General features: G+C 44.0%; 2 protein-coding genes across 3 annotated transcripts; both read right to left on the bottom strand.

Annotated features, from left to right (window-relative positions):
* Nucleotides 1-6,261: 6,261 nt before the first annotated feature.
* On the bottom strand, nt 6,262-32,208 carry prrc1 (proline-rich coiled-coil 1). 2 transcript variants are annotated; one of them, XM_080188350.1, is made up of 9 exons: nt 32,142-32,208; nt 27,883-27,995; nt 24,756-25,154; nt 23,878-24,023; nt 16,880-16,982; nt 15,372-15,535; nt 10,196-10,299; nt 8,801-8,903; nt 6,262-8,635 (listed from the first exon to the last, which is right to left on the bottom strand). In XM_080188350.1, the coding sequence occupies exons 2-9, from the start codon at nt 27,971-27,973 to the stop codon at nt 8,426-8,428; spliced, it is 1,320 nt and encodes a 439-aa protein (XP_080044476.1). In that variant the 5' UTR covers nt 27,974-27,995; nt 32,142-32,208; the 3' UTR covers nt 6,262-8,425. The 2 variants fall into 2 exon arrangements, with proteins under 2 accessions (XP_080044476.1, XP_080044477.1); XM_080188351.1 differs by lacking the exon at nt 24,756-25,154.
* A 4,263-nt stretch (nt 32,209-36,471) lies between these two features.
* Nucleotides 36,472-189,664, bottom strand: megf10 (multiple EGF-like-domains 10). The gene is made up of 25 exons (XM_080188349.1): nt 189,406-189,664; nt 150,306-150,439; nt 147,828-147,929; nt 145,979-146,079; nt 131,235-131,327; nt 104,221-104,467; nt 97,788-97,908; nt 95,554-95,690; nt 87,619-87,831; nt 81,212-81,386; nt 79,937-80,057; nt 76,455-76,618; nt 75,253-75,355; nt 64,138-64,284; nt 59,514-59,648; nt 58,445-58,573; nt 55,895-56,023; nt 54,355-54,483; nt 52,327-52,455; nt 50,403-50,639; nt 47,216-47,343; nt 45,631-45,757; nt 44,025-44,072; nt 40,726-40,932; nt 36,472-38,081 (listed from the first exon to the last, which is right to left on the bottom strand). Exons 2-25 carry the CDS (start codon nt 150,419-150,421, stop codon nt 37,921-37,923), a joined length of 3,399 nt encoding a protein of 1,132 aa, XP_080044475.1. The 5' UTR covers nt 150,422-150,439; nt 189,406-189,664; the 3' UTR covers nt 36,472-37,920.
* Nucleotides 189,665-209,268: the final 19,604 nt, after the last annotated feature.

The raw sequence follows: 209,268 nt of genomic DNA, 5'->3' as shown, positions 1-209,268 counted from the left end.
TTACTATCAAATAAATCAGTTGGACTTAAACCTGGTGTTGTCAGATTCCTTACTGTGTTAGCCCCTCCACCTACCAGCAGGATGCTGAGGACTCATCAGTAGTTTTCAAACATTTCCTCCGGCAACTCACTTTTACAATATGGTCACCCCTCGGCACCCACTGACCAGGCTGGCTGTGGTACTGCTGCTACAGTCGCAACCTAAACAGGATTTACTGTGTATTTAAAAGTACAGCTTTAGCTTTTCCTTTCATATTATTAGTATCACAAGTGCATTTGCATTAGCACTGCAATGAAGTTACTGTGAAAATCCTCTAGTCTCCATGTTCTGGCACCTGTTCGGGTACACTGAGGCAGAACTTAGGAAGTCCAATGCAACTAACTAGCACATCTCAGGTCAGTATGGGGCGGCATAGTGGTTAGCATTGCTGCCTCACAGCACAGGGATCCAGGTTCGCTTCCCGGCTTGGGTCACTGTCTGTGCGGAGTGTGTACATTATCTCTGTGTCTGTGTGGGCTTCCCCCCACACTCAAAAGATGTGCAGGTTAGGTGGATTGGCCATGCGAAATTGCCCCTAGTGACGGAGGACCAGCTAGAGTAAATACATGGAGTTATGGGGATGGAGCCTGGGTCGGACTGTGATCGGTGCAGACCTGATGGGCCAAATGGCCTCCTTCTGCACTGTAGGATTCTATGATTCACATCTTTCAGGCTATGGGAGGAAACCAGAGCACACAGAGGAAATGCACGCAGATACGGGATGAACATACAAACTCCACACAGTGACCCAAGCCGGGAATCAAAGCCGGGTCCCTGGCACTGTGAGGTAAAAGTGCTAACCACTGTGCCACTATAAAGTACAGGTAAGTTGAATTGCATCAGGCAATACTAAGCTTTCCCTCATCATCTGAGTCGGGAGATCTTCACTGTCATGCTGCCTTCCACATAATGCGAGGTAGGTCCATTCAAAAGCCTGACAAGAGGGAAGAAACTATTCTTGAGTTGGTTGGTACATGACCTCAGACTTTCGTATCATTTTCCGATGGAAGAAGGTAGGAGAATGTCTGGGGTGCGTGGGATCCTTGATTACGCTGGCTGCTTTGCCGAGGCAGCGGGAAGTGTAGACAGAGTCAATGCAGCATTGTGAACATCATGGTTGCTTAGTTGTATCACTATATATGGCATGGCACACAGCAGCTTGACTTAAGATAGAGTCCAGGCAAAGCACATCAATGTTTTTAATTAAGCTGGAATCATCCAATGCAGAAACCCAAAGTAAAACCTTCATTTCCAAAAGTACCCCACGATGCTTTGCTTATGCAACTTTATAACTAAGGCCCCGTAATCTGGACAATGGCAACATTTTAGATTTTTTGCCATTAAGCTTGTGTGTTTTCCCATCTCTAACCTTCTCCACATTACCAGTCTGGGAATGCTCCATTCCAATCTTTACCTATTGTAATTCCCCATTTTGCCTCATCTGGCCAAGCTCCGCTGTGGATTTGCCTCCACAAACCTGCCTGCCCTCTCTGTTCCTCTTAAGGTGTTCCTTGAAATCTGGGTGTTCGACTAGGCTCCTTGTTGTTAAGAAAAGACAATGGGATGGCACAATGGCATAGTGGTTAGCACTCTTGCCTCACAGTACCAGGGACCAAGTACTGTGTGGTGATCGTTTTACTAATATTTTTGAAAAGTGCCTTGGATCTAGGTTTGACTGGGTTGAAGATCCTATAAAAATGCAACTTGTTGTTTAGAAAAGGCCCTATACATTTTCTGTTCTACACAAGATTCTCTTTCCCATTAAGACAGGGGCGACACAGTGGCACAGTGGCTAGCACTACTGCCTTACAGCACCATGGACTTAGGTTAATTCCCAGCTTGGGTCATGTCTGTGCAGAATTTGTACATTCTCTCCGTATCTGCGTGGGTTTCCTCCGGGTGCTCCGGTTTGCTCCCACAGTCCAAAGATGCGAAAGTAGGTAGATTGGCTATGCTAAATTGCCCCTTAGTGTCCCAAGATGGGTAGGTTCGGGGGATTAGTGGAGTAAATACGTGGGGTTAGGGGGAATGGATCTAGGTAAGATAATTTGTCAAAAGTTGAGAATGGATGTAATGGGATGACTAGCCTCCTTCTGCACCGCAGAGATTCCATGATATCTGTGATGAATGTAATTCACATAATTTTTTAACTTTCCGGAATAGCAGTGGCAATATAATTAGAATCATTACATTCAGAGTCAGTGGCCATTCAGTCAAGTATGCTGGTACAAAATGCCCTTTTCCAATGCTCATCAAGCACTCCCCAGGTCAGCTATTGAAGAGCCACATGCACAAGGGACATTTCCATCCATCGCATCCCAACTGCACCCTCTAGTGCATCAGTGTGATGATGTTTTGCAATTCTCTTTAGTATTACATTACCAAGGCAGTCTTGGCTTGTATTCCCTTGAATATAGATGATAAAGGGAAGAGCAAACTCATTGTCCCATGAAGGAAACCCAGAACAGCCCTAAGTGGATCTCCATCATTTAAGGGGTTAATTTCAGGGAGATCTTCAAGCACAGGGGAACAGAAATCCGGGGAACTCTTCCCCACAACAAAGCTTTTGAGGCTGAAGTGTTAGTTGTAAATTTCAAAACTGGATAGAATTTTTTAGGCGATGTTATTAAAGGTCACAGAACCAGAGTGAGTAAATGGAACTCAAAATGCTGATAAGCCACAATCTCAATGGAATTGCACAAGAGGCTCAAGGGGCTGAATGGCCTTTCCCTGTTCTAGTCACCCTGCAATCTCTGATACTATCAGTGATAAATAGGAGAAATTCTATCCTGTCCACAGGTTCGCAACCACGAGAAGCTATCTGAACATTTCACAAACTTATTTTTACTTTCATCCAATATCCTAAACTCTTCCTAAAAACCTGTCTGCCAGGAATGCTCTCTCTTCATTGGTATCAATATCCCTTTGGGCAGCTATCAATTTGGTTGTCACTTATTGATTTAGGAACAACCAAAGACAATGGGAAGGCACGGTGGCATAGTGGTTAGCACTGCTGCCTCACAGTGCCAGGGACCCAAGTTCAATTGCTGGTTTGGGTCATTGTCTGTGCGGAGTCTGTACGGAGTCTGTACATTCTCCCCATGTCTCCCTGGGTTTCTTCCAGGTGCTCCGGTTTCCTCCAGTCCAAAAACATGTGGGTTAGGTTGATTGGCAATGCTAAATCATCCCTCAGTGTCAGGGGGACTAGCTAGGGTAAATACATGGGGTTATGGGGATAGGGCCTGGGTGGGATTGTGGTTGGTGCAGACTCAATGGGCCGAACGGCTGCTCCCTGCACTTTAGGGATTCTATGATTACACAAGTAAAGGATTAGACCATTGAAGTCGTACAAGACATTGGTAAAGCCACACTTGGAATACTGTGTACAGCTTGTCACCCTGTTATAGAAAGGATATTCTTAAACTAGAAAGAGAGCAGAAAAGATTTACTAGGAAGCTATCGGGACTTGATGGTTTGAGTTACAAGGAGAGGCTGGATAGACAGGGAGTTTTTCCTCTGAAGCGTGGGAGGCTCAGGGGTGATTTTATAGAGGTCTATAAAATAATGAGGGGCATAGATAAGCTGGACAGTCAACATCTTTTTCTAAAAATGTCAGGGAAGTCTAAAACTAGAGGGCGTAGGTTTAAGGTGAGGGGGAAGGGATACAAAAGTGTCCAGAGGGGCAATTTTCTCAGAGGGTGGTGAGTGTCTGGAACAAGCTGCCAGACGTAGTAGTAGAGGCGGGCACAATTTTGTCTTTTAAAAGCATTTAGACAGTTACATGGGTGAGATGGGTACAGAAAAATATGGACCAAATGCGGGCAATTGGGATTAGCTTAGGGATTTTAAAAAAAAAGGGGCAGCATGGACAAGTTGAGCCAAAGCACCTATTCCCATGCTGTAAACCTCTATGACTCATTCAGCCAGTTCCATAATAAGATCATGACTGATTTTCTATCACAACTCCAATTTCCCATTTGATCCCTCTGTTCCTTAATTCCCTAAATGATCAAAATCTAACTCTGATTTGAACATACTGAGCAGATTCACAACTCTCAATAAAGAAACAAACCCATTGGAGTCTGAAATGGCTGATCCCTTGTCCAGATACTATGACCCTGCTAGTTTTGAATCACATCCACATGTACCGTGAAGATCCTCCAGATTGATCCTTGGGATGAAAGGGTTAGCCAATAACGAGAGGCCAAGTAAAATGGGTTTATATTCTCTGGGGTTTAGGAGAATGAGGTGCGATCACATTGAAATTTGCAAAATTCTAAAGAGACCTGACAGGATGGGAAACCTAGAACAGTTGGGCACCATCTCAGAACAAGGAGTTGGTCATTTATGACTGAGATGAGGAGACATTTCTTCAAAGGATTCTCTACTCCCCCACCCCACCCACACACAGTTGTGGGTGTTCTATGTTGCATATATTTAAGGCTGAAAAGACTTTTCGGTTTCTCAGGGAATCAAGGGATATGGGAGCAGGCAGGAAAGTAGAGTACAAGCCCAAGATCAGCCATGATCATATTGAACAGTGGAGCAGGCTGCAAAGGCTGAACAATTTACTCCTGCTATTTACATTATCTTTTGAAACAAGCCCCTGAAGACTCCTGTGTTACAATTCAATCAACTCTTACACTTACGAATTCTAGAACACAGACCCATTCTATTCATCATAGGACAACCTTCTCATCCCAGGACTCAGCTAAGTGAATTGTTGTAGCACTTCCCTTCTGAGGCATTCTGTGGGCTTCCTCGAGTGAGACCACCAAAATTGTAAAGTTGGCCAGCTACCATCTCACCAAATCCTTGTACAATTGCAGCAAGATTCTCTTATTCTTGTACACAACAGGGAAGGCAATGGCTTGGTGGTATTACTGCTAGACTATTAAACTCAACTGATGTTCTGGGGACCCAGGTTCAAATCCCACCATGGCAGATGGTGGAATTTGAATTCAATAAAAAAATTGGAATTGAGAATCAACTGATGACCATGAAACCATTGTAGATTGTCAGAAAAACCCATCTGGTTCACTAATGTCCTTTAAGGAAGGAGATCTGCTGTCCTTGCTTGGTCTGGCCTACATGTGGCTCCACAGCCACAGCAATGTGGTTGACTCTCAAATGCCCTCAGGCAACTAGGGAGGGCAATAAATGCTGTCCAGCCAGTAATGCCCACATCCCATGAATGAGTAAAACACAAACTTCCTTACAATAAAGGTCAACATACTATCTCCCTACTCAATACCTTCTCTTCTTTCCTCATTGAATGTTTCAATGCTACACATGCTAATCACATTGCATAAAATGTTTGGCATCCAAACATTAATGCCCATTCACTATACCACATGCAAGATGCTCTGCAGCTACTCACTAAGCCTACCTTGACAGCACCTCTCAAAGTCACAATCGCTACCATCTAGGACAAGTGCAGCACACACATAGGAACACCACTGTGTTAAGTTCCATTCCAAGCTACACACCATCCTAACTTAGAAGGATTTTGCCAATTCTTCACTGTCGTTGGGTCAAAAATGCGGTAGCACAGTGGTTAGCACTGCTGCTCCACAGGTCCAGGGAGCTAGGTTCAATTCCCGGCTTGGGTCACCGTGCAAACTCCACACACACACATTCTCCTTGTAACTGCATGGGTTTCCTCCAAGTGCTCCAGTTTCCTCCCACAGTCCAAAGATGTGCAGGTTAGTTTGACTGGCTATGCTAAATTGCCCCTTAGTGTCCTGAGATGTATAGGTTAGAGGGATTAGTAGGTATAATATGTAGGGATATGGGGGTAGGGCCTGGGTGGGATTGTGGTTGGTGCAGACCCGATGGGCCAAAATGGCCTCTTTCTGCACTGTAGGGTTCTATGAAAAACCTGAAACTCCATTCTGTACACCAGATGGACTGTAGCAGCTCAAGCAGTCACCTCCAAAAGGGATGGGCATTTAGAGATGGACTAAATGCTGGCCTTAGCAGTGAGGCACACATGCTACATTTTTAAAAATTATTTACTCCACTCAAAAACTTTCCTTTTCCTTACTTCGACTCACAGTAAAAATGGAAGTGCCTGGTTGTGTAATGTGTCTAAAATACCATGTCAGTTTACTCTGCTGTGGGAGACAGATCATCACCACCTCCAAAAACAGTTTAAACCTGGACTTAAGAGAACCCAGAATCTCAAACAGAAGAAAAATGAACAGACTTTTTACTGTCATATTTAGAAAGGACCTTTTATTGCAATTCAGGTAAAGATGTAAACTTTGCGATAAGGTAAACCACGTAAAATCTCCACATTAACATACATCTGCAAGGCTGCCAATCATTCCTAAATACGTTGTGATCTAAATGGTCATTATTAATGGCATATCTTCTGAAAATGGAACTGTTTGCATTGCACACACTCAAAAGTTCAGTACCTTTAAAAGCTCAGCAAACAAGATGGATAGGAGGGCAGTGATGCCATTGTATCTGTGCCAAGGAACAGACTCAGCTCCTAAAAATTGAGTGAAGTGAATCCATGAAAACATGGAATGATGTATTGTGTAACTGTCGATTGGATTCTTTATTGTGTGTGTGTACAGGAATCTGCTATGTACAGCAAGGTTTTTTGGGTGCTTTATTCGAATCTTCAGATCTTCACAATCAGCAAACCGTGAAGCTACATAAACTAACCGAAGGATTTACTTCAAATCTGATCCACTTACCGATAAAATCATAGACCTCATGACAGACAAGACTTGCGATGGATGATAAAAAGCACCCAATTTCCTAGCTGCTGTTTGGGCAGGATCTGCTTTTGCTTGCTGAGCCATTAACTTTGGTCACTAAGGGATTCAACAAGCAACGTGTTATCTCTGGTTAGTGAATCTATTCATTGGTCTCAGACTGCTCCTGACCCGCCAATGCAGGAGCCCCAGTGGAAAATACTGGCACAATTTAACAAAACCAAAAGGAAAAAGGTTTACCGAAATTTCACCTTTCCACAATGAAATAGAAGAACTTAGAAAAGGGGGAGGCCATCCAGCCTTTTGAGCCTGTTACACAGGAATAGGCAATCATTCAGCCCCTCGGTTCTCTGCTGCTATTCATTTAGATTATGGTGAATCTCTACCTTGCTTTTATCTACTCACCTCGACCACGTAACCCTTAATTCCACTGCATTTTTTGTGTGAAGAAACCATTGCTGACGGCACTGGTGAATGGCCTAACTTAAGTCAGCGCCTTCCTGTTCTGGATTCTCAGTGCGGTTACATTTCAACAAATTTACTTTTCTCTGTCAATCTTCATTTAACCTCCAGTAAATTAAGTGGCAGCATAATCTTTAAAGGGAAAAAAAAAACTCAGAGGCAATATGCGAAACTATTGTGGAAAGCAGTTACAGCAACTCAGTTTGGAATTCAGGTTCACAACAGGAACCAAACTGAAAAGTCACCATTATTATATTGTGGCTATGGTTTATTTATAAACTGCTTGTACCAAGAATAATTGTACAGATTTGAGGAAGGAGTTACTTTAATATATACACAAACTATGGCAGCGCAACTACTAAACGTCTTCAACTTCAAGGCATATCCCATCAAAAACACTGCTGACTGCTGTTGGAATTAAGGCAGCATCTCAAAGAAAACAGCGGTGTCACTTGTGACATTTCAGTTTTATTCTCTTAGATATAACGACAAAATAATGTCAAGGATAATCCAAACAAGCCGAGTAATAGATTCACTTGGCAGTGAAGATAATCTATTTGAGAGTTTTCAAAGATGAGAAAGTTGGATTTTGTTTTAAACAAAAGTCCTTCGTTCTATCTCCTTACAATTTCACCCAACTATTCAAATGCTAGACCCAAGTGAGTTAACGTACTGTATTCCGTAAATCATGCATCCATCATTTATAACATAAGCTTACAGCTTTATAATTCAAGGGAAGAGGTGGGGGATAAGTAAAATAAAAACTCGGTACTTGAATGGCCTGCACATTAACCCATAACTGGTCACAAATTTCTATAATGATTAGCTGAAGACATAGACAATATCAGTCACAAGGGTTACCAACTTTTAGTGTCTAATTTCCTTGGGTGCCATATCACAGCACTAAAAATATTGCAAAATTTAATATAAAGTTATAGTACACAAAATGCTGCATATTTCAAAATATTTCCCATCACGCTGGATTTTCAGTCTCTGGAATGTCCCAATCAACCAGTTCCCGTGCTGACATATGAGGCAACTGTGAGACACGTTTTGGTTCAGTAACTGAGTTTTGTTGATTTCTTTTTTGGAGTATAAAAATACAAAGTTAAACCGCTCTCAAGCATGTAGTGAAGCAACATTTTTAAAACATGCCCCCCCACTTGCTGAGCAGAAGGCCGCAGTTTTAGGTGTTAAATGGACTTTGAGGGTAGCTGCTGTTTATACATTCCCGCTAAAGATTTGGCTGCGCTGTAGATCATCTGTCTTCGCGACATCCCTGTAAACATGATGTGCCAATCAGTCCGGTTGACATGGGGTAAACTTCTCTCCAACACTTCGCCCACAGTCACCATCAGCCCAGACCATCGCAAATTATAATCAGCTGGTGTGAGGTTTTGTGCCTGATGTAAAACAAAAAAAAATTCCCGTTTTAAGTAAATGCACCAACGGTATCAAAGGCCAACATTTTCCTCCGAACATATCGACGGAGTTTTGAACTGAATCACATACAGCTTTTAGAAAACTAGATATTTTCTGAAACCATCAGGGATCAATCACCAACTGACCTGCTGCACATATTCTAAAGGCACTGGTGTCGCTTGTGTAAAATTTTCCAAATGAATACCATGAGCTGGATCTTCAAGGATCAAACAACCGATATCAAACCACCTGGAAAACAACAACATTAATAAATGAAGATAGAATAATCACACCCGGTCACTCCAGGCTACACATATTAAAAGAAACCATCCTTTAACGATGGACATTGTCAACAAATTACAGGAGTAATATCAAATTCACATTTCTGATATAAACGGTGAATCTACACAGAAGTAACTGCCCAAAAAAAAAAGAGAATGGTTTAAAATTCAACCACTGTACTGTCTACTCAGGCTACACTCCATGGCTATTACAACTCCTCCAGTATTTCTCTAGACTGCTTAAGTATCTTTGCCTGACTCAAAATGGAACCTAAAAAGCACAATCCAAGGTTCATTGCTGCAGTCCACAAAAAATGCATTTGGATGAATGCAATGCTGTGTCATGTGACAGCATTAATAAAAGTTCAGTATCATTACTGTAAATAGCCCTCGGGTGGTCACTAAGCAGAATTTGCACATGCCACAAAGTGCGGGAAGAATTTTACCTCAAACCAAACTTCTGGTGAACCCAGAGCTTCAAGGTGAATGAAAAACTGACAAGGAGGCACGGTTCAGTGCCTCATCTAGTTTTAACATTCAATTAGATCATGGCTGATCTATACCTCAACCCCAAATAGCTACCCTCAAGATTACCATTTCCTTATTGCCCATCAGTCTTGCTTACGTCTGTCTTTAATGGACCCATACTTGTGGTGTGAATACTAAGTAGAGTCAAAGAATCCTACAGTGCAGGAGCAGGCCATTTGGCCCATCTCACCCAGGCCCTATCCCCATAACCCATGCAGGTTAACCCCACAACCCTTAGTGTCGGGGGACCTTACCTAGTCCCCCAACACTAAGGGGCATTTTAGCATGGTCAATCCACCTAACCCGCACACCTTTGGAGTGTGGGAGGAAACCGGAGCACCTGGAGGAAACCTAGCAGACACGGGGAGAACGTGTAAACTCCACACTGACAGTCTCCCAAGCCAGGAATCGAATCTGGGTCCCTGGTGCTGTAAAGCAGTAGTGCTAACCACTGTGCCACCCACCTTGTTCTCCAATTATTTATAAAAGCTGTTTTGATACCCCTTGCAAATTTATATATTTTAAATATTTTAGTTGTGGACCTTCTTTGTTGTTTTTTAAAATCTCTTCCAGTTTGCAGGATTTCTACATTACCTTGCACCAGGTGCAGGTATTTTCTTATACCTCGATACTGTCTCTAGCCTCTTTGGTGACCATTGCCTCACGGAACAAACGTAACATTACTGTAAAAACTTTACGACATCAATAATTAAAGAGGGAGATGCTGCTTACCTGTCTGGGAGCAATTCTGCAATGAAGTTCTCAATTGAAACCGTCACCTGTCTTTCATGAATCATTCCTGACCTTCGCAAACTATCTATTCTCTCCTGGGCACCCTGGAGGGAAGGAATGAAACAACCGCATACATTAAACAACTTTAGTTTTTTTTAATAATTGTAATTAAATAAAGATGCATATTGCTATGAACAAGGCCAAAGATGCTCCAAAATTTCAGAAATAGGCAACAATTCTTTGGGGTCACAGAACGCTTCTTTAAATTAGAACGGTGCCTAAATGTGACCCATAAATGCATGATAAGAATCTGATTGTTATGCCTAAACTTCAATGAACTTTAACTGTGGCAGAGGCACCAGATACATTACAGGCAATGAGCTGCCCATTATACTCCCTCATTCTGATTTGCCTTTCAATGGGCTTCGTAGCTGCACGTCTTAATCTGGTCATCTCTGCCCTCTAGTGACGAGACTGTGAAACAAACTCTGGGCATAACAGAAGTTAAATTTACAAAGTGCCGCTAACATAGTAAAATGTCCCATAATCTTTCACAGTCCATGATATTTCTAAATCCTCCAGCCCAACCACCCCCACAGTTTCTCCATCACCATTTCTTAAAGGATTCAAGAAGGCTTTTCGTCTTCATTACTCCAAACATCCTGATACTGGTCATAAAGGGGTAATTTAAGAGTTGGAGCTCATTTAATTTGCCCCACTCTTGTGTAATTTCATACATCTTCTGTATTCTGACAGGCTTTGTCCCATACGTGCCTTCTGCTAGAAATCCGCCCCCGGGATCCCTCCCTTATCTCCTTGCAATGCTTGAATGTCTTGCGCATCAGTGACAGAGTTACTGAAGAAACTATAGCACAGGAAGAGCCCATATGATTCAAAGTCTGTGCTGGTGTTTACACTCTGCACAAGCCTCCTCCCATCAGCTTATCTCTATTCCTTTCTACATGTGTTTATCCAGCACCCTCTTAACGCCTGAGATATTTGCTTCCAACAAGCCCCTGTGGGAGTGATTTCTACATTCTCAACACTGTGTAAAGTCACTCCTGAATCTCCCGTTGCATTTATGACTTTTGGACCATAGTTTTCAACACCCCAACAAGTGAAAACATCTTCCCTGCATCTATCCTGTCAAAAACCCCTTCATAATTTTTAAGGACTCCTATTAGGTCACTTAGAGAAAAGAGCCTATTCAGTCTTTCTTTGGAATACGAACATAATTGGACAAAGGTAAAAATGGTAAGGATTTGGGATAAAATGTGGGCGAGTAGATTAAACATATTGTAGCGTCATTCCGAATACTTCAAACATGATCCAAATCCAACAAAAAGGCATCAGGAGCATCTGTACGTGTACCAGTGGGTGCAGTGCGGGCCGAGTGTGCAGAATGATCCCTGACGCCTTCCCCATCAGCAGCACGAGTTAGCAAATTGGGAAAAGGGTTGGTTGAATAGTGGAAGAGTTTATTGAAGTTGGTGGGCTGAAAGACTGAAATACCATGTGTTCAGCCTTCAAATTTGAATTCTGCATTCAGAAAAAAATTTATGCAATGGATCAAATCCCAATTTTAACATTGGACTGAATGGATGAGCAATTGATTAGGGAGGCTGCACAAAATGAATTGAGCGTACATAACGTAGACATGTATGAAATGCTGCACATGAGGAAAAGAGACAAAACAAGTAGGGCAGGTAAAAAACTAAGGGTAGCGTTAAGACATCTAGGGTGAAGTTTCAGCATGTCCAACCATTCCAAAGTAGCAGCAAAATGGAGCAAATAAAGTGAGTTCCACTGGTAAACAGAGAGTACAAGGCAAAGAAAGTTGCTTTTCAAATTGTATATTGTGCTCAAAAGTCAGCACCTTGCTGTACTGTACATAGCTCTGGTATACTTGACCTCACTCAAAAGCTACAGAGAAGTTGATTTTAGAATTGTGTCAGGTTGTACCACTAAGGAAGCTGTATTTCAGTTTTTAAAAACTCAACTGAGTTGAATTTAGCGCAGAGAGAACCATAATATTCGACCACAATTTTTATGTAGTACTGGGTCAAGTCAAAGGGTAATTTGCAGTAAATTTTAATCAACACTGCTAGTCAATCACCTATGTTGTTGGACAGGAAGTCAAAGCTGCCTGTAGTTTTCTGGGTGAAGAGGGGTTGCTGCCTGTAGGACCATGCTGTGACCTGGCTACACTTCAAAAGGTGTTTCATTGGCTATAAAGCACTTTGAAACAGCCTGAGGCTAAAGAGAAGCTATAAAAGTGCAAGCCTTTCTTTTCAATGCACCAATAATGCAGACTTTCCTGAGTGTTCTATCACACTAAGGGTTTGTAGGATTTGATAGCCCTCCAACTGGACTCCAAGAAATTTGGAAAGCTCCAAAACTGTTGGATATAGGTACTGTAAATAAAAAAAAGTTATACCACAAAACAACGACACAAAAGGCAGGATATAATGTTAAGGGGTTAATTTCAAACATTCTAACACCAAAGTAGAATTGACACTATTAAAAGACACAGGGACATCACAATATCAATGAACAAGATCGCTGTCATCAGGTAATCCAATGAAGTTGAGGAGCAATTGCTACAAACGGTTGCAGATAACAGCCATCACACAACAGCATTCACAATGGATGAGGAAGGCAAGCGACCCTCACGTGCATATCAGCTTTACCTCACTTTAATGTTTTTGGTTTTGGAAACACCATCAGCGCTGAAGGAGTCTGTCTGGACCAGGGCACGCAACAGACCAAAAGGATTGAAAGGTGCTAAGCAACAGCCATTCGGCAGGATGGCTTCAGGAAATGTGTTTAAGGATTCCAATAAGGATCGCCATAAACAAGACAAGATCAAAGGATCTGGCACTGCAGTCAGGTGGGGTGGTCAGGAATGGTCAACCTGGCTTGTGGGCCTATAACTCATGCTGGAAGGACCAACCACATAGGGGATTCTGGATTATCAGCTAAATCTGAGGGTTATTAGGGCTGAGGCATTTAAAGTAACTTCAGAGTAACAACCAAATCTTGGGGTAATTTAGTTTTGAAATGAAGGTGTGGGCTTATATATGGGGTTTTGCTTGTGGTTTTTTAATAAAGGCTGTCTAATAAGTATGGTAATTGTGTGTGTCTACATAGAAGTTGAAGTGAAATCATGGAGGGATTTAAATTGGATTAACCAATTTACACTACTATGTGGTGATGCTGGCGGTGGACTGGGGTGTGCAAGTAAGAAGTCTCACAGCACCTTTTGGTTAAAGTCCAACAGGTTTATTTGGAATCATGAGCTTTCGGAGCTCAGTCCTTCCTCAGGCGAGTAGAATGGTAGATTTCACAAACGTGGCATATGTAGACAAAAACAATCGCAAGATAATAAATCAATTTACATTAGTTTAGAGCTCTTTGTATTTGGACATTACGAGATCTAAAAATAAACAAGTTTGTGGTTGAGCTAAAGTCGGTGTGTAATCTTGTTCTTTATGAAATCCTAAATTCAAAAACAAGGGGGAATGAGAGTGTGAATCTTTTACAGGTTTAGGAAAAAATTTGGCAGTGGATAGGAAATTGGTTGAACAGTGAAATGTAGTGATGGATTTCCCCATAAATATGCATTAAAGCTTCCAATTTTTAAAATCACTTTAGCAACTTCTGTTCAGTCATTGGTCAATGTGAGACAGAAACCCAAGGAATAGGGATCATGAAGAACAGCGGGGTCTCTCTGCGGTGCAGGCTGAGCATTTGAAAGATGCCAAATGGAGATATCACTGACAGGAGGATGTGATTTATGGGACATGTTTACAAGTTTGGTACCAAGTGGCTTACTTGTAGCACGCTCAACTGAGTCAAATGGCTGTGTATTCAAGCTCCATTTCAGAAACTGAGGCACATGTTTGATGCTGACATTCTCACTGCAGTACTTCCAGATGAAATGCTAAGCAAACAGAGCACCAGTGTAGGTGGCTGTGGAAAATCCCAGGATGTCAATGAAGAGGAGTAAAGGTGCTCACTCAGCTTCCAAACCAACATTTATTTTTCAGCCAACACCACTAAACACATAATAATAAGCCTCACAACACCAGGTTAACGTCCAACAGGTTTATTTGGAATCACGAGCTTTCGGAGCGCTGCTCCTTCATCAGGCGAGTAGATGATGGAGCAGCACCTTATGATTCCAAATAAACCTGTTGGACTTTAACCTGGTGTTCAGACTTCTTACTATGTTCATCCCAGTCTAACACCAGCATCTCCACATCACTAAAAACATAATATTAGCTCACCTATCTTATTACTGTTTTGAGATCTTGATGTGCATAAACCTACAAAAGAATGGTTCTAATTTTGGGAGACAAGCACAGAAAATGGCACAACGTATTTTCAGAAGCACAACAGAAGCTGAGCACATGAATCTCATTCTTTTAACCTGCCTCCTGGAATGTAAGATGGGGCTCAAGAAAAAGATAAGCTGTTCCATGACTACCATGTCAAGTATGAATGGGAACATGCATGTTATGTTCCATGACTTCAGACTCAAAGGAGGAAAACAAAGTGTAATAAGAACGGGAAGGGAAAGGATATCATCGTCTATATCAAGGCAGCAACGCAGCTTATCCACATCCACCCTGTAATGTAGAAAGGAGACTGAATACCTCATAAGGGCCTTTAGATTGAAGGGAAGCAATGGCCCAGTGGTAATATCACTAGACTATTAAACCAGAAACTCAGTTAACGTTCTGGGGACCTGGGTTTGTGTCCTGCTATGGCAGATGATGGAATTTGCATTCAATTTTAAAAAATCTGGAATTAAGAATCTACTGATGACCATGAAACCACTGTCGATTGTCAGAAAACACATCTGATTCACTAATGTCCTTTAGGGGAAGAAATCTGCTGTCCTTACCTGGTCTGGCCTACATGTGACTCGAGGCACAGCAATGTCCTCCAAAGGCAACGAATGCTGACCACGTAGCGATGCCCACGTCCCATGAATTGAATTAAAAAAACAAGGTGCAGCTCAGGAAAATCTAAAAAAAGTGAATTGCTAACAAGGTCTTCAGTTTGACCAGGATTCTCAATTTGCATTTTAACTGTTATTGTAGGTTTGATCTTTTGAATAAGCTGGCGGGTGCTCTTGTCTTGCTGCCAAACAAACTCGGTCTCAGCTTACCTTCAGTCCTGCTGCATAGCCAACAGGCTGTGGGGCAATATTTGATTGGCCAGCTTCTCCATTAACAGTGGCCAATCCAAACATTTCCTGGAATGCATCCCGAATAGCTGCCACTTTGACCTCTTTATTGGAAGTTACCAAAACATCCAGGTCACCTCCTGATTCTGGAATGGGAGAGAAAAAAAGTGATAAGTTAGAGAGAGGTCTCTCACATTTGAATTGGGAACTCTCTAGGTAATACCCAATCACCATAAACATGCATTCTCAACCATACGACTAAGCAAAGTGAAAACTAAACCAACGTAAATCAAATAAATGCAGGATATTCAGCACCTTAAGAGTCAGTCAGCAGTGGTTAGCACTGCTGCCTCTGAGAGATAGGGACGCAGATTCAATTCCCAGCTTGGGTCACTGTCCACGTGGAGTCTGCACGTTCTCCCTATGTCTGTATGGGTTTCTCCCGAGCCCTCCAGTTTCCTCCCACAGTTCGAAAAACGTGCTGGTTAGATGCATTGGTCATGCTAAGTTCTCCTCAGTGTATCCAAACAGGTGGAGTGTAGCAACTAGGGGATTTTCACAGTGACTTCACTGCAGAGTTAAAGTAAGTCTACTTGTGACAGTAATAAATAAACTTAAAAAAAAGGCAGGCAGATCATTCCAGTAATACCCAAAACATTCCACCACAAATATTAATGGGCCTTTTGTCTTTTATATACACTAACAAATGTTTTGTTAACACATCACAGCCCTATCACCATTGATCCCTTACAGAGAAACTGGAATAATTTGTTGTAACACAATGAAAAAAATTTCAGCACTCCATCCTCCGACATAACAAGCTTTTGCTTGTTGGTCACCTCATCAGGTCCTCACAATTTCCTAGAGCAATTCACCTGAACAGTAATCACTTAAGTGAATAGTTACTGCAGCTAATCTGCACACAGCAATGCCCCAGAAACAGCAGTGACTAGTTAATCAGTTTCAGTTTAATCAGACGTCATTGAGGAGGACAGCAGGTCTGGTGCTGACAAAAGCATCAATGTAGTCTAACAACTGCTGATATGCTGGGTTGGGATGGAGGTAGATGTTAAGAAAGTGAAATTCAACAAATTCCAAAATAGCCTTGGATCCCTACAGCGCAGGAGGCAGCCATTTGGTTCAGAGTCTGCATCAACTCTCCAAAAGAGCATTTTATCCCCATACTCATGGCTCTGCGCTTTCACCACAGCTAACCCCATCTTTTGAATCTATGGGGCAATTTACCATGGCCAATCCCCATCTCCTGCACATCTTTGGACTGTGGGAGGAAACCAGGGCACCCGGAGCAAACCAACGCAGACACAGGGAGAACACGCAGACTCTGAGCAGATAGTCGCCCAAGGCCAGAATCGAACCTGGATCCCTGGTGCTGTGAGGCAGCCATGCTAACCACTGTGCCACCCGTTCCCATTTGGTGTACATCGCAATGCAAGTACCACAGGTTGGAAATTTTGGTGCATTATACTTACTGATGTAGGGAGCCATTCCTGGATCCAGGGTGGTGATCATGGACTCTACAGAATGTTTTGTTTTATCCAAAACTGATTTCACAACTGAGTTGCCTGCTACACCCTAAGAATAATGAGTGAAAACTCAAATTAAAAATTGTTCTATAGGAGTCTAATAGGAACACAATCAGCAACGAAGGGTGTACTTACACAGGATAGCAGTTTTATATTTCAATATTTACAGGCCATTTGATTTACAGGTCAGATGGTTATGATTCACACAAGCATGCTTCCACTCAACCTATCAGTATATTCTTCTATTGCTTTTCCTCAATATATCGATACTCTTTTAACCTCTCCCTGTGGTAGCGCGTTCCACATTCTTAAGTGTTACAATCCCAGTTGACATTATAATTGGATGGGAAGATCCTAGAATGGAACCTTGGTCAAAAGATGGTAACTTTTACTTTTTGTTTTTAAAAAAATCAAATGTGGAGGAAGAGAATCACAAGAAAACCATTACTTGAACATGAAAAAAATGCACGATAGTAAAATACTCCTTTAATCCTCAGTAAAATACTCCTTTTCTCCTCCCTTTAGCTTAACAAGTACACACAGGTTTTAAAATGAACAGATGAGAAAGTACATTTGGAGCTGCAATAGTCTCATTAACACACACTCCTTTTATAAAGCATACAGATTGGCTGTGGTCAAACACACACTCCGCTCTGAACCCACGTTAGTGCCTGTGGATTTCTCTTTCGAATTCCCCCCAGATGGCTGTCATGCGAGTTTCCAAACTCCAGCCCCAAGAACATGCTTTAAAATCTTTGTTCACAATAACGCTATTAGCGGTTTGCATTGGTCAGAGTTTTCGCGACACTACGGACTTCCTACTGAAACTCAGCACACACGGAGCAGTTGAACCAGGGACACTCCTCGTCACAATGGTCGCGACACTACGGACTTCCTACTGAAACTCAGCACACACGGAGCAGTTGAACCAGGGACACTCCTCGTCACAATGGATGTCTCAGCGCTCTACACCAACATCCCCCACAACGATGGCATTGCTGCGACTGCCTCAGTACTCAATGCTGACAACTGCCAGTTTCCAGATGCAATTTTACAACTCATCCGCTTTATCCTGGACCACAATGTCTTCACCTTCAACAACCAGTTTTTCATCCAGACACATGGAACAGCCATGGGGACCAAATTTGCACCTCAATATGCCAACATCTTCATGCACAGGTTCGAACAAGACTTCTTCACTGCACAGAATCTTCAACCGATGCTGTACACTAGATACATCGATGACATTTTCTTCCTTTGGCCTCATGGTGAACAATCACTGAAACAACTATATGATGATATCAACAAATTCCACCCCACCATCAGACTCACCATGGACTATTTCCCAGAATCAGTTGCATTCTTGGACACACGCATCTCCATTAAGGACGGTCACCTCAGCACCTCACTGTACCGCAAGCCCACAGACAATCTCACAATGCTCCACTTCTCCAGTTTCCACCCTAAACATGTTAAAGAAGCTATTCCCTATGGACAAGCCCTCCGTATACACAGGATTTGCTCAGATGAGGAGGATCGTGACAGACACCTCCAGACCCTGAAAGATGCCCTCATGAGAACAGGATATGGTGCTCGACTCATAGATCGGCAGTTCCGATGCGCCACAGCGAAAAGCCGCACCGATCTCCTCAGAAGGCAAACACAGGACACAGTGGACAGAGTACCCTTCGTCATCCAGTACTTCCCCGGAGCGGAGAAGCTATGACATCTTCTCCGGAGTCTTCAACATATCATTGATGAAGACGAACATCTCGCCAGGGCTATCCCCACACCCCCACTTCTTGCTTTCAGACAACCACACAACCTCAAACAGACCATTGTTCGCAGCAAACTACCCAGCCTTCAGGAGAACAGTGACCACAATACCACACAACCCTGCCACAGCAACCTCTGCAAGACATGCCGGATCATCGACATGGATACCATCATCACACGTGAGAATACCGTCCACCAGGTACATGGTAAATACTCTTGCAACTCGGCCAACATTGTCTACCTGATACGTTGCAAGAAAGGATGTCCCGAAGCATGGTACATTGGGGAGACCATGCAGACGCTACGACAACGGATGAATGAACATCGCTCGACAGTCACCAGGCAAGACTGTTCCCTTCCTGTTGGCGAACACTTCAGTGGTCACGGGCATTCAGCCTCTGACCTTCGGGTAAGCATTCTCCAAGGCGGCCTTCATGACACACGACAGCGCAGAGTCGCTGAACAGAGACTGATAGCCAAGTTCCGCACACATGAGGACGGTCTCAACAGGGATCTTGGGTTCATGTCGCACTATCTGTAACCCCCGTGACTTGCCTGGGTTTGCAAAACCTCACTTACCGTACTGTCTGGAGACAATACACATCTCTTTAAACTGTGATCAGTGCTCCTTCCACTCACATTATCAGCCACTTCAGGTCTTGAACAGCAGGTTAGGTGTAAAGATTCGCATTCTAATCAGTAATCTCTAAACTGTCTGTGCTTTATACGCTCTGTCTGAGGCCAGAACTCTCCATTCACCTGACGAAGAGGGTGTCCCTCGAAAGCTTGTGAGTATATTATCAAATAAATAGGTTGGACTAAAACCTGGTGTTGTCAGACTTTTTACTGTGTTTGTCCCACTTCTCCAAGCTGAGTTGAAAGCTGCTCATTCTTCAATGATCTGTCTCCAACTGCTTTGGCTTCCAATTAAAACTAAAGAACAAAGGAAAGCCTCCCCCCTCTGGGGAGTGAGTCTCCAGTTGCTAATCAACACTCCTGATATTATTTATTCGACACCCCACTACCCTCACTGAGCATTACAGAAACAGTTGGAGTTAACCAACTCTCACACATACAAACACCTTTGTCCAACATGAACATAACTATAGGTTCCTTTCAGGCACAGAAACATTAAACTTGTTTCTGTAATGTAGCGGTTAACATGTTTGCCCGACACACGAAAAGGCCCAGATTTGAAACCAGGCAGAAATAGGCATTAATGGTCCTGTGCTGTAATTTTCTTTCTGGAAGGGTAGAACATTTTAGTTAAGTTGGGCAGCATGGTTGGTGCAGGCTTGGAGAGTGAAGGGCTTACTCCTATGCTGTAATTTTCTTTTTCTAAACCCACCTAAAACTAACTTTTTTCCAAGGTTTACTAATACAAATGTAAATCCTTAAAAAAAACTTTAGTTCTCTGACACTAAGCAGCCTTTCTGAATTCTCTTTTGGATTCACGATCACTGGTTCTAGTCTTCCATACTGATGGAAACATCATCTCTATGCCTACTCTTTCAAACCTCTTCATTATTTTGAAGACATCTATTAGGTTACCTCTCAATCTTCTCTTTTCCAGGCAAAAAGAGCCACACTCTTCAGATTGTCTAGGCATAAACTCAGTTATTGTATGATTCCTGTCAATCAAATGATGGCTCTTTGTTTAACTGCCACAAACAACGTGCAAACTGGTGAATGAACACAGCTGTTTCTGGAATAAAGAGAACATTAAAGGTGCTATAACCAGGCCCATCTTAATTGTGGATATTTTAAGTGGCGAGTGTTACTGTTTCTTCATATCCTTAATGCAACTTCTCCAGTGTCTCCATACCCTTTTTGCAATTATGTGGCCTGAACAATGCTATTGGATGTGTGATTATGGTACCGACATCAAAACAATGAAACTATGGTTCCTATTTATATCACGATAAAAATAGCCAATTCTCAAGTGTATTTCCATTTGTTTCTCTCCCCAGGGAAAAAATTCTTACTCCATACTGCCCACTTATCACCTAACACAAGAGCTGGATTTTGTCTTTCAAATGAAGTCAGCAGTGTATTTTTTCATTGTAAAATAAATACCATTGCAAACGATAGGCTGCACTATTACAACCACCAGAATCCCATTTCTGATGTTGATTTATTAGTGTGCATTGCTATTAATCCAGAGTGCTGTATTTCTCAGCATCCTCCACACTGTTTATTGTGGATGGGATCATGTGAATGTGATTCACCCACTGGGACACAAGATGGTCAGTATAATGGTGCAACATCTTGACAGTGCTCAACTGTTGCTTTCAGTGCAAGAGGCATGACCAAGTGTAGTTACTTACAGGGACAAATGATGGCTCTTTGTTTAACTGCCATAAACAACGTGCAATCTGGTGAATGAACACAGCTGTTTCTGGAATAAAGAGAGCATTAAAGGTGCTATAACCAGGCCCATCTTAATTGTGGGCATTTTAAGCGGCAAGTGCTGTTGTTTCTTCATATCCTTAATGCATACGCCACACAAACACACACAAACACACACAAACACACACAAACACACACAAACACACACAAACACACACAAACACACACAAACACACACAAACACACACAAACACACACAAACACACACAAACACACACAAACACACACAAACACACACAAACACACACAAACACACACAAACACACACAAACACACACAAACACACACAAACACACACAGCAAAGGTCCCCTTGTTCGTACATTCTCCAGTTACCCACTGAAACCAAGTTCCTGAACCTCAACATTGACATCTGGTCTAATTCTATAATTTAATTTGATGCAATTTTTTTAAAGCTACAAGGGTCCCAAATGAAACATTCCAAGGGCTCTCAGCCTTTTCATTTATAGGCACAAGGAGGCCACAAGTTTGGTGGGCAGGCTTACATTCCTAAACTATTATTCAAAGTCTGCTGAAGGTTACAGTAGCTTTGACAAGTCGTGTATGCATCCTGTTGTTAATGAAGACAGCTTGAAAGCATGTGGTGCCATGATAAATTAACTTATTCACCACTGATGGGTTCTAGTCATGGACTAAAACAATGGGCTCCAGATAGGACTTTCCTGGAATAGACAGCATGAAGATGAAGTAAAGTTGCAGTTAGGACACGCTGCAGCAGAGAACAAGGCCACGCTGCACTGCATGTCCTGTTCTGAACCAAAGCTGCACATTCAAACAGGAAATTGCAATGTCCTTGCAGAACTTGGTCTTTGCCTGCAATCATCTCAAATTGAGCAGCTTACTATCCATGCAATGTCTGATTTTAATACCAGCATCTCCACCATGGGAGACATCAGACAGTATAGCAGTGAAAAGCATGAAGAGGGTTGGTGCTAGCACACAGTCTTGTTCAATTCAATTAGTGACTGGGAATTGGTTAGAAGACTCACATTCACCCAAGACCTGGATAAACATGTCGCCTTGTAGCTGTTGAAATATTGAGATGAATTTCTGAGCCAAATTTCTCCACGACCTTCCAAAGGACCCTTACAGCTGACTGTGTCATTGGCCTTGGTCAGGTCAAAGATGGTGTGGGAACCCATGCTCTCTTTTTGACATTTCTCAAAGCTTTCAAACTGAGAATACCATATCAGCGGTTTCTCAAACTTTCATGAAACAGAACTTGGATCAGGTCCTGATGTTGCACTGAGTGGTTCAGAAAGATTGAGAAATTTTGCCATATGTGGAAAGGAATACAATTCCTCTATGGTTGCTGCGAGATTGTCCATGAGGAAAGGAACTTGCCAATGGAGACAGCTCTGTATTTTTGTGGGATAGTTCCCGTAAGAAGTTCAGTGAACACTGACCTTCTAACCTCATGCTGGGATAGCATCAGCTGCTGGATTCGTCATTTCTATCAGCGTAGGAGAGTCGTCACAAGAACAAGTGATGGCAACTTGTAGCAGCCTGATTGTTCCTTCATTGATGGAGAATGGTCAATCAAGGATGTGATTAAAATACCCTGCTCTTTCTAGAATTTGAGCTTTTTCCGTGAGCAGTGTTGATTCATCAACACCAAGGATAGAACCAGTAGACCAAAGCCCATGGACAGATTTCAGAGCACTGCACAATCTCTCATCAACACCAAGGCTGGTTCAGTGAAAATACTGAGATAATGTAGAGGCTGCACGAGGAGAAACATTGCTTCTACAGGGTTTCCCTCAAAGAAAAAATGCCTGCTGAAACATCCTCAGGGCTGTCCAATGTACACTCGGATTAAATACACTTGGCTGAACTGAATTATTAACTGAGAGATAAATGGTAATTACTGTCTATAGCTTCAATGGTCCTGAAAAAATTCATTTTATAATGGGGCAGCACAATGGCAAGCATTGATGCCTGACAGCACCAGGAGCCCAGGTTCCATTTCAGCTTTGAGTAATGATCTGTGTAGACTTTATACACTCTCCCTGTATCTGCGTGGGTTTCCTCCGACAGCCAAAGATGTACAGGTTACGTCAATTAAGAAAAACGGGTTCATGGATGAGAGGGGTGTGGAGGGATACGGTTCAAGTGCAGGTCAGTGGGACTAGGCAAAAAATGGTTCGGCACAGACAAGAAGGGCCAAAAGGCCTGTTTCTGAGCTGTATTTTCTACGGTTCTGTGGTTCTATAATTGGCCATGTTAAATTGCCCCTTATTGTCAGGGGATTAGCAAGGTAAATACATGGGGTTACAGGGATAGGTCCTGGGTGGGATTGTTATCGGTGCAGATTCGATGGACTGAAAGGCTTCCTGCTCTGCATGGATTCTATGAAATCAGGGTGTCATTTTTTTGAGAGGCAAATTGGTGTTGGAGATTCAAAACAAAATGAAAGCTTTGTTTTAAACTTTTCCTGTCCTAATTTCCCTTCTCAATCTCTATTTCACTTTCCGTAAACAATTGAATACTAATTTATATCTCCTGGTTTTTACTTGTTGGTTTAGACTCTGGTTCTCTCTCCAAGCATTCGTCAATCCCACTGGTTGAAGAACTTTGCTATTACTTGTCCTGTTCACAGACATCAGAGTATCAGCATGGATCAAATGCCCAGTTAGACGCGTTTCCGTCTAAATATCTGGATAAACTCTGTGGGTCAGTACCAACAAGGTGAACACTTGTCTACAAAATCATGGTGAAATGCTACTAATCTGGTGCCTACCTTAAAAAAGCCCCACAGTCCTCCTCCAGAGGCACTTTGGTCAAAGTGAACAGACATCCTGGGATCTTCAGTCTCCTCCGGGAAAGTAATGGAAGAGCCACCTTGACCAGGAGCAGCAGTCTGAGTCATTGGGCTTGCTCCAACCCCTGTCAAAAATAAAGAAAGAACTTTAGGAACCAAATTTACCATGTTTATGTTTGGCAAAAATCATTTCAGAACAAGAATGCTAATAAGATTCAACACATGGTTCTTTGAAAAAAAAATCAGCCAGAATTCCTGTCCTGGACTGCTAAACAGTAACCCCTGGTAAAAGGTAGGTAAGGAGATATTCAACTCAGTTTTAATGCTGAAAACACATTTAATAAAGCATCATTAAATCGAACTACTTTCTTTAATGTTGTTACCCAAGACAAGTAAGCCCTTTTGTCAACCCTTAAGCATGTACCATGCTGGGAGAGCACAACAATAGCAAAATCCAGTTCTACTGGGGAATAATTAAACTGAAGTCATAGGGACATTATGGTAGTACAAAATAAAGACCAGCATCACAAAGAAGGGCCCAAATCAGGGTGTGAGGCTGGGTGGGAAGAATAAAAATAGCTGTTATTCTTTCCTGCTCAAAATTTACCTTCACCTCAATACAAAATTATGTCCCATTGCCTTAACCAACTTTATCAGAATATTGATAGACTCTGCTAATGGTTTCTGAAGACTTTTTCGGAGTATGGTACAGGGGAAGGAAAAAGACTTTGAATTGCCTGTCAACTAGTGTTAAAAGATTTACCTTACATAAAATTGACAACATTAAACATTATGCATAATTTTCAATGTGGGAAAATGAAAACTACAAAAATGAAACATTAAAATTCAACTACCACCTGTGACGGATGAAGAAAAGGTTGGCATCAGTGGGGTTTGAGGGGTTCGACCAGCGTGACCTCGGGTGATGTCGTAATTGGCAGCCATGGAGAAACCAGTGATGGGTGGACCTACGGGAGGTGCAGAAAAGACAGGACCAGCAGGAGAGCCCATAGGAGGTACTGAAGGAGGAAAGCTAATGGGATTGCTGTAAGCTGCAGTCCCAGAATGAGCAACAGCTGGATGAATGGGGGAGGCAATAGCAGAAGATCCCACAGTCAGGGGTGTGGAAGACCTGGCAGGAGGCATGTGAGGTCGAGGAGGTGGTGTGGAAAAGGTTGAGGGAGGTATGGAAAAGGTTGAGGTAGGTAATGGAGGGATAGAGCTAGTGATGGGATTAGACAAAGGACTGGATAGAACTGCAGGTAGATAAGCCAAAAGAGAAACAAAAAAGTGAAATGTTTAAAAGCATATAATCAACACTTTCATATTCCTTATATTTTTATAGAACAATGAGTAAGTTGGTTACAACACACCCAATACAGCAAACTGGCTCTATTATTTAGTAAGATCATGGCTGATAACAGCAATGTTCCCACACAATCATCTCCGAGTCTAAAAGTCTTGAACGCAGTCAACGACTGACAATTCACTGCTCTCCAGGGTAGAGAATTCCCAAGACTCTCAACTGAGTGAAGAAATTTCTTCTGAACTCAATCTGGAATGGCCACCCCCTTATCCTGAGATTATGCCGTCTAACCAGGGAAGATAGCTTTTTAGCACCTATCCAATCATGGTAGTATAGGCCCATTCAACTCAATCTTCCCCAAGGGGACAACACCTTCATCTCAGGTATCAACCAGTAAACTGTCATCATTGCTTGTGAAAAGCAAGTATGTCCTTTCTCTGATATATTGCAAAACTGCAATATTCCAGGTCCAGCCTCATCAAAGTCCTGTACAATTGCAGTAAGGCTTCTTTCCTCTTGCACCCATATTGCTTTTTACTAAAAGTCAACATGCTCTGTGTTTCCCAACTGTTTGTTGTATCTTTCATGTGCAAGGATATCCAATTCTCCCTGAATATCAACATTTAATAATTTCTCACCAATTAAAACAAAAAAGTGTTTCTTTCCTTCTAAAGTGAACAACCTCACTTTTTTCCACATATCTACTGCCTCTTGCCCCTCATTGAACCTCTCCATAACCCTTTGCAACATCTGCGGCCTCTGCACAACCTACCTTCCCATCTAGTTTTGTGGCATCAGCAAAACTTGGTTACATCATGCCTGGTACCTTCAACGTCATTCATAAAGAATATGAATAACTGAGGTCCATGTACTGTTCCTCGTGGTGCTCCACAAGCGACAGTCTGACAACCTGAAAATTGTAAAAAGTCTGACAACACCAGGTTTTAGTCCAACCGATTTATTTGACAGTAAACTCACAAGCTTTCGAGGGGACTCCCTCTTCGTCAGGTGAATGACAGAGTCCCCTTGAAAGCTTGTGAGTTTACTATCAAATAAATCGGTTGGACTAAAACCTGGTGTTGTCAGACTTTTTACTGTGTTTACCGCAGTCCAACGCTGGCACATCCACAACCTGAAAATTACCTGTTTATTCTCACTGTTTCCTGTCCACTAACAAATCCTCTACCCATGTGAACATATTACCCCCAACCCCCTTATGTGAAAACCTTTTCTATTGCATTTTGCATCCAAATATACCATTTTCACTGCTTTCCCTTTATCTACCCTCCAACTTCAAAACAAATCTTTCATTCCCTTTCATAAAGCCATGTTGGCTCAGCCTAATCATATTTTTGATTGTCTAAGAGCCTTGTTGATGAGCTATCCCAGCAGTTCCCTGACAAGTTATGTCAGTTTGCCATTTCTAAGCTCCACCCCAATAATACGCAATACAAACCTGTAAGGCAGGCAAACTCTCAAGGAGTCAATTTGGAAAATAAAACATTAACACCACAATCCAACACAGAATGAACTTAAGATGGAAAACTAGAATGCATAAAACATATTTCCATTCAGTACTATGCATCTGAAACACCTTATCGTAAAGTACTGAGCCCTTTGAATACAAATTCTTTGCTGTGAGGAAGGATATCTGAGCGTCTCCACACATTAGTTAACAGAAAATTTAGCTTCACAACTGGCTTCAAATTTAAATAGTTTTGAAAGAGCAAACCCATGTTAAAGAGCTCCACAGCCAAATAACTTGCTTATAAAGATCTCCAGAGTACATGTACAGGTTTGTTATTTCAGCAAAGTACATGAATTAAAAAGGTTCAGTAAAACATTGCATCTTGTCCAAATATGGTCACAGTTTCATCTGAAATGTCTCAAGACAAAATTACAGAAGCAGATTAAGTGGCTATATCTTAACCAACATCACATTCTGTGATCCATTTTCTCCCTCTTTCCCTTTTAGAGTCTGGCTCTTTGAATACCTAAATTCTATTTTAAGTGACATTGCACTTCTGCCTCCATAGCAACTTGGGGTAAAATGCTACATAAGCTAAAAATAAAGAACTCTTCAAACTTCCTCCTTTCAATTTTACAGCTAATAGAAATTTGAATCACAAAATTCTACAGAACAGGAACAGGCCATTCAGCCTATCAATTTCATGCTGTTGCTTGTACTTCACACAAACCTCATCTCTACCTATTAGTGTTTTCCTTGATCCCTTGTGCACTTATCCATTTTCCCATTGAATGTCATTTATGCTATTCACCTCAACCACACCCTGTGGTAGCCAGTTCCACACACACTAGACGAAAGAGGCTTTTCCTGATTTCTCTATTGGATTTACAAGTGAGAAGATAGTTATGGTTTCTACTTTTGGATTTGGGAAATCACTCCTATATCTAAGCTCTTAACTAATTTTCTAACAAAATCATTCACTCTAAACACAGTCAGTTATACAGAAGATCCCTTAATCCAATTAAACATTATGACATTGATCTCATTTTTCCATAATGACATCTAGAATCTTTAATATGTTAGGAAAAATAGAAAACAAATCTACTTAGTTCATTTAATTAGTTCTAATTTATTCATTGGCATTCACATGGTACCTATATTCAGAGATTCTACATCTGAAAGGTCCGTTTGAAATTTTAAACAGCAGTACCTGTGGCGGGCGGGGGACTGCTTGCAGTCACTGAAGTGTTAGGTGGTGGGGTACTGGGGGGAGTTGTCTCAATCCCACTTTCCTCCATCATTTTTTTCTTCGATCACAATTTTCTGTGTACACAAAAAAAGTAGAGATGTCCACCCACAAGTACAAGTACATATACAATAAAAGGTCTGCAACTTCAGAACTGCTCAGACAGAAGTATCTGCACTTGTTTCATAGCCACTAGCAAAAGAAGCAAAGAACTGGTGGGAAGTTAAGGGGAAATGTTTTAGGCGGGGAGTTGTGACCTGGAATTTACTGCCTGAAAAAGGGGAGTGGAAGCAGATTCAATAGTAACGCTAAAAAAGGGGAATTGTTAATATATATCCAACTTTAACAAAGTCAACATTTATTGCCCACAAGAAGGTTTTGATGAGCCATCTGCTCAAACTGCCACAGTCCACGTGGTGTAGATACATCCAGTGTTGTTAAGAACAGCAGTCCAAAATTTTCACCCAGCGACAGATTTCAGGATGGTGAGTGACTCAGAGGGGAACTTGCAAGCATGGTGTTAGCATGGATTTGCTGCCCTTGACCTTCAAGGTGCTAGAGGTCACAGGTTTGGAAGGTGCTGTCAAAAGGAGCCTTGAATTGCTATAATGCATCTTGTGGATGGTGCACACTGCTGTCACAGTGCATCACTGGTGGAGGGAGCAAATAAGAACCAACATAAGTAGAATTGGTCAAACGGCCCTGCCCTGCACGCTATGGAATTTCAATCTTTCCAGTGTTAAATTTTCCATACAAATTGTAATTCTCCATTTTGTCACCAGCTTGCTCAGGCCGCACCCTGTTTATATCATGCTTCAAGAGCAATTCAAAATGCTTCCCCATATCAGAACAGCTGAGTTCTGTCAGAATTGTATTTATTAACATTTGGAATTACTGTACTTCCCTCAGAGTTGCTTTCAAAATAGATTACCCTGCACACATGCACTGCTCTTCTCTCTCTCCTCCCCTCCATCCACATTGCATTTGGTCAGTTCAGGGATAGTGGGTCCCAAGAGTGGCAAGAACGATGCTAGCCCTTCTGGAACGCCTACTGGCAAACCTAAGTTTAGGCTTCCAAAGCAAATTTGAACCACAAATCACAAATGAGAGAAACCCAGAAATGAAAGCAGATTTAAATGGTAGAATAATGGCTAATCCCGGCCACTTCTATCAGCAAAAAATAATTTGCTCCTCAACTATACTTTGACTTACAAATAAAGTAGATAGTGGAACTCCAATGATTGTCAAAGTTTTTTTTTGAGTGCCCAAGCAGAAGGAAGTTCACTAATAAAAAATTAAACCCTTATGACAGTACAGGAAGCACATTTTTCTTTTTAAATAGAAAATGGTAGGGGGACAAAAAAATAGGACCCCAACAATACCTCGATGTCAAAAATAATTGCAACCTCATCAAATTCAAATGGCATAAAGGAACAGCAGGACAGGTGGTGGAATCACAAATATTTACAGAACAATTAATTACAATTGAACTTTCACTGCATACTGGGCCAATCCCCACTAACTTCACCGCTTGTATGTTACAGAAATGTGCTCATTAATCTTTTTCTAAAAGAGCTCCTGCAACATGGAATCAATTAAACACCAAGCGTCAATGCATTCCCGGATGTTTATTGGATCAGTGCAGCCAGCTAAGTAATAGTGAGGTGTTTTCACTCACCCCCCATAATAACTTGTGGCTTTATATTTTTCTTCTGGTTACTAATTAAATTAGATGATTCATTGCAGGGCATGCTGCCTGCTACCCTGAAGGTGGCTGTTAAACATGAGGGACAAACTTCCAGAGGCGCCCAGATACTAATGCCCAAATGACCATACAGCACATATATTCTGGTGAATTGTTCCAACAGTTTATGGGTTGGAAAACAGAAGAAATTAGGTGGGGACTCACTACTTGTGCAAAACTTTCACATTTGTCTGTTTTGACAAATGTCATCAAAATTCTCATCCCTAAATAGGAAAACCAAGCACTCCTCTATTAAACAGTTACTATAAAGCAGATCAATGATCAGACACTGATCATTGCCCACTGTTACTCATCACAGCACAGAGTGCATATGCACAATGCTCAAATATAAAGACCGATTGGTTGGGAGAGAAACCTGAAGCACTCTGTCCTTCTAGATCCAGGCACAAAGACTATCCCCTCTCTGCCCTCGTTAGAACCTACCACTTCAATGAAGCATTTTGGTCATCTGCCCCAACATCACCATAAGCAACTGATGTTAAAATTAGCATTATAATCTTCTGAAAGGCCTTGGGATGTTTTATTCTAAAGGTACTATATACATGCACTTTGCTAAAAAAAGTCACAGGGTGGCACAGTGGCAAGCACTGCTGCCTCACAGCGCCAGGGACCCATGTTCAATTCTTGGCTTGGGTCACTGTCTGCATGTTCTCCCCACGTCTGCGTGGGTTTCCTCTGGGTGCTCCAATTTCCTTCCACAGTCCGAAAGACGTGCTGGTTAGGGGGCACTGGCTGTGCTAAATTCTCCCTCAGTGTACCCGAACAGGTGCTGGAGTGTGGCGACCAGGAGATTTTCACAGTAACTTCATTGCAGTGTTAATGTAAGCCTACTTGCGACTAATCAATAAACTTTCAAGTCACACTGTGGGAAAACTCTGGTAAGCTACAATTTTAAAAAAAGTTATTACAAAGACCAGCAGAAAATACCCTTTGATTCAAGGTTATAATTAAAAGATGAACGTACAGGATATGCAAACAGAACATATAGACTCTGAATATTAGACCCTCAGTATTCGAAAAATTAAGCCTGCAAGATATCTGAGGATGAAGATGAATATTATAAGGATAACGACAGAACACAAGCAGCTACAAAAAGCATTCAACTTAAATAGTATCTACATATTATCCAATATCAGCCCACTTGAATGGTATTCCTTCTGCACAACATAAATGCTTCCCCCAATATTACACTGTAGCTACAGGAAGCACCAACTGCAAAACCATCTGCAGCAACTTTTCAAACTGGCATCAAAAACATCTTCCAACCTGGCGATTGCTGCAACCAAGAACATCTGTTCCTCAAGTAAAATGCCCCAATTCTTTACTGCACACCATTAGCAACCCACAGAAGTACATCATAGGGATAAAAAGGAATGGATAATGAATGCAGACACCAAATATTTTCATAAAATCTCAGGGATCTATTCCCTCCACCCAGCTTAAAACCAATTATAGCGGGGCTCTGAGTAGTGAACTGGGTAGTCGCAAAGTTATTGAGATGTAAGCTAGTAACTTGGACAGTGAGAAAGCATGTTCAGGCTCCAAATAACTAGACAGAGACAAAAACTTGAATTGTACAGCATGTTTCACATTCTCAAAGCACTTTACAATCAAGTACTTTTTGAAGTGCAGTTATTGCTGTAATGTAGGAAACACAGCAGCCAATTTGCACAGAGCAAGATCCCACACATACTAATCTGATAAACCCAAGGACCTGTTTTAGTGATTTTGGTTGAGGAATGAACATTCACCAAGACACTAATGACAATTCTTCTGCCCATCTTTGAAAGTCTGTCCCAACTGAAGGGGCAGAAGGAGCCTTGAGTCTAAAATCTCAAGACAAAAGATGGCACATCCGACACTGCAGCCCTCCCTAAACTCTGGAATTCACTCCTGAAACATCTCTGCATCACCTCTCTGAAACACTGCTCACAGCATAAACATCAAACTTCTGGTTGCCCCAACATCCCCTAACGTGACACCATGTCTGATAAGGTTCATATGACAGAGCTTGGTCTGTTTTACAGCAGAGACAGAGAGAGAGACACAGGGAGAGAGAGAGAGAGAGACAGAGACACAGGGAGAGAGAGAGAGACAGAGGGAGAGAGAGAGAGAGACAGAGACACAGGGAGAGAGAGAGAGACAGAGGGAGAGAGAGAGAGAGACAGAGAGAGACACAGGGAGAGAGGGAGAGAGAGAGACACAGAGAGACAGAGACAGAGGGAGAGAGAGACAGAGAGAGAGAGAGAGACACAGAGAGACAGAGACAGAGACACAGGGAGAGAGAGAGAGAGAGAGACAGAGACAGAGGGGGAGAGAGAGAGACAGAGAGACAGAGAGAGAGAGACAGAGAGACAGAGACACAGGGAGAGAGACAGAGACAGAGAGAGAGAGAGAGAGTCAGAGACAGAGGGACACAGACACCCACACAGTTGTTTGTTCTGAGGGTCACCCTTACCTCCCTGTGCCTCAATCCGGGCTCTCCTGTTCCGGACAAGATGGCGCCGTCTCCAGGGTAACGTCAGCGCCACGTCAGCAGCGGCACCTGCAGAGCCTGCCACGTCCCTGCCACCCGCCTTAAAAGGGCAATGCTTCCCCTAAGGGCGGTGGGCCCCACACTCACACTGAACTCCCCCGCGGACAGCCATTGGTCGCCCCCACACACTCTTACAGCAACCTATAGGCGCCCCCCCCACACACACCTTTAATCCCCTCACAGACACCCCCATACAGTGACACCTTTAAACCCTCACACATGCACTTTCACAGATGTCCATGCCCCCCCCCCCCCCCAGTCCCAGCCCCACACAAAATCCTGGAACACCCTCCCTAACAACAGTGTCTGTACCTTTTTCATATTAATTCGTGGGACCTGGGCATTGCTGACTAGACATGATTTATTGCCCATCCCTAGTTGCCCTAGAGAAGGTCAGTTGCCTTCTTGAATTGCCACAGTCCACGTGCTGTGGGTTGACCCGCAATGCCGTTAGGGAGGGAATTCCAGGATTTTGATCCAGCGACTGCGAAGGAACAGCGATATATTTCCACGTCAGGATGGTGAGTGACTTGGGGGGGAACTTGGGGGTGGTGTTCTCAAATATCTGCTGCTCTTGTTCTTCTAGATGGAAGTGATCCACGTGAAGACAATATAAGTTCAAAAAGGCAACTCACCCCATACCTTTCCAAGAACAATTAGGGCTTGGGAATAAATGGTGGCCTAGCCAAGGAAACCTACATCTCGTGAACTCCTTGCCACAGAGAGCTGTGGGGGCAGAGTCTTCTCATATATTTAAGGCTGAGATGGATCTTTGATCAGTAAGGGAATCAGGAGTAACGGGAAAGGGCAGGAAAGTAGATATGAGGAATTTCGGGACAGCCATGATCCTACTGAAAGACGGAGCAGGCTTGAGGGGCCGAATGGAGTACTCCTGTTCCTATTTCTTATGGTAATACGGTCATGAAAGAATAATGACACCATAAACACCACCTCCACTCCCCCATACATCTATTGATCGCCCACACACAGTCTCACTGATACATATAGACTGTCCCACACACACTCACAGATACAAACACCCACTCCCAACTCTCTCTCTCTCACACACACACACACACACACACACACACTCTCGGTGACACCCACAGATATGGTCAGGACATGGGCGGCACGGTGGTACAGTGATTAGCACTGCTGCCTCACAGTCCCAGGGACTCGGGTTCGATTCCCGGTTTGGGTGGAGTTTGCACGTTCTCCTCGTGTCTGCGTGGGTTTCCTCTGGTTTGCTCCCACAGTCCAAAGATGTGCAGGTTAGGTTGGCTGGCCATGCTAAATTGACCTTTGTGTCAGGGGGATTAGGAGAGTAAATATGTGAGGTTACGGGGATAGGGCCTGAGTGGGATTGTAGTTGGTGCAGACATGATGGGCTAGACGGCCTCCTTCTGCATTGTAGGGACTCAATGATACCTGACCAATGCTCCATATTGCCAGGTAAACGCCCCTATTGTAACTATTACTGGAACAGCTTGGCCAGGGCACACAGTTTGTTCTGGGCCACTTTTACAGTACTGCAGTTGGAGTGGTTGCCAGTACCCGTAGCTTTCGCCATACTGCATGCATTTAGCTATTTCTTAATATCATGTGGAGTGAATCAAATCACAGACTGGTATCTGTGGCACTGGATCAGAAGAAGGATCATCCACTTGGTACCTTCTAGTTGAAGATAGCTGCAAATGCTTCAGCCTTGTCTTTTGCACTGAAGCTTCTGGGCTTCTTTATCATTAAGGATGGGGATATTTGTGGAGTCTCCTCCTCTCATGAGCTGTTTGATTGTCCACTGCCATCGGAGCCACACAGTGACACAGTGGTTAGCACTGCAGCCTCAAAGCACCATGGACCTGGGTTCAATTCCGGCCTTGGGTCACTGTGTGGGGTTTGCACATTCTCCTCATGTCCATGTGGGTTCTCTCTGGGTGCTCCAGTTTCTTCCCACACTCCAAAAGTGCATAGGTTTGATGGACTGGTTATGCTAAATTGTCCCTTAGTGTCCAAAGATGGCCAGGTTAAATGGATTAGCCACGGGAAATGTATGGGATTAAGGGGATAGGGCAATGGGGGAGGGTAAGATACTCTGTCAAAGTGTTGGTGAAGACTTAATGGGCTGAATGGCCTCTTTCTGCACTGTAATGACTCTATGGGGCGAATTTTCCTGTGCTGCCCACCATAGGAAACGGAATGGGTGAGGAGCGTACCATGGAAAAGTCCATGAACCTCAGTTTCAAGGTGAACATGGAAAGAAAATTCCTCCCTTCAACTAGAAGGTACCAAGTGGATGTTCCTTCTCCTGATCCAGTGCCACAGACACAAGTCTGTGATTTGATTCACTCCACACGACATTAAGAAATAGCTAAATGCATGCAATATGGCAAAAGCTATGGGTACTGGCAACCATTTCAGCTGCAGTACTGTAATTGTGGTCCAGGACAAACTGTGTGCCCTGGCCAAGCTGTTCCAGTGATGATGTGGAGATTGCCGCGTTGGACTGGGGTAAACACAGTAAGAAGTCTGACAACACCAGGTTTGTGCAAGAAATTAAGTCTGCTGTTGTATCCTAAGGGGTTAAACGCTGAGGGTTAAGGTGGTGCTGAAACATGCAGGAAAGAAAAACAATGAGTCTAGCAGATGCTGAAGCATGGAGGAAAGAAAAACATGAGACTAGCAGACACCCAAGGTCTCCAGCCCAGATAGCAAGCCCTCCTGGCCTTAGAAGAGATACGAAAATAAACTACAACTCTCTCAAGCGCAACCATAGTAAATCATTAGGAGTAGAGATAAACAAGATGCTGTTAGACCAAGGACATATAAGTCCTAGACACATGCAACTAATTTACGGGACAATGATTAAAGAGTTAGCTGAGATAATGAGAATAGTGGGGTGGTTTTAGTAAGTACGAAAACTTGTTTGTTTCTCTGTATAAATATAGCGCGGGTTTGCTCGAAAAGTTAGAGTTCAGTCTTGGTGTTGATTGGGGTGGACTCTCCGTGGTATCACGCAAAATAAACTCTCCCGAAGCTTGACTCTGAATGTCACTGCCTGAGTTATTCTGAGTTAAGGGTTTTCCTCGACAAGGTTTAAGCTGTTCCAGCATAGTTACGATAGGGGGTTCTACTTGGCAACATGGAACATTGCACCTGGATGTGACAGGACTGCAGAGCTGTGATCTGATCCCCTGGTTGTGGGATTACATTGCTCAATTGCACACTGCTTCTACCATTGGGCATGGACATAGTCCTGCGTGTAGCTTCATTCTTTCGACATCTCAATTTCAGTTATCATCTCATGGGTGTCCATGAGCTTCTGGATTGGTGCTGAATCTATTCCACTTAGCACAGTGATGATGCCACACAACACAATGGAGGAACTTCATCTCCACAAGGACTGTGCAATGGTCCGTCTGACCAACACTGTCATGGACAGATACTTCTGTGGGAGGTAAACTGGTGAGGGTGAAGTAGGTTTTTCTCTCTCTCGTGAGTTTTCTCTCCACTTGGCAGAGACTCAGCCTGGTAAAAATGTCTTCAGGAATCAGCCACTCCTAGTACCACTGACAAGCCTAGCATCTATTGTCTGTCACTAATTAAAGGAATGCTAATAAGTGTCAATTAAGCGTCCTTGTTAGCGACACCTAAATTAATAAAAACCGGTTCATGACCATGGCAAAATTATGAATGCGTATAGTTCCCATCTCCATATTCTCAAAAGGGGACGGCAACAGTGAGAAGGATGCGAAGGAGACTTACAAGGATGAAGTGCACAGCTGGCATTGCACTGAGGGTTGTATTACTAGGAGTAGAAGCAGACTCAAGCCTGTTCCATTATCTCATTTAGATTAAGACTAACCCATATGTTCAAATGAGGGTGGCAGGGTGACACAGTGGTTAGCGCTGCGGTCCAACAGTGTCAGGGACCTGGGTTCAATTCTGGCTTTGGGTCATTGTCTGTGTGGAGTTTGCATGTTCTCCCCATATCTGCGTGGGTTTCCTCCGGGTGCTCCGGTTTCCTCCCACAATCCAAAGATGTGCAGATTAGATGCATTGGCCATGATAAAATGCTCCTTAGTGTCAGTGGGACTAGTGAGGGAAATATGTGAGGTTGTGAGGATAGGGCCTGGATGGGATTGTTGTCGGTGCAGACTAGATGGGCCAAATGGCCTCCTTCAGTACTGTAGGGATTCTGTGAAAACTGAAATGGGGTGACATTTGTACGCACAGAGACATAGACTAAAGACTCTTTTCAAGAGTAAGTTTTATTGGAAAGCTGATGGCAAACACTCTATACATAAAAAGTAGCAGATATAATGCTTAAAGAACAGAAGGGGGGATGGAGAGATTTAGTGCTGTTTTCATTTGGGTGAACGAATAGGAATAAAATACTTCCATTTTACTTATGCTTTAAACTGGTTGAGAAAAAGAACATAAATAATGTAATAAAAAGATTATCATTCGGGTAAAGGAAGTGGTGTTTGTGCGACAGTATATTTAATATGTCACAACACAATACACGACTAGAAAGTGCATCAGCACTTACAAGTTAATGTTACTGACAGGCGGGATCTTCCTCTGTACAGTTTTAAGTCCATTAAACAAGTTACCACTTGTCAGTCAGTTTAACCTGGTTTTACACCTATGTACAACTTATTATACAATAACAAGACTAATAACACTGGCTCAGAAAGCTGAGGCAAGGTCATAACAAAAAGCAAAATACTTCTAAGCAGTATCGGAAGCAATGTACAGAAATGTTAATCGGAACACAGGATTAAATGCAAAAAAAAAACGAGAGAAAGCTGCATGAGAAACACATTTTAATAATGCAGACAGTTATTGAAAGGGCAAACTCACGGCTATCTTTACAAACTTATTTCTGATGCACAAGACCAGCTTAAGCACAGCACCGGTTTTATTTTACAAAAAAGCTCGCAAGTAGGAACAGCAAATGGCTGTGGCCGCACAGATTCAAAGGCATGTGGATCTGGTGACCGTGCGATGGAAATCTCCGTTTGATGGCTGCATTTACATTGCACGTTACAATCACCGAACTCTGAGGTTTCATCAATTCCTCGTGCGCCTTGCTTATGATCACTTGCAGTTACCATTTGATTGTTTTGCCTCACACATTTTCCTCAGTTAAGCCACGTTCTAGGCAGAGTATAGAGAACTAAAATATTTCTAAGCTACCTACTTCAAGAAATTACCATCAATATGTGTCATTAAATGTTAGCAATGTATACATGGAATGATTTGTTGAAAGAAAAAGACTCGTGGGAGTTAAGGAATGACATGGTGGACATGTTTCGAAGGATCTCCTTTCTGGAAAGTGTTGGAAAATTAAATTCTTCACTCACATTTTATTTGCACAATGTGATACCACACTACAGTAGTTCGCTTTGAATGCCCAAATAATTCCACGTGCCCGTAAAGTAGACACCAGATTTAATATCAGTCCTGAAGGACATCTCAAAATAACGAAAGCAAAGAAGGACATTTAAAAGGAGGGAGTCTCTTTAGCTGTGCAGTGGCCTCGACAGTTTCCCCGCTCTTCGACTGAGCTCTGGAGGTTAAATCATCATCTAAACACGGCTAGGGCAGGTGGCAAGACACTGTCAGTGTTCTTCTGACATTTCCCAAGAGAGTTGTTGAACCTTGGCCACCCGGCAGTGGTAAATTGGTGCCAGTTGACTCATTCGTTGTCATCCATGTTCTGTGATGGTGAAGGGCTGTTTCGGACTGGAAGCAAGTCATAATGGCACGGAATGTGACTGTTCTTGGGCAGGTCGTATGGATCCTGGCCTAAGGATGCATTGTTGGAGTATGTCCCTTGGACAATGCTGACCGTTGGTTCTACAATACAAGAATATCATATTCAATCACCATTAAACCTTAGCCTCAGAAATCATGCTGTAGTTGCTATAATATAGAAAACCACGCCCATTCTCCTCAGAGCAGAGAAGGCCACGAGGAGATCTGATAAAGATATTTAAAATCAAGAAGGGTTTAGATCAAGAGAAACCATTTCCATTGGCTGACAGATCAAGAATCAAAGGTGATTGACAACAGAAACCAGAGGTAATTAGGATTCAGAGTGCGCTGCCTTGAAAGATGGTGGAAACAAAGTCAACAGCGAATTTCAAAAAGGAATTGGTTACATACTTGTAAGGACAACAAAACGCAGGGATATCGGGAAAAGGCTTATTGGATTGCTTTGAAAAGAGCGGGCACTGATTCAACAGACAGGATAGTGTGCTTATGTATTTAAACAGGGTCATGCTTCAGAAGGATGTGGAGTCACAGAATCGTACTGTACAGAGGAAGACCACCTTAAGCATGTCTCCAATTCTAATTACTCCACCGTTGGTGCCTGCACCTTCAGCTACTTGGAACTTAAGCTCATTCCTTCCTCAAACCTCTCTCCCCTTCTCTGTCTCTCTCTCCTTCTCTCTGGTGCTTTTCAAATCCTATCTCTTTGACCAAGCTTTTAGACATTTGCCATAATGTCTACTTAGGAACATAGTATCAAATGTTGCCTGATAATGCTTATTTGAATTATAGAATCATTGAATCATAACAAGAAAGAGGCTATTTGGCCCATCGAGTCTGCACCAATCACAATCCTTCCCAGGCCCTACCCCATCAACCAATTTATTTACCCTGCTAATCCCCTGACACTAAGGGGTAATTTAGCATGGCCAATCAACCGAACCTACACATCTTTCAGGCTGTGAGGGAAACCGGAGCACCCAGAGGAAACCCATGCAGACACGAGGAGAATGTGCAAACTCCACACAGACAGAGACCAAGCCGAGAATCAAACCCAGGTCCCTGGCACTGTGAGGCAGCAGTGTTAACCACTGCGCCATCATTTTATTATTTAAAGCTGCTTTATTTAGGCAAGATGTTGCTATTTTTATCATTGCAAACGTCCTAATCAGTTCTGTTTTTCACTTTCTTCCATTTTCCCTGATCAATATTAACCCTGTCTGTCTGCCCTTAGAAACTGTGTCATGGAACTTGACACTGCATCAGACAATGAAGATACTACAAGAATATAGTCGTCTTTTTATGTTACCTTAAGGCAGGATGAAGATAGAACAGATAGGGAAGGAGAAATTAGTTAAATGGCTTGTTTGTTGATCTCGGCTTTTACTCAATAACATAACAAAAGAACATAAGAACTGGGAGCAGGAGTCGGCCATCTGGCCCCTCGAGCCTGCTCCGCCATTCAATAAGATCATGGCTGATCTTTTCGTGGACTCAGCTCCACCCACCTGCTGCTCACCATAACCCTTAATTCCTTTACTGTTAAAAACCTTTCTATCCTTGCCTTAAAAATGTTCACTGAGGTAGCCTCAACTGCTTCACTGGGCAGGGAATTCCACAGATTCACAACCCTTTGGGTGAAGAAGTGCCTCCTCAACTCAGTCCTAAATCTGTTCTCCCTTAATTTGAGGCTATGCCCCCTTGTTCTAGTTTCACCCTCCAGTGGAAACAACTTCCCTGCTTCTATCTTATCTATTCCCTTCATAATCTTACATGTTTCTGTAAAATCTCCCCTCATTCTTCTGAATAAGGCAGAGTTTTGTTACAATAGGTCAGTTTATCTGAAAACTCGGGTACTTAATCAGTTTAGCCATGTAACTGTTTATTTTGCAGAAGGCTTAAAGCCTTTTATGTTTACTTGGGATTTTAGGTATACAGACTCGTGTAGTCAATGGGAGGAGCTAAGCTTGCAGGAAAGGGCAGTTCCATTTTAATTTTAAAATAAAGAGTAGTTGCTGCCTGTGCTGATAGAAGAAAGAAATATCTCTCTTTCGCTCTCTCTCTCTCTCCAGAGGCTTTCTGAAAGCTCTAAGACTGTTGACCTAAGTCATAAGTAAGTATGCCTGTGTTTTGTTAACTAATTATAAAGAGAGATTTGTGTCTAGAAGATAAATATTTCTTGATTCAAACTTATGTTAGGTGAGCAGTTAAGAATATTGTCATGTTCAAATATTGTTCAATGGTTAAAAGCTAAGCTAATTCATTTGTTATAGTTGAACTGTGTTGTCAAATAAAGTTTGTTTTGATATAAGCTCTCAGTTTATCAGCAGAATCTTGCCTGGAGTGAAACATCTTAACCTCAAAGAACAAAGAACAACACAGCACGGGAAATAGGCCCTTCGGCCCAATGAGCCCATGCTGCCATTGTAACATTATGAGTGCCCTCCTCTACCCATGACCTCACATTAATGCCAAAAATAGTAAATTGTTGAGGTTTAGTGTGGCTTCATAATATACCTTGGGGTTTCTGATTTGGTACCCTAACAACAGACATTTGTTCAGGAAGCTCTTCACATGTAATTATACATTTAGAATGGTTTGTCTTACTCTGTACATAGACTTAAGACAAGTGGTTTATTTTGAAACAACAATAAATGTAGTTAATTGTCAGACTTATTACAGTTTCTATCTTATTCACTAAAACAATGAGGATTGCCCCGACACCTACCAACTTCATAGACATTTTTATTGGCTGAAGTTGAGTTGCCAATCTCAGCATACGGTGAATCCCTGCGAGCCGGGGACTTCATCTCAACGTAACCACACTCCGAGTTTTTGGAGGTAAAAACCGGAGGGTCCTTGATGGTGGCGTACGGGTTCTCGGCACTGTTGAGTGAGCAGGTGCTGGCACTACAGCCTGAACTCTTCACCAGATCTGAAAAATTAAAAGTAAATAAGTCATCAAAATCCAAAAGGCTGATTGAAATTGTGAATACATGGCAGCAGGTCAGATGGTGTCTGTGAAGACAGAAACAGAATTAACATTTCACCCTGATGACCCTTCATCAGGAGGGTGAAAAGTGATCAAGCAGCAAAATTAACTCTGCTTCTCCCTCCACACATGCTTCCTAACCTGCTGAATATTTTCTGTTTTTATTTCAGACTTCCAGTATCTGCATATATTACAGCAGTGTTGAGAATCATGGTATCCATGGTTTATTTTGGATGGCATTCCACCAGTGGACAGTCAGCTGTGCCCTCCCTCCCTAGACTCAGAGCAGAAGCTGGTAGGTTTCTAGGTACCAATGACATCAAGCGTAGTGGAGGACATGCCCCTGTCTTCATCGAGGGGGACAAAGTAGAAATGGTCAAGACCTTCAAGTTTTTAGATGTCCAGATTGTCTGTCCTGGCCCCCCCCATGCCAACACTATAGTTAAGAAAGCCTCTACTTACTCAGAAGATTAAAAATATTTGGCATGTCCACTATGACTCTCACCAACTTTTACAGATGCACCATAGAAAGCATTCTTTCTGGTTGTATCAGAGCTTGGTATGTATGGCTGCTGTTCTGCCCAAGACCACAAGGAACTACAAAGGGTCGTGAATTAAGCCCAGTCCATCATGCAGACCAACCTCCCATTCATTGACTCTGTCTACACTTCCCGCAGCCTTGGAAAAGCAGCCAGCAGAATTAAGGATCCACGCACCCCGGACATTCTCTCTTCCAACTTCTTCCATTGGGAAAAAGTTACAAAAGTCTGAGATCATGTCCCAACCGAACAGATTTTCCCTGCACTAAGATTTTTCGCACTAAGTTGATCTTTCTCTACACCCTAGCTATGACTGTAACACTACATTCTGCACCCTCTCCTTTCCTTCTCTATGAACGGTATGCTTTGTCTGTATAGCATGCAAGAAACAATACTTTTCACTGTATATTAATACATGTGACAATAATAAATCAAATCAAGTGATTGCGTAGGAAGATGGAGTTGAGGCAAAAGATCAGTCATGATCCAGTTGAATGGGACAGCAGGCTCGATGGGCTGAATGGCCTATTCCTACTCCTATTTGCTCTATTCCTATGAACCCCTACCTCTCCTATACTGCCCCATTAACCTCCTCCCTCCCCCATATTCCTTTCTTCCCTAAATCTCTTCCTCGTTCCTTTTATCTCTGGTCATAGGGAGAGGATATTAACACATTCACAGCTCTGTCGATCTCAGCTTCCTTGGTTTCAGCGTGTTTCTTGAGCTCTGCAGTTCCTTGGAATCCTAGATCATTCACCCTCAGATCCTGATATCTTTGCCTGTTACATTACAGCAATAATTCCACTTCAAACATCAAGATTTCATTTATTCTAGTGACATTACTGAAATAACAATAGTTTGAAATATAACATTTGAAAGCTTACGTTCTCCCCGCTCTACCATTTTCCACCTGGCTATTTTTCCACTTCCTTTCCTCAATTTTTGTTAATTTTCCTCCACTTTTATATTCAATTTCTCAATATTACAGACTTTAACTTCTTCTGCAACTTATTTTGCTTAAAACTTTGCAGCGGGGCAGCATGGTGGCACAGTGGTTAGCACTGCTGCTTCACAGTGCCACATAATGAAGCTTAGGGGGAGGCAATGGCTTGAGGCATTATCGCTAAACTATTAATCCAGAAACTGAGCTACTGTTCTGGGGACTGGGGTTTGAATCCTGCCACAGGAGATGGTGGAAACTTGAATTCAATAAAAAAAATCTGGGTCTACTGATGACCATGAAACCATTGTCAATTGTTGGAAAAACCCATCTGGTTCACTAATGTCCTTTAGGGAAGGAAATCTGCTGTCCTTACCTGATGTGGCCTATATGTAACCCCAGAGCTATAGCAATGCAGTTGACCCTCAGGCAATTAGAGACGGGCAATAAAGGCTGGCCAGCCAGCGATGTCCATGTCCCATGAATGAAAAAAAATTAAAAATCCCATTTGCCAGTATTCGGCCCATAACCATTGGCTGTGGCCAATTTTACAACTTCAAAGACTCCGAGAAATGTTCCTTTGGACAAGTGGCACCATTCAATTGGCCAGATTCCAAAGTTTAGGTGTGAATGGGCCCAAAGCAACTTCCACTCCATCAACATAACTTCATATCACTGTGACATCGGCAGGAACTCTCAGTTATCTATGTTAACATGGTTTCAACAAAACCTACACTCCTGTCACCACTGGTATGCTCCGCCAGCAATGTGTATAATCTACAACGTGAACTACAGCAACGCATCAAAGTTAATTCATTCAACAGCACCTTCTAAACTCATGAATTCTCCCCAACTCGACGGACACGGACATCTGGCACATTGGAACCCCACCAGCTGCAGCTTCACCTTCAAGTCACACATCATCCTGACTCAGAAATATAGTGTCGTTCCTTCACTGTCACTGGGTCAAAATCCTGGAACACTGTGAGTGTACCGCAACTACCTTTTTCAAAGGAAACTAAAGTGGGTGCCAGATGGGTGACATGTTGGCACAGTGGTTAGCACTACTGCCTCACAGCACCAGGGACCCGAGTCAATTCCAGTCTTGGGTGACTGTGTGTGGGCGTGGAGTTTACACATTCTCCCTGTGTCTGTGTGGGTTTCCTCTGGATGCTCCAGTTTCCTCCCACAGTCTAAGGATGTGCAGGTTAGGTGGATTGACCAAGGTAAATTGTCCCTTAGTTCCCAAGGCATGCAGGTTAGGGAATTAGCCATGGTAAATGCACGGGGCTCGAGAGTCAGTGTAGACTTGATGGGCTGAATGGCCTCTTCTGCACTGTAGGTATTCTATTCTATGGAATGCCAACCTTGACCTGAAGGTACAACCTAGAATTAATTAAACAATCATTCTCCCCTCCCCATAATACTTTCCCATGGTGTTTTGGGGATTGTGGCTATTTGACAGGGTTCTCCCAGCTACTGCCCAGCCGACCTTTCCAGAGCTGGAATCGAGGGGGTGAAAGTTTCGAGAGCAGAGACGCCATTTAAAATCGTACCTTTAAGAGATTTTCCAACATATCCTCGGTCAATGCCAAAGGCACCACCTGTAAGTAAACAAAAGCGTAGTAAGTTTCTGAGACAGGACATCAATCTCCTGGAGCAACTAGTTCAGTTCTGGGCACCACACCTCACGAAGGGTACCCGCCTCGGGGAATTAGACAAGGATTAAAGGAGTTAAATCATAAGAACCGGTTACGCAGAGTATTGGCTTGTATTCCCCTGTATATAGGAGATTACAGTGTGAATGAAGGTTTTGAGAGGGTTAAGAGAGAGCAGCTATTCCCTCTGGGGTGGAGGGGGGACCCCTAAAGGTCACTGAGGGGTGATCTCAGAGCAAAGAATAGTGGAAGTTTAGAATTCTCTCCCCACCAAAGCAGTTGAGACTGAGGGCCAGTGGAAAATTTCACTATTGAGGTTGATAGGTTGTTTTAAGTAACAGTACAGAGGGCTATGGAATAAAGTCAGGTAGCTGGAGTTCAGATTCTTTTTAATTCATTCATAGGACGTGGGCATCGCTGGCTGGGCCAGCATTTATTGCCCATCCCTAGTTGCCCGAGGGCAGTTGAGAGTCAACCACATTGCTGTGGGTCTGGAGTCACATGTAGGTCAGACCAGGTTAGGATGGCAGATTTCCTTCCCTAAAGGACATTAGTGAACTAGATGGGTATTTCTTGACCAATTGACAATGGTTTCATGATTATCGGTAGCTTCTTAGTTCCAGATATTGGTTTTTATTGAATTCAAATTCCGCCATCTTCCATGGTGGGATTTGAACCCACGTCCCCAGAACATTAGCGGAGATTCTGGATTAATATTCGAACGATAATACATTGGGTCATCGCCTCCCCTATGCCGATCAAATATGTTTTTAACCGAATGGGGGAGGCTGAGGAGCGGGATGAATGGCCTCCTCCCATTCTTATGTAACAGCTTGATGTAAAATGATACGGGCAAAGATGGTCCAAACGTGATTATTGTAAATGTTAAACTGAAACAATCTTTGAGCAGTTGGGAAGTTGGGGTGGGGCAAGGAGTGGGCAGTCAACCCACTTTTAGAAGATGAATTTAAATCTGTTAATGAGGCCGGCTGCCCCTGGGTTACTCTGATGTTACAATGGCAAGTGTTGGCCAGGCCTTGTGGATGGAGGGAGGAGTGGGCAGTTTTAGACAGAAGGTAAATCCCTTTAAGGCCGGGAGGAGCAGGAGTGCTTTTCCCCCCAGGTCCCCCCAAGCTACCTCACCCCTTGCAAAGCTCCCTGTGACTGAGGATTGGATCCAGAAACCGCATCTCCCACCAAGCTGGGGTCAGGGATTTGATTGACCTGGTCCTTGAAGCATCTAACTCAGGGGTCCTCTGCCCAAGTAGAAGCCAAACCTATCAGTCAGGCTGACGTCCAAGCAAAGAAGATTTCAGGACCAAAAGTCATCTACCACTGAGTTAAAATTCCACAGTGGGTGGAGAAATCCGGGGTTTCCATCGGAATCTCTGCCCCTCTCCCTAACCCTGTTAACATCCAATCTATTGTTCCCCCAATCAAACCTAAGTATCTCTCCACATGACATTGCATTCAGTAGCTAATAATGAGTTAGAAATTGGAATACCGAGATCGTTCGGGTAGCCACCCTGTTTCCAGTCAGCGGGTAAGGTTGCTGTGTAATCCATAACGGAACCTTGCTTTCCTTGACTCTTGAGATTTTTGAGATTTACGAAGAGTTGATTGTTCTTCGTCTGTTGTGTCAAAAAGGAGCAATCAAAATATGGAGTCATTTGCTTTCATCTTAATACTGCTCAAGTTACAGTTTCAATAGCCTCAGGTCTATTTGCCATTCTTGTTGAGTTTTTGTCTGTACCGTTGAGTGGTTTATTTGACAATGGATTCGGTGGAGTGGCGGTGGGGGGGGGGGGGGGGGGGGTGCAGGTCCTGTGAATCCAGGCCATGATTTGCATTGCAATCCGCTGCCCACCCTGTTTTTTAAAGTTTAAAGTCTTAAAGTTTGTTTTTAGTCACAAGTAGGTTTACATCAACACCGCAATGAAGTTGCTGTGAAAATCCCCTAGTCACCACACTGTTCGGGTACACTGATGGAGAATTTGGCACGGCCAATGCACCTAACCAGCGCGTCTTTCGGACTGTGGGAGGAAACCGGAGCGTCCAGAGAAAACCCACGCAGACACGGGGAGAACATGCAGACTCTACACAGACAGTGACCCAAGCTGGGAATCGAACCCGGGTCCCTGGTGCTGTGAGGCAGCAGTGCTAACCACCGTGCCACCCTGAATGCACACAATGTATGCACACATTGAAGATGATTGTTAACATCTATTAAAAGAAAGCGCTGAAAAATTTGCATTGACTTGGTGCCTATTACACCCTCAGGATATCCCCAAAGTGCCTGACAATCAATTAGCTACCGCTGAAGTGAGGTGTTATGGGTAATACAGCAGCCAATTAGCGCACAGCAAGCTCCCACAAACAGCAATGTAACGATGAACAGATAATCTGTTCATTGAGAATAACCCATTGGCCAGGATATCATAGAGAGTTCCTCTGCTGATCCTCAAGATAGCAGCCATTCGATCTTTTATATTCACCAGAGGAGAGAGATAGTGCCTCAGTTTAACATCTCATCCAAAGGACGGCACCTACAACAGTGCAGCACTCCCTCATTATTGCACTGGGAATGTCGGCCTGGATTTTGGTGCCTGGGCCTCTGGAGTGGGACTTGAACAGGCAATTGGTTGGAGCAAATGGCCTGTTTCTGTGCTAGATTGACATGTATCTTAAGGAGGCCATTCGGTCCATCACACCCCATGCTGGCAGTAATTCCCAAGTTCTTTCTCAGTAAATACTATGGCTGGAATTCTCCAGTCCTGCACGTTCCATCACCACTGTCAGCGAGGAGGGGGACATTAGTGCTCAGCCAAGTCTCCATTCACTGCAGCGGGACTGGAAAATCCCAGCCGCGGGCGAGGTCAGAGAACCCCGGCATTTGTCATTCCATGTGCTACACAATGTATTATTCTGCTATGAAAGCTGACCACTGTTTAAACAAGGCGGTTTCTTTGAGGCCGCAAACCTTAGATTTCTCTATTTGCTGAAATGATTGCTGTTGGCAGGTTGACAATTGTAAGATGCTGCCACCCTGTTGAGAGAGTAGCTATTATTTCTCAGTGAGTATTTCTTACCTTTCCAGAGATGCTGCGCTGACAGTTGTTGGTGTGAGGTGGGCTCCCACATTGCGCTAAGGTGTGGTAGCTCGGGTTGGAGAAATAATGGCTGTTTGCGTTTCCAGTGTTACCTGGTGACATCGCGTCTGCAGAAAAAAAACAGCCAACCAGGCTCAGTAAGAGGCCTCATTGTTGTACTTTGGGTCACGTTAGCGCGGATGAATTCAGAAATCACTCAGAGGCCTGATCTGGCTTCCAAAGTAGCTTTATTTATCACCAGAGGAGGGAAAGCTTCTGGTCTAATCCCACTGCTTCTCCAAAGAGTCCTGACGAAGGAGCAGCGCTCTGCAAGCTCATGGTACCAAATAAATCTGTTGGACTTTAACCTGGTGTTCTGAGACTTCCTATTTTAAGCTGGTGGGTAGTTTCAGACTCCATAATATTCAGACAGGACATTCTGAGGTGTCAAGATTTAAGCTGAAAGATCTTTAACCTTGTCCTGATTTGGATGCTGAGTGCCATCTCATGCGTCCAAGCAAAGGGGTTGTTTGGTGGGGGGGGGGGGGGGGGGATGGCGATTTGTTCTCCCACAACAGTCAGAGCCTGTTCCCTGAACTGGCTTGATGTGTGAATTAGACCATTTTGATGTGTTCCTTCTGCACTACAAAACAACAATGACCTGCATTCGTATAGCACCTTCACAAGAGAAAAAAATGTTGCAAGGCTCCCTACATGGGAGATGATCAGAAACAGTACTCGACACCCCGTCTTATAAAGTCATGTTAGGCAAATGGCCAAAAGCTTGGATCATTTTTAAGAAGGGCTAAAAAAAAGGGGAGAAAGAGGCAGAGAGGTTCAGGAGGGAATCCCAGAGTTTAGAGCCTTGGTAGCTGAAGACTTGGCCACCAATGGTGCAGAAATGTCAGGGTGGAGAGGGTTGCAGTGGTGGAAGAGGATTAAATGCAAGTTAAATATGAACTTAAACACAACTTATTGGAAGATTAATATGCTCGTACATCAGAAAATTCCACCTGCAGGGACAATCAGTCCATTGTTGAGGCACTCCAGTCTATTCAATGCATGTATTCATGAATTTTACGATACGCAAGTGCATTAGTGCTGCATCAAATCATATTTAAGACGGATTAACATCCTCCGAGATCTCTCGCATCTCGTCGATCTCCGTTCTGGATTGAGTTAGGTGACAGGCAGTTGAGTACGTTACAGATCACTAGTCTGGCTAGTGATGATGGAACCTCCACCCTTCTCCCCATCACATGGCTGACCCCAGGAATCTCTCCCACTCTCACTGTCTGTTATTGGCAGCAGTTGGAAGAATTTGGAGGGAAATTGGAAAACACTCTGCACACAAAGGATGGCGGAGGTTTGGAATGCTCTTCATCAAACGGCAATGGATGCGCAATTGGTTTTTAATATTACATCTGGGGAGGAGGCGCAGTGCAGAACAAGGGATGTAACCTTAAAGTTAGAGCCAGGCTGACTGAAGAAACCCTTCACATAAGGGTGGTGGAAATGTAGAAAATTCCCCCCCCCCAGAAATGGCTGTTGAGAAACAGGAGGTCAATTAAAAATTTCAAAATGGAGATGACTGCATTTTTGTTGGCTATTGGGGAACATAGAGTCAAGATGGGTAAGTTAGTCTCTGCCAGAAGACTGGAGGATAGCAAATGTTGTCCTCTTGTTCAAGAAGGGGAGTAGAGACAACCCTAGTAATTATAGACCAGTGAGCCTTACTTCTGTTGTGTGCAAAGTTTTGGAAAGGATTATAACAGAGAAGATTTATAATCATCTAGAAAGGAATAATTTGATTAGAGATAGGCAGCACGGTTTTGTGAAGGGTAGGTCATGCCTCACAAACCTTACTGAGAAGGTGACCAAAGAGGTGGATGAGGGTAAGGCAGTTGATGTCGTGTACATGGATTTCAGTAAAGAGTTTGATAAGGTCCCCCACAGTAAGTTATTGCAGAAGATATGGAGGCATGGGATTGAGTAGTGTGGATCAGGAATTAGCTAGCTGTAAGAAGACAGAGGGTGGTGATTGATGGGAAATGTTCATCCTGGAGTTCAGTAGTGGTGTATTGCAGGGATCTGTTTTGGGGCCACTGCTGTTTGTCATTTTTATAAACAACCTGGATGAGGGTGTAGAAGGATGGGTTAGTAAATTTGTGGATGACACTAAAGTTGGTGGAGTTGTGGACAGTGTGGAAGGGTGTTGCAGGTTACAGACGGACATAGATAAGCTGCAGAGCTGGGCTGAGAGATGGCAAATGGAGTTTAATGTGGAAAAGTGTGAGGTGATTCACTTTGGAAGGAGTAACAGGAATACGAGTACTGGGCTAATGGTAAGTTACTTAGTAGTGTGGTTGAGCAGAGAGATCTCAGTGTCCATGTGTGTAGATCCCTGAAAGTTGGCACCCAGGTTGATAGGGTTGTTAAGAAGGCGTACAGTGTGTTAGCTGGTAGAGGGATTGAGTTTAGAAGCCATGAGGTCATGTTGCAGCTGTACAAAACTCTGGTGCGGCTGCACTTGGAGTATTGCATACAGTTCTAGTCGCCGCATTATAGGAAAGATGTGGAAGCATTGGAAAGGGTGCAGAGGAGGTTTACCAGGATGTTGCCTGGTATGGTGGGAAGGTCTTATGAGGAAAGGCTGAGGGACTCGAGGTTGTTTTCGTTAGAGAAAAGAAGGTTAAGAGGTGATTTAATACAGGCATATAAGATGATGAGGATTAGATAGGGTGGACAATGAGAGCCTTTTTCCTCGGATGGTGATGGCTAGCACGAGGGGACATAGCTTTAAATTGAGGGGTGTTAGATATAGGACGGATGTCAGAGGTAGGTTCTTTACTCAGAGGGTAGTAAGGGCGTGGAATGCCCTGCCTGCAACAGTTGTGGATTCGCCAACTTTAAGGGCATTTAAATGGTCATTGGATAAACATTTGGATGATATTGTAGTGTAGGTTAGATGGGCTTTAGATTGGTTTCACAGGTCAGTGCAACGTCAAGGGCTGGAAGACCTGTACTGCGCTGGAATGTTCTATGTGCTATAATCTAATTGAAAAGCAACACAAGCTCGAGGGGCTGAATGGCTGATTCCTGCTCCTGATATAATCACATTCTTGTGTACCACAATTCACATGAAGCCGTTGATTAATTTTTGAGTTCAGCACTGGGAATCTCTCACCTGTGACGGAGTAATCAGCGTTCATGACTCGGAGAGCCGGTGAGTAAGTCACAGCTGCCATGTTAGCCTCCTTGCCCTTTTGTTTCCGACGGTACATTATGAAGAGCACCAGGAGGAAGAGAACAATCAGGAGAAGGATGATGATGCCCACGGTAGCTCCAATCTGATGGGAATCAGCAGGAATGGCGGTGCTGGTCCGACTAAGGCTGTTGAGATTGCCCACAATTATAACACCAGCTGGAAAAGACAAGTAAAATAATACTTTAACATGACATGATTTTATTTAATTTGATTGATTATTGCCACATGTAATGGAATAGAGTGAAAAGTATTGTTTCTTGCGCGCTATACAGACAAAACACACCATTCATAGAGAAGGAAAGGAGAGAGTGCAGAATGTAGTGTTACAGCCATAGCTAGGGTGTCGAGAAAGATCAACTTCATATGAGGTAGGTCCATTCAAAGGTCTGATGGCAGCAGGGAAGAAGCTGTTCTTGAGTCAGTTGGTACGTGACCTCAGACTTCTGTATCTTTTCCACAACTGAAGAAAGTGGAAGAGAGAATGTCTGGTGTCCAGATCACCAACAACTTGTCCTGGTTCCCCCATGCTGACACTGTAGTTAAGAAAGCCCACCAATGTCTCTGCTTTCTCAGAAGACAAAGGAAATTTGGCATATCAGCTACGACTCTCACCAGCTTTCACACAGAAAGCATTCTTTCTGGTTGTATCACAGCTTGGTATGGGCTCCTGCTCTGCCTAAGACCATGAGGAACTACAAAAGGCTATGAACGTAGCCCAATCCATCACGCAAACCAGCCTCCCATCCATTGACTCTGTCTACACTTCCAGATGCCTTGGCAAAGCAGCTGGTATAATTAAGGACCCCATGCACCCTGGACATTCTCTCTTCCAACTTCTTCCATCAGGAAAAAGATACAAAAGTCTGAGGTCACGTACCAACCGACTCAAGAACAGCTTCTCCATCAGACTTTTGAATGGACCAACCTTGCATTAAAAGTTGATCTTTCTCTATACCCTAGCTATGACAGTAACGGTACATTCTGCACTCTCTCCTTTCCTTCTCTATGAATGGTATGCTTTGTCTGTATAGCGGCAAGAAACAATACTTTTCACTGTTTGTTAATAAATGTGACAATAATAAACCAAATCAAATCAAATCACTTTGAGATAACCAAAGGCTGGTGGAGTTCTCTGTATTATTGCAAGTTTTAGAATATTGAAGTCAAGTGAAAATGATGAGTCTTTCTAAAACAATAAAACCTCAGTTAGAGCACTGTGTTGAACCTCACACTGTAGGAAGCACATTGAGGCCTTAGAAAGAGTTCAGCAAAGATTCACTTGGGTACTGCAAGGAAATCTAAAGAAGAAGAGGGACTTGAAAAGTTGTTTTCTTTTGTCATTGGAAAAACACAGATTATGGGGCGATCTGATTGGAACGTTTATCGTTACGCTTGGATGGAAACAATAGGTGAGGGGTCAAGGGGGGGAGGTCATAGGTAAAAGATTACCTGTAAGAGATTTAGAGTAGAGAGCAAGAGAGAATCTTCAGACAGAGAATTGTGTGGCAGTGAGATTCGCAGGGGTTAGTGTTTGGTCCAGAAACTGTGATTAGATTGGTGGGAACTAGGCAGGAAACTGTGATTGGAACCATTTGTTGACATGGAGGGTAAAGACTGACATGGATTCGATGGGCCGAATGGCCCGTAACTTCTATGTAGAACTCCCATTCCAAAAAGTAGCCTCCAGTCTGCTTCAGCACTTTGGGTTACAAGGAAGTATTAACACACAAGAGAGTTCAAGGCTGAATAACTGACAAGATTCATTTAACTTCGATCTAAGAAGGCAAGCAAGCTCGTGAACAGATGTAAGATAAAGCCGCTGGGCTGGGAGTGAACGTTGTACCTTGGTCACATTTTGAACCTTTCCATCCGGGGCTGCAGTAACAGGTGCCTTTGATGTGGTCGCATGTGGAATTGTTCAGACAGTCACACATCTGTCGACAGCCATAACCATAGGTCCCTGGTAGACATCCTGTAAAACATTAACATCGAGGATGGGTGGATAGGACACACAAGCCATTCCTGGGGGTCTCCAGTCTTTAGAACCGGTCTCACAAGACCCCACTCATCATGACCCAAAAATAAAAATATCTTTGACTTGTCCAACACATCGGGCTGGATTTTACACTCCCTGATTGGTTGGTTTTAAGATGGAGGGGAAGGGTGGAAACCAAGTAAAATTCAATGGGTGGAAACCAAGTAAAATTCAATGGGTGATTTCCTGCCCCTCTGCCACCGACACATCTAAAATTTTGCAGGTGGGGGGAGACTTTGGACAGCTCTCGATCCTTTGACAGCTTTGGCTGCGCATGTTGGTGTTACACAAGGGTGGAACTTCCTTTGTTAGCCACTTTGGTTCACTGGAGGCAACCTTCCTCTTCCCCCACCCCCCCAAAAGGTCATCCTTTAATCCTCCCCCTCCTTCTTCAACTAGTCACCCTGCCCCCAATTCCCCTTGGCTGGTGGACTGTTTAAATCTGCAGTTTGTCATATCACCACCAGATGGGGCATCTACACTACGGCAGCAAGGAACTGAATGTTGAGTCATAAACATCTGCCCCTCACGTCTAATTCATCTGTTCAGACAAGGCATCGGTCGATGGTCAGTGAGCTACATGAGTTTCTCACATTTAGAGTTTGTGGAGTGGTTGGGAACGTGGTGAAAAGGGGACTGAGGACCCATGAATGGGTGGAGGAGATTCAACGCTGGCAATTTGGTCTGCGGAATCCAAACTGGGTGACTGTTTTGTGGGAACTTCTGTTCAGTCCTCCAACCTGACACCGAGCTAGTGATCATGTGTCATTTTTGTTCACTCCCACGCTACCCTTGGTCTCCTACCCTGTCCCTCTCAATGCAAGCTCAAGGAACAACACCTCACCTTCTCATTCGGAACTTTACAATCTTTCTAGAATCAACACTTGAAGAATTTCAAACCATATTTTCTGAATCTCCCCAGTATTGCTTTAAGGGCAAGTTCATATCTGGACTATTTTGGAAGAAACAGTAGCCCAAAGGACGTGGATTTTGCCTCAATGATAAGACTCTTTTAGAGTAATTCTGGGGCACCTGCACAAGGCCTTTTCTGTCCAAAATAAGCACACAGTTTAAAACCACTCTAAGCAATTGTCATAAATGTAAAGATAATATTGGAACAACGTAAGTGACTGCTCCTTTTAAATGTGGATACTTCAATTGGTGCGGATTGAAACATATAACTTATATAATTTTAACAGATATAAAATGCTAGTTTACCCTCAACTGGAGTATTGCGCTGAGCTGTGGGGTTCCAGATTTTAGGAAGGATGTGAAGGTATCCGAGAGAATGCAGCAAAGATTCACGAGAATGGTTCTAGGGATGAGGAACTTCAGTTACGCTTATAGACTGGAGAAGCTGGGACTGTCCACTACGGAGAGAAAGTCTAAAGGAGGTGTGACAGAGGTTTTCAGGGGGACTGGACACGGTAGAAACTTTTCCCATTGGTGGGGTGGTGGAGAGCGAGAGGATATTGATGTAAGGTGAACTGCAAAAAAGGAAGAACCATCTGGATTTCACTCAGCGAGTGGAAGGCACTGCCTGACAGTGAGGCGGAAAGCAGATTCAATCCTGGGTTTTAATACTAGGGGATTATTCTCTGTAGAGAAATATCTTGGAAGGTGACAGGGTAACAGCAGGGGAGTGGCATGAGGTGAAGTGGTCTTACAGAGAACCAGAACGGATACAATGGGCGGATTGGCAAAAGATGATCACCACTCGAGGAACTGTAGAATGGTACGGCGCAGGGTGCCGAAACCAGTCAGCCCGTGGGGCCTCTGTCCCTTCTCCCACCCGGATTCCACCTCAGACATGGTTCTGGACAATCCCCCACTCACTCTGCTGGCAGTGTTTGCCCATGAACCCAATGCGACAGGTGCACTGCCCCGAGATGTGGTCGCAGTCTGCTCCATTCTGACACTGGCACAGCTCACCACAGTCTCTGCCGTAATAACCTAACGGGCATCCTGCAGACCAGAAAAGAAAAACAGCAACGTAAGGCCAACGACAAGGAGAGTTTCAAACTAAATCACTGGATAGCAGGCCAGAGTTCGTGACGAGGGTGATGACACTCACAGGGGGTAGGTTAAACGTGAAGATCCTAAAGTTATTATCCATGTTGTGCCACTCAACTATTGCTTCACAAAATCAGCTCCCTGAGGTCTTTCCAGAATTTATTAAATATCCGTGTTAATTTACTATTCAAGATGTCTCAGAGTTTCAGTCATGACTGAACCCTTTAAATCACTGAACCCTTTAAAATGTGACATACGATTATTGTCAATCAATCTCTCTGGCACCAAGAATTAACTATTTTTTCTGTATGACACAGGCATCGCTGGCTGGCCAGTATTTACTGCCCATCCCTTGTTGCCTGAGAGAAGTTGAGAGTCAACCACATTGTTGTGGCTCTGGAATCACATGTAGGCCAGACCCCAAAACGTTAGCTGAGTTTCTGGATTAATAGTCTAGCAATAATAACACTAGGCCATCACCTCCCCTAACAAGTGTGGAGTCTCATTCCTTCAGGTTCCAATTGTTAGAGAACTTGATGATGAAACATTGCACTTTTTTTTAAACATTTCCTTTCTGTCTCTTTATTTCTTTATCTCAATCGAGCCTCTCTTTCCCTCTCTTTATTTCACTTTCTCTGCCATGGAATGTCATAGAAAGGCATTGGGTTCATTCACTCAAATCCATGCTTTTTCTCTACCCTCATCCTCTTGCTTTCCAAGACCCACAGTCTAGTTGGGTAATGAGATAACCGGTTGGTTGCTCTCTTTACTCGGATCCCAGATGCCCAGTTGCCCTCACTGGGGCATTGGCATCTCACCCAGGCTCAGGTTAATTATCACAGAGGGCTTTATACAACGGAAGCAGTATTAAAATGTGAGCAAGCAAGAGTGAGGAAAAAGATAAAATTGACTGTGCCGTGTAATAACGACTGACAAAGATAATTAATTCAGTGCTAATTTTTTATACAAATACAACAAAAATCCCTTTGTACGAAAGGTCACGGACCTGTCACATCCACTCCGCCTGACCTACTGAGTTTTTCCAGCAATTTCTGTCTTTACTTCAGATTTCCAGCACCTACAGAATCCTGCTTTGTGAAAATTTTCTTTTCTCTTGGGCCCGGAGCTTTAGTGTGGCACGGAATTCCAAAACAGTAAACACTCCAACAGTTTCTGACAGTGCATTCCCAGCTTAAATCCATCAGGAATGTCATGGAAGTGTCATGGAATAAACTGGGGTTCAGAAATACCGGAGCGAAAGAGAGAGCGACAGAGACAGGGACCCAGACACAGAGAGAGAAAGAAAGACTCATGTTTATACAATGTCAGCCAATGGCTTGCAGGAGATCAAACGGGTACTTACTCTGTGTGCAGTAAAGTCCAGTCCAGCCCGGTGTACACTTGCATTCTCCGTCATAAGCACTACAGTGGGCTCCGTTGTGGCAGTTACAGGTGTGGATACAGTTTGGACCCCAGTATCCAGGTGGACAGGCTAAAAAAACCAACAGAAAGATTGGAATTATGATCGTCTGCCTTGATTATAAACTGCATCCCTGTGAAGCTTCCTGTAGTAATATAACAACCAGAAGTAGGAGAGGGAATCCAAAACTAAAGGGCGTGGGTTAAAGGTGAGAGGGGAAAGATTGAAAAGGGACCTGAGAGGCAACTTTTTCACACACACAGGGTGGTGTGTGTGTGTATGGAATGAGCTGCCGGAAGACATGGTAGAGGTGGGTACAAATACAACATTTGAAAGACATTTGGACAGATACGTGGATAGGAAAGATTTAGAGGGATATGGGTTAAACGCAGGCAAATGGGACTAGTTCAGTTTAGGAAACCAGGATGGATGAGTTGGGATGAAGAGTCTGTTTCTGTGCTGTATATCTCTATAACTAAGTCACATCAGCTCTGGAGCTCGCTCTGCCACTCAAAACGATTATGGTGGATCATCTGCCTCGACTCCACTTTTCTGCATTATCTCCATATCCCTTCATGTGCCTTTCTTGAATTCACTCAACGACTGAGCATCCACAACTCCCTGGGTAGGGAATCTTAAGGTTCACGGCCTCTGGGTGAGGAATTTTCAAAATAGTTGATCCCTTTGTCCTGTGACACCCGCCCTTTCAACCCCCCAATGGCCTAGATCCTCCGGCCAGGGGTGGGAACAACATCTCAGCATCTTTTCTGATTTGTTCTGGGCATGTGGGTGTTACGGGCAAGGCCAGCATTGATTGCCATCCTCAAAGGCATTAAAGAGTCAACCACATTGCTGTGGCTCTGGGGTCACACGTTGGCCAGACCAGGTAAGGACCACAAATTTCCTTCCCTAAAGGACATTAATGAGCCAGATGGGTCTTCACAATAACTGACAATGGTTTCATGGTCATCAGTAGATTTTTACTTCCAGATTTTTATTGAATTCAAATTTCGCCATCTGCTGTGCTAGGATTCGAACCCGGGCCCCAGAGCATGACTCTGGGTCTCTGGGGTACTAATCCACTACTCCATCACCTCCCTCAGGTTAAGCCCTGCAAGACTTTTATACACTTTACCCCTCGTTCTTCTAAATTCTAGAGAACATGGGTCATTCTATTAAATCCCTCTACACATTTGAAGAGTGATTTTGATTTGCGAGGAGTAATATCCTCCAAGAATTCTGAATGATTGCAATCTTCAAACATTAGCTGGAATACACTGCCTGAAAGGACAAATGCAGCATAGAAAGCATCCTTTCTGGCTGTATCACAGGTACGGCTCCTGTTCTGCCCAATAACACAAGAAATTACAAAATGTAGCCCAATCCATCACGCAAACCAGCCTCCCATCCATTGACTCTGTCTACACTTCCTGCTGCCTCGGCAAAGAAACCAACATAACTAAGAGCCCTACACACCCCAGACATTCTCTCTTACCCCTTCTTCCGTCGGGAGAAAGATACAGAAGTCTGAGGTCACGTACCAACCGACTCAAGAACAGCTTCTTCCCTGCTGTCATCAGACTCACTCACCTGAGGAAGGAGCAGCACTCTGAAAGCTCATGATTCCAGATAAACCTGTTGAACTTTAAGCTAGCGTTGTGAGACTTCTTAATGTGCCCACCCCAGTCCAACGCCGGCATCTCCACATCATCAGACTTTTGAATGGACCTACCTCGCATTAAGTTGATCTTTCTCTACACCGTAGCTATGACTGTAACACTACATTCTGAACTCTCTCCTTTCCTTTCCTATGAACAGTATGCTTTATCTGTATAGCGCACAAGAAACAATACTTTTCTCTCTATGTTGAAACGTGGCAATAGTAAATCAAATCAAAATCAAAGACAGTGGAAGCAGATTCAACAATAACGTTCAAAAGCCCAGTGGATAAATGCTTGAAAAGTTCCCCTGAATGTCTCATCAACATTTATTTATCGACAAAAAATGTTTATACATTCAGCAAGAATGGGGCCATTCAGCCCATCTCTGAAAGAGCTATTCATTCAGTCCCACTCCCTACATCCCCTACTCTTTTCTGCAGTTCTGCAAAATGTTTTCCTTCAAGTGTTTATCCAATTCCCTTTGCAAGTTGCGGCTAAGCCTCCTCCCCCTGTCCTTTCAGGCAATGTCTTCCTGTGTATAGAATTCTGCTCATTTTCCCTATGGTTCTTTCGCCATCAGTCTGTGTCCTCTGGTTACTGGACGTCGCCACAAAAACCAGCTTGTTTGTTATGGTATAAATCTTAAAACATAAAATCTTGTCGTGTCGTCCTTTCACCTACCAACCTGAAGTTTTCATTTCTTTTTTCAGCCTCCACGGGGATTGGAACATGGGGGGGGTTGGAGAACTGACACTTCTTTTTAATCTCACTTGAACAATAACTTTTTAAGAAATGGACAGAAAATGCCTCAGAAAGAAATGTTGATATTTACGTTGAGAACAGTCGCTTCCAATCCATCCTGGGTAGCACTGGCAGGACCCATCAATGGGATTACACGTTCCGTTGTTTGTGCATGTGCAAAAACTAGCACAGCCTTTCCCAAAGCGACTGCTGGGACACACTGTAAAACAGCAACGGAAACGTCAGACACCGTGGTGAAAGAGAAATAAGCTAATGGAACGCAGCACTATTTTGATTCTACTCTATTTAATATCTGAGAACCACTGCCAATGCATTCCAAAGTTTCAACACTGATGTTAGGGGAGATTTACCAGTCAGGGAAGATATAATCCTATCTCAACCCTCATCTTGTATTCATTGATTCCAGGTTCACCAAACAGTAACAGTCCTTCACTCAGGCTGATTATCTCAACATAACATTGTCAGTGAAATGATTCCAGAGAAGTTAGTTTAGCTCAGTTGGCTGGACAGCTGGTTAGTGATGCAGGGCGATGCCACCGGTGCAGAGTTCAATTCCTGTACAGGCTGAGGTTATTCACAAAGGCCTCGTCTTCTTAACTCTACCCGAGGCGTGGTGATCCTCAGATTAAATTGCTCAAGTTAAATGGGCAGTATGGTGGCACAGTGCTAAACCACTGCCTCACAGTGCTAGGGACCCGGGTTCGATTCCCAGTTTGGGTCACTGTCTGTGTGGAGTTTGCACATTCTCCCCGTGTCTGTGTGGGTTCCTCCGGGTGCTCCAGTTTCCTCCCACAGCCTGAAAGACATGCTGGTTTGGTGCACTGACCCGAACAGGTGCTGGATGCTGGCAACTAGGGGAATTTCACAATAACTTCATTGCAGTGTTAATGTAGGCCTTACTTGTGACTAATAAATAAACTTTACACATCAGCAGCTCTTCCTGCTCAAAGGGGAGAGCTGACATGTGGGCCTTTGTGGTTATCTCGGACTATAGGGACTTTACTTTTTAGTCATGCAGCTTTATATTTCTTTGTTCTCACTTAACACAAATTGAACGTGGGGATTAACATAAGCACTAACCAGCCACCCAATGTGAACAGAAAGCCCAAAGCTTTCAGCCCAGCTGAAGAGAACGCTACCTTCATTGCAGAGGGCTCCAGTGAAACCAGGTAGACAGTCACACTGCCCAGTGACGTGATGACAAGGCCCATTACTGTGTACGCAGTGAGGACAAGCCTGACTGCATCGATGTCCGTAGAACCCAGGAGAACAGACTGCAACGGGAATAGCATTGGTCACAATCAGTCAAAAGTATTGTTCACAACCGCAACATTTTAAAACAAAAGTTAGCCATCTTTACAACAACAACTCCTCCTGAAGATGTTCCTGGGAACTTACTGAACCTTCCACTCACTTCTCCTAATATCTCCTTAGGTGGTTCAGTGTCAAATTCTGTTTGGTTGTTGTAATGACTTCAATCAGGCCATTGAGGTTGGCTGATTGGAATATCAGCTCTTAGATTAACGAGTCAATTGATGGGCCAATCAGGGAGTCTCTTTCTTGTATTTAACCGGGAGTGTCAGTTCCTCTGGCACTCCTGGAGGTAGACTGCTGACTGCGAGCACTCTGTGTACTGTTTGAATTGTAAATAAAGGGATTTTGGCGAAGGGGCTTCTGCCTCTGAAGATATATTACTGTCGTGTCTTTGTGAAGCATCTTGGAGTGCTCCACTGTGTTGAAGGTGTTATACCAGTACAAGTTGCTATTGTACGTTGTTTAAGAAGGGTGCCAGGCAAAAGGCGGGGAATTATAGGCCGGTCAGTTTAACGTCTGTGGTAGGTAAAATGTTAGAATCCGTCATTAAGGAGGAAATTGCGAGGCATCTTGAGGGGAACTGCTTGATAGAGCAGACGCAGCACGGTTTCATTAAAGGGAAGTCGTGTCTGACAAATTTACTGGAGTTCTATGAGGATGTGTCTAGGGCGGTGGATAGAGGAGAGCCGGTGGATGTGGTCTTTCTGGATTTTCAGAAGGCGTTTGACAAAGTACCTCACAAGAGGTTATTGCAGAAGGTCGAGGGACATGGAGTTGGGGGTAGGGTGTTAGCGTGGATAGAGGATTGGTTGTCAAATAGGAGGCAGAGAGTGGGGGTCAACGGGTGCTATTCGGATTGGCGGATGGTGACTAGTGGAGTGCCCCAGGGGTCGGTGCTGGGGCCTCAGCTTTTTACCATTTATATAGATGATCTGGAGGAGGGAACCGAGTGTAGGGTGTCGAAATTTGCTGATGACACCAAGATTGGGGGAACGGCAAATTGTGCGGAGGGTGTGGAGAGTCTGCAGAAGGATCTCGATAGGCTGGGCGAATGGGCCAGGAAATGGCAAATGGAATTTAATGTTGGCAAGTGTGAGGTGGTCCACTTTGGTAGGAAGAATGGTAGGAAGGACTATTACTTACGGGGTGAAAAACTGCAGCAGGCGACGGTGCAGAGGGATCTCGGGGTCCTTGTGCATGAGTCGAAAAAACCCAGCTTGCAAGTGCAGCAGGTGGTCAGGAAGGCGAATGGGATGCTGGCCTTCATAGCGAGGGGGATTGAATATAAAAGTAGGGAGGTCTTGCTGCAGCTGTATAGGGCATTGGTGAGGCCGCAGCTGGAGTACTGTGTGCAGTTTTGGGCGCCGCACCTGCGCAAAGATATTTTGGCCTTGGAGGGAGTGCAGAGGAGGTTTACTAGGCTGATACCGGAGTTGAGGGGGTTGAGCTACGAGGAGAGGCTGAATAAACTAGGCTTGTACTCGTTAGAGTTTAGAAGAATGAGGGGAGATCTCATTGAGACGTATAAGATGATGAATGGGATGGATAGGATAGAGGTGGAGAGACTCTTCCCGCTCAAAAAAGACAGTAGGACTAGGGGGCACAGCCTCAAGATAAAAGGGGGGCGGTTTAGAACGGAGTTGAGGAGGAACTTCTTCACTCAAAGGGTGGTGAATCTCTGGAATTCTCTGCCCGTTGAAGTGGTGGAGGCTGCCTCGCTAAATATTTTTAAGACGGGGGTTGATAGGTTTTTGATAAGAGAGGGGATTAAGGGTTATGGGGAGAGGGCGGGAAAGTGGAACTGAGCAGTGACAGATCAGCCATGATCTTATTGAATGGTGGGGCAGGCTCGAAGGGCTAGATGGCCTACTCCTGCTCCTATTTCTTATGTTCTTATGTACCAAGGCCCCTGCCTTATATGGCTCTATGACTTAGATAATAACTGGGAGCGGAGAGAGAAGTGATCATTAGTAGGTGCCGGGACAGAGTTTTGGGTGGACAACTCAGGCATTGCAGTATATATTTTGTCCTTGACAGATTTTGTATCTCAATGTCAGTTTTATTATCTCTAGTTTCTTGATTATGCAGGAATTTGATGGGGGAGTGGGTGGTGATGCAGAAGGAAGCACTCTTGTACCTTTTATTCACAAGCTGAGCTGAAAGGAATTTATTTTCTCCCCAAAGCCATCTTAGGCACTTAAGTTCTGAGAAATACTGCCACCCATTATAAAACCTGCAAGGTTAGTTAAATTAGAGGCTACCAAACTCTCTGCAATCTCTCATCATTTAGATAATAAGCTTCTTTCTAATTCTTCCTGCCAAAATGTACAATTTCACATTTGCCCACATCATATTCCATTGGCAAGCTCTTTGTCCACTCACCTAACCTTTCTGTGTCCTTTTGTAGCCTCCTTATGTCGTCTTCACAATTTACTTTCCTACCTATCTTCGTATCATCAGCAAATTTAGCAACACGTCTTCAATCCCTTGATCCAAGACATTTATATAAATTGTAAAATGTTGATTGTCCCAGCACCGACCCCTGTGGCACACCACTCATCACATCCTGCTAACCAGAGTGAGACACATTTATACCAACTCACTCTTTCCTGTTAACTAGCCAATCTTCAATCTGTGCCAATGTGTTACCACCACCCTACCCCGCGCCGTGAGCTTTTATTTTACGCAATAAACTTTGATGTGGCACCTTATCAAATGCCTTCTGGAAATCTCAGTACAGTACATCCACTAGTTCCCCTTTCTCTGCAATATTTTTAAAAAACTCCATAAATTGGTTAAACATTATTTCCATTTTGCAACAACATGTTAGCCGGAATTTTACCACCTTGCCCGCCACGGGAATCAGAGAGGGCGTGGAGCGCACAATGGGAAGGTGTGTTGACATCTGGGATGGGCAAGGCTGTAAAATCTTACCCATTGACTCTGCTGATTGCCTTGAATTTTTCCAAGTGTCCTGCCTGCTATAACACCTTTAATAATGGCTTCTAACATATTCCTATGTTAGATGTTAGGCTAACTCGCCTGTAGTTTCCTGCTTTCTCTCTCCCTCATTTTTGAATATAATAGTTACATTTGCTATTTTCCAATCTAATGGAACCTTCCCCAAATCTAGCAAAGTTTGGAAAATTAAAACATTGCATCAACTTTCTTATCTCTTTCAAGACTTCGGGGTGAAATCCATCTGGATGTGAGAATTTGTCAACCCACAGAATAATTTGTTTAAGACCACTTCCCTGGCATTTGTAAATTTCCTGAGTTCTTCCCTCCCTTCCATTTCCTGATTTACAGCTATCTCTGGGATGTTACATATGTCCTCCATAATGAAGACAGATGCAATAGACCTCTTTAATTCATTTGCCATAGCCTTTTTTCGATTATTAATTCCCCCGACACACTTTCTATCAGATCAGTGCTCACTTTGTTATTTTTTTTCTTATTTAAATATCCATACTTATCGGCTAGCTTTTTCTTGTACTCTATTTTTTTCATCTCTCCTTATCGATCCCTTTGTCATTATTTAATTTTCTTTATATTTTGCCCAAGTTGCTGACCAGCTACTTGGCTTTGCACAAATATATGGACCGGAATTTTCCGACCATTCACGTCCCGCTGCCATTGCAAGTGAGGATGGAGAATTTGGCAGTCATCCAAAAATCTCTGTTCACTGCACTGGACACAGTAAGAATTCTCACAACACCAGGTTAAAGTCCAATAAGTTTATTTGATAGCAAATGCCACTAGCTTTCGGAACACTGCTCCTTCGTCAGGTGAATGGAGAGTTCTGAACAGAAACACCTGATGAAGGAACAGCGTTCCGAAAGCTTGTGGCATTTACTATCAGATAAACTTATTGGACTTTAACCTGGTGTTGTGAGACTTCTTACTGTGTTTACCCCAGTCCAACGCTGGCATCTCCACATCATGACTACCATCGACACTGCAGTGGAACCAGAGAATGGTACAATGGTTAGCACTGCTGCCTTACAGTGCCAGGGACCCGGGTTCAATTCTAGCCTCTGGTGACTGTCTGTGTGGAGTCTGCATGTTTCCCCATGTCTGCGTGAGTTTCCTCTCTGGGTTTTCTCCCACACTCCAAAGATGTGGATTGGCCATGCTAAATTGGCCTTTAGTGTTAGGGGATTAGCAGGGTAAATACGTGGGGTTATGGGGACAGGGCCTACGTGGAATTGTGCTCGGTGCAGACACAATGGGCTGAATGGTCTCCTTCTGCACTGTAGGGATTCAATGATTCTATGGATCCTGCCAGTGTGAAATTCTTTACGTTTAATACTGTCTTTAACTTGTAGTATTTTAACTTCACACCTGACCCCAACCTGCCCATTCCTGGGCTTTAACATTCAGCTCTGTGGGTCAAAGTACAGAAAGGTCAGTGAAATACTGAAATTCAATCTGCTTCAGAGATCTTACTGCGTTGGCAGGTGGTGCCTCTGTATCCAGGAGCACATTCGCAAGCACCATCATCAGGTGAGCAGGAAGCCCCATTCTTGCAGTTACAGGGCAGTGTACAGTTTGGTCCCCACCGTCCTTCTGCACACACGCTATCACAGTGTATACCTAAATATACAGCAAAGGAAAATCTCTGTCAGAGCAATCTTCAAAACTTGATTAATCAGTACAGTTTATTAAGCTTGTAATAGCTTTCCCTTCACCAAAACAACAATTTGAATTTAAATAGCACCTTTAACATACTAAAATGTCCCAAAGTTGGTTAGACCACAGCTCGAGTACTGTGTATAGGGTGGCACAGTGGTTAGCACTGCTGCCTCAACATGCCAGGGACCTGGGTTCGATTCCTGACTTGGGTCATTATTTGTTTGCACATTCTCTCCGTGTCTGCGTGGGTTTCCTCCGGGTGCTCCAGTTTCCTCCCACAGCCCAAAGACGTGCAGGTTAGGTGGATTAGTCAGGCTAAATTGCCCCTTAGTGTCCCAGGATGTGCAGGTTAGGTGGATTGGCCATGCTAAATTGCCCCATAGCGTCACAAGATATGTAGGTTAAATGGATTCGCCATGGGAAATGTGTGGGGTTAGAGGGATAGGGCAGGGGAGAGGGCCTGGGTAAGATAGTCTGCCAGGGAGGTGATGCAGGCCTGATGGGCCAAATGGCCTCTTCTGCATGGCAGGGTATCTAATTCTAATATCTGCTTACGTGACTCGGTGTTAAACTTTTATTTGATAATCGCTCCTGTGAAGGACCTTGGGATATTTTGCTATGTTCGAGACGCTGCATAAATGCAAGTTGCCGTGGTGACAGAGTTCCACCTCGCACAAAAACAGTTGTAAAAAATTGAGGGGACAGTACTGCCAGCTCGCTATTCTTTCCTTTCAACCTCCCGGTGGAGTTGCTGCAGAAAAATAAATTCCACTCCATTCTCCCGTCTCTGACCCAACATTGACAATCCGGTCAGGTTCCTGCTTTAAATTGGGAGCTTGACTAAACGCCTTCATTCATGGCGCTCTCAGACCACTAATGCAAGAATGCATCGCCCATCAACAAAGGATTAACAGTCCCAAATAAGGCTCTTGGAAATAACAGGCAAGGGGAAAACATCTTCCTGACACGCTAGCGATGGGAACTGAGGGAACAGGAGGCGGACGGTTGTTCAACTTCTTCGAGCCTGTTCCGCCAATCAGCCAGACCCTGTTGGGATAAGGCTTTCCAAATTCCTGCAGGGGTTTTCTTACGGTCTGTGGCTAATAATCCGAAAGTTTTCAAGTGAATTGTTCATGGACAGGTGGCGGCACCATCGGGAAACATTACCTCAGACGGGGCAGCGCGGAGAAACGGGGGCAGCTACCTCAGGAGGTTGCCAAGTTCCGTTTACAGGTGCGGCGACGAAAACAATTTTTAAAAATTGCATCGCGTAAACGGGCGTGACAAATCAATCCCAGACCACACAGGCAGATGTGCCACGTAACTCTGCGACATATTAACGAAACACAAAATCTCCTGCAACAATCCTGCCTTTTATTTTCACGGCACCAATCGGCGAATATCTCTTTTTAATCAGAATGCCAGTAAACATCCAACGCAGAGTTTAGTCCTTATTGTGTCTACCCTCCTAACAATAGGGCCTGTCTTGTTAGTGAATGAATCATTTGGCCACAGCTGATGGGAATGCTGTGTGACTGGGTCCCACAGAAAGCACGCTGTATTATATAACAGCGTAAATAAAGCAAATTAGTGCAGCATAATTTTGAAACAGAACAATTTTTTTTTCAATAAGAAAAATCCAGCGGTTCTCCTTCAGTGACCGTTAGTTTCCTTCACTACATGAATATCTAACTGCTTCCCCCCCAGCTGAAGAGAGATGACCATTTTGCAGAATCCTTGCGTCTGTTGTGATGTTGACAAGTTGTACGATGTCGGAATGGAATGCCAATGAAAAGGACAAAGAACTCTTTCAGGACCTTCCAGGTTGCCAGGCAATTGCACAGTGAACACGATAAACTTCAGCTAGGCAGCGCTCTTAAAAAAAAAATGCACATTCATTTCATGCCCAATGCTTTACACGTGGGGTTCTTAAGTTTAATTCAGCATTCATCTGGAACAGTAGTGACATGACTTGGGTTAAAGGTTCTATTGTGCAATCGCAGACAACCTCCATTTTCAAAGCTTTGATACCAATCTGTTAACTAATATGATACGGTGAGGCACAGAGCTGGAAGTACATTGAAATCACCAACAAAATTGAAATATGTTCCAGATTATTTCTGAGAGACTGAGCTGGCCGAGGTCCCTTTCTCTTCGAAAAGATGGCAGGGGTAACCTGATAGAGATCTTCAGAATCATCAGTGTGGCAGGAAAGACTTAGAGAAGATATCTCCGCTTGTCAAGGTGAGACCAGAACCAGGGGTCAGAAATAACAGAGAGTCACTGATAAATCCTGTGATGTGGAGATTCTGGTGTTGGACTGGGGTGGGCACTGTAAGAAGTCTCACAACACAGATATTAGAGGGAGGTTTTTCACACAGAGGGTAGTGGGGGTATGGAATGTTCTGCCAAGTAAGGTGGTGGAGGCAAACACGCTAGAGTCATTTAAGAGTAACGTAGACAGGCACATGACTGGGTTGGAGATGGGTGGATATAGGAGATTGTTTTAAATAAGGGTCATTGGGGCGTCCCTGGTAATGTAAATGGGTATAGTATGATAATAATGTTTTTCTCTTTTCATTCACAGGTTTTAAGTCGGTCCACCTCGTGTCCAACAAGGGGCATACACGCGATGGGTCGCACTGGGGCTGCTCTTGGTTGTTCAGGATTGGCCTAGTGCTTCATGTCGTTAGTGTGTGCCTAAACTGGACAAGATACTGGGCAAGACGACAGCTCAGTGACTATCGCTGTTTGCTGTGCAGACACATGGATTTGGGCCGGTGTCTGTGGGAGTTTGCGCATTCTCCCCGTGCTTGCGTGGGTTTTCTCCGGGTGCTCCGGTTTCCTCCCCCACCCCAAAGATGTGCTGTTAGGCTGTTGGCAGGAATAAATTGTCCCTAAATCAGTTTCCCTCAATCTGGATGGCCATAAAACATTAGACAGGGGTCGTGGGTGGAGGGGGGGACTGGTGGTGTTGAGATGGCGGCGCGGGCTCGTTGGGCCGAAGGGCCTGTTTCCCGGGCTGATTTTGTTCTTCGTTCTTTGTTAAAGTCCAACAGGTTTATTTGGAATCACGAGCTTTTAGAGCTTTAACTCACCTGATGAAGGAGCAGCGCTCCGAAAGCTCGTGATTCCAAATAAACCTGTTGGACTTTAACCTGATGTTGTGAATCTTCTTACTGATAAATCCAGTCGGGAGTCTGGAAGAAACCTCTTCACTCAGAGCTTGGTGAGAGTGTGGCACTCACCGACACAGGGTGCTGAGCAGGTTGAGGTGAATGGTTTAAGGAGAAGCAAAGACACGCAGGAGAAAGAAATACAAGGTTTGTTCTGAAAGTGAGATGAAGAAAGGTGGGAAGAGGCTCATGTGGAACAGAGGCATCAGATAGGAACATACATTGAAACACAAGGAGTTATAAGCAGGAATAGGCCTGGATCACCATTCAGTAAGTTCATAGCTGATCTGATTGTGGTCTCAATTCCAATTTCCTGCCTGTTTCCATGATTCCCTCATCTGTCAAAATCCAATCAAACTCACCCTGGAATAAGTTCAATAACTCAGAAACTTTCACAGACTAACTACCCAGTGAGAAAGAAAAAAAATCTCCTCACTTCTTTCTTAAAAATGAGGTCTGTAATTTTTAAACTGTGTCTCCCAGTCCCAGCCTCTCCCACAAGAGGAAACATTCTCCTGGCATCCACGTTGTCAAGACTCCTCTGGATCTTGTGTTTCAATGAGTTCACCACTTGTTCTTTTAAACTCCAAATGGGTAAAGGTCCAACCTGTCCTTTCCTCACAGGATAATATCTCTCATCCCAGGAATGAGTTGAGTGAACCTCTGAAACAAGAGCTCATGGTGTAGGGGGTAACATGGAAAAAGGATTGGCTAGCTAGCAGGAAAAGAGATTGGGCGTTCATAGTCATTTCAGGGTTGGTAATGAGTGGAATGTCACCAAGATCAGTGGCACGGTGGCACAGTGATTAGCGCTGCTGTCTCACAGTGCCAGGGACCCGGGTTCGATTCCCAGCTTGGGTCACCATCTGTGTGGAGTTTGCACATTCTCACTCTGTCTGTGGGTTTCCTCCGGGTACTCCAGTTTCCTCACACAGCCTGAAAGATGGTTGCTGAATTTTCTGATGAGACAAAGTTAGATAGGACAGTAAGTTATAAATCACATAACCCCTGCATTGCAGAGGTAAAGAGAACAAAAATGGGTGGGGCGGGGGGCATCTTCTGAAAAGATTCTAAGCCCAGAGCAGAGCATGAAAACAGAAGAATTTTGGATCCCTTTTTTCAGCGAGTCCAAATTTGGTATCTTATGCACTCAGTACAGAATTAAATCTCAATAACTATTTGTCACTGTAGGGGGAGTGAGCTGGGCTTAAATCACCCAAAATCTGGCTGAGAGCAGGAGCTGACACAATGCGCATGTGCAGGTCTCTCGAGTCTGACAGCAGTCGGGGGACTCGTCACATAGCCTCTGCTGCTTTCAGCTGGCCCCCCCCATCCCCCACTACCATGGAGGCCTGCTGTCGATATGAGCCTCGCTACCCGGCTACCGTGGGATCCCACTGCCAATCGCGAACCTCCCCAGCCAGGCCGATCACCCCCTGCACCCCGTTCCCCCCACCAAGAGGACTTATCCATTTTAGCAGGAAGAATAGAAAAGGTTTTCAAAATGGTGATTGTAGAACTCTGAGGTACAGAGGAATCAGGGTGTCCTGCTACAAGAAGATAGCATGCAGGTACAGCAAGTGTTTAGGAAGGCAAATGGAATGTCGTTGTTTTTCTGAAAGAGGGGTGGAATATAAAAGTACAAAGGTTTTGCTACAATTGTGCAGGGCATTTGCGAAGCTATATCTATCATACTGCATTCAGTTTTGTTCTTTTTTTTAAGAAAGGACAGAATTGCATTGGTAGCAGTTCAGAGACGGTTCGCTCGACTGATTCCTGGGAGGAAAGGAGTCACAGATTGGGCCTGTATCCATTGGAGTTTAGAAGGATGGAAGGTGATCTTACTGAACCATATTTGATTTGATTTTGATTTGACTTGATTTAATTTATTATTGTCACATGTATTAGTATACCGTGAAAAGTATTGTTTCTTGCACTACACAGACAAAGCATACCGTTCATAGACAAGGAAATAAGAGAATGCAGAATGTAGTGTTACAGTCATAGCTAGGGTGTAGAGAAAGATCAACTTAATGCGAGGTAGGTCCATTCAAAAGTCTGACAGCAGCAGGGAAGAAGCTGTTCTTGATTTGGTTGCTACGTGACCTCAGACTTTTGTACCATTTTCCTGAAGGAAGAAGGTGGAAGATCCTGATAGTGTGGATGCTGAGAGGATGCTTTCCCTTGTTGGAAAGACTAGAACGAGGGGACACAGTGCTGTAGAAGGATTTAATACCCAGAAGATTAACACGGGACTGAGTACAATGCCACACACACAGTGATGTCAGAAGGCACATGACCTAGAGATCAGGCCAGTCTAGGGATAGGTAGCAACATCTAAGGGCCTAGTTTGGGGTCCTCTCCATACCGTTACCCTCCAATGTAAGTGTGTACATAGTTCAGCAATGTTAATATAGACTTCTTTGTAATTTCAGCAAGACTGCTTCATGATGTCCAAGCAATACATATCATGGATAGAAGCGACAGAACAGATCACAGAATAGGAATCTCCCACTTAAAGGCAGAGGTGAAGAGAAATTGTTTCTTATAGAGGGTCATGAGTCTGCGGAACTCTCTTGACCAGAGAGTGGTGTAGCTGAGTTGCTGAATAGTTTTAAGGCTGAATTGGATAGATTCCTGACTGCCAAAGGGGTCAAGGGACCATTCAGCCGCTTGATCAAAGGGTGTGGTGAGCAGATAGGGAGGTAGGGTTGAGGCCACAATGAGATTAGCCATGATCTTATCAAATAGCGCAGCTGGTTCAAGAGGCTGAATGGTTGACTCCTACACCTAACCCATATGTTTGTAGAGACCAAAACTGTAGAGATTATTCCTGATGTGGTCTCTGTGTATCATTCCGGTATAATATTCCTACTTTTATATTCCACATCCTTTGCAATAAACACCAATAATATATTTGCTTTCCTAATCACTTGCTGTACCTGCATACTAACTTTTTGTGATTCATGTGCTAGGACACCCAGATCCTTCTGCATCACTGAGTCGTACAATTACTCTTTATTTAAACAGCATACAACTTTTCCATTCCTCCTGCCAAAATGGGCAACCTCACATCTTCTCGCTTTATATTCCATCTGTTAATGTTTTGCCCACTCACTTAACCTAGCCATGCCCTGCGTAGACACTTTAACTCTTCTTGACAATTTACTTTCCTATCTATCTTGGTGTCACCGGCAAATTTGGCCATCATACATTCGATCCCTTCATCCAAGTCACTGATGAACGGTGGGATTTCCAGACGCCCCCCCCACCCAGGTTTCTCCGCAGCAAGAGACAACCACTATTGGCTGGTGGTGGGATTCCTGGTCCTGCCATAATGGTCATTGCCATTGTCCCATTATATCCATCACCAGGAAACCCAGAGCAAAGGGGCTTATCGTCAAGATAGCAAGATCCCACTGCTGGCCAATGGCCTGAAAATCCTGCCCAGACTTGCCAACCTGAGAATGACCCATTTGCCAACTCTCTGCTCAGTGTTGGTTAAGCAATACTTATCCATGCTAACCTGTTGACCCCTGCACCATTCTGTATGGATACCTTTGATATAGCGCCTTGTCAAATACCTTTTGGAAATCCAAGTACACCACATCCTAGAGGTTCCCCTTCATCCACCTTGCTTGCTACCTCCTCAAAGAACTCTAATAAACACGGTTTTGCTTTCATAAAACCATCTTGATGTTGCCTGATGTCATTATGATTTTCTAAGTATTCTGCTATGACCTCCTTATGGTGCTATGATAGCACAGTGGTTAGGACTGCTGTCTCACAGTGCCACAAGCCAGGGTTTGATTCCTGGCTTGGGTCACTGTCTGTGTGAAGTTTGCACATTCTCCTCATTTCTGCATGGGTTTCCTCCAGGTGCTCCGGTTTTCTCCCTCCTGTCCAAAGATGTGCAGATTTGGTGAATTGCCCATGCTAAATTGCCCCTTAGTGTACCTGAACAGACGCCAGAGTGTGGCAAATAGGGGATTTTCACAGTAACTTCATTGCAGTGTGAATGTAAGCCTACTTGCGACTAAATAATAAACTTAATAAACCTAAATAAACTTCAAAACTTTAACCTTTAAAAATTTAATAATGGCTTCAAGCAATTTCCCTGAGACTGATGTTGAAATAACTGAACTATAACTTCCTATTTTGCACTCCCTGCTTTGTTGACTAAAGGTGTTATATTTGTTATTTCCCAATGTACCAGAATCTTTCTAGAATCTCAGGAATTTTGGAAGATTATGACCAATGCCTTTATTTTCTCTGCAGCCACTTCTTATAAGACCCTAGGAATGCAAGCCACCTACTGCTGGGGACGTGTCAACCTTTGGGTCTAATCATTTTCCCAGCATCTTTTCCCTGGTAATGGTAATGGTTTGAAGTTCCTCCCTCCCTCTCTCCTCTTGAGTTTCAAATATCTTTGGGAAATTTTCTAAATCTAAAGGTCGATTTTTCCCATTCTGCCTGCCATGGGAATCATGGGCAAGGGGTGGTCCATGGAGGGGGCAGATCATGGACAGGCGGATCATGGACGGGGTGGACCATGGAGGGGGCAGACCATGGACAGGCGGATCATGGACCAGGCAGACCATGGAGGGGGCGGAGCATGGAGGGGGCGGACCATGGAGGGGGCAGAGCATGGAGGGGGCGGAGCATGGACGGGGCAGACCATGGAGGGGTTGGACAATTGCGGGGGTGGAGCATGGAGGGGGTGGAGCATGGAGGGGGTGGAGCATGGAGGGGGCGGAGCACGGAGAGGTCCATTGATCTTGGGTGGGACTTTCTGGTTTTGGGGTGAATGTGGCCAGAAATTCCCACCCCTGGTCAATGTTTCCGCTATTTCCTGGTTTTCCATTGTTAATTCCAACTGCCCTGATTCTGTGCTGTAAATACTATGCGGGTGTCACATCGCTAAGCCACGTTGTATAGCGTGGAAACTGTCTTTTATTTTTAAACGTATCATTGCAGTTTTTTAAGCCTTTTAATCAATTAGCATAGACTGAGAAGATTAAATCCAGTAAATCCCACAACGGGCACTTCTTCCTTACAGCAAAGAAAGTTACGTTATACCTTAAAATAAATGTATTTTTTGCAAGGAAGAAATGGTCTTGGACTGCAGCCCACAATTGAGACAGAAGACCATTGAGAATAACAATTCCCTTTGCCAAATAGGCAGTTACAGCATTGAACGGTAAGAATAAGCTTAATGGTCCGTAACTTCTTCAGAGTGGCAATCTCCATTCGACTGGACCCTCGCTGTAACTTCACAGCTCCCAGCTCACCCTACCTTCCTCACTCAGCCTGCATGAGACAGGAGCTCTGCAGCCCTCCCACCTGCACTGGTGAGGAGTAACCGGGGTGCAGAGAGGTAAATTGCTCCCCCTTTTCACAGCACTAGCTGCCATAAAGGGGATATGGGAAAAGGACAAGTTAAAGGGAGCAGGTAAGTTGCAAAGGTAAGTGGTTCAGACAATTGGACGAAGACCCGGGGGTGAGGTGGGCGTTGGAGGGGTGGGAAGAGTTCTGAACCAGTAGGGAGGGTGGGGGTAGTCGGAGGAGGGGGGGGCGGGGAGAGTCCAGGAGTGGACAGAGAGGCGAGGGACACCCGAGGAGAGGGGACAGGGTGGCATAAAGGTAAGTGGGAGACTAAAGGTGGGAGTGACAAGGACCAGTAAGGGAGTTGGGGGGGGTAGCTGGAGTGAGGGGGCATGGTGCTGGAGTGGAGGGGGAAGATTAAGCCTGAGAGGATGGTCAGGAGTCAATGCTTCCATTTTGTTTATGTATAATCTTCCAATTGGGCTCTTTGTTCTACGCATGTCCCTCTCCAGGAACACAAAGCCATGTGCTTTGAATGCAACAAACATCAACTTGCATTTATATAGCTCTTTCAATCTGTAAAACATCTCAAGGCATTTCACAATTTAGACATTGAGACACATAACAAGATCTTAGGGCAGGTGGCCTAAAGCTTGGTGGTAGGTTTTAAGGCTCAGCTAAAAGGAGGAGAAAGATGGAGAGGTTTAGGGAGATTTAGAACAAGTCAACATGGTTTTACAAAAGGGAAATCTTGTTTGACAAATTTACTGGAGCGTCTTGAGGATGTAACCAGCAGGATAGATTAAGGGGAACCAGTAAATACAGTATACCTAGATTTCCAAAAGGCATTCTATAAAGTGCCTCAAAAAATGTTAATAGACATGATAAAGAGACATGAAGTCAGGGGTAATATTTTGGCATGGATAGAGGATTGGTTAATGGATAGAAGGCAGAGAGTCAGCATAAACAGGGCTTTTTCAAGTTGACAAGGAGTGAATAGTGGAGTACCGCAAGGATCAGTGCTGGAGCCTCAGCTATTTACAATCTATATTAATGATTTAGATGAAGTAACAGAGTAATCTTTGCTGATGATACCAATCTATGTGAGAAGATTAGTTGTGGAGAGGACACACAGAGGCTGCAAAGAGATACAGACAAATTACGTGAGTAGGCAACAAAATGCCAGATGGAGTGTAATGTAAGGAAGGGTGAAGCTATTAATTTTGCTCCCAAGATCAGGAAATCAGAATAGTTTTTAAAGCTGAGCAACTTGTAAATGTTGATAGTTAAAGACACTTGGGTGTGCCGGCACAGAAAGTTAGCATGCAGGCGCAACAAGCAAATAGGTAAACCAATGTTACGTTCCCCTTTATTGGAAGGGGATTGGAGTATGAAAATAAAGAGGTCTTGCTACATTAGTACAGGGCTTTGCTGAGACCACATCTGCAGACCTGTCTGCTGTTTTGGTCTCCACATTAAAGAAGGGATGGCCAGAATTTTCCGGATATTCACAGCGGCCCACTAGCAGGCGATTGCTACACTCTGTCTCATGCACCTATCCAGCTTCCCCTCAACTGAGTCAATACTTAACCATTCCCTGAGGTAGCGAGTTCCACATCCTCATCACTCTCTGGTTAAAAACTGTGCAAGGGCAATATGTAGTGGGTCTAAATAAGGATTAGGGTCAGCGTAAGCTTGGTGGGCTGAAGAGAATGTTCCTGTGCTGTATCATTCTTTATTCTTTGTCCCTTCCTGCTAAACTCATCATTTAAATTATTGGAGTGTGACATATCATGTCAAATAGATTCCCTGGTAGGAATTGCCGCATGATGTGGAGATGCCAGCATTGGACTGGGGTAAACACAGTAAGAAGTCTCACAACACAGCACGGTGGCACAGTGGGTTAGCACTGCTGCTTCACAGCTCCAGGGTCCTGGGTTCGATTCCCGGCTCGGGTCACTGTCTGTGTGCAGTCTGCACATTGTCCTTGTGTCTGCATGGGTTTTCTCCGGGTACTCCGGTTTCCTCCCACAGTCCAAAGATGTGTGGTTAGGTTGATTGGCTGTGCTAAGAAATTGCCCCTTATTGTCCAGGGATGCGTGGGTTAGAGGGATTAGTGGGTATAATATGTAGGGATATGGGGGTAGGGCCTGGGTGGAATTGTGTTCGGTGCAGACTTGATGGGCCAAAGGGCCTCTTTCTGCACTGTAGGGTTCTACGAACACCAGGTTAAAGTCTAACTGGTTTATTTGATAGTAAGCCCACAAGTTTTCGGAAACCGGAGCACCCGAAGGAAACCAGCACTGACGGTGATCCGAGGCCGGAATTGCGCACGGGTCCCTAGAGCTGTGAGACAACAGCGCCAACCACTGTGCCACCCGCTATAATCCAATTCTTTACGTTAAAATTGAAGAAAGAGGTAACAGACCTGTCCACCCTGCAAGACAACGACAATATCCAGTGGTGGGGTGGCATCCATCAGCGTGGCTACAATCGCAGCGCTCACTGCAGTTCACTCCGTATGAACCATCCTGCCAACAAAGAAACACATTCACCTTCATAACAATGCTGAAGCTGCAAGAATAAACAAAGGACGTTTACATGTCGCCGCGTTAACAGCGTTGGAGTTGAACAGTTTCAAGACAACATCAGCAAGCACTTAATCACATAGGCGGGAAATAGAAATGCAGAACTCTCTCCCCAGAAAGGTTGGGGTGAATTGAAACTTTCAGAATTGGTATGGGTTGGTCCTTGCTAGGTGAGAATGTTAAGAATTTTGGAATCAAGACAAGTAAATGGAGCTAAGAATCAGATCAGTCATGATCCAATTGAGCAGTGGAACAGGTTTGAGGGGCTGAATGGCCTCCTACTATTCCAATGTTCCGTACAAATTAACCATAATCTTGGGCACTTTAAGTTACTGCAGTTGGATAAAGTGCCTTATTTCACCATCACTTCAACATTCTACAATAAAAGCCACCCACAAAAACATTTCCGCTAACAACTTTACCCCAACCGCACATCCAATTAGACACACAAAACTACAATAATTGCCCCTGCATCCTGTCTGTTTTCCACATGCTTTTGCCTGTCCCAGGGCTCCTGCATGTAGTCAGCCCAGTGACTGCAGTGTTGCTGCTGGAAGGTTCTCACTTTCCCTGAGGGAAGATTGGAGATGGGCTTGCAGAGCGCCTTAGAGCAGCTGTGGACCTCAAGGGCCAGGCTTTGGACTGCATCATCCTGGCATGGGGAGCTGGCTGACTGCGAGGCAACAGCAAGGAGCAAGAAGCTGGCTTCGCTGAATTCATCCCCAAAGGGGCCCAAGTGTATTTTTTTAATAAAAATACATTACAGAAATGTTAGAAAGTGCAGTCATTAATTTGAAGTAAACCAAAGGGTAGAATAATAGATTAGGAAGAGGACCAACAATGTATAAGTGTGCACTTTTGCAGAAACAAGTTATTTAACTTTGTTCTTTTTAGTGCTCTTACAACCAGAGAATTTAATAACGTTAAACTTTAGTTTGCCAACAAAGCTCTAATATAAAGCAATACTTCATTTCAACACATTCTTAAATGTTCTTTAGCACGATGGATTAATACAACGATTTTCAGTAAATGATGGGATTACCTGACATGGATGCACACACTTGTCACCTCTCCATCCTGCCAAACAGGTGCAGGTCCCAGCCTGGGCATTACACGCTGCTCCATTGGCACAACGACAGGTTGAGTTGCAGCCAAGACCCCACCTGCCACGAGGGCAGGGAATGGAACAGTCGACTCCATGCCAACCTGCAGTGTCAAAGCAATAACCATTTACACTGTAACGTGGCAACTACATGTCACTGCTGTCCAACAAGGAGATGTGCCTCATGCGGTCCCGAGTGGTGTTTTAATATCCAGAAAAATTTAGGGCGAGATTTTCCAGCTGCGCTTGCCCCAAGGCTGGAAAATCCTGCTCGAGATCAACAGACCTTTCCATGGTCCTTTCCCGCCGGGTACTATTCCCATGGTGGGGGAGATGGGAAAATTTCACCTTTAATCTTCGTTCGTTCTCTGAAAGTGAATCATCTCGCTTCCCCTCTCCCCCCTCCTCCCCATTTTAGCAGCAATAATTTGCATTTAAACAGCACGTTTTATGTAGTAAATTGCCATGAAGTCACGTGAATGTCATCAAGCTTGACGCTGAACTGCATAAAGATATATTAAAACCAAAAAGCTTGGCTTTAGAGGTAGGTTTTAAGAAATATTTTAAAGGAAAGAGAGAGAGAGAGAGATGGAAAGGTTTGTTTGGTGGGAGAGGGTGAGGGGACTGGGGGGGGGAGGGGAGTGGAATTCTAGTGCTTAGGGTCCCAGGCAGCTATTGGAAGACACTCAAATTGTGTTTTGCATTCATTCATGGAATACGGGCGTCACTGGTTGACCAGCATTTAACAGGTGACCGTACAGAGGTTTATAAAATTATGAGGGGCATTGATAAGGTGAAAAGGAGTATGGGTTCAATGCAGGAAAATGGGGATAGTTCAGTTTAGGAGGCCTGGTCAGCATGGACGTGTTGGGCTGAAGGGTGTGTTTCCATGCTGTATATCTCCATGACTCTGTTTCCACTGGTTAGAGGGTGGGTAACCAAAGGGCACAGATTTAAGGATGCTGGTGGTATGGTGCCTCACAGTGCCAGGGATCCAGGTTCAATTCCGGCCTTGGGTCACTGTCTGCGTCTGCACATTCTTCCCAGGTTTGCGTGGGTTTCCTCCAAAGATATACAGATTAGCTGGACTGGCCATGCTGAATTGCCCCTAGTGGCCAAAGATATTTAGGTTCGGTGGATTAGCCATGGTCAATGTGTGCGGTTACGGGGATTGGGCAGAAGGCTGAGCCTGGGTAAGAAAGTTACTCAATGGGCCAAATGATCTCCTTCTGCAGACTCTATGGTTCCATAGTCAATGAATCAGAATGGGGCATGTGTAGAAATATGTTTTTATGCAGCAATTTATTGTGATCTGGAAGGGGCTGCCAGACAGGGCGGAGATTCAATAGTAACTTTTCAAAGGAGAATTGGGGTGAGTACTCGGGAAGGAAACATTTGCAGGAATACAGTGGAAGAGCCAGGGAATGAAATTGACTGGACGGATCTTTCAAAAAGCCAAACTAGAGGTGTGATGGGCTGAATGGCCTCTGCCTGCGCTGTATGATTCTATAAATGTGATTGTGTACTTCCAGCGTTGATTAGTATTTCTCTCCCCTGCTATGGTATTTGCTTTGTGGTTTTATTAAACCAGGGACAGCTGTGCAAATGCATTTTTCTTCTGCCCCGATTTTCACAAATCCAACTCTCGCTTTGATTCAGCGAATGATTATAGGCTCCGAATAGAGACTTCTCTCCCTACAGCCCTGTGGATTTTCACTTTTTGAATATTAATCTGATTCCCTTTTGAAAGTTACGACCCAATCTGCTCCCATCGCTTTGTCAAGGGTTCCAGACCATAATTCACTGGGTTAAAAAATAATTCTCTTGGATATCAGGGACTGAGTTAGTGAAACCAACATCCCTCCCCCATTCCCTTAAACAACCCCCTGATACTGTCCGCTGTAATATAATGAAACCATAAAAGGAATAACACCCCAGTATTACCCATCACTTGTTAAAAGGAGGGCAGCAAAGATAATTAATGAAATGCATTTCTTTCATATTGTTTCACTATATTTTTAAAACAATTGCGTTCCTTTTCTTTGAACTTGTTTTCTGACAGTTCCACTTACAGGCAGGCTGGGAGTTTGTAATGTGAAGCCCTCGTATCAGTGACAGGACACCACAATAGCAGCATCTCCAGGCCTGGTTTTCTATACTGGCTATCCCAGTATTGGCAGAGTTTAAACACTACCCTTCTGTGAAACTGGAATTTGCTTTAAAGATGCATTAGCTGTCTCCTGGGAACAGGAGCGAAAGTGAGATGTTTCATTTTGATTTCTTCACACACACACACTCCTCTCCACAAGGCACGACGTTAAGCATCAGTAACTACACTAGTGAACCAATGGGTACAGAGTGTCTTTAAACCCTTGTACAGGTCCACAACAATATCATTCCGTTCCAGCTTTTGTTAAGCTACACTGGTTCCTGATACGGCAAAGCCTCACTCTTCGTATTCTCATTTTCTATCACTGGTTGCCATGCCTTCTGATTAGATTTGATTTATTATTGTCACATGTATTAGTATACAGTGAAAAGTATTGTTTCTTGCGCCCTATACAGACAAAACATATCATTTATAGAGAAGGAAAGGAGAGAGTGGGAGTGTAGTGTTACAGTCATAGCTAGGGTGTAGAGAAAGATCAACTTAATGCGAGGTAGGTCCATTCAAAAGTCTGACGGCAGCAGGGAAGAAGCTGTTCTTGAGTCAGTTGGTCTGTGACCTCAGACATCTGTATCTTTTTCCCAGAGGAAGAAGGTGGAAGAGGAGTGCGTAGGGTCCTTAATTATGCTGACTGCAGGAAATGTAGACAGTCAATGGATGGGAGGTTAGTTAGCATGATGGATTGGGCTACATTCATGACCTCTTGTAGTTCCTTGCGGTCTTGGATAGAGCAGAAGCCGTACAAAGCTGTGATACAACCAGAAAGAATGCTTTCTATGATGCATGTGTAAAAGTTGGTGAGAGTCGTAGCTGACATGCCAAATTTCCTTAGTCTTCTGAGAAAGAAGAGGCATTTCTTAACTATAGTGTCAGCATGGTGGGGGAAGGGGTGGGAAGGACCAGGACAGGTTGTTGGTGATCCTTCAGCTGCCTGTGGCCCTAAGCTTCTGAATTCTCTCCCTAAACCTCTCCATCCCTCTCTCCTCCTTTATGACGCTCCTTAAAAGCCACCTCTTTTAACCAAGCTTTTGGTCACCTGTCCCAATATCTCATGTGGCTCAAATATTACGAGATTACACTCCTGTGAAGGAGCTGGGGACATTGTATTACGTTAAAAAAATCCAATAAAAATGCAAGTTTAAGATGAAGCAATGGATGAAAACACTCAAGTGGGATGGAAGCTGGTGTCTGGCTGTTCTTTTGAAATATTCCAAGAGATGAATACCCACAAACCATTTTACAAAGCCTCCCTTACCTGCTTTACAGGTGCATGAGCCGTCTATTGGAGAACAGGCTGCCCCATGTTTGCAGTCACAGGTGGAGGAACAATTGACTCCGTTGGTACCAACAGGACAGGGAGTCGAACAATCAGATCCCTGCAATACAATAGAAATGGAATGATAGTTAAGAGTTTAAAGATGGAAGAGATTCTAATATGAGAGGAAACGGTAGAAAATCTGGATTTAGGAACTAACAGTATTAGCACAGCAGCGAATGAAACATTTCGAATCACTGCTCTTTTCTGGGGTGAGTAAGAAGTCTCACAACACCAGGTTAAAGTCCAACAGATTTATTTGGAATCACGAGCTTTTGGTGCGCTGCTCCGAGTGATTCACCTGATGAAGGAGCAGTGCTCCAAAAGCTCGTGATTCCAGATAAACCTGTTGGACTTTAACCTGGTGTTGTGAGACTTCTTACTGTGCCCACCCCAGTCCAACGCCGGCATCTCCACATCATGGCTACTTTTCTGAGGAGATTGGTAGCAACTTCCCAGCCGTTCATCCAGCGGGATTTTCCGGTCCTGCCGACAGCACACCCCCGTTTCCTGACAGCGAGGGTAACATTCAACAGGAAACTGCGCTGACATCTCTGAGGCCAGAACATTACCCCCCCCCAACCCCCACAGGCCAATGGTGGGCCACCTCTGCCACAGCGGGTTGTATAGAAAATTCCGCCCACAATCTCTAGACAAGGTGAACATCGGGAAACATTGAACAAGCTGTCACCCTTCACTCTAAAAGAGGGAAGGGTGGCCTGATAGTGTGTTTTAAAATGAGGAAGGGGTTTGAGAGGATAGGCACAGAAAAGATGTTTGTGAGGATCGCCAGGGGCCTTCAATATGAGATAGTCACCAATAAATCCAATCGGGAATTCAGCAGAAAGCTCTTTACTCAGCAAGCCATGAGGATGTGGAACTCACTACCACCGAGTGCGGTGGAGGTGAATAATGCAGACACATTTAAGCTGAAGGGAGGAAGGAATAGGTAGATTAATTGATAGGTTAGGATGAAGAGGGAGTGGGCAGGGACTTGAGTGGAGAATAGATTCCAGAATGGACCAGTTAGGCCGAATGGCCAGTTTTCTGTGGTTTATGGGAGGGCACAGCTGTGAGAAAATTTGTCTTCCTGGGATGAAGAACGTTTACTGGGGGGAACAAAAGGATAGTAGACAGAAGAATTAAATGACTGTCAAACATATTATAATTTAAAGCCCCTCATAATTTCTTAGCAGAGTAAATAAGTTCTGTTACCTTATATCCCGGGGCACAGATGCATTTGCCTGTTACACTGTCGCAGTCAGCCCCATTTTGGCAGCTGCAGATTTGGTGACAAGATACACCATAAAATCCAGGGGCACATGTCTCATTGCAGTAGAGTCCAGACCATCCGGGTTTACACGTACACTCGCCAGACATGGGGTGACAGCTGGAAAGAGAGGATAAAAGGGGTCTCAGTCTCTCGCAGCAGAGCGATTAGCCTTAACAGCACAACTGTTTTGCTTAAAACACTAACTCTGGTTTCTGTTTCCTGTCAGTCATTGCCTGAGTTAATCACTTCAGCAGAGGGGGAGACTATCATTTTCAGTTCTTTTTATTCTTCACAAGTCATTACAGAGTCCCGTAGTGAACTGAGTCAATGAGAGGCTAGGTCATGAGCACCGGGGAGGTTCAGCTCTCTGTCTGCTCCACAGCTGACCATTCTAACCTCCTCCAGTCCCACATCTCTCCGAGATCTCCGTGTTCCTCCAATTCTGACCTCTCACGTGTCCCTGATTTCCTTCCCCCTTCCATTGGCGGCTGTGCCAAGGCACTAAGTACATGAATTCCTTCCCTGAACTTCTCTGACCCTTTCTGATCTCTCTTCCTTTCTGATCGCCCTTAAGGCCTTTCCCTTTGACCGTTAAGAACAGAAGCAAGAGGTGCCGATGATGGCCAGGCTGAGACTGCTCCATTAATTAATAAGATCATGGCTGATCCTCTGTGACAATTCCACTTTCATAAACCATTCCATTTTCCTTGATTCACTTAAGGTAGGAATGCCCTTCCTTATTTATCCAGTTATTCGCCAGATGTGGGTGTCACTCTCTGGGCCAGATTTTATTGCCCATCCCTGACTGCCCCTCTATTTTCAGAGGGCATTTGAGAGTCACCCACATTGCTGTGGGTCTGGAGTCACAGGTAGGCCAGACCAGGTAAGGACGGCAGATTTCCTTCCGTAAAGGGACATTCATGAACCAGATGGGTTTTTCCAACAATGGTGTTACGGTCATCGATAGATTCTTAATTCCAGATATCTTTTATTGAATTCAAATTTCACCAGCTGCCGTGGTGGGATTTGAACCTGAGTGCCTGGACCAGTACCCTGGGTTCCCGGATTACTAGTCCAGCGACAATACCACGAGGCCACTTGCCATCTGGGAAGTCAAGAATCCTATAGAAACTCTAAAAGGCAGAAGGAGGCCCCTCAGCCCATCGAGTCTGCACCGACTCACTGCCCTATCCCTGTAACCCAGTGTATTTCCCATGGCTAATGCCATGAACTTGGAGGCAGATGAACTTAGAGCTTGGATTAGCGCTAGGAACTACAATATTGTTGCCATTACAGAGACTTGGTTAAGGGAAAGACAGGATTGGCAGCGTCACATTCTAGGATACAGATTTTCAGGTGGAATAGAGGGGGGATGTCACAATGTTGGGGGTTTACTATAGACCGCCCAACTGCCGATGGGAGATAGAGGAACAGATATGTAGGCAGATTTTGGCGAGGTGTAAAAGAACAGGGTTGTTGTGATGGGAGATTTTAACTTTCCCTATATTGACTGGTACTCACTTAGTGCTAGGGGCAGAGTTTGGAAGGAGCATCCAGGAAACAGTATGTAGATAGTCCAACTAGGGATACTGGACCTGGTATTGGGGAATGAGCCCAGTCAGGTGGTCGATGTTTCAGTAGGGGAGCAGTTTGGGAATAGTGACCACAATTCAGTAAGCTTTAATACGTATACTCCTCAAGTTAAGGTGCTAAACTGGGGTAAAATTAAATACAATATTCGGCAGGAGCTGTAGAATGTAGATTGGGGGCAGATGTTTGAGGGCAAATCAACATTTGGTATATGGGAGGCTTTCAAGTGTAAATTGATAGGGATTCAGATCTGGTATATTCCTGTAACGATGAAGGATAAATATGGTAAGTTTTTGGAACCTTGGATAGCACAAGATATTGTGAGCCTAGTCAAAGAGATAAAGGAAGCATTTGTCAAGGCTAGGAAGCTGGGAACACATGAAGCAAGTGTGGAATACAAGGAAAGTAGAAAGAAACTTAAGCAAGGAGTATAGAGGGCTAAAAGGGGTCATGAAAAAGCATGGCCAGCAGGATTAAGGAAAATCCCAAGGCTTTTTATACACATATAAAGAGCAAGAGGGTAGCCAGGGAGAGGGTTGGCCCACTCAAGGGCAAGGGAGGGAATCTACGTGTGGAGCCAGAGGGAATGGGAGAGGTATTAAATGAATACTTTATATCAGTATTCACCAAAGAGAAGAACTTAGTGGATGATGAATCTGGGACAGGGTATGTAGATAGTTTGAGTCATGTTGAGATCAAAAAGGAGGAGATATTGGGGTTTTTGAGAAACATTAAGGTAGACAAGTCCCCAGGGCCTGATGGGATATATCCCAGAATACTGAGAGAGGCAAGGGAGGAAATTGCTGGGACTTTGAGAGAAATCTTTATCCTCACTGGCTACAGGGGAGGTCCTTTTGTTCCCTTGTTTAAAAAGGGAAGCAAAAATAATCCAGGTAATTACAGACCGGTGAGCTTTACATTAGTGATAGGGAAATTACTGAAGAGATTTTTCGAGGCAGGATTTATTCCCACTTGGAAATAAGTGGGCGTATTAGTGAGAGGCAACATGGTTTTGTGAAGGGGAGGTCGTGTCTCACAAACTTGATTGAGTTTTTCGAGGGAGTGATGAAGATGATTGATGAGGGTAGGGCAGTGGATGTTGTCTACATGGACTTCAGTAAGGCCTTTGACAAGGTCCCTCATGGCAGACTGGAGCAGATGGTGAAGTCACATGGGATCAGAGGTGAGCTGGCAAGGTGGATACAGAACTGGCTCAGTCAAAGAAGGAAGAGGGTAGCAGTGGAAGTTTGCGCTTCTGAATGGAAGGCTGTGACAAGTCACGTTCCTCAGGGATCAGTACTGGGAGCTTTGTTAATTGTAATATATATAAATGATTTCAAGGAAAATGTAACTGGTTTGATTAGTAAGTTTGCGGACGACACAAAGGTTGGTGAATATGCGGATAGCAATGAGGACCATCAAAAAATACAGCAGGATATCAATCGGTTGGTGACTTGGGTGGAGAGATGGCAGATGGAGTTTAATCTGGACAAACGTGAGGTAATGCATTTTGGAAGGTCTAATAAAGAGAGGAAATATACAGTAAATGGCAGAACCCTTAAGAGTATTGATAGGCAGAGGGATCTGTGTGTGCAGGTACACAGGTCACTGAAAGTGGTAATGCAGGTGGAGAAAGTAGGCACGAAGGCATACGGCATGCTTGCCTTCATCGGTCGGGGCATTGAGTTTAAAAAATTGGCAAGTCATGTTGCAGCTTTAGAGACACTTAGTTAGGCTGCACTTGGAATACAGTGTTCAATTCTGGTCACCACACTATCAGAAGGATGTGAGGCTTTGGAGAGGGTACAGAAAAGATTTACCAAAATGTTGTTGGAGGGCATAAGCTATGAGGAGAGGTTGGAGAAACTTGGTTTGTTCTCATTGGAACGACGGAAGTTGAGGGGTGACCTGATAGAAGTCTACAAGATTATCAGAGGCATGGGCAGAGTGGATAGTCAGAAGTTTTTTCCCAGGGTGGAAGAGGCAATTACCTGGGGGCACAGGTTTAAGGTGCGAGAGGCAAGGTTTAAAGGAGATGTATGAGGCAGGTTTTTTTACACAGAGTGTGGTGGGTGCTGGGAACTCGCTGCTGGGAGAGGTAGTGGAAGCAGATATGATCGTGCGTTTTAAGGGGTTTGATAAATAAATGAATAAGATGGGAATGGAGGGATATGGTTGCTGGAAGGACGGAGGCTTTAGTTAAGTTGGGCAGCATGGTCAGTACAGAATTGGAGGGCCAAAGGGCCTGTTCTTATGCTGTAATTTTCTTTGTTCTTTGTTCTAACCTACACATTTTTGGACTGTGGGAGGAAACCGGAGCACCCGGAGGAAACCCACACAGACACAGGGAGAACGTGCAGACTCCACACAGACAACGACCCAGACCAGAAATTGAACCCAGGTCCCTGGCGCTGTGAGACGGCAGCGTTAACCACTGTGCCGCCATCATGTAGGAAGGTTGACTTGAGGTAGATCAGATATGATCTCGTTGAACAGCAGTGCAGGTTGGAGGGGCCAAATGGCCACTTCTAGCTCCTTAATCTTCTTTGGCAAGCCGGTCACTAAACATAATGAGCTCCACCCATGGGATTGTAAAAATGACTCTTAATTAGTGAACTGGAAGCTGGAAACCAAGGCTAGCATTTGTTCAGGAGCTTATCACCAAAGCAGTAATTGGAAAAGACAGTGCAGGCTGCCCCGAAGAGATTGTTATCCTCAGTTGTGCTACCTGTTAAATGGGCAGCTGTCCTCACCTGAAACACCTGTCTTACTCAAGACCACAGCTGGTTTAATCCTTGCAAATAAGTGTATCGTTCAGTGGCGAGAGAGAGGAAGCATACCAACTCCAGCCTCAGTCATTGATTTAGGATGTGTTTCAATAGGCAGGACTTAGGCCTGACAGCCTGAATAATTAACCAGGCTTTCATTTACATTCGTGGCAGGGTTCCATGAAGATTACTCAATGATACTGATGGGGTCGGAGAACACTGAGAAACATTTCAATCTCCACTTGTAAAATTGTTGCCTTATGCGCTATTGTTCCCTCGAAGAATATGTTTCACCCAGTAACTGACAGGAGAGAAACAGTGCTTTGAAGTTATTCAAGATTGATTTGACTCCCTCTGAGAGCTGCGAGAGTCACAGACGTTCTCCTGTTTGATAAATAACGTTACACACTGCCTCTGCACTCAGCTGATGTACTGGCATCATGAACTGAAATGAAAAATACAACATTTTGTACGGATGGAAATGTCAATATGGGAAACGAACATTCTGCTGGCTCAGTTAAGAACACATTCAAAAATTCACGTGGGTTTGGGTAAAGTGTGTGTCTAATATACAGAGAGAGAAAGAGAAAGACAGACAGGTAGAGAAAGAAAGAGAGAGAGACAAGACAGAAAGAAACAATGAAAGTGGGAGATTGCGACAGTACTGAGAGGCAGGCAAAAGAAAGACAAAGTTGGCGAGAGACAAAGGAAGAGAGGCAGAGAGAGATAAACAGCAACAGAGAGAGAGAGAGACTGACAGAGAAACAGTGACATACAGAAAAAAAGAAAGAGAGAAACAGACAATAAGCAAGAGAGAGAGACGTAAAGAAAAATAGAGAGAGGGGGAGAAGATGAGAGGCAGAAAAGGAAAGGCGCAGAGAGAAGGACAGAGAAGATAGAGGGAGAGACAGAGAGTGAGAGGTAAATAGACAGAGAGAGAGAAAAAAACAGAAAAAAAAATACAGAGAGAAACACAGGGAGACAGAGACCAAAAGATATAATTGAGTTAAAATTGTACAGCTCCAGTGACACTATCACTGGGTCTCACCACTGTTCACGGCACTGTGTCATGCTGCCACTAAATCTGAACTTTGTAACATCAATTGTAGAATCAGAATAATACAACACAGAATGATTCAGGAAGGGTGGGGGGTGTGGGATTTTATTTGAACCCCTGCTTCGGGACGCTAACTAGACTGAGTGTGTCTCACTGGTTTTGCAGACTCGATCTTACAGTCACTGAGGAATATTATTAACAGGATGCAAAGCCAGCATTCGACCCAAACCTATACTTACGTAGTATGTTTGAGTAAAACCATCCCGAGAATATCTGCTCCATAGCTGCCTCTGATCAAACAAGGAAAGCTGGAAATGGAGACACACCACCGAGTCTGTCTATCTCAATTTCCAGTAATTAAGAATTAGTTGCTAGTGTAGAGGCAAGTGACAAAATGTTAACATGAAGTGCAGCTTAATAAAATAATTGTCACATTTCAAGATGTGTTATAGAGTGAAAGGGGTGGTGGGGGGGGACAGTGGGGAGAAGACAGCCTTGGATCTGTTGGGTTGAATTGCTTATTTCTGTGTTGCAAATGTTGATGTAATCCTATCTTCTCTACCTACAGAGAGCAGAACGTCAGACAGAACTGAGAGTGACTTTGGCACGTTGCTTGCAGAGTGGACCTGTTAACCAAGGCTAACATAATGAGGACAAAACAACCAAACCAAGTGACAACCTGCAGAAAAATACCAGGTATCTGCTTCAGTTTGGAGCAGAGTTAATGCTAGCTTGTATCAAGTGTGCTCGATAAAACATATGCAGAAAAGGTGGATGGCGGGCATCAGATTTTGTATTCATTGTTGTACATATTTCAATAATAAAGTAAGAGTGATGGACAGAGGAACGATATCAGTATGACCAAGGGCACACTAGAAATATCCATAAGTGGCTTTTTTTCTCACTTGTAACGGTTGGCAGGCTTGCTGCTTACCTCTGTGTGGTTTCTGGGTAGCAGGGGCAGTGTTTGTCACAACTCTTTCCATACACTCCGTCGGGACACATCCGGACCTCGCAGGAATCCCCCGTGAAGCCAGGCTCACAGAGACATGCGCCGTTGACGTGGTAACACTTGCCCTCATTCTGACAGCTGCATCTCCCAACGCAGTTTTCTCCGTAAGATCCAAAGGAGCATTGATCCTGGCACCTTGTAGAAATCAACACACCGTTGGAAAGAATAAACGACGAGAAATGATGGATTCTTACATCAAGATAGAATTACACCAGAATTTACAGGACAGAAACAGGCCACTTGGCCCCACAGCTCTGTGCTGGTACTTCTTCCCCACTATGCGTCTCCTCCCTTCTACAGCCATCAACATGTCCTTCAATTTTATCTAATTTCATAGAATCATAGAATCCCTGCAGCACAGAAGGAAACCATTTGGCCCTTCGAGTCTGTACTGACCACAGTCCCACCCAGGCTCTATTCCCATAACCCCACACATTTACCCTGCTAATCCCCCGGATATTAGGGTCAATTTAGCTTGGCCTAACCCACACATCTTTGGACTGTGGGAGGAAACCGGAACACCCGGAGGAAACCCACGCAGACATGGGGAGAGCGTGCAAACTCCACACAGACAGTGACCCGAGGCCGGAATCGAACCCGGGTCCCTGGCGCTGTGAGGCAGCAGTGCTAACCACTGTGCTACCGTGCCACCCCATCTCCTCTTAAATGTATCTGCGCTGCTCTCTCCGAAATTCCCCGTTGGAATGGCCTATTTCTGCTTTGTAAATACTGCATAAAGTTACTCCCCAAACTTCAGAGAATAATGATCCTAAAACACAGTTTTTGAGAAGTTGTGGGTGTATTTTTACTGTCTGAGACTAATGGATACTCTTTTTCTTAATTAAAAGATCCACTTTTCAAGAGAAATGAAATTAGTATAGAGATTTCCCCTATTCAAGCATAGCCGATCTATTTGCAGACCGCAGGGTGAAAATTACTTTCGTCACTTCGAATCGAACCCAGACATGATCACAACAATGTTGCATTTGTCCCGGAGGCGACTTATTTTGTCTGAGGAACAAAATTTGGACAAAGCCAACTTTACTTCTCATGTGAATTGGGAAAAGTGCTGTGACATCGAGTAATGGTCTTCAATGCTGTTGAATTGACCCCATTCTGCTGGGATACAGTTTTAGACAATTTGGCAAAGGATTGATGGATTGCTAATATCCGCAGCCTCTCCAAAGGCACTAATGTGGCAGTGTTTTGATGCAGTCTTCCATTTAAATCTCTGAAAAGAGGAACATTCCTCACAAAACAGATTAGACTGCAGAAGTTTGTTCCTCGTCACCTTATTTCCACGAAGTTTATCGATATATCATTTTTTTTTATTACATTTGGATCTTCAACATAGTATCCAAAAGACATGCCCAGGGCAAAGCTTTGTATTATTTTGGTAAACGGGATCTTATAATATGAATCACCAAGGTTACTTATACAGTCATTATCCTAAATCAGATATACAAATATCATGGAGATTAACAAATAACAGTATTCATTTCAAACATTGATAAGATACAAATCACCATAAAAAGTGCCCCTGCTGTTAATGGAATAATGTTAGAATGGAACTGGTGATAACATTGTATCTGATGTAATGTGACCAATGGTAACAAGCTGTCAGGGTCAGCTGACCCTGTAAATGATGTAACCAATGACAGAATGATGTGATGATCAGCTGACTCAGTATAAATTAGAATATGTTGGGAATTGTGGGGAACTTGGAATGGCCCAGAGTGATGCCTCAAATTTGGAATAATGAAGTTTCTTTCGTAAACCTTTCCTTTGTTTGATAAGTTGGAGTAAGTTTTGCTATATATCTTTATTGTTGACATTTGAAGAGTTCTTCCTGGGTGAACAAATAGCATCATTGGAGATATTTGGTGAATTGATAATTTTACAATATGCACCAATCTTTTGAGTTTGTCTATTTGGTTTGACCTTAAAAGAGGACCAGCAAGGAGAAAGCTTCCATGGCCAGTGGTTTCATTGGGCTAAACGAGTTGAAGGGGATAGAACATGGAACATAGAAAAACTACAGCACAGACAGGCCCTTCGGCCCACAAGTTGCACCAATCATATCTCTACCTACCAGGCTTACCTATAACCCTCAATCCTATTAAATCCCATGTACTCATCCAGAAGTCTCTTAAAAGACCCTATCGAATTTGCCTCCACCACCACCGACAGCAGCCGATTCCACTCACCCACCACCCTCTGAGTGAAAAAATTACCCCTGACATCTCCTCTGTACCTACTCCCCAGCACCTTAAACCTGGGATGTTCAATAAATCTGGGTAAAGGGTATCAGTTTATCCGTATGGATTCATTTAACTTTGAACAGCACAAAGCTCGATGTAATCCACTTTACCAAGGAACTGCTGAAGGGCTCAGCCCCACACTCCCAGAATCAAAATCTGAATAATAGAAAAAGTAGAAGCTTTTACAACCTCAGGATGCTAAGAGCCAATGACAGACTTTTTGAAATGTAGTCATTGTAATAATGCACAGCAACCAATTAGCATGCAGCAAGCTCCAACCTAACAGCCATATGTCAACGACCAGATAATCTGCTTTCCGTCATGCTGATAGGGAACAAATATCTCTTACGACATCAGGGAGAACTTCCCTGCTCTTCTTCAAAAGAGTACCACGGAATCGTGGATGTTTGACTGAGAATTCAGGTGAGGCATTTGTTTAAATACCTCATCCAAAAGACAGTGCCCAGAACCTTGCACACCCCACTGTCGCTGCCGGCATGAACGGAGAATTTGGTGCTCCATAATATCTCTATTTGTAAAATCATTGAATCAAAAGGAGGCCACTTGTACTCGTTGGAGTTTAGAAGAATGAGGGGAGATCTCATTGAGACGTATAAGATGATGAATGGGATGGATAGGATAGAGGTGGAGAGACTCTTCCCGCTCAAAAAAGACAGTAGGACTAGGGGGCACAGCCTCAAGATAAAGGGGGGGCGTTTTAGAACGGAGTTGAGGAGGAACTTCTTCACTCAAAGGGTGGTGAATCTCTGGAATTCTCTACCCGTTGAAGTGGTGGAGGCTGCCTCGCTAAATATTTTCAAGAAGCGGGTTGATGGGTTTTTGATAAGCGAGGGGATTAAGGGTTATGGGGAGAGGGCCGGAAAGTGGAACTGAGCCACGACAGATCAGCCATGATCTTATTGAATGGCGGGGCAGGCTCGAAGGGCCAGATGGCCTACTCCTGCTCCTATTTCTTATGTTCTTATGTCCTACCCCCATAACCCTGCACATTGACCATGGCTAATCTGCCTAACCTATACCTCTTTGGACACTAAGGGCAATTTAGCTTGGCCAATCCACCTAAACTACACATCTTTGGACACTAAGAGCAATTTAGCATGGTTAATCCCTGCAGCCTACACATCCTTGGACACTAAGGGGCAATTTAGCATGACTAATCCCCCCAACCTACACATCCTTGGACACTAAGGGTCAATTTAGTATGGCCAATCTACTTAACCTACACATTTTTGGATAGTAAGGGGGAATTTAGCATGGCTAATTCACCCAACTTACACACCTTTGGACACTAAGGGGCAATTTAGCATGACCAATCTACCTAACATATACGTTTTGGGACACTAAGGGGCAATTTAGCATGGCTAATTCACCCAACCTACACATCTTTGGACACTAAGGGGCAATTTAGCATGGCTAATCCACCTAACCTGTACATCTTTCTTCACGGCAGCAGGACTGAATAATCCAGCTGCGGGTGAGGTCAGGGAATCCCAGCCAGTAACTCTGACAGTACAGCACTCCCTCAATATTGCTACTGGAGTGTGGGCCTGGAATACGTACTGAAGTCTCTGGATGTGAACTCACAACATTTTGACTCAGTGTTGAGAGTGCTAGTCACTGGGCCACGACTGATAGATAAATCCAAGTTTGAAGTTCACAAACACAGCATTCCTAGTGGCAGAATAATTACCAGCGTTGAAACAATATGACCACAACACACATGGACAGTTGTACGAGAGAGTTTCAACAGCACATCATTCGAAACCACAATGTTTGAATCATTCCTTTATGAATCACCACATCCAAAGGGGCAAAGAGAAAGGGGTTTTTTTTTTGCATTTAAATTACCAAAACTACTTCTTTTTGGCCCAAAGTGTAAATTTTAGATGTGTCATCTGTAACTAATTGAATCCAAATTTCATCCAACAGCTGCTCGCTGAGAAGAAGCAAAATATTCAGCTAATGGTGAATAGAGTACAAACACACTAAATAAATGCAGAATTGCCTGCTTCACCAGCAGGCACGCAGCTGCCCAGGAAAGCACATCGCAATGCCTCAGGTTGAATAGCGACTGACAATAAACTGGCCAAAGGCACCCGCATCATGAGAATAAATTAGAGAAAAGGCTTTTGTGTTAAATTAAATATCAGCAGCTTACTTCTTGTGTAACTTCAAAGAGAGGTCAGATTATCCCTTGCTGCCAGCAGTGCAACAGAGAGTATGTTTGTGCACGTAATTTTAAAATTCTCATCCTTGTTTCCAGATCCCTCCACTGGCTCCTCCCTCTTGTTGTAATCTTCTCCTGATCATAGAAGCCTAGAAATCTGACAGTGCAGAAGGAGGCCATTGAGTCTACACTGACTACGATTCCACCTGGACCCTATCCCCATAACCCCACGTATTTACCCTGCTAATCCCGCTAACCTACGCATCCCAGGACACTAAGGGGCAACTTAGCATGGCCGATGCAGCTAACCTGCACATCTTTGGACTGAGGGAGGAAACTGGAGCACTCAAAGAAAACCCACGCAGACATGGGGAGAACGTGCAAACTCCACACAGACAGTGACCCAAGCCAGGAATCGAACCCAGGTCCCTGGAGCTGTGAGGCAGCGGTGCCACCCCAAGAAAACCTCCAAGATAATGTCTGCGTTGTTCCAGTTCTGGCCTCTTGCGTCTCCCCTCATTTACATCACTTCCACCATCACAGTCCAAAGATGTGTGGGTTAGGTGGATTGGCCATGTTAAATTGACCTTAGTGCCAGGGGGATTAGCAGGGTAAATGTGTGAAGTTAAGAGAATAGGGCCTGGATGAGATTGTGGTCGCTGCAGATTCGATGGGCTGAATGGCCTTGTTCTGCACTGTAGGGATTCTGTAATTCTAAGTCTTCGACTATCTATCCCTAAATCATCGAATTGCCTCCTTGTGTCTCTCTATCGCTCTTACTCTCTCCGCCATTAAGTTGTTATTTAAAACCAGCCCCTTCGATCAAGCTTTTGGTCACCTGTCCTAACATCTCCTTATGTGGTCTGACAGTGTCTGTGGAGAGGGAATAGAGCCAATGTTTTGATCCAGGATGACGAACTCAAAACATTGGCTTTATTTTCTCTCCAGAGATGCTGACAGACCTGCCGAGGATTTCCAGCATTTTTTGTTTCTGTTTCAGATTCCAACATCTCCAGTATTTTGCTTTTGTCTCCTTATGTAGCTCAATGTCAAACTCTGGTCATTGTTCCTGTGAAACATTGAGGTACATTTTGCGACATTCAGTGGCCCAATTTAAACTCTGTGTAAATGAATGTTTTTAAAACCTGACCTAAAAAAGCCGCATGTTGCTTCTGAAAGTGCAAGTTGCTGTCTTTTTTTATTCATTCATGGGACATGGCTTCACTGGCTGGCCAGCATTTATTGTCCATCCCTAGTTGGATGGCAGATTCCCTTCCCTAAAAAGCATTGGTGAACCAGATGGGTTTTTCCGACAATCGATAATGGTTTCATGGTCATCAGTAAATTCTTAATTCCAGATACATTTTATTGAATTCAAATTCCACCATCTGTCGTGGTGGGATTTGAACCCAGGTCCCCAGAACATTAGCTGAGCTTCTGGATTGACATTCTAGCAATGACACCACTTGGCCATTGCCTCCCTCATTGACCTGTTGGCATTTATCAGAAGCAGCTCAGATGCAGGCATTCTGCATAAAACTCTCCCTAGACTGACGCTACAAAGATATGAAGGGTTTCAAAGGAACAAATAGGGAGAAACTGTTCCTAGTGGCGGGGTCAGTCACCAGAGGACACAGATTTAAGGTAAAAGTACCAGAGGGCAGATGAGAAGAGTTTGCTACAGGTGCTATATAAATCAAAGTTGTTGTTGTTGACATAACCTGATTTAATTTGGGGCGTTTTGTGGAATTACTGGCTCACTTCATCCATCAAGGCAGACATGTCTTATCACCGATGGTAAATTACAAAGTAGTGACAGCAGGGAGCATTCCCACTAATGGGAATGGTACAGTGGGCCAGAACCTTTTAGACGTAAAAGCAGAATTCTTTAGACTGGAGGCATGCTCCAAGGCGGAACCACCTAACTGCATCTGCCACCCCATTACACTTGCAGCAGTCAATTAAGACTAAAAGGATTAAGGCATGCACTCACCGCGGGTAAATTAGGCAACATTTTTAGGTTTGAAATTGCTAAGTGCAAATTCAAAAGCTTTAACAAGTGGGGCAGCAGGCACGATCGCAGACATATTAGTACAGCTTGAGCTGTAACACATTCAGCCAGCCACATAGGAAGCAGACAGAGGACAGTGCTTCTTTCCAGCGAGCACGCTATACAGCAGATATTTCCAATCCTGCTTGGAGCATTCTCTGGGTAATTGGGTCTCCTTGTTTTTAGCTGTGGCCCAGATTTTCCTTGAGTGAGCTACCTCAATGCGTGTACAGTGGACATTACCCTTCACCCTGGAGATGTTGTTAAGCTGCAACTTACTAAGAATGGCGCAGAGGGAACAGGACACCTGCGACTTCAGCAAATGATAAAACTAAAAGACTTATCACCTTGAGATTGAAAAACAAACGAAATGAAGAAAGTAAGAACTTTCATTGTTATAGCGCCTTTCAACGACCTCAAGATGTTCCAGAGCGTTTAGAGTCGATATCCACGATTTAGTGGACCTATTGATCACGGGTGCAAATCACGAGTGCTCCCACACTTCAAAGATGTTCAGGTTAGGTTGATTGGTCACGCTAAATTGCCATTTATGGTGTTCAAAGATATATAGGTTAGGAGGATTAGCAAACGCTTACAGGGTAAGCCTGGATAAGAGTTGGTGCAGGCTTGATGAGCTGAATGGCCCCCTTCCGCAATGTATGATTCTAAGATTGCATATCTAAGAACGTAGAGTTGAGGCTGAGATGAGATTAGCTGTATTAAATGGTAGAACAAGCTTAAGGGGCTGAATGGCCTACTCCTGCTGCTAGTTCTTATGATTCTTGATGTACATATATCACGTTCTATCAAATTAGACCAAAACAGAAGTAAGCTTGTTACTATAGAGGGAACATTAACTTCAAACCAGTTCAACTGATTTTGAATCTGGTCAGCTGTTCAGTGTTTTATTACCCATATGTTACCTCTTCAAGAACACATAGCAACAACTTGCATTTACATAGCACTTTTACATCCCAATGTGATTCACAGTCGCATTGTGAGGCATAATTTGACACCAAGTCAGATAAGAAGATATTAGGTAACCAGATAACCCAAATTCGGTCAAAAGAATTAGGTTTTATAGAACATTTTATGGAAAGACAGAGATCAGGAGGTTAAGGGAGAGAAATTCCAGAACTTAGAGCCCAAGTAGCTGAAGGCACGAACACCAATGTTGGAACGATGGAAATGGTAAATGTGTGAGTGGCTGGAATTGGAAGAGCGTAGAAATCTCGGCAAGTTGCAGGGGTGGATGTGGCTAAAGTGATGGTTTGCATGGGAACGAAGCCATATAGACTGTATAAAGATACCTGAAAGTCAATGCCACATTAAGATATAGTGTTGACAGGTTCCATTACCTCTCTCCTGTGTAGCCAGCTCCACACTGACAATGACCAGAGGCTGGGTCACATTGTCCACCATTGTGACACTGACATTCCTGGGAGCAGTTTATTCCATATCTTCCTTCAGGACAAGGCTGACCACATACCGTTCCCTTTAAAAGTAAAGTTCTTCAGTCAGTCACTTTTTGTTTAATCATTACGCTTACCAGCCTCAATCCTAGAAATACTTTAAGATTAAATGCCCAGATTTGCCGTGAATTCTAGGGTGAGAATGTTGTTTGAGAGGAGTAGCAATAATTTTATTTTAAGCAAAAACAAAATGACTCTCATTTAACTTTATCCCCCTTCTCACCGATCCTGTAATTAAGAGACTTGCAAATTGTGAGGGGTAAGTGCATGGCTTGTTATTGTGAGACTTGTAACACAGATTTAAGGATCAGCTTCCTGAGGTGGCTTTGCTGAAAGAAAGAACTGGAAAACTAAGTTGTTAAACTAAAAAATCTCTCAATATCATGCCAACACCTTCTTGATTCTCAAACAATCTTATTAGAAGATCTTGAAGTCTTTGCCTATCATTCCATAGGTGGCTCCAATGCCTAGGATCGCAGTTAAATTATCAAACTCTGTTCTCTGAGTGTTTAACATCACCAGTCTGGACCTCAGAAAGAATAGTCTGGAGTAAGATTATTAAAATTACCCCATGGAAATTAGTTAAACGCAAAAAAAAAGGAAATATGTGCGGTACAAGTGGAGTCTCTTTGGCTAATCCCTTACATTTTTTAACATAATCATCAGTACCTATATTAATTTGAATTATTAAACCGTTACTTTGAAGCATAATATTGCAGGAACAACATTTGGCATGTGATATTACTTTAGAGTTCAATACTCAAGACCGAGCTCTAAAAAGGATATCAAGGCATAATGAAGGTGTAAAAATGATTCACAAAGCACAATAGCCGTACTGAGGGGATATACCAGGCAAAGCTGAACAGGTTGGGTCTCTTTTCTCCAGAACAGAGCAGGAAAGGTGTCACTGGATAAAGGCCTTTAAAATTATGAAGGGGGCTAATATAGAACATAGAACACTACAGCACAAACAGGCCCTACCAAGCCATAGAACTATCTGTAACTCCCAATGCCATTAGATCCCATATACTCATCCAGCAGTCTTTTAAAAGACCCCAGTGAGTTCGCCTTTACCACCAATGACAGCAGCCATTGTGTTTATACATAAATCTCGAGAAGATTCTTCCACCTGTTGAGGCATTTGGGTGGTAGGGTGGAGATGAAAATCAGGGGCCACATAAGATGTCCAATACGGAATTCAGGAGAATGGTCAGAATGCCTGAACACAGGGAGGTGGATAGCATAGATGTATTTGAGGGGAAGTTGAATAAACACGTGAAGGAGAAAGGAATAGAAGGATATGTCTAATGAAGTCAGGTGAAGGAGACATGTGTGGACCATAAACAATGGTATAGGTCTTAGTTTTGTGGACTTTAAGTGAAAACCAACCTATCATTTGTCAATTGGAAATATCACTGATACAACCTGGGCAAGTGTATACACGGCACAGCTTCAAACTGCCTGTCATACAGAGTCACTATCCAAACAGGAATTTCAAACCAAATCTTCAGCAAGCCTCGGAAGTAAAGCTTTTAATGGGAGTACGAGCAGATACAAATAACGATCCAATGGAAATGGTTAATCATGCTGTATGAAATATGTATTCAAACAAATAAAAAAACAAAGAAAATTACAGCAAAGGACAGGCCCTTCGGCCCTCCAAACCTGCACCGTCCATGCTACCAGATTGAACTAAAACCCCCTACCCTTCCAGGGACCATATCCCGCTATTTCCATCCTATTGTCCAGTTAAGTCACTACCGTATCTGGTTCTACTACCTCTCCAGGCAGCGCGTTCCAGGCACCCAGCACCCTATTCCCATCAATTTGTTCAAAGCTTCCTTTAAACAAAGGCGATTTGGCCAAAGAGAAAGAAATATGGTGGGGTGGGGCATCTCAGAATGCATTCTGAGTGGTGTGACTGTTTTATTCCCAAGACGTGACAGGCAACAGATTACATGAAGAAATAGCTTTATAAAAAACTTATCCCAGTGACTTGGAAGCATTACCAAAATCACATGACATCATAAAGTAACACTTGTGCACATAAAATGTGCTCATTGACATAAGATTGTTAATAACATAGGAGACAGACAATATATATAATAGATATAGATTACCATCCATCCAGGCGGGCATGAGCATTCTCCTGTCACATGGTGACATACGCCGCCATTTTGACAAGGGCATCGCTCCTCACATTGGGATCCATGTTTCCCTGGTGGACACAAATCTTCACAACTAGAAAACCAAGCAAAACACTAAGATTAACAGTCACATATTAGAACAAAGAAAGAGGATGTCTCATTTAACACCTTTGATGAACTCTGGACATCTCAGAACATTTGACATCCAATGAAATATTGCTTGAAGTACTTTCACTGTTGCAATGTAGGAAGCTTGGCAGCCATCTTGCACACAGCAAGATCCCACAAACACCAGTGAAATAATGAAAAGATAATCTGTTCTTTTGTGATGTCAATTGAAGGGCAAATTTGGCCAGGACAATAGGAAGAAGCATTCTGTTCTTCTTCCAGGTGGATTTTTGCATCGACCCAGGAAGTGGATGGGCCTTGTGTTTATGTCTCATCTAAAATTCAGTGCAGCACTCCCTTCAGTACTGACCCTCTGACAGTGCGGCACTCCCTCAGTACTGACCCTCTGACAGTGCGGCACTCCCTCAGTACTGACCCTCTGACAGTGCGGCACTCCCTCAGTACTGACCCTCTGACAGTGCAGCACTCCCTCAGCAATGACCCTCTGCCAATGCAGTACTCCCTCAGTATTAACCCTCTGGCAATGGGGCACTCCCTCAGTACTGACCCTCTGACAGTGCGGCACTCCCTCAGTACTGACCCTCTGACAATGCGGCACTCCCTCAGTACTGACCCTCTGACAATGTGGCACTCCCTCAGTACTGACCCTCTGACAGTGCAGCACTCCCTCAGTACTGACCCTCTAACAGTGCAACACTCCCTCAGCACTGACCCTCTGACAATGCGGCACTCCCTCAGTACTGACCCTCTGACAGTGCAGCACTCCCTCAGTACTGACCCTCTGACAGTGCAGCACTCCCTCAGTACTGACCCTCTGACAGTGCAGCATTCCCTCAGCACTGACCCTCTACAATGCGGCACTCCCTCAGTACTGACCCTCTGACAGTGCAACACTCCCTCAGCACTGACCCTCTGACAATGCAGCACTCCCTCAGTACTGACCCTCTAACAGTGCAGCACTCCCTCAGTACTGACCCTCTGACAGTGCTGCACTCCCTCAGTACTGACCTTCTGACAGTGCAGCACTTCCTCAGTACTTTGCTGCAATGTTGGACCAGATTTTGTGTTGATATCTGTGGAATGGACGGGGCACCCACAAATTCAAATTCAGAGGTGAGAATGAGAGCCATGGCTGACACCAGCCTCGAGAGAGAGGGGGATAGAGAATCAAAAATCATAGCATGATATCAACTTTGTTTCATCACTTCCATCATCAATACCATTAGATTTTTTTAATAATCTTAATATGGAAGGAGCCCATTCAGCCCATCATACCTGTACTGGCGCTTTGAAAGTGTAATAGGTAGATGAATAGATAGGAAGGAATGACAGAGAAAAGTAAATAGTTGAAATACATGGGTAGGTATGTAGATAAATATACATGTGGACAGATAAACAGAAAGAAGATAGAGCAGGTAGTAGATAAAACGGAGACAGAGACAGAGTGCGGAATTCTCTCAAAAAATTCTAAGTGTTGAATTCTTGGAATAATTCACTGTGTTTTCTCAGTGGGAGTTCAGAGAAGAATCTCCCACACTCTGTGTGCTGCAGAGGCCACCAGAGTGATTATCTTCCAATTTCAGGGGGTAATGCCTATTCCCATTGGAGAGGCTGAGAGCAGCGTGCTGAGTGGGCCATTGCGCATGTGCCGAAATGTCAAGGCCGAGTTTGGCGCATGTGCAGTGCCCCTGCACTGCCGGCCTCCCAATTGCGGGCCAGGTGGATCGCTGGCCAGCCCTGTGACCTCCCCACAATGCTGGCTCCATCCCTAACCTTTCCCATGCCCAGCCCTGAACCCCTCCCCCCCAAATTCCTGGCCCGCTGCAATCTCTACCTCCCCCATTCTGAACACTCCCGCCCAACAGTATCCCCCCTCCACAGTTCAGACCCACCAACAGCAATGCCAACCCTTCCCCCCGCAGCCTGCCTCGATCACTGCCCTTCCTCCTTCCCCCACCACTCCCTCTGCAGAGTGGCAACGGGACCCTCCCACCCCCACCAATCACTCCTAGGTCCCAATCCCACTCAGGCCAAGACCCTGGGCCCCACCCACAAATAGGCCCCACCCCATGGCTGATGGGCAGTGCAAGGTGTCTCCTGGGCATTGGCACTTTGCCCATTGGGCAGTGCGGAGGGCCAGACTGGCACTGTGAAGGTGCCAATGATGTAGAGATGCCAGGATTGGACTGGGGTAAACACAGTCAGAAGTCTCACAACACCAATGTTAAAACTCAACAGTTTTATAGCTTTCAGAGCGCTGCTTCTTCGTCAGGTAAGTGGGAGTTCTGTTCACAAATAGGGCATATAAAGACACAAACTCAATTTACAAAATAATGGTTGGAGTGCGAATCTCTACAGATAATCAAGTCTTAAAGGTACAGACAATGTGAGTGGAGAGAGCGTTAAGCACAGATTAAAGAGATGTGTATTGTCTCCAGGCAGGACAGTTAGTGAGATTTTGCAGACCCAGGCAAGTTGTGGGGGTTACAGTGTGACATGAACCCGGTTGAGGCCGTCCTCATGTGTGTGGAACTTGGCTATCAGTCTCTGCTCAGCGACTCTACATTGTCACGTGTTGTGAAGGCCGCCTTGGAGAATGCTTACCCGAAGATCAGAGGCCGAATGCCCATAACCACTGAAATGTTCCCAACAGGAAGAGAACAGTCTTGTCTGATGATTTTGAACGGTGTTCATTCATCCGTTGTCATAGTGTCTGCATGGTCTCCCCAATGTACCATACCTCAGGACATCCTTTCCTGCAGTGCAGTAGACAACATTGGCCGAGTTGCAACAGCATGTGCTGCGTACCTGGTGGATGGTGTTTTCTTTGACATTTCTTTAACCTGTGCTTAACGCTGTCTCCACTCACATTGTCTGTACCTTTAAGACTTGATTACCTGTAAAGACTCGCATTCCAACCATTATTTTGTAAGTTAAGTTTGTGTCTTTATATCCCACTCACCTGATGAAGGAGCAGCGCTCCGAAAGCTAGTGGCTTTTGCTGCCAAATAAACCTGTTGGACTTTAACCTGGTGTTGTGAGACCTCTTAAGGTGCCAATGCCAGGGGGCAGCACCCGGCTGCCCGACCCTTTAGGGGGGGAGGCCCGATTGCCCCTCTTTCATTCCAGCGGGATTGGGCCTGGAATTCCCCGAAAGTGGGGAGCTATTCTGAAACCCGCTGGAGTGGAACGCTCTGGCCGGGGGGGGTGGTTAGCGGGCCCAGACATTTCAGTCTTGACCCTGATAATAGCATTTAAATTATATGGAAATTATTATTTAAATCATTTCCGTGTCTCTCCACTGATTTCCGGCGTGGAACAAATGCTGCCGGAAATCGGACGCTGGGAGACACAAGCGGGGCATGAATGCTTGTGCAAACTCCATGAATCGGCTGCTGCAGAATTCGCCCGGCCCACTGCGCTAAAAAACTAGCTCAGCAGGATGGGAGAATCGCGGCCAGAGAGAGAGAGACATAACACAGAGATAACCAATCATTATCACTGATCAGCACAGACATTCTGATGCTTTTATTCCTGAATGTCCAAAGGAATCTATCTAATTTTGAAATATTGATTCCAAACGGGAGATCACACTGAATCACAACCTTTTCAATTATAAAACAGCATCATGTGATATAGATTAAAGCCAAAGGCAGTTTGCGTTGAATCAAGACAGTTTATTCCATGTGTGTTCGCACAATCCTGTGAACTGCAGAATTAAACATTGGAAAACAAACTAATTAATTATCCTGCCATCCACTATTCACTCTGGACCCAGCATTAGAATTTATATATCTGTAAACACTTGATACTGTCCCCTATCTCGCTGCAGAGACAGACCCTAAAGAGTCACCGTTATTTTCAATCAGTAATATTCTAGTAGTGGGGATCAGAGAACTGTTACCACACAAAAGGAGGCCACTCTGCCCGTCATGTCTACACCTGATCTCCAAATGAGCATTTCACTTCCTGCCATTCCCCTACCTTCTCCCCCTAACCGTGCACATCCTTCCTTTTCGGATAACAGTCCAATTCTTTCTCAAATGCCTCGACTGAATCTACATCCGCCACACTCTCAGGCAGTGCATTCCAAATCTTATTCATTCACTGCGTCAAAAAGCAGTTTTCCCTTTTCATTTTTGCTCCTTTTGCCAATTACTTCTAATCTGTGCACTCTTGTTCTCAGTCCTGTCATGAGGGGGAACAGTTTTGCCCTCTCTATTCTGTCCAGACCCCTCATGATTATGAATACATCCATCAGATCTCTTCTCAGCCTTTTTTTTGTGTGATTTATTACTGTCACATGTATTAACATACAGTGAACAGTATTGTTTCTTGCACTCTATACTGACAAAGCATACCGTTTATAGAGAAGGAAAGGAGAGAGTTCAGAATGTAGTGTTACAATCATAGCTAGGGTGTAGAGAAAGATCAACTTAATGCAAGGTAGGTCCATTCAAAAGTCTGACAGAAGCAGGGAAGAAGCTGTTCTTGAGTCCGTCGGTGCGTGATCTTAGATTTTTGTACTTTTTTCCCGACGGAAGAAGGTGGAAGAGAGAATGTCCGGGGTGCGTGGGGTTCTTAATTATGCTCTTTTGAGAAAGTAGAGGCGTTGGTGGGATTCCTTAACTGTAGTTTCATCTTCAAGGAATGGAGTTCCAATCTTTTAAAAACTTATTCTGTCACAGGATGTGGTCATCACTGGCTAGGCCAGCATTTATTATCCATCCTTAATTGCCCCTTGAGAAGATGGCGGTGAGTTGCCTTCTTGAATTGCTGCAGTCCATGTGGTGTAGGTACACCCACAGTGCTGTTAGGGAGGGAGTACCAGGACCCAACCACATCCTTAATCATAGAATCATCATAACCTACAGTGCAGAAGGAGGCCATTCGGTCCATCGAGCCTGCACCGACCTCAGTCCCATCCAGGCCCTATCCCCATCATCCCATGCATTTACCCTAGCTCGTCCCCCTGACACTGAGAGACAATTTAGCATAACCAATCCACCTAACCTGCACATCTGTGGGAGGAAACTGGAGCACCCAGAGAAAACCCATGCAGACATGGGGAGAATGTGCAAACTCCACACAGACAGTGACCCAAAGCCAGAATCGAACCCTGGCACTGTGAAACAGCAGTGCTAACCATTGTGCCCCTGTGCTGTCTCAATCCGCACTGTAACACACAATAGAGCCAGTTATAACAAGTATTAATTTTGTTCTGAATAATTTATTTTTGTATACTTTATCTTGCTGTATTATCTGAAATCCTTGCAGTTAGGCACTTCTGATTGACCTGTGTTAAATGTATGCTGTACGACCTCTGACATTTGCTGGACATTTGACATCTAAAATACAATGAGGGGCCAATAACCAGACAAGTGCTCTGTGCAAAAGGCAACAAGCTAGTCTGCGACACCTTGGCCCGAATTCTTGGTGACTTGGACCAACAATCGGGCAATCACAGACAATGAGGACCAACCCCCCTAGCTAGGAAGGATCATACACCAAGAGTTTTGACAGTGAGAATTGTGTTAAAGGAGCAAGTTGAACTCCAATCGATGCCCCAGATGAGAAACAACTAAATGTGACTAAAGCTGAGTCCATCACTCTGCCATCCAAGGTCAAAATGGGAAGTAAAGCCAAGCTACACCTAAGAAGAAGTCTCACAACTCCAGGTTAAAGTCCAACAAGTGGAGCACTGCTCCTTCATCAGGTGAATGGAGAGGTAGGTTCACAAACACAGCATATATAGACAAAGACACAATTGCAAGATAATTAATTGTGTCTACGTATGCTACATTACTAAACCTACCTCTCTATTCACCTGATGAAGGGGCAGCGCTCCGAAAGCTCATGATTCCAAACAAACCTGTTAGACTTTAACCTGGAGTTGTGGGACTTCTTACTGTGTCCATTCCAGCCCAATGCCGGCATCTCCACCTCATATCTAAACTTAATAATTGCTGCCGAGTTTGTTAAGTTTCATATTGTGCTAATGAATTTTCCAAACTGATCACAAATGAATGGCCTCACTGTCGACTATTTTCCAGGTCTGAACAAACTAAAAACCTTCACAAAGTTAAGCCCAAAGCTGCAAGTAAGCACCATGCGATAGAAAAGTGTCAGGAATTGTCTATAACATTGCTACTTCCACCCAGCAAAGCCCCAGACATTTTGGGACCTTTGCAATACAGAAAACTTCGTCTTTCGGTATTCACTATAAGCAGAGTTCTCGCCTCCAGGAAAGTAAGTGTGTGTTGGAGTTTGTACTTACAACGCGCCGGTGTACCCTGGCGGACATTTACACTCGCCAGTCACGTGATCACAGGTTGCCCCATTTTGGCACTGGCATTTTAAATGGCATCCGTTGCCGTATGTCCCAGCACTGCAGACCTCCTCACATCGCCAACCTTGGTACCCAGGGGTGCATAAGCAGGCTCCAGTGATAGGATTACACAAAGCTCCATTCTTACACTGACAGCGGTTGTTACAGTGTGGGCCCCACCGGTTACTGTCACATGCTGCAATAGATAGAAAAGAGAAAAAGAGTGCTCTGTTACACAAGATTTAGAAAGGTCAGAAGGCCAGAGAAATCTTCAAAGATATATATAGATGCAATGAAACTGTAAACATAAAATCACTGAGTTATTACCAGTATGGCGTATCAAATTAATATCTGGTCTACTCATTATCACTGCTCATTGTTTCATTTTATTCCTTCTTGTGAGCCTCTCTGACCAGACCGGCATTTATTGCCCACTTCCAACTTCCAATTACCCTTGAGAAGGTGATGGTGAGTCATCTTCCTGAACCATGAGATGTAGGTACATCCACAATGCTGTTAGGAAGGGAATTCCAGGATTTTGACCCAGTGACAGTGAAGGAGTGATGATATATTTCTGATTCCGAACCGTGTGCGGCTCATAGGGAAAAACTGATGTTTCCAGCCTCAAAGTAGGTGGCAATTGGAAGGAAAATCCCAACCTCAGAACATTCTAACCGATCTGTCATCCAACAAACGGTGTTTCACCCCACTGCCGCAGAGGCACCTGGTTACTAGCATCACAACATCAACAGTGATGATTACAATTGTGATTTTCTCCAATCTTGATGATCTTAACAATTTAGATTCATGATTAACAAGGGGTCAGAGGTTATCAGGGGTCAGCAGGAATGTGGGGTTGATGTTACATTCAGATCAGCCATGGTCTTATTGAATGACGGCACAGACTCGGGGACTGAGTGGTCTACTCCTGCTCTGAATTCGTATGCTTGTATATATATTCATATCTACATATAGCTATCGACTCCGGAATGATAGCAATGGATTGGTTGAGTCGGTAGATGGAATGCAATCCAGAATCACAGAATCATAGAATCCTACAGTGCAGAAAGAGGCCCTTCGGCCCATCGAGTCTGCACCGAACACAATCCCACCAAAGCCCTACCCCCATATCCCGACATATTATACCCACTAATCCCTCTAACCTACACATCCCTGGACACTAAGGGGCAATTTCTTAGTGTGGCCAATCAACCTAACCCGCACATCTTTGGACAGAAAAGTGTGAGTTAATGGATTTGGGGAGGGCAAACAGAGCAAGTCAGCACTGAATAAATGCAAAGATACTGAGAGAGATTGAGGAAGTCAGAGACTTCAGAGTGTCCGTCCACACACCCTTCATGTTGGTAGGATGGGTGGACAAGGGGGTTGCTGATGAAATGTTGATCTTTATTGGATGAGGTGTTGAATACAAACACAAGTGTGTAATGCGGGAACTGTATGAAATGCTGATCAGGCTGGGGTTTTGTGTACAGTTCCGTTCAGCACATTACAGGGAGGATGTAAATGCTCTGGAGAGAGTGCAGAGGAGACTTACAAGAATGTTGCCAGGCCTTGAAAATTGCAGCCCTGAGAGATTGGAAAGGCTAGGGCTCCTTCAAACAGAAGAGGCTGAGGGGTGGTCTAATTGAGGTGTATGAAGGGCCTAGACAGGGTGGACAGGAAAGACCTGTTTCTCTTAGCTTAGGGTTAATTACCAGGGGGCATAGATGTCTGATAGTTGGTGGAAGGATTGGGGGGGGACATGAGAAAAAAAACCTTTTCACCCAAAGGGTGGCACAATGACACAGTAGCTAGCATTGCTGCCTCACAGCACCACGGATCTGGGTTCGATTCCCGGCTTGAGTCACTGTTTGTGTGGAGTTTGCGCATTCTCCCTGTATCTGTGTGGGTTTCCTTCCACAGTCCAAAGATATGGGAGTTAGGTGGGTTGGCCATGCTAAGTTGCCCCTTAGTGTCAGAAGGACCAACTAGAGTAAGTGCATGGGGTTATGGGGATAGGGCCTGGGTGGGATTGCGGTTGGTGCAGACTCGATGGTCCGAATGGCCTCCTTCTGCACTGTAGGATTCTATGATCTTAGGGGGTGGTGGGTGTTTGGAATTCATTGCCTGAATTGGTGATTGAGACTGAAATGCTCAATTTCTGTAAAGGGTACCTTAAAAAAGTTTATTTATTAGTCACAAGTCAGTTTACATTAACACTGCAATCAAGTTACTATGAAATTCCCCTAGTCGCCACAGTCTGGCATCTGTTCAGGTCAATGCACCTGACCAGAAAGTCTTTCAGAATGTGGGAGGAAACCGGAGCACCCGGAGGAAACCCACGCAGACACGGGGAGAATGTGCAGACTCCACATAGACAGTTATCCAAGCTGGGAATCAAACTCGGGACCCTGGAGCTGTGAGGGAGCAGTGCTAACCACTGTGCCATCATGCTGTCCCTGGAACTCCATCTAAAGTGTTGTAACCTGCAAGGCCACCGACCAGGGATCCAAATAAACGGCTAGACTGTTTCCTGGCCGATGCAGACACAATGGGCTGAATGGCAAGCCAATTCTGATTGGTTGAGGCTTCCCAATTAATCTGCACTCTCTTCTTATTTTACAGCAGTATGCTATTGAGATAATCATGGATTGACGGTCAGGCGAGGCCAAAGATTTCTGTAACACGAGCATGTTTTGATTTATTAATATCTGCTTGTGGTCACTTTGATTCTCAATACTACTTCAATTGTCTCAGTAAGACTGCCCTGGAGGGTGAATCAGTTGGGACACAGGAGGACCCTGTTTTCTGATATTACTTCAGTTGCATATGCCCTCAGGATTAAAAATTATTCGCAGCATAAGACCATATTGACTGCACAGGCAAAATTTCTCAAGATGCCATTCATATCTTCCTGCGTATTCTGTTTGGCTACAGTCTGGATGTAGCCCAATTAATGCTAAATGTTCTCGAGTGGTAATTCCCTGGGGCGTTTGCTACTCATGACTGTCTCGTGGAGACACGAACTGTACATAGTTAAGACAGAAAGCACAAGGCAAACTAACAGCCATGAAACAAGGAACTGGACTTTAAACTCGGGGGCACAATTGGCAACCTGCACCAAGAATGTACATGATGCATACCAACTTCCGCCCAAGTTTCCACACAAATTCACTGACATGTCCTCAAACTAACTCAGACCCCTGAAATACCCTGGAGTTCCAGGGAGAGCACGATGCCTTTGAGTCACTGTTATTCAGTTGATCAACTGTGGAATCATGTAACCAAGGGTGTCTGCGCTCCCAGGAATCTGGGTACAATCTGCAGGATTGCCTTCCCGAGTGGCAGCAATCGATCAAAGCTCATTTTGGTGGCCTGGTTTGTTGGGCTCAGATGGTTGAGCTAGCGTCATAGATTGTGGCGGTAAACAGCGATATATTTCCAAGTCGGGTTGGTCTGTGGTTGGGTGGGGAACTTGCAGCTGGTGGCGTTCCCATTGCATCTGCGGCCTTGTTCCTGAGGGGTTGTGGATTTGGAAGGTGTTGCTGAAGAAGGTTTGGCGAGTTGCTGCAAGTGCATCTTGTAGATGGTACGCATTGCTGCAACTGTGCGAGGGTGGTGGTGGGACTGAACGCTGAAGGTGGTGGATGGGGTCCAATCAAAAACATAGCATAATACAAGCTAAATGCTTGAAGATATTTCACAAACTTCTCCAAACTGGTCAACGGCATCAATTGGTTGATTTAAAGAATATTATAGAGAAACAAATATCAGGCCCAACCAAATGCACAAAGTCATTTTAATATTATTGAAACTCAAGTGAAACACAGTGTGAGAGTCAGAGTGAACAAGAAAATGATATTGCTGTCATTCTATATGGTGACGCAGTGGTTAGCACTGCTGCTTCACAGTGCCAGGGACCCAGGTTCAATTCCTGGCTCTGTTCACTGTCTGTGCGGAGTTTGTACGTTCTCCCTGTGTCTGTGTGGGTTTCCTCTGGGTGCTCTGGTTTCCTCCCACAAGTCTGAAAAAACGTGCTTTTTAGGTGCATTAGCCATGCTAAATTCTCCCTCAGTGTACCCAAACAGGTGCCAGAGTGTGGTGACTTGGAGATTTTCACAGTGACTTCATTGCAGTGTCAATGTAAGCCTACTTGTGAGACTAATAAATACATTTTAAACTTTGTTTAGGGATTTCCAGGATTTTGATCCAGTGACAAGAAGGAATGAAGGGAAGGGTGTTATCTTGCAAGTTGGGATGATTTCGAAGGGTTTTGATCAGTCTGCAGTGATCATAATGAATAATTTGAACTCATTCGGAGTGGATATGATATAATATCAAACAGCACTGTTCAGTGGTAATGTCCCAAAACCATTGATCTGAATGGGATTCACATCAACTTGTGTAAATCTTAAATATTAATTTGACTTGCCAACAATTGTAAACAAACGTGACGTGGTGGATATTTCCATCGAATAGCAAAGCACCTTGAAAAGGTTAGACAATAAATGAAATTTTAGTATTGTCTCTAGCCTGTCCAACAGTAAAGCAGCCACTTAAAATTCATCACACACTATTTACGAACCATTCTCTAATGGCTGTGTGGAGCAGTTAATTTTTTTTTTAAGCAATCCTTGGGTTTCATTTGGAGAAATGTCACACATTCCTGAAAAAATAAAGACCATGTTTTTGATTCCTAATAAGAAGTCTCACAACACCAGGTTAAAGTCCAACAGGTTTATTTGGTAGCACAAGCTTTCGGAGCACTGCCCCTTCATCAGGTGAATGGGAGTTGTGTTCACAAACAGGGCATATATAGAGACAAATGATGAAGGGGCAGCGCTCCGGAAGCTTGTGGCCTATGTTACCAAATAAACCTGTTGGACTTTAACCTGGTGTTGTTGGGAGTTCTTACTGTGTTTACCCCAGTCCAATGCCAGCATCTTCACATTTTTATTCCTGGCCCTGGGGAGTGAGTGATGCGGAAATGTAAGTGAAGGAAGGGTTAGTGTCAAATGAAGAGAGAAAGGAGGTTTATATGTGCAAAAGATGATGCATTAAAGGGACACAAACTTTCTTGAATGGTTAACAAGGGGGGAGTTTTTCAGCTGGACGGAAAGTCAAAGTTTATTTATTATTCACAAGTAAGGCTTACTTTAACACTGCAATGAAGTTACTGTGAAATTCCCCTTCGACAAAGGGTTATCTGGACTTGAAATGTCAACTCTTTTCTCTCCTTAAAGATGCTGCCAGACCTGCTGAGATTTTCCAGCGTTTTCTCTTTTGGTGAAATTCCCCTAGTTGCCACAGTTCGGCGCCTGTTTGGGTCAATGCAGCTAACCAGCACATCTTTCGGACTGTGGGAGAAAACTGGAGCACCATGAGGAAACCCACGCAGACATGGGGAGAATGTGCAGACTCCACACAGACAGTGACCCAAGGCGGGAATCGAACCTGAGTCCCTGGCACTGTGAGGTAGCAGTGCTAACCACTGTGCCGCCCTGGGGAGTATTACTTACTGATTTTTACGCCTGGTCTTAAATAGATTTTCTGTGCCACAGTGAAAATCTTCACTTGCTGTCAAGTGATCATCTTGGGAGTCTTTCTGACTGAGAAATGTGTTGGAGCTGCTCTGTGTCCTCACTGATGTGTGTCTCATTTATCGCTGCAAAATCTAGCAGATTTGTCACACTTTAGGCTTAAATAGGACTCATGGGACCCCCTCATTACCCTGAGGATGGCCGCCTCTGAGAGTATGCAGTGCCCTTTAACCTGTCTCGCTGCCAACTATGGGAACACAGCAGGAAGCTGCTCTGCCTCTAGCCTGCTCTGTCACTCAGCTTGGATCATCATTTATCTGCTCACTAACGCTGGTTCTCCAACGCTTGCTTAACGAAAGTCTATCCATTTCTGTTCTACATTTTCGATCAACAGTATGTTTGCAGGGAAGAGAATTCCATATTTCTGCTGCTCTTGAGGAAGTCCTTCCTGACATTGCCCTGGGAAGGTTATGCCACATATTCTGGACTCTGCCACTGCCAACCACTGCCCCCCCACAACCCCCCACCATTATAGGAAATAGTTTCTCTCCATCTACCCAATCAAATCCATTAATTTCAGTTAGATCACCCCTTAATCTTCTAAACACAAGAGAACACAAGCAAGTCCATGTGACCTGTCTTCAGAATTTACCCCTTTTAGCTCTGGTACCACCTGGTGAATCTGTGCTGCACCTCAAGAACAAGAACAGGCCCTCCAAGCCTGTGCTGATCGTGATGCCCTAACTAAACTAAAAAATCCCTGCTGCTCTTACTCAATGTATCCCTCTATTCCCTCCCTATTCATGTACCCATCCAGATGCCTCTTAAATGTTGCCAATGTGCCTGCTTCCATCACCTCCTCTGGCAGCACCTTCCAGGCACCCACCACTCTCTGTGAAAAACTTTCCCCGCACATTCTCCCTCTCGCCTTGAACCTGTGCCTCCTTGTAATTGACACTTCCACCCTGGAAAAAAATCTCTGACTATCCACCTTGTTCTATTCCCCTTATAATCTTGTAGACCTCTATCAGGTCTCCCCTCAGCCTCTGTCTTTCCAATGAAAACAATCCTAGTTTATTCAACCTCTCCTCATGGCCAATACCCTTGCGACCCAGGCAACATCCTGGTGAACCATCTTTGCACTCTCTCCAAAGTTTCCAAATCCTCCTGGTAGTGTGGCGACCACCTCTTCCTGGGTTAGTAAGTCCTTTCTGAGGTGTGTGCCCAGAACTGAACACAATTACCCCACAGAGAGTCCACCCAGAGCTCTGGAAAAATATGTACATGGTTGGATGTGGTACAGTTGCGTTTAAAGTACCCTGCCAAGTTCCGGGCTCCATATTATAGAAAGGACAAGAAAGGCGTGGAGTGAATATAAAAATGATTTCCAAGGATGGTACAGGAAATGAGAGATCAGAGCAATCAGGATGGAATTGAACATGTTGTGGTTCTTTTCTTTGGAAAAGGGGAGACTCAGAGGTGACCTGAATGAGGTCCTTAAAATTATGAATGGGTTGGACACGGTAAACGTGATGAAAATGTTTCTAATTGTGAAAGAATTTAAAACCAGAGTCGATAAATACAAAACACAGAAAATGCTCAGCAGGTCTAACAGCGTCTGTGGAGAGAGAATCGAGCCAACGTGTTAAGTCTGGACGACCCCTCGTCAGAACCTTTGTTTCAGATTCCAGCATCTGCAGTATTTTGCTTTTATCGTTGCCATAAATACAAGACAGTTACTAATAAATGCTATCAGGAAATAAGAAGCTGGGCTTTATGCCCCCCAATAAGAAGAGGGCTGAGAATGTGGAACTCTCCACAACAAGAGGAGGCTGACTTGACTGGCTTAGATGTTTCAAAATGGAACTGGACAAGTATATGAGAGAGGAGGGAATGGCAAGGTAGATGGAGCAGGAGGAATTTCATATACAATATAAACGCCAGCAGGGACTCATTGGGCCAAATGGCTTTTTCTGTTCTGTACGTTCTATGTCATAGAAATCATAGAACCCCGCAGTACAGAAAGAGGCCCTTTGGCCCATCGGGTCTGCACCGATCACAATCCCACCCAGGCCCTACCCCCCCATCCCTACATATTTTACCCACACAACTCAGGACACTATGGGACAATTTTAGCATGGCCAATCAACCTAACCCGCACGTCTTTGGACGGTGGGAGGAAACCAGAGCAGCCGGTGATCTAAGCTTTCAGTTTATTTAGGTTTACGTTGACACTGCAACGAAGTTACTGTGAAAATCCCTTAGTCACCACTCTCCGGCGCCCGTTCGGGTACACTGAGGGAGAATATAGCATGGCCAGTGCACCTAACCAGCACGTCTTTCGGACTGTGGGAGGAAACTGGAGCATCCGGAGGAAACCCATGCAGACATGGGGAGAATGTGCATACTCCACAGAGACAAGTGACCCAAGCTGGGAATTGAACCTGGCTCCCTGGCGCTGTGAAGCAGCAGTGCTAACCACTGTACCACCATGCCACCCAGCCTTTGTGGCTCCCTGGCAGCTGGACGAACAATAAGACCCGAGTTTCTCAATTTTGTGAACAAGTTTCTGGCCCTGCGGTGTGAATTTGCAAAGTTACAGACAATGAATTAATACCGAGTTCTTTATCATGTCATACATGGAAGGGGATGCATGATAAAAAGCACGCTGTCAATCGTCTTATATCGTTTCTGGAATCAGGTTTGCCTTGCAGACACAAACCTCCTAAATAGGTGTTCACTTTTGTAGGTTGCAGATTAGACTCTGCTGACATCAGAACAATAAAAAGTCTGGATAGAGTAAATAAGGAGAAACTGGTCCCAATAGCAGGAGGATCAGTAACCAGCGGGATACAGATTACAGATCGATCAACACAAATTATTGTGGATGCTGGAATCTGAAACAAAAGCAGAAACGTGCTGGAAAATTTAGTCCGACAGCATCTGTGGAGAGAGAATAGAGCCAGAGTTTTGAGTCTAGATGACCCTTCATCAGATTACACATAACTAGCCAAAGAACCAGAAAGGGAGTAATGAGAATTTATTTTTAAACGCAGTGAGTTGCGACCTGGAAGGTGCTGTTTGAAGTGTTGGTGGAAACAGATTCGATAATAACTTCCAAAAGGGAATTGGATAAATACTTGAAGGTGATCATTTTACAGGGTTATAGGAAAAGTGCAGGCAAGTAGGAGTAATTTGACAACTCTTTCAAATAACCAGTACAGGCAAGGTGGGCCGAATGGCTTCCTTTTATTCTGTTCCATTCCATGACCACCGAGGAGCTGGTTTGACAGCCTTTTCACTCAGTAAGTACGGAGAGAAATAGTTTTGTCATAAACTGATTCAAAGGAATAATGTTGGCCTCACGCGGGGAAACTGCAGTTCCTGACCTCCTGTGAACACAGGAAGAAAAACAGCTGTAAGGAGTCCCTTTGAGTTCATCACCATCATCGAGTTACAAACCAACAGCTGCCGTACAGAGACACTAAAGTTTCTGACATTTCAATTGACCTCAATGGAAAGTGAAGGAACTTTCTCTCCGTGGCATTGACCAGGTTTAGGCTTAAAGCAAAGTGGCAAGAAAAGATCTTGCCGCTTTTCAGCTCTGACCAAGTGGCCAAAATACTGAGATCTTGTTTTCCGAATGTCAACTTTTAGTGTTCTTTTTGTCCTCTTAATTTCAAGCAATGTTTTCTTTGCCTTATGATCTGGAACTTCTGAGTGGTAAAGATCATGGGTGGGGAGCTGCTGTTGAGGAGAACTTGTCAAGTTGCTGCGTTTTGTGTTTGATGGACACTGGATGACGGAGACTCAATGACAGATGCTAGATGATGGATACTGGTATCACTGTGTGTCATAGGTAGAGGAGTGAATGTTTAAGAAGGAACAAGGAAGCAACTTCCTTGTTAGTGTAGAGGTTAGTGTCCCCACCTGTGACGCAGGAGACTGGGGTTCAATTCCAAGACAGGGAGCTACCAAAGTTCCCTGACAACACGGCAGCAGTGTCTGTTAGGGGTGGTGCGATGGCACAGTGGTTAGCACTGCTGCCTCACAGTGCCAGCTATTAGATTACAAAGAACCAGAGAGGAAGCTTTGAGAATTTTTTTTCAAACACAGCGAACTGTTGTGAACTGGAACGTGCTGTTTGAGATGTTGGCGGAAACACTTTCAAAAGTTATTATATGTAATGTGACCAATGGGAACAAGATGTACAGGTCAGCTGACCCAGTAAACCATGGAACCAATTACAGAGTGATGTAATAGTCAGCTGACCAACTGATTCACTGTAAATAAGGAACTATGTAGAATTGTGGAGATCTTGGAGTGGCCCAGGGCGAGGGCCCAAGTTTGGAGTAATGATGTTTCTTTATTAAACCCTTCCTTTGATTTATAAGTTGGAATAAGTTTTGTTGCATTTTCATTAGCTGCATTTTGAAGAGTTCTTTCTCAAGAAACACCAGGGGCTTGGGTTTGATTCCCAGCATGGGTCCCTGTCTGTGTGGAGTTTGCACATTCTCCCCGTGTCTGCCTGGGTTTCCTCCGGGTGATCCAGTTTCCTCGCACAATCCAAAGATATGCGGGTTAGGTGGATTGGCCATGGTAAATTGCCCCTTAGTGACAGAGGGATTAGCTAGGGTAAAAGCATTGGGTTATGGGGATATGTCCTGGGTGAGATTGTGATCGATGCAGACTTGATGGGCTGAATGGCCTCCTTCTGCACTGTAGGATTCTATGAATGGAGTGAAAAATCAAAAAACCCAGTATAAAACCTGGGTGAAGATATTTTACATCAGGATAAACATTTCCCAGAAGTCAAATAGCACTAAATGGCTGATTAAACAAAACATTTTAGACAAACAATTGTCAGAACCAGCCTAAGCATTCCCTAGTTGCTTTAGGAAATATCTTTAGAACTCAGCTACAACACAGAATTAACTTAAAAATCAAAGCTGATAAGAAAATTATGTGCCCTCATTCTATATTCAGCTACACCAGTCCCTGTCATTATATGCAGTGACTACACCCCACACAATATGCGCTGCAAACCAGTCTCCACACGATCTCATAACAGCAACTGTATTCCCGCCCTGATTCAGGTTCACAATCTGCACCCAGCGCCTCATGTTGATGTTGAGACGTGGGATTCAAATTTATTCAAAATGATTTAATTTTTAATTATCTCAAAAGTGACAGCAAAAATAGTTGGTAATAACCACAACTCAATTTAGGGTTTGCAAAACCTCTTCATTGAGATCAAATTTCTTCCCTTCGAAATGCACTAACAGCAGCAATAGTTCTGTTCTTTTATTCTTTCACGGGATGTGTTGTCACTGGCAAGGCCAGCATTTGATGTCCATCCCTAACTGATTTGCTCTACTATTGTCACATGTATTAGCATACAGTGAAAAGTATTGTTTCTTGCACTACACAGACAAAGCATACTGTTCATAGAGAAGAAAAGGAGAGAGTGGAGAATGTAGTGTTACAGTCATAGCGAGGGTGTAGAGAAAGAGCAACTTAATGCGAAGTAGGTCCATTCAAAAATCTGACAGCAGCAGGGAAGAAGCTGTTCTTGAGTCGGTTGGTACGTGACTTCAGACTTTTGGATCTTTTTCCCAAGAGAAGAAGGTGGAACAGAGAATGTCCGGGGTGCATAGGGTCCTTAATTATGCTGGCTGCTTTTTCGAGGCAGCGGGAAGTGTAGAGCTTGACCTGGAACTGACTGGTCACTCAGATGTGGCAACCACATTGCTTTGGCTCTGGGGTCATGTGTAGGCCAGAGCAGGTAAGGATGGCAGATTTCCTTCCCTCAGTGACCCAGATGGTTTTTAATGGCAATCATGGACACCCGTGCTGAGATTAATTGTATACTCTAGATTTATTTACAAAATTTGAATTCTATCAGCTGCCGCAATGGGATTTGAACGCATCTCCCCAACAGCAACTTGCAATGCCACCACCTCTCCCAGTTTGTGAATGAAGCATCTTTAAAAAAGTGACATATCCCATGGCACTTCAAAGGAGCGGTCTTGAACAAAATTTGTCACTGAATCATCATCAGGAGGCGGTAAGTGTGGTGACCAAACACTCAGTTAGTGGCCAAGAGGTTTAGGGAGGAAATTCTGGAGCTTAGGACGTAGGTAGCTGAAGGCACGTACACCAATGTTGGAGTGATTCAGGATTCAAGTGGGTTAGGTAAATTAACCCTTAGTGTCTGGGGATGCATAGGTTAAAGGGATTAGCTGGGTAAATATATGGTGTTACGGGGTTAGGGCCTGGGTGGGATTGTTGTTGGTGCAGACTCGATGGGCTGAATGGCCTCCTTCTATACTGTAGGGATTCAATGATTCCATGATTTAGAAATGAGATGAGTGCAAGGAATCTTGGAGAGTTGCAGGCCTGGATGTTCAGAGATAAACTATGGAGGGAATTGAGGGGTTATGATGGGGCTATGAATGGATTTGAAAACAATAGTGAAAATTTTAAAAGAGAGGTGTTACACAAAAATGGAATGATTAGAACATTACATTTGTTTTTCCATGCATAGATCCATACTCAGATGGTGCTGGGTGTAGGGAATAATTTCTATCAAAAAATCTTTTCTACTTGACAATATCCACAAGTTGCATCATCACCTGGGTGTCACAGTGGTTAGCACTGCTGCCTCACAGCACCAGGGACTTAGATTCAATTCCGGCCTCGGGTCATTGTCTGTATGGAGTTTGCACGTTCTCCCCGTGACTGCGTGGGTTTCCTCCGGGTGCTCCGGTGTCCTCCCACACTCCAAAGATGTGCAGATTAGGTTGCTTGGTTATGCTAAATTGCCTCTTAGTATCAGGGAGATTAGTAGGGTAAAATTGTGGGATTACAGGAATAGGGTCTGGATAGGATTGTGATTGGTGCAGACTTGATGGGCCAAATGGCCTCCTTCCGTACTGTAGGGATTCTAGGAATTCTAAATCCTCTCTGGAGTATTTTTGTTCTCGGCTTCTTGTTGTGAACCCAGTTTCGTGCTGATTATCTCCATAAGGCTGTTAAACAACACCAAAATACTGAGAGAATTTGCACTCAGTATTTGTGTAAGGCAGTTTATCCTTGAATGCTCATTCTTTGCACCATCAGCTAGCAGACATGCAATCAGCAATGTGTCAGCATCTTGTGGGAATATCGTGTAGTTTTATTTTATTTGTTCATTCACAAGATGTGGGCATTATTGGCAAGGTCTGTCTATTGCCTAAGGAGTAAAAGTTATTGGTTTGAGTGCCATTTACACATTTATCACAACATGCGTATTTCCGCAAATCAGGCAGTAAGCATGTATGATCATATTAAATTGTGAAAATTAATTTGCACATGTCAAAAATATTTAGTCATAGTGATATAAAGCACGACCCAACTTGTCCGTGCCATCTGGGTTTCCTACACTGAACCAGACCCATTTGCCTGACTTTGGCACATATCCCTTCAAACTTTTCCTATCCTTGTACCTGTCCAAATGTCTTTTAAATCTTGTAATTGTACCTGTCTCTACCACCACCTCTGGCAACTCATTCCACACAGGCACCACTCCTTGAGTGAAAAAGTTGGCTTTCAGGTCCCTTTCAAGTCTTTCCCCTCTCACTTCAAAACATACACCCTCTAGTTTTGGACTCCCCTATCCTGGGGAAAATACCTTCGCTGTTCATCACATCTATATCCCTCATGATTTTATAACTCTCTAAAAGGTCACCCCTCATCCTCCTACTCTCCAGCCTATCATTCAAACCTTCCAGTCCCGGTAATATCCTTGTATTTTTTGTTTGCACCCTTTTAATAACATCCTTCCGGAAGCAGGGTGAGTGGGATTGTACACAGTAATCCAAATGTGACCTTACCAATATCTTGATAGACAAAGTTGCTATAGGCTCATGTCTCTGTATTGAGCTTAGAGCCTGTAAGTTTATGACTCGGGAGGTGACAGTGCGACCAGCAGAACCACGGCTGAGGGCTTTGGGTCTTATTTTAACCCATTCAAAACAGAGCTACTTGCAAACTGTTAAAATAGGTCCAATTGAACATTACAATTGTGATTTTCCTAAATAACTGTTCCCCCAAAAGCTCAAAGGAGTTTGCTAAATATTTTTGAGGATGGTGGAAGACCATCAATGATTTCAAAAAGGAGATTGCTTGGAAACTTAAAGGAAATAAATGCAGGTTTATAGAGTTAGCGCAGTATATTAACACATTGGCAGTACAGTGGCACAGAGTACTGCAGCCAGGAATCCGGGTTCAATTCTGCCTTTGGGTTATTGTCTGTGGGTTTCATCTTGCATCTGCATGGGTTTTCCTCCGGGTGCTCCGGTTTCTTCCCTCAGTCCAAAGATGTGCAGGTTAGGGGGATTGGCCATGCTAAATTGCCCCTTAGAATGAAAATGGTAAAATCAGGCCCTAAGTGCTGAATCTGGGCACAATTCAGATCCAACTTGGAAATCTGCATTCAGGTGCCCCCATATGCCCTCAGCCTGAAAAAAATATCACGGGTCTGAACTGTGCTGTGGACGGGGCTGAGTGCAGCCAAACGATCAGAGCTCTGAGCTGCGCGTGCGCAGTGAGAAAAGAAGTTTGAAATTCCCGCCGCTGTCACATCGCTCCCAGGCCATGAGAAGTAGGTGAAACGGCCCGGGAGCGATGGCCCCCACAGACATCACCCCACTCCCACAGCATAACTGTCCCCCTTATCCACCCACCCCTCCACTGTTACCCAGATTAATCGCGACCCTCTGTCCCTTCACCCCCAGAGTGGCAGCAGATCCCCTACTGCCTCACGCCATTAACTTTACCGTGTTTTCACACCCAAAAACGGGTGCATTACAATGGTAAAATTGGTCCCTTAGTGTCCCAAGATGTGTAGATTAGGTGGGTTGGCCATGCTAAATTGCCCCTTAGTGTGAGGGGGATTATCAGGGTAAATGCGTGGGGTTACAGGATAGGGTGGGATTATTTTCAGTGCAGGCACAATGGGCCGAATGGCCTCCTTCTGCAGTGTAGGGATTCAACGATTGAGATGGACTGAATTGCCGCATGGAGGGATGACACGGCTTGATGGGCTGAATGGCCTCTTGTGCTTTAAATGGTTCTGTGTAACGGGAAAATACTAACATAATCTTGACAAAAGGAAGAATTACGCCAGTCTGCTTAACTTTGTCAATGGGACTGAGTTGAAACCCCCAGAATCAGTGCCATTTCGTTTGCTTTGTGGATTTCAACAGGAAAATCAAACCAGTTCCATTTATTCTCTGAAATGTTTCTGTCTGTTAATGGTAAATCCTTTTGATTTTGCAAGGATTATGGTACCTTGGAGACTCCCTGAAAAGCCTGGCAGGTGGTTTAGTCGGCCACACAGTCGCGGAGATTAAAATCCAATTTGGTCAGAAATTCATTTCTTCAATGCATTTCATTGTAACTCTCTGAACATTGACATTGTTCTCCCTCTTCTGTACCCAACCGGCCTATCATTATTTCCAAACCAAAAAAAACCTGGAAAAACAAAACTGAAATACTTCTAGCTCACTCAGCAGATGGACCGGCATTCGCCTTTTTCAAGGAAGTACGCTCTTGGTTTAATAGATTTTGCTTTGTCAGAAACACAAAGCAGAAAAAGTCCGCACACACGGAGGGTGCAGGTAATTGCTGCCTTGGATATCTGCAGAACTGAAACTGAGAGGCAAATGAGTCTATTAATAGGGCCAGTGGAAAGGGAGAAAGGGGAAAGAGAAACAGGTTGGAATTCTCCGTCCTCGCCCATGGCTGGGATTCTCCAGTCCCGCTGCTGTGAATGGAGATTTGGCTGAGCGCCAAATTCTTCCTCCTCGCTGGAGGCACTAACCGGATTTGAATGGCCGGAGAATTCCAGCCGCAGAGTTGCTGGAGGGGCAATCTTTTCGCAACATACAAAATCGCCTCAGTCACGATGGACACATGAATCATGTTTAGGTGCGAGAGTCCAAAGGGAATAGTGAGAAGGTGCGAGATGGTGACGCCTTGGTAATGGCGGTGAACTAGAAAGCCAGAGGTCCAGAGGGGGACGTGGTTTCAAATCTCATCATGGCAGCTGGCGGAATTTAAATTCAATTAATAAAATCTGGAATTGAAAGCTGGTCCGAGTAATCATTATAGAATCTACAGTACAGAAGGAGGCCATTCGGCCCATCGAGCCTGCACAGATAACAAATCCACCCAGGCCTATCCTCATAACCTCATATATTTATCCTGTTAATCCCACTAACCTACGCATTCCAGGGCAATAAGGGGCAAGTTAACATGGTCAACGCACCTAACCCACACATCTTTGGACTGTGGGAGGAAACCCACGCAGACACGAGGAGAACGTGACCCAAGCTGGGAATTGAACCCAGGTCCCTGGAGTTGTGAGGCATCAGTTCTAACCACTGTACCACCGTGCCACCCCAGTGCTGACCATGAAACTCCCACTGATTGTTGTAATCTGATTCACTGAAACCAAGAGAGAAAATGCTGGAAAATCTCTGCAGGAAAATCTCTGCAGGAAAATGCAGATTCCAGTATCCACCTGGTTCATTAATGTCCTTTAGGGAAGGAAATCTGCTGCCCTTACCCTGGCCTGACCTACACGTGACTCCAGACCCACAGCCATGTGGCTGACTCCTAACTGCCCCTCTGAACATCCCAGCAAATCCCTCAGTTCAAGAGTATTGAGGAATGGCCTTGCCATATCTAATATGAAAGATTTTTATAAAAAATGTAAAATATTGAAAAGCTATAATTAGATATGAAGTGAAAACAGGTTTGAAAAGTAAGCTGAAGACATTGGTCAAGTATAGTGAGGACTATATTCAGGACACAAAAGTATGCCACACCCCTTCCTTTCCCATCTCCCCCCCTCCCCCAATAACACCCTCCCATTCCCTAAACCAACCCAACAGGAACCTTATCAACCCAAAGATGAAACTCGACAGACTCCGCGCTTGATAACTTGATAACTGGAAAACCTTCATCCAATTGATCTAAATTCTGTACCGCTGCCAAAAGAATCCTCAAATCAATTGTGGCAAGTTACACGGTGAATTATCCAATATCACAGAGTTTACAAACCCAGGCACTAAGTCACGGCCATTCTCAAAGCCTTTCAACATTAAATAACAAGCAAAATGCTCAGATCTTCCAATGGGCTAGGGTTGATTTTTTTACCCTAGCCCCAACAATAACAGACAAAGTCTCTGGAGTAGACAGCCAAACTTGATTCTCATCTCATTGGCCAGGTAGCTTATGAATAAGTTACGTCTCACAGAAAACAGGCATTCAGCCCAAAGGCTCTAGGTTAGTGTCCATTGTCCACACGAGTTTCCTCCTCCACACACAACGAATGCAGAATCACCGAGCAGAAACTGATAGCCAAATTCCACATACGAGGACGGCCTCAACCGGGATCTTGGGTTCATGTCACACTATCTGTAACCCCCACGACTTGCCTGGGCTTGCAATCTCTCACTAACTATCCTGACTGGAGACAGTACACATCTCTTTAACCTGTGTTTAACCCTCTCTCCACTCACATTGTCTGCAACTGTAAAGACTGATTGCCTGTTAAGACTCACATTCCAACCATTATCTTGTAATTGAGTTTGTGTCTATATAGGCCTGTTTGTGAACCCAATTCTCCACTCATCTGATGAAGGAGCAGTGTTCCGAAAGCTCATGCTATTATACAAACTTGTTGGGCTTTAACCTGGTGTTGTGAGACTTGTGTGCCCACCTTATTGACATAACCCTCTATCCTCTTCTCCCTCAAGTATTTACCCAACTCCCCTTTCTATTGTGTTAGTGATCTGCCAGGGCAGGTTCCTCTGCTCATTTCTCCATGTCTCACAGTCTTCCTTTTCCTTCTTGCAGTTGTTCACAGCAGCCTGTCATTTTCAATTTCAAGTCGTCTAACTTCATAATTCTCTTCCTCCTTCTTGGTTGACATCTTTATAATCTGCCTCCAATCATCTCTTCATCATCTCCTCATGCTTTAGGATCTGGTCAATCCAACCTCCTTGTCCTTTCTTGATGATATTCACTCATAGAATCAAAGGACCCGACAATGCAGAAGGAGGCCATTCAGCCCATCAAGCCTGTACCAACAACAATCCCCCCCCAGGCCCTATCCCTGTAGCACCACATATTTACCCTGCTGAACCCCCTGACACTAAGACGCAATTTAGCATGGCCAATCCACCTAATCCACACGTCTTTGGAACATCACTCACGATCTTTCCTCCTTCACTTCTTCATCACTCTCATGTTCTCTCTAATGGACCCACCCCCTCCCTCTCCACAACCACATTTCAAGACCGCTTTTCTCAAGACCCTCATTTTGGCCTCACAAGACATTCCAAATCGCAAGCTTGATCATTCTTTTCTTGAGATCTCCACCCATTCCTACGCTGAGCAAGTCTTTATTTTTGGAGAACGCATTCTTTGAGGATTTTCACAGTAACTTCATTGCGGGGTTAACGTAAGCCTACTTGTGACACTAATAAATAAAATTTTGCCATTGCTACTCTGATTTCTTTGTGGCAGTGACCATCTTCTGACAAGATATTTGCAGATATTTCCATTGTGAAGCCTGTTCCAGTTGCTGACCCTCGATCTTGGACACTCTTTGCCACTGTTACCCTTCCAATCTTCAGGAGTTTTTGCCTCGGTTACATGAATTTTTATTCTACAAGCTTCAACACTGGGATTTTTCTCCCTGGAAAGACAGAGGCTGAGGGGTGACCTGATTGAAGTTTATAAACTTATGAGGGGTATTGATAGGGTGAACAGTTGGAAGTTTTTTCCCAGGGCAGAAATGACAATTACAAGGAGGCACAAGTTCAAGATAAGCGGGGGAGAAGTCCAATGGAGATGTGCAGGGGAAGTTCTTTTACACAGAGGGTGATTGGGGTCTAGAATGCACTGCCATGTGAGGCGGTTGAAGTGTTAGTGACATTTAAGGCTTATGTGGATAGACAGAGAGGGAATAGAGGGGTGTAAATAGTTGATCTAGATAGGACAACATGATCAGTGCAGGCTTGGAGGGCTGAAGGGCCTGTTCCTGTGCCATACTGTTCTCTGTTCTTTGTTCATTCACCCTATTCATTGGTATCTGCAGATCCAATGTTGTGTGAAGCACGAGGACCTGGTCATTAGCGGATCCCACTACCTTCAATTAATCTCCTACCTTGACACCTGGCTATACTTTACCTGATGATGTTAGAGATTAATCTGACAGTTGACAGTCTTGTCTCAGCCTGCACCTAATTACACTAGGCCCAGTTTCACTAATTATAATCCTGACTGTAACAGTCAGATCCATCCACAGAGCCACAATCATTCGGTCATCTCTCCAAGAAACCTCGATCACCCCCAGCACTTTCAACAGCTTCACCCGGTGGAAAACTTCTTCAAAATCCACAAAGCAGTTTGCTCGCTGATATTTTCAGCTTTCATTTAACCCTCTCACCAGTGCTCCACCCTGTCTGGTTCCACAACCTTGCCTGCAACTGGCTGATCACAGCTGATATAAGAGTTTGTTTGGCCTTCTGATCCACTTGCTGGGATGCTGTAACATTACCCTGGGTGTGTGTGTGTGATCAAAGTTAACGTGCGACACTCTTCACATTTTGTGATACGTGTCTTCATCATCAATGGAACCTTTGTGCTCCTCAGAAAGTCTTCCCATCTCCCTCCATCAGAGACCATCTCTTTATATAATTTAATCCTTGTCTTCTCTCTCGATCCTTTTATCATTTCTCCAGGGATTGTACCACATCCATCTGCTTTCCCTGCTTTTGCTTCTTTTGTAGCTGTAAATATTTCATCCTCCAGAAGGTCAGGTCTTTAAGTATTTTCCTCTCCCTCTTAAATGCATCCCTGTTTCTCAACTCCACCATTCCATACAGAAGTGAGTTCCACATTCTCACCCTCTGGGTAACAGTCATAGAAATGAACGATCCTCAGTTTCACTTCTCTTTATTTGCAGAACTACACGGTTCTCATTCAAATCGACTATCTCAACATAAAGTTTAAAGTTTACTTATTAGTGTCAAAAGTAGGCTTACATTAACACTGCAATGAAGTTACTGTGAAAATCCCCAGGTCACCACACTCCAGTGCCCGTTCGGGTACGCTGAGGGAGAATTTAGCATGACCAATGTACCTAACCAGCACATCTTTCGGACTGTGGGAGGAAACCGGAGTACCAGGAGGAAACCCATGCAGGCATGGCGAGAATGTGCAAACGCCATACAGAGACCCAAGCCGGGAATTAAACCCGGGTCCCTGGCACTGTGAGGCGGCAGTGCTAACCACTCTGCCACTGTGCTGTGTGTAATATCAATGTAAGATTCAAAGTACGTCCAGCAATGACAGAGCATCTCTGAATATTTTTCTGCTATGTTCTGTAGGGCACACGGAGACTGGTTGGTGTATCAGCACACACTGTCCTGTGACATTCAGTCCCCCTGTGTAATGGCAAGGTGGAGACTCAAAGCAAAACTGTGGAAGTTGATCTCAAAGCAGTGGGAGTTCCTCTGAAAATGCCAGGTGAGTCCATCAAACCAGACCCACATCCTGATTAAACCCACCTCAGCATGTAATCCACTGAGAGAGGCAGAAAAAGAACAGAAAACAAAACCAGGGCTGGTAAGAACAATAACTTATGCAATTTGACAGCAAGCAACAGGGTGGCAGAGTGGTTAGCACTGCTGCCTCTCAGCACCACAGACCTAGGTTCAATTCCTGGCTTGGGTCACTGTCTGTGTGGAGTCTGCATGTTCTCTCCGTGTCTGCGGGGGTTTCCTCCAGGTGCTCCGGTTTCTTCCCAGTGTCCAAAGATGTGCAGGTTCATTGGATCGGCTAAATTGCCCCTTAGTATCAAGGGAACTATCCAGGGCAAATACATAGGGATAGGGCCTGGGTGGGATTGTGGTCCGGTGCAGACTCGATGGGCTGAATGGCCTCCTTCTGCACTGTAGGATTGTATGAGTCTGTGATAAGGAGATATGAGGACAGGTGACCAAACGTTTGGTCAAAGACAGAGGTTGTAAGGAGAGTCTTAAAGGAAGAGACGGAGGTGGATCTCTGGGGCAAGGACGGAATGAATAAGAGGCAGCTGTTCCCCCTAGTTGAAGGGTCAGTCACGAGATGGCACAGGTTCAAAATGACAGGCAGGAGGTTTAAGGGGGATTTGAGGAAAAGCCTTTTTACCCAGAGAGTGGTGAGGGCCAGGAATGCGCTGCCCGGGAGGGTGGTAGTGGCAGAATGCCTCACATCCTTTAAAAAGCATCTGGATGAGCACTTGGCACATTATAACATTCAGGGCTTTGGGTCAAGTGCTGACAAATGGGATTCGGTGGGAGTCAGGTGTTACTCGCATGTCGGTGTAGACTCGATGGGCTGAAAGGCTTTGTCTGCATAATATGATTTCTATGGAAATTTCTCTCCAACCCCCTTGGCTGATAAAACCAATAAATGTAGACTGGACTGTGTGGTATCTACCCATAGGCTTACTTCCAATAAATATGATAATGCCCCAGGCAACAAAATGGATATGTTCCAGTGTTATATCTGCTATTCCCCAACCGAGCGAGAGATTAAATTGTCCTATGTCATGTGACGGCCATAATCCTTTATAAATACCTGACCCTGCAATGGTACAAAGACACTGCCCATTCTCTCTTCGCCCATTCTAAATCAAGACTATTGGCAATAATTAGCATTTATGTGGCATTATCTCAAGTTGTTGCAAAGTGCTTTAAAGCCAATTTTAGAAATACAATGCCTGGCACTCAGCACGTGCACAGCAAGATCTCGCTAACTTCATAACTGAGAGTTCAAGTCCCATTCCAGCAACTTCAAACGTAGAAATCCAGGCTGACATATGGAATGCAGTGCCAGGGAAGTGCTACCCTGCCGGGGGTAGCCATCTTCTGGGTGTGACATTAATTCCTATCAGGTGGACAATAACCAGATGATCTCTTTTTTTGTCAATCAATGATGTTGGTTGAGGGATAAATATTGGCAGATGGTCAATGATTATTGCCCCTCAAATAATGCCATGGGGGTCTTCCACAGTCTTCAAGAACATAAAGTTTGGTGCTTCTTCTAAGAGGCAGCACCCGCCAACAGCCCAGCACTGCCTCAGCACAGCACCCGGAGCGTCAGCCAAGAATTTTGTGCTGAAGCCTCTAACGAGGTGAACCCACAACCTTCTGACTCAGTAAGCAAGCATCCTTCTAAAGCTGCACCACACCCAACAACGCAATACCCAACTTACAAAGCTGTCCACCAAACTTCCATCAAATGAATACATTAGGCAAAGGTCAATTCCTGAATCTGTAAGTAAGTTTAATTTTATTTATTAGCGTCACGAGTAGGCTTATATTAACACTGCAATGAAATTACTGTGAAAATTCCCTAGTTGCCACACTCTGGCGCCTGTTCGGTACACTGAGGGAGAATTTAGCACGGCCAATGCACCTAACCACCGCGTCTTTTGGACTGTGGGAGGAGAACGGAGCACCTGGAGGAAACCCACGCAGACACGGGGAGAATGTGCAGACTCCACACAGACAGTGACCCACACCAGGAATCGAACCCAGGTCCCTGGCATTAAAACAGCAGTGCTAACCACTGTGCCACCGTCCCACCCATAAGTAAAGTCAGTCTATTTACTTGAAACTTCTGGATGTTACTATTTATAAAACTGAGATATTTTAGATTAACAAATTTTAATATGTCAAAGTAATCTCAATTTCTTAAATTAATTCTTTGTTGTGAAGTAAAATACTTTACCCCTGCCTGCATGTTTGAGTTATATTGGTTGCATTGTAATGGCATTAGTGCAATGTTGACCTAACAAGGTATTTTAATCACTGATTATCAACACAGGAGGATTTTTATACGTCCAATAATATAATTTCCTGGGCAGTATTAATCCTTATAAAATATATCATAACTCATGGATGTAGGGTTGGAAAGTTACTTTATAATAAATACAGCCAATAGTATTTCACTGCTTTCTTGGAGTTACCAAGCCAACTGAGACACCCAAGGGAAAGCCACAGGAGAAGGTCTATCCTTCATTTTCCATGATTGGCTTCCCAAATATTTAAAAGACTTGGAAACTATGCACTCAGCTGAGTGGAAGTCTCAGAACGTGTGTTCTAAAAATTGTGTTTATATTTAACAAGCTGTGGGATTCGAGGAATGAATGTCATGTTTCTTTTTGACATTATGGCCTAGCGTTTCTTAGTGACCCTTCGGTATTTTCATGTTGAAGGTTTTCTCATCTGTTTGCAACAGAAATAGTTCTACGTTGCTGCAGTTTTAACAAAATCCCACATCTCAGTGAACCGTTCGATAGAGTCAACTGTGTTTCAGTGGGAATCATTCTCTTCTCTGAGTCAGAGGTTCGGGGTTCAAGTCCCGCTCCAAACGTTTTTGATTTTGATTTGATTTATTCTTGTCACATGTATTAACATACAGTGAAAAGTATTGCTTCTTGTACGCGATACAGACAAACCATACCATTCACAGAGAAGGAAAGGAGAGAATGCAGAATGTAGTGTTATAGTCATTGCGAGGGTGTAGAGAAAGATCAACTTATTTGCATGAAGAAGTGTTTCCTGACCTTCTCCCTCTCCTGAATAGCCTGACTCTGGATTTTAGGGTAATGTCCCCTCGTATTCCCCCCACCAGTAGATAATGTTTCCCTTCAAGTTGCCCTGTTAATTCTTTTAAAACCCTAAAATCAAACCCAGGTGAATCACTCTTTAACCTTGTCTATCCTCAGGGACGCAACGCTAATTGTTCCTTAGAATCTAGCCCGTGGGGCCCTGGCAATGTTCTGATGATTCTGAGCTGCATTCATGGCAAGGCCAAATGTATTCTGCCTAAATTATAGTGCCAGAATCGTATGCAGTTTTCCAGATGTGATCCAGAGAAGGCTCTGCACAGCTGCAGCAAAACTTCCTCCCCTTATTGGCCAGGCTCTCCAGATATGGTCTGACATTCTGCTTACCTTTCAGGTCATTTTTATAACTACACTTTTACGAGCTGTGTATCCCTTAATCTCTTCAGACTTGTCACTCTTCCCAGCTCCTCACCATTTGAATACCACCTGGATCTCACTGCTTCTGGCCCTAAACTGATGATCTCACACTTGGCTGCGTGGAAATCTGTCTGCCACACTTTTTCCCACTTACTTAAAATTACAAAGAAGGATTGTAGTTCCTTATGTTCCTCTCTACGTTAGACCGCACTCTGCCAGAATCAGAAGCAAGTTTCGAAGCCAGGTTCATGAAAAATAAAGACTTGCATTTATACAGTGCTTTTCATATCCACCAAACTTCCCAAAGCTAATGAAGTACTTCAAAGTGTAGTCACTGCGATAATGAAGGGAAAATGGTGACAAATTTGCCTACAGCAAGATTGCACAGTTGTAATATAACCATAAATGTACCGGTTAGGTTGGTTAACCATGCTAAATTAAACCTTGTGTCAGGAAGATTAGCAGGATAAATATGAAGGGTTACGGGAATAGAATTTGATTGGGATTGCAGTCGGTGCAAACTCGATGGGCTAAATGGCCTCCTTCTGCACTGTAGGGATTCTATGATTCTATTCTGTGATTCTGATAAGCTGATGAGTATTGTTTGAGGGATAAATATCGGCCAAGACACTGAGGAGAACTCCCTGCTCTTCTTCAAAATGGGATCTGGGAATCTTTCACATCCATCCAAACAGGCAGATGGGCCTTGATTTAACTTCTAACCTAAAAGATGGCATCTCTGGCAGTGCAGCACTCCCTTAATACTGCATTATTGCCTTAATGTCAGTTAGTGTCAGCCTTAATCTTTGTGCTCAAGCTCTGGAGTGGGATTTGAACCCAGAACCTCTGTGAGTCACAGATAAGAGTGTCACCAACCGGGCCATGGCTGACGATAATAAAGGTAAAAGAACTGGGGCAGGATCTTCCTGTTCGCACTCACCCAGAGACCAGAAATTCCCACCCGAGGTCAACAGACCTTAAAATGGTCAGCAAACTGTCTGTCCCACCTTGTGATGATTCCTGTGGTGGGCGAAACTGGAAAACTTGTCCCCCAGCCTTGAAGCGGAAACCCTTCATTGTCATCAACTTAAACAGGTACCCGTCTGAAAATGTATGGGTTCTGGTTTTATAAAGAGAGCAGCAGTTTGGATTCAAGTCAGAAGCAAAGGATGGAATTTAACAGCCCCTCCCAACAGCAGGATCTTCCAGTCCTGCCAAAGTCAACAGATTTATGAATGGCTCGCTGCAATCTCGGGCCCCACCTCCACTGCGATGGGATCATAAAATTCCACCCAAAATGTTTGAGGTATTTGAATTGCACCACAAGACATCAAAACAAGATTCACCGCATCCTTCTTGAAGCGGAAAACCATGTGTAACCATCCGCAGTCCAAAATCTGTACGGTTATGGAGATAATCAAACCCTCAACCTTAAGTGCTGTGCAATGATGAGGGATAAGAACAATGATTCTTTCATTGATTTTGGCTACAATGTAATAGCAAATGAAAATTGGGGGAGGAGCCTCCAATGACTTTCCAACTGTTAATGCCCAGAACATGCCAACTCTGGGTGGCACATTGCCACGTACATCATACATTATCCCACAACATGCTGGAATAGGGAATCTTGTTTCATGCCCCATTAGTTAGACCTTTTCCTTCACCCATCAGCGTGTTTTGAGCTGTAACTTTGATTCATAGAATCATCGAATCCTACAGTGCAGGAGGCCATTCGGCCCATCGAATCTACACTGACCACAATCCCACTGAGACCCTATCCCCATATTCCCATGCATTTACCCTAGCTAGTTTCCCTGACACTAAGGGGCAATTTAGCATGACCAATCCATCTAATCCGCACATCTTTGGAGTGTGAGAGGAAACCGGAGCATCCTGAGGAAACCCACGCTGACACGGGGAGAACATGCAGACTCTGCACAGACAGTGACCCAAGCCAGGAATCGAACCCAGGTCCTTGGCTCTGTGAGGCAGCAGTGCCACCCCAACCTGCTGGGAGTGTGATTTGATAACAGGTTCAGGAGGGCAACCGGACAACCAAGATTTCAGTGACCAATGGGACTGGCCGTCTACCTCCTTAACAAGTGAGATTTAAGTAATTCAAAAGAGAGGAACAGCGGAAAAAAGGAAGTCGAGTGAATTTTGAGTCAAATCAGGTGCAGGAAGAAATGAAGAGAAGGAAAGAATAGATTGGATTAACTGAGAAAGAGAGAGAGAGGAAGGAAAGGTGAGGAAAAAATGGATGATTTGGGTAGGAATTCACTGGCCGTTCGCGCTGGCGGGATTCTCTGGTCCCACTGGCAGCACACCCAATCCCACAGGCTCTGCAATGCTGTAGTGATACATGGGAAATCCCATTGATAGTGGCAGAATCCCACCTCCAGTGAACAGTGTGCCACCTTCCACTGCCAAGAAACATACAGCTGGAAGGCCGGAGAATTTCATAGAATCCTTACAGTGCAAAAGGAGGCCTTTTGGCCCATCGAGCCTGTACTGAACACAATCCCACCTAAGGCCCTAACCCCATAACCCCATTTACCCAGCTAGTCCCCCTAATACTAAGGGGCACTTCAGCATGGCCAATCAGCCTAACCTGCACATCTTTAGACTGTGGGGAGAAACTGGAGCACCCAGAGGAAACCCACGCAGACACGGGGAGGACATGCAAAATCCACACAAGCAGTGACCTGAACTGGGAATTGAATCCAGGTCACTGGCGCCGTGAGGCAGCAGTGCTAACCAAAGTGCCACCGCGCCACCCTAATTCCCCCCTCCTTGGTCTTTTTAAAACCTCCAAGAATGACTTACCACCTGAAGGAATAAGATTGCACAATTTAGAGTGTTAACTTTCTGGGTCAGAGAGCTTGACTGACACTGCATTAACAATTATCGCAGCGTTAAAAACAGTACTAAAATTGTTAACTACCAGCTGTAACTTCTGCAGTGAGTTTAATGGGAAACTAGTGTGTCAATCAAACCAGTGACAGGAGGTTGAGGACAAGATTGTGTTTGAAGCAACTTGTAAAGCAACCAGCAGGTTCTGGAGATTCACAGCGTAACCCTTCATCCCCTGAAATATTTGGCCGAGTAGCGATTAAAAACAGTATGTAATTAGCATAATATTATTTTTGCAGCAAGTATCCAGCCTATTATTCACAAGCTCTTCTTTGCATTAACTACTTACGCATTGTAAGAATAAATATCAGAATGACATTGTGCCCTGAAATAAACTTCTGATTAAAATTGGCCGCCCTAACGGGCAAAGAGCAAATTCAAAAATAGATCAGATGGACACAAGCTGGTGATCTTACCACTGGAACAGTTCAGTCCTCCCCAGCCCGGTTCACATTGACAGGTGTTGGGAGCGATGCATCTTCCGTGAACACATTTCTCAGCACAGTGAGCTGTTTGTCACAAGATGGAAAGAGGAGAGAAAAATTAAAAGTTAGTAACCTACAGTAACAGCTGCAGTAGATCAGTTCAGACGGGCTTTACTGCACAAAAAAAACATCTGCGGTTCCTCAGAGCCCGACCCTGCTTCTGCAAAGTAAAAACCGCTGCAGCCTCTTATCGTTTCGCTTTTCAGCACTGGGGCCTCAACTAAAAGGGGGTCTCCAACTCCAAATCCTAGTTCAAACATCGTGTATTGTTCAGCAAATCTGCTTAAGAGCCACGTGTTAACAGGAAGAAAAAAAACTTTCATTTACTGAGCACCTTTCATGAGTGCAGGATGTTCCAAAATGTTTTACAGCCAGGGAAGTACAGTCATTGTTGTAATGTTGGGAACAAGAGTGTCAAGTTGAGCACAGCAAGATCCCACAAATGTCTACATGATAATGACCAGATCATCTGTGATGTTGATTAAGGGATAAACATTGATTCAATAACTCCTCGAACTGGTCTTGATATAATGCCATGGGATCTTTGACACCCAGAGAAGGTGGGGCTTATTTTGACACTTCCTTGGAATGATAATGGGCGAGATTCTCTGGGCCCATTTGCCATGCGCGCAAATCCTGTTCTGGCCACTACATCTCGTGAGAGGGCCATAATGGGATTTGCATTGGCGGAATTTCTGAGCATGATGTTCCCAGGTCTTTCCCGGTGACGCAATTGGGTTTACACCCAGAATATGAACCTAACGTTTAAAGTTTTTTCAATTCCGGGCTCGGGTCACTGTGTGGAGTTTGCACATTCTCCTTATGTCTACGTGGGTTTCCTCCGGGTACTCCGGTTTCCTCCCACAGTCCAAAGATGTGCGGGTTAGGTTGATTGGCTGTGCTAAGAAATTGCCCCTTAGTGTCCAGGGTAGTGGAGGTTAGAGGGATTAGTGGGTATAATATATAGGGATATGGGGGTAGGGCCTGGGAGGGATTGTGTTCAGTGCTCAATGGACCAAAGGGCCTCTTTCTGCACTGTAGGGTTTTATGATTGTATGATTTTTTAAGGTTTATTTTTATTAGTCAGAGCAAAGCATTGCTGTCACTGTTGGCAGGAATTAATTTAGCCCTCTGTAATTCCAAAAGTTGTGTTAAAATCTCAATGACGCAACTATGCCACCAAAAATGTTTTCATTCAGTTACTGCAAACCATGCCAAAGGAAATGACATGATAAAATAAATAAGTGCATTCAGGGATGGACAATCAATGATGGCCTTGGCAGTGATACCCACGTCACATGAAAGAATGAAAGGAAAATTAACATGTTTGTGTGGCAAAGAAAAACTTCATTCTAAAACTTTGTTGAATGTTTAAACGCTCTTAATCTTGGGGAGGGGTGGGGGGGGGGGGGGGGGGGGTGGGGGGTGGATGGGGGTGGATTTCTGCCAGTTTTCAAAAATGGCGATACTGGCAGGAAAATCTCGCGAGGTTGCAGGATTGGGAATTTCAGTGGCAAGACCTCATTCTGGTGATTTTTACCTGTCCCTCGTTGGTGACGTAACATTGAAATCTATTGGTCCCCGCCCACCACTCCCCCAACTCCGCCGACATGATGTTACGTTGGCGAGATTTACAGCAGTTATTGTGAAACGTAAAGTGCTCGAGGGGAAGCTGCCGGGGTGCAGACATGGGTATAGCACTCCCCCAGGGGCAGAGGGACATGCCTGGGTATTGCCCTGTCACAGTCCCCTGGCACTGCTAGGGACAGTTCCAGGGGGCAGAGCCAAGGGCAGGTCTCCTGGAAAGATCCACTGGGGGGGTGGTTTTGGGGCGTTGACCCTGTGCCTGTGGGTGAGGTGGTTCCCCTTATTCATTGTGGGGGAACATTTTTTTCAGCACAGGTTTGCTAGCTCTATCAGGACCTGCCCCGCCAGTGTAACGGCGAAAACTACATCCCCAGATACTCTCTCACAGAGCGCTAGAGAATCTGGGGAAAAAACTCAAGCTCCTCCATGTTGGTTTTCTCTCCTCAGCCAGCACCACGTCTATACTGACCATCAAATACCAATCTATATCAATCCCATTTACCAACACTTGGGCCATGCCCTGCTATGCCTTGGCGATTTAAGTGCTCGTTCAGATGCTTCTTAAATGTTGGAAGAGTTCCTGCCTCCTCCACCCTCTCAGGCAACACGTTCCATATTCCCACTATCCACTGGCTGAAAAAATGTTTCTTCAGACCCCATCTGAACCACTTAGTCATCACCTTAAACCTGTATCCTCTGGTTTCAGACACTCTGCCATGGGGAAAAAGATTCTTACTCTTTCTATACCTCTCATAATTTTGTATACCTCTATCAGGGAAACAAACCCAGTCTCTCCTCATAGCTGAAACACTCCATCCAAGGCAACATCCTGCTGAGTCTCCTCAGCACCCTCACCAGTGCAATCATATCCTTCTGGTAGTGTGGCAATCAGAACCACACACATCTGTGGCCGAACCAATAAAGTTATAAAATTGTACCAAGACCTCCTTATTCTGTGCACCGGCTAATGAAGGTAAGCATTCTGCATGCCTTCTTCACCACTCTATCTACCTGTGCTGCCACCTTCAGGGATCTATGGACTCGCACACCCTAAGGACCTACCATTCCTACCCTTGTTAGATTTCCAAAAATCACCTCATTCTTATCAGGATTAAATTCCATCTGTTGTTGCTCTGCCCAATTTACAAGCTGATCAATGCCAGTCTGTAGCCTCAGACAATCTTCCCCACTATCAACAACACCACCAATTTTCACGTCATCTGCAAACTTACAGATTATAATTTCTACATTCACACCCAAGTTGTTATGTGTCAGAGGCCAAAATTGGAGGAAGGTAAAGATACCAGAGACTAGTAGGGCTGGAGGAGATTGCAGGGAAAAGGGTGGGGGCCAAATTAATGCGGGAGTTTGAATACACAGCAGAGAATCTTAAATTTGAGGTGCTGAGGCATAGACCCGCTACAGTGCAAAAGGGGGCCATTCAGCCCATCAAGTCCACACCAAGCAAAATCCCACCCAGGCCCTATTCCCGTAACCCCACATATTTACCCTGCTAATCCCCTGACACTAGGGTCAGTTCAGCAGACCGATCCACCTAACCTGCACCCATAGGAGGAAACTGGAGCACCCGGAGGAAACCCGCGCAGACACAGGGAGAATGTGCAAACTCCATGCAGACGGTGACCCAAGGCTGGAACCTGAACCAGGGTCCCTGGTGCTGTGAGGCAGCCACCGTGCCACTCCAACTGGGAGTGCACGGATGGATGGGGGAACTGAAGTTAGGAAAATTCCGTGGAGCTGTTTTTCACTTCCAGACAATTGGTTACAAAAGGGACAGGCACTGAAGGAGGTCGGAATACCACATCAAATTACCCACTCAACTAACAGTACCGAGCAAAGGGAAAAACTGAAGGGGCAATGCTGAAAATGATATGAAGGCAGTGTAAATTAGAGGGATCTAACCACAGTCTGCAGAGTAGCAGCACGCACAACTCAAATCTCAATTTTTAAATTGCTAGATGTGAAAATAGCAACATCTAAAAGGAAGTTATTCTGGTGTCGCAGGCCTTTATTTCCTAATGTGAGCTCTTTTATATTGGTTGTGGGGGGGTAAGGCGACTCAATGGCTTTGGATTTCTTATTCTCAACATGCAAATCAGTCACTGTAGCTATAATACAGCGATTACACATTCCGGTCACACAAACTGCTACAGCACAGGCAACATTTGGTCCACAATATTTAAATGACACATTTGTTTTTGCACTTACAAAATCTCTGTGGAATTTATTCCAAACGTGTATTTTTAAAAGAAAAATGTTACTAACGACGTCATCTCCAGTTCACGGGATTCATTTCATATCACTTGACATAGTACCCTAACATTCCTCTCCCTGCTCTAGACAGGGTTTCACAGACATGGAAATTATTCACTCTTCGTAAAAGTTAATAGTTTTGGATGTGTAACAGCAATGGGACAATCTAGGAGTTGAAAACTCTGAGCTGTTGGCCTCTGTGCAAACGGAAAATTACAATTCAGGAAAAGTCATGAATTTGAAGAAAATATTTGTTCATCCCATAGCGGAGGCAGTATTGTCACTGGAATTGTAACCCAGACACCCAGGGCTAGATCTTAGGACCTGGGTTCAAATCCCAACAATTGAATTCAATAAAAATCTGGAATTAAAAGGCTAATGATGACCGTAAGACTGTTGTCAATTGTTGTAAAAAACCCATCTAGATCACCAATGTCCTTTAGGGACGGAAATCTGCTGTCTTTGCCTGGTCTGGCCTACATGTGACGCCAGAGCCACAGCAATGTGGTTGACTCCCAACTGCTCCCCAAGGGCAACAAGGGATGGGCAGTAAATGCTGGCCCAGCCAGCGTTGCCCGTGTCCCACAAACAAATTAATAAAAAAACAGGTTGAAGAATATTTACAAGGATGAGGAAATAAGGAAACGGCACAGTTTGTTATTGGACACTTTCTCTTCTTATCGGTGTGTGTCTGGACATGAACACAATGTCAATTCACTGAAATTGGAGACAACTGGAGACTCTTTGATCTCGCTTGTCAATCTCTAAACCAGCCGGCCGGCAAGACCCAACCAAAAACTAAAACGTTATCAAGAACTCCAGTGGAATCCTAGAATGGTTACAGTACAGGAGGCCATTCAACCACGACAACCTTTCTTTCAGTGAGAGATACAGACAGTAATGGCTAACTGACAAACCTGTTGGCAAAGTGGGGGAGGACGGAGTGGAAAATATACCATGTAGGTGAGAGAGAAAGAAAGGGCAAAGAAATTCAGTAAGTGGAGACTTAGAAGAGAAGCAAAAAGAGGGAAGAGGGGAAGGCAAACTATGAAGGAGAAACAGATAAGTTGGGGGAAAGGGCTCGGCCTGTTATTGATCGATCTTTAAACTTCTGAAGGGATTGAATAGCATTGGCACAGAGATGGAGGTTCCACATGTGGAATGTCCAAAACTAGCGGCTATAAATAGAAGAGAGTCACAAATATATTCGATGAAGAATTTAAGAGAAACTTATTTACTTAGAAAGCAACTTTAGGGAGGGTGTGAAGGGCCTTGAGAGGATGCAGAGGAGATTCATTCAATTGTTCCAGAGGTGGGGAGGTTGGGTTAATTACAAGGTTAAGGTTGGAGAAGATGGGGTTGTTCTTCTTGGAGGTGTGATAGAGGTGTATGAGGTTATAACAGCTTTGGATAAGGTTCAGTAAGAAGTCTCACAATACCAGGTTACAGTCCAACAGGTTTATTTGGAATCACAAGCTTTGGGAGCACCTCTCCTTCCTCAGATGAGTGGACTCCACCCCACTCACCTGATGAAGAAGCAGCGCTCCCAAAGCTCGTGATTCCAAATAAACCTGTTGAACTTTAATCTTGTGTTGTGAGACTTCTTAGTGTGTCTAACCCAGTCCAACGCCTCCATCTCCACATCTTAGAAAAGGTAGGCAAGGAAAAATTGTTTCCTTTAGCGATGGTACAAGGACCAGGGGATGATAGATTTAAAGTTTCGGGCAAGAGATGGCAGGAAAATGTGAGGAAGAAGATTTATTTTATATAGTGAGTGATAATGATTTGGAACTCACCCTATGAGGGTGTTGGAAGCAGAAACAGTCAACGAATTCAACAAGGAATTGGATGGCACTTGAAGGAGAAGAACTTGCAGGGAACGGGAATATGACAGGGGAGTGGGATTGATTGGATTGCTCCATGAGGAGCCAACAAGGACCTGATAGCCCGAATGGCCTACCTCTGTGCAACAAATGACTCCAGGACTCTATGAGGAGAATGTGGAACTCAAAAACGCAGCAAGCAGCTGAATTAAATAGCAGAAATGCATTAAAGAGGCTAGATAAACGTCATGGAAAAGAGGGCATGCTGTGTTTAGAAACACGTTGATGTTAAATACGAAAGTAGCACAAAACCCGAAAGGGTGACTTGGAACAGCAGTTCTTAGTGGTGTATATTTTCAACTTGGTATATTTGTGAGAAAAGATATACAAATATCTACGTTTACAAATAGGGGGAAACAGTCCAATTTATAGGATGACATAGTGGTTAGCACTGCTGCCTCACAGCACCAGGGACCTGGGTTCAATTCTAGCCTTGGGTGACCGCCTGTGTGTGGAGTTTGCACTTTCTCCCCATGTCTGCATGGATTTCCTCCGGGTGCTCCGGTTTCCTCCCACAATCCAAAGGTGTGCAGGTTAGGTGGATTGGCCATGCTGAATTGCCCCTTAGTGTCTGAAGATGTGTAGGTTATATAGATTAACCATGGTAAATGTGTAGGGTTACAGGGATTGGACGGGATAGAGGGCCTGGGTAAGATACTCAATCAGACTCAGTGCAAACTCGATGGGCCAAATGGCCTCTTTCTGCACTGTAGGGATTCTGTGTCCAATTGTTTTGTGATCAATTAATAAAGAATATTTATTGAAAGGAAACACGTGACAAGAAGGACACACACACACACACACACACACACACACACACACACACACACACACACACACACACACACACACACACACACACACTCTATATTCCCTTATTCCCAGCTACCTACAATTCCTGGAACCCTGAGACACCCCTTGTTCCCAAACAACATCCAGTATGATATAACACTCTGAGCTAAATCCACAGATAGTTATTATCCATGTTTGAGGAAGCCATCTCCAGTTTCAGTGAAGGAATAATCTTCTCTGGTCAGGTTTTGGATTTTTAACAGCAGCCTTTTAGCAATAACCTTTTTTCAGGTAAGCCTGCTCTCTATGGCTATGATGCTTCCACTGTGTTCCTTTCTCCAGTTATTGTGCTATGGATTTATCATCCTTTTCCTTTGATGTTATCCACCCTGTGGACCTGGCTTTTAGTGTACAAGTTCCAAGTCCCTTATCTCTCCACCTTGAAGTCACCTCTTCTATACACCATTGCTTTCCTCCCAGTCACACTGGTAAACATTTGTTTTTCCCATTGCTACACTTATTCACATAGCAAAACAGCCCTTCAGGCAGCTGCACTCATTATTCCCCTTTAGGGATGGCATGGTGGCACAGTGGTTAGCACTGCTGCCTCACAGCGCCAGGGATCTGGGTTCGATTCCTGGCTTGGGTGACCGTGCGGAGTTTGCACGTTCTCTCCTGATTCTGCGCGGGTTTCCTCTGAGTGCTCTGGTTTTCTCCCACAGTCCAAAGATGTGCGGGTTAGGTGGATTGGCCATGCTAAATTGCCCCTTAGTGTCCTGAGATGCTTAGGTGAAAGGGATTAATGGGGAATGGGGATAGGGTCTAGGTGGGATTGTTGTCAGTGCAGACTCAATGGGCCGAGTGGCCTCCTTCTGCAGTGAGCGGTTTCAATGTTTTTAACCTCCTTTCTTCATTTTATCCCAATTTCATTTTTTAGTCTTAATTTTCCTCAAGTTGTACACTGCTGTTGTGGGGAGATGAAACATAGTGGGCGGAGGCTGGGATGGAGCAGAGACAATGGTACAGACTAGCTGGGCCAAATAGCCTGTTTCTGAACTGTACATCCTTTATAATTTTGCAAAATAATAAAATATAATTGGAACGCTGACTAAGATATTCCTCTATGCATGGGTAACAATGCAGAAAGTATTCCTGACGTGTTAGTTTAGGGTGCATGAGTTGCAGTGTGCTAAGCCCTAAGATTATACAGGAGGACGAGCACAATAAGCACAAGGATGACCAGAAACCGAACATAAGAAACTCCAATCACTGTCTACGGTCACTACTTTCTGCATCTGTATGAAGTAAGGTCAGAAACTGGGCAGCAGGGAAGAAACAGTGGCCAGGCACTCAAAGCTTTTTAACCCAAATTATTATTCATACGACCACAATAAAAACCATTGTAACTAAATAAAGTATTATTGAGAATGAATTACCAGTTATAATCATGAGGCCACGGGAAAAATTCAAGGGCTATGCCGGCCAGTATCACATGTTAGAATCGCTTTGCGCAAGTACTGTTATTTTTAATCATCTTCATACCAGGGTATACAGTAAAACAAAGCGTACAATGTTCCACAAATTTCACGGTGCAATAAAGTGTCAAGCATAACATCTAAAAGACAAAAGCCCTTAACTGGCAAAGTTTAATAGAAGTATCCTGGGGCAGCTTCAAGCTACAACGCATCTTTAATCATTCGTAAGAGGACCAATAGTATGATTCAACACAGACAGAGGCCATTGACCCATTGTGCCTGTGCTGCCCCTTTGAAAGAACTATCCAATTAGTCCCACTCCCTTGGTCACTATTTTCCCTTTTCAAGTAGTCATCAAATTCCCTTTCGAGCTGAATAAGGCTCTGGTCAGACCCCGTTTGGAGTATCGTAAGCAGTTATGGGCCCCGTATCTAAGGAAGGATATGCTGGCCTTGGAAAGGATCCAGGGGAGGTTCACAAGAATGATCCCTGGAATGTAGAGTTTGTTGTATGAGAAACGGTCGAGGACTCTGGGTCTGTACTCATTGGAGTTCTGGAGTTTAGAAGGATGAGGGGGCGATCTTATTGAAACTTACAGGATACTGCGAGGCCTGGATAGAGTGGACACGTTTCCACTAGTAAGAAAAGCTAGAACCAGAGGGCACAACCTCAGGCTAAAGGGACGATCCTTTAAAAGAGATGAGGGGGAATTTCTTCACCCAGAGAGTGGTGAATCTGTGGAACTCTTTGCCGCAGAAGGCTGTGAAGGCCGGGTCATTGAGTGTCTTTAAGACAGAGATAGATTGTTTCTTGATTAATAAGGGGATCAGGGGTTATGGGGAAAAAGCAGGAGAATGGGGATGGGAAAAGTATCAGCCATGATTGAATGGCGGAGCAGACTCGATGGGCTGAGTGGCCTAATTCTGCTCCTACGTCTTATGGTTACTTGTGAATCAGCTTTCAACACCCTTTTCGACAGCTCATTCTAGGTCACAACAACTCACTGCAAACAAAAATTCTCTTCATCTTCCCCTCTGGCTCTTTTGCCGACCTTAAACACGTGTCCCTCTGTTTATCGACCCTCCCAACAATGGACACAGTTTCTCCTTATTTACTCTTTCAAAATCTGTCATAAACATTAACCCTTTGTATTAAATTGTTCTTGTTTAGATCGGAATTAACTATTAAAATGACTGCAACAAAATAGACAGGTTCACACAATGAGTGTACGTTGCCCTCCATGCACACATTTTTCTCTCTTCTCCTGTGCTTGTCCAACCCTCATGTTCATTTCTCAGCGGCTGGAATTTTCTTGCATGAAAACTAGGGTAGATCACGCTGGATTTCTCAGTCGGAGTTCAGAGAAGAGTCTCCCACACTCTGTGCACTGCAGAGTGTACTAGTGTGAATATCATTAGAACCTATTCCAGCCCGAGAGGCCGGCAGTGTAACGCTGAGTGGACCACTGTGAGTATGCCAATGCGTCAGCATAGAGAGCGGCGTGTGTGTAGTGGCCCCGCACTGCCAGCCTCCCAATCGCTGGCCAGCCCCGCAACCCCCACGATGCCAACCCTTCACCTCCCCATAGACCAATCATTGCCCCCAGACCATTCCCAGACCCAGCCCTGAAACCCACTTCCCCGAGCTCCAGCCCCCCACTCTTGCACCCCTCCCCCCTGACAGTTACCCCCCCCCCCTTCTGACCACCCCAGCAGGCGGAAGGCCACCCAGCAGGCTGACTCGCCCCCCCCACCCCAGCCTGCCTAAATCGCTGGCCTCTCTCCTTCCCCCACCAATTCTGTCTGCAAAGTGGCAAAGGGATCCTCATCCCCACCGATCGCCCCCACCAGGTCTCACCCCCATATGCCCCACCCAAATAGGCCCCATCTCCTTGGCACTGTCCCATGCCCAACGGGGGCACAGGCTGGCACTGCCAAGGTGTCAATGCCCAGGGGCACCACCACCCCCACTGACCAACCCTCTGCAGGCCCCGATTGCCCCCTCTTCACTCCAGCGGGTCAGGCCGCTAGTTCCACGTTAGCGGGGAGCTACTGTAATCCCCGCTGGAGTGAATCACTCCTGGCAGGGGGAGAGATATTCTAAAGAGCCCAGAAACCTCACTCCCAAGCCTGTTAATTATATATAAATTATATTAAACTGGATATTTAAATTGTTCTGGTGCCTCCCCGCTGATTTCCAGTATCGGGCTAAACCACCGCAAATCCAGCGTTGGGAGACTTTCTCGGAGTGGGAAATTAGACCAGTGGGTTGGGAGAATCGCCCCCAGTATCTTTCTGAACTATTCTTCAATGTGAACACATAATCTGAAACTCCTCTTGTAAAAACATCTACTCCATTCTCAAATCCATTCCAATGGTGACCTCTCAATCAACATAACCAACACGTTTCTACCTACACCATCCCTTTCCACCAAAATATCAGTTGTTTCCCTTAAATCATAGAATCATAGAATCCCTACAGTGCAGAAGGAGGCCATTTGGCCCATCGAGTCTGCACCGACCACAATCTCACCCAGACCCTATTCCCATAACCCCACATATTTACCCTGCTAATTCCCCTGAAGAGGCAATTTAGCATGGCCAATCCACCTAACCCCCACATCTTTGAAGTGTGGGAGGAAACCAGAGCACCTGGACACGCAGACATGGGGACAATGTGCAGACTCCACACAGACAGTGATCTGAGGCCGGAATTGAACCCGGGTCCCTGGCGCTGCAAGGCAGCAGTGCTAACCACTGTGCTACCGCGCCACCCTCATCCACAACCATAGAATGATACAGCACAGGAGATGGCCATTCAGCCCATCATGCCTGTGCCAACACTTTGAAAGAGCTTCTCAATTAGCCCCTCCTCCCTGCTCTTTACCGTTCGCACGCAATTATGGCCAATCCTCTCCCCCACCACATATTTGTCACTCTCAAGTATTTATCCAACTCCTAATCGGCCTGTTTTAATGAAAAACGGGCTTATTTGTTCAAACATTTGTCTGATGTGTATCCCCTCGCAGCAGGCAGCATCCCGGTGCGGGACCCTTTCTAACGTCTCAATAGCCTCCCTAGAACGTGGGACCTGAACCTGCGCACAATACTCCAGCTGCGGCCTTGCCAGAGCTTTCAATCAATTCACCATTCCAGCCTTCACAATGTCTGCAACAGCATCTGCAAAAGACCTGTAGGGAAATGAATTGATTAGGGATACTCGCTGCTAGTTCAACTTCAGTAACACTTCCCTTTCTAATTAATCAGTTGTCAAGTCTGACAGAAAATAATCAGCATGCATATTGATTTAGCTCTGATTAAACAGACAACCTTGCGTTTGTGATGACATGGAATCTTACCCATGTAAAATCTACACTGCTGCAGAAAACTGCAAAACCATCACGGGAGGAATATTAGACACCTTTGTGCGGTATTACTCTTCTTGCAAAAATGTAGAATACTGACTTTTCCTCCAAAATGCAAAAGGATAGTTTTAACATACTTGCGTGTGTATAGCACCTTTCCCAATGGACATGTCAAAGTCCTCGACAGACACTGAAGCACCATAGAAAGCATCCTTTCCGGATGTATCACAGCTTGGTATGGGCTCCTGCGCTGTCCAAGACCACAAGAAACTACAAAGGATTGTGAACAAAGTCCAATCCATCATCACACAAACCAGCCCCCCATTCATTGACTCTGCCTACACTTCCCGTTGTCTCCGAAAAGCAGCCAGCATAATTAATGACCCTATGCACACCAGACACTCTCTCTTTCACCTTCTTCCATCAGGAAAAAGATACAAAAGTCTGAGGTCACGTACCAACCAACACAAGAACAGCTCCTTCCCTGCTGCCATCAGACTTTTGAAGGGACCTACCTCGCGCTAAGTTGATCTTTCTCTACAACCTAGCTATAACTGTAACACTACATTCTGCATTTTCTCTCCTTTCCTTCTCTAGGAACAGTATGCTTTGCCTATATAGCATGCAAGAAACAATACTTTTTCCTGTAGACTGATACGTGTGACATTTGTTAATCGAATCAAAGGTACTTCCTGAAATGCAGTCACTATTGTAATGTAGGAAATGTGACAATCAGTTTGCGTACAGAAAGATCCTACAAACAGCCCTATGATAATCATGTGTTGTCACGTCAGTTGCAAAATATCTATGCAGCATTCAGAATGCCGCAGTGCAGAGGGATCTGGATGTCCTTGCATATGAATCACAGAAGGTTAGCATGCAGGGACAGCAAACGATCAGGAAGGCAAATAGAATGTCTGCCTTTATTTCAAGTGAGATGGGGTATACAAGTAGTGAAGTCAAAGTGCAACTATACCAGGCATTGGGGAAACCACGCCTGGAGTACTGTATAGTTTTGGTCCCCTTAAGGAAAGATATAGTTACTCTGGAAGCAGCTTAGAGAAGGTTCACTAGACCAATTCCTGAGACGATGGGTTTGCCTTCGGAGGAACGATTGAGCAGGTTGGGTAGAGGGTTTTGATCGACAAGGGAATCAAGGGTTTTGATCACAGCCAGAGCGGGCTCTCGTCGGAATTTCAAGGTCCTGGGTTCCAATCCCACTCCCGCACTTAATCACAATGTCGAGGCTGATACTCCAGTGCAGTGCTGAAGGAGTGCTGCACTGCCAGAGGTCCTGTCTTCCAGATGAAGTGTTAAATCACCTGCCCGCTTGGGTGGATTTTAAAATATCCTTCAGCATTAATGCAATGAAGATCAGAGAAGATTTCCCTGGTGTCCTGATCAATACTTATCCCTGAATTAATATCACCAAAGTAGATTATCTGGTCATTATCACATTTCTGTGCACATTGCCGTGTTTCTAACATTACAACAGTTGGATACATTTTAGGAAGTGTTTCATTGGTTATAAAGTCCTTTGAGACATCCATTGGTCATGAAAGGTGCTATTTAAATGCATTTCCCTCTTTTTACTTCAGCTCATTTGTGCATTGCATGGTCCGAATTGTTAAAGTAACTCGTTTTTCTACGGCAGTTTACCGCCAGCTAGACCATGTTCAACAGTATCCAATCTCTCAGCAGCTACCAATTTTCTCACCCTAATTGGAACCTGGCCACAAAAGGAATCCAATTTTATAAATATAATTTAAAATGTTGCTTCGCTGGTTAGAGTCAGTTCTTGCCAATTAGCTGCTGCACAAAATGACTAAGGGCATTTATTAAATCCTTTTTATTTTCCGTAAATCAATTGCGTACACACTAAACAAAACCTTCTTTGTATAGAATAGGTCACATCATCCCCTGACAGTTAAATTAAATATATAAATTTATATAATTAAGCAACGCCCAAGAACAATGGGTTATACAATGACACAAAACAATTTACTATTGCCAGAAGACAAACTTGCACTTACACAATACCTTTCGCAACCTCAGATTGTCTCAGTGTGATTTACAACCAGTGAAGTACTTTTTGAAGTGTGGTCGCTGTGGTAATGTAGGAAGTGTGGCAGCCAATATGCACACAGCAAGATCCCACAAACTGTAATGTGATACTGACCCGGATAATCTGTCTCTGGGCTTTTGGTTGAGGGGTAGATATTATCCCAGGATAGCAGGAAGATCTCCCCTGCTCCTCTTCAAAATAGTGGCTGTGGGATCTTTTACACCCACCTGAGCAGACAGAACACACCTTCAAGTTAACAACTGAAGTCATCAACTTCAGGAAGCATAGTGAAGAACATGCCCCTGTCTACATCAACAGAGATGAAGTGGAAATAGTCAAGAGCTTCAAGTCTCTAGCTGTCCAGATCACCAACAACCTGTCCTGGTCCCTCTACACCAAAGCTTTGGTTAACAAAGCCCACCAGTGCCTTTACTTTCTCAGGAGTCTAAGGAAATTCAGCACGTCCTCTACAACTCTCAGCAATTTTTACAGATGCACATTAGAAAGCATCTTTCTGGTTATATCTGGTATGGATCCTGCTCTGTCCAACTACAAAGGGTTGTGAATGTAACCCAATCCATCAGGCAAACCAGCCTCCCATCCATTGACTCCATCTACACTTCCCACTTGCTTGGAAAAGCAGTCAGCATAGTCAAGATCCCCACGCATCCCAGAAGACGGCACTTCCAAAAGCGCAGCACTCCTTCAGTATTGCAGTGGGAGTGTCAGCCTAGATTATGTTCTCAGCTTTCTGGAGTGGAATTTGAACTCAAGATACCCCTTGGCTCAGGGCTAACCACTAAGCCATGGTATTTAGTGAAACTATTTGAGGAAATAGCCATAGCATTGCTTTTATAAGATAAAATACTTCCCCGCAGGAAATGTTTATGTTAATAAGGGTAAAATATTATGACAAATACATCTAAACCAATTATTCCCAAAATGAATTGATGGCTTAGTAGTAACCTAAATGTGGGTATTTTGTGATGCTGAGCAATAATAAATCTGCCAAGATGCACATAATTTGGCTGCCGTACAAAATCATTCATAGATTTGATGTCAAATTGTATGTGAATATGATGCCATCAAAATAAATATGAAGTAGATTGTGTCAAATTGTGTTGGGCTCCTCTGGCATTACATATTGGAAGGGCTAAAAAGAGGGGGTGCAAGAACAGGGTAGAACTCTCTCAAAAACATGCCCCAAAATACTTCCAAATGAAGGCAATACTTACGAACACAAATCTCTGCACTTTCATAAAACCCTGGACAACACTGAGAACGACGACGATACATTGTTTTCTCACCACGCCTGTAGGCCGTGCGATAACTTATTCTGAAAGACAAGTGCAACCTTATATTTGGTTGTGAACTTGTGAATAGCAATCAAAATGTACTTTAAATGACACAAAAATATGATGTGGGGATGCCGGCATTGGACTGGGGTGGGCACGGTAAGTAGTCTCACAAAACCAGGTTAAAGTCCAACAGGCTTATTTGGTTGCACAAGCTTTTGGAGCACCGTTCCTTCATCAGGTGAGCACCTGCTGAAGGAGCGGCACTCCAAAAGCTCGTGCTACCAAATAAACCTGTTGGAATTTAACCTGGTTTTGTGAGACTTCTTACGCAAGGATATTTTGGCCTTGGAGGGAGTGCAGAGGAGGTTTACTAGGCTGATGCCGGAGTTGAGGGGGTTGAGCTATGAGGAGAGGCTGAATAAACTAGGCTTGTACTCGTTAGAGTTTAGAAGAATGAGGGGAGATCTCATTGAGACGTATAAGATGATGAATGGGATGGATAGGATAGAGGTGGAGAGACTCTTCCCGCTCAGAAAGGACAGTAGGACTAGGGGGCACAGCCTCAAGATAAAGGGGGGGGCGGTTTAGAACGGAGTTGAGGAAGAACTTCTTCACTCAAAGGGTGGTGAATCTCTGGAATTCTCTGCCCGTTGAAGTGGTGGAGGCTGCCTCGCTAAATATTTTTAAGACGTGGGTTGATGGGTTTTTGATAAGCGAGGGGATTAAGGGTTATGGGGAGAGGGCGGGAATGTGGAACTGAGCCACGACAGATCAGCCATGATCCTATTGAATGGTGGGGCAGGCTCGAGGGGCTGGATGGCCTACTCCTGCTCCTATTTCTTATGTTCTTAAAAAATATGAAGTCAATGCCTGGTGCCTCTCAGAGGAAGAGTACTCCATATTTCCACTACCCTTTGTGTGAAGAAGATGGTCTAGTCATTTTTAATTTGTATTGACCTTCCTGTTTCCCGAGTGCAGCCGTTGTCCTTACCTGGATGGTGAGAGCACCCATTGGCTATTTATTACGTTCTTCATTCCTAAGTTGACGGTGTTTGCGTCAAACCCATGAGATTGGGACCCAAAAATAATCCTGACATCAGGGCCTTCATGCCTGATAGACCCTCCCCCCATTCCCTGCACTCCCCCCCTCTCTCCACCACCTCCCCATCCCCACCCCCTCCCCAATGTGCCCATTCACCTCATTGTGAGGGCAATCTGGCATGAATCATGACGTGTTCCCAGTGACGTGCAGCTGGCACTCAGAACAAGAGGCGGCGTAGGCGAGAGGAGGGGGAGATCATGGTCGGGCAGTACCCTGGCATTGCCAATGTCAGGAAGCATTGTGGAGAGGTGTTCTCTATGGAGGTGGTGGGGAAATAGAGCTCCATGGGGGGGTGGAGGGTGTTAGCTCCATGGGTGGGTGGGGGGGACCAGGGGTGTTAAATAAAGGGCACCCAGATCTTTTAAAAGCTGATGTTGGTGGGGCAGTGTCCATCAGACCCTATCCTGCCACCCCCTCATTGGGCTAAGTATATAACCATGCAACGGGAAAACCCAGCATTGCTGATGGCAGGCTACTCTCCACTTTTCCCACCAGAGATGATACTTTGCCAAGAAGTGGCAAGACTCCACTCAATATCTGTGAACGAAGATAATCTTTAATTTGTGATGTCCCATTGCAGAGATAAAGATGTCACTATCAAGGTAAATTTTAAACACGATCCTTAATTGCTGCCATGTTGCTTTCACAAGAAGTGACTACCTCGAGGTGCTAACAGTCTCTTACCTGTGCCTTGTGCATTTGAACCAATTCAGAATATCAGTGCAGCTGGTGTAGTAGATTTGATCGTAGGGGTGAGCAAAGGATTCCTGCACAGTTACCGAATAGCTTGGAAGGAAAACAGAGAAATACTTGCAGTATAATGGTCAATTCATATTTATTGATACAATTCCAAACTCTTCAAATGCTCCATCGTAATCTTTACGTATGCCTACCCATAAATATTTCAACACTCCTTTTAAGTGACTCAGAATATATTGTTGTTCAAGAATATATGCCAACATTTGGGATTTTCTACATTTCTATACAAAACAAATATTCTATTGTTCTCTGATGTGTCAATAAATCAGTAGATAGATATATCTCTACCTCTAGATTGACAGGGTAGCAGACACATGGGAATACAACCACCTACAAACTCTCCTCTAAGCCGTACACCATCCTAAATTGTAACTATGTCACCGTTCCTTCACCATTGCTGGGTCAATGGTGGGTGGCCCAGTGGCGCAGCGGTTAGCATTTGGCATCACAGGGACTTGGGTTCGATCCTGGCCTTGGGTGACTGTCTGTGTGGAGTTTGCACATTTTCCCTGTGTGGGTTTCCTCCAGGTGTTCCGATTTCCCCTCTCAGATGTGCAGGTTAGGTGGATTGGCCATTCTAAATTGCCTTTTAGTGTCTGAAGATGTCTAGGTTAGGGGTATTGGCCATGGTGAGTATGTGGGGAGATGAGCCTGGGTAAGATGCTCCATCAGAGAGTTGGTGCACACACGATGGAGCGGATGGCCTCTTTCTACACTGTAGTGATTCGAAAATCATTAAGCGTTCTCCCTAATAGCACCGTACCTGCACCTCATGGACCACAGGCTCACCACCACCTTCTCAAAGAATATTAGTAATGGTCTTTTCACTGAAGCCACATCCTCTTGGATTTTTTTAAAAATAATGTGAATTTTTGATTAATTTTATATAATTATGTGTACATATTTTCAGATTCCTTTGGTTTTTGACTTGGTTAATCAGATTTGGAGTCCATCACTAAGCTTTTATAAAAACATCATTCATGGAACACAAATATTACCGGTAAGGCCACATTTTTTGGTGATCCCTGTTTGCCCTTGGGAAGATGGCAACGAGCTGATTTCCTGAGCCACTGCAGACTGTGTTATGGAGGCAGCACTTCTGGACTCCCGAGTCCCAGGATTTTGACCCGGGGGTGATGACTTTCCAAGTCAGAAAGCTGTGCGACTCGGAGATAACTTGAAGGTGATGGTATTCTCATTACCTGGTGCCCTTGTCTCTCTGATATAGCTTCAGAGTTGGGGAGGTGCTAAACCATTTTAGGAATAGATAGAGGAACATAATTAACCAGATTTATTAAAGTCCTTTAGAGGAAGACAGGAAGTGCTTGGATGGGGGTTAAAGAGCACAACGAAAAGTGGAATGTGTGTGTGCAATACTGCATGTATCAGCGAAACAATAGGCAAATACTCAAATGAGGCTGTAATTCATTTTCCTTGTCTAACAACATATCGCTAAGAACTACATAACATATCCACCTCAAAGCTACCTTTCAACAAGAGTGTTGCAACTTTCCCAAAGCAATCAGAACTTTAATAATGTGTGCAGAGTTTCAAACTAAACTGTATGGGTTTTCCTCTGGATGCACCGGTTTCCTCCCACATTCCAAAGATGTGCAGGTTAGATGGATTGGCTATGATAAATTGCCCCTTAGTATCAAGGGGGATTAACAGGGTAAATATGTGGGATTACAGGATAGGGTCTGTGTGGGATTTTGTTTTTATTCATTCATGGGACGCGGGCATCGCTGGCTGGCCCTGCATTTTTACAACCCATCCCTCCCTAAGGGCAGTTGAGAGTTAACAACATTGCTGTGAATCTAGAATCACATGTTGATCAGGCCATGTAAGGATGACAAATTTCCTTCCCTCAAGGGCATTATTGACCCAGATGGGTTTTTATGACAATCGACAATGATCTCATGGTCACCAGTAGACTTTAATTCCAGATTTTTATTGAATTCAAATGTCACCATCTCCCGTGGTGGGATTTGAACTTGGGTCCGCAGAACATTACGCTGGGTCTCTGGATTACAGTCCAATGACAATACCACTACACCACTGCCTTTCCATTGTTGTTGGTGCAGGATCGATGGGCCACATGGTCTCCTGCTGCACTGTATGGATTCTATGATTCTATAATATGCTTATTCAAGTACCATTAGTAGGTGTGGCTGGTATTACATTGCCATAGTGGGAGCCTGAAATGTACATTTTCAATGTATTTTGGAACAGACCGTTGTGACTCACTTTAGCATTTTTAAGATACAGCTTGATACTTAAGTACACACACACAAACAAGGAACAATAACACACGACCAATATGTTCAGTCAAACAGATACAATCATTATATTAATGACTTAGTCAATTAAAAGCATTTCACACAGGGCTTGATGTAGACTCACCTCTCCCAGTGACTGCACACATTTGGATCCTCGAGGTTTAATGTTTGCACGTTGTGCCAAAGGCTGTATGGAAGGATGATGATGAGGAAAACACGGAATTGTGGAAAAGGAATCATCCTCTCAGAAGTCAAGACCTGTTTTTGAAGAAAATGGTTCATCCATTTATTATGTAGTACAAACATCTCAAGAATCAGAACATATCAAGAGCATGTGATTACAGTGTAGTAGATACAGAATAACCTGGGCTAAATATCGTTTCTCCTTCCACACTAATGCCATCCTCCTGGCAGCAATGAGCTGCTCACAATTTAGATCAGGAACTGGATACATTAGCACATGTATTGCAAGGGGTAGGCATCTGGCTGTGGTTACCCTTCAACTCATGACAAGAAAGGAAATTGGGTAAATTCAAGTCAATTCAGGTCCAGAAAGAGAAAAGGGAGGAGTGAAAGAGAGATTGGGATAGGAGTGGAATTCATTTAGTTGTGGTGTCATAGAATCACAGAGGTTTACAGCATGGAAACAAGCCCTTTGGCCCAACTTGTCCATGCCACTCTTTTTTTTTAAACCCCTAAGCTAGTCCCAATTGCCCGCATTTGTCCATATCCTTCTATACCCATCTTACCCATGTAAATATCTAAATGCTTTTTAAAAAACAAAATTGTACCCCCCTCTACTACTACCTCTGGCAGCTTGTTCTAGACACTCACCACCCTGTGTGTGAAAAGATTGCCTCCCTGGACCCTTTTGTATCTCTCTCCTCTCACTTTGGTGGTGGCTGGGATCGGACAGAGGAGCTGGGGATGCCGGTAATAGCGTTGGAGTGGGGGTTGGGGAGTGGAGGCGGGTGACAGCTCAGAATGTGGAGGGGGTGGGGGAAGGGGCTGAAGATCAAAGGTGGGTGGGGTTGGATAGGGAAGTGTTGACTCCAATTGGGGGTAGGGAAGGGAGCCCCTAAGAGCTCTGTATGGGCTTAGGGAATAGTTTTATTCCTGTTATGATTGGGACGCCCTATAAAGGTGGTGCTCCGATCTCTGTCCTCCCGAGCTTTGCCGGTATGTTGAGACTCTGCCAGTTTTCTCTCTGGGAACAACAATCTTTTGGTAAGATTTCGCCCATAAACTTCTAAACTTTTACATTTTTTAAAGCTCCATCAATTCATTTCGTGAAGGAATGAGACTCTGCAGTTTAAATTGTTCTGTCTCTAGGCAATGGAGATGGATTGGCTTTGTACTAACAATTATCCCAACACCAAGAACAAATAACAGTCTAGTACAGGAACAGACTAATTTGTCCACCACATCTGCACTGACACATGACACCTTTCTAAACCAAAGACATTTTGCCTCTATGCGGTCTGTATCCCTCTATTCCCTGTCTATTCATGTATCTGCCAAGATGCCCTTAAACATTGCTATTGTATTTGCTTCTACCTCATCCTCTGGTAGCCCATTCCAGGCACTTTCCACCCTCTGTGTAAAAAATTTGCCTCTCATATCTCCTTTAAACTTTGCCCGTTTTACCTTAAACCCACGTCCCCTAGTAATTGACATTTTTACCCTGGGAATAAAGTTCCGACTATTTATGCCTCTTATGGTTTTGTAAACTTCTATCAAGTCACCCCTCGGCCTCTGACATTCAAGTGTAAAGAAACCAAGTTTGTCCAATCTCTCAGGCATTTGCACTGTTAATTACCAATCCTAACTTTATGTGACAGGTTTAATGAGATATTGCACAAATCCAACAATTCTTAAAAATAATGAGAAGTTGGGGGATGAGACATTATTTGTGTAAATGCAACCAGTGGAGCAGGGTAACTCCTGACATATCTCAACATTCCCTGAACTTATTTCACAAACACATTGTCATATTTCCATTAGGTCTAAACCTTGCCTCATACGTCTCCATCTAGCCCGGTGGGGCAGAAAGCCAGTCCTTGTCCAAAAGGTCACTAATGCACAAAGGGAGAGGATGGAATGGATGGCAGAAGGCCTGATGCCAGAATTCCCCGTGTCGATTATCTCCGGGAAATCCAGCTGGAAGTGCTAACAGTGAGTGTGCTTGGTGGTACCCAGTGCCACAGACTGATCCCCTCCCAGTTCAGTCCTTGGCAAGAAATGATTAGCAACCTAAAATGGCCTGCACCTTATCAGCATGGCAGCAGCCTCTATGTGGTACAAAGCCACGATGAAGTCTCCCCTCGATCCCAGAACCAACCCCATCCTCTTCCTTTTCAAAAACAGGATTTTCCTTGACAAAAAATTAATAACGTACACAACCCAAGTAAACATTCTTTTAACATTGTAATTTCACTCTTCCACATTCCCTCCAAAACACTTGATGTGGACACGCATTTGGAATGACAAAAGTAACACTCTTGAGGTTTAAAAAGCACTAGATTGTGTTATCATGTTAATTTCTTGTAAAATAAACTCTTTTTATCTCTCTCATAACATGTGATGTTTTCCAGAAATCTGAAAGGATTGCTTCCTGTTTGAAAAAAGGATAATTACATTGCTTTGACAAAAGGTCACCTGGACTCGAAACGTCAGCTCTTTTCTCTCCTTACAGATGCTGCCAGACCTGCTGAGATTTTCCAGCATTTTCTCTTTTGGTTTCAGATTCCAGCATCCGCAGTAATTTGCTTTCATCCTTTAAGAAGTTGCTTTATAAACCCACGGTATTAGTTGATCAAAGGATTAGACCGTAAGAGGTAGGAGCAGAATGAGGCCACTCGGCTCATCGAGTCTGCTCCACCATTCAATCATGGCTGATATTTTTCTTATCCCCATTCTCCTGCCTTTTCCCCATAACCCCTGATCCCCTTATTAATCAAGAAGCTATCTATCTCTGTCTTAAAGACATTCAATGACCCGGCCTCCACAGTCTTCTGCGGCAAAGAGTTCCACAGATGCACCACTCTCTGGCTGAAGAAATTCCTCCTCATCCTTGTTTTAAAGGACCGTCCCTTTAGCCTAAGATTGTCAACTTATACAACAAACAAAGTTGCCTTTCCTGCAATTATAAATTAAAAATGCCCCTGTTTTATAAAATACCTTTGCACATATATTCTATTTTTTTTAAGTCGAGCGGTTTTTACAGATGGGCAAATCTGCCATATCTACCATCTGGTGATTTGAGGACATAGCTTGTAGAATGTAACTAGATGCACACCATATCACATCTCACTAACATTCAGTTTCACTGATACATACCCCTGTAACCTTCTCCAGCTCTACATCTCTCTGCTCCTCCAGCACTGGCCCCTTGCACATCCCTGCTATCCAATACTCCATCACTGGCAGTCATGCCATAAGCTGTCAAAACCTCAAGCCCTGGAATTCCCTCCCTCTCCGCCTGTCTTCTTCTCTTTACTCTTTACATCCGATCCTTAAAATCTCTGTCTTTGACGAGGCGCTTGTCCTAATATCTCCATGTGAAGCAATGTCAATTGTGGTTTGATAACACTTTGCGAAGCTCTATCACGGTTATCGGCACTACATAAATTCAAATTCATCTCCACCATTTGCTAAATTTTGTACTTTGTTTTCACTTGACCAGCCTGGCTGGAAATAAGGGATCCCGGGCTGACACTCCCATAGCGTGACAGACAAAGGAGAGTTATGGGGATAGTCATGTAAGAAGTTCCCGTGGTTAGTGAAGTTCATGATATGGAGATGCTGCACTCCCACTCACCTGACGAAGGAGCAGTAAGTGCTCCGAAAGCTTGTGGCTTTTGTTATCAAATAAACCTGTTGGACTTTAACCTGGTGTTGTGAGACTTCCTACTAGTGAAGCTAGTGCTCTTTGGGGAGTTATTATTCTCAAGATTAAAGGCCTCCAACTCCCAAATCTTACCGACTCATCTACACTAGTTTCATATTCTGAGTTAAATATCAGACATACAGGCAGTTGTCTTGCATTTCTATAACGCCTTTCATATCCTCTGGGCATTCCCAAAGTCCTTTACAGCCAATGAAGTATTTGTTGCAATGAGGGAAGTATGGCAGCCAATTTACAGGTGCATGTTCCCACGAACGTGGACATGCCATAGAAGTTTCACTGAAAGTGTGTATGGTGCAGTGAGTACATCACAGGAAGGAATGATCGCTCTGATACTGTGTTTTTAAAAAGTTTCTTTATTAATGTCACAAGTAGGCTTCCATTAACATTGCAATGAAGTTACTGTGAAAATCCCCTAGACACCACACTTTGGCACCTGTTTGGGTACACTGAGGGAGAATTTAGCTTGGCCAACCAGCATGTCTTTCAGATTGCGGGAGGAAACCAGAGCAACCAGAGAAAACCCACGCAGACACAGGGAGAACGTGCAGGCTCCACACAGACAATGACCCAAGCTGGGAATTGAACCCGGGTCCCTGGCACTGTGAGACAGCGGTGCTAATCACTGTGCTGCCCATGTGGGCATCTTTCATAACAAGAAACAGTGAGGATGAGTTTTCATTCACTGGGAGGAAGGTTGCAGGTTATACTGCTACAGAAACTTCAGCAGATTCTCTCCAGTACATTGCCCCTCACGATAACAGGCTCTTACACCATGAAGCAAGACATAGAAACAGGAGGAGGCCATTCAGCCCCTCAAGCCACTTCTGCCATTCGTGGCTGATCTGCATCTGAGCACTTTTGGGCCACCTTGGTTCCAAACCGCTCATGTTCTTGAAGAAAAAAGGTCTATCAATCTCAGTTTTGAAATGTTCAAGAATCCCCTCCCCACTCCCCCCACAACCCCTCACCCTACCCCCCCATCCTCAATAACATTTTGAAGATATTCCCACCAGGTTTAAGCAGTTAAGGCCAGGAACAATTAACATGCCCTTAGTGGCTTTGAGGGGCCTCGTGTTCAAATATTGATTGAACATTTGTACATCTTCTCCACAGAACAGGCAGTTCGCAATAGCAGTGATAGCAGCAGCTGGGACTGCTGTCCTGACATTTTGCAGCTGTAATATTGGCTTCCATGAACACTAGCTGGAAAAGACTCATGATCAAACGTGAGAGGTGAACCAAAAGCCCTAAAAACATAGAGAATGGCCCTTTCCTGCTACACCCGATATAAATTGAACTAGAAACTTTGGGAGGTTTGCACAGCCTTACTAAAAATATTCAATTTCAAAAGACTTGGTTTTTATTTTCTCCCTCGAGTTACAGCCCATTTTCCACATTAAATTCAAATTATTTGCAGAAATGCCAACAATTTTGCAGCAAAAGCCAGCTTACTTAATTAAAACACAATCAAAATCAGGTTACCAGAACCATTCAATGCCTTCTAATCTCCCTGAATTTAGTTTTCAGACCACGAGAATTCCACAACATCTCAGTAATTAAGTTTTTATTCATTGAGGTTATTTTGGGGAATGTTTTACGATTAAAGAATTACGCAGACATGTAGTTTTAACTCTTCGTCACATTATTACCATGACCTTCTGTTTCAAATGTAATGTTGGACTTCCTTCAAGCTCTTTGCACATCATTTCCCATCAATAACAAGGATTAACAACGTTGTAGAAGCTTAGAATTTTATGGCCCAGAGGGAGGCCATTCAGCCCATCACGTCTGCACCGGCTCCTGAAAGAGCGACCCAACTAATCCCACTCTCCAACCCCATCTCCGTTGCCTTTCAAATTAATCACTTCCAAATATGCATGCAGCTTTCTTTTGGAACCTCCCATCAAATCCACCTCCACCCCTCTCCCAGGCAGCGCATTCCAAATCCCAACAAATCTCCGAGTGAAGAAGTTTATCCTCGTGTCCCTCCTGGCTGTCTTGTTGACTGTCTTGAAATCGTTACACCTCGTCACTGACATGCCAACTGGTGGAAGCAGAATATCCTTCCTTACCCTGTTAAAATTGTTCAGAATTGCGAACACCTCAATAAAATCACCTCCTAATCTTCTCTGCTCCAAGGAGAATAAGTCCAATTTCTCAAATCTTTCCTTGTATCTAAAATTCTTCATTCCTAATATCATTCTAATGAATCTCCTTTGCACTGTCTTTCGGGTTTTAACATTCTTCCTTAAATAAGGTGCCCAAAACTGATCGCAATACTCCAAACATAGAAGCACGGAAGGAGGCCATTCAGCCCATCATATCTGCAGTTGACACTGGCAATTGTGCTTAAATCCACATTGCCACTTCATGCCCAAAACTCGTCCAGTGATTTCCTCATCCTGAAGTACCTGTCCAACTTTTCCAAAATTATTTATGGAATCAGCTTTCATCACTTTATCAGGAAGGTTAAATCCCGATCCCTGCAACTCTCTGAGTGAAGACAATTTCTTTTTGATCTGATGTGATTTGACTTATTATTGTCACATGTACTAACATACAGTGATAAGTATTGTTTCTGGTCTGCTATACAGAGAAAGCATACCATTCATAGAGAAGGAAAGGAGAGAGTGCAGAATGTAGTGTTACAGTTATAGCCAGGGTGTAGAGAAAGATCAACTTAATACAAGGTAAGTTCATTCAAAAGTCTGATGGCAGCAAGGAAGAAGCTGTTCTTGTGTTGCTTGGTACATAACCTCAGACTTTTGTATTTTTTCCTAACGGAAGAAGGTGGAAGAGAGAATGTATGGGTTGCACGGGGTCCTTAATTATGCTGGCAGCTTTGCTAAGGCAGCGGGAAGTGTAGACAGAGTCAATGGATGAGAGGTTGCGTGATGGATTGAGCTACATTCATGACCTTTTGTAGTTCCTTGCGGTCTTGGGCAGAGCAGGAGCCCATACCAAGCTGTGATACAACCAGAAAGAATGCTTTCTATGGTGCAGCTGTAAAAGTTGATGAGAGTCGTAGTTGACATGCCAAATTTCTTCAGTCTTCTGAGAAAGCAGAGACGTTAGTGGGCTTTCTTAACTGTAGTGTCAGCAGGGGGGAGCCAGGACAATGTTTTTGGTGATCTGGACACCTAAAAACTTGAAGCTCTCAACCTTTTCTACTTCTTCCCTCTTGATGTAGACAGAGGCATGTTCTCCTTTTCGCTTCCTGACGTCAATGACAATTTCCTTCGTTTTGTTGACATTGAGGGAGACATTATTGTTGTCGTGCCAGTTCACCAGATTCTTGATCTCATTTTTCACATCTCCCTTCTAGATGTTGCGCCGGTGATTTTAAATCACTGACCTCTACTGACCCTCATGTCACAGTAGAATGGAGAGCAACCAGAAAAGATGATGAACATCGGTGTAAGGGCTACTCGAGTGACTGCATCTGAAAGGTTTTGAGTACAGGAGCAGGGATGTGTTGTTGCATTTATACAGGGCCTTGGTGAGTATTGTGTGCAGTTTTGGTCTCCTTTTCTGAGAAAGGATGTTCTTGCTCTCGAAGAAGTGCAGCGAAGGTTTCCCAGGCTGATTCCAGGGATGGCGGGTCTGATGTATAAGGAAAGATTGACTAGGTTAGGATTGTTTTCGCTGGAGTTCAGACAAATGAGGGGGATCTCGAAGAGACTTATAAATTTTTAACAGGACTAGACAGGATAGACGCAGGGAGGATGTTCCCAATGGTGGGGAGTCCAGAACCAGGGGTCACAGTCTGAGGATTCAGGGTAGACCATTTAGGTCAGAGATGAGGGGACATTTTGGCAGCCAAAGAGTGGTGAAACCAGGAATCAGAGACAACACAATTTGCTTTATTCACATTTCTGTAGATTTGCGTTTTGGAAAATCTTCTTCTCCTGGCATTGTAAGTGGCCTCTCCAAATTCATTTTGGGTATCAATTTAATCAATGTTGTCAGTGTGATGATAACAACTTTGCATATCATGAACACTATGGAGAGGAAAGATAGAAGGAGATGCTGATCGGTTAAGATAAAGAGGGAGTTGGGGGCGGGAGGGGTGCTTGTGCAAAGGATAAACCAGCTGGGTCAAAGAATCTGTTTCTGTCCAAGCATTCTATAGAATGTAAAATGAAGCAGAGACTGTGCTGCTGAAGTTTAGCTTCATTGACACTGTAAACGCTACCAGATTGCAGGATTTTAGTCTGCATCTAGTTGTGTCTAACATGACCTGAGTGTGTTTGATGACAGCGTCTCGTGTCTTACACACACATCTACTCTTTCCCCTAGCAAATAATGTAGCTGAGAGTTCAGGAATGTGTTGGGGCAGTAGAGATAAAAACTAGTTCAAGAATTCCTTTTCTTTCCCCAACTGAAAGATTCTTGGATTTTGCAATATGAGCTTGAAAGGAAACTAAAGTATTAACTGAAACCTGGGATTTATTGCCTGCTAAAGGATCTGAATTTGTTTGCAAGAAGTTGTGAAGATGATTGTTCAGGAAGAGCTGTTGAAAAGGAATGATGTGTTATACAGATGATCTGTGAGGTTATGGATCAGGAGACTCTGAGCTTCCATGTGATTTGGTAGCACTGGTCTATGTAACTCCTGGACAGGAAGAATGGAAACTTGTACTTGGTTAAGAATAGTACCAGAGCAGCCGTTCGAAAGTGAAGGAAGGAAGCTCCACTAGACAGCTTGGAGACAGACCAGATAAGAACCAGACAGGATATCAATGAAGATTTAACCTCCTCATCTCCTGAGGCTGAAGAATTAACCATTTTGGATTTTGAGTGGGACGGTTGACTTAAAGCCTGTATAAGTTCATATGCAGAAAACTTGTAATATTTTAACGTTATTTGATTGTTCTTAATTCCATTTACCTCAAAGAGCAAAGACAGTTCAAGGAAATGTTCTTGTAAGTCCAATTGCAAATATATTCCTGGCAGTTCCAGCGTATGACTGCCCCGCACTCCTGCCATTAGTCACCCAACACACCTTTCCTTGTGACGCACTACCTTCATACATCAAACAAAAAACTCATTACCCAATTGGATGATGACTTGACAGTCAGCAAAACAGCCTTTTGCTCTTCATTTTCAATATTATTACATCTGGCAAAGAGGAATGTTCAAAGAAAATGAAAGAAATTGTCTTTTTCAATAACCTGATGATTTTTTTCTCCAGGGTTGTATACATCAGTGTCCAGGAGATTGACATTCAATTCTTGGAGGCTCCTGGCCAAATGTTGGGATTGGCATCCATATAAACAAAAAAAGAACAAAGTGCAGTGCAGCACAGGAACAGGCCCTTCGGCCCACCAAGCTTGCGCTGATCATGTTGTCCTATCTAGACCAATCACCTGTAACCTTCTATTCCCCAGCAGTTCATGTGCCTATCCAGATAAATCTTAAAATGTTGCTAACATATCTGTCTCAACCACCTCACTTGGCAGCGCATTTCAGGTCCCCACCACCCTCTGAGTAAAAAAACTTCCCCAGCACATCTCCATTGAAATTTTCCGTCCTTACCTCAAACTTGTTCCCCCTTGCAATTGTCATTTCTGCCTTGGGAGAAAGCTTCCAACTGTTCACCCTATCTATATCCCTCATAATTTGTAAGCTTCTATCAGGTGGCCCCTAGCCTCCATCTTTCCAGGGACAACAATTCCACATTATTCAACCTCTCCTCATAGCTAATGTCCTCCGTACCAGGCAACATCCTGGTAAACCTTTTCTGCAGTCTCTCCAAAGCCTCCACATCCTTCTGGTAGTGTGGTGATCAGAATTGGACACAGTATTCCAAATGTGGCCGAACCAACATTTTATATAACTGTAACATAATTTTCCAACTTTTATATACACTCTTTATATCTACATACTCAATAAGCTATTTTAAATTAGAGCTCGCAACAGTTCTATTCATTCTTTTATGAGCTTCTGATGTGGATGTGTCTGGAAGGCAATAGACTTCATACTTCATCTCAATTACTACACAGACATCTCATCAAATATCACCACCGACTTCTAAAATTGCAATGTTAAAATCAGACTATAGTCAGAACTTTTCTAGTTAATATCATTGATGCTGCATTGCAGTCAGAACACACTCATTCCCATAGCCTTCAAACTGTAAATTTGTGTCAGATAATTAAATAGCTCAACACAGACAACATCCGAGCATGTGGTTTGTTTTTAAGGTTTCCATATTTAGCTGACAAAGCAATTTTCTATTTATAACTGGCAGACATTAGAACAGAGCAGTAATTAATTCACTCAAGTAGATTTTATTAAAGATAATTTTGGTGTATATACAACATAAATTTAAGCATTTAAATGAGTTGTACAGAGATAGCATTTAAATTAACTTTACTTTGGTTGCTATAGCTGCGGAGTACTGTATTTAGGTTTATTCAGTAGCAGAAACTACATCGATACCCACATAAGATTAGCCTTATCAGCCATGACTCAATGGGCAGCACTCTTGCCTCTGAGTCAGGTCTGACTTCAATAAAAATTTTGGGTTTAAAGTCTACAGATGACCATGAAACCATTGTCGATTATTGGAAAAACATGTCTAGTTCAATAATGTCCTTTAGGGAAGGAAATCTGCTGTCCTTATCTGGTCTGGTCTACATGTGACTCCAGAGCCACAGCAATGTGGTTGATTCTTAAATGCCCTCTGGAACGGCCAAACAAGCCACTAAGTACAAGGTCAATTTAGGTTCGGGCAACAAATCTGGCCCAGCCAGCAACGCCCACATTGCGTGAATGAATTTTTAAAAGCCCCACGCCAGAGATATCTCAGCTAGCAATCATAGTGCAGCACTGAGAGAATTCCGCACTGTTGGCAAAGTGGTTCTCTGCATGAGATACTAAACTGAAACCCTAATTGTCCTCTCAAGTGGATACGAAAGATCCCACACCCAACATTTTAAGCAGAGCAAGGAAGTTCTGCGTCGTGGATCAATATTTATTCCTCAATCAACATCACTGCAAACAGATTATCTGCTCCTGACTTGTTTGTAGGAGCTTGTTATGTGTAAACTGGCTGCTGTGTTTTCTGTGTTCCCATAGTGACTACAGTTCAAAGATATTACATTGGCTGTAAAGTATTTTGGAACTTCCTGAGGTTGTACTGTAGAAGTGCACGTTTGTCCTTTTCTCTATGTCTTTATCCCAGGTGAAGTGGATCAAACCAGTTGGTCCACCTGGTTGAAGATCGATACTGTTCCAAACCGACCGGGCACGCTATTGCTCCCACCCATATCTCAAACCCAAACAAAGAATTAACAAAGGCCAACACAGGTCAGGGGTTTCGGCAAAGGCCCCTGTCGGGGGGAGAATCGTGGCGTTGAAGCAGCTGATGGCAATGGTGCCTTTCCCCACCATATAATGCAGCACTTTGAAAAGAAGGAATTCAAGTCACAGGTCCTATGATGCATCATAAGCCTCTGAATCACACAACCAGCATCAATTTGATTTGATTTGAGTTGATTTATTATTGTCACGTATTAGTATACAGTGAAAAGTATTGTTTCTTACACGCTATATAGACAAAGCATACCATTCATAGAGAAGGAAAGGAGAGAGTGCAGAATGTAGTGTTACAGTCTCATTGATAACCATTATCATTAATAATGATAGCTCAGGTGTAGAGAAAGATCAACTTAGTGTGAGGTAGATCCATTCAAAAATCTAGCAGCAGGGAAGAAGCTGTTCTTGAGTCAGTTGGTACGTGACCTCAGACTTTTGCATTTTTTTCGCGATGGAAGAAGGTGGAAGAGAGAATGTCCAGGCTGCATGGGATTAAACTAGAACATAGAACACTACAGCACAAACCGGCCCTTAGGCCCACAAGTTGCGCCGATCATATCCCTACCTACCAGGCTATCTATAACCCTCAATCCCATTAAATCCCATGTATTCATCCAGAAGTCCCTTAAAAGACCCCAATGAGTTCGTCTCCACCACCACCGACGGCAGCCGATTCCATTCACTCACCACCCTCTGAGTGAAAAACTTACCCCTGGTTCTGCATTAAATTTAGACACTAATTAATCTGGGTGCCATTTTTAAAAGCTGCCTCATCACCTCAGTACTCCCCTTGGCACTGGTGTCCTCCTCCCAACATACCCCCGGACACTATCAAGGCTTCGAGCTGACATTATTCGGGCTCTTGAACTGAGGTTGCTTAAGACCAAGTAAGGATGGTAAGAATTAGTGAATCAGATTGGTTTTTACAACAATCAACAATGGTTTCATGGTCATCAATAGATTCTTAATTCCAGATTTTTAATTGAATTCAAGTCCCCCAGAGCATGAAGCTGGGTCTCTGGATTACTCGTCTAGTGACAATAACACCACACCAACATCTTCCCTTCAGTTACTGGACGTCTAACTTGATTTGATGAAACTAGCTTTAACCAAATTGTATATTTTCACATCCAAAAATATGGTCTGAATTTGAAGAGATCCCAATGTACTTATAGAAAAAATGCATGACATTTGTCTGCATTTCAGAAGTCGTACAAAAAAATGCAAATTATTGTAGTCTTAAATTTGAACATGGATATTATTGGAAACATCTGGGGCAATGTGTGTGTAGAGAACGCCCCAGGCAAAATCAATATTGGAAACTACAATCCATAGATTAAAAGTTTTGGTTGCCTTTTCCCAAAACATTGGAACCTAAAGCTACCTTGTAATCTTCTATTCTTGTGAGATTTATGGGGGATTGCCTGTTGGGTAAATTACTGGATTACTGATTATTGATGTAAAAGACAAATTTCTGGAGTCAAATTTTTAAGGCAAATTGTGAAGAAGTCAACTTTTACACGGGCAATGTTTTCAAGGGGCTTATTTTCAACTGAAACACACCTGCCTGGCACACCAAACCCAGCTCTCAAAACAATCCACAAAGTAATAGAGGGAGCATTGCTCACACCAGCTGCTTACTGTCTCATTCTCTCTCTGTTTATATTAAGAAACCTCCCCGAAACAGCAGTATGGCTGGGCCTGTGGTTTCAGTATCTCCTGGGGACCAAGGCAGGGAAGGATATGGAATGGCTGCACCATTGGAAAATGTCACACTCCTAGCCTTCGACCCAGGCTTTGATGCAAGCAGATTACACTAAATTCACATTCCCAAGGATCCAATTGACAAGGCCCCAAGTCTCCCCTCCCCTTCCCGGGAAGGATGAGGGCAATGGTTGAATCCACAAGAGTTGAGAGTTTATATATTCCATTCCAGAGCATTTGTTCTGGACATTAGTCCTTGTATCCTTACACATGCTGTTTATTACCCCTCTCCAATCTGCTCATTTTACTTGCCCCCTCCCCCAAAAAAATCAAAACACTTTGACAAGTAGAAATCTGAGGAATTATGGTGTATGTAATTTCTTTAGTGACAACTGAAGTTGTTATTGGGATTGTAGAGATTATACATTTTGGTTCTGAAATCTTTTGGGGTTTTGAATCCAGAAAAAAGTCAGATTAACTTTTACATGAGATACGTAAAAAGATTTTTTTTACACTAAATATTATGGGGTAGATTTTTGTACAAAATCAACTTTTGCACAAACACGGTAATAATCCACAGAACAGGTACTCCAGAAACCTGTGTTCTAACCGCACTGCGGCTATTAATAAATTTGAATTTGTTTTTAACAATTGAATAATTGTGGTCTCAGTAAAAGTAACCTTAATGTTGTATAGACCACACTGGTTCACCAAAGTCCCTTGGGGAAGGAAAGCTGCCGTCTTTATCCAGTCTGATCTATATGCGACCCCAGCTGCACAGCAATGTGGTTGACTCTTGATTTGCTCATGACTACTTAGTTGTATCAAGTCACTATGAGAAAGGACAAAACCCGCTTATCAGACCATAAATTTCCTCAAATTAAATCTGGGACTGATGCCATATTTGGGAGCCCTGACATATTCACCAAATCATTTCTTTCAGCCAATGAGCCCGACCACTCCATTACCATCTCAGGTTATGTCATGTCCCACCAGCAGGCCAGATCCTACAGAGGTGGCAGGAAATTGGTATACAGTCAGGAGGGAGTAGACCTGTGAGGCTACAACGTTGGCTCCGGATCCCATGAAGTTCCATGGCTTCAGGTTAAACATGGCCACGATAACCTCCTGCTGCTTATCACGTACCACACCCCCGTTCCCCTCAGCTGATGCAGCAGTATTAAACAGCATTTGGAGAAAGCACCGAGGGTAACAAAGGCTGAGCCTTCATTACCGTACAATCAAAACTCTGGAATCCCTATTCAACGGCACTGTGGGATCACCTGCAACACACGGGCCGGAACTCTACCACCTCACCCACCATGGAATCGGAGCGGGCAAGGATCCGACAATGGAAATCTCTGTTGACCTCGGTGGGAATTTATGGTCTCGCTCGAGCGAGGCTGTAAAATCCCACCCAGGAGACTGCAGCAACTCAACTTGACAGCTCACTCACCTCCACGTGAGAACAGGAGGAGACCATACAATCCTTAGGATTGCCCCACCATTCAATATGATCATGGCCAAGTTGCGTTGCATGCTCCCCACATCCCTCAACTCCCCAGGAGACCAAAATTCTGTCCACCTCAGTCTTAATATTCTATGATGGAGCATACACCACCCTCTGGGGGGGAGAGAATTCCAAAGATACACAACCACTTGAATGAAGAAATTTCTCTTAGTCTCAGTCCTAAATATTCGGCCCTTTATCCTGAAGACTATGGCCCCATGGTCTAGATTCACTAGGCTGGGAAAACAACATGTCAGTACCTACCCTGTCAAGCCCTTTCATTATCTTGAATGTTTCAATGAGATCACTTCTCAAAGCTCCAGGGAATATAGCCACAGTTCATTCAGCTTCTCATCCCAAGGTTAACCCCTTTGTCCCAGAAGCCAATCTTGTGAACCGTTGCTGTACTGCCTCCAGGCAGTTGTATCCTTCCTTAAACTGGAGGCCAAAATTACACATACACGATACCAAATGTGTCCCAGCAATGCCTTAGACAAATGTAGCAAGACTTCTTCATTCTTGTACTTTAATCCCCTTGCAGTAAAGGCCAAAATGTCATTTGCTTTCCAAATTGCCTGCTGTTCATGCATGCTAACTTTGTATTCTTTGTACTAGCACACACAAGACCCTCTTTACAAGTTTCACATTGTATCGAGACATATCTGTTTATGACCAAAGGCAATAACCTCATACTTCCCTGCATTATACTCCATCTGCGACACTGTTGACCACTCAGTTAACATGTCACTGTCTCTTTGCAGCTTCTCTCTCTTTCTCACAGCTTAGATTCTTATGCGTCAGCAGCAAATTTAGATACATTATTCTGTCTCTTCATACAAGTCATTAATATAGATTGTAAATAGCTGGGGGCCAGCATTGATTCTTGTGGCATCTCATTTGTTACAGTCTACCTACTTGAAAATGACCCATTTATCCCGACACTTGACCTCCCGTCTGTTAACCAATCTCTATCCACGCTAAGATAACATCCCCAACTCCATGAGTCCATTCCTTCTCGAGAAGCAACAAAGGTTAGGCAAAAGACTCAACCTTGCTAAAGGTATCCATATTCCTGGAATGAAAAACAAGGAACCATGGATGCATTCCCAAGGAACTCCAAATGGTTTCATGTTAATATATTAGTGTCACAAGTAGGCTTACATTAACACTGCAATGAAGCTACTATAAAAATTGCTTAGTTGCCACACTCCGGCGCCCGTCCAGGTACACCAGTGGAGAATTTAGCATGGCCAATGCACCTAACCAGCGCATCTTTCAGACTGAGAGAGGAAACCAGAGCACCCAGAGGAAACCAATGCAGATACAGGGAGAATGTACAGACTCCATACAGACAGTGACCCAAGCCGGGAATCAAACCTGTGTCCCTGGTGCTGTGAGGCAGCAGTGCCGACCAACATGCCACCAAATGGTGCAGGGTTAAAAGGCAAACCCATTACTAAAAAATCTTTGATTAAGCTCACTTTGGCATAGATAGAGCAAAGTGTGTACAGTCCCACCACATAGAAGAACAGAGGCATTTCACAGAGCTCAGCTATGGGGTAGATAAAAATTGTCAATGTGTAATGAATAATTTACAAGTGAATTCCCTGAATGCACACATAGATGTACATATTTCTTGCTTCCCAACAATCTAAAATAAGATATCTTTTCTCTCTGAGTGGGAGTTGATATTTCTCCCACAGCTTCCTCCAGGCAGGATGGTCCCACTGCTCCCCGGGACTCTGGCTGCAGTTAATCATTTGGATCAGTTTAAAAAATCCAAAGACAGGCAAATATGAAGACCTCCAAACAAATGCTGCAACTCACATTAAGCACTCGAAAGCAAATACCATACAAGCTTGAATTAACAAGAACAATCATAGAAGCACTATAGTGCAGAAAGAGGCCATTCAGCCCATCGAGTCTGCACTGACATTCCGATAGAGCATCTTACCCAGGTCCACGTATTTAACCCTCTAATTCCCCTAAACTTGGAATATTAAGGGACAATTTACCACAGCCAATCCACCTAACCAGCGCGTCTATAATACTGTGGGAGGAAGCCGGAGCACCTGCAGGAAACCCATGCAGACATGGGGAGAACATGCAAACTCCACAAAGTGAAGCCAGGACTGAACCCAGGTCCCTGGCACTGTGAGGCAGCAGTGCTAATCGCTGTGTCACTGTGCCGTGGAGGGGGCCATTCAGCCTCACAAGGCTAATTCTGCCACTAAAGTAGATCACTGTTAATCTATGCCTTCTTTGTTCCACATCTCTTAATCCTCTTGCCCTATTATAAACTACCCGTCTCAGTTTTCAAAAGTTCACTGGCAAACCGCAACCTCCACCGCCCCCCCATCCCCAGAGCCTCAAAAATGTCTTAAAGGAGAGAATTCCAGTTTTGATTTGATTTATTATTGTCACATGTATTAGTATACAGTGAAAAAGTATTGTTTCTTGCACGCTATATAGACAAAGCATACCATTCGTAGAGAAGGAAATGAGAGAGTGCAGAATGTAGTGTTACAGTCATAGTTAGGGTGTAGAGAAAGAACAAAGAATAGTACAGTCAGGAACAGGCCCTTCAGCTCTCCGAGCTTGTGCCAATCATGATGCCTGCCTAAACTAAAACCGTATGCACTTATGGTGTCTGTATCCTTCCATTCCCATCCTATTCATGTCGTTGTCTGGTTGACCCTTAAATGCTGCTATTGTTCCTGCTCCCACCACCTACCTGGGCAGCGAGCTCCAGACACTCACCACCCTCTGTGTAAGATCAACTTAATGCAAAGTAAGTCCATTCAAAAGTCTGACAGTCCTAGGGAAGAAGTTGTTCGTGAGTTGATTGGTACATGACATCAGACTTTTGTATCTTTTTCCTGACAGAAGAAGGTAGAAGACAGAATGTCCGGGGTGCACAGGGGGTCCTTAATTATGCTGGCTGCTTTGCCAAGGCAGCGGGAAGTGTAGACAGAGTCAATGGATGGGAGGATGGTTTGCGTGATGAATTGGGAACCTTTGTGGTCTGCAGAGCAGGAGCCATACCAAGCTGTGATATAACCAGAAAGAATGCTTTCTATGGTGCATCTGTAAAGATTGGTGAGAGTTGTAGCCGACATGCCAAATTTCCTTAGTCTTCTGAGAAAGTAGAAACATTGGTGGGTTTTCTTAACTATCGTGTCGGCAGATTTCCACTCCCTTTGTGTAAAGGAGTGCTTCCTGACCTTGAACAACAGCCTGGCTCAAAGAGACCCTTTTGTTCTGGACTCCCCCTAACCAAGGAAATGCTTTCTCTTCACCTACTCTATTCTTCAATTGTCAGAACACCTTAATTAGAGCACCCTTTAATTCTCTACACTCAAGGAAATGAAAGGCTAATCTGTACAACTGTCCTCATAAGTCAAGATGTGGAGATGCCGGCGCTGGACTGGGGTAAACACATTAAGAAGTCTGACAACACCAGGTTTAAATCCAACCGATTTATTTGATAGTAAACTCACAAGCTTTTGAGGTTCCCCTCTTCATCAGGTGAATGAAGAGTTCTGGCCTCAGACAGAGCATATAAAGCACAGACAGTTTACAGATTACTGATTAGAATGTGAATCTTTACACCTAACCTGCTGTTCAAGACCTGAAGTGGCTGATAATGTGTGTGCAAGGAGCACTGATCACAGGTTAAAGAGATGTGTATTGTCTCCAGACAGTACAGTAAGTGAGGTTTAGCAAACCCAGGCAAGTCACGGGGGTTACAGATAGTGTGACATGAACCCAAGATCCCGGTTGAGGCCGTCCTCACATGTGCGGAACTTGGCTATCAGTCTCTGCTCGGCGACTCTGCACTGTCGTGTGTCGTGAAGGCCACCTTGGAGAATGCTTACCCGAAGGTCAGAGGCTGAATGTCCGTGACCACTGAAGTGTTCACCAACAGGAAGGGAACAGTCTTGCCTGGTGATTGTCAAGCGGTGTTCATTCATCCGTTGACTCATAAGTCAACCCTTAATTACATAAGGCCTGAGAAGCTTACCCACCTTTGCAGTGAAAGAATGTCAATGACCTTTTCCAGCCCGGGTATTAAGGAACAGAGAGCCAAGGCAGATATGACAAGTTAGGATACAAATCAGCCAAATGAGCTTACTGGAGAACAGGCTTGGGGGGCTGAATGGCCTCCTCCTTTTTTTTATACTGCTGCTGTGCCTTGTGGCTTGATCAGTAATTGGGTCAACTTTGATTTTGCTGCTCTCTGTATGGACTTATTGTGTTCAGCAAATAAAATTCTGGGCCACGATATGCTCGGGATATCATTTGATAATTACCAATGAAGACATCAATCGCAATTAGGACTCCCCGCCCCCCCCAACCAAACAAAAAATATTTACTTTGAGATATTTTCTAAGTTACTCACTACTATTAAATTATGTGAACGATTAAACTGCTACTGAAAAGAAGGCAACAGATAATAAACAGCAGATTAAGAATTTTAGTCATGGCTGTAATGCATGAGATTTGAACCAGATGAGGTATTTCAGCCAATGATTATGTGACAATTATCAATGCGGACATCATTTGTTTTGGTGGGAAAAACCTCAGACAAAGGAGGAAGTGGCACTGTGATAAGATAATTGTGAAAAGAAGAGGCTGTTCTTTGTTATTCATTATACTCTCATTAATAATCATGCCAAAATTCTTAACCTCTGTAATTTAACCTTTTCAAAACCCTCAACAGATGTAATCCATAACTGACTGATATAAAGAAACAATTAGGTTAATCAGTTACTTGCGTGCGTTTTGTTAAATGTTTCAGAAACCACTCGTATGTGAAAGCCTCCAGTAACGCTCCGGTGATCTGCATCCCGCTTTCACAGAATCCAACAATGCAGAAGGAGGCCATTCAGCCCATCGTGCCTGCACCGACCACAAACCCACCCAGCCCCTATCTGCATAATTCCATGCATTTACTCTAGCTAGTCCCCTGACACTAAGGGAAAATTTAGCATGGCCAATCCACCTAACCCGCACATCTTTGGATGAGAAACCAGAGTACCCGGTGGAAACGCACACAGAACGTGCAGACTCCACACAGATAGTGACCCAAGCTGGGAATCGAATCTGAGTCCACTGCTGTGAGGCAGCAGTGCCTGCCACCCGTGCTGCCTTGGTATAACTTGCAGTATAAATAGATGAGATAGCATACTGTTGCAGATATAAGAATCCATATGCATGACCCAAAGAAAATACATTAAAAATGTTTTATTTTAAGAATGCAATTGAGGTATACATGCTGCCTGTGAAAGAATTTGGTTCTAAATAAACATCCAGGAATGCAGATAACTTTGTGTTTAAAGCATAATGCCTTTGAACCAAAGGAAATTGTCAAATAACTGTATTTATATTGTTCTTCATTTTGTACTATTTGACTCATTTGCTGTTTCCTGTTACTTCAATTAATGTATATTTTTGTAGTGTTTTAGCCATTTAGGATGGGCTATTCTTTCATCCTCTCTTTACAGAACGAATAGGTCGGTGGAGAGGCAATGTTTTTTTCAAGTGGGTGATAGTCTGCTCCAACTGTTTTCTGAACTCGTGAATCGTGTTATCTTTTAATTCTGCAAATTGTAGTTGGTTTTCCAAAACTGGATGAAGCATTTGAATATTGTGAGAAGAGTCAAATGATGCTAAAGTGGTTCTGAAAATCAATTTCAACGGAAGACACAAATCCTTGATTTTGTACTGGGTAGAATCGATTCATTGGGTCCATTTTGCAGCCGGGACTGGGAAATCATAAACCAAGTGGTTCGTTCCAGCAAGATTTGCCCCAAATTTGAGAATTACGTCAAGTTGGACCAAACTATAAAATGATCTCCAATCCTCCAATGTTCAAGGCTAAACACATTCAATATCAAACTCCACCATTCATCCGCACCCACGTTTGGTCTGACTAAGCTTTGAATGGAACCATGATTTTATTTTTTTATGGCATGCTACATAGATTTTTAGAGCACAGAAACAGGCCATTTGGCCCAATTGGTCCATGCTGGTGTTAATGGTTAGCATGCTCTTCCACCTATCCCTCTTTATCCCACTCTATCAGCATATCCCTCTATTCCTTTTTGTCTCATCTGTTTATCCAGCTTCCCCTTAAGGCTTCAATATTACTTAACCACTCTTGTATTGATGATGTGGATACGCCGGTGATGGACTAAGGTTTGGCCACAATAAGAAGTCTCACAACACCAGGTTAAAGCCCAACAGGTATTTATTTGGTATCATGAGCTTTCAGAGCGCTGCTCCTTCATCAGGTGAGTGGACACTCACCTGATGAAGGGGCAGTGCTCCAAAAGCCCCAGCCCCGTAACCTCACACATTTCCCCGCTAATCCCTCTAACCTACACACCCCAGGGACGCTAGGGGCAGCTTGGCATAGCCAATCAACCTAACTCGCACATCTTTTGGACTGTGGGAAGAAACAGGAGCACCTGGACAAAACCCACATAGACACGAGGAGAATGTGCAAACTCCACACAGACAGTGACCCAAGCTGCGAATCGAACCCAGGTCCCTGGAGCCGTGAGACAGCTGTGCGAACCACTGTGCCACCGTGCTGCCCCTTTCTAGAGTAACACAGAACATAGAACATAGAACATAGAAAAACTACAGCACAAACAGACCCTTTGGCTCACAAGTTGCGCCGATCATATCCCTACCTACCAGGCCTACTTATAACCCTCAATCCCATGTACTCATCCAGAAGTCTTTTAAAAGACCACAGCGAGTTCGCCTCCACCACCACCGACGGCAGCCGATTCCACTCACCCACCACCCTCTGAGTGAAAAACTTTCCCCTGACATCTCCTCTGTACCTACTCCCCAGCACCTTAAACCTGTGTCCTCTCGTAGCGACCATTTCAGCCCTGGGAAATAGCCTCCGAGAACCCACCCTATCTATACCTCTCAATATTTTATAAACCTCATCCTTCGTCTCTCCAGGGAGAAAAGACCTAGCTCCCTCAACCTATCCTCATAAGGCATGCCTCCCAATCCAGGCAACATCCTCGTAAATCTCCTCTGCACCCTTTCAATAGCTTCCACATCTTTCTTGTAATGAGGCGACCAGAACTGCACACAGAACTCCAAGTGGGGTCTGACTAGGGTCTTAACGGCCAGTTCAGTTTCCTGTGAATTATAATTCTCAGCACTGGTATTATTCTTAAGTCAGAGAGTCAGAGAATGAAGACACTTGGTCTGCCTTCACTATTTTTCCCACAGAAAAGATTTTTTTCAAACATTTATAAACATAGTTTTGGAAAAGTGGTTTTTATGCCAAAGGGAAGCTGTTTCCCTTCATTGTTGGACAAAAAACAAGTTGTTCGCATGTCTGGACAAACCAGAAACACCTCACATCCATTCTGTTGGAGAGTTCTTTGATCTCTATCTACCTATGGAGGGACATAGACACAACTCTTCGATAAAGAAGATAGCTATTGCGCTTGTTCAGCAGGGAGTTGCGAAAGTTTCAGCCAAAAGGTTGCAAGACCAAGCATAGTCATTTCTACAAGCTAAATTGGCAGCCAATTTGCAGAGATGTCTGAGAGACATCGAGGAAATAAATGATTAGTCAGTCTGACGTCTTGGTGCTGGTGGGTGAGGGGTAAATATCAGCTCTGATATCATTACATTCGTCAGGCAGAACAATCTGTTAACTCAAAGGTAGAGAACCCAGTGAAAGTGGGAAACCCAGACAGTCCTCATTTTTGTAATATCTGATGATGGGGGCTGCACTGACTGAATCTGATAGTAAGTGATGTTTTATACCTTCACAAGACAGAAAATAAAGAGTTTCGTGATTCTTATCAAACTGTGACACATCCCATGTGTCTGCTCAGTCCGTCTTTGGAGAGATTGTAGACCAGATCCCAGGGGAATGTTGCTGTTCCATTCATCAGGGTTATTTCACTACACATGTAGGTACAGGTGGGTCACATGAACTCACATTAAAGTCTATTTACCAGGGGTGATTCATGTCGTTGCCCCAAGGAGGCATTTTCTAGGGGCAGCATGGTGGCACAGTGGTTGGCATTGCTGTCTCACAGTGCCAGGGACCCGGGTTCGATTCTCAGCTTGGGTCACTGTTTATATGGGGTCTGCACGTTCTCCTCGTCTCTGCGTGGCCTTCCTCTGGGTGCTCCAGTTTCCTCTGAAAGACATGCTGGTTTGGTGCGAAATTCTCCCTCAGTGTATCCGAACAGGCACTGGAGTGTGGCTACTAGGGGATTTTCACAGTAACTTCATTGTGGTGTTAATATAAACCTACTTGTGACACTAATAAATAAGCTATAAACTGTGGAAGAAGTCAAATTTGTACACGAGAGAAATCCGCAAATTTAATTCACAATTTGTAGAAATAATTATAAATTGAACAATTTCTGAACCACTATTTGTATGGATTACACAGCAGAGCTATTTGAATCATAGTTTTTTGTATTATTTATTAATTTTTGGGATGTGGGTGTAGCTGGTGAGGTCAATATTTGTTGCCTATCCCTAGTTGTCCTTGAGAAGGTGGTGATGAGCTTCCTTCTTGAACTGCTGCATTCCATGTGGCATAGGTATACCCAGACTGCTGTTAGGGAGCTAGTTCCAAGATTCTGATCCAGTGATATATTTCCAAGTTAGAATGATGTGTATCTTGGAGGGGAACTTGCAGGGTAGTGTTTCCATGCATTTGCTGACCTGTCCTTCGAGGTGTTAGAGATCAAGTGTTTAGAAGGTGCTTTTGAAGGAGCTTTGATGAGTTGTAGCCACCGTGCGTCAGTGAAGGATAGAGTGAATGTTTAAGTTGGTGGATGGGGTGCCAATCAAGCAGGCCAATTTTCCTAGTTGGTGTTGAGCTTCTTGAGTGTTGTTGGAGCTGCACCCATCCAGGCAAGTGAAGAGTATTCCATCACTTTCCTGACTGGTACCTTGTAGACGGTGGACAGGCTTTGGGGAGATCGGTAGTGGGCTACTTGTTCCAGGATGCCCAGCCTCTGCCCCGTTCTTGGAGTCACAGTATTTATATGGTGAGTCCAGTTCAGTTTCTGCTTAGTGGTAACCCCCACAATGTTGATAGTGGAGGATTCAATGGTGATAATGCCATTGAATGTCAAGGGGAGTTGATCAGATCTTCTCTTTCTGGAGTTGTTATTGCCGGGTACCTACGTGGCACATTTGTTACTCGCCAGTTATCAGTCCAAGCTTGGATAATGTCCACGTCTTGCAGCATTTGAATCTGGATTGCTTCAGTATCTGAGGAGTCATGAATGGTGCTGAACATTGTGCAATCATGGTGGGACTTCCCCACTTCTGACCTTATGATGGAGGGAAGGTCATTGAAGAAACAGCTGAAGGTTGGATCTAGGACACTACCCTGAGGAACTCACGCAGGGGTGTCCTGAAGCTGAGATTACTGACCTTTAACAACCAAAACCACCTTATATTGTGCTAGTTATGACACCAACCAATACAGAGCTTCACCAACCCACAACCCTCCAACCCACCTACTACCCCTCTCCCCCCCCCCCACCCCACCCACCACCCAATTCCCATTGACTCCAGTTTTGCTAGGGCTCTTTGATGCCACACTTGGTCAAATGCTGCCTTGAGTTCAAGGGCAGTCACTCTCACCTCACTTCCGGAGTTCCACTCTGTTGTCTATGTTGGGACCAAGGCTGTAATAAAGTCAGGAGCTGAGGCAGAACCCAAACTGAGCGTCAGTGAGCAGGTTATTACTGTATTTTCTATCAATTTTACAATATGTTCATTACAAACTTACCTTCAACACTATTTGCTGTTTGTTTGCAACCGTTAAGTGCGCAGCTTACCAAAATTTCCCTTTTTTGTGCTGCTTATTTCAGAATGGTAAGAAGTCTCACAAAACCCAGGTTAAAGTCCAACAGGCCTGTTTGGTAGCACGAGCTTTCTGAGCGCTGCCCCTTCATCCGGTGAGCCTGAAATTGCGTTTTTGGTTGTAAAATGCTTTGGGACATCCTGAAAGATGCTGTGGAAATGTAAGTCTCTCTCTTATCTAAAATAAGACTAGGTCGGAAAAAAACGGGTGAGTCCGCTCACCTGATGGAGGGGTAAAATGCTCTGCAAGCTGGTGATTCCAAATAAACCTGTTGAATTTTAAGCTGATGTTGTGAGATTTCTTACTGTGCCCACCCCACCAGCATCTCCACATCACGGCTACTTCAGAACGCATGCTCTTCAATGGGGCCACATTATGTAATTCCGAACTGTGTGCAAACAGCAATTCTCAATTTCCATTTGAACAGAAACACACGCGGATTGTTTTTTTAAAGTGAGCTGGGGGGCGGTGGGGGGAGACAGATAAAAATAACTACAGCAGCTGAGCAGACTGAGTTGATTATACAAATAAGTCATTGGTTTTGCGATGACTGACTATGTAGGCTGCAAGCTTCAGGAGATTAAAGAACAATGATCACTTTGTGCTGAGCTTACACTTAGATCTACCTAAGTGTATCTGGCACCTGCCTTTTTGCATGAGGAGGGGAATGAGCTGGCCACGGCCCTAAGTTGATAAGTCTGACAATAATGTTTGACTTTGAGTCTGCTGTTACACACAGAGCAGCAATATCGCACGCACAAAATAGCACATAATTTCTATATTCATGCATTTAACATTAGCTGAAAAGAAAGATTGCATCTGCTTCTTAAATGAACTTTATCATCCCAGCTTCAGTTAATGGACTCCGACACAATTTGGAATATTGGATCATGTCGGAATCCGAAGTTTCATGTTTAGTAAGTTTATTCCAACCGGGGAGTGTGTCACTTATTCTCTTCTGACCTAATGGTATTTTAGATCAGGGAGACTTACATTTCTACAGCATCTTTCAGGATGTCCCAAAGCATTTTACAACCAAAAACATATTTTTGGAAATATAAATTCACTGGTGGAGTGTAGGACACCACACTGTCAATTTGTGCACAGCAAGATTCCAGAAACAGCAAAGTAATAACGACCAGATCATCTGTTTTATTGACATTAGTTGAGGAGTAAATATTGGGCTAGGACACTGCAGAGGAGGCCCCTGTTCTTGCCCAAATGAAAGAGCTTCAGTTTAACATCATGTAACATCACTTTCAACAGCTCAGCACTCCCTCAGTGCTGGCACTAGATGTTCTGCTCAACTCTCTGGAGCAGGAATATTGAACAGGGTATGTCGGGGAACTAAGGATGTGATGAATTTATAAACATCACGTTGTAGCGTACTATTTGAAATTTCCTTCTAAATTTTTTTAGTGTTCAATGTAACTAATTATCTGTTAATTCATTATCTTGAAAGCAGATACAGAATCCTAAAATCTTACATTACAGATGGAGGCCATTAAACCCATCATGCCTGTGCTGATTCTTTGAAAGAGCTATCCAACTAGTCTCACTTACTGCTCTCTCCCCAGTGTTCTGCTAATTTCTTGCCTTCAAGTATTTATCCAATTTGCTTCAGAAAGGATGGCACAGTGGTGAGTATTGCTGCCTCACAGCACCAGGGATAAGGTTCAATTCCAGCCTGTGTGGAGTTTGCACATTCTCCCCATGTTTGCGTGGGTTTCCTCCGGGTCTTCAGGTTTCCTCCCACTTTCCAAAGATGTGCAGATTAGGTGGATAGGTTGTCTAAATTGTCCCTTAGTGTCCCAAGATGTGTAGGTTAGGGGGATTAGTGGGGTAAATACTTGGGGTTACAGGGAACAGGTCTGGTAGGGATTTCCTTTTGGTGTCAGAGGGATTACTTGGGGTTACAAGGATTGGGGCCTGGGTGGGATTGTTGCCTGGGTGGGATTGTTGCCAGTACAGACTCAATGGGCCAAATGGCCTCCTTCTACACTGTAGGTAATGAAGTTACTGCTGAATATACATTTGCACCCCATCCCAAATCAGACCAACTCACTGTGTAAAATCATTTCTTCTATCTTTCCTCTGGCTCTTTCACCAATTACCCTAAATCTGTGTGCTCCGGTTACTGACCCCTCTGGAAATATTTCTCCTTACTTACTCCTTAATGATCCACAGTAACATCCATTCGTTAGCCATTGAGAGCAAATTCTTTTCCAAACAATATTTTATATTGAAGATCATCTTTGCACTTTTTCTTTGTGACTGGAAAGATTCAAATTGACGAATGGTTGCTTGGGGACACTTGTTGTTTACGATACGCATGAATGTGGGTTTAAGGTCACGTTACACTGATTGATGTCCACCAGCCTCTAGCAAGAACACAGCTGCAAAACAAATTCTCGACAACTGCTGCGCTAAGGAACAAGGAGGTCTCCTGTCTATAATGTGTCCAGTGAAATGTGCCCCTGGCTGGGATTAAAGTGATTGAGCACCGAAAATTTATCATAATCCAGGACAGTGCATGGTGTCGCTTTGCAAGCCTCCCACCCTTTCAGCCATTGGATACATGTTTTATTGCGGTACCTCCATAGTGTTTACATTGTTATCTGATTTCAATCTATATGAACACTAGCCCAGACTTTGCTGCTATCTTTAGATTCTCTTACAATGAAGGAGTCACTGATAGCTATAATGTGACACTTTCATCATCTATAGCATCCTTTTACATCAAAGATCAAAGACATGACATCATTGAGGATCCAATGCTCACATTGCTACTCATAAGTTACCGCTTCGCTTCAAATTAAAGGAGCCATATCCTATTTCTTCCTTGTCCACTATGGGAATCAAAGCACTCAACAGGCAATTTGACCATAGCTGTGGCAAAAAGTAATACAAGTAAAGGGTATTGGCATAGACAACTCACAAACCTCTGGAATGAACACCGTTCCTCTCCCAATAGAATACCCACAGCGCAGGAAGAGGCCATTTGGCCCATCAAGTCTGCACCAAGTCTCTGACAGGCCCTCTCCCTGCCCTATCCCAGTAACCACACACATTTCCAACGGCTAATCCAGCCAAACTACACATACTGTGGGAGTAAATTGAAGCACCCGAGGAAACCCATGCAGACTCTTTGATTTGATTTAAATTGAATTGATTTATTATTGTCACATGTATTGGTATACAGTGAAAAGTACTGTTTGCTTGCATGCTATATAAACAAAACATACCATTCATAGAATACCTAGGGGAGAAGGAAAGGAGAGGGTGCAGAATGTAGTGCTATAGCCATAGCTGGGGTGTAGAGAAAGATCAGCTTAATATAAGGTAAGTCCATTCAAAAGTCTGATGGCAGCAGGGAAGAAGCTGTTCTTGAGTTGGTTGCTATTTGACCTCAGATTTTTGTACTTTCTTCCCAACAGAAAAAGATGGACACAAGGACAACATGCAAACTCCACATAGACAGTCACCCAAAGCCAGAATCAAACTTGGGTCTCTGGCGCAATGCTAATCACTGTACCCCCAATACAAATACACTTTTGAAAAGAGAATGCATTGACGTAGCACTCTTTATTTATACCAGAAACTGGAAACCCCAAGTTCAGTCCTTGCTGAAATTTGAATAATCTTTGGTAGAATCTAGTCATAAGAATGGCATTTGAAGATAAAACTCCATTTTTTGAATAAGGCCTTAAAACCTGACCTCTCAGGTGGATGCAGAAGAACCCTTGACACCTGCCGAAACTGGAGGCCATAGGGTTTTCTCTGGTGCCCAGGCTAATATTTATTCCTTAGCCGCCATCATGAAGAAAAACAAATCATTTGCTCATTGTTGCCTGTGGGATCTTGCTGTGCACAATTTGGTTGTCGCCTTTCATGGAATTATAGAATCCCTGAAGGAGTGCAGAAGGAGGCCATTCAGCCCATTGAGCCTGCACTGACCACAATCCCAGCCAGGCCCTATTCCTGTAACCTCATGAATTTACTCTAGCTAGTCCTCTTGACACTAAGGGGCAATTTAGCATGGCCCAATCCACCTAACCTGCACATCTTTGGACAGTGGAAACTGGAGCACCCGGAGGAAACCCATGCAGACAGGGGGAGAACGTGCAGACTCCACATAGACAGTGATCCAAGCCAGGAATTGAACCTAGGTCCTTGGCGCTGTGAAGCAGCACTGCTAACCACTGTACCACCGTGCCACCCCAATTCCTACACCAACTTTGAAACGAGGTCAAATGGACAAGCGAATATGATCGCTTTGCTTTCTGAGTTCCTCTGTGCTTGTTTAAAAGAGAGAAAAGTAATGCCCTGAGCAGGTTCAATAGCAAAACAGCACCAGAGTTAAGCACAGACCTTTGTGTAAAATGGAAATTCCTGTGCAAGGAATGGTTACAAATGACAAATAATTTTTGGAAATATTTCTGTTACAACAACTGTGAACAATTATCCGTAAGTGTTGCCATTTTTCAACCATTCCACAGCACCTGCTGTGTATAATAATCATTCCCAATCATTTCAAATTAAAAACAACACAAGGACTGGCGGTCTGTTCCAAAAGAATGAATAATTACAGACCATTTTAGCAGGACTAATATTCATGCCTTGCAGCCTGCTTCCAATTTTAAGCTCACTTTGTGTTGCTTTTGAGAACTTCGAGATATTGTCACAAATAAAAGTCTTTTCTTCAACTCTTGGCACGGTTCAAATGCGAACGACTTTCAAAGGCTCTCAATAAAGGTTGGAGTGCAGCTTGTTTTTTTTAAGGAAAGTAGTCTTGCATTGAATAAACACAGGCTGTCTGGTCCTGCTGTCAGCTAGAGAGAGCTTTGTGTTCACCTGACTCGCTCAGCTGAGCTCTGCAATAGTGACCAATTTTCCAGCAAAGTTTTTTTCGTGATGCCACAGGGGAAAACAAACAGGCCTCCAAGACCGATTGCTAATTCGTTGACAGTTCTATTACCCATGAAGTTATGGTTTCTTAGCTCTGAAATGTGAAAAAAATAGTTGAGCCCAAAACTTTTTGGATTGTGTATTTAAAAGCACTGAAACTTGTAAGGGGCATCTTGACAAATACATAAATAGGATGGGAATAGAAGGATATGGTCCCCGGAAGGAATAGGGGGTTTTAGTTCAGTTGGGCAACGTGGTCGGGTGCAGGCTTGGAGGGCCAAAGAGCCAGTACCTGTGCTGTAATTTTCTTTTTTCTTATTTTATATGAAAATGTTTAAAAACGGCGAGTTCAAAACACCACCGCGAAACATAGGGACAAAAACAAGTTCAGGCTGTTCAATACTAGTGATTTATCGGAAAGGCTAAGGGGCAGATTTGCTTACAGAAATTAAAATAAACCTCAATTAATTATCGCAAGAGCAAAATAAGAGTTACGTTTCCAATGATCAATAAATCTTTCATTCTTGAACCCTACCTTAACTTTGATATTACGGAAGACACTGCGTGCGTGTAAAAAAGTCAAATTTGAATTAAGCAAACAAGAGGATCAAGGGATCTAAGGGGATCAAGGATTACAGGGAGAAAGCAGGAGAATGGGGTGGGAATCGTATCAGCCATGATTGAATGGCGGAGCAGACTCAATGGGCCGAATGGCCTAATTCTGCTCCTATATCTTATGGTCTTATTAAGAGATTGAAGTGTTTAAATTCACTCCCGGCTGAGATTAAAATAATGATGTGGGGATGCTGGCGTTGGACAGGGTTGGGCGCAATAAGAAGTCTCACAACACCAGATTAAAGTCCAACAGGTTTATTTGAAATCAGAAGCTTTTGGAGCACTGCTCCTTCATCAGGTTCACTCAATGAGCTCCAAAAGCTCCTGATTCCAAATAAACCTGCTGGATTTTAACCTGGTGTCGTGAGATTAAAATAGGGAATATTACAGAGCTATGCACTGCGTGTGACCAAAGATTCAAGTCTTTTAAATAGCATACAACCTTTAGTATAGACATTACTTTTATAACAGATACGATATGATCAACCATGTCTCCTCCTTTAATGGTAATCAGATCAAATCTCATTCATTTAGCATTCCCTAACTGCAAGTTGTGTCTAGATAGCAAAATTATTGGTCTGCTTGTGATAAATAGTGAAAATTACAACATTTGCAACCAATTTCTTTCCCTGTATAAGTGCTGGCAACATTATAAATAGGGGTTTCTGGTCTCTTACTGAATGGACAATTATTTAAGGATGAACGTTATTTAGAAACGGCAATATTTTGTTTATTGCTCATCAGGTATTGCACGCAGAAACACTTGCCAAGAGCACCAAGATACTTTAAAATAAATCTACTGGCCACTTTTAGTTTTGAGGATTCCAGACTCCCTCCAGGCTGCCAAGTTGAGTGTGACCACAACTGCCATGCATTACCCACCAGCCGTTAATAATACCTCCTTTGTACTGCCGTCACATGAACAGTCCAAGTGCAATGATTATTTTCACTTCAGGCTCATTGTGCGAGGCAAGCTTTCGCATCAACCAGTTCCACCGAGCTTGCTTCAGCAGGATGACTATGACGAGAATGTTTTCGCCCCATGGCATTCATTAGCTGCGCGGAGAATTTTACGGTCTCAGAATCCCTGAGTAGTGTTGGGTTTATTTCTCTTTATATTTCACCATCCCAACCGATCCATGATCAGTTTGAATGGCCACTTTGCACACCAGAGCGTACATGGGCTGGGGAAGTATTTTTTTGGGAAAAGAAAGGAAACTGCTTCAGATTGGACTCATTTCTAAACTTTACAAGTTCCTAGAGCAGTATGTAGAAAGCAAAAAAAGCAGCTGAGATTTTGAATGTATGCCAGTGCACCACGCCAAGTTTAAAATCAAAAAAAGGAGTTGTTTATTACTGAGCACTTGCTGGTCAAGTATGAATTAATTCTGTGCATTAAATAACAACAAAAATAAAGCTCTGTCTTGCAGTTTTGCGAAGACTTTAACTTCAGAAAAGTTAGTTTTTGGTACAGTACCATTCCAATTCCAAAAATGGGATTAAACAGGCCTGATGTTAAGCAGTGATTGATGTCTTATACAAAGTTATCTCAGGGATTTCAGAACAGCAGCCCTTCTCGAATGAAAAAGTACAAAGCTGGCAACCAACTCAAACCAACTGTTTATTCATTTAAAAATCATATTCAGCTGCCACATTTTGGGTGAATGCAGGGCAGTTTTTGCTTGCCATGTTTGTTCTAACTAATACGAACGTTTAAGCCAAGATATCCTTGTACAACTTCATTCTGGTGAGAAACTGGCTCAGAAGGTGCTCAGTCTGTTGCGGTTTCATGGGCATTTTAAGATTCAGAACAGAATCTTCTTGATGTCATAAGAGAGCAGATGATCCTTATTCTGTTTGTCCAATGTTAAGTTGGCTCTCACAGGAGCAGAGAGAGTCAACTTGGTTTGAATTTAAACACAAGCTTGGCAGTTAACTAGTCCCGGGTACATTCTCCATGGCAATGCTTCTACCAATTAGAGTCCACCTGCCAGAAAATCAGCACACTCTTCTTATGCAAGGTAATTGTTGTTCCCTTTGAGATTGGGTGTTTCTGCAAATCTGTCCTGATGAGTGCAAGGTGAAAAGCTTCAACAACATGTCTCTTTTTTTTCAGCAATACTTTTCTTACTATATGCTACACAGAGGGCGGCCCTCTCACCTTCAGGTCAGAAAGGTCATGGCCAATTCTGAAGATTTGAGCATGTATACCAGTTTGCACTCCATCCTTCACAGCACTGGAGGGGGTTCTGCACTGCCAGTGGTACTGCATTTTGGATGATGTTAAACCAAGACCCAAACCACTTCTCAGGTGTTTTGAAGTAGAGCAGGGGGGGTTCTCTCTAGTGTCCAGACCAAACTTTATTCCTCAATGAGCATTGTTAAAACAGATTTGCTGGTTATAGAGGAAGCTGGTGGTAGATTTACTGAACTAGTACTCCACAGGCTTATGTCCACAGGACATGGGCTCAAATCTCACCCTGGTCAATGATGTGACTAGTCTTCATATGATAAATAGTGGAAATTTACAACAAGTTCTTTCCCTGTTTAGGTGTTTGCAACATTATAAATACAGGTTTCTGACCTCTTACTGAACAAACAATTATGAGTCGCAAAAACCCAGCTTGCAGGTGCAGCAGGTGGTCAGGAAGGCGAATGGGATGCTGGCCTTCATAGCGAGGGGGATTGAATATAAAAGTAGGGAGGTCTTGCTGCGGCTGTATAGGGCATTGGTGAGGCCGCAGCTGGAGTACTGTGTGCAGTTTTGGGCGCCGTACTTACGCAAGGATACTTTGGCCTTGGACGGAGTGCAGAGGAGGTTTACTAGGCTGATGCCGGAGTTGAGGGGGTTGAGCTATGAGGAGAGGCTGAATAAACTAGGCTTGTACTCGTTAGAGTTTAGAAGAATGAGGGGAGATCTCATTGAGACGTATAAGATGATGAATGGGATGGGTAGGATAGAGGTGGAGAGACTCTTCCCGTTCAGAAAGGATAGTAGGACTAGGGGGCATAGCCTCAAGATAAAGGGGGGGCGGTTTAGAACAGAGTTGAGGAGGAACTTCTTCACTCAAAGGGTGGTGAACCTCTGGAATTCTCTGCCCGTTGAAGTGGTGGAGGCTACCTCGCTAAATATTTTTAAGACGCGGGTTGTTGGGTTTTTGATAAGAGAGGGGATTAAGGGTTATGGGGAGAGGGCGGGAATGTGGAACTGAGCCACGACAGATCAGCCATGATCTTATTGAATGGCAGGGCAGGCTCAAAGGGCTAGATGGCCTACTCCTGCTCCTATTTCTTATGTTCTTATGTTATGTTCTTAAGTACGAACGTGATTAGAAAGGCAATTATTTTTGTTTACTGCTTATCACTTATCAATTTAAATTTGATTAATTAATGGAAAAAGTTTCTGGAATTGTTGAGAAGTGCAGCTGTTCGGATTCGAACCTGCGCCGGGAAAGCCCAATGGATTTTGGATCCATCAGCTTAACCATTGGGCATCAACATGGTACCGCTGATTCTCTGAAAAACATATCTGATTCACTAAGATCTTTAGGGAAGGAAATCTGCTGTCCTCACCTAGACTGGTAACACGTGATCCCATGTTATTATGTAACCAATGGCAAAATGATGTGGTGGTCAGTTGATAGGGAGCAGATGGGAATTGTGGGGAACTAGTGTGGTAAGAAGCCTCACAACACCAGGTTAGAGTCCAACCAGTTTATCTGATAGTAATCTTACAAGCTTTCGGAAACCGTGTTCCTTCGTCAGGTGTGTGGAAGGTTCCACACCTTCCAGAACCTTCCACACACCTGACGAAGGAACACCGTTTCCGAAAGCTTGTAAGATTACTATCAGACACACTGGTTGGACTCTAACCTGGTGTTGTGAGGCTTCTTGCTGTGTTTACCCCAGTCCAATGCTGGCATCACTACATCAGAACTAGTGTGGCCCAGGGCATGGCCTAAGTGGTGGCATAATGAAGTTTCTTTATTAAACCTTTTCTTTGGTTTACTTTGTGAAGTTGGTTATTTTATTGCTTGCAATTGAAGGATCCTTACTCCCCAGACACACAGCAGAATTACTGACTCCTAATTGTATTCTGATGTGCCATCTGCCTCAATGACCATTCAGGATGGGCAATAAATGCCGGCCTCTTCATATCCCATGAAAGAATTTTTTTTTTTTAAATCACATCACTATTCATTGGATCTTGCTGTGCATAAATTCATTGCTACATTCCCCTGCATTGCAACAGTGATTACACTTCAAGGAGCAAATCGCTGGCTGTAAAATGATCCCAGGTAGTCCTGGGAGGAGAGGGGCGTGGCGAAAGTTGCTATGAAAATGCTCCAGCATTTTCTCCAGCACAGTGCGAGGGATGGTCACCTGCATTGTGCAATGCTGTAGCTCTAGTCTGCATGGAGGTTGGTGAGCTCAGTTGTTTAGGTGGTGACAGCGTGTCACAATGATGCCAGCAGCATGGGCTCAATCCCTATGCCAGCTGTGATAACTCATGGACACGTACTTCCTTGTCATGCTTGATGTGGAATGATGTCCTCAGCCTATATAACCATATGTCTCTCTCTAATTGAGAGATCCTTATGTCATGTGGATTATGGAAAATGACCTTACTTCAGACTAGTAGACGGAAAAATGGGTTCAGAAACAACTAACTTTGCATGGCCTGATCTCAATCCTACACTACAATGAATACTAACTATTTTGGCTCACACAATATTCAGCTGTTCCCAGTGCCCAGCTAAAACTGGAGTCCAGTCTCTTGCATACACTAAGAAAAATATTGCTGAAAAAAAGAAACAGGCTGTTGAAGCTTTTCATCAGGCACTCATCCGGACAGATTTGCAAGGATAGCCAATCTCAAAGGAGACAAGAATTATCCTGCATGAGAAGAGGGTGCTGATTGGTTGGCACGTAGACTCCAATTGGTAGAGGCATTGCCATGGAGAATGCACCAGGGAATAGTTAACTATCAAGCTTGTGTTTAAGTTCAAACCAGGCAAAGTTGACTCCGATTGGTCAGAGCACTTCCATGGGGAATGGACCAGGGAATGGCTGACCCCAGCTTCTGTTTACACAGAAGAAAACTTCAAACAAATAGCACTGAGATAATGACTGGGTACTCTGGTTTACTGATATTGGCTAAGAGGTAAAATATTGGCCTTTAAAGGAGCTGTTGGGAGCAGCCAACAGACATCTTTCAATTTGACTCACTTCTGATCCTCCTGGCTCCACAGAGCTGTTGCACCTTCTGCCTGCCCATGATAAGTCCCACTAATTGTATCCCCGCCCCTCCCCATCTCCAGGCCTACATCTGGGTCGCTAAGATCACAGCTAGAATTAATCTCTGGCACTGGGGCATCCGACAGTGCCACCAGCTCACTGGAATTATGCTGCTTTGACCTGAGACCCAGACACCCCTCCCTGTATAGCACATTTCAGCCTGAAAACAGGTGTAAAATCAATTTTATATCTTTAATTGCCCTTGAGAAGGTGGTGGCGAGTCATCTCCTTGAACCTCTGCAGTCCATTTGGTATTGGGCAAACCCTCCGTGCTTTAGAAACAGAGTTCCAGGATTCTGATCAGGCAACAATGAAGGCAAAGCAAAACACTGCCAATTCAGGTTGATACATGACTTGGAGGGGACCTTGTGGTGGTGCTCCCATGTATATGCTGTAGTTATTCTAGGTGAGGGGATGCAAAGAGTTTGAGAGACGCTGTTGAAATAGTATGTCTTTTAAGGCTTAATGACTGTTCATACTTGAAAGATCCTTTAGTATTTTTTTTAAATTACTTTATGTTGAGCATAATTGCTCTTTCACAGAATTGATGCAGACTCGGTGGGCCAAATGGCCTCCTTCAACACTGTAAGGATTCTACACAGGACAGTGGCAGAGTGATTAGCACTGCTGCCTCACAGCACCAGGGACCCGGGTTCAATTCTGGCCTCGGGTCACTGTCTGTGTGGAGTTTGCACATTCTCCCTGTGTCTGCATGGGTTTATTCCGGGTGCTCTGGTTTCCCCCCACAGTCCAAAAATGTGTGAGTTAGATGCTTTGGCCATGATAAATTGCCCCTTAGGTTCAGGGGGACTAGCTAGGGTATTTGGAGTACTGTGCGTAGTTCTGGTTGCCTCACAACAGGAAGAATGTGGAAGCTATTGAAAGGGTGCAGAGGAGATTTACAAGGATGTTGCCTGGATTGGGAGGCATGCCTTATGAAGATAGGTTGAAGGAGCTAGGTCTCTTCTCCCTGGAGAGACGAAGGTTGAGAGGCGACCTTATAGAGGTTTATAAAATATTGAGAGGTATAGATAGGGTGGATTCTCGGAGGCTATTTCCCAGGGCTGAAATGGTCGCTACGAGAGGACACAGGTTTAAGGTGCTGGGGAGCAGGTACAGAGATGTCAGGGGTAAGTTTTTCACTCAGAGGGTGGTGAGTGAGTGGAATCGGCTGCTGTCGGTGGTGGTAGATGCGAACTTGCTGGGGTCTTTTAAAAGACTTCTGGATGAGTATATGGGACTTAATGGGATTGAGAGTTATAGATAGTTCTATGGCCTGGTAGATATGGATATGATCGGCGCAACTTGTGGGCTGAAGGGCCTGTTTGAGATGTAGTGTTCTATGTTCTGTGTTCTAAATGCATGGGGTAATGAGGATAGGACCTAGGTGAAATTATGGCTGGTGCAGACTCAATGGGCTGAATGGCCTTTTTATGCACTGTAGGAGTCTATGATTTAATTCTGCCTTTGAAAAGTTGTTCCTCTTTGCTGAGAATAACTCATATTTATATTTTTGAATACCAACAACTCATCTTTATACAGCATCTTGAATTTAATAAAATGTCCCAAAGCATTTCACAAGAGCAGCAACATTTGACACTGGGTCACATATGGGAGATAGTGCGACAATTGGCCGAAGAGTTCAGTTTTAAGAAGTGTTTTAAAAGGAGAATTGGGTGGAGAAATGTAGAGGTTGAGGGAGGGAATTGCAGAGCTAACCATATTTATTTCCCAGAATTAAAACCACACCTTCATTAAAGCACCCAAAAATCGTAATGCAAAATACTTTTAGCTGCATTTACAAACTTGAGGACACAAGTGAGCAATATTAAAAATTCAAAATCTTCAAAGCAAATGTGTATAAAGAATCTGATATTTCACAAACACTACAGCCATTTATAAAGTTGAAACTGCAGATTGCATTAATGTTTCCATGACAGCCAGTGGCATTGTACTAACCCTAACCATCGACAAATTGTAATCATCGGCTTTTCAGACTTGGACATATATGACCAAAACTTAATAGATCTGTTCACTAAATAATAAAGAGTAAATAATAAGAGTAAACTGAACACTGCTGTGGTTTCACAAAAAAAAACAATGTTGCTTGAAACTTGACTACTCTGAAAAGACTCAGTTAGCACAAAGCCTGTCAGCTGGGGGAATTATCTGGTTTTGTTTTCCCACACCCAAGCCTTAAATTCCAAACACAACCACAACTTCTACTCTAACCCCAACGTTACCTTTTGGCAACCTCCAAATCCTCCCCTTACCACTCACCCGTAACCCAAAATTTTACCAAATCCCAGCCCCTGTTTCCTAACCCAATCCCTACCTCAAACTCAACCCTTAGACATTCCCCCAATCACTACAACAACCCCAATCCTATTGTTTCTGCCAACACCTAATCCCTCCCATCACTATAAATCTCAACTCTGAGCCCAACTTCAAACCTTAGACCCAGTCTCTGACCAGAACCCTAAACTCTAGCCCAAACCCAACCACTAATCATAACCCTAAGCAGATAGTAACCTCTAGCCCAAACTCAACCCTTACTCATAACCTCAAACCCCAGCCCAAACACTAACCATAACCTCAAACCCCAGCCCAAACACTAACCATAACCCTAAACCCCTGCCCAAACATTAACTAAAGCACTAACTTCTAGCCCAAACCCAATCTCTAACCATAACCTTAAGCAGAACAGTAACAGCCCAAACCCTTATCCATAACCCTAAATTCTAACCATAACACTAATCTCTATCCCAAACCCAACCATAACCCCTAAACTCAAGCCCAAACATAGACCACTAACCAAAACCCTTATCTCTAGCCCAAACCCAATCACTAACCATAACTCTAAACATAACAACAACCTTTAAATTATTAGCGTTGTGTTTGGGTTAAAGTTTATTAGTGTCACAAGTAGGCTTACATTTATCATTGCAATGAAGTCACTGTGAAAATTCCTAGTTGCCACACTCCGGCACCTGTTCGGGTACACTGAAGGAAAATTTAGCATGGCCAATGCAACTAACCAGCACGTCTTTCGGACTGTAGGAGGAAACCAAAGGAAATCCACGCTGACACGGGGAGAACATACAAACTCCTCACAGTGACCCAAACCAGGGATTAAAACCGGGTCCCTGGCGCTATGAGGCAGAAGTCCTCACACATAAACACTAATGCAAAGTCCCAACTTCTGCCTGACACCAGCTTGGAAGCCCCAGTCCTTCTGGGTACCTAAAGCCCACCCTGAGCACAGAAGTGGAACTGTGGAGGAATCACTGACAAGTTTGGTGAGAATGATTTGAGAGCAGGATAAATCAATGCTGGTTTTCAGTAACTGTGCAGCATGTCATTGGTCAATGACCTCTGTCCTGAGCGTCCACTTTTCTGGGCCAGACACACGAGCGCGCTTTATGGGGGACGCGCGGGAAAGGGGTGCGCGTGCACGAGGGAGAGGGTGATTTCTCGGGCACGCGCACGCCTTGTTAATTTCCCCTTGCTCTGAAATTGAATCTCCTAAACCCTGAGCCACCCGGGCTAATTATCGATGCTAACTTCTTTGTAATTCCAATCAACCCCAATCATTGCTTTTACAGACAAGTCCCTTCAATTCCTCAGCCTTCCCTCCCAGTCCTTTATTGCAAAGTAAACAGATTTCACATGGAAATTATCACATTTACTCAGAAGCCCTGGAAGACTGACTGATTTGGGGGGGGAAGCAATTAGAAAGGCAAAAATTTCCCACATCCTCAACAAAAAAAGTTCTTTTTCTTGAGTGTAAAAGGCACAACTTGATCCCCCCAATCCTGCTGGAGTTATATTCAATAGCCCAGTTCCAACGCTGTCCAAATGTTGAGTAAGTTTGTTCTGGACGCTAAGGTAACTTTTTTAAGGATGTGTTTTCCCAGTGTCAATCCCGCGAAAAGCCCCAATCTTGAGAAGAGCACCTTCATCCCCGTTTAAAGGCTACTTTTTCTCCCCACCGTTGTGCAGATTTCGAAGCCAAAGAAAACATTAAACATTCACTGCAGGGTAGTTAAAAACACATCTAGTGAAAAGCTTACCTCGACATGAGCAGTTTGCTGAGAGTTTCCTTTTCTGTTACTCTGCCAGTTCCCGTGCAATTAAATCCTCCTGGTCTCACACAGCCCTGATAGGAAAACAAATTTGATCACAGGGTGGGTGCTTTGCCGGGGTACAGGGTGCGCTGATATGTGTCTGTCCAACTCCCTTTGGTTCTCTCTCCTCTTTCTCCTCCTCCCACTACAGAATGTTTTGCAGTTTTGATTTGAACCGTCCTGTCCTTTGACTGAAACTTCGCGTTCCTGCGACCAGTGGGGACTTTCCCTTCAGCAGCTCACCAGCGCCAGATTCACGCCAGTGGCATTGCCTTCCCTCAACAAGACCAGCCAAGAAACTCATTGGCATCAACGAGGCGATAGAAAACCCTGGAGAAAGTGACACCCCCATCCAACAGAAATAAATTGTAAATCAGATTAAACAAATATACATCACGTCGAGTATCCTGCTGTCCTTGTGCCCCACACTCAGATGGAGTGCCACAGTGGTCAGCACTGCTGCCTCACAGCACCAGGCACTCAAGATTCAAGTCTGCGTGGAGTTTACACATTCTCCCCGTGTCTGTGTGGGTTTCCTCAGGTGCTCCGGTTTCCCCACCCCCCCCCCCATACTCCAAAGATGTGTAGGTTAGCTAGATTGACTGCGTTAAATTGCCCCTTGGTATCCAAAGATAGAATCCCTACAGTGCAAAAGGAGGCCATTCAGCCCATCGAGTTTGCACCAACAACAATCCCAACCAAGCCCTATCCTGTCATCTCACGTGACACGAAGGGGAAATCCGACCCAGACCTGTTCCCTGTAACCGCAAGTATTTCATCCCACTAATCCCTCTAACCTAGGGGACACTAAAGAGCAAGTGACCATGGCCAGTCCACCTAACCTGCATACCTGTGGAGTGTGGAAGGAAACTGGAGTACCCAGAGGAAATGCATGCAGACATGGGGAGAATGTGTAAAGTCCATGTGGACAGTGACCCAAGACTGGAATTGAACCTGGGTCTGTGGTGCTGTGAGGCACCAATGTTAACCATTGTGCCACCATGCTACCCTATGTGCATGGTGGATGGCCATGCTAAATAGCCTCTTGGTGTCTCAATATATAGATTAGGGGGATTGACGAGGTAAATACGTGGGGTTATGGGGAGAGGGCCTGAGTAAGAGCCAGTGCAGACTTAATGGGCTGAATGGCTTCCTTCTGCACTGTAGGGATTCTATGATAGTTATCAGCAAATACCACATACCTCTGAAGGCCATGCACCAAAGATAAGGGTCAACAACTGATGTACTGCTTTCATCTGGGTCGCTGAGTCACTGTCACTCATCTGATTTTAAGACTATGTAATAGACAGTTATCGCTTATACTTCCTCTTCTAAAAGCAAATACTCCCTCGATCCAAAATTGTAAATCACCCAGGGTGCTGTGGCCAAAATAAGGGGTGGCAATTAGTGCTCAGTGTTTGTTAGGGAGTAAATCTGACCTCAAGTCCCAGTATCTACCCATGCGCACATAGTTAAATGCCTGAGTCATTCTACTCCTCAAGCTTACCAAACCAATAATTCACCCAGAGACCTTCCACATTCAAACACAGGGGAAGGCAAGAAGTATTTGGGTGATAGATAACTACTAAAATTAACAGAAAAAGTTAGAGTTCTCCATTCCAATGCATGTACATTTTTAAAGGAATAAGATAATTCTGATAGACAACCTCTTTGGTACTGAAAACTAACATTAAGAAGTGTGGAGTCTCATTGCTTCAGTTGTCAATTATTGTTGGAAATGTTTTTTAACTTAAGAATCTTTCTATTGTCTCATTTTGTCTCTCTCAATCTCATTTTTTTTGTCTGTCTTTATTTTGCTTTCTGTACTTGATTTTGAATTTGGTCTAAAAGCAAATTGAACTGGCAACTTCCTGGTTTGCACTCTGCATGTCTCAGGAAGGATTCTTCTATCAGATTGGTTAAGGAAACACTCCAATGCATGCTGCATTCACATACAAGTCCCAGATGTCCTGTAACAGCTGCCCCGCAGTCTCTGAATTCTAATCACAGTGGGCTGCAATGCATGAGCCCATAGGAAATCTCTGATTGATTGCAAGTGTAATATGTGATAAACGTTCTTTGTTGGTGGCACCTTGGACAATACCAGATTTTTCAAATTTACAGATACAGAGCCTGTAAAGGTTATGTAGGTCAGGAGGAAATATTATTGTAGTCTGAACAACAACAATAGTATGTATTGTTGGAACCCCACGTGTATAATAGTGTAACCATCACTGATATCCCCACTGTCAACGTCCTTGGGGTTACCATTTACCAGAAACTCAACTGGACTCACCACATAAACACAATGGCTACAAGAGCAGGTCAGGGGCTAGGAATACAGAGGCGAGTAACTCACTTCCTGACTCCCCAAAGCCCCTCCACCATCTACAAGGCACAAGTCAGGAGTGTGATGGAATATTCCCCACTTGCCTGGATGGGTGCAGCTCCAACAACACTCAAGAAGCTCAACACCATCCAGGACAAAGTTCGATTGAAACCACATCTACAAACATTCAATGCCTCCACCGCCGATGCTCAGTAGCAGAACCTTCCAAAGACAGCACCTTCCAAACCCATGATCACTTCCATCTAGAAGGACAAGGACAGCAGGTACTGGGAACACCACCTCCTGCAAGTTTCATTCCAAGCCACTCACCATCCTGACTTGGAAATATATCACCGTTCCTTCGCAACTGCTGGGTCAAAATCCTGGAATTTCGTCCCTAACGGCATTGTAGGTCAACCCATAGAACATGGATCTCAGTGATTCAAGAAGACCGCTCACCACCTTTTCAAGGACCACTAGGGATGGGCAATAAATGCTGCCCAGCCAGCGATGCCCATCTCGCATGAATGAATAAAAAAAAGGAATTCTGATTGTTGCCATATTCATACGTTGCAACCTTATAGAGAGAATTCAATCAATTAGTCACTGGGCTGAATAGGCTACCCTGTGTTTTATCAGTGAGTTAAGATATGGACAGGTTTGAAGTAAAACAACAAGCCGTTGTTGTCTAAATGAACAATTTATTTTGTGGTGCTGAGTTTCTAACTAGGTAGTAATTACTGCATAATCCCCAGAATGGTCACAGTTCAACTCTCAGTTGGTGAAATTGATATAATGACTGTTATCATTATGAAATGTGTTCAGCAAATTGTGGCTGGAGAAACATGCCCGTGAGTTGAAAATTGACACAAGTTTGAGATTGTGCACAGTTCCAATGTTAACCTTGCCAAAATGGCACCTCGGACTTAATCTCTCCATGAGTTTCCTTGAAGTTGTGGCATTTGCATGTTAATTACTCATTAAACTCGCCGCTAAACGTAAAGTCTGGTAATGAACAGTGTCAAATAGCCTTTTAATGATTGTTAATGACTGCCAGCCAACCTCTCGGACCCAGCAAGGGAACAAGTGGAGACCTCAGCAAAACTGGATCATTTAACATGCTGTGCTGCGTGCGGCTGGAAGTGGTGTCCGTTAGCTTGATGTGGCAACTTTATTATCATTCTGTTTTGATTGCTGAGGCCTTGAGCATGTCCAACCAAGAGCTGGAGTTGACATCATGTCCTTCAAGGTCAAAGCTTGCCTTCAACATATACTCAAACTTGATTCTGTTACATTCTTCAAGTGCATAACAAAGTGTGCTTTTTCATTTAATTTTACCAATAAAAGGACTTCACTTGGTTTATTAATATTTTTTGAAGGGTTGGCAGGGTTGCCAATGGAATTGTCATAGTAGCCAATGACTGTGCTTTATTGTCACGCCAGGAGTCTCCTTATATGATTTCTGATTCATCTAGAAGTGGTAACATAACTTTTTGCCAAAGGTTTGGTACTCCATGTACACATACACAAAGATTAGGAGAAAAACAATCATCACTATTTACAACAGTTTTGCAAAACAGAAGAGAATGTAATGTAGGCAAATCAGAATTGTGAAAAGGATAAACTCTTACTATTTAATAAATTGTGAGCATTAATCATTACCACACTAAAATAGAAATACAGAATAAGGAAAGGCAGTTTGGTTGGGTCAGCAAGCTTAATGGTGAGCCGTGAATTTGTGTTACAAACAAATTGTCTTTATTTTCATCTCATCCAAGATGTGGTTCTATGCCCTTGTGTAACAGGAATCTCTCCAGCACGTTCTGACTGAGTTAGCATTTTCCACACTAATTATTATTGTTCCTTTGTTTTAAGAACAGTAAGGGTTTCAGATATCTTTCCCCAGCAGGTTAAGAAACAAAACACAAGGGCAATTATTTCTACTCTGGCTTGTAGATTTCAGTTTATGATTGTACCCCAACAAAGCAGCGCTATACTATTTCATGCAGGCTTCATTATTTACACTGATAGCCTCACATCACAGTTGCTCCTACATCACAGCATCTTTTACACAAAGTCATCAGGATGAAAAGAAAGGGCTTACACACACAAGAATCATAGAACCCTACAGTACAGAAAGAGGCCCTTCGGCCCATCGAGTCTGCACCAAACACAATCCCATCCAGGCCCTATCCCCATAACCCTACATATTATACCCACTAATCCCTCTAACCTACACATCACTGGACACTAAGGGGCAATTTCCTAGTATGGCCAATCAACCTAACCTGCACATCTTTGGACTGTGGGAGGAAACCAGGTACCCAGAGGAAACCCACGCAGACACGAGGAGAATGTGCAAACTCCACACAGACAGTGACCCAAGCTGGGAATCAAACCCAGGACCCTGGAGCTGTGAAGCAGCAGTGCTAACTACTGTGCTACTGTGCTGCGGTATAGCACCTTTGTATCTGGTTCATACTCTGCTTTGCATTGCACAATGCTTTCAGCAGATGCAAGACTGGTACTCCATCCTTTCAAAAGAACCTAAGAAATCTGAAGAATAGGCTTCCCAAAAATCACCAGCCTACCTAAACAGTGTTCCTTTTTAATAGTCTCTCGTCCAGCCATAAGATTAACACCTTAAGACTACTCAAATCACTCACAATCATCAAAGGCAGTTGCTAAAAAGGTGCATTGGCCATGCTAAATTTTCCCTCAGTGTACCCAGCCAGGTGCCCGAGTATGGCAATTAGGGGATTTTCACAGTAACTTCATTGGAGTGTTAATGTAAGCTCACTTGCGACACTCATAAATAAACACTACTTTAAATAAGACAAACGCAAGAAAACAAATAAAAAGCAAAAGGATAAAAAGGATGGCATGGTGGTTAGCACTGCTGCCTCACAGTGCCAGGGACCTGGTTTCGATTCCCAGCTTGGGTCACTATCTGTGTGGAATTTGCACATTCTCTCCTTGTCTATGTGGGTTTCCTCCGGGTGCTCCGATTTCCTCTCACAGTCCAAAAGATGTGCAGGTTAGGTGGATGAGCCATCCAAATTGCGCCTTAGTGTCAGGACAAGCTAGGGTAAATGCATGGGGTTGTGGGCTTAGAGCCTGGGTGGGATTGTGGTCGATGCAGACTCGATGGGCTAAATGACCTTCTATTGCACTGTAAGGATTAGAAACATAGAATCCCTACAATACAGAAGGAGGCCATTCAGCCCCTCAAGTCTGTACCAACTACAATCCCACCCAGGCCCTATTCCCTTAACCTTTATTTATGCAGCTAATCCCCCTGAAACTAGAGTCAATTTAACAATTTAACCAATCAATTTAACCCACACATCTTTGGGCTGTGGGATGAAACTGGAGCACCCGGAGGAAACCCACGCAGACAAGAGGAGAAAGTGCAAACTCCATTCAGACAGTGACCTGAGGCTGGAATTGAACCCAGGTCCCTGGCGCTGTGAGACAGCACTGCTAACCACTGTGCCCATTCTATGGATTAGTTGCAAATAAAGCTAATAATATTACAAGCTTCTCTCTACTCTTTTAGAAATTGGGCCTTCTTACAACATTTATATCCGTCTATGAGGACAGACATGGCCTGGGTTTGATGTTCCATCCTAAAAGACAAAATTATTTACAGTGCCATGCTCCATCAGTACGGCACGGGGACTGTCAACTGAAAAATGGTACCCTAGTCTCTGCAGTGGGATCTGAACTTACAACCTTCAAGACTGCTACCCACTAAGCCTACGTAAACAGGTGCTTCCTGGAGAATGCTGGGTTGGAAAGAGGTGAATAGAGTCACAGAATTTTGATTTTTATTGATGAAATGTTATTCTAACCATGCAGAAGACATAACCATTTAATTATACAACTGGATACAACTGCACACCACCCAATAACTTGTTTCTATTTTCAATACAGCCGTTTGATGATGAGCAGGAGGATAAATATACATTCCTTCAACAAACCTCAAATTATAATATTGCAAAACAGACAGTCACATAAATATTTAAAATACAGACATTAAAGGCGCAGGTTATAAGTCAAACTGGAATAACGTTGGATGGGGATTTCATGCGCTCCGTATCATGAGAGAAATGATATAATACTGGTTTAAAAATGGACGTAAATCTTGTCATGAAATTTACGAATGGATCTTGCTGTTTGTGGGAGCTTTCTTTGTGCAAATTGGTTGCCCAATTCCTAAACAGTACTACAACAGTGACAATACTCAAAGATCTATTTAATTGGCTGTATAATGCTTTGGGGCATCCTAATTTAATGGATGGTGCTATAGAATTATAGAATTCCTGCAGTGAAGAAGGAGGCCATTCGGCCTATCAACCCTGCACTGACAACAATCCCACCCAGGCCCTCTCCCTGCAATCCCATGTATTTACCTTAGCTAAACCCCCTGACACTCAGTGGCAATTTAGCATTGCCAATCCACCTAACCTGCACATCTTTGAACTGTGGGAGGAAAATCACACTGACATGGGGAGAACATGCAAACCTCACACAGAGAGTCACCCAAGGCCAGAATTGAACCCAGGTCCCTAAGGCCGTGAGGCAGCAGTGCTAACCAATTCAGCCTCCACTAACTTCTTGGTCTTCAGCCCATATGGTGCACCAGTTACAAAACTAATGATAATTTTAGCATCATTTTGACCACCTTGTATGTCTCATACATTCACATCCTTTTTGCAATAGCACAGTAACACCACATTCCAGACTTGGCACATCGCCTCCTTCCACCTTCCCGACACCTGCTCATCACATTGAGATATTTATATATACCGTTTCCTCTTCCAGTTACATACAGTTCACAAGCTGGGTGGGAGTGGCGTCGCTTACAGACAGAGCTCTTTCTGCTGCTATCTGGGAGACAGTAAATGGTGGACAGAAACAGCCTGTTTGCCTGGCGTCCTGCTTTCAGTTCTGAGGTAAGGCTGTGACTAATGACAAAATTCCAAAGCTGTATAATTGAAGGAGTTTAGACAGCCCAAAACTCAGCCATGTGACAGGGTGGTTTTGGGTTGAGCTATTCAGCCTGGTTGAAGCCCATTGTGTTTTGGAGAGGGCAACAGTGAGGGCATTAACATCACATTGGAGAATTAGGGGTCAAGCGGTGGCTGCCTTTGTCCATAACTGACTGGGGCAGACATCTCGTCTGCTAGTCCATTGTGTTAGCGTGCTGAAATGTTTATGTGATGCCAAGAGTTCTGGGGGTTTGAGGAGGTAAGCCTTTGTCCGATTTCAAAACTGCTCAGAAACTTCCAGAAGCCAACATGTGACCAGCTGGAGCCATTTGATCAACCTGGTAGTTTTATTTTAATCATAGAATCCCTACAGTGCAGAAGGAGGCCATTCGGCCCATCGTAACTGCACAATCCCACCCAGGCACTCTCCCTATAATCCCATGCATTTACCCTAACTCGTCACCCTGACACTAAGGGGAAATTTAGCCTGGCCAATCCACCTAGCCTGCACATCTTTGGAGGAAACCAGAGCACCCAGAGGGACAGACATGGGGACAATGTGTAAACTCTACATAGATAGTGACCCAAGCCGGGAATCGAACCCGGGTCCCTATTGTCCATTTTGAAAAATGGAAGAGAAAAATTCTTGAAGTAGCCAACCTATCTCTTGGCTGTGACAATGTGAATATACAATCAGGATTCATGATGCATTATACGGTGCTAATGAAGGCTATGGGTATCTCAGAAGTGTAGGAACATCCGAGCTTTAGTGCAGTTACTGCAAATGCAAGACTCAGGAGAAGAATTAACAAATTGCTCTCCTTTGAAATAGTGCCATAGGGTCTTTTAACCCTCTCCAGGAAAACAGACAAAAGACTCACTTAACTTAAAAGAGGACACCTCCAACTCTGTAGCATTCCTTCAGCGCTGGGCTGAGAATATCCAATTTGATTTTTACGCTGAGGTCTCTGGAGTGAGACCTGAATCCACAACCCTCACTCAGAGGCGACAGCATCACCAGTCATTCAGAAGACCATAAGATATAAGAGCGGAATGAGGCCATTTGGCCCATCAAGTCTGCTCTGCCATTCAATCAGCACTCCGAAAGCTCGTGATTCCAAATAAACCTGGTGTTGTGGACTTTAACCTGGTGTTGTGAGACTTCTTACTATCTCCACAGCAGGCCAGATGTTTCTCACTGGCCACCTGCAACTGGGCATTTAGCTAGCATTCTCGCCTCTGTGGTTGTGGGTTCAAATCCCACTCCAGAGGCTTGAGCTAATAACCTAGGCTGACACGCACAATGTAATACCGAGAGAGGACTACACAGTCAGTGGTGCCGGTTTTCAGGTGATACATTAAGCTGAGTCCCTGCCAGGCCGTGAGGTGAACATAAAAGATGCCAAGGGACTATCTAGAAGGGGTGCACAGGTGTTCTTCCAGGAACCCTGGCCAATATTTATCCCTGAATTAATGACACTAAAACCAAATTAAGCAGCGATTAGCACATCAATGATGGTGGGAGCTGCTTTGTTTCTTGTGACAGTGACTACATACATCATAAAATAATTCATTGGGTGCAAAACACTTTGGAACATTGAGATGTGGTGAAAGACAGTTTGCCAATCCAAGTTCTCTTACATTCCATGTTTAAAAATAATTTAGTCTATGTTGTTTATTCTAATGCCAAAGAGCGTGCGTTCAGCTCATGGCCGTTTGAAGTGGTAATGATGCCAAATGTTGCAGTGAGGGCCTGGTTCATTACCTCAGGGGCTGTACAACAAGAAAAGGCGCATGACACATCACTACACATACTTACGGTATTTTGCCACATGGCATTTTCCACTGCACAGTAAATTCATTGTTTTGAATCAAATGAAATACAGTTACTTAGAAAAGGTGGGTTATTATAATGATACAAGTGCGTAAGCCATTCCTCGCTTGCTGCAGGCATGTCACCACACTGTCTGCGGCTTCTCAGCTCACGAGCTTTGTGATTATGCCATTGTCGGGAAGAGGTTTGACCTCATTAGCTCCTCAATCTGTTTGAACTCTGCTCCTTCAGTCGCAGGAAGCTTCTTTTTCTGTTCAGGGCAAAGTACATCCCTACTGAATTCACAAGCAGTGACAGTGTAGTTTAGCAGCTCAGCTGATGGTCTTTTTGTGATGTTATCTCGATAAAAAGGTACCTTGCCTTCAAAAATGTGAAAACTGACTGTACGTATATACAATTATAGTCCATCTTTCTTAATGGCATAAGTCAGTGGAGCTATGAATGATTGTTTCACACTGTTGCATTTGCTGTTTCAAAGCAGGTAAATGTACTAAATCAAACTTATTAGATACTTGTAAGTTACACTGATTGTCATCCATACCCACTTATTGAGGAGGGCTAAAGTAACAGTATTGGGGCGGGGGGTAGGGGGGGTGCAGCACTGTGGCATAGTGGTTAGCTGCCTCACAGCACCAGGGACCTGGGTTTGATTCCTGGCTTGGATCACTGTCTACGTGGAGTCTACACGTTCTCCCCATGTCTGCATGGATTTCCTTCAAATGCTGCAGTTTCCTCCCACAGTCTGAAAGACATGCTGGGAATCTTTGGAATTCTCTACCCCAGAGAGTCCTAGATGCTCCACCAATGAGTCTATTCAAGACAGAAGTTGATATATTTTGGATACTAAATGAATGAAAGGATGGCTGGTACAGGAAGATAGAATTTGCAATCTTAGTGAAGAATGGAGTGAACTTGCTCCTGGTCATTTTTCTTAAATTTCCTATGCATTTGTTTCCATATGTGATGCATATTCATACTTATTCCTCCTTTCCTCAAATATGACAATTTGTTTTGTTATCCTTCATCACAATATTTAAACTTATGCATTAAGGATGGAGTGTTTTGACCAGGTTAGTCACTTGTCAATCTGTCCAAGCATTGATGGCTTTATGGCACCTCAGTCATCACCGCTTGTGAAGCCACCTAGAGTTGCCATCTCTGGTTTGTTGCATTCCTGCTGATTTTTTCATTCCCTCCCTGCCCCCGTTCCCTCACACCCCCCCCCCCAAACCCCAACCCTCATCTCCCACCCTCCACCAGCCACGCCAAACTCTCCTCACTAGTTGCCCAACACTGCCATCCTTGCATTGCCCTCGCTTCTCGCACCCAATTGGAAAATTTCCCTCCAAGTCACAAACCATCCTGACTTGGAACGATATCGCCATTGCTCCACTGTCACTGGGTTGCGGCAGTTCAATAACACAGCTCACCATCACCTTCTCCAGGACAGTTCAGGATGGGGAGTAAGTATTGCCTTTGTCAGTGACACTCACACCCCACAAATCACTCGTCATTAGCTAATTGGATGAACCTTGAATTATTCTCTCAATGCCAATACTTTGATTAATAAATGAAGGAGTAAGTAGATAGTTTTGAACACTTTTTTTTTAATGCGCATGCAATTCTTCTCCATGAAACCGGTGCATGTACTGTACTTACATTTCCAGGAGGCATTTGATAAGGTGTCACATCAAAATTTATTGTACAAAAATAAAAGCTCATGGTGTAGGGGGTAACATATTGGCATGGATTGAAGATTGGCTAGCTAACAGGAAAGAGAGAGTTGGCATAAATGTGTCTTTTTCAGGTTGGCAAAATGTAATGAGTGGCGTGCCACAGGGATCAGTGCTGGGACATCAGTTGTTTACTATTTACATAAATGACTTGGATGAAGATATCGTTGTCAAATTTCACGATGACAAAAAGACGTGAAAAGGAGGCTGTTGGAAGAAGGCTGTCGGATGCTGGGATCTGAAACGTAAACAGAAAATGCTGGAAAATCTCAGCACATCTGACAGCCTCTGTGGAGAGGGAGTAGAGCCAATGTTTCGAGGCTGGGAGACCCTTTGACAGACATAGAAATGTTGAGTGAGTGGGCAAAGATCTGGCAAATTGAATATAATGTGGGGAAATGTGAAATTGTCAATTTTGGCAGGAAGAATGAAAAAGAAGTGTGTTATCTAAATGGTGAGAGATTATAGAGCTCTGATGTGCAGAGGGAACTGGGCATCTTAGTCAATGAATCACTTAAGAGTACGATGCAGATACAGCAAGTTAATTAGGAAATGTTTTAGAATGTTATAATTTATTGCGAGGTGGGTTGACGACAAGAATAAAATGGTTATGCTTCAGTTACACAGAGCACAAGTGAGACTATATCAAGAGTACTATGCACAGTATTAGCCTCCTTATTTAAGGAAGAGTGTAAATGCATTGGAACTTGTTCAGAGGAGGTTTACTGGATTAATACCTGGAACAGGCCAGTTGTCTTATGGGGAAAGGTTGGATAGGCTAGGCTTATATCCATTTGAGTTTCAAAGAGTAAGAGGCAACTTGAATGAAACATATAAGATCCTGAGGGGTAATGACAGGGCGGATGTGGGGAGGAAGTTTCCTCTTGTGGGTGAATATAAAAGTAGGGGTCACCGTTTAAAAATAAGAGGTTTTCCTTGAAAATGGAGATAAGGCTAAATCTTTTCTTTCAGAGGGTCATGAGTCCAGATCATAGAACTTCTACAGTGCAGAAGGAGGCCATTCAGCCCATTGAGTTTGCCCCAACCACAATCCCACCCATGCCCTATTTTTGTAACCCCACATTTTTACTGTGTTCATCCCCTGACACTAGGGTCAATTTAGCATGGCCAATCAGCCTAACCCGTACATCTTCGGACTGTGGGAGGAAACAGGAGCACCCGGAGGAAACCCACGCAGGCATGGGGAGAATGTGCTAACTCCATACAGACGGTGACCCGAGGCAGGAATTGAACGCTGGTCCCTGACGCTAAGAGGCGGCAGTGTGCACTGTTCTACCATGCCATCCCTGTCTCTGGAACTCTCTTCCTGAAAAGACAGTGGAAGCAGAGTCTTTGAATATTATTAGAAAAAAAATCATAGAAACCCTACAGTGCAGAAAGAGGCCATTCAGCCCATCAAGTCTGCACCAACAACAATCCCACCCAGGCTCTACCCCATTATCCCTACATATTTACTCGCTAATCCCTCTAACCTACGCATCCCAGGACACTAAGGGGCAATTTAGCTTGGCCAATCCACCTAACCTACACATCTTTGGACTGTAGGAGGAAACCAGAGCACCCGGAGGAAACCCATGCAGACACGGGGAGAATGTGCAAACTCTGCACAGACAGTGACCCAAGCCAGGAATCGAACCCAGGTCCCTAGAGCTGTGAAGCAGCAGTGCTAACCACTGTGCTACCGTGCTGCACATAAGGCAGAGTTGGATAGATTCTTGTTAAACAAGGGGGGGAAAGGTTATTGGGAGTCAGCAGGATGCGGATTTGAGGTTACTATCAGGCCAGCCATAATCTGATTAAGTGGTGCAGCAGGTTTGAGGGGCCGAATGGTCTACTCCTGCTCCTTGCTCATATGTTCGTATGGTTTTTGCTCCCAGCAGTGTCCAGTAGATTATCTTCTAATTTACAGACTCCAATACAATCCTGGAGGTTTGGCAGTCCTGGGATTGCAGGGTCTGTCCATGGCTTGGTACTGGAGAACAGAAACACAAAGAAGGATTCAGACATTCCAAATAATCCTATTAAGATGTCACATGATATGATGCAAGATGAAAACCCCTCATATTGAAAAGTTTGGCAGCTTCACAAATCCAGCTACCAAACAATCACTGTATTAACTATTAAAAAATGCTTCCAAACTCCAAATACAAATGAAAGATGGTACATTATAATTCTTGGCAAGATATTTTTATTACATTTTTGGAAAACCAAACTTACACCCAAATAGTTTACACAACCCTCTTTGGAAGGAGCGCTTGTTAGTTGGTTAAAATCATCTGGCATTTTCCACAGGGGGAGGCTGGGTAAGGCGCTTTTGCGGAGAGTAGGGGAAAATTTGATGGGCCAACTGGCGTCCTTCTGCACTGCAGGGATTCTATGGAGGGAATTCCAAAGTTAAAGGTCCTGGCAGCTGTCGATAAGGCAGCAAAAGGTGAGGCAAAGGACACCGGGAATGTGAAAGAGGTCAGAATTGGAGGAGGGCAGAGATCACAAAGAGCTGTAGGATTGGAGGAAATTACAGAGATTTGGGAATTCCAGATGTTTCAAGAGTTCCTTCCTCTAATAACTTTTCATATCTGAGCTAAAATAAAAATTAACTTTTGCAAGCAGATATTGGGATCACGATTTACTCGCCTTGTTCATTTATTACTGCACAAGAGCAGGAATCTTTCATCCTCATTCCCACAACAGATGTTCAGGTTGACGTGAAGTTTCTCTGACCCAGTCTCAGATCAGCTTTTCAATTCTTGAAGAGCGCCTCAATGTGACACCTACAGGTGGAATTACACCATTGAAATGGATTTACCCATTGGCAGAGTCTGTCAAAGTGTTTTCAAATAAATATTAAAAGTGAATCAAAGTATTTCAAAGCAGATTTTTAAACAAATGCCAGCCATCATGAAGATAGTTGTGGTTGAGAAGAGTCAATCATCTCAGCTCCAGGACGTCTCTGCAGGAGTCCCTCAGGGTAGTGTCCAAGGCCCAACAGTCTTGAGCCTCTTCATCAAATCAGAAGTGGGAAGTTCGCTGATGATTGCACAATGTTCAGCATCATTCGCGACTTCTCAGATACTGAAACAGTTCAGGCTGAAATGCAGCAAGATCTGGATAGTATTCAGGCTTGGGCTGACAGGTGGCAACTAACATTCGCCCCGCACAAATGCCAGGCGATGACAGTCTAACCACTGCCCTTGGCATTCAATGGTGTTACCATCACTGAATCCCCCAATGTTAGTGTCCTTGGGGTTACCCTTGACCAGAAACTCAACTGGACTCACTACATTAACACAGTGGCTACAATAGCAGGTCAGAGACTAGGAATACTGTGGCAAGTAACTCACCTCCTGACTCCCCAAAGTCTATCCACCATCTACAAGGCACAAGTCAGGAGTGTGATGGAATATTCCCCACTCACCTGGATGGGTGCAGCTCCAACAACACTCAAGAAACTTGACACCATCCAGGACAAAGCAGCCCACTTGATTGGCACCATATCTACAAACATTCACTCCCTTCACCACCGACACTCTGTAGCAGCAGTGTGCACTATCTACAAAATGCACTGCAGCAATTCACCAAAGATCCTTAGACAGCACCTTCCAAACCCACGACCACATCCATCTAGAAGGACAAGGGCAGCAGATACATGGGGACCATCACCACCTGCAAATTTCCCTCCACGCCACTCACTATCCTGACTTGGAAATATATCACCATTCCTTCGCAGTCGCTGGGTCAAAATCCTGGAACTCCCTCCCTAACGGCATTGTGGGTTAACCCACAGCAGGTGGACTGCAGCAATTCAGGAAGGCAACTCACCACCACCTTCTCAAGGATAACTAGGGATGGGCAATAAATACTGGCCAGCCAGTGACATCCAAGTGCCACGAATGAATAAAAAAAACCACATGCCTCCACTTCTCCAAGTTTTCCGATATTTAAAATACATCAGCAAATTTCAAAGTACAAATCACATGCCCATTTCTCAGGAGATCTTCAGTTTTTGAAAGAACGCTATGTATAATGTTATCCTGGATAAATCATGGCGCTCTCTCGGAGATTAATGGGAGTGTTTATAGGCATAGGGTCGAAAACACTTCAGGATCATATCGGAGACTTGACGAATTGCAGATTAATCTCCAGGACATTGCTGAGAGCAATCGTGTAGAAACTTTATTCTGGAGTTCAGGATATTGTCTTTTTTTTTCCATTTTCTTTCAGCAGTCATGCTAATTAGTTACAAAACTATCAGAAATGGGGAAAATTGGGCTGCTGATTGGATGATTCTTGACTGCCAATCAGGTATGAAGAATCCATTTGCTTTCCAATTGGCGCAGAAAGGCAGAGTGCCGTAAGACTCGGGAGGGATTTTACAGCCTTGCTCGTCCCGAAACCGTAAAATCCCATCCGAGGTCAACACATCTTTCCATTGCCTGCCCCTCACTCACTCCAATTTCCCTGGCAGATGGGACGATAAAATTCTGGCCAAGATGTGCTAAGTAGCCAATGACAGGAGAATACGGTTCAATGATGCAGCCTAACTGGGTGGTAAGAGTCATGGAGATTTACAGCACAAAAAAAGGCCCTTCAGCCCATTGAGTCTGTGCTGGTCAAAGACAAACTACCTAACTATGCTAACCCCATTTTCTCGCACTTGGCCCATAACCTTGTACGCGTTGGCATCTAAATATTAGTATTGATTAAATCTTCAAGAATCCATCCAACAAGGATTTATCAATAGATAAATCGGCTTCTTCAAGTAAGGGCTAGATAAATATTTGATTTTCTTTTAGTTCTTTCTTGGGTTGGGGGCAAGGCCAGTTATTGCCTTCCATCCCTAATTACCCCCGAACTGAGTAACTTGCTCAGCCAATGCAGAGGGCACTTAAGAGTCAACAATATTTCAGAGTCCGGAGTCATTTGGCCAGCCTGCATAAGGATGGCAGATTTCCCTCCCGAAGTGGGATTAGTTAACCAGAAGGGTTTTTACAACCATCAATGACCCCACTACTGAAATCAGAATTATTAATTGAAGTTAAATTCCACCAGCTGCCGTGGTGGGATTTGAACCCTTATCCCAGGGCATTAGCCTGAACCTCAGCGACACTACCGCTAATCTATAGTAACAGCAGTTAAGAGTGATGATAAATAAAGGATAGTCATCTTTTGAAATCTTGGAATGAAATAATGGATCTTTCCGATCCAGCACATTCTAACGCCCCTGCCATTTATAAGATACATGGATGTATAGAAATACAATCATTTATGTAACAAATTTGGTGCTTTCCCATAAATGAAAGTAATGACTTGCTTTTGTATAGAGTCTATTGGGAACTTGGGATGCTCCCCAAGCACTTTATAGCCAATTAAGTACTTCTGAAGTGTGGTCACTGTTATAATGTGAGGTGGCACAGTAGCACAGTAGTTAGCACTGCTGCTTCACAGCTCCAGGGACCTGGGTTCAATTCCTGGCTTGGGTCACTGTCTGTGTGGAGCTTGTACGTTCTCCTTGTGTTTGCGTGGGTTTCCTCCGGGTACTCCAGTTTCCTCCCACAGTTCAAAGATGTACGGGTTAGGTTGATTGGCCATGCTAAGAAATTGCCCCTTATTGTCTGGGGACGCGTAGGTTAGAGGGATCAGTGGGTATAATATGTGGGGGTGGGTGCTGGGTGGGATTGTGTTCGGTGCAGACTCGATGGGCTGAAGGGCCTCTTTCAGTAGTGTAGGGGCCTATGATAATGTAGGAAACGTGGCAGTCAATTTGCCCAGAGAAAGCTTGCACAAACAGCAATATAAGGACCAGATGGCATTGTTTTATATGTGATGTTGATTGAGGGAGAAATATTGGCACGGCAGGACACTGGGGAGAACTCTCCTGCTCTTATTCAAAACAATACTAAAAGGATCATTTATTTCCACTTGTGAGGGTAGAGAGTTTTATGGTCTCATCTGAACGATGAAAGGGTGGCACAGTGGTCAACACAAGTGCCTCACACAGCCAGAAACCCAGGTTCAATTCCAGCCTCACTGTGTGGAAATGGAATCTTCAAACATAACAAACCATCTTAAAATTGCTTATGACTAGTTGACCACCTTTTTGGGCATCGATGGCTCCAAACCCCTGAAAACTTTACAAGAAGGAGAGAGAGAGAGAGATTTGAGAGGTGGAAGGAAATATCATGGAGAGGAAGGGGGAGAAATGGAGACACTTGTTACAGTCCCTGTAGGGACCGCTAACTTTTAAAAAGATATTTGAATTTCCAGTGGCCAACTTAAAAGAATTGCACAACAAGATTTCCAACTTTTAAGTGTTTTACTGTCACAAACATATCAAAAGAAACATTGACTAAACAAATCTTAAGGAGGCAACTAATAGGCTAAACTTCAAAAAATATAACCTTTCTTTAACTTTTAACATGACTGAAAACCTCATGCCAGAGCTATATTTTATGTCTGTTTTCTGCACAATACCCATTTTCCAAATATAATGCAGGAAAAAGCACAGTGAATGCAGTTTGCACATTCTCCCCGTGTCTGCGTGGGTTTCCTCCGGGTGCTCTGGTTTCCTCCTACGGTCTAAAGATGTGCGGGTTAGGGTGACTTTCTAAGTTAAATTACCCATAATGTCAGGGGGATTAGCAGGGTAAATGAGAGATACGGGAATTGGAGCTGGGCGGGATTGTGATTGGTACTGACTCAATGGGCTGAATGGCCTTCTTCTGTAACGTAGGGACATGTTTGACACACACACTCACCATAGCACCGTGCCTTGATTTCTGTGCTGTGGTCACGGAGTGAAGCTTGAACCCAGAATTTTGTGAGTGAGAGGCAATAGCCCAACAAACAGGGACAGAATGACACTCATGAACTGTTACAGCCTTTGTTAATAAACACCACCCAATTTAATTTAATACATCCTAATCAGGAAATAACAGTTTAATTATTTATTAAGATAAATGGCAGAATGTTTCTCAACAAATGTGTGCACAAACTCCTACTTTTAGCAATCTAACGGTGCCACAAAAATTGAGGCTCTGTTATGTTCTAACTGTATCTAAATATACAACAAGGGCTCCACCAGTTGGTGTACTGAGGTAACTGCTCCCTGGGAGCTCAGAAGAGATAGTAAGAAGTCTCACAATACCAGGTTAACATAAGAACATAAGAAATAGGAGCAGGAGTAGGCCATCTAGCCCTTCGAGCCTGCCCCGCTATTCAATAAGATCATGGCTGATCTGTCGTGGCTCAGTTCCACTTTCCCGCCCTCTCCCCATAACCCTTAATCCCCTCTCTTATCAAAAACCCATCAACCCGCGTCTTAAAAATATTTAGCGAGGCAGCCTCCACCACTTCAACGGGCAGAGAATTCCAGAGATTCACCACCCTTTGAGTGAAGAAGTTCCTCCTCAACTCCGTTCTAAACCGCCCCCCTTTATCTTGAGGCTGTGCCCCCTAGTCCTACTGTCCTTTCTGAGCAGGAAGAGTCTCTCCACCTCTATCCTATCCATCCCATTCATCATCTTATACGTCTCAATGAGATCTCCCCTCACTCTCCTAAACTCTAACGAATACAAGCCTAGTTTATTCAGCCTCTCCTCATAGCTCAACCCCCTCAACTCCGGCATCAGCCTAGTAAACCTCCTCTGCACTCCCTCCAAGGCCAAAATGTCCTTGCGTAAGTGCGGCGACCAAAACTGCACACAGTACTCCAGCTGCGGCCTCACCAGTGCCCTATACAGCTGCAGCAAGACCTCCCTACTTTTATATTCAATCCCCCTCGCTATGAAGGCCAGCATCCCATTCGCCTTGCTGACCACCTGCTGCACCTGCAAGCTGGGTTTTTGCAACTCATGCACAAGGACCCCGAGGTCCCTCTGCACCGTCGCCTGCTGCAAAGTCCAACAGGTTTATTTGGTAGTAAACACCACTAGCTTTTGGAATACTGTTCCTTCGTCAGATGAGAGGGGAGTTCTGATCACAAACAGGGCATATAAAGGCACTCACAGTTTACAGAAGAGAGCCCAGGTCGGTCAAAAGGAGATTCCCATCAGGTCATAACTTCCTTGGACTGGCAATTAGTGTCCCACCACCAGTCTACTCACTTACCTGGGCTAAATTTCTTCTGTGCCTGTCTCACTCAACCTTTCTGCCTCGGGCCGGATGAGATTCAGTCAGTGCAGCGCAGTGTGCCCCCCTCGGGTCCAGCGAGGGATCCAAAAGAATCGCAGCAAAGAAGGTCACAACCTCTTATCTAACAGCACCAGCTGCCATTAAGCAGGTGAGTTTGGAAGTCCCATTCTAAACAACGGGCTAGGGAGGAGATAAGTAGCTAAGGTAAGTTAATGAGATCTGGGGGAGGTTTGGACGTTGGGGGCAAATAATACCATAGGGACAGGTACCGGTGGGTGGTGTGGGAGTGCCCTGTGAGATTGGTGAGTGTGGGATTGGTCTGGATGTTTAAGTAGTTACGCTAAAGTTTGAACTACTTCTGTTTCTTCTAACTTTGTAAGAAGTCTCACAACACCAGGTTAAAGTCCAACAGGTTTATTTGTAGCAAACGCCACTAGCTTTCGGAACTGGCTGTTCCTGAACTCCCACCCACCTGACGAAGGAACAGCCAGTTCCGAAAGCTAGCGGTGTTTGCTACAAATAAACCTGTTGGACTTTAACCTGGTGTTGCGAGACTTCTTACTGTGTTTACCCCAGTCCAATGTCGGCATCTCCACATCTTCTAACTTTATCAGAGTAACCATGAGCAAGACACTGACAGAACTATCTGAAGTTATCATAGAATCATAGAATGTACAGCACAGGAGGAGGCCATTTGGCCCATTGAGCCTGCACTGACAACAGTCCCACCGATCAGCTTGGATCATGTAGATCAAGCCCAAGACAGCT

This window comes from Carcharhinus amblyrhynchos, chromosome 5 (genome assembly GCF_965287045.1).
Source record: "Carcharhinus amblyrhynchos chromosome 5, sCarAmb.v2.hapA, whole genome shotgun sequence".
NCBI classification, from domain to species: Eukaryota; Metazoa; Chordata; class Chondrichthyes; order Carcharhiniformes; family Carcharhinidae; genus Carcharhinus; species Carcharhinus amblyrhynchos.
This window is presented reverse-complemented; position numbering and strand designations above follow the sequence as displayed.

What these genes read in the sequence shown, in the direction of transcription:
- prrc1 (XM_080188350.1), bottom strand. Translation starts at nt 27,973, where the DNA reads ATGATGGAGGAAAGTGGGATTGAGACAACTCCCCCCAGTACCCCACCA. An exon ending in CAGTCCCCCGCCCGCCACAG is followed by an intron (nt 25,155 to 27,882) that starts GTACTGCTGTTT and finishes ATCTACCTGCAG; the next exon opens with TTCTATCCAGTCCTTTGTCT. An exon ending in CTTTAGAATATGTGCAGCAG is followed by an intron (nt 8,636 to 8,800) that starts GTCAGTTGGTGA and finishes GTTTTACATCAG; the next exon opens with GCACAAAACCTCACACCAGC.
- megf10 (XM_080188349.1), bottom strand. Translation starts at nt 150,421, where the DNA reads ATGATTCCTTTTCCACAATTCCGTGTTTTCCTCATCATCATCCTTCCA. An exon ending in GTGTGCAGTCACTGGGAGAG is followed by an intron (nt 147,930 to 150,305) that starts GTGAGTCTACAT and finishes TTTCCTTCCAAG; the next exon opens with CTATTCGGTAACTGTGCAGG. An exon ending in TTCAAATGCACAAGGCACAG is followed by an intron (nt 146,080 to 147,827) that starts GTAAGAGACTGT and finishes CTTGTCTTTCAG; the next exon opens with AATAAGTTATCGCACGGCCT.